Genomic DNA, 224,481 nt, shown 5'->3' on the forward strand with positions numbered 1-224,481 from the left:
GATTGGAGGAGGGGTGGGAGCAGTCCTCTCACCGCTGGGTTTTGTGATCCAAATGTAGCGTGGTGTCTAATGCAGGGGAAGGTGGCCATCTGTTCTACCAGGAGCTCCACGCTACACAGACACTGCTGTTTTCTCCCACAGCCTCCATCCCATCCCCACCATCCGCCTTCCTCAGTGTGTTTGCTGAAGGCAGTCTTTTGGCCAACTCTCACGTCACCTGCTGCTCCATCATTCTCCAGAGCAGAAAGATTGTCTGATAACTACTGCCTTTGGGGCTGTGTACAGACATTATGGTGCCTGCCTGTTCTAGGTTGTGTATAAATATTAACAGCCTATGAAGGTCTCATATCCTACAGACTGGCAGCCCACCCACTCACTGTAGGCGCAATGTTCACTGTCCACTAATCAGTCACTGAGGCCAGGTTATATTTTAAACAATGCATTCATTGGATTTTGAAAGGACATTCAATGTACATCCCTAAAGTAGCTGAGGGTCTGTAATCAACCTGCTGGTGGAACATTATCCAGGCTAGGTAAGATCAGCAGATCTCCTTCCTGGAGGAACAGTAGGGAGCCAGCTGAGCATTGACAACAATCCAATGCTTTGTAGTTACCAGCACTTGTAAATTTATTTGGAACGTAGAACAATGCAGCGCAGGAATAGGCCCTTGGCTCATCGTGTCTGTGCCGAACACCAATGCCAAGATAAACTAATCTCATCTATCTGCATGTGATCCATATCCCTCCATTCCCTGCAACACCACTCCTGGAAGCACGTTCCAGCACTTATCACTCACCGTGTAACAAAACCTGCACCACACATTTCCTTTAAGCTTTCCCTCTCTGACCTTAAAGCCATACCCTCTAGCCTTCGATATTCCACCCTGGAAAAAAGGTTCTGACCGTCTACCCTATTTATGCCTCTCGAAATCTAATATACTTCTATCAGGTCATCCCTCAGCTGGTGACACACCAGAGAAGACTATCTAAGTTTGCCTAACCTCTCTTGATAATGCACTCTATTCCAGGCAGCATACCTCATTCCAGGCAGGTAAACTTCTGCACCCTCTTCACAGCAGCCACATCCTTCATGTAATGGGGCAACAACAATACACAATTGTACACTGGAGACCAAATGCGGCCAAGCCCAAGTTTTATAAAGCTGCAACATGACTTCCTGACTCTTATATTCAATGCCCCAACCTTGATGAAGGCAAGCATGCCATAGGGCTTTTTTTCACCAGTCAGTCTATTTATGTTGCCACTTTCAGCGAGCTATGGACTTGGATCCAAGATACCTCTGCACATCATTGCCATTAAACTGTATACTTTCTCCTTCGATTCAATCTCCCAAAGTACATTATCTGACATTTGCTCAGATTACACTCAATCTATCATTTCTCCTGTAATTGATATACCGTTGACAGCCTTCCTCACTGTTTGCAATACCACCAACTTTGGTAGAAACAAAGACCTGCAGATGCTGGTTAATACACAAAATGACACAAAGTGCTGGAGTAACTCAGCAGGTTATGCAGAATCTCTGGAGAGCGTGGACAAGTAAAGTTTCGGCTCATGATGAGCCTATCAGTTTCATCGTGTTCATTAACCTCCACCTGCTCGTCTTTCCTTTGAAGCGTACTAATCATCATCAACTTGCCTGGCAGTCCATTTGCTGACGTGCTGTTCTGATTCCAATCCCCCTGCCCAACTGTTAAATGGAAAGCCATCAGATGAACAACCAGAAATTAAGACCATGAATTTGGGAAAGGTTAATTTCAAAATGATACGGTAACATCAGACCTGACAAATCTAATGACATTTTTGAAGAGTCAGCTGTGTAGATGTACATAGTGGAGCTGATGTAGTCAACAAGATCCTGCCTGAGAAATTGATCCAAAAGAGCCCACAGGATCCATGTAATTTGCTAAACTGGATTTGAAATGTATTTGGTAATAGGAAGGTGAAGGGGATGGTTGAAAGTTAGTTTTTTTAACAGGAAGCTTGTGTCAGAGATGGATGTGGAGACCCTAACTGTTTGTTATATGCAGAACTGGATGTAAACATCGCGGGTAGGATTAGTATGTTCTTGAAAATTGACAATGTTCTTGATAGTGAGAAGGGTAGGCTACAATGCGAAATTGATCAACTGGAAGATAGGTAGCGTGTAGGAAAGTGGAATTTTATCCTGCTAATTGTGAGGTGATAAATCTTAGGGAGACTGTTTTGGTTGGGATAAACTTTGAATGGTGGGAGCCTAGAAACGGGCAGAGCTTAGTGTATATGCTCAATGATGGCCAAGGATCTCAGCTGTCAGCAGCACCTATAGATACGGTGACTGAGAAGAATATTTAACCATTAGTCAGGACCTCAAAAATGAAAGCAAAGAGGATATGGCACAAATATATAACGCTTTTGTTAGGCTACCACTGGTGTAGTGCATATGGTTCAGATCACCACAGATAGGAAGAATATGATTTCACTGGACAGAGTGCAAAGGAGAATCTCAGGGATCATGGCCAAAATGGAGCATTTTAACCCATGAGGAGTGGGTTTCTTTCCCTTGGAGCGGGGGGGGGGGGGGGGGGAGGGGCATGAACGAGGTATACAGGTATGAGAGGCAGAAATAGGGTAGAGTGTGAGAAAGTTTTGTTCCTTAGTGATACCTAAAATGAGAGGACCTGGATGTAAAGTAAAGGACAGGAGATTTGAAGAAGAAATTTTACACCTAGAGTGGTTGGTTGGGATCTGGATCAGACTGACTGAGGGAGTGATGGAGGCGAGTACTCTCACAACATTTAAGGAATGCACAAGCACTGGAATCACCAAGAAGTTGTTGGACTGAACAGCCAGCTTCTGTGATGGAAGTTTGTGGTAATTGTATACTGTATTTTGGGTACTATTCATGGCACCCAAAACAAACTTCACCAAAGGGTCAGGTGTCACAGAGAGTCAAGGCCTTGACCCAACTTTTAACTCTTATGGATCCAAACCTAAAAGCAAAATGAATGCAGGAGTTCAAATGCAGTCCTTGGTAAATCATTAAGTTTAGTTGAGTACAAAATCTGCAGACTGTATGGCAATCATTGACTTTAATCCTTCCTTAACCCACTCTCTCTCTCTGTCAAAAACTTTAATCACCAGCAAGCTTTAGCACCCGAGTACCTGTGTGCTGGTGTATTATGTGTCTGTCTGTCTATCTGTTGGCCTGACTGTTTGTTTCTCGGTGCTCCTCTGTGCATCTACTTCCAAATCTTTGCAAGCCGACACAGTGGTATGAATATTGATTTCTCTAATTTCAAGTAACCCCGGAAGACCCTCTCTCTCTATCCCTCCCCATCCAAGTCGCACCAGCTTCTCGTTTTCTCCCAACAGACTGCTAACAATGGTCTGTTTCCTTTATCATCGTTACTTTTTTGCATATCTTTCAATCATTGTTCTTTATCTCTCTACATCATCGTCTATATCTCTGATTTCCCTTTTCCCTAACCAGTCTGAAGAAGAATCTCGACCCGAAACATTACCCATTCCTTCTCTCCAGAGATGCTGCCTGTCCTGATGAGTTACTCCAGCTTTTTGTGTCTCTACTCTTTAACTGTGATGAGGCTTTCTGCCTCTCCCACCCAATTCAGGCAGGGAGTACAGGAGCCCCACCATCTAGGCGAAAATAAGTTTTTCTCTCTCTTTCTCTCTCTCTCTCTTCTAATTTTTCAACCAATTACTTTAAATCTTTAAAAATAGGCCCTTCGTAATTGAAATACCCAGACTTACATGAACACACATTATTTTATTCACTTTAGTTTGTTCTCCTGCAGCCTCCTCTACTTCAATGAAAATAAGCCCGAATTAACCAATCTTGCCTCGCAGCTACAATTTTCCACCCCCGGCAACATTCTCAAATGCATTACTTTGCAAATCTCTGGAGTAAATGCCATGTACTTCCTTTCAACACATCCGATTAGGCAATCTGTATCTTCTGATTTCTAAAGCTTTCCACCTGTCAACCTCTCAGTCAATTTGTGTATCATCTGCAAACCTCTTTATCAAGTTCCATACATTTAAATGCGCATTATTAGTCGATATTACCAAAAGCAATGGTCTGAATGGTGTCTCTGGAACCCCTGTGGAAACTATTTCCAGTCATGACAACACCCATTGGCATAACCTCTTGTTCCTTCACTGAGCTAATTTGCCACTCTCCCTTGGTCCCATGGGTTTGTTTTTAATCAGTCTCTCAGGTGGGAGTTATCAAAAGCCTTGATAAAATCTAAGTACTACATCAAACATATTGCCTCTCACAGTAATAATGTTCATCGCCAAAGTTAAATTAACTGTCCTATAATTGCTCCGTTTATCCCTACCTCCCTCTTTGGATAATGGTACAACGTTAGCAGTCCTCTACTTCCTTGGCTCCTGTATTCAAGAGAGAGTTAGATATAGCTCTTGGTGCTAATGGAATCTAGGGATATGGGGAGAAAGCAGGAACGGGGTTCTGATTCTGGATGATCAGCCATATTCATATTGAATGGCGATGCTGGCTCGAAGGGTCAAATGGCCTACTCCTGCACCTGTTTTCCATGTAGCCCAGGAGGATTAATGTTTTAGTTCAGCATAGCATGTTATATAAAGAGTGGTAATGCAAGGCCAGTTTTACAGATCCTAAACAAACAATAGAGCTTGTTTCTGACTGGAAGGGTGTGATTCATTGAGTATTTGGACAACTCGTTCTGGTGGGCATCCATCTCCTGACCTCCCACTGGGTTAAGATTTCACTTTGCTCCTGCAGAAACAAAATGGTTCACACCAATGTGAACGTAACCATTCTCACAGCGAAGAAGGGCAATTTGAAACCATGAGCTGCATCTGTAAAATGTTGGTCAGAGCTCTGTAATGACTTCCTTTGCTCCTTTCAACAGGCCCGGATACGTTGCATCTGGGCTGGGGGTTCGTTCCATTTTAGTGGCTAATTACCTCAATACTTCCTCCATTGCGCTCCTTATCCCACCCACTATTCCACATTCTTCCCTCTTAATGACAATAGAAACAGCACAGGAATAGGCCCTTCAGCCCACAATGTATGTGCTGACAGACACCATCCCACTCTGTGGCCAAGACAGCTGCAAAGTGTCCATAAAGAAACTTGCCCACATCCTTCACCTCCTTCAATCTCCGGTTCCTAACCAGGACCAAAGTTTTCTCATTTGCTCTCATAACCCCTCTTCTGAAAAATCCTTGCACTTTACTTGATATTACTTGCCAGTATATTACATCCCCTTTGCTTTAATAATCTCTCTTTCAATTCCACTCAGTTCACTTTCACACATAGACTCCCACCAAACAAGCGTCTCTGGCTGGGAGCTCTGACATTTGTATTGACCCTGAGCCACCACCCTGTTGTTATGAGGTGAGCTCCAGGTTAACACCGTGCTGTGAAAGAGAAGCGACTTGCACATCAGTTTCACTCAACCTCGGTTGCAGAGGTTCTGGGGAGAAGGCAGGAGAATGGGGTTAGGAGGAAGAGATATATCAGCCATGGTTGAATGGCGGAGTAGACTTGATGGGCCGAATGGCCTAATTCTGCTCCTATCACTCATGATCTTATGAACCTGATGTTATGTGTCCTTGGGCTCGAACTCCAATGACAATTGGTTTTTTTTTTAGCCTAACGTATATGACCTTCGCCGCCAATATGAACTGTGGCCAATGGCGCAGCAGGTCGAGCCGCACTTCGCTGTTCCAGTGACCCGGGTTCGATCCTCACCTCTGGGTTGAGTTTGAACCTTCTCCCGGTGACTGCATGGGCTTCCCCCGGGTGCTCCGTCCTTCCGGAAGCAGTTGATACACGTCTATTGATCCTGAAAAATCCTGCCCGTGACCATCCACCCGGACACGACGCCGCCTTGGCTGACTGTGTGTGTGTGGCGCCTTCATGTTTGTACGTTCTCCCCGTCACCTGCGTGGGTTCCCAAGTGTGCACGATGGTGTCAGTGTACGGGGGTCGTTGGGCTGCGTGGACTCGGTGGGCCGAAGGGCCTGTTTCCGCGTTATATCTCGAAAGTAAACTTCTGACTTGTCCCTTTAAATACCCGAGAGGAATGCAAAGGGGGGGGGGGGGGGACACTCCTTGGTCGGGACTGAGAGATGATGTCCAGCTCGTTGTCTCCCTCCTGACATTCGCTGGGCACCGACGTTGGCTCAGCTATCACTGAAAATAGAAAATGCAGAGGTTGGAAATCAAACTTGGAAGATGCTGGGAAGACTCAGCGGGACAGGTAGGTGCTGGGCGTGTGGAGTTTGCACCTCCTCCCTGTGCCGGCGTTGGTTTTCTCCGAGTGCTCATGTTTCCTCGCACATCCCAGAGGTTCGTGTATATATTTGCTGCTGTAAAACAATCCAGCTCTCAGATTCATGTCCAGGTTGCAGCGGCTGTAAAGGGCATCGTGACAAGAGGCGTCCTGTACACGCGGTTAACTCTGGTGCAAGAGGCGTCCTGTACACGCGGTTAACACTGGTGCGGTGCGGTGCAGGGCAAGTGTGCCGGAGATGGGACGAGAAGCGACCCCTCTCACCCTGAACATCCCCGGAGAGCAGCGTCACTCCTCCGCCCAGGACATATAAATGCGGCGATGCCAGCGGGGACGTGGACCAGTCGTTGACCCGCTGAGCGTCAACGTGGGAGATGAGGAACGAGCTGCTCGTGGCTTTTGGGATCTCGATAATCTGCGCGCAAACCCAGAGCTATGCCGATTTGGATTTCACCACAGGTGCTCAGCGCTGGTCTGAATCCACTCTGTTCTCAGTCTGGGAGTGTGGGCTTGACTGGACTGAGCGGGTGCCGGCCACTTTGAGCCGACTGGTCAGCGGGCAACACGGTGGCTCGGCGGTAGAGTCGCTGCCTTCCAGCGCCAGAGACCCGAGTTTGGTCCTGACTGCAGGTGCTGTCTGTACGGAGTTTGCACGTTCTCCCCGCGTGGGTTTTCTCCAGGTGCTCCGGTTTCCTCCCACACTCCAAACACCTACAGGTTTGAAGGTTAATTGCTTCGTTGAAACGTTGTAAATTGTCCCTGTGTGTAAGGAATGTGCAGATACAGGTTTAAACCCAAGATAGACACACAAAAACTGGAGTAACTCAGCGGGTCAGGCAGCATCTCTGGAGAAGAGGCATATGTGTCGTTTCGGGTCCCCTTTAAAATGTCCCTAGTGTGTGTAGGATAGTGTTGGAAAATAACTGCAGATGCTGGTACAAATCGAAGGCATCACAAAATGCTGGAGTAACTCAGCGGGTCAGGCAGCATCTAGGAGAGAGGGGGAATGGGTGACGTTTCGGGTCGAGACTCTTCTTCAGTTAGTGTGCGGGGAACGCTGTGTGCGGTACTGGTCGCAGTGGGCCGAAGGGCCTGTTTCCACGCTGTATCTCTAAACTAAACTAAAACAGCCCCAAGCTAGCGACCGGCTGCGGGTGGAGCGGGCGGGGTCGCCAACCGACCGATGCGTGCAAGCATCCCAGTGGAGGGTGTGTGCGGACAGGATCCGCGGCTTCCCGCTCACTCTCTCTCCACTGAACCGCACAGGGGATGGTCTCCTCGTCTATAGACACTGCAGGGCGGGGCGAGGCGACCAGCAACGCATCCGTGAAAAGCGGACAGAAATGGCTCCGGGAAAAGCAGGTCGCTGGAAACACTCAGCAGGTCGGGCAGCATCCGCACAGACAGAGAGAGAGAAGTAGACGGTGGTTACATTTGATTCTCTCTCCCCGGGTGCTGGCCGACCCGCTGGGTCCTCCCTGCGATATATCTTCGGTTCTAAAATGTCTGGGTGTTGTGGATGATCTGTAAAGGTGATGGGACGTGTGGCGCCAGACCGCACGGGATTTGTCATTGAGGGTGTGCAGCGTAGGTTCACTAGGTTAATTCCCGGAATGGCGGGACTGTCGTATGTTGAAAGGCTGGAGCAATTAGGCTTGTATACACTGGAATTTAGAAGGATGAGGGGGGATCTTATTGAAACATATAAGATAATTAGGGGATTGGACACATTAGAGGCAGGAAACATGTTCCCAATGTTGGGGGAGTCCAGAACAAGGGGCCACAGTCTAAGGATAAGGGGTAGGCCGTTTAGAACGGAGATGAGGAAGAACTTTTTCAGTCAGAGTGGTGAAGGTGTGGAATTCTCTGCCTCAGAAGGCAGTGGAGGCCAGTTCGTTGGATGCTTTCAAGAGAGAGCTGGATAGAGCTCTTAAGGATAGCGGAGTGAGGGGGTATGGGGAGAAGGCAGGAACGGGGTACTGATTGAGAGTGATCAGCCATGATCGCATTGAATGGTGGTGCTGGCTCGAAGGGCTGAATGGCCTACTCCTGCACCTATTGTTTATTGTCTATTGAGAGCTGAAACAAAAGCTCGCCGTGCGCCTTCCCCAATCCGGCTGCGAGCTTGGGTTAGAGAGACAACGCGGAAACAGGCCCTTCGGCCCACGAGTCCGTGCCGACCAGCGATCCCCGCACATCAACGATACGGTAGAACTTTATCCCAGGAGGGAAATTGATCTGCCAACAATCATAAAAACACAAAATACATGAAACGTGAAATTAAAGCGACGCGTGGAACGGATTAGGGGATGTGCAAAGACTGGGGAGTGAGGGGAGTCAGTCTCAGTCTCAGTCTACCCCATGACAGAAGGGGAGGGGAGTTGTACAGTTTGATAGCCACAGGGAACAAGGATCTCCTGTGGTGTTCCGTGGTGCATCTCGGTGGGACCAGTCTGTTGCTGAAGGTGCTCCACAGGTTGACCAATGTGTCATGGAGGGGGTGAGCTGTATTGTCCAGGATGCTCTGCAGTTTGAGGCGCATCCTCCCCTCCAAGACCACCTCACATACGCACTATCCTACACACACTAGGGACAATTTACATCCATGCCAAGCCACTTAGCCCACAAACCTGTGCGTCTTTGGAGTGTGGGAAAAATCTGGAGCTTCCCGGAGAAAACCCACGCGGTCACGGGGAGAACGGACAAAGTCCGTGGTGGGGAGGGAGCGGTTGCGTTGCCGGGCAGCTTGCCTCCACATCCACCTGAGCTCCGCTTGTCTCCCCGCACAGGCCTCAGGTATACCTGCAGTTGGAACCGCGGAGCCTGCCGTGAATCCACATGCAAGCACCACGAGTTCGCCTCGCCAGACTCCTGTCCCCGCGGCATCTTGTGCTGCAGGCGCCGGCAGTGGAGGAACACGCATCCCACCTAGCCTTGAACTAAACGTCGGCTGACCGACCGAGCGCCACCTGTCGCCACACCGGCAATAAAGCTAGTGCATTGAACGCCGCGCCGCCGTCCTCTCTTATTTCGCGTGCGGGATGTCTCGGGTTCTGAGGGGATGTCCACGCGGTGGGAAACATCTCACGTTGTGGGAAGGTGGGGGAGATCGAAGCGGGCCCCGGCCGATAGCCCCTCAAGCCTGTTCCAAAGTGTACCATCATACCTAGTCTTCATCTCCTCGTTCTCCGGTACTTTTTTCTATATTCCGTAATATCCAGAAATGTAACCGACAGCGTTCTGTGTGAACTCGACGACTGAGGCTCCACAGTCGGAGAATTACAGACGTTCACTGTTTACTGCAACAAAAAAAAACAGACACAAAATGCTGGAGGGACTCGGCTGGACAGGCAGCATCTCTGCAGAGAAGGAATGGGTGACGTTTCGGGTCGAGGCCCTTTTCAGACGCTGATTTACTCCAGCTTTTTGTGTCTATCTTCGGGGTAAAGCAGCATCTGCAGTTCCTTCCTACACATTGCGCCCTCTCCTTACTGCACATCCCACTGAGGTTCCCAGCCTGGGGAAACGCCCAGCCGCCCCACACCCAGCCTCCCCGCACCCAGCCTCCCCACACCCAGCCGCCCCACACCCAGCCGCCCCGCACCCAGCCGCCCCGCACCCAGCCGCCCCGCACCCAGCCGCCCCGCACCCAGCCTCCCCGCACCCAGCTTCCCCGCACCCAGCTTCCCCGCACCCAGCTTCCCCGCACCCAGCCGCCCCGCACCCAGCCGCCCCGCACCCAGCCGCCCCGCACCCAGCCGCCCCGCACCCAGCCGCCCCGCACCCAGCCGCCCCGCACCCAGCCGCCCCGCACCCAGCCTCCCCGCACCCATCCTCCCCGCACCCAGCCGCCCCGCACCCAGCCTCCCCGCACCCAGCCTCCCCGCACCCAGCCTCCCCGCACCCAGCCTCCCCGCACCCAGCCTCTCCACACCCAGCCTCTCCACACCCTCACAATGTCGCAAGAGTTTCGTTCGAATAAACTCTAGAAAACACAACCCCAGTCGCTCCACATTGCGTCAACCCACCATCCTTCTTATCAGACCCGGAGCCGACACACAGAGGAACCCTTTATCTTCACCTTGTTGTGGGTGGATTCTTATGGAGTTCAAACGACCAAAGATTGTACTTAAGTTCAAAGGAAAAGATCTCAGTCACCCCGAGGAACGAAGTGTGCAACAGCTTTCAGCTCCCTCGCCTTCCATTATAATATTGCACGGCAGACTCTGGACCACCAAACTGTGTCATCCAGATGGGGGTTACCGCAACGCTCCCTCAGCTCCCGTAGTAGTTCAACCAACCTCTGAGACCTTCATCTCCCCTTGAGAAGTAACGAATAAGCAATATTTGTAGTTGTTGAGCTTCATTCCAGGAAGTATCTGAACGAGCCTCACCGTGACCATTTTAAGACATGTTAGCCCTGCTGAGGCAGGCTGTACGGAATGTGTAGGAAGGAACTGCAGATGTTGGTTTAAACCGACGATCGACACAAAAGGCTGGAGTAACTCAGCGGGTCAGACAGCATCTATCTTGGGTTTGTCCCAGTGGCTCATTCTTCCTTGAGCCTGTGACAGGGGAACACAGCGAGCAGGGAGGGCTTCCAATTTTTCTCCCTTCCTCTTCATCTCTTTTTCCTTCCTCTCTTTCTCTTCTTCTCCTTTCTCTCCTGCTTCTTCTCTCACCTTCTCCTTCTCCTCTCCTTTTTCTCTCCCTTTTCTCTCCTTTTTTTCCTCCTCTCTCCTTTTTCTCCTCTTCTCTCTCCTTTTTCTCCTCTTCTCTCTCCCTTTTCTCCTCTCTTCTCTTCCTGGAATGCTGCATTTTATAAGGAATAGGCTGATGAGGTTCTGACTAATCGATGTAGGAAGGAACTGCAGATGCTGCTTTAAACCGACGATCGACACAAAAGACTGGAGTAACTCAGCGGGTCAGACAGCATCTATCTTGGGTTTGTCCCAGTGGCTCGGTCTTCCTTGAACATGTGACAGGATGTGGCTGTTACCAATGATGCTGAAGATTGGCCTCTCTGCAGGATCTGGAATATACTGAATTAACAACACAATTATCATAGTATTTTTGCAACAGCGGTGTCTACATTTTATGGTAAATCCTTTATGCAGTTGTTTATCTGAGGCAATACACTTCCTATTTTTAATTTACGCTATTTTAATATCCCATGGGGATATTAAGGTTGCAACATAATTGAGGTTGCAACATAAGCAGAGCCAGCAACATTATGGGGGACCCCTACCACCCCAGCAACGGACTATTCCAGCTGCTACGGTCAGGCAAACGCCTCCACTGTCACGCTGTGAAAACAGAGAGGATGAGACGGAGTTTCTTCCCACAGGCCATCAGGACTGTTAACTCTCATATCACCAGGGACTAATTTAATTTACTGTATTAATTTATTTTTTGTGTTAAATTTTTTTTTCTATTCTGTTTTGTAGTTTAGCACAATCCGCAGGCGTTGCCACTTTCATTTCACTGCACATCTTCTATATGTATGTGACAAATAAACTTGACTTGACTTGAGGTAGTGTCTTTAAATAAGATAACAGATTACGTCTGTCAGAGTGAGGCCCAGTGCAAATTGGAGGAACAGCACTTCATATTTCGCTTAGGCAGCTTACACCCCAGCGGCATGAATATTGACGTCTCTAACTTCAAGTAACCCTTGCTTTCCCTCTCTCTCCATCCCTCCCCTTCCTAGTTCTCTGACCACTGACTATCCCCCGATTAAATGTTCTCTCTGTATGCTTCATTGTCACTTTCTCCGAGCTAACAATCTATTCTACATTTTCATTGAACCGCATTTCCTTTGATGTCTTGTTTTCACACCTAACCCTTCTTTATCTCTTTGTCTCCCTGTCCCCTGACTCTCAGTCTGAAGAAGGGTCTCAACCCGAAACATCACCCATTCCTTCTATCCAGAGATGCTGCCTGTCCCGCTGAGTTACTCCAGCATTTTGTGACTATCTTTGGTGTAAACCAGCATCTGCAGTTCCTTCCTACACGAGCTGCTCCTTAACTTGGATGTTACAGTTCCCAGACTCCTGTACCTTCTTCCTAATGGCAGAAGGGACATGGGAGTACGGCCAGGGTGGTGTGGATGATGCTAGTTGGTTTTTGAGGCAGCGCCTCCCATAGATCCCTTCAATGATGGGGAAATGTGATGGGCCACTCTTTATAATCTCCTTCATTCCTATATATTCGAATTGGCGAACCAGACATCACGCAACCAGTCAATATGCTCTCTACTGTACAATGTGAACATTCAAGAGCATATTCATTGACAATCTTAGGAAATAGAGGCGTTAATGGGCTTTCTTTATGAGTGCATCAATGTGAGGGTTCCAGGACCGATCTTCAAAGATATGCATGCCCAGGAACGTAAAGTTGTCGGCTCTCTACACCACAAAGACAGTTTTTTTCCCAATAAAAATACATTCAAATGGTACCAATGATATAATAATAATTTGCTCTATATCTTATATAGACCCACAAGTAAAACATTAAATTCTCATTGGCCTGGCAAGAATAAACCAGACCTTCAAAATTCTGTTGCCCCACCAGCTTAGTGTTTCCGTAACCTATATTTATAGCACATGTCCAATGTGAATACATATACTTAGCATTGTTGTAATTATCCTAAACTGCTTCAGCAAAGGGCATTTTACTGGAAACAGCAAACATAAAACGAAGAGATACGAAGCTGTCAGTTATGTGAACATAACTTCGGTCCCTTCTCCACTCCATACCTGGGTCACAGTTCAGGTGGGTCTGCAACTCACTGCCCAGAAGAATGACAGAATCAGAAACTCTCACCACTTTTAACAGAACATGGATTTCTACTTGTTGATTTATCGCAAATTTGAAGTCCCAGATTTCTTGCTCCAATACTTTGCATTGTTTTCAGGATCGCACTGATTTGAAATGCTGTATTAATTCTAGCCTTTTTTACTGGGTTGCCCTGGTTACATGGGCTTGTGGGAGCTGCGTCTGGTAGCACTGTATTTAAGTTGAACTTGTTTCATTTATTATTAGTTTGAGGTATTTCACAAATCTGTATAAATTACAGTTGCTCTAAAATCGCTAATGGTTTAATGTGCTGTAATAATTTGACAGCTTTATTAACTCATTTCTTAACTCCATCGGGACAATCGTACCTCTTTGTTAATTAGTTGAATAGCCTCAAATTAAAAAAGACTATTACTTCCCAATGTTCACCAGTCCAGCCCTGAGTTATCACACTGGTGTTATCACAGCAGGGATGGGTATTCCCAAAACAAGGCAAGATTATTTGAAGGAATACCACAGTATTTTTGCTGCAGCAGTGTCTGTATTTTCTGGTGAACCTTTTATGCAGTTGTTAATCTGAGGCAATACACTTCCTATTTTTAATTTATACTCTTTTAAGATCTCCATGGGGACATTAAGGTTGCAACATAATTGAGGTTGTGTCTTTAAATAAGAAAACAAATTACATCAGCAATTCCTACAAAAACAGACGATTTTCAGTTCTGATCTTGACTTGTAAAGTTCCATGGACGGGGCAATTCTGCTCAAAGGAACCGGGTCATTGTCGGAAGAATATACTTTCTAATTTTCATTTCTTCATGCGATCAGAATTGCCCCGTCCATGGAACTTTACAAGTCAAGATCAGGACTGAAAATCGTCTGTTTTTGTAGAAATTGCTGATGTAATTTGTTTTCATATTTAAAGACACAACCTCAATTATGTTACAACCTTAATGTCCCCATGGAGATCTTAAAAGAGTATAAATTAAAAATAGGAAGTGTATTGCCTCAGAATAACAACTGCATAAAAGGTTCACCAGAAAATACAGTCACTGCTGCAGCAAAAATACCGTGGTAATCACTTTGTTAATTATTGCTCATGGTAAGTGATACTTGCTTTTTTAAATTGTTAAAATCTGTATAAAAATAATCTTTAGTTTTAGTCTTAGACAAATAATATTACTGATAAGGTTCTGGTGGTGACCAAGTGTATTTGATCCATAATTTAAAGATTCTTGCTCAGTTTCTTTGCTTGCAGTTAATTTGGTGGTGAGGTGTGATTTTGTCCTGGGTGGACTCTTCCCCATATCTCTTTTGTTATTGGTGACAGCAGTAGATTTATTTACCAGTGTCTCTGTGTTCATAACGTTATCTATGGGTCATTATTAGTTCCCCGGATCAGTGCTACAATCTGCCCCACAAGTTGCCGTCTCTATCAGTTTCTATCAACTTGCTACCAAAGGCTGAATACAAAGTGTTGCAGTAAGAAATCCGTGACTTTAGATTTGTGATGAATCAAATTGTGAAGCAGAAGGAGATCATTTGCCCCATAGCATACGTGCTGGTCAAAAACAAGCCGTGCAGTCTAATCCGTGTCAGATCCATGGGCCTGCAGATCATGGCTCTTCAAGTACACATCCATGTTCTGTTAAAATGTGCAGAGAGTTTTTTGTTCTTCCCTCCTTCTGAGCAGTGAGTTCAGAAGGATGGGAGAACCAAATCCATCACCATCACCCTTTAGGTAAACAAAAAATCTTCATCTTCCCTCTAATCCATCCTCCAATTACTGTAAATCTATGCCCCCTTCTTTGACCCCCCCCCATATCCCTTTGCAAAAGGGAATAGGCTCTCTTTATCTAGAGCCCTCATAATTTTATAAATCTCCTCTCAGCCTCTCCAATTCCATGCCTGTTCAAATTTCTTCATAACTACAATTTTGCATTCCTGGTAACATCTGTAAGTCTCTTCTGCACCTTCTCCACCTCTTTCACATTTTTTCTGTAATGTGCCAAAAAGAACTCAAATTTATTGCTCTTGAAAAGACCTTTACATTTGAAAATCCGGAGGGAAAAATAGCTTTGTTATCGAGAGTCTGAAACTCTCTGGCCCCAACCCCCTTTCTCCAGCAATCCCATTGACACAATTGTCCTTCTAATCCAGTTTCCTATAACACAAGGTTTCTAATCGCAACTATCACATTATAGCAGAACTTCCTGTAAGTGAGTTTGATTTCATGGCTGTTACAAAGTTGACAAGGGCTTGAGGTCAGGGCATTGAGAACAAGAGTTCGGAAGCCATGTTACAGCTGAATATTTCACTGTGAATATCACATTGGGTGCACTGTTTACAGTTCTGCTCGCCAAACTACTGGGAAGGTACCATAAAAGTGGAAAGGATGCACATAAGATCCACAAGGATGTTCCTGGAACTGGGCTTGAGTAATATGAGAGACCAGATAGGCTGAGATTATTTTCCCTGGAGCCTAGGCTGTTGGTAACAGCTTGGTCCAATTTGCTGATATTGGTTTGGCCACCTAAACCGCATCAGCCTACCCCCTACAAAACCTAGGATTCCAGGCAGAGGGAAGAAGAGGGGATGAAGAAGGGGAAGAAGAAGCAGGAGGAGAAGAAGAAGAGGAAGGAGAAGAAGAGAAAGTGGGGTGCCTCCCTGCTGTCTGTGTTCCCCTCTCGCAGGTTGCACGAACACTGAGCCACTTGAATAAACCAGATACCACCGGTGCCACCATGTGGTCACAAGTGACCTGCCTGAAAGAAGCCCTAGACAGCCAGAGCGTCTACTGAGGCTAAGACCTGGTGATGGGGCAAGCCTGAAATGCTAGTGTCTCTTTCTTTCCGCAGACAATGAGGGAATGTGCCCACACACAGAAGCAAAGACTGAGGCGCCCACATTATCTAGAGAAAGCCAGTGTCGCCTCTTCAAGCCCAAGGCTGAGCTGCCAGGATAAGCCTGAGACTGCCAGCGCCTCCTCTAGAGGGAAGGGTGAACTGCAGGGAGAAGCCTGAGATCACCACACATCCTCCTTCGAAGACCGGGACTGAGGTGCTGGGTCAAGCCCAAGATCAGAGCGCCCAGGCATTTTCTAAGTACTTTCGAGCAAGAGGGCAACCAGGGACGGAATAGTACCCAACAGGAACCAAAGGGATTAATGTTAACATTAAAAAGGATTGTTTTCAATGTCTCAGGTGGATGTGTCCCAGGGCTTGATGAGATAGTTCACATGCTGCTGTGGGGGGCAAGGGAGGAGGCAGATTTTTAAATATTTGCTGGCTGCTGGTAAGTTTGTAGATAGCATGAAAATTGGTGGATCAGTTGGTAAATCGGGCAGAGGTTCCAGGTGACTGAAAGAAAGCAAATGTGGTTCCTTTATTCAAGAAGGGCAGCAGGGATTAGCCAGATAATTACTGGCCAGTGAGTTGAACGTCAGTGGTAGGGAGGTTATTGGAAAAAGTTCCGAGAGACAGAAATTAATCTGCACTTGGAAAAATCGAGATTGGTCAGGGATAGTTTGTTTGTGGGAGATTATGTCTGACTATTTGAGTGAAATTTGTGCAGTAGTAACAAATATAGATGAGGGTGACAAATGGTTGAAAAGGGAATCAAGACAAGTTGACAAAATGTATTCAACTTTGGATTAGTAATAGACAAATGGTTCTTTTTTTCAGATTGGAAGCCTGTGACAGTGTTGTTCCATAGTGGTCCATAAGCTTAAACCCTTGCTGTTTCGTGATATGCATTAAAATTACTGGTTCTATTCATAGTGAGAATGCTACTGTGTTACAGAACAATATTGATCAGTTGGTAAATTAGGCAGTCCGATGGCAGATGGAATTTAACTTAATCCTGGTAATGAGAGGTGATGCACTTCGATAGGTTTAATAAGGGTAGGACATACCCAATGAATGATAGGGCCCAAGAGAGATTGAGGAACAGAGGGACCTCAGGATAAAATCCAAAGATCATTGTACGTGGCAGCACAGCTAGATAAGATGATGACAAAGGCATACAAGAAGCTTTCCTTCTTTGGCCAGGGAATTGAATGCAAGAACATTATTTTGGCCTAACCAATGGTACAAAAAGAGGAGTATGGCGTACAGTTCTGGTCACCCCTCCACAGGAAGGATGTGATCGCACTAGAGAGAGTGTAGAGGAAATTCACAGGATGTTGTCTGGAATGGCTGTTCCAGTTATAAGGTGGGACTGGATAGGCTGGATTTGTTTTCCATGGAGTGGAGGAGTTTGAGGGGGGATCTGATAGACATGGGCAATAATGAGGGGGCATAAATAGTGTAGATTTATAGTGAGAAACCTTTCCCCACACCAGAAATGTCTGAAATCAGAGGGTATAGATTGAATGTGAGTAGTAAGGTTGGAGGGGATCAGAGGGAGATTTCTTTTCGCCCAGAGTGTGGCTGCAATCTTGAACAGGCTGCTGGAGAAGGTGGTGGAGGCAGGGACTCTCACAACATATTAAAAGCATCTGGACAAACTCTTGAATCATCAAGACACAGAAGGCCAAGGAATAAATGTTGGTAAATGAGATTGGAGTAGATGGAAATGATGGTACGCATGGACATGACATGCTGATGGACCTGTTTCTCTGCAGTGTGACTCCACAGTTAGTCTGTGTTAAGTAGGAAGCAGCAATCATCGGTGGGAGATGTGTCAGAACCTCAAACTTAAGTGGTAATGTTGGGCCTGATACAAACAGAATATCTGGTAATTTGGGACCATGGTAATCAATAAACAATAGAATAAACCTTAACCTACATATAGACCAGCTACACCAAATTATGTGGCAACAGACCTGTTGAAGTTAAATTCATGGAGGCTTATCTTGATTAGTGAGGAACCAACAATTATTGTATTACACTGGATGTATTCAAGAGAGAGTTAGATATAGCTCTTAAGGCTAACGGAATCAAGGGATATGGGGAGAAAGCAGGAACAGGGTACTGATTCTGGATGATCAGCCATGATCATATTGAATGGCGGTGCTGCTCGAAGGGCTGAAAGGTCTACTGCACCTATTTTCTATGTTTCGGTTCTAGACCTTACTATTGTATAACGTATATTGAGTTAAATTGAAGATCTAGTAGTTATTTGGTCTTTGAATATAATTCGATATATTTTTGACGATATAAAAATAGAAAGTGATTTAGTTCGATGTGAAACCAGACTTAAATCGAACTAAAGCAAATTACAGAGGCATATGTAATCTACGGTAGATTAGGAAAATGCAATGAAAACTGGAAAGTTCATCCAACCTTGGTTATCAAGAGAAGTTAATCATAGCATTATACTAAAGGAAAAGGTTTATCAGGAAAAGTAAGTGGTATGGAAGTTATTGGAAAAATATCTGAGGCACAGGATTCATTTGCACTTGAATTGGAAAAAAATCAGAATATAATGAAAGCTGACTAAAACATTGAGAGGGAAAGAGAAAGCAGAATAAGAGAACAAGCTTGCAAGGAAGATGAACACTGGGCATTAAAACTTTTTTAGATATGCAAAAAGTTAAAGACAAACAAAAGTGAATGTGGTCTAAAGTAGGAGAAATTACACGGGGATTAAGAAAGCAGCAGAGAAATTAAACAAATAGAAGACACAGAAAATTACCTGAAAATAACAGAGGATGCCAGATCTAGCTTGAAAGAGCAGCCTAGAATTTGTAAAAAAAAAAGAACACTCACATGGGAGAAGTTTCTGGGACTGAGAAGCAGTAAATATCCAGGACATGATTACCGATATACTCGTGTCTTGGAGGAGATGGCTGGGTAGATTTATTTTAAACTTTAGAGATACAGCATGGAAACAGGTCCTTTGGCCCACCGTGTCTGCATCGACCAACAATCATCCCATACACTAGCACTATCCTACACATATCAGACAATTTACAATTTACAGAACCCAATTAACTTACAAACTTGTACGTCTTTGGAGTGTGGGAGGAAACCGGAACACTTGGAGAAAACCCATGAGGGAGAACGTACAAACTTCATACATATAGTACACGTAGTCAAGATCGAACACGGGTCTCTAGAGCTGTAAGGTAGCAACTCTACCTCTGCGCCACTGTGCCACCCTTCGTAGGAAGTGGATCCTACTCCAGAGTTTCTGAAATGGTTCTGGTAAAGGCGAAGGTAGTAAATGTAACTGCTGCATGTAAGAGCAGGGAGAAGGCAGGTGAATACAGACTAGTCAGCCGGACATAAGTCGTAGGAAGAATCTATTAGCAAGGCAAGGTAGTGAAGAATACTGTCCTAATGTGGGCAAATGGGATTAGTGTAGATTGGTGAAAAAGTCAGCCATCATTAATTACTTCCTTAGACTCATCGAGTTGTACAACACAGAAATGGGTGTGTTGAGCTGAAGGCCCCATTTCTTTCTTCTGTATAACTCAATAACTCTCCAGAAGTAGTTACAAGACACTTGTAAAGTAATAATAGTATTACGGCCAGCTTCTCGTCTATCACCCTAGCTCAAAGCTGCCGTTTTGACGTAGATTAGTTGCTACGATAGTTTCTGATGCAAGCAATAACAACAACAGAGATCTCCACGACGTTTAAATTAGTTAGTCGTTTTATTTGAAGTTGCAATATAACATATTGGCATATCTCTTACCATCGACTTGTTATTGATTAGCTTGGTAAAAATCTATTATCTATTGAAGCACCTCTTGGCTTGCAATAGATATTCGATTGACAGCAGCGGCAGGGCAGCCATTCCCATCGCTGCTGTCGTGGTCTTTTCTCAGTTCACCCTCTAGGGTAGTTTCATTTGTAACAAAGATTTCTGGATGGTCTTCTTCAGTTTCGCTAGTGATGGATTCATTCAGTTTCCCACCATCGACAAAAACTGTAGAGTTCTCAGTGGAACTAATTTTTTCATCAATTACCTTGGTTGAAACGTCTTCATGGTGTGTTGGGTTTTCTGGTGCAGGACCCCCTGACGTTTCCAGTTCTATAATTTCTTGATCCGAAGATTCACGATCTTCTGGTGCTGGTTCAGAGTTGGTCTCAGTCATCTATGTGTTCAGACAAGTATTTTCAGCACCAGATTCTCCAGCCAATGAATCAGCTTGGACTGCTTTGGAGGAGATGCAGGTTTCATCACCGGCCCCAATATGGTCACACGTCTGAGATGGGAGAACAGCATCACCCGCAATTGGCTTTTCCTTCTGTTCTGGTTTCTTTTCCTTGTCGTTTTGTTCAATATGTGGTATTTCAGGATGATCTTCTTGCACCTGTGATTCTACAGGTTCTGTAGTCGTTGCCAAACTGCTTTTGGCTGTTTGCGGCTTTTCTCTTGCCTTAACAAAGTTGGGCCTTTGACAGTTCCTCTTTTCAAATAAGAGTTCATCCCATCAGCTGCTGTCGAGCTGCATCTTGATTTCCTAGCATTAAGTGCAACGAGTCTTGTCTTGGCAGCTGCTATCACAGCATCTAGTTCCAATCGTTCCTTCCATCTTCTCAGCTGTTCCTTCTGGCTCTTCCTTTCGAGCTCCATTTCCAATTGTCTTCTCTTCCTGTCGAACTCCATTTCCAATTGTCTTCTCTTCTGTTCTTCTTCCTGTTCCTGTACCTCAATCTCATGCCTGTCTTCCATGATGGCAGCCTGTTCTGCGAGAACGGCCAGGTCTGCCTTAGTCTTCATACGAGCAGAGTGCGTCCAAGATGCACGAGATGAAGAACGAGATTTGAAGATCAATTTAGAGTTTGAGACATTTGAAGCACTGTGTACTCCATTCACAGTTCCACCAGATTCCATGTTTTCTTTCATCATTTCTGTTAACTTGGTAGCTTATTTATATTTGGTTCTCTTCATCTTTTCATATTTTTCAAGGGTTAAATTAAGACCTACGGTCGTAAGCTTGATTGCCCTTTTTTCCACTTTAGGCCTTGTTCCGATGTCGCCACCTTGTGACCGAACATCAGATTTAGTTACAGACATTCTGAGCTTCTTGAAGAATAACAGCTGATGCTTTATCTCTTTTGGAATTTCAAATAAGATTGGTAACCATGGACTCTCAAGGTCGTTGCTATGTGGCTCGCATTCCAGGCCTCCTGTACCAGTTACGAAAACAGGCATTCTTATAGCTTACTGCAATTAACAGGCTTTCTCATAAACCAATTTAACACAGACATCGATTTCTTCTCTGTTTCAAAGCTTCAGTCTCTATACAAGACCTAATTCCAATAACTCTAAGAGACAGACATAATGCTTCAGCACCCGAGAATAGCTTGTTCTATTCTGCGGCTGAAAGATTTTGGCAATAAATCCGGCTCAGTTAAACTCTCGCAGGCTTCGTCTCTTGCAAAGACAAACTTTGAATGAACTTTCCTGAAGAGTAAATTCCAATAAATCGTTCCAGCTTAGGTAGTTTTTTACGATATTATGGCCAGCTTCTCGTCTATTATCCAAGCTCCAAGCTGCCGTTTTGACGTAGATTAGTTGGAACGATAGTTTCTGACGCAAGTAATAACAACATAGATCTCCATGACGTTTAAATTAGTTAGTCATTTTATTTGAAGTTGCATTATAACATATTGGCATATCTCTTGTCATCGACTTGTTATTGATTAGCTTGGTAAATATCTATTATCCTACTGTAATCTAAGTAACTTATACAAACTGCCAGATCTTATCTCCAGCAGAGATTTCTTACTGAACTTCTTGTCAGTAGGCTCTTCAGCCGATTACATATCAGCTACTTACTTTGGCTGGACTTCTATCAGCCGCTTCTTGGCTTAAACTGCCGACAGAGCTTCGAAGCTGCACGCTCTCTGGCTCCACCCAGCCCACACGTAAGCAGAGCATTAACCTCTAAGTGTCCAAAAATACAGCAGGATACAAAGTAATATAATAATATGCTAAAATAACTAATAAATGCAAAATGGTACTACAAATAGACCTGGGCAGTGAACCAAATGGTGCTGTGTATTTAGACATAGACTGTTTGATCCTGTCCTCGGATATTGTCTGTGTGGAGTTTGCATGTTTTCCCTGTCACAGTGTGGGGTTATCCCGGGAGCTGCGGTTTACTCCCAAATGTCAAAGAGAGGCAAGTTTATAGACAATAAACAATAGACAATAGGTGCAGGAGGAGGCCATTCGGCCCTTTGAGCCAGCACCGCCATTCAATGTGATCATGCCTGATCATTCTCAATCAGTACCCCATTCCTGCCTTCTCCCCATACCCCCTGACTCCACTATCCTTAAGAGCTCTATCTAGCTCTCTCTTGAATGCATTCAGAGAATTGGCCTCCACTGCCTTCGGAGGCCGAGAATTCCACAGATTCACAACTCTCTGACTGAAAAAGTTTTTCCTCATCTCAGTTTTAAATGGCCTACCCCTTATTCTTAAACTGTGGCCCCTTGTTCTGGACTCCCCCAACATTGGGAACATGTTTCCTGCCTCTAACGTGTCCAACCCCTTAATAATCTTATACGTTTCGATAAGATCCTCTCTCATCCTTCTAAATTCCAGTGTATACAAGCCTAGTCGCTCCAGTCTTTCAACATATGACAGTCTCGCCATTCCAGGAATTAACCTAGTAAACCTACGCTGCACGCCCTCAATAGCAAGAATATCCTTCCTCAAATTTGGAGACCAAAACTGCACACAGTACTCCAGGTGCGGTCTCCAGGGGGAAAGTTTAAAGAATATTTATGAGGCAAGTTTTATGTCAGAAAGTGGTAGGTGCCTGGAATAGACAATAAGTGCAGGAGTAGACCATTCGGCCCTTCGAGCCAGCACCGCCATTCAATGCGATCATGGCTGACCATTCTCAATCAGTACCCCGTTCCTGCCTTCTCCCCATACCCCGACTCCGCTATCCTTAAGAGCTCTATCTAGCTCTCTCTTGAATGCATTCAGAGAATGTGCTGCCAAGTGAGGTGGTGGAAGCAGCAACAAGTCCAATGTTTACGAGACACTTTGAACAAGCAGGGAGGTGGGCATGTGGATCATATGCAGATGGATAGGATTAATTTGGCAACATAGTTGACACTGATAGAGTGGTATGTTCCTACGCCATAATTGGTCTCATTTTGCAAAGCTTAAAAAGCCTATTTTGAATGTGGCCAGAAAGATAAATCAGCTCATAAAGGAAAATGGAAAAGCGGAATTTGTGGCAAGCTGGAAAAATATGATTGATTGATACAACAAACCTGTCACAACTATTCCACTCAGTGTGGATATCTCCTCTTTAGAGGTCAAGCATCTGTCCTCCTAATTAAATTTTGCTGATTGTGTGCCTCGTTGTCACCTTCCTCTCAGCTAACAATGATCCATTCTACATTTTCCTTGATCTCCATCCCCTTTAATCTCTCATTTTCATACCCCACCCTTCTATATCTCGATGGCTTCCTCTCCCCTGACTCTCAGTCTGAACAAGGGTCTCGACCCAAAACATCACCCATTCCTTCTCTCCAGAGATGCTGCCTGCCCCGCTGAGTTACTCCAGCATTTTACATCTATCTTCGGTGTAAACCAGCATCTGCAGTTCGTTCCTACATACACAATCAAGAATCATTTTCACCCCCGCCATTCCCTCTTCTCCCCGCTCCCGTTGGGTAGTAGATACAAATGTTTGAAAGCACATACCACCAAAGTCAAGAACAGTTTCATATCAGACTTCTGAAAGGTCCTCCCATAAGCTAGGATGTAGCCCTGACATTCCTTCCCGCCTCATTGCTGACCTTGCACTTTTTTTTAGTTTGCATTTTGTATTGTAACTGTAATGCTGTAATACTGTATCACTGTGTTCTGCACTATGGTATTTTTCTCCTTGTATTTCTTGTTGTATTTATATATGGCTCGATTATACTTATGTACAGTATGATTTGACTGGATAGCATTCAAACAAACCTTTTCCCTGCACATGACAATAACAAACCCACACCAAAAATCTTTAAAGTGCTGCCTCTAATAGATTTTTCTGAAATTGCATCTCTTCATATGACCTGAACTACGTACAGTGGAATGATAACCTTCAAACGAATGTGGATAAAATATCAAAAGACCATCTCACACGTGACCATGACTTCTGTGAACAGATCATTAAAATGGCCACCACGGATGAAGAGCTTATAGAATGGGAGATGTGTATTGCTGAAATTGTCCACCATGGATCTCACTTACGTGTCAAATTAATTTTAATGTCTGAATCAAGATGTAATAATTTAGAAATATAATGTGTTTACCTGGGATTATGTTAATGACTTTAAACAAACACAAGCACAATAAAGTCGCAAACCTAAATATGTGTGTTGAGTGCTGGAGAGTGGAGGGTGGCAAATGTTGAACCTCTATTCAAGAAGGGCTGCAGGGAAAATGCTGGGAACTATAGGCTGGTGAGCTTAACATCTGCGTTGGAAAATTACTAGAGAGTATTCGGAGGGATAGGATATACATGAATTTAGATGGACAAGGGCTGATTAGGGATAGTCAGCATGGTTTTGTACGTGGGAGGACTTGTCTCATTAATCTGATCGTGTTCATTGAAGATGTGACCAAAAAGGTTGATGAGGGCAAAGCTGTAGATGTTGTAAATGTGGACTTCAGCAGAGCATTTGACAAGGTTCCGCATGGTCGGCTGCTCTGGAAGGATACATCGCATGGGATCCAAGGAGAGATGGCTGAATAGATAGAAAATTGGCTTCATGGAAAGAGGAAAAGGATGATGGTAGAAGGTTGCTTCTCAGACTGGAGGTCTGTGACTAGTGGTGTGCCTCATGGTTCGGTGCTGGACCCGTTACTGTTTGTCATCTATATCAATGATTTGCATGAGAACATACATGACAAGATTAGCAAGTTTGCAGATGATACAAAAGTGGGTGGTATTGCAGATAGTAAAGATGGTTGTAAAAAATTGCAGCAGGATCTAGAATGGTTGATACAATTTAATTCAGATAAATATGAGGTGTTGCATTTTGGGAAGTCTAACATGGGCTGGTCCAACACAGTGAATGGTGGGGCTCTGGGGAGTGTTGTAGAGCAGAGAGATCTAGGAGTGCAGGTGCATGGTTCTTTGAAGGTGTTGCAGGTAGATAGGGTGGTCATAAAGACTTTTGGCACATTGACCTTCATCGGTCAGAGTATTGAGTAGAGAAGTTGGGAGAACATGTTGCAGTTGTACAAGACGTTGGTGTGGCCGCATTTAGAGTATTGTGTTCACTTCTGGGCACCATGTTATAGGAAAGATGTTGTCAAGCTGGAAAGAATAGAGAGAACATTTATGAGGATGCTCCCAAGGCTAGAGGGTGTGAGCTGTAGGGCGAGGCTGAGCAGGCTATTCTTTGGAGCACAAAAGGATGAGGGGTGATCTTATAGAGGTGTAGAAATCATGATCGGAATAGGTTGGGTAGATGCACAAAGTCTCTTACCCAGAGTAGGTGAATTGACGACCAGAGGACGTAGGTTTAAGGTGAAGGGGAGAAGATTTCATAGGAATCTGAGGGCTAACTTTTTCACACAAAGAGTGGCGGGTGTATGGAACGAGCTGCCAAAGGAGGTAGTTGTGGCAGTCTATCCCAACATTTAAGAAACAGTTAGGCAGGTGCATGGATAGGACAGGTTTGGAGGGATATGGGTCTTGGGACTAGTGCAGCTGGGTCATATTGGCCGATGTGGGCAAGTTGGGCCGAAGGCCTGTTTCCACGCCATATGACTCTATGCTGTCTCAAGAGGAGGTCCTCAGATTTATCACTGCAGAAAAAGCTATGTTTAGAAATTCCTCATTCCAAACACTCACTCCATGCCTTATACTTTCAAAATAAAACAAGTGACCCCAGAAGGAGAACAAAAGAGAAAACACATATTGGTTCTACCAAAGCAAGTATTTTGGAGAAGGAAGCAAGTATCCTGAAATCACCTCTAAATTATGTTGATAATCTCTCAGTAGTGTCCATTGATAATAAAATGTCAAATAGGAACGCAGAGGTCCCAACGTGTTAAAGATTGAAGAAGGAGATAGTGAGAACCTAGCAAATTAGTTACAGACTCAAGTCATCTAGTTGAAAGATGGTCCAATATTTCAATTTTCATTTGATAAGATCGTAACATTTCCCAAAGCACATAGGGCTACACAATAAAATCACAAACGTGGAAAATGCTCAGCAGTCAGGCATCAACCGTGGGGAGAGAAACATTACTGATGTCTTCCTTGTACGTAAGTCCATGTGTGTGAGCGGTGGGATAGGGGTGGCTCTTGGGGGAGATAATGAAGGTAATGTCTGGGCTAGGGTGTAAACTCAACTTTCTGAGAAAGGCTAATGGTTGTTTTTTAAACATAGCTGATGTTACTGGAGGAGGTATAGGTAGAGGGAAATAAATAACGACAGAGGAGGGGGAAAGAGTGCAGGAAATGCGAGGCACAACACAGCAGTCAGAGAAACTCCTCAGTGAAAGAGAACATTTAAAAACGTTTGGAAGATCTCATCCTAACATTGAACAAATTTTATTTTAACACCATTTACTGTCTCCAAATGAAAGGGAACAGCCATGGATCCAAGCTCTGCTGTCTCTGTGTGATATGGAAACAGTCCTTATGTTAGTTTAACTGGGGACCCCTCCCTCAATGTTATTTTCTGTGACACTGATGACTGTTTTAGTGTTGCTTCCTTCTTCTGTACAGAACTCGAGTTTCATCAATACCATTGCCAATTCACACCCTGCCCTCGTTTCCATCTGGCCCTCTCCAACCAAACCCCATTATAAGCCCATTGACTTCCACAACAATCTCCACTATACCTCCCTCCTTGCTTCCAGTAATGATGCCCACTCCCTTCTTCTCTTTTCTCCATCTTTGTCACATCAGTGGGTTTCCTGGTGTCCTTCCTCCTGCACTCTGCCCTCATCCTCTCTCCTCCCAGCCAGAGCAAGAATAGGGTTTATCTTTTCATCATCTTACACCATGCCGCTGTCCACATTTTCATGCTCTGTAACATCTGGCGCCTTCAACAAGATACCACCAACAACTTTATTTCCCTTCCTTTCACAGTAATCTGAAGGGACCTTTCATTTGACAATTTACCCTTCCTTCTCCACCAACATCTACTCTCCTCCACAACTTGAGAGTTTCATCAACATTACTGCCAATCTACCTTCCATTTGGTCCCCTCCAACTCCACCCTTCCTCAGTTTTTCTATCTCCACCTCACGGAATAAGAAACATGTAACATGACCAACACCTTCCCATCCCACCACCTGAACACTTCTTGCAGATGAAGCAGCGATGTATCTGTACTTCTTCCAAGCTTGTGCACTGCATTCAATATGGTCTTCCCTACCCCGTGCCTCCTTCCTTCATGCCAGATTTCTTGGAGATTTTCGGAATGGAACCTGGATAAGCACTCTCTTCCCCTGGGAGAATTTCTGTCCCACATAAACAGTCTCTTCTTATGCAACCTGGGCTTTGTCGAGTCAAGCTTTAAGTAATGAATGAGTTGCTTTATTTATTTAAGATCATTGAACACATTAGCGACGCAGTGGTGCTGGTTTCGGACGGGCACAGTGACGGACGCACCACACATCTCTGTCCTCCATACAGCTGGCAAGCTCCTCTATTGTCTCTACACATGCGTCTTCCATCAACGTCTTCAGCATCGATGCTGAAGGAGTTGCTGGAGAGCCGATTCATGCTGGTCCTCGGTCACTGAAGCAAGGTGGATATCATTGATATACTGACTGATGGTGGATTGGACAGGGGGTTGATCTTGCAGGTGGGTTTGTGATGCCATATGGAAAACCGCTAGACTACTCTGGAATGCCTGCGGCAGTGGAGTCCAAGTGTTTTTGCTGCTGATTTACTTTTTTTCCCCAAAAATAAACTTTCTTCAGGACAAAAAATACACAAAACAAAAACTATGGAAAAACTCTTCAATGTTGTAAGCGTGAACGCATTCATTAGTGTCATACTCAGTAGTGTTCGCACCTATATTTCAGCAAAACACCCTTGACGCCCATGTGACCCTGGGGCGATATATCTTCCCTTGTTTAAGGGGGATTCCCATCGGACTGCCCTTTAATGTCCAGCACTGGTTATTAATGTTGGCCTTCATAACAAGAGGAGTTGAGTATAGGAGCAAAGAGGTCCTTCTACAGTTGTACCGGGCCCTGGTGAGACCGCACCTGGAGTACTGTGTGCAGTTTTGGTCTCAAAATTTGAGGAAGGATATTCTTGCTATGGAGGGCGTGCAGCGTAGGTTCACTAGGTTAATTCCCGGAATGGCGGGACTGTCGTATGTTGAAAGGCTGGAGCGATTGGGCTTGTATACACTGGAATTTAGAAGGATGAGGGGGGATCTTATTGAAACATATAAGATAATTAGGGGATTGGACACATTAGAGGCAGGAAACATGTTCCCAATGTTGGGGGAGTCCAGAACAAGGGGCCACAGTTTAAGAATAAGGGGTAGGCCATTTAGAACGGAGATGAGGAAGAACTTTTTCAGTCAGAGAGAGGCGAAGGTGTGGAATTCTCTGCCTCAGAAGGCAGTGGAGGCCAGTTCGTTGGATGCTTTCAAGAGAGAGCTGGATAGAGCTCTTAAGGATAGCGGAGTCAGGGGGTATGGGGAGAAGGCAGGAACGGGGTACTGATTGAGAGTTATCAGCCATGATCGCATTGAATGGCGGTGCTGGCTCGAAGGGCTGAATGGCCTACTCCTGCACCTATTGTCTATTGTCTATTGACTCTACACTGTGGTCCTCCCCCACAGAATCGTGGCGTTGGCTGCAATAAGTTTGCTGATTGACTGAAGGCGAACCATGGCTGAAGCTCGCGGGCTAACGGCACGAACGAAAATCCATTGGCTGTGAAAATCACTGAGAACTACCGATGTTCAGGCATAAGTACAGAATAAATTATGGTGGAATCCACAGTTAATGGAGCCTTCTGGTCAATACACTGATTTGCTTTCTGGTAGTCAGCCAATGGTCAATTTGCCCGGTGCCATTTGGTTTCCGAACTGCCCATTCTGGACCGACTGTTAGAGGAACCATGTATTTTAACAAGAACACGTCTTTCTTCCAACTGCTCTATCACAGGCAAGAGGCTTGTGATGGCCAAGGCACGAATGTATTCTGTATTGTGCACAAAGGAGGTCTTCCAGGAAACGTTGCTGGTTTCATTTGCAGTAGTCCTCGCTCATTTTTGTCATCAGGCCAAATGGGATGGTCTCGTAATTCCTCCTTCTTTAGCCTCTGGATAGACCAAATAGTTTGCCAGTTCTCAAAACACAGTGAGTAATTTAACTGTGACGGGGTCTATTCTGAGGAGGGTTTGTTGTGCAGGTCCCACTCAAAGTGGTGTTAACAATTCACGAGGGCCGAAGCACACAGATACAAGCTTAGTCGTCCTTATAACTAATCTATTACGTCAGCCTCACAAGAATGTAGACAGTCCTGATAATAGGGTAAAGCATTTCTATAGTTTAGAGGTAAACATGTTGGGGCGGCGCGGTGGCAGAGTTACTTCGCTACAGTGCCAAAGACCTGGGTTCGATCCTGACTCCAGGTACGTTCTCCCTGTGAGCGCATGGATTTCCCCCGGGTGCTCCGGTTTCCTCCCACACTCCAAAGGCATAGAGGTTTGTAAGTTAATTGACTTCGGTGAAAACTGTAAAATTGTCCCGAGTGTGTAGGATAGTGCAAGTATATTGGGATCGCTGGATGGCGCGGATTCGGTAAGCCGAAGGGCCTGTTTCCGTGCTGTATCTTTAAACTCTAAACTAAATTTGTCCCTGTATCCAGAAGCAGATCAACATCTTGGCTGCCCCACCCTCACGCTTACATACACCCCATCGCTCCGTTATTGTATGAGGGCTGGTAGAGGTGCAGCTGGGGAAAGTGAGGCGCATTTAGTTTTATATCACAGTGAACAGTTGCCATTGTTGTTCACCAGACAGCTGCTTAAATCATCCAAAAACTTGGGTTAATTTGGGAAGGTGGCCAATTTCTTGGTCCGAACACGTGTATCTCTCTGCCTCACTCTAAACTGCTTTGCCCAATGTCCTTCTTTTCCACAGTAATGACATTTAGCAGGTCTTCTATCACTGGCATCTGATAATCGCCCACCGCCTTCTTGGAACCCTTGCAATCTAACCCTCCAGAGCAGCCTATCATGTGGAACCTTGTATAATGCTTTGCTGACTTCCATGACTACATGGATTTTAGAAAGGCATCGGATACAGCAGATGTTTGGTGCAATGTTCTTTACACTGAGGGTGGTGAGTGCCTGGAATATGCTGCCGCGGTTGGTAGTTGAGGCAGATATGATGGTAGCCAGAGACCTTTTGGATATGTACTAGACCAAGTGGACCCGTTGAGCCCAAACCTCTCCTGCATTGGTGCAGCACCCTCTCCTCCCCCTCCCCCTTCCTCCCCCCTCCCCCTTCCTCCCCCCTCACTCCTCCCCCTCCTCCCTCCCCCTCCCCCATTCCATCCCCCTCATCCCCCCTTATGTGTTGATAAGGTTACACCTGGAGTAGTGTGTACAGTCTTGATCCCCTTGTTTAAGTAGAAACATAGAAAATAGGTGCAGGAGTAGGCCATTCGGCCCTTCGAGCCTGCACCGCCATTCAATATGATCATGGCTGATCATTCAGCTCAGTAGCCTGTACCTGCCTTCTCTCCATACCCCCTGATCCCTTTAGCAAAAAGGGCCACATTTAACTCCCTCTTAAATATAGCCAATGAACTGGCCTCAACTACCTTCTGTGGCAGAGAATTCCACAGACTCACCACTCTCTGTGTGAAGAAATGTTTTCTCATCTCGAGTAAGTAAGAATATACCAGAGTTGGAAGTAGTGAAAAAAATTAATCAAGCTAATTTTTAAAATCAGAAGATTGTCCTATCATGACCACCTAAATATATTTCACCTGTATTCCTGGGAACTGAAAAAAATGAGGTAGGTTCTTTTTGAAAGAGAGAAGATTCCGTGGGGGATTTCAAGGAACTCTGCACTTATAGCAACTTAGACTTGTAAATGGAGCCAAAACATGGTGATTCCTGTATACTGTCGCACTCTACTATTCCTATACATTTGTACTTAATCTAAGATTGTACAAATGCATAGTAATATTTTTACTAAACTGCATGCAAAAAAAAAGAATCTCACTGAAAATTGCTTGGTACATGCGACAATTCTTCACCAAGAAGGCAGCAACCTTTGGAATTCTCTGACTGGTTGAAGAAATTTGTAGAGGTTCAGTCACTGAGTAGAGATGGATGGAGTTTCTGATAATTTGGGGCATGAGAATGAGGCAGGGGACCGGCGCTGACGCTAAGATCAGCCATGATCTGTTGCATGGCGAGCAAGCGTGGGAGCTGAATGGAGCTCCCTCTTCTACCTCTCGGGCCCTGTAGTACCCACTCGGCATCGAGGGCATATATTTCTTTAAGATCGCACCATTACATTGTAAATTTAAAAATGAGGAATTTAATTAAAGTGCACCGACTTGTTGCTTCAATTTTTTTTTAATGTTACCTGTCTTTTTTTAAAAGAAGCAATTATGTTTTTAAACTCAATGGGCGGTTTAGAATAACCAGCATCACCGAAGTGTTGAGATGGAAAGATTGACCTGTTGATGACTGAAACACTAACCCAATGCTGAAAAATTGAGCCCACTTTAACCTTGGGACTAAATGTAATCTATCTCACTGGGGTTTTACTCAGATGTCGTAATCCCTTTGTTTGAAGTTAAAGAACAATACAAGAACAATTACAATTAAAGAACAAGGTTGTTGCAAGCACGTTGTCCCGGTGGAGAGCAAGCGGTATATAAATGGCAAGTTCAGGAAACATTTCACCACAGAGTTTCATTGACAGAATAAACGTGCATCACGAACAGGCACGTCATCTCGGACAGAAAATGCTTGAAATGTTCAATAGTATCAACGAACAATATCATTTAATTCTTGCGGTACTTGGTGTCCCCGGTAAGTGGCTATACCACTCAAGTTGAGTAAATCTGTGTTAGTTTATGAGGCTGACTCTGGTTTTCCCTGTGACTGGCAATATTATGTAAACCGGTGCACGGGGGACGGATATCATAATTGCAAGACATTGAATTGCCTCTGAAAGTTTCACAATTTAAATTACATTCGCATCTTGCAGACTCGCTGGATTAACATTCCTATTGAATAAGGCACAATATCATGAGCTGCTCAATTCGACTGGATGCAGGAAAGTTCATGAAAGAGCCACGGCAGCGTCACACTCGTGTACCGCTACGAAGGAGCTCCTGATGAATTGCAGTGCTGCTGTTTGCTACCAGGATGGACCGGATGAACCCGGTGTCTCGGAATTAATTGGTGTATCTATCACCAACTGTGGGTGTAATATTTCAGTTCCACTTGGAAATGATTTTAGAGCACGGGGCATGAACCTGCCCTCGTGTTCTGTGTTGGATTAGAAAGGAAGGCCCAAGGAACCTCAATTGTTGGAATCTTGAGCAAAACACAAAGTACTGGTGGAAGCTAGCGGGCCAGGCAGCAGATGGTGTTTCGGGTTGGGACCCTTCTTCAGGGATTTTCGAAAGGGATTGGATGTTTTTAATGAGGGTATAAAGTTAAATGACATGAAATTGTTTCGTTTCCCTATTGAAAGTCGCCGCTATGCTTTGGGATGAGGGTTAGGGCGAGGCATGGCAGATGCTGTTTAATGTGGATAAATGTGAGGTTATCCACTTTGGTGGTAAGAACAGGAAGGCAGATTATTATCTGAATGGTGTCAAGTTAGGAAATGGGGAAGTACAAAGAGATCTGGGTGTCCTTGTTCATCAGTCACTTAAAGTAAGCATGCAGGTACAGCAGGCAGCGAAGAAAGCTAATGGCATGTTGGCTTTTATGACAAGAGGAGTTGAGTATAGGAGCAAAGAGGTCCTTCTGCAGTTGTACTGGGCCCTAGTGAGACCGCACCTGGAGTACTGTGTGCAGTTTTGGTCTTCAAATTTAAGGAAGGACATTCTTGCTATTGAGGGAGTGCAGCGTAGGTTTACTAGGTTAATTCCTGGAATGGCGGGACTGTCATATGTTGAAAGACTGGAGCGACTAGGCTTGTATACACTGGAATGTAGGGGATCTTATTGAAACATGTAAGATTATTAAGGGATAGCGCTGTACTCTGTGCTCACTTACATCACTTACATCATTTCCTCCCTCAACAACTTACGAGCAATCGAGGGGTATTAAATGCCGGCTTTTGCTTCCTTCGTATAGGGCAGGATGAATATCGGACCGGATAGTCTAAATCTGAAATTAAATATATTTGGAGGAACCGGATTTTCTCCACGATTCGACGTCTCCACAATCGTAACCTACGCGGATCCTCGCTTTCAGACCAAAGTCCCTGTGAGGGCATGCACGTACAATTAAAGACAAACATATTGGGGTTTCAGAATAACGATCTACAGATATACGTTGCATTAATAACTTGTTTATGAAGTCATCGTTGTTCGGTATTTTGATCTAGATTTTTTTACCCCTGAAATACGGAGGGCAGAATTATGTGGAAACTCACGCGGTTTATAATGGAAACTCTAAATTACCAATAAAAATAGAAAGTGTTGGATAGAAAGCGTCTGCGGGAAAACGAACCAGTTGCCGTTTCAGGTCGACGGTCTGACCTGCCGCCAATTTCCATATTTCATTTCGGTTTACCCGCTCCTGCAGTATTTTGATTTCCATCCAAGTTATGTATGGGTTTTTTTTTAACCATCCTTTGACTTTGTGCATTTCATCTCTGCTGTCAGAGAGCGGATGATCAGTGCACTCGCTGGTGACGTTTACTGACCATGTTAATCTTTGTGATGAGTTAATTTGAAGCTCAAATAACTCGGATGGGGTTTCTCTCAGATTTTAGCGCATTTGCGTTATATGCAATAGGCATGTGGTTTATCGAAGGGCTCAGTCGATGGGGAGCGCGTGTGTGTGGTTGCGTGGAATAAAGAGTGAGTGACGAGAAGCGGGGGTAGGGGAGGAATGAAACATAGAAACATAGAAAATAGGTGCAGGAGTAAGTAGGCCATTCGGCCCTTCGAGCCTGCACCGCCATTCAATATCATATCATATCATATACATACAGCCGGAAACAGGCCTTTTCGGCCCTCCAAGTCCGTGCCGCCCAGTGATCCCCGCACATTAACACTATCCTACACCCACTAGAGACAATTTTTACATTTACCCAGCCAATTAACCTACATACCTGTACGTCTTTGGAATGTGGGAGGAAACCGAAGATCTCGGAGTAAACCCACGCAGGTCACGGGGAGAACGTACAAACTCCTTACAGTGCAGCACCCGTAGTCAGGATCGAACCCGAGTCTCCGGCGCTGCATTCGCTGTAAAGCAGCAACTCTACCGCTGCGCTACCGTGCCGCCAATATGATCATGGCTGATCATCCAGCTCAGTAGCCTGTACCTGCCTTCTCTCCATACCCCCTGATCCCTTTAGCAAAAAGGGCCACATCTAACTCCCTCTTAAATATAGTCAATGAACTGGCCTCAACTACCTTCTGTGGCAGAGAATTCCACAGACTCACCACTCTCTGTGTGAAGAAATGTTTTCTCATCTCGGTCCTAAAAGACTTCCCCCTTATCCTTAAGCTGTGACCCCTGGTTCTGGACTCCCCCAACATCGGGAACAATCTTCCCGCATCTAGCCTCTCCAACCCCTTAAGAATTTTATATGTTTCTATAAGATACCCCCTCAGTCTTCTAAATTCCAGCGAGTCCAAGCCCAGTCTATCCAGTCTATCCTCATATGAAAGTCCCCGCAATCCCAGGGATCAATCTGGTGAACCTTCTCTGTACTCCCTCTAAGGCAAGAACGTCTTTCCTCAATACTCTCCCTATATTCACGTTGTCCACACTTTTGCAAGAGCTTCAAGTAATTGCCAAAGATTCTCCGAAACGTTGCCTTGTCTTCGGGAAGACGTGCTGCCTACAATGTTGGAGGCTTTCGTGATTTGTTTGTTCTATGCGTTGGAAGCAAGATTGTAGTATTTTGCAGAGCGCCAGCGTTCCAGCTCCTCGGTCTGTTTTACCCTCTGGTGGAGACACGGGAGGACACGCTCTTCTGCTGTTCATTTTCCGACATTAATTGTATGGATACTTACAATTCCCCAGATGTATTTTACTCATTTAAAATACTTGTATTCCGTGGTTCCAATTAGTAGATAAATTAATACGTCTTATTTTTCACCATAAACGTCAGGAATGCATTGCTGAATTTATCCATTGCTTTGCATGTCCTCTAGATACTTCAAGTGTTACCTTACCAATTTTTTTACATTTGGATTTCTGCATCAACTATCTCCCAATCGAAGATAGGCAGAAAAAGATGCGGGTCAGATAGCATCTCTGGATAAAAGGAAGATGCGACTTTTCGGGTCGATGCCCGTCAGACTCATCTCAACAGTGCAGATTTGAATTTATTTGAATGTATTCGGTCAGGATTTGCCATTTATATTTCTCCCCTGTACAGATCGTTCTTCTACCTGCAAGCTCCCACTCGCTGTACATGCGATCGATAACGAGCCCATTGGGTCGTTGTAGAACAACGCCAGTTAACCCATTCCCCCACTCCTCACGAGAACCCGGAATATATTTTCCTCAATTGCCGATGCAACATCCTTTTGAAATGTTCGATCTTATTATCCGCGTCCATCGCCCTTTCAAGTCATTATCACTGGCATGGCGAGCTACTCCTTGAACCCGAGTCCTTGTATCATCAGCTAATGGGATCAACCTTTGTCTCTCTGCCTTGTCAAAACCTATAATGACCCTTAAATGATCTGGTTCGTCCCTCGCAAAGCTGATGTGAATTCCAGGAAGAACAGCGTCAGTTTCACCAATCTAACCTTGTAGTAAAATCCCTCATCCCTGGAACTATTCTGACAAATTCCCTCAGCACCCTCTGAAGACCCTTCACACCCTTCCTGAACTTTTAAAATCCTCGGCATACTTTTTTTTGCAGTTTTGTACCCGGTCTTTGCAGTTGTGAAGCATAATGTGTTTGGGCTGCTTGTATTTTCCTACATTCTCTCCAGTGTCTTGAAATGTTATTGGTTTCCCTTAACCCACTGTGGTTTGCGGTCCCACCCCTGTGTCAATCCTATTTTCCAGTCAAGTTGCCATATCCACGGGTTTTCCTACAGAGGCAAAGTCAAAGTTCCATTTGCCTACAACTTCCACTTTACGAATCCCACATTCAATGCCACTGTCCCAGTCCCATCAAGCTAAGAATTCCTCCAAACTCAGGCTCCTCTCCCCTTAAACCATGCTCTTCGCTGCTCACTCTTCCTCGCATTTCCGATGCCATCAAGATGATGCCCCGAGCTCCTGACACTCTTCCGCAGAAAGCCAAGCGATGCACTTTGGCAAATACCATAAGCGTGCCTTCCACGTAAACGACCATTTTTCATACCTGCCATACTTTATTTGCTGGTGAGAGTAAGGCGCAAATTATTTACCCGCAAGTCTTGATTTTGGCCTAATTTACTTGGATTATACATTCAATTGTCATACTGTTTTTATTTTCACTCCAACCCCCCCCCCCCCCCCCCCATCTCCTCATCCTCCTCCTCAAATATAAACCAAGGCTAGTCTGTTCTGCAGTTAAACAGCTTTGTTAAAAAGACGAATAGTTGCTCCGACCCCCGCCCCTCCGGCTCCCATTCGTTCATTTGCACATTTACCCCAAACGGCGTGGGTTGGGTGCGATTTGAGTTATGTTCATAGTGACGGCGATTTCGGTTCAACCATTTCCCCTACAACACGACCTGCGCCACGGGCAACGTTTAATATAAGTAATTGCCGGTCTCTTTTCCAATCTCTCCTTTATTCCAGTTAATTTAGCGGCGATTGTGATCCTTTACCGGGGCAAGTGCGGCCTCTCCACCTGCACCACTCGCTACCTGGTGGCCATGGCGGCGGCGGACCTCCTGCTCGTTATCAGCGAGGTCTTACTGAGACAGATCAGTTATCACTACTTCCCCGAGAGTTTCCTGCACATTACCCCCGTGTGTAGAATCGTCTTTGTCCTGGTCCGCACGTCCACGGACTATTCTGTTTGGTTTACTGTGATGTTTACCTTTGACCGATTTGTCGCCATTTGTTTGCAGAACCTGAGGACAAAGTATTGCACCGAGCAAACTGCAGCCGTGGTTCTGGCCACAACCGGCATTCTGTTTGGTTTAAAAAACATCCCCCACTATTTTACTATTGAACCGTGGGAGATTATTAACAACGTGCCGTGGGACTGTCATACAAAGGCGAACATTTTTTATGAGCCCGGGTGGGTGGGGTATGACTGGCTTGATTCAGCTTTAACACCTTTGATCCCTTTCGCTTTAATTCTGTTGCTCAACGTTCTGACAATCAGATACATTTTAGTGGCGAGTCGGATCCGTAAGGCACTGAGGGGCGCCAACAGCGGCGATAACTCCAGTGACCCGGAGATGGAAAGCAGGAGGAAGTCGGTGATCCTACTCTTTGGCCTGTCCGCCAACTTCATCTTGCTGTGGACCGTGGCTCTTGCGCACTTCCTGTACTATACCATCGCAGGAAAGATTCCCACCCAATATACTGATTCTGAACACAGCTTCCACCAGGTCGGATTCATGCTGATAAATTTGAGTTGCTGTACAAATACCTTCATTTATGGGGTGACACAGTCGAAGTTCAGGGAGCAGCTCTTCTACGTGGCCAGATTTCCGGTGCTGCCAATTATTCTGTTAATTCGGAATTGTCGCAAGTGAGCAGACCGTCTCAATTCCACCAGGCTTCGAAGTGGCTGTTCGGCCTGGTCATCGCACGAAGTGTTCACGTGAATAAGTGTCACTGAAAGCGGTGCCCAAATAAACAGGCCGTTTCTGCAGATTAAACAGACGCTGGAGATGGACGTCCACGATAGAAGAGTGTGCCATATAACTCATACTGGCCGTACCTAATAAAACTCTCCAAGTGGTACAATAGACAATAGGTGCAGGAGTAGGTCATTCGGCCCTTCGAGCCAGCACCACCATTCAATGTGATCATGGCTGATCATTCTCAATCAGTACACCGTTCCTGCCTTCTCCCCATATCCCCTGACTCCGCTATCCTTAAGAGCTCTATCTAGCTCTCTCTTGAATGCATTCAGAGAATTGGCCTCCACTGCCTTCTGCGGCAGTGAATTCCACAGATTTACAACTCTCTGACTGAAAAAGTTTTTTCTCATCTCTTAGAGTTTGTTCAACTAGCACTTTCAATTTCTCTGATTAAACGTCTTAATCCAAATCCATTAACCTTCAACTAAATCAGCATCTTAACCCAATGTAATATTCCAACTCAACCTCTATGTAAAAACAAGGAACCGCAGATGCCGGTTTAGGGTTTCCTTTACTCTCTCTACACCAACGAATGCACCTCCAGACTCCTCTGTCAAGCTTCTCAAGTTTGCGGATGACACAACCCTGATTGGACTGGTCCAGGATGGGGAGGAATCTGCCTATAGACAGGAAGTGACACAGCTGGCGTCCTGGTGCCATCGCAACAACCTGGAGCTCAATGCTCTTAAGACAGTGGAACTGATTACAGACTTTAGGAGAGCTCCCCCTCCCCTCCCCCTACTCACCATCAACAACACCACAGTCACATCTGTGGAGTCATTTAAGTTCCTTGGAGCCATCATCTCCAAGGACCTTAAATGGGGAGCCACCATCGACTCCATAGTCAAAAAGGTCCAACAGAGGATGTACTTCCTGCAGCAGCTGGGGAAACACAATCTGCCACAGGCAATGATAGTCCAATTCTATACTGCCATTGTAGAGTCCGTCCTCACCTTCTCCATCATGGTCTGGTTTGGTTCAGCCACCAAGCATGACATCCGGAGTCTGCAACGAATCGTTCGGTCAGCTGAGAAGGTTGTTCGTTGCAACCTTCTCCCCATTGACGAACTGTACACTGCAAGGGCCAGGAAGCGAGCGGGTAAGATCATCTCGGACCCTTCTCCCCTGGCCATAAACTCTTTAAAGCAGTTCCCTCTGGAAGGTGACTCCGGACTGTTAAAGCAGCCACAGCCAGACATAAAAACAGCTTTTTTTCCGCGAGTAGTAGCTCTACTCAATAACCAAAAGTCTGTAGTCCCTTTTTGCTCTGGTTTATTTCACTCACATATTTAAACCGTAATGTTGTATTCTTAATGTTTTAATGTTTTATGCTATATTCTTAATTGTTTATTGTATGTTCGTATTGTTACTTGCAAGCTGAGCACCAAGGCACATTTCTTGTATGTATACATACTTGGCCAATAAACTGATTCATAAACTTATTCATTCATTCATTCATTCATTCATTCATTCATTCATTATTAGAGAGATTGTAAAGGCTGAGTTTATTCTCAGTGGAATGCAGAAGATTAAGAGTTGACTTCATAGAACGTTATAAAATGAGAAGGAATAGGGTATAAAGCCAGAATCATGTTCTTAGGGCAGTTGTTTAGAATAAAAGGGCGAGGCAGGGGTAGAAATGAAAAGATATCTGTGGGGCAAATTGATCAGGAAGAGTGGTATGGTCATATGTATCAAGTTGTAGCGGCTACTGCAATCATGTTTTAAAAGGCATTTGGACAGGTACTTGGATTGGAAAGGAGTAGAGACATAGGGACCTAATGCAGCCAAATAGGATCAGCGTGGATAGGGATCCTGGTGTAGGTGGACTGAAGGGCCCTTTTCTATACTATACAGTATAGTAAGACCTGAGTAAACTCCTGGACAAGTTTCGATCGCCTAGCTTGGGGTCGGAGAAGAATTTCCCGGATTTTTTCCCCAAATTGGCCTGGGTTTATATCCGGTTTTTCGCCTCTCCCAGGAGATCACACGATTCTTTTGGGTGGGAAGAAGGGCGATAGTGGGAAGGGGGTTAGGGTAGGATCAGCCATGATCATATTGAATGGCGGAGCGGGCTCGAGGGGCCGGTTGGCCTACTCCTGCTCCTATTTTCATGTGTTCTTATGTTCTGTGAAATACAACTCTATGACGAGAGTCAATTCCATTTGCAATTCTTCAATGCATGAAGCAGCCCATACCAGCATACAGTAAGACTGAGACAACTTTCCGACATGGATTAATGAATGGCAAGTAATATTCACTCTTCAGAAGTGCCAGCTGATGATCTTAGAGCTACAGCTTCAGGAAAAGGCAAGCCCTTCAGCACATCATGTCCATGCTGGCCACCAAATACCTATTTATTCTGATTCCATTTTCCATTGTCGGTTTGACTTGTCAAATCACTGCAGATTAAAATCACCTATGATAATTACAGTTTCCTTCTTCCATGATTTTGAATATTTTCCCATTTATATTTAGTCCACAAAGGAGCAACCAGCCGGAACATTCCAAAGAATTGCACAAACATGGTTCCCCAAAGGGAAGTCACCAATTGGAACACTCCCAAAGGAACACTACAACACGTGGCCGCAAACACCATTGCCCAAAGATTTCCCAAAATCAGACTCCCAAAATGGAGTTCTAACATGGTATTCTCAAAGAATTCCACAAACAGGTTTCCCTGAAAATGAACACCCAACCAGAAATGTCAAAATAATATTCCAGAGAACACCTGTAACAGAATGTCAAAAGTATTTCCCAAATTGGAGCACAAAATCAGGAATATTGAAACATTACTCTTAAGAAATAGACAAGCTTTTAAACAGGAGACATGCTCTCTAACATGCTCCTAAAGACATGCTCTCAAACAGGAAACAATATTTCCCCCAAAATCTACAATTCCACACAAACAGGAGCATCAAAGTATATTCACAAAGAACTCCATAAACTGTACTTCCCAAAGTGAAATGCACAACAGTATTCAGAAAAAATCCCACATATGAGAGTGCTAGAATGCATAAACCCAAAAAAGGAACACTCAAACAGTTATTTCCAAAACACGATTCCTGAAAGTGGAGGGGGTAATTGGTGAACAATATCAATCTTCCCTGCACCCTTTCCACCTTAACAATATAGGTGAGCCCAAACGGATTCAAAGAACAGGACTACCAAAGGGAGAGCCCAAACAGGAGCACCAAGAAACATGCCAATCAAACGTTCAAATAAATGATTACTCAAAAATGGATGACCCCAAACAGAAGCATTAAAAACAAATTTCCCATGTAGCAGCACAAAAAAAACCCCAATGATAAAGAGCAGTACTGAAATAGGATTCCACAGACAGCATTACAGAATTATCAGGATGGCAAAGTAAGGGAACTTTGGATAACCAAAGAGGCTATAAATTTGGTCAAAAAGAAAATAGAGAAAGATGAAATCAAATAGGCCCCTTAAGGAATATGAAGTGAGCAGGAATCTTGGAAAGCATTAAAGTGGAGAAACCCCTGGGCACGACGGGATCTATCCAGGATTTTCGAGAGAGGCAAGAGAAGGATTGCAGGGGCCTTGACAAAGATTTCTGTATCTTCTCTAGCCACATGCAAGATCCTGGAGGACTGGAGTAGCCAATGTTATTCCTTTGTTTAAGAAGGGAATTAGAGATAATCCAGGGAATTATAGGTCTGAGGCTCACGTCAGTGGTAGGGAAGCTATTGGAGATGATTCTTTGGGATTGGATTTCCTCGCATAGATCACAGAAGAATACGCACAGGAACATGCGTATGTTTGTGCCAAACATAATGCCGTTAAATTCAATTGGAATCATCCTACACGATAATCATCAATACTGGGATGCCTCACAAGGATGCATTTTCAGTTCCCTACTACTTATACACTCATGACTGTGCAGCTAAATACCAATCCAACTCAATTTACAAGTTCGCAGAAGACACCACCTTAGTGGGATAGATATCAAATAATGACAAGATGGAGTACAGAAAAGAGATTGAGAACCTCAAAACCTGGTGCCAATACAACAACCTCTCCCTCAATGTCAGCAAGACAAAAAATATTACTATTGGCCATGAAACGAAGCAGTAAAATTACATGTACACATTGATGGCACTGAAAATTGGAGATGTTGGAAACTTCAAGTTCTTAGGAATAAATATCACCATCAATTTGTCCTGGACCAGCTCTTGTCAAAGCTATGGACAAGAAACCACATCAACACCTCTATTTCTTTAGTAGGATGTTCGGCATTCCCCGACAACCCTTATCAACAAGGCGGCAGAAGTGCAGCTGTAGAGTTGCTGCCTTACAGCGCCAGAGACCCAGGTTTGATCTTGACCACGGGTGCTATCTGCATGGAGTTTGTACATTCTCCCTGTGACTGTGCGAGTTTTCTCCAGATGCTCCGGTTTCCGCCCAAACTCCAATGATGTACAAGTATGTAGCTTAATTTGCTTTATAAAATTGTAAATTGTCCCTATTGTGTAGGATATGACTGATGTACGGGGTGACATGGACTTGGTGGGCCGAAGGGCCTGTCTTTTCTTTATAGATTGTAATCATGTATAGTAATTTATTTGACTGGATAGCACACAACAAAAGCTTTTCACTGTACCTTGGTACATGTTGACAATAATAAACTAAACTAATCTCATCTGCTTGTATATGATCCATATTCCTCTATTCCCCACACTTCCATGTGCCTCTTAAATGCCACTAACATATCTGTCTCCACAACCAACCCTAGGATTACATTCCAGGCCCCCCACTACACTCTTTATAAAAAACCTGCCCCATACATCTCCATTCAACTTTACCCCTCTTACCTTATAACTATGCCCTCTAGTGTTGGAAATTTCCACCCATGGAAAAAAGGTTCTGATTGTCGATCCCATCTATACCTCTCATAATTTTATATTATTCTATGAAGTTTCCCTCAACCTCCGACTTTCTAGAGAAAAGTCTATGTAACCTCTCCCTGTAGCTGAAACCCTCCAATCCAGGCAGCACCGTCCGCATCTGCTCCAAAGCCTCTACATATTTCCTATAACAGGGGGACCATAACTGCACGCAATACTCCAAATACAGCCGACCAAGTCCTATAGAGCTGCATCATGACTTCCTGACTTTATATTCAATGCCCCAAGCAATGAAGGTAAGCATACCATACATCTTCTTTACCCTATCTACATGCTGCCACTTTCAGTGAGCTATGAACGTGGACTCCAAGATCCCTCTGCTAATCAGCACTGCCAAGGGTTTTGATATTAACTGTATACATTACCCTTACATTCAACCCCCCAAAGTGCAGCACCTCACACCTGCTTGGGTTAAACTCCATCTGCCATTTCTCCGCTCATTTCTGCAGCTGATATGATGCAGCTGACTAACAACCTTTGTCACTGTCCGCAACTCCTAAACAGCAGAGATCCCAGTAGAGCTTCTTGAGGAACTCCACTGGACACAGACCTCCAGCCAGGATGTCTACTTTCTACCACAACCCTCTGTTTTCTACCAATAAGCCAATTCTGAATACAAAATATACATCATACTCTGGTCAAGTAGTTCTCAGCACCGTGGCAAATTAAGATTAGATTCTCTCCACAGCAGCAAACGTAAAGCTCTAGATAGAACTATCCAATTACTGGATCATTGATGCAGAGGAGAATCACCAGAATGTTGTCTGGGATGGAGTGTTGCAGTTCAAGAAACTTGAAAGAGGTGTTCAAAATTATGAGGGACATAGATGTAGAAAGTAAAAATATTGCCCCCATAGCAAAGATATCTAAAACAAGAGGGCAGATTTAAGGTAATGGGTAGAATTTTTAGAGAGGATCTGAGGAAGAATTGTTTTCACCTAGGCAATGACTGGAATTTAGAACACAATTTGGCGGAGTGTTTTGGTTTCAGTTCAGTTTATTGTCCTGTGTACCGAGGTACAGTGAAAAGCTTTTGTTGCTTGCAAACCAGTCAGCAGAATAAAATATGATTACAATCAAGCCATTTACTGTGTATGGATACATGATAAGGGAATAGCTTTTAGTGCAAGGTAAAGTCAGCAAAGTCCGATCAAAGATAGTCCAACGGTCACCAATGAGGTAGATAGTAGTTCAGCGCTGCTCTCTGGTTATGGTAGGATGATGGGTGGGTGTTGTGAAGAAATCTCATAAAATTTAAGATTTAGACAAGCAGTTGAAACGTCATGGCATGGAAGAGTATGGAGTAAGTGCTGTGGTAAATGGGAATAGTAGAGATGAGATTATTATGGTGAATTGAATGGCCTTGCTGTACATCTCATTGACTAGAGTCATACAGCATGGAAACAGGCTCTTTGGCACAACATGCCCACGCCGATCAACATGTCCCATCTACACTGCTCCCACCTGTTTGTGTTTGGCCCATGTCCCTCTAAACCCATCCTATCCATGTACCTGTCTAAATGTTTCTTAAAAGTTGCGATAGTACCCGAGAACTAGATCACATACTAGATCGACTCTGCTAGTTAATGTTAATGATTTTGTTTTAAATTTGTAACCCCTAAGGACTTGGAGAACTCTCTCTGACCTTATATCACCTTGTGATCGTCCAACCACTTTAATGTTCATCTGGGAAGGCCGATGGGGATTCGTCTTCAGTTCTCCTCTCGGTAAGAAAGTGGGACATTTTCTCAGCACGGCACATAGTCATACAGTGTGGAAACAGGCCCTTTAGCCCAACTTGCCTACACCAACCAACACGTCCAATCTGCACTAATTCCACTTGCCTATGTTTGGACCATGTCCCTCTAAACCTGTCCTATCCATGTACCTATCTAAATGTTTCTTAAAAGTTGCAACTCTCTGCCTAAACTACCTCCTCTGGCAGCTCTTTCCATACAGCTACCACCCTTTGTGTGAAAAAAAATTACCCCTCAGATTCCTATAAAATCTCTTCCCCTCCCCCTCACTCAACTTAGACCTCTGTCCTCTGATTCTCGATTCCCTACTCTGTGTGTGTACACGATCTATTTCTCTCATGATTTTATACACCTATGTAAGATCATCTCTCATCCTGCACATAATTGAAAGTCTAGGTTTTTGCCACTTATTTCTTTGCATTCCAAAAGCAGGCCCTTAAATCTACCCGACGGCTGTTGCCGTAAGCTCTCTCCCCACTGCCAGCACCCACGGGCCCTGCGGTCGTCATCAAAGATAAAAGATAACAGAGCAGAGCAAGATAGACCACTCGACCCTAAAAACCGTAGTGTGTCATGGCGCCATTTTAGTAGGCAAAAACTTGCAGAAACATTTAAAAAGAAAAATAACAAAATTCTGTGAAATGATAGATGAGATATATTCTGCGTTTTTATGGTGTCATCACACATACTGTTCCCCCAAAACACTGATTACACTGCGAGAGGCATAGCGAATGGCGCGTTTTGCTTACTAAAATGGCGGACGTCCTGCTCCTTTGCGTACTACACTTCAGTACAGGCGATTTCGACGGCGTGGTCCATCCTGCTCCTCTAGTATCTCTGGTCGTCATGGCGACGCCACGCCAGCACCCGTGGCTCTCTGGGAAGGTTTTTGGAGCGGAAACTGATTGGTTGACGTCCTGTGGCGCTGCGTAATGGCGGCTTCCAGAGTGTCGGTCATGTCGGCGCGGCTGCGGGTCGCCTCGCTCAGGTAGGGAGCGCCGTGAGATGGGTTCATGCTGGGCTGAGGTAACTTAAGCCTCGCCCTAATCACGCAATGCTCGGTCAAGGGCCGTTGTCAGGCCACATTAAATAGAGAGCAAAGCCAAAGGTGGGCGATGGTCTCTTGGTCAAATTGATGAGTCTATTGCTGGGTTGATGTTACTGCCATTGGTAGAAATATTCAACCAAACGAGTGGCTAAGTTGTCAGTTGTGATATTTGTGACTTGACATTCGTAAATGGCAGATAGGCACAAAAAGCTGGAGTAAGGAATGGGTGACGTTTCGGGTCGAGAGACTTCAGACTGATTAAGGATATAGCGATATAGACGGTGATGTGGAGAGATATATAGAACAATAAATGAAAGATACGAAAAATATAACGATGATAAAGGAAACAGACCATTGTACGTTGTTTGTAGAGTGAAAATGAGAAGCTAGTGTGACTTGGGTGGGGGAGGGATAGAGAGGGAATGCCGGGGCTACCTGAAGTGAGAGAAATCAATAGTCACACCACTGGGCTGTAAGTTGCCCAAGCGAAATATGAGATGCTGTTCCTCCAATTTGCGTTTAGCCTCACTCTGTCAATGGAGGGGATCGAGGACAGAAAGGTCTGTGTAGGAATGGGAAGGAGAATTAAATGTAAATTAAATGGCAGGTCAATCTTCCCGAGTATTGGGAGATCAGCCTACTTTTAATTATCAGAACAGTCGTTTCCTTTCCCCCAGTTTCCCCCACAGAAACGCCATTTTTCTTTACTTCAGAACGTCTCAAAAGCCTTTACAGTCATGGAGTTCAGATGCCAAAGTGAGGTATAAAATGAAGCGGGCGATTTTAGGACAACAATGTCTCACAAACAACACTGAGTCGTGGAATGCTGCTAATGCAATTTTAGGGACGCAGAGATTTCAGCGACGTGAGGCGAGCTGCGCTTTAAATACGATACAATAATCGTAAGGTAGAAGCTTCCAGAAAGCGTCTCTGGAGTGACTGGATGCCTATTTTGTAGCAGAGGGAGGATGCACGACACTTGTTTTTATTGAATTAAGTAGGTAAAGTAACTTCCCTATTTCCTATTCTTTGATACCTTTGAGTACTTTTTGATACGGGACGTTAGGTGTATTTTTTTCTGGAGCGTAGATTCTTGTGCCTTTCAAGTAACATGTTGTAGGCTGAGACATGGGATCATGGATTTCAAGGGAAATATGCCAGAATAAAGAAACTTGGGTTGCTGGATATCCATCAACTAACCTGTCTGAAGAATTGAGAGGCAGTAGATAAACATTTATGCTGCAGATGGTGTTGGCTATAATAAAATAAACCAGAACAAATAAAAAATAACGTTGTTGACATTAGGGCAGATTATTATACAAAATCTGAAAATTTGAAAATGAAACCCTGGCAAATACACTAGCATTAGTTCAAGCACATTGCAACCTGCATAAAATAGTAAAACTGTCAGTTCCATGCTCACAATTAAGAAAAATGAATAATTTAATACTTTTAGCCAAGAGTTTTAGCGATTATACAACTTTGCAGGACTATCTTGATGGAGATAGAATTCTTTGTGGAATGAGGGAGTTCAGCCAGAAGGAATGGTTATAAATTGCAAAAGAATTAACTCTGGGGAAAAATGCAGACAGACCTGCACGTCTGCAGAGCTGTCCAGAGCCAGGCGAGGAATAATAATAATAATAATACATTTTATTTATATAGCGCTTTTCATATACTCAAAGACGCTTTACAGAGATTTTGAGAACATAGGGAAATTAATAAATAGATAAATAAGTAAATAAATAAATGAACAGAGAAAGGAGACAGTAGGTGAGGTGACCTTCAGTGGTTGAAGGCAGTACTGAACAGGTGAGACTTCAGCGATGTTTTGAATGTGGTGAGTGTGGGGGAGTCTCTAACGGTTTGGGGTAGTGAGTTCCATAGGGTGGGAGCAGCGATGGAGAAAGCCCTGTCCCCCCAGGATCTGAGTTTAGTCCGGATGTGGGGGGATAGGAGATTGGCAGCGGCAGAGCGGAGGGTGCAGGTGGGAGTGTGCCTGTGGAGGAGGTCGGTCAGGTAGGATGGGGCCAGGTTATGGAGGGCTTTGTAGGTTATGAGGAGGATTTTGTACTGGATTCTCTGGGGGATGGGGAGCCAGTGGAGTTTATAAAGGACGGGGGAATGTTTAAAGGACGGGGGAATGTTATAAAGGAATGTTTGATGGTCAACAAATGTGTGTGATGAAACATGAGACAAAAGGTGGAACAGAAAAGAACACCTAAGAGTTGCTTAGATTTTGCAAATATTGTAGACAACAACAATGAATAATTTAAACAGTATTTAATATGGAATGGAAAAGCATTTTTATGAACAGTGCACAATGAAGAGGATGTCAAGTTGGTAGCAAGTTAATGGGATGAACTGGGATTTGGAGTATTAGTTGACTACAATTAACATCAGATGCCAGGCAATGTCATCCTGGTACACCTGCTTGACATCTGTGCCAAGATATGAGGACACGGCACGGTAGCGCAGCGGTAGAGTTGCTGCTTTACAGCGAATGCAGCGCCGGAGACTCAGGTTCGATCCTGACTACGGGTGCTGCACTGTAAGGAGTTTGTACGTTCTCCCCGTGACCTGCGTGGGTTTTCTCCGAGATCTTCGGTTTCCTCCCACACTCCAAAGACGTACAGGTATGTAGGTTAATTGGCTGGGTAAATGTAAAAAATGTAAAAATTGTCCCTAGTGGGTGTAGGATAGTGTTAATGTACGGGGATCGCTGGGCGGCACGGACTTGGTGGGCCGAAAAGGCCTGTTTCCGGCTGTATATATATGATATGATATGATATATGACACAGCCAACCAGTGACATTTCAGTTTAACTAAGCAACGTGTTCCTGAAATAAGCCATAGTTTCCTGAAGTGATGCAGTTGAATCTAGTGAGTCATGTGCTATTGATGTGCAACAACATTGAGTCAGCTGGGAGCTGTTGTTTGAAGGTGGTAAACCCTAAGGATTAAGGTAAAAACAAGGCGAAGTTTAATGTAGACAGACAAATGTATTCTGAAGTGGTTTAGTCCTACAGCTACTACCGATAAAGATACAGCACATCAGGATCCTTGAAGTGACTGAAAAGACAGGTAGATTATTACAGCAGTAGTGTCTAAGACTTGGAGATGGTGAGGTGTGGATCCCTTTTAAGGATGGTAGCATATGACCAGCCACCCTATATATGTTGCAACCAAGGTTGGAGGGGGGCTTCCAGAGGAAGTCTCCAAAGAGCAGCAGAGAAATTATGTTTTTTCTCTGTTCTTTTGTGTAACCTGTGTTCTTTTGTGTTATCCTGCAGCATCATAGAGAGTGATATTGATACTCCTGAGGTCAGTCTCTGGTCTGAGACCGTGCAGATCCTCGGGCTCTACTGACAAGCAGCTACAGTCAAGCTGAAGATTTTAGAGAGTTGCAGGTGGTGGGGAGGAAGCCCCCATCTATGTACTGACTTTGTGGCCTAAATAAAACAAATAAGTAAATAATAAATGTGAACCATGTCAAACTGCTGTTAATTAAAAATATAAAACGCACTTTGCTGGAGTAACTCAGTGGGTCAGGCAGCATGGAGGACATGGATAGGTGACATTTTAGGTCGGTCCCTTCATTAGTGAAATAAAGCAAAATCGACCTTTAAATGGAAGTTGGCAATCCCATTTTAATAAATAGTGCAGTTGGAGGGGCCAGTTATGGCTGATGAAAACTGAGGTGCCAGATACAAAGTAGATAGCCTTTTGGTGCAGTATATTGGGTTTAGATCTGGGAGCAGAAAAAGAAGTCAAATGCATGAACACCTAACCTCCAGCATGTTCCCATACATTGCAGTGTGGAGGTCTGGAATGTGCTGCAGTGTGGATCACGGCTAACTAGGAGTTCTCTAGAGAATAGCTGATGAGTCAACTGTTTGTTCCTGCCCAGTGTTTAGGTTGATTCACTCATTAGTTGGGAGATACTATTGGTTACCAGCCATTTGAGAGGATATTCATGGGTCTTGCTTCACCAATTTATTCCAAAAATTGTAGCTCCTTCAGTATGCTTAAATAATTTCATGTACTTCAGACGCAAACAGGGGTATTACTAACTGAGGCTGAGCAAACCAAAGTACATTTAATCCATTGTACTTGCTTCAAAGGTGGTTGATGCTCATGGTTAAGTTGGGGTGATCTTGGCTTTACAGCTAGTTGATTGCACCCTTAGGCTTATCCTGCCTGAGGAAGCCAAGAGGAAAGGATGCTCGAATGTGGCTAACGCTTCCTTGAGTTTAGAAAGCTTATCTAATCGAGGAATTTAAAATTATAAAAGTATTAAATAGTTTTACTGCAAACATTCAATTTCCCCTGCAGGCATTTCAGAAGAAACCAGAGCCAGCTTATTTAACAATTAAATACAGAAGCATTAATTCGCTTGCAAGTTTAGTAGATATCTGAAAATCTGTTAGTAGATGGATCATTTGATGGAAAATTATACATGGGCTCAATTCGTTATAACGCGATTTTGAACAGAAACCAAAGGATTGCTTAAGTTACTTTGGAATTTGACAAGGAAAAATAAAAAGCTGCCTTGGAATTAAACAATTGTACAGACCGTTATTTTGAAAAGCTTCTCGGGGTGGGGGAAATAACTTTGTTATTGCGACCCTGAAACACTCTCCCATTGACATAAATGTCTTTATAATGTGATTTTGTATAACACAATGTTTCTAATGCAGAACTATAGCAGAACTACCTGTTTCTATAGCAGAACTACCCATAGTTTGAATTTAGTGTTTTTAATGTGAGTATACTAAACATTGCTGTTGGAAAATAATGTTTGTGTACTACATCTCACTCCATCTCCATCACACCCCAGCCATGAAGTGCACTTCAATACTTCTTGTGTTAATGTATTTATTCCATATCGCAAAGGACATTTTATAACACATACACTATAAAGTACCAGGAGAAAGAGTTGTTGCTTGGTAGACTTCAATATATCTGGATTTCGAAAAAGTCTGAAGGTGAAAACAGGTTCATTTTTCAGCAAAAAATTCATTGGACACCAAGTAAGGATATTCAGCATTTAGTTTTAATTATGATATCAATGTAAGGATCAACTGTAGGCTTTAATCTGCATCCTAAAATGCAGGAAATCAGAACAGCTAGAAGTGTCCTGGTGGCTTTAAACTTTCACTCAATCACAGCCCATTGGATTTGGTTTTTCCACTCCAGGAAGTAAAAATTAATTCACAGGTTAGCATGATATCCTTAGACATGCCTTAGGTCAGATAATCAATTTGAAATCTTAATGTTCAGCACTCCACTTGTTATTGTAACGTTCTTCCTCCCAGGCTGGAGGGGCATCACTAGCAATTTGTGCAGCTGGTCTAAAGTGAATGTTAAAACAAGTTTTTTTTGCAAGTTTGATTTCAGTAAAATACTCTTTGTGGTGCCCATTGGCTAGGGACATTTCATGAAATGTCATTGTCTAATTCAAGTCACCCATGACCTTGAGCAGTCCCAGAGGCAGCTTTGCAAATACTGAATTCCATCAGGGAAACATTTCATATGGGTGATATGGTCTCATTGCAGCAGGTTTTTCTTTTTGGCTCCAAATGTGGTACCTGACGAACAAGGAATCATAACAAAACAGAAAAGTAAAGTTTTGCCTTAAGAATAAGGGCTACATTTTTTTCATTCATGCTAGAGCAGATGCTGGACCTATCATTTAAGCTTCCAACTTGGTTGATTGCTCTGTCTATTTTGTACAAAGTAGTGGGTTTTGCTACATTTTAACAGTGATCTCCCTTTCTCCCTCCTTCCTAATTTAAGGCCAAGATGGTCTGCGCTTCATTCCTCGCCCACTCCATGCTGTTTAAGTGTCCCCATTCGAAGATTTTCAAACTGTAAGTATGCAATTGTCTCGGGTATTTTTTAAGGTGTTTTTTTTTTCAGTGAAGGCCTTAAAAAGGTGGTTTGTGAGTGATTTTTAAGGGATTTGCAGTTATGGTTATTGAGAGGCAATTACTCAAAAACATGGGTCATGGGATTTTGAAATCAATCAAAACAGCCAATTTCCCACCACAAAATTCCCATAAAATCAATTTTAAGCAAATGAACAGATAATCCATCCCTTAATATTTTCTGACGGTGGATGGGAGGGATGTGTTGCTCCAGGCACAGGAAAGCACATTACCTTGTGAAATAATAACTGGATCTTATGTGCTCAAATGAGAAATTGTAGGAGACTTGATTTAAAGTTGTTTCCTTTTTCTACGCAGCACACTCTCTTTACCCTCCATCAATCTGTTATGTGCTTAAGTTGCGACAGTGCATATAGCATCTGCAACATTCTCATTGAAAGCTGAAGGTGCTTTCGCTGATCTTTGGTAGATGCAATCTTTAATTCAAAGTTGCTCTGCTACAGGGTGTAATGTGCTCAACCCCCATCAATGTTTTCAATATCAAGGACATATTTTGTGCTGTTGGGGAAGGTTCAGAGGAATTGCTAAAGAACTAGTGATTGACATGCATGCAGTTACCTGGACAGGTTGAGATCCTGCTGGAGAGATTTGAGGAGCAGAGAACCCATTTTCTCGTTTCATAGAAAATAGGTGCAGGAGGAGGCCATTCGGCACTTCGAGCCAGCACCGTCAATTCATTGTGATCATGGCTGATCATCCACAATCAGTAACCTGTGCCCAACTTCTCGCCATATCCCTTGATTCCACTAGCCCCCAGAGCTCTATCTAGTTCAAATATCTAGTTTTGCGTTCAAATCTCAAGATTAAGAGCCTCTGACCATATCCACTGTCTGAAGATCGGCAACAATGGTATACTAAATTATAACCATTCAGAATTAGTGCTGCTAGCAGGTTGGGCAGTCTGATATCTCTGTAGCAAGGAGCACCTACCAATATTTATTTTCTAAGAAGAAAAAGGGGCATTTGCTTTTCCAATGTAATAATGCCAAATACATTGGGGTTACTTATTAACTCGTGTCGTGACAAGCTTGAGAACAGTGAGCTGTCCTACAAATAATTGTTTCCCATCATCGGGGTTTAAAGAATCCAGGAGATGACAAAGATGGATGTAACTACAAAGTTTTATTGACAGAATTTTGAAAGCTATTATAAACTTGGCAACTATCATCAGCAATCAAAGTTATAAAAATCAAGATCTAGCTGATCCAGCAAAGTAAACAGTTGTCTATCATTTAAATGAACTAAAAGGAAAACACTGGAAGCATTCAGCAGATTAGTCTGAAGAAGGGTCTCGACCCGAAACGTCACCCATTCCTTCTCTCCCGAGATGCTGCCTGACCTGCTGAGTTACTCCAGCATTTTGTGAATAAATACCTTCGATTTGTACCAGCATCTGCAGTTATTTTCTTATAGTACCTTAACTTGTGTGAGAGAATTTAATTTGTGAGGTTTTTTTTGTTGCTTAAGACTTCAGTATATGCAGTATCTTGCAAGTTCTTTTGTTTTGAAACCTCTGGTGAGTTATTCCTTGATCAGAAGTACTGAAATTATGGGATTAATTATCTGTCAAATTAAAAGTACAATGCAGGCATACAATTTATTTTTAAAACAAGGCAGTTCCTCTTGAGGGAGCTGTTTGTTGTCGTGCAATATTAGATGAAGCATGGGTTGCTTCATGTGCACCCTAGTGGTGATACTGCACCTTACCTGCGATAAGCTTCTCACTGAAGTGGAACTAGTCTTGGTGACAGATTGGAAACTGTTCAATTTATCTCGCCTCCATTTTAGGATCAAGATCACGCCACATTTCAAACATCAAGCTGCATTAAGCAGGCGAAGTTTGAGCATCTGCATATTTGCAGACCAATTCCAAGTTGCTGATTTGTTCACTGAAACATTTCATAGAATAGGCGTTGCATTTAACAACTATAAAATAGGTCATCAGCCACCCTGGCCCTGTTGCATCTGCCATCTGAAAATAAAGATCAATCCTGATACCCTGGAAAATGTAGACTGCTTACCATATCTTGGAAAGCACCTGTCGATGACAAAATTAATTACTTACCTCAGTGGAGCAGCATGGCTTTGGTCATCGAGGGAAACAAAACTGCTTGAATATCAACACCTCAAACTTAGTACAATGTTCATGATGTATTAGACAGCAGAATTGCTGTTCTCCTGTATGTTTTTGGGGGCATGTACTGGATGGGTACTTCCAATGCTAATTCAGCAAAATCCTCAAATCTATGAACGGGATTAATAAAGGAACTTCAGTATACTCTCCCTGCGCAGAGTCCTCAGCACTGAAGCTCTCATTACATTCAGTTGATACAGTTAGGATTATATTGTTTGCATGGTTGACACCAAACACCAGAAATGGACACTTTAGGAAAGGTTTGAGGGTGTTGACTTGAAAATGTGTAACACTGCCACTGACTGAGCCCTGAAAGTTCTTGGCCCATGAGCATTCAAAATGGAGAGCAAGCATCCAGACATTGAGATGCATCCAGATATGCATTCAATAGCACACAGACGCCCCATGTAAGTGCTGAAAGAGCCCCCTCTGCCCCACCTGTGGCAATATCTGCGAGTCCCAACCCTGGCCACAAAGATATAAAAGAATCAATCAGACTATTGGAAACATTCCACTGACCATTTTATTAGCAGAAGTGCAAACAACGTGTAGCATATAATCACCAGAGATTTCAAATAGCCGAAATAAACTAGTAAAATGAGTGAGGGAAGCGGAAAAAGAGGAATGGAGTTTTTGTCGGACTCCTTCCCTCTTGCAGTGCACAAGAAATTCAAGCAGAGTATCACTGCTGGATTTAGTAATAGAAGTAAACCTTTACCAAGAAATGAAGCAAGTACTGAACGTGTCTAGAAAAACATGATTGCAGATTAAAGTTTAAAATAATAATTGAGTGACTTATGAGAGATAACAAAGTGATGTATTGGTAAAATTGTGTCAGCATTGTAGCTGATTTGATCTGCTTGATCTTATGACATTCTCCATGTGACTAGCATAGTCATCTTATTAATTTGGCCCCTAGTTCCTCATTCCTACTTTCATTGGTGTTCAACGATTGAATCAAAGGTCTTTTCTGGAAGTAAGTACTTAACGCTGTGATGTCATCGTTAACAACAGTATCTATGCTCCTTCCTGAAGTATTTCTTATTGTTAAAAAACTATATATTTGTCAATGAGATTTGAAGAGCAAGAGCAAATTATGCTTTCCAGCTGAAATAAGTATGTGGTCATCTGTCTCTTCACCTGTGCTTTGCAATTCAATTTATTCTACCCAGACCCAATCCAAGTTGGGAAGGTCAAAATTATAATTATTTTGTTGATGTGTTTTGTGGGATAGAAGAATTGATGCAAGAGAGTAGCTGCTGCATGGCAGGTAGGTCATTGGTAATTGGGCAGTATTAATGTCATTTTTCAGCAGTGTCGTTTGTTTTAATACATTGGCACAAAAGCTTGTGCCATTGTGTATCGTGTAACATGTTACAGTAGATATGCCAGACAGATGAGCCACTTCCAATCATATACCTACATAGAATACTTCACAACAAGAGACAAGGCAAGATTCCAGACACATAGATTGTCCTAGACAAACCTCCCCAGCAAAGATCAGGTGGGCAGGACATGTCAGAGGAATGTTGGATGACAGAATATCAAAACAACTACTCTCTGAAATATGAACTGAGGACAGAAAATTAGATTGAAAGATCCTCTTACAACATTCCTGAAGAGTTTAAACATTGAAACATACCACTGAAAATAACCAACATTGCATGGTCCTGTTTGATGTGCATGCATAAAAAGTGGTGTTTGTTCATCTGAAGCTAAAATTAAAAATGATAGAGTAAAGAGTTGAATCAAGAACTATTGATGTGACAGAATCCTTACATTTCTGTGGAAAGAACTTTTGAGATCAGTCCGATCAGTCATCTCTGTACATATCGCAACAATTTATACCAGACGTCACGACAACAAGTGGTGGACAAAAATAACGTTCTTTGTATTAGTGATAAAATTGGCTGTAGATAGATTAGTCTACCCAACATCTTGCTTATTTTTGTTTTTGATCTAAACAGATCACCGGATTTTGCAGACAATCTCTTTTGGAACCAGGACTCGTATCCGTCCTTTGCACCTGTTAGTAGCCACGGGCAGTGGCTGTGTGGGATACTGGCAGTACGACAAATACAGGCAACAGGAACTCGAACGTCTTGGGATAGATGGGGTGAGGCAACAGAGCATAGCTGCTGCGTGGCAGGTAGGTCTTAAGTAACTGAGCATCAATGCTATTATGTTTTCATCAGCAGTGTCATTTGTTTTAAAACATTGGTAGAAAGTCCCGTGCCTTTCAGTAATCAGATTCAAATCATGAGGGTACCATGCCATTCTTTCTCACGCTGCTGTGGCAATTCTGGTGTCATCCTGTTGTGAAACTGCTTGCCCGATGCACTACATAGCTGTTCTTCTCTAATAACATTTCTTGGAACTTTCTCATAACAATTCTTTAGCTTTCAATTTGTTAATGCTGCCCAAGAAGATTGGATGAAGTGGGAAGAATGTATTTATTTTCAAATGTAATTTGACCGCTTTCCTCTATGTTATCAGTTTAGAAAATGGACTGAAGTAAAACCATAAAAAAGGGCAGGTTGTATTTGCAGATATTAAAAGCATGCTGAGTTTGTGCAGAGCCAGTGATTGTGATTCGTGTGGCAGAGACTGATATAGAAAAGAAACTGAGCTGGTAAAAAATTACCAGTATCCCTATATTTAAAAAAAACAAAACAAGAATGTGTGTAGAGCTGGGGTCTGGTAAAAGTAGATTGAAGTAGAGTTATGGTAGTAAATGTGCGGTCAAATTCATAGAGCCAGAGTTGTACAGCACAGAAACAGGCCCTTTGGTCCAACTCATTCATGCTGCCAAATGTCTATCTGAGCTAGTCCAATTTGCCTGTGTTTGGGCAAATATACCTGCCCTTTTACACTTTTAAAACAAAATCCATATACCCGTCCAAATGTCTTTTATACATTGTAATTGTACCCGCCTTGACAGCTTCCAATGGCAGCTCATTCCATATTCACCGTCTGTGAAAATGTTACCCCTCTGGTCCCTTTTCAAACTTTCCCATCTCCTTAAATCTATGCCCTCAGTTTTAGAATTTCCTGCCAAGGGAAAAAGACTGTAACCAACCACCTTGCCGCTGCACCTCTTGATTTTGTACAGCTCCACAAGATCACCCCTCAACCTCCGATGCTCCAGGCTATCCAGCCCCTTATGACTCAAGTCCTCTCGTCTCAGTAACATCGTTGACATCCTCCTTATAGCTGGTGAACTAGACCTGCACACTAACTTCCAGGAATGCATAGATGCAATATGATGTCCTGACTCCTACATTTATTGCCCTGATGGATGAAGGCAAGCGTACCAAACGATTTCTTCACCACCCTGTCTAACTGTATTGTCACTTTCAAGGAATAAGGTATCTGCACTGCTAGGTTTCTGTTCTTCAATGCTCTTCAGGGCCCTGCCATTTGTTGCCCAAGTCCTGTCCTGGTTTAAGTTACCAAAATGCAACACTTCACTCTTGTCCAAAATAAACTCCATTTGTGATTCCTTGGCCCACTTCCCCAGTTCAACTAGATCCTAACTGTTCAATTAAATTGTCTTTTTTTATATAATAACAGATTATTTTTGTATTAACTAAATCCTTACAGGAATTATTTATTACATTAAGACAGCAAAGTTAGAGATGCTGACAAACAAAAATTAAACTGAGACTAAAACTGAGGATGATATAATAAATATTTTGTTTCATTCACTAAAGACCTTGGATCTGTGAGTTAGGAAAAGGGAGGAATGGTTGCTTTCGAAGAATTAAAACATTGGAAGGATAGGTTTCAATGGGAGTGTGATGTTATAAAGGAATAGGTTTATGAATCTGTGGGTATTCAATTTCAGGGAAACTTGTGCTTTAGCAAAAGAGTGAAGACATTGGAGGGCAAACAAACATATTGGTGCAGTACTGGATTCTGGTAGTGAGGTGTAGATTTCTTATCTTTGATATGCGTTTGAATGCTGTTCAGACAATTATAGAAATCAAAGCCTGAAGGTTCTGGTTTTCAGAGTGTTGATAAAGACCCATCTGGCCTTTTGAAGGAAACAATCCCTGTTAATCCCATGTGCCTGCTTTTGTCCACAATCTGCAAACTTCTCATCTTGTCCTACACCCTTTCTAAATACGACATGGTTACAGCATATTTGCTTACAGCGTGTTACAGGTACTGTGAACTCCGAGGGAGAATAATTTGCTCATCTCTCACCTCGAGCATCACCAATAGTTTTTACTCTATCACCTCTCATGATTAAAATTCCCACTTTTCCCACAGGTGCAGTTATTTTTTGTCCATCTGCCATTACTTTTCGTTGGTACTAATAAGCCAATGTAAATCATAATTGAGTGGGGTTTAAATCATTACTGATTAATCAATTGTGACTAAGATCTAAATTTATCTAAGATCTGTAGTTAATTAACCAGCCAGTGCAACCTTTGTGATCATAGTCAAAAGCATTTCTGACTTACAGGAACGGTTACTGATGGTTCTCAGAATCCTTGTGTGACCAGAGGAGTATCTATATTTAACAAGACAAGCTTGCTTGCTTGAGGAAGGTGATGGGGGGATTTCTGTGGTTCAGATTTTCTGTGGTCCAGCACCAGTCAGATTGCAAAGGTGCCATTTCAACATTTAGTAAGATATACTAGACCAAGTGGACCCGTTGGGCCCAAACCTCTCCTGCATTGGTGCAGCACCCTCTCCTCCCTCTTCCTCTCCTCCCCCTTCCTCTCCTTCCCCTTCCTCTCCTTCCCCTTCCTCTCCTTCCCCTTCCTCTCCTCCCCTTCCTCTCCTCCCCTTCCTCTCCTCCCCTTCCTCTCCTCCCCTTCCTCTCCTCCCCCTTCCTCTCCTCCCCCTTCCTCTCCTCCCCCTTCCTCTCCTCCCCCTTCCTCTCCTCCCCCTTCCTCTCCTCCCCCTTCCTCTCCTCCCCTTCCTCTCCTCCCCCTTCCTCTCCTCCCCCTTCCTCTCCTCCCCCTTCCTCTCCTCCCCCTTCCTCTCCTCCCCCTTCCTCTCCTCCCCCTTCCTCTCCTCCCCCTTCCTCTCCTCCCCCTTCCTCTCCTCCCCCTTCCTCTCCTCCCCCTTCCTCTCCTCCCCCTTCCTCTCCTCCCCCTTCCTCTCCTCCCCCTTCCTCTCCTCCCCCTTCCTCTCCTCCCCCTTCCTCTCCTCCCCCTTCCTCTCCTCCCCCTTCCTCTCCTCCCCCTTCCTCTCCTCCCCCTTCCTCTCCTCCCCTTCCTCTCCTCCCCTTCCTCTCCTCCCCCTTCCTCTCCTCCCCCTTCCTCTCCCCCCCCTTCCTCTCCCCCCCCTTCCTCTCCTCCCCTTCCTCTCCTCCCCTTCCTCTCCTCCCCTTCCTCTCCTCCCCTTCCTCTCCTCCCCCTTCCTCTCCTCCCCCTTCCTCTCCTCCCCCTTCCTCTCCTCCCCCTTCCTCTCCTCCCCCTTCCTCTCCTCCCCCTTCCTCTCCTCCCCCTTCCTCTCCTCCCCTTCCTCTCCTCCCCCTTCCTCTCCTCCCCCTTCCTCTCCTCCCCCTTCCTCTCCTCCCCCTTCCTCTCCTCCCCCTTCCTCTCCTCCCCCTTCCTCTCCTCCCCCTTCCTCTCCTCCCCCTTCCTCTCCTCCCCCTTCCTCTCCTCCCCTTCCTCTCCTCCCCCTTCCTCTCCTCCCCCTTCCTCTCCTCCCCTTCCTCTCCTCCCCCTTCCTCTCCTCCCCTTCCTCTCCTCCCCCTTCCTCTCCTCCCCCTTCCTCTCCTCCCCCTTCCTCTCCTCCCCCACCTTCCTCTCCTCCCCCTCCTCCCCCTTCCTTCCCCGCTCTCCCTCCATCCTCCCTTCCCCCACCCCTCCTTCCTCCCTCCCTAGGAGACAGATTTAATCTTTAAAATGTGAATAACGTTAAAAATATAACCGATTTCAATGAAACTTCAAAGGGACGATGGTGAGTAAGGTGGGCCTAAAATTGTCACGCTATCGTGCACCATTTTGGCTGTAGTTCAGGAACAAACAAACAAACAAACAAAAGTTTTAGTATATAGATTAAGCTTGTTCAAAGGTCTTTTATTGTCACTTGTACCAATTAAAGTACAGTGATATGCGAATTACCATACAGCCATACCAAAAAAAGGAACAAGACACACAACTGCATAAAAGTTAACATAAACACCCACCACAGTGGATTCCCCACATTCCTCATTGTGATGGAAGGCAATAAAGTTTAAATCTTCTTCCCTCATTCTTCTCCTGCAGTCGGGGCAGTCGAACCATCCGTCAGCGTGATCGAAGCTCCCGCCTCGGGGCGGTCGAAGCTCCCGCTTCGGGGCGGTCAAAGCTCCTGCAGCTTGGAATTCCCGAAATCTGTCTCTGACCAGAGACCGCGGGCTCCATGATGTTAAAGTCAGCAGGCTCCTGCGGTAGAGCTCAGAGGTCGATCCCTGGCAAAGGGATCGCGGGCTCCACGATGTTAACTTGCTCCGCACATCTCCTTTAAACTCTGCCCCTCTCACCTTAAAATCATGCCCTGTGGACTTTGGGATTCCCACCCTGAGAAAAAGGTTCTGACTGTCTACCCTATTCAAGCCTCTCATGATTTTATACACTTCTATCAGGTCTTCCCTCAGCCACCAATGTTCCAGAGGAAACAATCCAAGTTTGTTCAACCTCTCCTTGTAGCTAATACCTTCTAATGCAGGAAGCATTTGGTAAATCTCCTCTGCAACCCTTCCAAAGCCTCCACATCCTTCTGTAATGGGGTGACCAGAACTGCACACGATATTCCAAATGTGGTCTAGGCAAAGTTCTGTGAAGTTTCAACACGACTTCCTGACTCTTATACTCAATGGCCCCAACAAAGAAGGCAAGCATACCATATGCCTTCTTTCGCACTCTATATACATATTCTTGTACTTTCAGGGAGCTGTGGGCTTGGACCCCAAGATAATTTTGTACATCAGTGCTGTTAAAGGTCTTGCCATTACCCCTTGCATTCAACCTCCCAAAGTGCAACATCTCACACTTTCTCAGATGGAACTCCATCTGCCATTTCTTCGCCCATTTCTGTAGCTGATCTATGTCTCGCTCTATGCTTTGACAACCTTCCTGATTGTTGGCAAGGATTGGCTCCACCAATTTTAGTGTCATCTGCAAACTTATTAACCAACCCATCTAAATTTACACCAGGTATATATCACACAACGGAGAGCCCAACATAGATCCCTCTAGCCAGAATAACGCCCTTCCACCACAACCCTTTCTCTTCTATGAGTCAGCCACTTCTGAATCCAGATGATTGTCAGCAAGGATTCTGTGCATTTTAGTTTTTCATATCTGAGGGATTTATCAAATGCCTTGCTGAAACCCATGTAGACAACATCCACTGCGCTACCCTCACCGATCACCTTTGTCTCCTTCTTAAATTCAATCGAGTTTGTAAGATGTGACATGCCATGGATAAAGCCATGCTGATTGTCTCGAATTAGCCCATTCTCTTTGAAATAGGAGTAAATCCTTCTTAAACAAACTCCAGTCCTCCAGGACCTCACCTTGGCTAGAGAAGATACAAAGATCTTCATCAAGGCCCCCTGCAAATTCCTCTCTTCTGTCAATATCTTGCGATAAACCCCATCATGCCCTGGGGACTTATCCACCCTAACGTTCTCCAAGAGCCCCAACACCACCACCTTCATGATTCAAACTGCCATAGTATATTAGTATTCACCACACTAATCTCACTGTCCTCCATGTCCATCTCCTTGTCAAATACAGATTCAAAGTATTCATTTGGTAACTTACCTACATCCACTGACTCCAAGCAGTCAGTGGATGTAGGTAAGGTACCAAATGCTAACATACTATATATTAGTACTATATATTAATACACTAATATACTGTGGTAACTTTATCCTCCAGCGGTCCTACCTTCTTGGTTACCCTCTTGTCTTAATGTATGTATTAAAAACACAGGATTTTCTTTAATCCGATTTGCCAATGACGTTCCGTGGCCCCTTTTGGCCCTTCTATTTGCCCGCTTCTATCTTCTCTATAAGTTCTATCTTGGTTGCTTTATATTCCTCAAAGGCCTTGTCTGATTCCACCTTTCTAAACTTTGCATACGCTTCCTTTCTTCTTTTTTACCAAATTTACAACCTCTTTGATCATTCAAGGTTCTCTTAACTTCCCATCCTTATCCTTCCTCTTTGCTGCAACATGCTGGACCTGATGAAAGAATTGAGATAATATTCATTCTATCTGGGCTCAAATTCTGTTATTCCATATAGTTTGTATCCACATAAAAGCATCCTTGTTTTGCCGAACTTTAAGTCCTTTTGTCCCCATTTTGAATTGCTGTCAGTCAACACTTCCATTTTAACTTCACTGTAGTTTTCTTATTTTGGATTCCCTGGATGTGGGTGAAAATAGTCAGACTATATTGCTATATTGCTTAGGGTAGATAATGCTGGGTCCATTACATTAATTGTGGCTGTCCGTGATGGCATTAGACAAAGAATCCCGGCATACCAATTCATTAATAAAGAAAGGATGCTAATTTATATCCAGATTGGATGGTGATTTGGAGATAGAAACATAGAAACATAGAAAATAGGTGCAGGAGTAGGCCATTCGGCCCTTCGAGCCAGCACCGCCATTCAATATGATCATGGCTGATCATCCAGCTCAGTAACCTGTACCTGCCTTCTCTCCATACCCCCTGATCCCTTTAGCAAAAAGGGCCACATCTAACTCCCTCTTAAATATAGCCAATGAACTGGCCTCAACTACCTTCTGTGGCAGAGAATTCCACAGACTCACCACTCTCTGTGTGAAGAAATGTTTTCTCATCTCGGTCCTAAAAGACTTCCCCCTTATCCTTAAGCTGTGACCCCTGGTTCTGGACTCCCCCAACATCGGGAACAATCTTCCCGCATCTAGCCTCTCCAACCCCTTAAGAATTTTATATGTTTCTACAAGATCCCCCCTCAGTCTTCTAAATTCCAGCGAGTACAAGCCTAGTCTATCCAGTCTTTCTTCATATGAAAGTCCCGCCATCCCAGAGATACTGCCTTGACAACCATTAGGGAAAGAGTAGCACTTCAACTCTATGGATATCTGTTCCATCTGTTTTACTGTGTTCTTGCACATGGAAAGCGGAATGCTTGTCTTGGTGTACAAGGATGTGTTAACGTCAGCGTATAAATATGTAACCCAAGTGATCCGCAGTCATATGGTGGATTCTGAGACTTTATGTGGTGTTTTTCTGTAGATTTAAGTTATCATAGCAAGCCACCAAATTGGATAATTCGGCTTGTTGCAGTGGAACTGGCTCCTCTGTACTGGTGACTTTTGGATTATATGAAAATGTAGCAGTATGACTATTATAAGAGTCTTTTGTTTTTGTAAGAAGAATAACTTTCTCGCAGCCCTCACTGTGCTTTGTAGAGCTAATATGTGATCCGATAGATGCAAAGTGCTGGAGTAACTCAGCGGGTCAGGTAGCATCTCTGCAGAAAAAGGATGGGTGGCGTTTCAGGTCGGAACCCTTCTTCAGACTGAAAGTCATGTTATCTTCTGTCTAATTATGGATTTGGGACCTTAGCTGGGATAGCTAGTGACTAAAAATAATCTCACCAGGTAAGCGATTTGTGTTTCATAATTGATGTTCAGCAGCAAAAATATTAATCAAATACTATACAGAACATTATTTGTATGGAAAAGATAGATTCAGTCCATAAAGTTAGATTATTGCTCTTCAGACTTCAAGTTGCCTTCTGTTTAAAAAGTACATTACAACATAGTGCCTCTGCAGTAGACTCTGGTCTACTTTCCTGTAAAACCTAAAATTGTATGGGCTGGTAGAGATTGTAAGCCTAGTCTTCAATGTTTTTTTTATAATTCCTGATGCTATAAGTTTAGAATGGTTCTACTGAACATATTCTCTGGATCCAATTGATTTGAAAATGAGTTACCTATTCCAATCCAGAGGGGTAATACATTTTGGATAGGACTTTTGTGGTAATTGGAAACTGTAATGAGGTGTATATATATATATATGTTCTAGAATCTTAAGCTAAAATAAGGACAATTGGCAGCTAAAGCACATTGTGGACGATGTGATTAGATGTTGTTTAAATCCGAGTCTCTATTAGGTCATTCATCACTTCAAGATTGGCAGAATGTCGGAAGTTGGAGAATTTGCTGCAGGCTACAATTAGATGTTTTCTGAGCAGCCATTTTAAGTTGTTTTTTGAATACATCTTTGTTTAAAGTTACTATCTTTTGGGCATATTAATAATCCTAACAAATTATTACGTGTGATTCAAGGAATAACAGGAACACTTTATAAACACACAAGTGCATATTCCTCTGAAGTTTAGGCCAGAGTAAATAGAATAAAAACGGTTGTTGACTTTATCTTGTATAAATATAACTGGATCATGCTATCAAAAGAGCATGTACTAAATGCAAGCCATTGGGCCCCTTGTGACGGCATAGGTTTTTGAAAGCTATCAATTAGCCACTGTGCCTCTGGGCCTGCATTTTTCCTTTATCACATCCTTTCCCTCTATGACAAATTGCCAGTTTTCCTTCTTTCCTTTTGCTATTGAAGATAACATTTGATAAATTCACTGGCTTTTGAAGCCCTCCAGGCATTGTGCACAAGTAACTGCCCTTGGTGTGTCAGCCACATGATCCATTCTCATTCCTTCTCTTCCACGCCTGCTCTTTGATTTACTTTTTAGTCTGTGCATCAGTAATGAAGTCCAGAAAAACAGGCTGATTTTAGTTTTGCTCTTTAACCAAGTTGTCAGTGAGTCTCATTGCTGTGCCTTTCAGGTTCATGATTGGGAGCTAATTCATCACATAATGAGCTTGCATCTTTACCTTTATTTGAGTAGTGTTGGAGCCAAGTGTCAACTAGACACTGCAAAAGGTTGTGTAAAGAGAAAACCCTCCATCACCTGCTGTCTCTCTTCAAGCTAATTTTGGATCAATTTTGCCAACTGTACCCCTCTATCTCCCACCTCCCTTTAAGCTCCCCCTTTTTCTATTCACCACTTTCCCTCTTAGCATCTTCCCCTTCCTTTCCTTCTCAATTCTCCCACTCTTTCCTTCCCCCAACCCACATCCTGACTCCCTCCACTCTCCAGCAACCAGTTTCTTGCTCTGTGTCGAGCTGCCCAGCAACTACTATCACGACCACTTCAGGGTCACACCCTAATTGTCACTCACCCTTCTGCAGTCTTAGCTCCCTTGCCACCCTTGGGCTGCAGCCTGCAACCTTGCCCAGAACCACTTTAAAAGCATCAGCTACTGTGCCGGTCGATGTTGGCAGGTTTCAGTCTCCCAGTTGTTGAGTAGGCGATGACTTTGCTTTTCAGGAGCAGGCACCTCTCACTTCACTGCCCACGTCATTATTCAATTGATACAGTGATGCTAACCTCTGTCTCCCAGCCACACGTTCTCATTAGCTCCTCTTAAATGAAGGGGTTGAATTAATGAGCAAAAGCAGGTTAATCAGATTACTGTGTGCGTCACTGTCCCGCATAAAGATAATGTACATTTAAGCCCTAATGGAACAATGCATGACGTACAGAGGTGCTTGAGGTGCATGCAGGGAACATAAAATCATCAGAAAATAGGAGTAGGTGTAGACTACTCTGCCCTGCCAATCAACATAATCATGACTTTTCTATCCCAGGCCTCACCTCATCTCCCTATCTTACTTCCACATAGCCCATTGTTTTCTCTTTACACAACGTCAATGATCTAGCCTTCACAACCCTCTGCAGTACAGAATTCACCACGACAAAGCCAGCTTTTGGCAGGTGCTATCCAATTCCATTTTGGTACTAATTTTTATATTAAAAAGTGCAAATGCTGGAGAACTTGCTGGAGTTACTCAGCAGCTACATTCCCATAAGGGGGGGGGGGGGAATAAAGGAATGACAAAGGGTAAAAAATGAAACAAAAAGCAGTCTCATGCCTGTCAGGTCCATAATTCAGGTGTAGACCAAGTTTAAATATAGGATGCTGAGAAGCTAAAAAGGAAAACGAGATAGGGAGACAATGTTATAAGAGGATGTCAGCTAATCTATTATAGTTCTCGGAATGGTCAGTCAAAAGAGGATGGTGGTGTCACTTTGGGATAAAGAAAGTGATTTCTACACAACTCACCTCACTCCTTCTCAAGGATAGTTTGCCAAGTTCACAGTATTGGTGCAAGTGATGTTAAAGTGGAGTGCAGACTGGTTATCACATAGAAGACAGTGTTGGAACAAAATGTTTGCATGCAGTGCAGGAAATAAATACAAAACAAATGTCATATTGGCATTTATTGCAAAGTAGTTGGGGTTTGGAAATTGAAAAAAAAAGGTTATATTTGAACACTGTTGGTGTGGCCTCATCCTGCAGTATCGTGTACAGTTTTGGTCCCCGTGCATAAGAAATAAACTTTGGAGGCAGCCCAGAAGGGGTGAGCTGGGATAATTCCTGGGATGATAGTTTATCCTATCATGAATGATTTTTAAAAAAAAGTTAGATCTGTACTCTTTGGAGTTTAGAAGATTCAGGGGTGGATCTTATGGGATCACATAAGATGCTAAGATGTTGAGATTTCTTTTTTTTTAATATCAAAAAATACTTTATTCAAGTAATAAATATTTACAAAACATCTTTTTTAACAAACCCATCCGACATTTCAGGAGGTTACACATTCGATACAGGCATTCACTTCCAAATTTACAGACATGTACACAGTATCCCTTATTTGGAGGGGCGTCTCCACCACACCCTGCCCCCCATGTCCAGCAGCGGAAGGACCCTAGACTGCGTTCCTCCCCCACAGGGCCTTGGCATTGGCTGCACCAAGCTTCAGTGCGTCCCTCAGCACGTTCCCCTGCAGTCTGCAGCGGGCCAGTCGGCAACATTCCCCGACGGACAGCTCGCTCCGCTGGGAGGTCAACAAGGATCGGGCAGACCAAAGGGTGTCTTTCACCGAGTTGATGAACTTCCAGCAGCACTCGATGTCAGTCTCTGAATGCATCCCTGGGAACAGTCTGTAGATCACAGAGTCCTCTGTGACGGAGCTGCTCGGAATAAATCGTGACAGGGACCCCTGCAAACCTCTCCAGACTCTCTTGCCAAATCCACACTCTGAAGAGGTGGGCAACCGTCTCCTCTCCATAGCAGCCATCCCGAGGGCAGCGTGCGCTGGTTGTGAGGTTCCGGCAGTGCAGGAAGGATCTGACTGGGAGGGCTCCCCTCACCGCCAGCCAAGCCAGGTCTTGGTGCTTGTTGGTGAGTTCTGGCGATGAGGCATTTTGCCAGACAAGCTGGGCAGTCTGCTCTGGGAACCACGCCACAGGATCCATGGAGTCATTCCCCTGCAGTGCCTGCAGGACGTTCCGTGCTGACCACTGCCCGATGGACTTGTGGTCAAAAGTGTTGGTCCGGAAGAACCTTTCCACGAGCGACAGATGGTGCGGCAATGTCCAGCTGACTGGCACATTGCGTGGCATCTGCGCCAGGCCCATCCTTCAACACCGGGGACAGGTAGAACCTCAGCAGGTAGTGGCACTTGGTGCCCACGTGCCTTGGCTCTACGCTACGCCTGATGCAGCCACACACGAAGGTGGCCATCAGGATGAGGGCGACGTTGGGAGTGCTTTTACCCCCGTTGTCTGCCGACTTGTGCATTGTGGCTTGTCGCACCCGGTCCTTCGTCGACCCTCAGATGAAGCAGAAGACGGCCCGGGTGATCCCCTTGGCGTAGGAGGGAGGGACGGGCCACACTTGCGCCAAGTACAGTAGCTCCGAGAGCACCTCACACCTGATGACTAAGATGTTGAGATGTTTTCACTAGAGTTCAAACCAGGAGACCATTTTACAAGATATGGATAAAATCATTTGAAGCTGAGGGACATGGGAATCCCTTTTTACAGAGGGCGATGAATCTCTGGAATTCTCTAAGCATAGAGGGCTGTAGCGGTTATGTTGCACGAGGTTATTTGAAGAGGATTGTGATGGTCTTAATAGACTCCCCCAGGGAATTTAAGCCAGGAAGTGGCTAGAAGCAGCCCAAGATTTGTTTTGAATGGTGGAGCGGGTTGGGGGGGAGGGAGGTGACCTCTTCCTGTTGCCTAGGTTCTTGTGACTGGCAATAAATTCTGGCTTTATCTGCAGTGACCACATGTCCGAGATGAATGTGAGGATTTGCTTTGTGTAAAGGGTGTTTGCATTTCTCAAGTGGATGGCAGCATAATGGGTCTCCATTGAAAAATGCAGTGCAGGGGGAAGCAATGATCTGTGAATTAGCTCTCCAATTAAATTTTAATACGAATCTAAAATAAGAAAAACAGAAGTTGGAAATCTGAAATAAAAGCAAAACGTGGACGTACTGAGGAGGCGAGGCAGTAGCTGTATTGAGAGAATAAAAATGTTTTAATTCCACTTCGATACAATTGAAAAGATCGTTTTATTTGTTAATGGCTATAGATGCAATTAATGGGCGCTGGGATCGGTGTTGGATTGATCTTTCGTGCTGAATTAACATTTTCCAACAGCTCTGTAGGCACTCAATAGTTCTCAGTGCGCCGGCTTGGCATGGTGGGTGCAAGGTGGGGGAAAGCGAAACAGACTGATTCTTTGTGCACGAAGAATGTACGGCTGGTGAACACAGCCGGTGGAAGCAAAACCGCACGAATCGTGACTCCAGAACGGTTATTTAAAAAAAACAAAATGGATACATCGGGCACTTTCCCCCTCGGTTTTATTTTACAATCTATAACGACAGCGTGGACTGGACGGCATGGCTGTGGTGGGCGTGGACACTTTAAGAGTTCCCCCCAGCTGAGGGATGCCGGCATTCTGGATAGGGCAAGATAGGTCCATTGTATCAAAAACGAGGGGTTTCTGACGGAAAAAAAGAGGGTTGGCGGCATCAAGTCGCGCAAGGTACTGTTTTTTTTAACGTGATCTGCTTTATTGGCGTTTCCTGGACAAAGCCGAGATAGTGTAGATGAGGAGAGGGTAGTGTCTGCTGGAGAGGAGGAGCAGGAAGAGCCTTCGGACTCCAAGCAAGGAGTCTCCCTCTGGTGTCAGCGCTGCACTCGGCTTCCCGGACGCTGCGGAATGAGGTGAGAGGCGAACAGCCATCTCTTCGGAACATAAAGCCGCGGGTGTGATTACTGTGGGTTTATGAAGTTCGTTGTGTCTGAATAAGGGGATTTGGGAAGAAAAGAGTCGGTTACATTGGCGTAAACAAAAGGGCGAGCGCTTTCCCGCACCCCTTGAAATATTTTTGTTTCACGTGGATTAGAATCTTTTTGTAAAATCAAGATTAAACAGCATGATTTAAGTAGATTTTAATGCTGAATGATATTTGAAAAAAAAAAGATTTTAAATGTTGGCAGATAAGGCAGTGGATCAGTCCACAGTGAACAAAGGGATTTTTTTAATGATTCATAGTTGAGACCAGGGAGCGATGATAAATCAGAATACCGGTTTATTTGGTGGCCTCTTACACACTTCATTGAAATCGTATCATGGTTTTCCAAATAAAGCGTGAATGGATTATGAGTGGTGAAAAAGCAAAGGTTTCTGGACCTGCATTGCCGTGTCCCTTTGTGCAGTAATGTCCCCTCCCCAAAACGCGCTTTATAATGGGGTAGTTTGGGTTTCATCTTTCCAGAATGCCAACTCGGGTGGGTGGGTGGGGGGGGGGAGGGGGGTACTTGTTAGGTATCTGACGGGATGGGGCAGTGGGTAGGTTGTGAGATGGTTTAGCCGTTTAAAAGGGGCTTCCGTGCAGCCTTGAAATATGTAGCCTTGAAATGCACTGCACTCCCAACTGCTGCTTCTCCATTTTGATCAAGGGCCAGGGATTCCCAGGAATACACCTTGTTCAGCATATTTTGAGAACATCTGGTAATTTCTTGCCATGGCAGAACTTGGATTGAGTGTCTATTTTACATGTTGAATGTGAACATCGTGGCCTGCTGGTGCGTGGAGCCGACTGAATGCGTTTTGGGCTTAAATGTTAAAGATGTTGGACTGTGCTGTGAAGAACAGCGATGTTGGCTTGCTTATTTTGCAAATGGATTTGAAGCATTTGCAGAGATGGCGTGGGTGGTATGCACGGAAAGTGATAATGAATTTTATCATGGACATGTGCCTTTTTGAGGTGGATCCAGAGATATGGGGAATGGTCCTAATTTTTCAGGTTCCCACCATGAACCCTCTACCCCCCTCACCCCGTCTCCTTTCATCCATATCCCTCCCCGTGGTTTCACATTTCATTCCTTTTCCTTCCTAATCTGGCATCCTTTCGTCTCCATTCCGCCACTAGCCTTTGTTATCATCACCCATCTCCACCTATCGCCTCTCCTCATCTGTATCCACCCATTACTTGTCAGTTTTTGCCCCACTCCTACCTCTCCACCAATTTTCTCTCTACTCCATCACCCTGAACAAGGGACCTGGTCCACAATGTCGATTGTCTATTTTCCGCCACAGATGTTGCTTGACCTACTGAATTCCTCCAGCACTTTTTTTTGGTGCTCATGAGCCCTTATGACACCCTTAGGATTTTGATGTGGTACAGTGGGGGGTAGGCTAGTGGATGATCTTGGTTTGTGTAGGTTGCATCCAAGGCGATGAGTGAACCAAAGAGTTATTGAGGGAGTGGTCTCCACAGAACGCAAAAATGGGTGGGGATGGGATGATGTGACTGCTAGTGGGGTCACGTTGAAGGTGGCGGAAATGTCGTGAATGATGTGTTGGGTTTGCTAGAGTTTGGCTCTTTGGTGAACCAGCTGGTCAGGATCGCAACCAGCATGTTGCAAATGCAATGTGGAGACAAAAGTCTGTGGGCAGCCATATTTGTGAAAGATACTTCATGGCCCCATTCAGTTGTAGCCAAAGGCTTGTGTGTGTTTGATAAAGGCTGTGACAGTTGTTGATGCAGCTCTCTGTGTTTCTAGTGGAGTGTGAGGTGTAGGGACCTTGGGATGGGCAGAATATGGTGCAAGGAACAGCACTTCAATCACCAGGTGGAGGCAGATGGGGAGAAGCCTGCCAATGACTTTCCCGGTGGCAAACTACAAGAGCACCCTTTGTAGTTACCTCATTAGTTTTGTTTCCTTTCTTGCTCTGAGGTTCCCAATATCTGGGCAATGGGGATGAGGATCTGTATTTGAGAAAATTTGTAACGGGTTTCCCACAAAGTTTCAAACTTCTACAGGAATATTGTCCTGTCCTGTGGCCTGTTTTTTTTTTTAGTTGAAGGATGGTCTTTTCAAATTCTCAGGCAGGTATGGTAGTGTGGCTGGGCCTGGATAGCTGGTTGTGTGATGAAATCTAAGGTGCTTGAATCAAGTATAGGATGGTTGTGTGGATAATGTTTTCCCCTGGATAGAATGTCTGGATTCACAATCTCAATTGGGGATCACCATATAGGACTGAGGAGAATGTCATGCAGTGCATAGTGAATCTTTGGATGTCTCCATCCATGCAAACAGTGGAGGCTCATTGCTGAGTATATTTAAGAACTTCATCTTCAAATGCTCTTTTCTTCAAGCATCCAAAGACTGGTGGCACAGTATAGGTACAAGCAAATTTTGTTAGTGACATTTGCCTTGCTTGAGAGGTGATTCCTGAGATATAGGGCATGGTCCATGTTTTTCTCCTTGTGAATTTGTATTCTTAGATGGCTGCGTGATATGGTTGCAGATCTTTGTTTTGCAAGCATTGACTGTAAGATCCATCCTACTTTATGCTTCAGTGGATAAGTCGCAAATGTTTTAGAGCATGTCTCTGAATGCACGCAAAAGCAATTGTGGTCAATGTCCTTGTAGCTTGATGATTGGAGTTGGGGTGGCCATGGATCTGAAGGTCATGTTTCCCATTAGTCCTGTAGATTTACTTTCATTGCAGCACTATATCCTTCTGAAGAAAGAGGTAGATGATGGCAAAACCTTGAATACACTCAGCAGCCTGAGTACAGAATTCAAATCATTCATGGCCCTCTGGGTGAAAAAACCTCCAACTCTCAGTCCTGAATGGTTGATCCCTTGCTTTGAGTGTGTGATCACAGGTTCTAGGCATGCTTGCCCAAGAGACATCACCCCTCACTACCCTGCTAACCACCTACAAACGTCGTTTATTTTCAATAAGAGCATCTCTCATTCTTTTAAACCTAGTCGATACATTTTTGGCTATTAATGACTTTTGTGCAAGAAAGTGGTGCTGGGGTAAAAGATCGACAATTATCGTATTGAATGGCAGTAGAGTCACACGTCCCCAAATAGCTGACTCCTTCTATTCTTCATGTACTTAACTTTGTAATTGCCATTCAAAACATTTCTGTAGTTTTTTGCATTTATTTGCTTTGCAAACAATGCAAAAACTACAGGAATGTTTCTTGCTGTTATTTCAAGGACGGCTGTTACTGCCAGTGGGGAGAAGAGGTCATCACAATGTGTGCTTTGTGTTCTCTTTTTCTGTTGTATGGTTTTTTTTTCAAATGTGGCCTTTCTTGCTGAATCACTGAAATAAGTGAACTGTTTGGTTTGCAGTCAGTTTTGTTGAGATGTGACCAGAATGATAAACTTATGGGTTTGTGATCCTAATTAATTGAGTCCCTCCAATTCTGTCTTCAGTTTGCTTCATTCCTTCATTGGTGTCATTATCACGGCTGTTTAAACCCTAAAGGCTCTGCAACTCCTTCCTTAAACCTCTCCGCTTCATCTGTCGAATTTAAGATCATCTTTAACTTGGAGGATTATAACCCTGAAGGAGATTTGAGCGATATAAGGTGGGACTGTTAAGAAATCAATGAAATGTCACAAGCAGTTCATCCCATTAAATCCCAATGTTTTTATTTCACACACAGTTTACCTTTGGAGGAACAGAATCTTTTGATTGTATTTCTGAATGTGTCCATGATTCAAGGAAGCTTTGCATGAAAACATATCCACCATTGAGGAATGAGAAAGCTTTAATAATCCCATTAGATATTACAGTTGACCCTTTAGTCTGAAGAAGGGTCTCGACCCGAAACGTCACCCATTCCTTCTCTCCAGAGATGCTGCCTGATCCGCTGAGTTACTCCAGCATTTTTTGTCTACCTTAGAGTTTACCTGTTGTCAGTATAGGTAAATTTGATGACACCAGTGAATTAGAAAAAAGCCAGAATTCTTTTAATTCATACAATAGAGGAAGTAGGAGTAGAATGGTTGTTCTTGACCCTCTGTACTACATAATAAAATCATGGTTGATCCAATCCTGTCCTCTGACACCATCCCACTATCTGTCCTTAACTCTGGACTTCCTTGTGGTTTAAATATCTGTCAGTTTCCATCTTGAATATCACTGTTGTGTAGAGAATTCCAGAGATAAGTGATCCTCTGAGAGAAAAGAAAATGCTGCTCACCACTGTCTGAGATGATGACCCTCTGAAACTATCCTTTCTAGTTCTAGATTGTAGTCCTAGATTCCCTCTCTGAGGTGATGTCAGTATCCATTTTGTCATTCTCTATAATAATTTTGTATGCTTCAATAGGATCATTTTCTGTTCTTCTATACAATGAGCATAGGCCCAACCTGGTCACTTTCTCTTCATACATCAATTCCTTCAGCTCAGTGAATCTTCTCCACATTGCCTTTAATACAAGCATGTATTTTCTTAAACATCTAGAACAAAACTGTATGCAGTATTCTAGGTGCAGTCTCACCACCCCTGTACAGTGACATCAAAACCTCCCTACTGTTAACTCTACACCCTTTCCAATGAAGGTGAATGTTTTATTGGCCTTTCTAATTGCTTGCTATTCCTAAAGTAAAATAGATTAGTCACAAAATATGCCGTTTATATTAAAACAAAATGTCCATTGATCCTTTTTATCCATTGTTCACCAGCTCATCCAGTCTTTGTCACAACTGAAATGCTCTAAGCCAGACAAATATCCTGGTGAATCTCCTCTGCGCCCTCAATTTCGGGACATAAGCATGTAATCTAGGCAGTACAATACTGAACCAGGTCTGCATCTCCCTCGCTCCATATGCCTGTCATCTTTTACCCCTCTTCGGTTCAACGTTTACCTTTTGCTTCCATGTCACCATTTCCCCCTCCTTTTTATATTGTCCATCTCTCCATTTCCCCCTCCTTTTTATATTGTCCATCTCTCCTCTCCACCATGTCCTGACAGTGATTCAGGGTTTTCACCCTGAACGTTGACCATTCCTTTCCATCCACAGATGCTGAGTTCCTCCAGTAGATTGTTTGCTGCACCTTTGCTTGTCAACTTTTGGACAAAAAGGTTAAAACGGCTGTTGTAAAAGAAACCTGATGTGATGTAAGAGAGTTGTCCTTGTTTTCGTGGCCATTATTTATTTATTCTCAAGCCAAACTAATTAAAATATTTCGTCATTATATTACTCTATGTGGGTTCTTACTACTTGCAAATTGGTTCTCATCTTTCATGCGGTCAGTCGAAAGAAGGGTCTTGACCTGAAACATCTCCTATCCATGTTTTCCAGGGAAGTTGCCTGACCTGATGAGTTAAACCAGCACTTTGTGTCCTTTCATGTACTGTTGCTGCATTGATTATACCTTAGAAGTTTTTAATTGACTGTAAAGTGCTTTAGGATATTCTGTACATACAGGATGCTAAAGAATTGAAAGTGAAATATGTTTAGCACACAGTTATTGTTGTAAAAACTCACTTTCCTGCAGAATGATACAGTGGAATCAGTGGTTGGGATGGTCCTAAAGCATCCACATTGAAAGCAATGATTGCGGTCTTAATGTTGGTTAGTACTGGGAAACATAGAAACATAGAAAAATAGGTGCAGGAGTAGGCCATTCGGCCCTTTGAGCCAGCACCACCATTCAATATGATCATGGCTGATTATCTAAAATCAGTACCCCGTTCCTGCTATTTCCCGTATTCCTTGATTCCTTTAGCCCCAAGAGCTAAATCTAACTCTCTCTTGAGAACATCCAGTGAATTGGCCACCACTACCTTCTGTGGCAGAGAATTCCACAGATTCACAACTCTCTGGGTGAAGAAGTTTTTCCTCATCTCAGTCCTAAATGGCCTACTCCTTATTCTTAAGCTGACTGGAAAATCTTTCTGGAAGCAGAGCTCTTATTTTTACTGTCAATTGAAGCTGTCTTTTGTTTATTTTAGGTAATTAAGTTAGGAATACAATACAATACAATACAATATATCTTTATTGTCATTGTACCCAGGGGTACAACGAGATTGGGAATGCGCCTCCCATACGATGCAATAATTTAGGTAATTTAGACAGCAGCAACCCAACGAAACGAACAGTTGTAACAGTTTGGGACAGGGTAAAGTGCAAGTTGATCTATGCGTTGTGGCCATCCGGCTCAGCAGGACCGGTTCATAGCAGCTATGGCCCTGGGGATGAAGCTGTTCCTGAGTCTGGAGGTGCGGGCATAGAAGGCCTTGTATCGTCTGCCCGATGGAAGGAGTTCGAACAGACTGTTGCAGGGGTGTGAAGAGTCTTTGTGGATGCTGGTGGCTTTTCTGAGGCATCGTGTGTTGTAGATGCCCTCCAAGTCTGGTAGCTGTGTTCCGATGGCCCTCTGAGCTCTATGGACTACCCGCTGTAGAGCTTTCCTTTCTGCCTCCGTGCAGCTGAGGTACCACACAGGGATTCCATGCGTTAGGATGCTCTCTATGGTGCAGCGGTAGAAGGTCGTCAGCAGCTGTTGGGGTAGACCAGACTTTTTCAGTGTTCTTAAGTAGAACAGTCTTTGTTGTGCCTTCTTGACCAGCGCAGCAGTGTTATTGGACCATGTTAGGTCCTCCGAAATGTGAGTGCCCAGAAACTTGAAGCTGGACACTCTCTCCACACTGACCCCGTTGATAGAGATCGGGGCATATTCCCCGTTATGTGACCTACGGAAGTTGATGATCAGCTCCTTGGTCTTGGTGGTATTTAGGGACAGGTTGTTATCCGAGCACCAGTCCGCCAGGTTCTGCACCTCCGCTCTATAGTTTGTTTCATCCCCGTTGGTGATCAGCCCGATCACCGTTGTGTCATCTGCAAACTTGACAATGGTGTTGGTGTCGAATGCAGGAACACAGTCGTGTGTGAAGAGGGAGTAGAGCATGGGGCTCAGAACACAGCCCTGTGGTGTGCCGGTACTCAGGGTGATAGTGGAGGACAGGTGCGGGCCCATTCTCACTGCCTGCGGTCGTTCCAGCAGGAAGTCCAGGATCCAGTCACATACTGTTTATTTCAGTTTTTCTTGGCTAGTTCAGTTCACCACCATGGGAACCGTCAGTTGAGACCCACCTATAATAATGCTTCTATGAATTCTCACTAAGGTATTGTCCAGGAATGAGTTCAGTTGTTCAAGGATAGAATATTCATGGGTGCTTGACAATTTCTGGAACTGCAAAACCTGGAAGGTCTTCGCATGGTTGGGTTAAGGATATCTGTCGCAGAAAACTCTGTTGAAGATTGCTGGATTTCTATGTGTACAAATTATCTTGGGTGATCAGATTAGAAATGGCTGTGGGAGGTGGGAACCTCTAACCATAAGGCTTGTGCCTGTCCTGGGGAAAGAGTGATTTGTTTAATTTGTATTTATTTGCTGTAAATAGGACTTGGGTCTTCAATTTTGCAAATCAAGTAACTAATATGATATGAAGCTAACACTATAGCATGAGTGAGATAGTTTAGAACAGGGTAATATGTTCAAAGAAAGTCCTGTTTGTTGAACAAGTAGAGAAAGTAAAGCAGGTTGTTTATGGCCAAATTAAAATATTTGAGATATTTGTGATTTAGTTTTGAAATGTATCTGGCATTATGCACATGGGATTGAGGAAGACTTGCTCATTCTGATTTTGTAATTTCTGGGCATTTAAAAAAAAAAACAACCCATAAACTTTAGCACAGAAGGGACGGCTGGCACCTGATGGAGAAGGTGAGTGGGAAGTTTGAGGTAGTTTGCTCCTTCCATGGTTTTAGCTCGACTTCTGTGTGCTCCTGATACATATAACATATAACATATAACAACTACAGCATGGAAACAGGCCTGTCCGGCCCTACCAGTCCACGCCGACCATTCTCCCTGACCTAGTCTCATCTACCTGCACTCAGACCATAACCCTCTAATCCCCTCTTATCCATATACCTATCCAATTTACTCTTAAATAATAAAATCGAGCCAGCCTCCACCACTTCCACCGGAAGCCCATTCCATACTGCCACAACCCTCTGAGTAAAGAAGTTCCCCCTCATGTTACCCCTAAACCTTTGTCCCTCAATTCTGAAGCTATGTCCCCTTGTTGGAATCTTCCCCACTCTCAAAGGGAAAAGCCTACCCACGTCAACTCTGTCCGACCCTCTCAAAATTTTAAAAACCTCTATCAAGTCCCCCCTCAACCTTCTACGCTCCAAAGAATAAAGACCCAACCTGTTCAACCTCTCTCTGTAGCCTAAGTGCTGAAACCCAGGCAACATTCTAGTAAATCTCCTCTGTACCCTCTCCATTTTGTCGACATCCTTCCTATAATTTGGCGACCAGAACTGCACACCATACTCCAGATTCGGCCTCACCAATGCCCTGTACAATTTCAACATTACATCCCAACTTCTATACTCGATGCTCTGATTTATAAAGGCAAGCATACCAAACGCCTTCTTCACCACCCTATCCACATGAGATTCCACCTTTAGGGAACAATGCACAGTTATTCCCAGATCCCTCTGTTCCACTGCATTCCTCAATTCCCTACCATTTACCCTGTACGTCCTATTTTGATTTGTCCTACCAAAATGCAGCACCTCACACTTATCAGCATTAAACTCCATCTGCCATCTTTCAGCCCACCCTTCCAAAAGGCCCAAGTCTCTCTGTAGACTTTGAAAATCTACCTCACTATCAACTACTCCACCTATCTTAGTATCATCTGCATATTTACTAATCCAATTTGCCACACCATCATCCAGATCATTAATGTAAATGACAAACAACAGTGGACCCAACACAGATCCTTGGGGCACTCCACTAGACACTGGCCTCCAACCTGACATACAATTGTCAACCGTTACCCTCTGGTATCTCCCATTCAGCCATTGTTGAATCCATCTTGCAACCTCACTATTAATACCCAAAGATTTAACCTTCTTAATCAACCTTCCATGTGGAACCTTGTCAAATGCCTTACTGAAGTCCATATAGACAACATCCACAGCCTTGCCCTTATCAATTTCCCTGGTAACCTCTTCAAAAAATTCAAGAAGATTAGTCAAACATGACCTTCCAGGCACAAATCCATGTTGACTGTTTCTAATCAGGCCTTGATTATCCAGATAATTATATATATTGTCCCTAAGTATCTTTTCCATTAATTTTCCCACCACAGACGTCAAACTAATAGGTCTATAATTGCTAGGTTTACTTTTAGAACCTTTTTTAAACAAAGGCACAACATGCGCAATGCGCCAATCTTCCGGCACCATCCCTGTTTCTAATGACGTTTGAAATATTTCCGTCATAGCCCCTGCTATTTCTGCACTAACTTCCCTCAATGTCCTAGGGAATATCCTATCAGGACCTGGAGACTTATCCACTTTTATATTCTTCAATAGTTTTGAGGTTCTCAGTTCCATCCAAACTCTTGCTCCTTCACTTTGACTGGTTATGGGCTAGGGATTCTCAGGAGTCGATGGAGATGTTGCCTTCTGTTCAAGGAGGCTTTGAGAATATCCTTGATTTAATTTTCTCTAATCTCTTCCCAAGACAGAATAGAGAGTCTAGGACCTCAATGATGGGGCTGTTGATCGGGGAAAGAATGTTGCTGTTGGTTCAACAATTTTGCCTGAATTTACATAGAAATGTAGAAAATAGATGGAGGAGGAGGCCATTCGGCCCTTCGAGCCAACACCGCCATTCATTGTGATTATGGATGATCATCCACAATCAGAAACCTGTGCCCAACTTCTCCCCATATCCCTTGATTCCACTAGCCCCCAGAGCTCTATCTAACTCTCTCTTAAATTCATCCAGTGATTTGGCCTCCAATTTGGAGGATTAGTGGTAACAGTGCTGCTGGCACCTTTCCAATACCTTCAGGAGAGTCTCCCTGTGACCACATGGGTTGCCTCTGGGTGCTCGGTTTCTTCCCACACTCCTAAGACGTGCAGATTTATAGGTTAATTGGCTTCTGTAAATTGTCCTAAGTGTGTAGGATAGAAATAGTGTACACCCGTACACTGATTGCAAGACAGCGTGGACTCGGTGGGCTGAGGGCCTGTTTCTACGCTGTATCTATAAACGAAACTAAACTGAACTAAAAAAAGGAGGAGGGGTCGGTGTCGCTTCCAACCTTGGATCGCTGCCTTCGGAGTTGTTGACATACTCCATCTTGGAAGCGACAGCAGGTGAGAGGGGAGGGAGCCTCATGATGACCGAGGGGGCACACTGAAACACTAAGTGCTGGAGTAACTCAGCCGACTGAATCAATCCAGTTAACAGGCCTGGTTAACTAAATCACTTAAAACCATATATGATTGCTTTCTATAAAACTTTGAAATCTGAAAATAACTCACTGAATGATGCGTGTGAGATGCAGGGATTTCTAAATAAACAATGACTTCCATTAAGAGTGGCCTTAATGTTTCAAACGTCCTAAGTTGACTCATGGATACACCAACAAACAAAAACTGACAACTCCAAATTGCAGGATGAAGTTAGATCGGAGACGGTGAGACTGATCAAAAAGATAATTTGAGGAGCACAGATATCCAAAGATTGTAGGTTTGGAGGTGATTATACAAGTAGATCTTAAGGGGCCTCTCCATGTAGGGATTTGATAATGAGGAATTTAAAAAAATCAAGTCATTGTATAACCAGGAGCCGATGTAGGTCAGCAAGCACTGGCATAATTCCAATGAAACCTTTGGAAAATTTGCAATGATTTGTCATAATGGAAATTGGGATTCCATTTCTTTGGTTTCTACCGTGCTCCAAGGCATTTTGTTATAGGGTGAATCCTGGACAGCACAATAGACCTGTGGATGAGGATATGGCAATTTTCATTTTAATAACCCTTTTCCTTTGGGATTTGATGTCTCCAGATTAACGTTCGGAAGGATTAATCACTACTGTGCTTGTGTTTGATCATCCAACACCAGGACAATAAAATAGATCATGGTTTTACAAAGTATGCTTCAATTAGGAGTAAGTTCTACATAATGTCATTCTACCATTAGACTGTACTTCCCCTAAAATTACTTATCTAAATCAGTTTGTAATATAATGGCAATGTTACATTTATCTTTGTTCCCATTCAGGAGAGAATAAATTGAAAGAAAGAATCGAGAGATTCCGGTTTAAAACCCCGGAAACAAGGGTTTACTGTAATACAAAACACAACGACAATGCACTTAAGAGAAAGATTTTCTGATTGCAGGGTACATTTACTTTGACGTTTTGGCTGGAGTCTACTAATATACTTTTCAATGGTGTTGCTGCTGAAACCAGGAACTTGAAGGATTCAGGTTCTTTAAATAATTAGCTACTTGTGTTAATTTGGATCTTTTGGCACTTTGTTTAGAGTACAAAAAAACTCATTTAGTTCTGGTAACCCTCTGTAACGTGCCTTGAAATAGTGAAGACCTAAATCATGCCAATACTCTGTCAGAATATGCTGGGATTTGGAAAGTCCTGCATGTTAAATTTGGAAAGGCTGAGATCAGATTAATTTATTGCCATATATGCACGGGTGCAATGAAATTCCTTCTTCACATGAAGCATAGAGAATAATCTGTTTTCATAAATTATAAATACAGTAAACTCTTATAATGGACCCTGGGGGGGGGGGGGGGGGAATTGTGTCCGTTACTGCCGATTGGCCATTATAACCGAGTAACGTATTATCGTTGTATGTAGTTGAAACAAAGAACTGCAGATGATGGTTAATATACAATAGGACACAAAGTACTGGAGTAACTTAGCGGGTCAGGCAGCATTGTTGGAGAACATAGATAGGTGATGTTGGGACTCTTCTTCAGACTGATTCAGCCTGCTGAGTTACTCCAGCTCTTTGTGATGTTTCACCTTAAAGATAGGCACCAATGCCGCTGGTCAGCACGAGCGAGCACTTCAACCACTGCACGGTCCGATGACATGGCTTTTGTTGTGACTCACATTGTAGCCTCTGGGGATAGCGCTTTCTTCAGGCCACTGCCAATGACGAGGCGTGCTCTGTCTCCTCTCACCTGCTGCCACTTCCAAGGTAGAGTATGTCTGTGAAGGAAGCAGCGCGGCGATGGAGGGGGGTAGTTGTCAGGGACATGGGATAAATTGGAGGCAGCAGTAGGCGAGTGGACAAAGCGATGCCTACAGGAAGAAGCAGCAGCGGGTAAGGGGGGAGGAAGCCCCACAATGTCCCCTGGAGCTACAATGTGAGCCGCAACAACAACACAACCGCATCAACCGGACTGTGCAGTGGGTGAAAGAAATGCTCGCTGGTGCACCTTGCCAATCAGTGGTGGCGTCGGAAACTGGGGCTCTAAGTGGCTGGGTAGGCGGGGCGAGCCGAGCCGTCCACTATATCTGATATCTGTTATAAAGGGGTCCGTTAAAACAAGGGTTTACTGTAATACAAAACACAATGACAAGTGCAAAACAGCAGAATGGTGCAAGAATACATGACCTCTGGGAAGGAGGTGCGATAGAGGGGAATGGTTCGAGGGTGTCCATTTCTCCTCATAGGTGCTGCGTGACCTGAATTTCTCCAGCAGTTTGTTTTTCACAGCATTTACTGACCAGTGCACTGGTTTCATCTGCATTTCCCTACTTGCCGTGGCCATTGCTTCTAAAACTTTATGATTTGTCACATTGCTTGTTTTGCTATAGCGTAAAGGAAAGAGTCTTCCTGCAAGAACCAACTCTTTGACTTCGACTTCAGTGGAAATTTTTGACTGTGGTTCCACTGATTTAAAACTTTTCACCAAAGTAAAATGAAACTCACTCAGAATGTACAGGTCCCCTTCACAATTGTATTTATACAACATTCCTGAAGTGCTAATATGTCAGTTTGGACACAAAATCGTAAAGAGATTTTACGATAGATGGCCAAATGTTCAGCCAAGAGACAATGGTTTTAAAGATCTTCTAAAAGAAGGGAGAGCATGGACTGTCAGATTCAGGAACAGCTGCTTCCCTGCTGTTATTAGACTATTGAATGGTCCTCCTGGAAGCTGGTGTGTAGTCCCGGTCTTCTAACCTTCCTCATTGCAGACCTTGCAGTTTTGTTTATATCTGCAGTTTCTATGTCACTATAATGCTGAACAACGCTATAATGCTGGACAATGTTTTCTGCACTCTGTTGTAATTCTCTTTGCACTACCTGTCATACTTGTGTATGGCTCGATTGTACTCGTGTATAATATGACTTGACTGAATATCTGCAAACAAAGCCTTTCACCGCATCATTATATCAAACAAAGCCTTTCACATGTCATATATACTGTATATGTGGCACCAATAAACCAATACAATATCAATACCAAAGAGCTGAGTACTGAAGAAGTTAAATGCTCAGCCATTAATGGTGAAATTGTTAAAATCACAACACTTGTATATCTTGTCCCTTGCACTAATTTTGAATTGTTGCCATCATCGTGGATATCAGTGCTGCAGACAGTCTGCACGCAGTAAGGTTCCCCAAAAGGCATGAAGGTAAATGAGAAGACATCTGATCTTGTTTGAGGAGAAACGCAAGAGGAGGTCTCTGCTTTTCTGCAAACAATATGTATTCAACTGTGTGGCTAAGTGCCACCTTGGCTCAATGTATAATCCCAGGCAATATCTCAGTAGTCCATCAATGTCTCTTCATGGCACACTATTGGAATGTTTGCTGAAGCAGCTTGAAACTGCAATTTTGTGTTGGCCCAGTGTGCTAATAATGAACCTCATGCTCATCACCATATCCAAAGCTCTCCCTGCCAGTCATCCTTATTTAGTGTTTACTTATCAATGCTGCATTTGTATTGAGGCCAATCTAAATTCTCCCACAACAAACTTCACATATATAGCGTATTTGTAATCTCATCACGTAGTAAATCTCCATTAACTTGGACACAAAAGCAGCCTTATTCTATTCTGCCCATCCAACTCTTCCCTTTTGAGTGTGACATAGTACTTTGCTCATTTTGAAGCATGGCAATAGGAGAGGGCCATGATACCTGTTTATTTTGTGACTGATCTTTATTTTGACTCAATTTATCCACCTTTATTCCATAATCATAAATTTCCTTGTTCAACAAATTTGTAGGTCTCAGTCTTGCAATTTTCATTTAAGTATCTCCCACTGGGTTGTTAAGAGATTTTCACCCATAATGATCAAAGTGCTTTCTGATGCCAACCCGACCCCTTCCACGTGATCCACGGCAAATAAATGAAAAGTAAAAATAAAATTCTAGAAATGCACTGCGGGTCAGGCAACAGGTCAGGCAGGTCTCTAACCAAGTTGTTAGAGTACTGACAAAATGCCCATGTATATCCTCATAAGCACAATGCAGACAAACACAATACTCACGTTAAAAAGGCTTGCAGCCCAGTGGTATGAACATCGACTTCTCCAACTTTAGATAGTTCCTCTGTCCCTCTCTTCCCCTCCCCCTTCCCAGATCTCCCTCTATCTTCCTGTCTCCCCTATATCCTTCCTTTGTCCCGCCCCCCTGACATCAGTCTGAAGAAGGGTCTCGACCCGAAACGTCACCCATTCCTTCTCTCCTGAGATGCTGCCTGACCTGCTGAGTTACTCCAGCATTTTGTGAATAAATACCTTTGATTTGTACCAGCATCTGCAGTTATTTTCTTAAAAAGGAGGTAATTAATGTCTTGGTGGCGATGAAGATGGATAAAGCCGCAGGGTCTGTTCTGATGTATTTCAGGCTGCATTGGGAGGCAAGGGAGGAGACTCCTGAGGCCCTGACATAGATGTTTGAATGTTTACTGGCCACAGGTGAGATAACAGATGCATGGAAGATGTTGAATGTGGTATCTTTATTCAAGAAAGGCAGCAGAGGTAAGATGGCTAGTTAGATGCTAGTGAGTCCAATGTCAGTGGTAAGCAAATTATCGGAGAGAAAGTCCTGAGGGACATGATTAATCTACACTTGGAATGGCAGTGATTGGTCAGGGATAGTCAGCACAATTGGTGGGAGATATCATCTGACTAATTTATTTAGATTTTTTTGAAGAGGTAACTAAATACACTATCCAGGACAAAGCATCCTGTTGATTAATACCTCATCCATCACTGCAAACTTTCATTCTCTCTGCCACGGGCGGCACAGGTGGCGCAGCAGTAGAGTTGCTGCCTTACAGTGCCAGAGACCCGAGTTCACTCCTGACTGCGGGTACTTCTTTATGGAGTTTGTACGTTCTCCCTGCGATCCCTTGGGTTTTCTGTAGATTGCTCCTACATTCCAAAAACATGCAGGTTTGTAGGTTAATTGGCTTGGTATAAATTTAAATTGACCCTCATGTGTTGGCTAGTATTAAAGTGCGGGGATTGCTGGTCGGTGAGGACTTGGTGGGCCGAAGGGCCTGTTTCCATGCTGTATCTCTAAACTAAATTAAGCTAAACTTTCACGAGCATTTCCTAGTGTAGATGCACCACAGTTACTTGCTTTGGCTAGTCCAATCAATCTGAATCAGTCTGAAGAAGGGTCTCGACCCGAAATGTCACCCATTACTTCTCTCCAGAGATGCTGCCTGACCTGCTGAGTTACTCCAGCATTTTTTGTCTACCTTGGCTATTCCATAGTAACTTTGAATATCTACCATCAGGAAGGTTACAGGCGGTAGGTGCAATAGGAATATCACCATCACCTTCTGGTTCCAAACCGAGCTACACACCATCCTGGGTTAGAAATATATCACTGTTTCTTCGCCATCACTTCTGGACCGTTCTATAAAGGAGGCGCAGTGGTAGAGTTGCTGCCTTACAGCACGAGAGACCCAGGTCGATCCTGACTACAGGTGCCGTCTATGGAGTTTGTATGTTCTCCCTGTGATTGCATGGGTTTTCTCCGGCTGCTTCGGTTTCCTCCCACATTCCAAAGACGCACAGTTTTGTAGGTTAATTGGCTTCGGTAAGGATTGTAAATTGTCCTTAGTGTGTAGGATAGTGCTAGTGAACAGGGATCGCTGGTCGGCGCGGACTCATTTGGACCGAAGGGCCTGTTTCTGCACTGTATCTCAAAAACCATAAGAGTACACTGGAGTATTCAACCCATTTGTAATAGTTCAAGGAGGCAGCTGATTATCCATTATCCATAGGCAATAAATGCTCTCCTTACTAATGATGCCCAGATGCCAAAAAAAGAATAAATAATTATTTTAAATTCCTATATCCTGAGTACAAGACAGTAGAAACTGGCTATTGCAGTGCAGGATTGCAAACTAATTTGTGAACTACTGCCCAGCACTTTCCAACAAGACCACATGAAAGGAGTTTTAGTTTAAACATTTGTATGTGGAAAGTTCTCCATTATTTTCCCCTCCCTTTTATTGATGCCTGAAGTGCTGACCTTACTCGTATTACTTTTGTGTGCTGCTATCTTTCATATAAGAGATTAAATAAAAGAGAATCATGAATATTAAATTTCAGGAGCATTTGGCTGAGCTGGGTTGTGATCTTCCTTTATCCCCACATAAATGCATGAAAAGCACGGCTGAATTTCCTCCAAATAACCCAAATGAAATGAAAAAAGGTACAATCTTATTGCCAAAGATAGACACAAAAAGCTGGATAGGCAGCATCTCTGGTGAGAAGGAATGGATGACGTTTCGGGTCGAGACCCTTCTTCAGACTGGTTAGGGATAAGGGAGACGAGATCCCGAAATGTCACACATTCCTTCTCTCCAGAGATGCTGCCTGTCCTGCTGATTTACTCCAGCTTTTTGTGTCTGTCTTTGGTTTAAACCAGCATCTGCAGTTCCTTCTTACACAATCTTATTGCCATCTTGGTTAGAGACGACAGAAATTTGGAGAGGAAACTCAAAGCCTGGAAACCAGAACGGTTTCAATCCAGAACAAAATAAAATTTTGATTAACATTCTCAGAAGGCATGAAGTAGTAAGCCTTATATTTGTTCAGATAAAATGTTCGGGGAACCGTATGAAAATTTATTCCAAATGTGTCAAGTCAGAAACTGAAATAATTTCAAAAATGCATGCACGGCAACTTTTAGCAGAAAATTGGGAGGACAGATTGTTCCATGTCCTTCGCATGGTAGGGGAAAAAATTCAAGCCTTGTAACTTGCACTAGCGATCATATCTGCTCATCACGTACCTGGGTACTTATGTCAGGTCTCCCCTCAACCTCAGGCATTCCAGAAAATGCAATTGAAGTTGTCCAACCTCTCTTTATGGGTAATATCCTCAAATCCGGGAAACATTCTGGTAAACCTCATCTGCACCATCTCCAAAGCCTCGACATACTTCGTGTAATTGGACGATCAAACACAATATCCCAAATGTGACCTAACCAAAGTTTTACAAAGCTGCAACATGACTTCCTAATTCTCATGCTCAGTGCCCCGAAGGCCTTGCATACTAAATGCCTTTTTTACCACACTAGTAAGGCCTCTGACTAGTCAGAGTAGGAATAGGAGGATATTTCATATGAATACGTGGCTTGAAAAATGGTGCAAGGGGGAGGGATTCAAATTTTTAGGACATTGGAACCAGTTCTGGGAGAGGTGGGATCAGTACAAACAGGACGGTCTGCACCTGAGCTGGAATGGAACCAATGTCCTAGGGGGAGTGTTTGCTAGTGCTGTCGGGGAGGATTTAAACTAATGTGGCAGGGGGGTGGGAGCTGGAGCAGAGGGACAGAGGGGTGTAAAATGAGGGTAGAAGCAACAGGTAGCAAGGTGAAAAGTAAAAGTGGCAGGCAGACAAATCCAGGGCAAAAATCAAAAAGGGCCACTTTTCAACATAATCGTACAAGGGGTAAGAGAGTTGTAAAAACAAGCTTGAAGGCTTTGTGTCTCAATGCAAGGAGTATACGTAATAAGGTGGATGAATTAAATGTGGAGATAGTTATTAATGATTATGATATAGTTGGGATTACGGAGACATGGCTCCAGGGTGACCAAGGCTGGGAGCTCAACATCCAGGGATATTCTATATTCAGGCGGGATAGACAGAAAGGAAAAGGAGGTGGGGTAGCGTTACTGGTTAGAGAGGAGATTAAAGCAGTGGAAAGGAAGGACATTAGCTTGGAGGAAGTGGAATCGATATGGGTAGAGCTACGAAACACTAAGGGGCAGAAAACGCTAGTGGGAGTTGTGTACAGGCCACCTAACAGCAGTAGGGAGGTTGGGGATGGCATCAAGCAGGAAATTAGAAATGCATGCACTAAAGGCGCAGCAGTTATAATGGGTGACTTCAATCTACATATAGATTGGGTGAACCAAACTGGCAGGGGTGCTGAGGAAGAGGATTTCTTGGAATGTTTGAGAGATGGTTTTCTAAACCAACATGTCGAGGAACCAACGAGAGAACAGGCCATTCTAGACTGGGTATTGAGTAATGAGGAAGGGTTAGTTAGCAGTCTTGTTGTGCGAGGCCCCTTGGGCAAGAGTGATCATAATATGGTAGAGTTCTTCATTAGGATGGAGAGTGACAAAGTCGATACAGAAACAAGTGTTCTGAACTTAAAGAAAGGTAACTTTGAGGGTATGAGGCGTGAATTGTCCAAGATAGACTGGCGATTGATGCTGAAAGGGTTGACGGTGGACATGCAATGGAAGGCATTTAAAGGTCGCATGGATGAACTACAACAAGTGTTCATCCCAGTTTGGCAAAAGAACAAACCAGGAAAGGTAGTGCATCGTTGGCTAACAAGGGAAATCAAGGATAGTATTAAAACAAAAGATGAAGCATACAGATTAGCCAGAAAAAGTAGCATACCAGAGGACTGGGAGAAATTCAGAGTCCAGCAGAGGAGGACAAAGGGCTTAATTAGGAAAGGGAAACTAGATTATGAGGGAAAACTGGCAAGGAACATAAAAACAGACTGCAAAAGCTTTTATAGATATGTCAAGAGAAAAAGATTAGTTAAGGCAAATGTAGGTCCCTTGCAGTCGGAAACAGGTGAATTGATCATGGGGAACAAGGAGATGGCAGACCAATTGAACAAATACTTTGGTTCTGTCTTCACTAAGGAAGACATAAACCGTCTGCCGGAAATAGCGGGGGACCGGGGGTCTAAAGAGATGGAGGAACTGAGGGAAATCCAGGTTAGTCGGGAAGTGGTGTTAGGTAAATTAAATGGATTAAAGGCAGATAAATCCCCAGGGCCAGATAGGCTGAATCCCAGAGTGCTTAAGGAAGTAGCCTCAGAAATAGTGGATGCATTAGTGATAATGTTTAAAACTCTTTAGATTCTGGAGTAGTTCCTGAGGACTGGAGGGTAGCTAATGTAATCCCACTTTTTAAAAAGGGAGGGAGAGAGAAAACGGGGAATTATAGACCAGTTAGCCTAACATCGGTAGTGGGGAAAATGCTAGAGTCAGTTATTAAAGATGTGATAGCATTACATTTGGAAAGTGGTGAAATCATCGGACAAAGTCAGCATGGATTTACCAAAGGCAAATCATGTCTGACGAATCTTATAGAATTTTTCGAGGATGTAACTAGTAGAGTGGATAAGGGAGAACCAGTCGATGTGTTATATCTGGACTTTCAGAAGGCCTTCGACAAGGTCCCACATAGGAGATTGGTGTACAAACTTAAAGCACACGGTATTGAGGGTTCAGTGTTGAGGTGGATAGAAAATTGGTTGGCGGACAGGAAGCAAAGGGTAGGAATAAACGGGTCCTTTTCGGAATGGCAGGCAGTGATTAGTGGGGTACCGCAAGGCTCAGTGCTGGGACCCCAGTTATTTACAGTGTATATTAATGATTTGGACGAGGGAATTGAATGCAACATCTCTAAGTTTGCGGATGACACGAAGCTGGGTGGCAGTGTTAGCTGCGAGGAGGATGCTAGGAGGCTGCAGAGTGACTTGGATAGATTAGGCGAGTGGGCAAATGCATGGCAGATGCAATATAATGTGGATAAATGTGAGGTTATCCACTTTGGCGGCAAGAACAGGAAAGCAGAGTATTACCTGAATGGTGACCGATTGGGAGAAGGGGAGATGCAACGTGACCTGGGTGTCATGGTGCACCAGTCATTGAAAGCAAGCATGCAGGTGCAGCAGGCAGTGAAGAAAGCGAATGGTATGTTGGCATTCATAGCAAGAGGATTTGAGTTTAGGAGCAGGGAGGTTTTGCTGCAGTTGTACAGGGCCTTGGTGAGACCGCACCTGGAGTATTGTGTGCAGTTTTGGTCTCCTAACCTGAGGAAAGACGTTCTTGCCTTAGAGGGAGTACAGAGAAGGTTCACCAGATTGATCCCTGGGATGGCGGGACTTGCATATGAGGAAAGACTAGATAGACTGGGCTTGTACTCGCTGGAATTTAGAAGACTGAGGGGGGATCTTATAGAAACGTATAAAATTCTTAAGGGGTTGGAGAGGTTAGATGCGGGAAGATTGTTCCCGATGTTGGGGGAGTCCAGAACTAGGGGTCACAGCTTAAGGATAAGGAGGAAGTCTTTTAGGACCGAGATGAGAAAACATTTCTTCACACAGAGAGTGGTGAGTCTGTGGAATTCTCTGCCACAGAAGGTAGTTGAGGCCAGTTCATTGGCTATATTTAAGAGGGAGTTAGATGTGGCCCTTTTTGCTAGAGGGATAAGGGGGTATGGAGAGAAGGCAGGTACAGGCTACTGAGCTGAATGATCAGCCATGATCATATTGAATGGCGGTGCAGGCTCGAAGGGCCGAATGGCCTACTCCTGCACCTATTTTCTATGTTTCTATGACAAGGTCTCGCATGGTGGACTAATCTGGAAGGTTTGATCGCATGGAATCCCAGCAGAGCTAGCCAATTGGAATCAAAATTGCCTTGGAGGAAAAAGTCAAAAGTCTGTTGTGGAGATTTGTTTTTCTTTAGACTTTAGAGATATAGCGTGGAAACAGGCCCTTACACTAGCGATCCCCATACACTAGCACAATCCTACACTCTAGGGGCAATTTACAATTTTAACAAAGCCAATTAGCCTACAACTCTTTGATGAAGGGTCTCGACCCGAAAACATTACCCATTCCTTCTCTCCAGAGATGTTGCCTGTCCCGCTGAGTGTCTCCAGCATCTTGTGTCTACCTTTGATTTAAATTAGCATCTGCAGTTCTTTCCTACGCAGCCTACAATTCAGTACGTCTTTGCAGTGTGGAGGGAAACCGAAGCACCTAGATAAATCCCATGCAGTCACAGGGAGAATGTACAAACTCCATACAAACAGCACGTGTAGTCAAAATCGAACCCAAGTCTTGGGTGCTCGAAGGCAGCAACACTCCTGCTGCGCCACCGCGCCGCATGGCCTCTAATTTGAAGTACAAGCATTCCCCCCCTGCCCACAATTAAGGATGCTGGATTACAGAAGTTCACCCTTGCAGTATTTGTGCAAAAGTTTGAGATATGGAATACAATTTGTTCACTCTGAATCTGTGGGGGGAAGAAACGTAAAGAAATCAACACACATTATTTTTCTCAATGCTCAGATGACATGGCTTGTGTTATGAAAAATTGCAATATGGACTGTTTTGTACCTCCCTGCTCCTATCCCCTTGCTATGAATGCCAACATTGTTTCTGAATTAACTATGTCACTCTCCATCCTAATGAAGAACTCAACCATATTATGGTCACTCTTGCCCAAGAGGCCACGCACATCAAGACTGCTAACTAACCCTTCCTCATTACTCAATACCCAGTCTAGAATAGCCTGCTCTCTCGTTTGTCATATAAGCTCGACTTCCTCATCAGCCGATCTCAACCCGTACATAGTGGCAAGAACACTTCCTCCTCGATTACCATCAGCACGGGCAACTCAAGGCTGCGTGCACTGTCACTGCTCTACTCTGTACACATGACTGTGTAACCATCACAGCTCCAACATCATCTTTAAATTCCTGACAATACCACCATTGTTGGACGAATAATGGGTGAAGAGTCAGAGTATATGAGGGAGACTGATGATTATGATTCAATGGTGCCAGAACAACAATCTTGCTCTGAAGATGGACAGAAAATATTGGGTCTATCTTTGGTATAAACCAGCATCTGCAGTTCATTTTTAATACATTTAATCTTGCTCTTAATGTTGGCAAGACCAAGGAGCTGATTGTTGACTTCAGGAAGGGAAAGCCTGAACCTGTCTTCATCAGTGGAATGATGCTGGAGAAATTCAACAGCCTCAAGTTCCTGCTCATCTCTGAAGATCTGTCCTAAGCCCAGCACATTGACGCAATCACAAACAAAACCCAGCAAAACCCCAACCTCCTCGGAGGTTTGAGGAGATTCAGCATATGGCTGAATATTGAATTCTACAGGAATACAATGAGAACATGCTGACTGGTCACATCATGGCCTGGTTTGGTGAACTTCCAGGAACAAAGGAGACTGGAGAAAGTTGGCTGATCGATTGTTGAATGGATCTACAAGAACCGCTGCCTCATAAAGATAGTTAATATCATCAAATACCCACCTCACCCTGGCCACGCTCTCATCTCGCTGCTACCCTGAGGAATATGGTACAGCAGAATGAGAACTGTGACCTCCAGGAACAGCTTCTTCCCATCAAACATCAGACTATTGGCCCACACTATACACCCCTAACCACGGCCCTACCTCAGCAACGACCTACTATGAACTTTCTGTAGGTTGCACTGCATACTTTGGCTTGCATTATTGTGGACCGGTTACCTACTATAACTGATAATTAGTGACTTTTGTATATTTATTAGTTGTGTTGTTGCGGTGATGTGCCTGTAAAAGCAAGTAAGAATTTTATTGTTCCATTTCCGGTGCATGTGACAATTTTCTACTCCCTTGATCTTAATGCAAGTCTCTCTGTTTCCCCATATCATGTAAAATTTCTAGTAGTGACAAGAATCCTCTAAATGTTTGTGTCATTCTTGACAGTGTGGACGGTTCCAATAAAGGAAATAGATGTCTAAGTTTGAATGATTTGACTTTTGCTACACTATAACCACAAGCACACACACATTTAAATAATGTTGCCACTTCCTGGAACTGGCTAATTGCAGTATTTGTCTGCTTTTAACCCATTATCTTCTAAAATTTGAAACAAAATAATACTACAGTATCTAAAGAGTCCAAATGGGATTTCCCAAATGTGAATACAGTTTGGAAATGTAGTGTTATGTGGACTGGTCCTGAAATCCTGTAATGAATATCCATCCTTCCCAGTAAAGTTGTAACTGAACATGCACAAATTCAAGTACAATCCTCCTGATGCTAACTTAATTTGAAGGAAAATTCAGCAAGTGTTTGGTGTACTTTGACTAAGTTGAAAAGTCCTGCTCTTACATTTTGAAAGCTTTTCTTTTCTGAGACATTAATTGTCAGTGAGCAGAATGAAGATACAGGCCCAAGACTGTATATCATGTCGGGATCAAATTTCCTTTCTCCAGAAGTTATACCAAGATAGGAAACAAATTCCAGTTGGCAGTAAACTGCAGATTAATTGGCTGAAATTGGTGATTAGCCAATAAAGATTTAAGGACAATTCAGGAAAATTTTGTAATGTTAAAAACAGCAAGTACAAATTAAATACTCCTCATGTAAATACTCTTGTATTTAAATAGACAAGTGTTAGCAAGTGGGTGGAGAATGTGTTGTAGCTGTGGCCTATTAGAAAAAAACAGGCAGACAACCGAATTAGTTTAACCTCTTTATTCTACTCACCCAGGTGGGAGAGAGTCTAGAAACCGAAGCGTTTAGAAATGCTTAGGAAGCCAGTGTAGTCTCTCTCCCCGAATGCTAACAATTACACATATTTATACCCGAAATACATGTGCCAGTACATTTCCTTTTGCTACCTTATATGGCAAGTAGTTGTTCTTAACACTTCAAAGGATGGCTAACCATCAAAGCCTTAAAGCCAGTTGCCCATATCAAAGGATGCCCTTAGCCATAAACCACGCTTCCATGCTGACAACATGATGTCCTGGCAACATAATCGAGCTGGAGCTTTTACACCTTTTTTACACCCCTGCAATAAAACCCACATGGCTACGCTGAATTTGAGCCCTTACAAATGAGGATTGCAAGTACATAGTGGGGTGGGGGTTGGTTGTGGTGTCAGTGAAGGGTATACTACACAGTTTCTAAACAAAGCTAGGAAGCCATCTTGTTGGGTTGTGAATTGATAAACATGCAGAATAGATTAGCAGAAGATAATATATTTGGTGGGACTCATGAGACTGCCTTGGGGAAATGTGACTGAATAGAGCAGTATAAAGAAATACCGCCTACATATCTAGCAAACTTGACAAGAAATAAAAATGCAATGATAAATATATGGTAGCTTGGTTCAATTAAACAAAGTACAGGGAAGCCTCCTGGTCCCCGCTAAAGGAAACAAGAGACTGGATCAAGTGTAAAAATATTAACTGAACTGAGAGTTTAGATCCAAGAGGAAAAGTTGAGCAGATGGACACATAATATATTTTTTGATTTAAAAAAAAGGAAATTATGCAGTAAACTTGTATAAGATTTAAAAGAGCGTGGAAAGAGTTTCCTCTATTAGTATAACCTGAGGCCAGAAGATCACATTTAGAACATGGAAACGGAACAGCAAGAGAACATGTCCTTGGCCCACTACATCTGCGCTGATCATGATGCCACTTTAAAATAAACCTCATCTGCCTGCACATGGTCGGTACTCTATTACCTGCCTCTTCATATGTTTAAATACCTCTTAAATGCTGCTCTTATATCTGCTTCTGCTTCCCTTGGTAGTGCATTTCAGGCACCTTTCATTCTCTGTTTTAAACAAAACTTGCCTTAAATACCCGTGAAAAATTCCCCCTCTCACTTTAATATGTGAAATAATTAATAAATCCAAAGGGGAATTCATGAGAAACTTTAATTGGTGATAAAGAACATTCGATTCACAGCTTTGGGAGTGATTGACAAATAACTGATAAAGGTGTGAAGAAGTCTCGACCCGAAACGTCACCCATTCCTTCTCTACAGAGATGCTGCCTGTCCCGCTGGGTTACTCCAGCATTTTGTGTCTACCTTCCATTTAAACCAGCAATTGCAGTTCTTTCCTAAACAAACAGATAAAGCTCGATCAATATGAGGGCGAAAGGAAGTTCAAGTCGAATTTATTGGTTTATGCACAAGGAGTTTGAGTGGTAAAGTAGGTATATTCTTGCCTTCATTGGTCCGAGCACTGAATATAAATTCAGAAAGTCATGATGCAGCTTCATAGGACTTTGGTTAGGCCGTATTCGGAATATTGCATATAATTCTGTTTGCCCTATTACAGGTGGGTTGTGGAGACTTTGAAAAGGGTGCAGAGGAGGTTTGCCATAATTGTGCCTGCATTTCATGGATATTAGCTACAGAGAGAGGTTGGACAGACTTGGATTGTTTTCTTTGGAACACTGGAGGTTGAGGGGAGATCTAATAGAAGTGTATAAAATTATGAGGCGCAGGTGGGGTAGACAGTCAGATCCTTCTTCCCAAGATGGAAATATCAAATACCAGAGGCCATAAGCTTTAAGGTGAGAGGGGCAATGATTAAAGCAAGATGTTTAGGGCATGTTTTTTACACAGAGGGTGGTATGTCCCAGGAACACACTACCGGGGGTGCTGGTGGAGGCTGATACGATAGTGGCATTAAGTGACTTTTGGATAGGTGCATAGATATGCATAGAATGAAGGCATATTGATTATGTGCATGCAGGCAAGAGTTGGTCTTGGCATCATGCTTGGCACAGACATTGTGGGCTGAAGGGCCTGTTCCTTTGCTGTACAGTTCTATATTCTAAGTACAGTGAAGTTCAGGTACAATGAAAATCTGAATTGCAGCAGCATCACACGTACAGAGACAACACACAGAACAAATCCTATAAGACAATGAAAAGGAAAAACCAAAACATCAGACAGTGGCCTTTAGGTGGTAGTGCCTGGACATTTTGTGACTGGATTGCCAATCCAAAACACCACAGATCTATCAGATTAAGAATTTTCTTGTTCATCCAGCTCTTCCGAGGGAAGGCACGGAATCTTTTAGTAGATAAACACTTGTCCATGCATTTTCTTAGTGAATTTGGTGGCGACTGTGGCATATTTATTCAGGTCCACTGATAAATCCTTGAATGTGGCCCAGTCCAATGATTCAAAGTAGTCCTGTAACCCTCCTCTGCTTCCCCTGAATAGCTGGCTGTAGACATAAGAAGGAGCGCGGCCAGATGGTCAAATTTTCCGAAGTGCGGGTGAGAGATGGAGCAGTAGGCATTCCTGATGGTGGTATAGCAGAGGTCAAGTGTGTTGGGCCCTTTCATGGTGATGTGTTGATGATGGTTAGGCAGATACTTCAAGATATCTGGTTGAAGTCCCCTGCGATGATGAGGAATGCATTCTGGTATGCTGTTTCGTGTTTGTGTGATCGTGGTGCTCAACTCAAATGCTCGCTTGACTTCTGCTATCAGACTACTATCAGAATGACGACAGAGAACTGTCTCAATTGGTTATGTAGGTGAGGAATAAGGTTATGCTGCTCATTTGGAGTTTGAACACCAGCGCGTATGCGTTGAACCAATTGGGCTGTTTTCTTGCCGTAAGTGGGGTACCTCCAACCAGCAAAGTGCTCCCTCCATTTTGAGATGAAGTCTATAATTTGTGCATTTGGAGAGGAAAAAGTGCACAACTTTATATACTTCAGTTCTTAAGTGCAGTCTCAATAATCTGGCCTGACGAGTGGTGGGAGGCTGATTGAGTGAGAAAGGAAAATGAAGAAGGAGAGTGAAGGAGGAGTAAGCCAAGAGGATGAGAGGGAGAGGAAATTGAAGAATAAACTCAGATGTAGGAAGATCAAAGGAGGGATGGGATCAGGGTAGGGTGTTAGCTACCAAGTTCTGAGAAAGGTGTCATGATCCTATGCCTGTGTTGTGTTGATATGTTTGTCTGTGTGCTAACTTTGCATGGCAGAGTCTGGTCTCCAACATGTCAGACCTCTTTTGCCTCAAGACCAGGACTGTGCTCTGTCTAAACTGTGTGAGAGTTGATGTGCAATAACCATCCAACATTGAAATAATTCACGTAGAGGCATCTCAAGTCCTCTGCACTGAAATGGAAACGGGTCATCCATTATCATTTTAAGGGCTGCATGTTTCCTATTTTATAGTGTGTTTAATAGGCAGAGTAGTCGAGTATGCAGAGGTGAACTAAAGTTTTCATCCTTTGTCATTAGGTGAAACGACCATCTTATACCACCAAAGTTAAGAATCAAATTCCTTGCAGAAAACATGCCCTCTAAGTATACAGTAACAGAAATAAAGTTTGATTAAATATACTTCATGCAAATAAGTTTTGGCTTGATTACAGGGCACAGATAAAGACAGTCAGAAAACACAACCTCTGAATCAATGCGTCAGCCACTTGCAGTCTGGAACACAAGGTCTAAAGTACTGTTTAGTCTGGACTGTGATTTGAAGTGTATGGTATGTGCATTGTCAAACACAAATGAGTACCTTTATGTTGTTCGGAATCCACTGAACATTTTTTTCCTACACTTCCTGAACATTTCTGGAAGTCATATTTTGCTAGTTATAAAGGGGAGTGAATTGCCTAGTGCACACTAACCACATCATGGAGCTAAGTCTTATATTTGATTATGGAGTATAACTAGGGCTCTGTAATGAGTGCTGAATTACTCTCTATTTAACCTTACACATGATACTCCTAAGGAGAAATCATTGTTACTAAAAAAAATATTGATTAAAAATGTATAAATTTGTTGTGCTGTGTAAGAGGTGAACTGCAGATGGTGGTTTAATCCGAAGATAGACAACAAAAAGCTGGAGTAACTCAGCGGGACAGGCAGCATCTCTGGACAGAAGGAAAGGGTGACATTTTGGGTCGAGACCCTTCTTCAACATGTACACTATGAGCTATTTAACAATGCATTCAAAATTTATTCTTTGCATCCTTTGGTTAGTTACTCATGAGATTAGGAATGGGACAAATATTTTATCTTTCATAGAGAAGGAAATATCTGTCATGGTTTTTGTGTAGAAATGTATGTTACAGTTCATTCATGTTATAATGGAGTCAAAAGGTCACAAGCTCAAAACTTAACTTTACTTAGAATCCTTCATAACCTAGTCTGATATTTCAGCACACAATTACAATGCTGTTGCGCAGTCTTTTAGATGTAAGTTGAAATGAAACCCTCTGAAGACTCCATCTAAGATTCAAAGAGCGGGGCAGTTCTCCTTGTTCTGATTAATATTTATCCTCTGCCAACATTGAAACATATGTGTAGGAAAATAACTGCAGATGCTGGTACAAATCGAAGGTATCACAAAATGCTGGAGTAACTCAGCAGGTCAAGCAGCATCTTGGAGAGAAGGAATGGGTGACGTTTCGGGTCGAGACCCTTCTTCAGAGTGATGTGGTCCCAACATCAGTCTGAAGAAGGGTCTCGACCCAAAACGTCACCCATTCCTTCTCTCCAAGATGCTGCCTGACCTGCTGAGTTACTCCAGCATTTTGTGATACCTCACTGAAACAAATTGCCTATTACTGTACAACCTTGCACCTTCTTTGCTGAGTGCCCCCACTTCAAAAGTTTATAAAAAATACTTTTTATACCTGTATCAAATAGTTCAAAGCAGTTTCAAGTCATTGATGTAAAGGTGTAAACAAGTGTTATTAATAAATAATGAATTTGAATGCCATGTTGTTGCGAAGGTTTCTCTAACTTGTATAATATTTTTTTATCATTGGCCTGCTACTGTTGTTAAATTATTGGTCTTGACATCAGTTGAGAGATTGTCACATGGCTATTTGACCATAGCAAAATAATCTGCTGGCCTTCCCTGTCCGGGATTTCCCGCACAGAATGAGCACGGTTCCAGGGACACAATTTAACGACAGTTGGTGACTCAAAAGGAGAGGAAGAAAATGATAGAATGAGCCCAACTAGGGGAAACCTTTCATAACAGTAAATGCACTGAGTGGTGTAATATCAAAACACAAAACAAGAAGGTTCAAGCCTGGTGTGTGTGAAATCACTCACTTAATTCTTACCATGGCTGGATGTTCCTGAGCCATGCGAGAAGCTGTGTTGCGTCTTTTGATCAGACAAGGCCATCTCTGCTGATGAGTGGGATTGACAATGAAATCGCAGCTCTGGTGCATCTCTTGATGGCTGCCCGATACTTTGACTACCATTGCTTGCCGCCCATGTTGATGGGTGCCACTCATGCCAAAAGGTGCCCCTTGCTGTGTTGATAGCCACTGTTCGTGCCACTTGTGCCAGCACCCACTCCTCATTTTTATATGTTGGCTGTGCATAATTAACTGTCCAAAGATACTTTACCAAACAAAATGTAATGTTGCAGCTTGTTAAATCCGTCAACCAAGAGCATGGATCAATAGTATCTTAAAATAGAAAAGACAAATAGAGGGACTGAGGATGTTGGGAGGAAATTCCAGAGCTTCAAGTCTTAGTGGTCATTGGTGGAGTATTTAAAATCATGAATGCTCACGGCCTCATTTAGAGGATTAGATGTCTTGAGGTTGTTCGGCTGAGAAGAACTAGGAAGGTGTCCATAGAAGGATTTGACAGTGGAGATGATGATTCTAAAATCAATGTGGCTTGACCATGAGAAGCGAGCACAGGTGTAATGGTTGCATATGCATTGTTTGGATGTTGCATAAACTTAAATTCATTAGAGATATTTGCATGTGGCAATGTATGGAATTAGTTTTATCCAATCTAATTGGAATAGTTATCCAGAAATAGCATCATCATGCATGAGATATTAAGATATTAAGCAGTAAGTGCTAAGGTAGTTGTACTGAAGAGGTGCTCTTAGTGTGTGGTTTGACACCTCTCTGAGTCAAAAGTGACATCAAAGTTGCAAATATCATGTTTAGTCTCATACAGTTGCCAGTGAAATCGATGCCTTGTGAACAAATTTTGTAACAGAGCCCAGAGAAAATCCCCTTTTTGGGTTCATTTTAACGTCTCAATTTGTATTTTGAATGAGTCCCTGACTGACAGGATGTAGAAGATCGGTGACAACCTTTTAACTGGCCAAAGTGGACATAGTTGGGTAGTTCCCCAGCCAATCATGCCAAGTGCTGCAAATGCAGTAATTAATTTTCTGCAAAAAGAAATCTATCCTTTACGTCCTCCATTTTCTTTCTGGAGAAATTACTGCTTTTAGTCGAGAAAGTTGTGATTGTTCAGTCTGCTCTTCAAAAATAATTTATTGGGTAATTTAAACTTACTTTACTGTATGCCTTGCTGTGGCTCCTACGTTTCACCTATTGACATGGCATTGGTGTTGAAAAAAGAATAGTGATGTTCTCTATGTTATCCTTTTTCATCAACATTTCTAAAACAGATAATTGGTTCATTGTCTCAGTGCAACTTGTGAGATTTTGCTGCATGCAAAGTAACATCTTGAGGCATCTTGGTCTTCAAGGACCAGTTGGGCTGAAGGGCTTGTTTGTGTGTTGTAATACAATGACTTTTTCTTATATTACTTTGATGATATTGTATTTTAAAATGTTATACTATTTTTAAATGTTGTTCTTCGGAAAATCAAATAAAATTTCTATGGAAAATTACGAAGATTTTTGAAATAAAAACAAAAAATGCTGTATTTACTCAGCAGGTCAGGCCCCATCTGAGGGTTGGTACTGTTAAACTCTGGAATGAATTTACAGTATCTCATTGATTTTTATGGGGTTTATGATGTTTTGGAAAAAAGTGAAGATGTTGTATAAATGCGTCATTCATTTCCCTAATACGGAGCATTCTGCTATAATGTGATCGCTCAGTCCTGAAAAACCTTATGTTATATAGCAAATTGTGTTTTAAGAGCAATTGCATCAATGGGGAAAAGAGTTGGAGAGGCTAGAAAGTTTCAGACAAAGTTATTTTTCATGCAGGATTTTCAAAAACAAAGGTCTTTTTATTAGCTGTAAGTTTATTTTTGTTTTACTGCAAGTTAAAAACAAAGCCTGTATGCTACATTGTTTAATAAGTTATCATTGCACAAGAGTCAATAGAAGTGATTGCTTGTCAATAGCAGTGAAACTGATGGACTGTGTGCTTAAGAGACAATGGTATTTGATCGCTGCAGCAAACAACCTTTTTTCCCCAGGACTCTTTTTTGAAGGATAACTTTTTTTCTGCTTATCTATTTCCCAAATATTTTAAATGGTTTTCTGGTTCCCAACCAGAATTGTGTTATAACCAATTCAGCTCACACAATACAAGTAGTATTCCTTAATTTATCAATAGCGAGGAAACTAATACTGAATAAAGTGTCTATACATTCAATAGTGTCATACTCAGCATTGTTCACACCTACCATTACACAAAACACCCGTGCCACTCATGTGGCCCCCTTAAAGTGTTTGAGGAGTGCCCCCACTGGACTGTTCACAATGTCCAGCAATGGAGGGACCCGAGACTGTGGTCCTCTCCCACAGAGCATTGATGATGGCTGCACCAAGCTTCAGTGGATCCCTCATCACATACTCCTGCAGTCTGGAATGGGTCAGTTTACAGCATTCCCCGACAGATATCTCGCTATGCTGGATGACAAAGGAGTACTACATCCTTTGGTGGCTCAGCACTTCAACTCCCCCTCTCACTCCCAGTCTGACCATTCTGTCATGGGCCTCCTCCAATGTCATAGTGAGGCCCACTGCAAATTGGAGGAACAGCCTCTCATATTTCGCTTGGGCAGTTTACACCCCAGCAGTATGAACATTGATTTCTCTAACTTTAGATAGTTCCTCTGTCTCTCTCTTTCCCATCCCCTTCCCAGTTCTCCCACTGCCTTGATGTCTCCAACTACATCCTATCTTTGTCCCGCCCCCTCCCCTGACATCAGTCTGAAGAAGGGTCTCGACCCGAAACGTTACCCATTCCTTCTCTCCTGAGATGCTGCTTGACCCACTGAGTTACTCCAGCATTTTGTAATGCTAGTTCCACTGTTTGCATCCATATATCCATTGGTCATCACCTCTTCCACAGCTAACAATGGACCATGGTGGTCTCCTCCTTTCCTTGGTCATCGATCCCGGCTCTGATTTGCTCTGAACCTTTTCATACCTCAAGTAGCCCGAAGGGTTTTTTCCTGAAAAGGATCTATTCTTTTTCTCCAGAGATGCTGAAGGACTCTAGACTGTTGTCCTCCCCAAGGGATTCACATCTAACCCTGCAGCCTGTCCTTGACCTGTGCCTCTTCTTTCCTCACCAGACCTTCAATATCTCTTTTCAGCCAGGGTTCGCTAATTCTGCCAGCTTTGCCCTTCACTCTAACAGGAATTAGCCTTGAACTCTCCCTATCTGTCTCCTGTGTAAAAGCCTTCACTTTGCTCGCAGTTCCTTTGCCTGCTATCATTAGCCTGCCACTGCTGCTGCTGCTGCTGCTGCTGCCAGGCGGTGGGTGAGAGGGGAGGAAGGGTTCGGGCGGTGCTTCCGGAGGAGAGGAGAGGAGAGCGGGGCGGGGCGGGGCGCCGGGAGCCGGGCTGTTGTCGCCGGTCATGTGCCAGTCGAGCCCGCTGCTGCAGGGGCGGCCGGCGGCGCAGAAGGGAGGGAAATGGTGAGATGTCGCCGCAAACCTTTACCGAATACCGCTGCCTGTTACAACCTGCACCGGGTGGACACTCGCGTCCGGAGGGCCCGCTCCACCGATGCAAGGCCGGCAGAGCAGCAGCAGGCCGGCGGCTCGCTGGCGTCTAACGGGGCCGCCGCTAGCAGGCAGGCTCGCTTCAGGTACTCCTCGTCTGTCTGCCTGCCGTCCGCTGATCGCGCCCGGCCCAGCCCGGCCCGGCCCGAGAGGGACAGTGATCGTCTCCATCAGCCGGGGGTGATGGGAGAAGGGGGGAGGAGGGGGGCGGCAGAGGCCGAGAGCGGATTATCCGAGGAGAAGGGGCGGGGAGAGTTTAAGGAAACACCGCGGGCTGCCCGGCGTCCGTGGGGGTCAACTGGGCCGGGCCTGAGGAGGGAGGAGAGGTCAGCCGTGGGGTGGGGGGGGGGGGGAGGGGGGGGTTGGACAATAGACAATAGGTGCAGGAGGAGGCCATTCGGCCCTTCGAGCCAGCACCGCCATTCAATGTGATCATGGCTGATCATTCTCAATCAGTACCCCGTTCCTGCCTTCTCCCCATACCCCCTGACTCCGCTATCCTTAAGAGCTCTATCCAGCTCTCTCTTGAATGCATTCAGAGAATTGACCTCCACTGCCCTCTGAGGCAGAGAATTCTACAGATTTACAACTCTGACTGAAAAAGTATTTCCTCATCTCCGTTCTAAATGGCCTACCCCTTATTCTTAAACTGTGGCCCCTGGTTCTGGACTCCCCCAACATTGGGAACATGTTTCCTGCCTCTAACGTGTCCCAACCCCTTAATAATCTGAAGAAGGGTCTCGACCCGAAACGTCACCCATTCCTTCTCTCCCGAGATGCTGCCTGACCTGCTGAGTTACTCCAGCATTTTGTGAATAAATCCCTTAATAATCTTATACGTTTCGATAAGATCCCCTCTCACCCGTCTAAATTCCAGTGTATACAAGCCTAGTCGCTCCAGTCTTTCAACATATGACAGTCTCGCCAGATTCAGTCCCATCGTAGTAGTCTAGTGACACCTGGGCAAGAGACAGGGAAGTGGAGGCTGTCGTATGGGTTATCTGGGCAGGAGAGGTGAGCACTCCAGCATCAGCTGAAGTTATTTAGGGAACGGGGTGTGTCTCAGCAGGAGTTATGAAGGGCAGGTTCCTCTTGGGGGGAGATGAGAAGAGGTGGGAAGGAAGAGACTGGCATTGGCAGGAGGCACCTGAGAGCACATTAACAGTAGCTTAAGCTGCTGGGACAAGAGAAGATGCTGGAGGGGTTGGTTACACGTGACCCAGTTGATGGGTTTGAAGGGTGTGGTTGGAGAACTGAGTGGAGATTCCTGGAAAGGCATTCTGTTTATCTGTGGTGTGGAATGGGGCAAAGTGGGAAGGCAAGATGGCAGCTTTTAATCAATGGGGGAAGGGAGATCCATATTCGGGTATCTCAAAAGAGCGAGGATGGGAATGGAGGAGGAGGGGGTTGTCATTTGATTGCTGAGGGCAAAGTGCTCTTAGGTTGTCTGGGGGTTGGAGAAGGAGGGGTTAAGGGAGGAAAGGGGAGGGTCTATCAGATATCGCAGGGATGATGGTGCCGGCAGGAGAGCTGTGATTCATTATTTGTAAAGCTGTGAGTTGGGTACTGAGGAGATGCAGGAGCGGGTGATTGGTGTTTTTATGCGGTGATGCTACTTGCTTATGATTGGCCGGGTACTCTCTGCAGTGGAGAGAGGAGGGAGGGAGATGGCTCATGTTTGGGGAAGCGCGGCTAAATCAGAGTGCACAGCAAATGCGCAGTGTGCCAGCCAGGCACAGAGATGGTGCGTTTCTGGTGAGTGATGTTGGCTTTCCTCTCAGTAGGTGTCACAAAGATGGCAGCAGTAATGCAGATGAAGGAAGTTTTATTTTTCTCTGCTCTTTTAAAAAATAATTTAAAGCAATGTTACTGTTTGTACTAATCAAAAACAGGGGAGGAGTAAATACACCCCATCTGTCATGGAAATGTACAGGATGTCGCAAAGAAGAATGCAGAACTAAATGGGAGAATTAAAGAGCCTCATCATTGTGTGGGCTAAACAGGGAGATCGTACATTTCACACTCGCGATTCTGGCATGAATGCATGAATATTTTGTTTTGAAGAATAATCTTGGTCCCTCCCATTAAGATGCTGTACCCTCCCTGACAAGAAAATTCTCTAAGATGGAGAGTGGGCACGGCTTTGCCACTGCCTGTTGGTCTGTCCTGCAGGTTGTTAGATATTTAAAATGTTCAGTCATCAGATCCGGCATGTTACCCCAAGTGGGGTTCCTTCATAAAAATTGACCCCTCAATCAAACTGCATTGCTCCAAGTTTATTTCCCTAGCCACTTGATAATTTAACCCTTTGAGCACAAGACAGGGCATCTCAAACAAAATGCATTTATCAGACGATGCAGCTTTTGACTTGGGTGTCCTGAGTTATATGGGATATGGGGAGAAGGCAGGAACGGGGTACTGATTGTGAATGATCAGTCATGATCACATTGAATGGCGGTGCTGGCTCGAAGGGCCGAATGGCCTACTCCTGCACCTATTGTCTATTGAGTTGTACAACACCTAATTTCCTTCCAATCCTCAAGATATTTGATTGAGAGTTGCGTGATATCAGTGCTATGAGTATACAATATGACGTGTTTGATACAAAATTATTTGTAATTATTGACCTGTTGTGCACTGGGAAAGCCATTCTTGTCTGCAGTTGTGCTGGACACCAAATTAACACGAAGAACACGGGATTTTTAAAATAAACTGTTGAATCAAAACTGAGGCAAATTTAACTAAATTGAATTGACTAAAATCTTGGCTATTTCATTCCCCCTCTTGCTGCATGCCTTGCTCATTTACTCCTGCCCCCCCCCCCTGTGAAAGTTCACACGTAAAGTTTGTTCATGCATTTCATATCGTCTAGCCCACTGAATTGTATTACATTTAATCAAATTAAATTTGATTATCTGTCAAGATATCCTTCCCCCTCCTCTAGCAATGAGCATCTTCCAGCTTCGCTTGGGTGGTTCTGTTATCATACGGTCAAAATCCGTTTAGTCCAGCCTAATGTTTCCTTTTCTGGGCTTGTGGAGAAGCCTCTCTGCTTGTCCAATGTTTCTCACCATTACCGCTGGTGTCACACCATCCAATATTTACGAACTGCATGCCTTAAATTGACTTAATTATTAAAGTTCCTGGATATTGCAAATGGGACTGCTGTTACCAAGTGATGTGTGTTGCATTGTTTTTCCCCACTGTATCCACTGTTTGCTTTCGTACAGCAGGCACTCATGGTTTTTAGCCTTTGCTTCAGACATGAGAACATAAGAAGTCACAAAGTGCTGGAGTAACTCATCGGGTCAGGCAGCATCTCTGGAGAACATGGATAGATGACATTTTGGGTCTGAAAGAAGGATCCCGACCCAAAACCTAAGAACTAGGAGCAGCAGTCAGCCACATGGGGCAGATGTTTGGGTCTATTCTGATATTCAATGAGATCATGGCTGATGTGATTTGGCCTCTGCTCTCCTTCCAGGCCTGATCCTATAAGCCTTTATTTTCCCACCAGTGCAAAAAAAATCTTTCATCCCTCTACTTAATGACTTGGGGATAGAGAAGCCTAAAGACCTAACCCTCTGAGGGAAGATGTCTCTCCTCGTCTCCTTTTCTTTATTCTACGACTATGGCCCTTTAATTCTAGACCTATTGCACGAGGAATATGTGCCCCTAGCAACAATTCAATGAAGCCCTCTTACAATCATGTGCTGCCGTGTGTTCTCCTTTCTCCAGTACCAGCACGCAAGCTGCTCGTCATGCACTGACATGCTGGCAGAGATAAGGTCATCCCATTACTTCTCCTGGTAAAAATGTACCTTTAACAATAGCAGAGATCAGTTCCATAATGGGCAGCAATTGGGATGGTACTGTCATAGTTGTTCCTATTCCAATCACCAATGTGCTTCACTGCCAGTCTGCCTGCTAGGTGCTGATTTGTTCCACCTTGTATTAAGGATTAACCAACCGCTTCTAATTTATCTACGGGCACAGTGTGTTAGTCATTGTAGCCTGAAGGAATCTTACTTGAATTAACACATTCATTGTCGTCATTGACTACACTAAAGTCTCTGTTTATACAATGAGCACATACCACAGCACTCACGAGCTTTGCTTTGGATCCAAAATGGCCTGGGGTAAAACTCCATTCCCCTTTATAATTGGTCATGCCTTTCTAGGCAAATGGGGGAAGTGTGTTAGGGATCCCAGTCCCAAATGTGTCCCAGTAACGTTTGCTAGAATTTGTAATCATGTGGATGTCATCAAAGGTGACTTGAGCCAGGTAGCCAAAATGGCTTGCCAAATCTCACTTTCAAGGTTCATGTGAAATTAGGTGCTACTGAAATCTATAGGACAGCATGGTCATTACCTTCAGTAGAGGAGAAACCGTTTTGACACCAGTGTTGGTTCTATTAATTTATTCTGTTAATGCCGTTAATTCTGTGGGTCTGGCATCCATTCAACATTTTCTCTCCACCCCTTGGACAGCCTCGTTCACTGGCAACTCTTCACATCCCTCGATAAGCCATTCTCTCACGAGATGTTTTGAATCAGTCCAAACTGTTGCCAGCAATGTTAGATAAATTTAAAAAACAAATTGGGTGAAGATAGTGCATGACACGCAAAACCAGAAATAAAACAATAACAGTTAGAAAGATGCATCAATCTGAGCAGAATTTCAGGCAAGTGAAAGGTTTAACCTTTCAGATCAAAGACTCTGGGAAGAAATGAATAAACCTTAACTCTAACGTAGTGATAGGGGGGAAGAGTTAGAGCAAAGGAACGACTGTGACTGACGTACTTAATTATAAAATGGTGTACTACTGAGACTGCTTTACAATGCAAAATGCTTTGGCAACTGTGTAGCACTGCTCCTCTCTGGCTTTTTTCCTGAGTCACTTTAAAAATGTTTTGGTCTATTTGGACGTTAACTTTTAAAAGTTATTGCTAAGTATTTTGCTGCGCTGACCAGTGTTTTTGGCACTGCCACATTCTAATTACCTATTTAAAAAATGTAATTACATTCTTTCAACTCTTCCCTTCATTTTTTTGCAATCGTGAATTTAAGTCCACTTGCAACTGACTTGTTAAAAAGAGGAAAATTTGTGCACTTTAAAATGAACTCTTAACATTCATTGTTCAGAGGCAAAGACTCAATTTTTCTGGTGAATTTGTCTGAGAAACCCTGAACGTTGGTCAGCCTTTGACATTGCTGAGTATAGTTGGGCACAGTCTAATTCTTGCCGTGCTAATGTCGATGGAGGATTTGCTTCAGACCACATGCTGACCTAAATGCGGAAATGCCACTTTGCTGTGTCATTTATAGGGCTGCCTGTTATTTAACAGAGAAAATAGCTCCAAATTTTGAATAACTAAACTTAGCTGCAAATTCTGAATAACCCAACTTAGCTCCCACAAAATTGGTTCAAATAGATCTAATTTGGGATTTATTTTTATGGATGTCTGTTTGATTTGTGCTTCTGCTCAATTACCTGATGAAGCGTTCAGCCAGAAAGATACGTATTTTAGTTTAATTGTCCAGCTGTGCTGTCTTTAGGAGAATAGAGGCAATATTGTGGAATGGAATCTGCATACAATCTCTGGAATCTCATTCTGGAATTTATATTGTATTGTTGAGTAAATCTTTTTGAGAACATGATTCACAAAGTTGGCAAGAAGCATTGTGAGCAAAGTCAAACATGCTTAGAGTGGAACTAGTTTTGCAAACATCCTTTTTTGTTCCAGAGTTTCGAAGAATTAGATGAGATCTCAAAAATGATTGTTAAAAAAATTAAAAGGACTACAGTTTAAATGCAGGGAGGAGAGTTTCCCTAACAGTGCCAGCAACACTGGTTCCCCTAACCAGAGGGCACAGTTTCAGAACGAGGGATGTGAAGAGTTGCCAGTGTCCGAGGCTGTCCAAGGGGTGAGAGAAAATGTTGAACAAAACAGTTTATTGGAGCAACTCAGCAGTTTGGAGGGAAATGGAAAGTCGGTATTTCTGTTGGAGACCCCTCGTCTGCAATGAGAGTGTGGAAGGGGTGGGGGATAGCCAATATAAAGAGATGAGGGGGCTGTGGTAAAGGCTGGTAAGTGAGAAGAGTTTGATTGAAGATGGGGTCAGGTGGGAAAGCAAAAGGTGGATATAGTAGCAGAGGCTGGGAGATGTTAAATGTAGGCAACAAAAAGCTGCAGATGATGGAATAGGACAAGGAAAGGTGAAGCTTGGAATCAAATAAAGGAGATAGGCTGAGCAGATGGGACCAACAGGGGAAGGGGACACAATAGAAGGAAGGTCTTGTTGATGGACAAATGTATATGGGGGGGGGGGGGGAAGAAACTGTGATCGGGAAGTGAGGATTGAAAAGTAGGATGTGCATGAGATGTGCAAGGAGAGAAAAAGAGGCGGGGGCGGGGTGGGGGTTGCGGGTTAGGTGAAACTAAAGAATTAATTGTTCATGGCGTTGGCTCGTAGATGTGGAGAAATATCTTTACTTGTGGTAATTGTGCTAATTTTGTGAAAACTAAGCCAGGTTGCTCAAAATTGGGAACACACTCCTCTGATTAAAAGAAACCTGGTTGTAAATGTGAACCTCGAAGATCGATAGATGGGTTTGTAGGGGCATCACAGTAAGCAATATTAAACTTTACTGATTTGCAGATCAGTAGGGAGGTGCAGTTGTCACCCTCCTTCATTGCTTCATCAACTGAAGTTCCCCGAATTACATATGGAAATTTTTTCTTTAATAAGATAAAGTATAGTTGGGTTAAGAAGTGACGAGAAACTTCAAAAAAAATTGTATTTGTATCATCACTAAAGCAATCAAGTATGAACCTAGCTGTGTAGCAGTGTGGTTTGTGTGTGAGGCAATGTTAGGCTATAATTTGTGTTTGGGATCTCCCCATGCCTGATCAGCTGTGTATGTATGATTCCACAGGTTGCATTTCCCCCAGCTGGCTTTGCGGCGCAGGTTAGGCCAGCTGAGCTGTATGTCCAAGCCCGCACTCAAGCTCCGTACCTGGCCTCTGTCTTTTCTCTATTTCTTCCTGCCATTTAGTGTCCTTAAGCCTCTTGCAAAGGTAGGATGGCGGCCAACAAGCAGGGTAAGTGTGCGTTATTTCTAGGTTTGTGACGGGATGGGGAGTGGGGTTGATGAAAGGGTAAATCCGGCATCCATAGGTTGCTTGGTGATTAAATTAATGTATACTTCTGCTGTATATTGATGTGCTGTGATACTTGCCATCTTTTTCTGTGCCTAGTGGTGGCATGTAGGTAGCAACATGTTAAGATTTGTTTTGATAAAGTGAGCAACTGTCTGTATTTCTAGTCTGTTTTTCTATTGTGCATTTATTCAACTCATTTGGGTCCGAGTACTGGGCAACATAGGTTGATGCCTCTGTTCTGGCTGGGTTTCAGGCTGTAGAAATGCAGTCATTAAAATCTACATCTGTGTTGACCATTTCATACACAGTTTTGTTTAATTTTTATCTGATTACCCAACTGAGAAGCGTTGGTAAATTTTACCCATTGAAGGTGGGTCATTATTATAATTGAGATTGAAAATCAGCAAACTGCAGATGCTGGAAATCTGAAATAAAAACAAAAAATGCTGGAAATATTCTTAAGTCGGGCAGCATCTGCGGACAGAAAATGGAGTTGGTGTTTCCCATGTTTGATGAAAGTCCCTTCATCGAAATCCTAACTATTTCTCTTACCGTGGGTACTGCCTGACCCGCTGAGCATTTTCAGAGCAGATAACCAAGATGGATAGGAAAGGTTTGAAGGGATATGGGCCCCGGCATAGGAAGTGGGACTAGATTGGTAAGGCAACCTGGCTGGTATGGATCATGGTATGAATGTTGTGCATCTCTATGACTTAGTTAGCCTGCTATGTTGAAAGGAGCTGACATCAAATTGTAGCTGTGGAATTGTGTTAGTAAGAAATTCATACATAGTAGCATTGGAACCTTTGTTGATATTCAGCAGGTGGGACAGTGGGAAGCCAACTCTGTGGCTATTCAGCATTTTCATTGTTCACTTTGACTTTATGCAGGTCTATAGAGTTGAGTACACACAATAATGGCCCAAATAACAACACTGAAATCATTTGTCAGTGCAGTGGGTGGCTGCAAATTACGATCAGACCATCTTCTCTTTCCATAAAAATGCAAAGTACGGCCCAGAGTGTTGCAATGTGCAGGCATTACGATGCCAGCATTAAAACATTCTTGGCTCAGCTCCACCCTCAAGCACTTACTGCTGTCAGCACTAACAACATAAGCTTGACTAAAATTTTAAAACAGGTCACTACACTGGCCTCCATCCAGTTCTGTTGTTGCGGTTTTGCGTTTGATGCAAAATATGACCCATGGTGTTTTCCTCTTCTGGAACATCTAAATTCATATGTGGATCGTTGCAGTTGACATTGGAAGAGTGATCATCCAATTTATATGTGGTCTTTATGTTCATTTGATGAGAATTTGTGGTCTGTAACTGATTGGTTCATGTACCATGTCCTGGATATCATTGTTAGTTTAGGGATCTGGGAATGAAACTTTGATGAACTCTCAACCTCAGAACCTATTGCATTGACTAAGCTCTGGTCATTCTTGCCAATATATCTTCTGGCTCGCTGCTGTGTTCCATTGATTCGAGTCTAAGCACTGAATTGTCCTGAGGTCTTTTCCAAACCTAACGCCTCTAGCAAGCTTTTTGTAATTAAGAGTCTAAGAACTCTGTTGTAAGATATTTTTTGAGAGGGATTAACAGCACTGTTTATTGATGATATAAAAAGAAGCTTCATTCCTCTATCATTAAAGAAAACCACTCAAATCCAATTCTGATGAATAGAGAGAGGGTAACATTGTACAAAATGTGACTTGCAGAATGAGAAATGAAAGCAGGGTTGAGAGACCGGCTTCAGAAGGTAGATTGACGGGTCTTGGACCAGAGGTAAACCACAGGCCCCAGTCTGGAAATTCCCAATTTAGGAACCTGGATAAGAATATGAATCTTCTGCATCCCAATATTGGACATTCTTCTCAATCCTTGAATGCTTTCTTGATTCGATGCTGTTGTTCCCAGAACTCCGTGCCTGAATCCCTCTAATCGGGTTGAATGCTGGACAAATTGCTGTCCTCCATTTTTGAGGAAGTGGTGGATAGAACACTTAGAAAATCCTAAAAAGATTAAGCAGAATCCAAGTGGTTTATGAAAGGACAATCATGTTTGAAAAATGTACTAGATTTTTGATGATGTAACTAGCAGTGTGGGCAACGAGGAACCAGTGTGCAATTTATTTGGATTTTTAAAGTAAAGCCTTACACCCTGACCCTAGCCTCGGAATCTGGCACCTGTTGTGGTTTGTCCGAGGCATCAAAATATTATCTCTCGGGTCACAGGATGAGCAGGCTGCAAGAACACTCTCATCCTAACAACAGCAGGACCCAACATATGAGTGCTCGAGATAAGTCTGAAGAATTTGTCGATCCAGAAGTAGGTATTCTAGGCATCCTCCTGAGAATCGTATCATCGCAGAACCCAGTCCTCGGCCGATTCTATTCACCACGTGACGCCAAGAAACAATGGAAAGCAATGGACGTGCAAAGACTACAGTGATCTGGTTGTGTTACCTGTGCTCTTGAATTGGCCCATTCTCAATCATCAGCCAAGTGATGTCATCATCATCAACGAATGCATCATCAACAGTTCACCAAGTTACACTTAGTTAATAATAATAATAATAGCCTGCTCATTGATAACCCAGTTTGAGATTTGGACCAGTTGTCTCCAAAGCTCATGACATGGACTAAAGAGCTGAATTAAGAAGTGAGGCGAGAGTGTCTGCCCTTGAATCAAGGTGTCATTTGGCTTAAAGTGGCATCTGAGACCCCTGGAAAACTGAAGTAACTGGGTAAACACTCCAGTGGATGGAGTCATACCATGTCAACAGTCAGTCTCCCAGCCTCCGGGCATCAGTGCAGGAGCCCATTGAGGGATTATTCCTAGGCCGAACCATCTTCAACTGTTTCAACGACTTTCCTTCCACTTTGTCAGAAGAGATGTTGGCTAAAGATTAAGGTGGTCATTTCCATTCACAACTCATCAAATAAAGCAAGACTTAAATCGATATGGGCATTGGCTTGGAAATGGCAGTAACATGTGCCAGTCAATGACTACCTTTGGCAAGAGAGTAACAACATATCCAATGTTTTGTGGTATTATTGTCGCCAAATTCCCTCTGCCCTAATTAACTGGACCAGTACCTTTCCAAGCAGGTGAGAATCTGGGTGTGCTGCAGCAAATAATTTGTCTCTTGACATCCTAAAGCCTTCCATCGTCTACAAGCACCACTAAGAGCAGTGCGGTGGAATAGTCTTCACATGTCTGAATGAGTGGAGTTCCAACAATACCGAGGAAGCTCTGCACCATCTGGCACAAAACAGACCGTCATTGAAACCCCATTTATCACCCTAAATGTTCCTTCCTTTCATCACCAAGGCACAGTCCCTACAGTGTGTACCATATACAAAGTGCACTGAAGTTACTTGCCCAGGCTACTCTGACAGCACCTGTGCTGGGCACCAGAGCACCATTCTAAAATCAGCAAGAGGGATAAACATCAGATGTATGAGCTCACACACCACCATCTGCAGGTTCCCTCCAAGTCACGCACTGTCCTGCCCTGGAAATCTATCGCCGGTCCTTCATTGCTAAATCCATGAACCCCGTGGCCAGCAGCAATGTGGGAGTACCTTCACCAGGGGTAACTGTGGATAAAGAGTGGTGTTGGAGTACTTGGTGTGTTGCATGCAGTTCTGATTGTCACACTATAGGAAGGTTGTGGTTGCACTGGAGAGAGTGCAGAGGGGATTCATGGGATATTGCCTGGACTGGAGGACTTTAGACATGGGAGAAATTGGGTAGGCTGAGCTTCTTTTCCCTCATGAAGGAGATGTGGAGAGGGGAGTCAAGGCATATCAAATTATAAGAAATGTAAATAGCGAAGATGGTTGGAATGTTTTTCTCATTGTGGTGTCAAACGCAAGAGGGTGTGGGTCTACAGTGGGCGGTAGGAGTTTTAAAGGAGATTTGACAAGATATTTTTTGCACAGTGTTTGATATCTGGAATTTGCTGAGGTCGTGAAGTCGGATACAATTACTACTTTTCAGACACCGACAGGCATTTAAATAGACATGGCATAAATGATACGGGATTAGTTTAGATGGGCAAAAAAGTCAGCATGGACGTGTTGTGTTGAAGTGCCTGTTACTATGCTGTACATCCCTATAACTAATATGTCTCGCCACTGGCTTCTCGAGAGCATAAATGTTGCAGATCCTGAAAAAGATTCAGGCTGGTTGTGGTCAGGCTGGATTTAGATTAGGTTTTAAATTTTACACCTGAGCAAATCTCTACTTCAGAAATCTGCAAGGATGGAGATCTGGCTTGCTGACAGAAAGTCAATAGGGAAAATCTCTGAGGAAGGACCACAGGTTAGGGCCTGGCCATTGCACATAAATTATTTAATAATTTGTATTAAAACACCATGAACTATTTATGATGTGATGTATTAATGTTAAATAATGGAATAACGTTACTTGTTGTGAAAATGTAATGTTCTGTACTAATATATTTTAGAGTTTTCTTATGAATAAAATATATTTTCACAATTTTAAAATGGGTAATTTTAGGCTGGTGAACTGTAATGAGTGGGATGCCGCAGAAATTGCCATTTACAATCTAAATTAAAGTTGTAGACAAAGGCACTGGGTGATGATGGTGTTCAACTAGGTGGAAAAGTGAGGAGAATGCAGAGTGAGTAAAGGGCTATAAATGGATTACATAGAGAACGTGCAGAAATACAGTCATCTACTAGAAACATAGAAATTCGATGCAGGAGTAGGCCATTTGGCCCTTTGAACCATTCAATATGATCATGGCTGATCATCCAAAATCTGTACCCCGTCCCTGCTTTTGCCCCATATCCCTCGATTCCGTTAGCCCCAAGTACTATATCTAACTCTCTCTTCAAAACATCCAGTGAATTGGCCTCCACTGGCTTCCGTGGCACAGAATTCCACAGATTCACAACTCTGGCTGAAAAGGTTTTTCCTCATCTCAGTCCTAAATGGCCTGGGAGAAATAAAAAAGCAGATTTAAATGCAGCGAGACTAATGCTGGTGTCACCTTGTTACCTTAGAACCAAGATCAAATTGGAGGTACAGCATATGAATTGAAAGGCAAATTGAATGATTGGATAATTAAGAGTTAGATTTAGCTCTTAGGTCTGAAGGAATTAAGGGATATGGGGAAAAAGCAAGAACGGGTTACTGATTTTAGATGATGAGCCATGATCATGTTGAATGGCAGTGCTGGCTTGAAGGGCTGAATGGCCTCTTCCTGCACCTATTTTTCTGCGTTTCTATGTCGGCCCTCTGACCTGAAAGTTCCTCAAGATCTGCCTATAGTCTCCTGCTTCTTGTGTACATGCAGATAATTACCAGGTGAACCTTGATAACATCAATCTCACTGTCACTAATCTTTCCTAGCCTCCCCCCACCTCCCGAGACTGAATGAATGTGGTAGCAGCATTGGGTTCTCCCTCACTATTACTGCTTTGTTTCCCCTTTGTCTTATCACCTCCCTCCACGTTTATTAGCTCCTCAGAAATTTCATTCGTGCTTTGCTTACATCCAAGATTTCTATGACTGTCCTAGATAGCATGCTTCCTCTGAGCACATCTGCAGCCAGTCTTCCAGCTTGGACCGGCATTGTCCGATCACCCTAGGCTCCCTGGCTAATATTGGCTCCTCCCATTCAAATTTCGAGATTTATAATCATGTTTTCAAATTCTTCTGTGGCTTCCCCACTTCCAATCTGCAGCCTCCCTCGGCCCTACAACCTCCAGAACCCATCTTCCTTTCCAACACCGGCATCTTGTGTATGGCTTAATTTATTTGCTTCACCATTCTGGTGTCTGGCTCCCACGCTCTATAAGTCTCCCTTTAAACTGGTCTGTCTTTGAGGTACTCCTTGAAACCCATCCAATTCACTGTGCCTTTGTCTAATATCTTATGAGATTAATGAATCTTCTTTAATTACATTTTTGTACGGCAATTTGGGACAGTTTATATTTTAAAAGGAACTTTACAAATTAGAGATGTAAATTAATATGCCGTGATTGATGAAAGTTTAAATAAAACAAAATTGTTAAGTATTCAGCAGGTCAAGCAGCATCCGTGGAGACCAAATATTTAACTCTTGCAGATATCTCTCTCTATCCCCCCTCTTGCCACCCTCGTTTATCTGCACTGTCTCTGCTCACACCACTGCCTCTTCCCCCCCACCCCCCTGCCATAATTAAGCAAAAGGAAAGTTCTGGAACTGCACAGGAGGTCACCTTTTGATGCTGGAACAGAGAAGATAATTCTCCAGCTGTGTACACCCATTATCCTCGTACTTGCAGTGTTCTTCAGATGGAACATTAACTCCACAGATGCTGAATGTCCCCTGTATGTTTCATGTTTTGGATTCACAATGACTGATGTTTGTACACCAAACAGATGCTAACTGAGGCTGCCCTCTGCCAAAGGTGAAGCAAGCAGATAGGGGGGCAGTGCAACTCCTGGCAGCCCCTGTCCCAACCCAGCAAATATACACAGTTCCTTGTAGTTGCCATTAGTATGTCAGTATTATTTCCTGTTATTTTTTTGCACCCATTTGAGATTCACAGTCCCCTCAAGTCAGTTCAGATAAATTGTGTAAAAGCGAGGAATCGCCCTCGGTGCTGCCCACCTCATCCAGCTCCCTGGGAGCACATGACGAAAATGATTTGGTGTGAACTATCAGGGGCAGCCTCTTAACATTTCCGCAGGGGTGGTGCTCAGAGTTCACACATGATAGGAACAGAATTATTCCATTTGGCCCATCAAGTCTATCTGCCATTCAATCATGGCTGATCTATCTTTCCCACTCAACCCCATTCTCCTACCTTCTCCCCGACACCCTTAACTGTCTTCCTTAAATTGTATAAATTAATTTTCAAATGCAAAATACCACAACTTCAGGTAATAACCTTCACGCATTGTTTCAATGCTTGCAAGTACTTCCAAATAGGGAAGATACGATGTACACATTTGGATTTGAAATGTTTCCTCTGATAGCTCGTGAATCAGTCTCGTATGTAAACCCATTCTCCTGAATGTATGTTTTTAAATTTGCTGTCCTCTACAACATTTGGCATCCATAAGAGTAGGTGCTGTTTCTCCATGTATGGTGGTGCTGCCTGAGACCTCAGCCATTGCTCTCTCTCCCTCAGCCAGAGCATCAGTCCCGCTGGTGTCAGCACTTTAATGATACTCGTCTGAATCTTGCAGGTTGGTTTGTATAAAACGATTCCCACCCGGCTGCTGTCTCGGGCGTGGGGCCGGCTCAACCAGGTGGAGTTACCCACCTGGATGCGAAAGCCAGTCTATAATTTGTACATATGGACGTTTGGGGTCAATATGAAGGAAGCTGCAGTAGAAGATTTGCAGCACTACCGAAACCTCAGCGAATTCTTCCGCAGAAAGCTAAAGCCACAGGCACGTCCTGTTTGCGACTCTCACTGTGTGGTAAGTTGCATTCAATCCTTCCAGGTATAACAGTGAAATCCTGAAGAAAGTACCAAAACAAAATCCAAGGCCCCCCCCTCTCACATTCGGATTCTCCTTCAGATTTATTTCCTTCCAGTGCTTGAATTTTCATTGGGTTATAATTCTCCCTGTCCATTGTGATGACTGCTTGGCTGCAGGAACTCCTTAATTGAATTTTAGGTATATTCTGAGACTGGCATGCGAGAGGAGCTAGTTTCTGGTCTAAAGTGGAGATGGGGGGGAGAAATCGGAGAGGTTCCTGTTCCCACTCGTTGAGTGGTGACTTGCCACGGATACATAGCTTCCCACCACAACCCCTCCGCTGCCCATGCTCATGGCTGTTGCAGGGAGGGAAGTTGGACTGTCCGTGGGCAGAAGAATTACAGCTCAGTGTATCCAAACTGCACCAAATCTTGCACTTGGTGTGACAGACTTCCTGATGATATCTGACATCAGTGGAAAGACCTCGGGCTTGGTGAAATTCTGGTTTTATTCTGCCATTTAGGGAGCACAGTGTAAGAGTTAATTAATCCCCTTGCAACAGGAGTAAATCACCTCAATGTGTCAGCAATGCATTTGTAACAAACATCAGAATATGTTTTATCACATCAATTTGTTAATTTCTGTTCAAGCTGGTTCACTGATTAGGGAGAGGTGAGGATAAAGGTCTTTTTGTTTTTTTTGAATATCATTTATATAGCTTCAGTCACCTCAGGCTATCCAGAAACACTTAATGGCCAATGAAGAATTTGGGACAATGTAGTCACTATTGTAAGGAAACATAGTAAAATATAAAATGCACATAATGAAGCATTAAAGACTAAGAATAAAGAACCCCTTTTTTCAGCAAAGAGGAAAGCATGTGAATTAATTGGACAACCCCTACAGCACCGAACTATTATCTCTTTAATGTTCAGTGGGATAATTGGGTGCTGTGGTATTAGCATGTGGGCGCATTAGATACAGCCCAGGATATCCTCCATATCCAGCCTTTGTCCTAAATTTCAGCACTTGCTTATGTTTTGTCCCGTGCGATGGAAGGGAAATTTAACATTAGTTTTGTCGTGGAGAAGTTTCTTGATTATTTTAACTCAACGACGATCAGGTTGTGTGCTGTTGGTCACTGTTCTCATTGCCGTTTCCTAGATCAGTCCTTCTGATGGAAAAATCCTGCACTTTGGGAGGGTGAAGAACTGTGAGGTGGAGCAAGTGAAAGGTGTGACTTACTCGTTGGAGACTTTCCTAGGCCCTCAGACCTGGTCAGAGAACGTGGAGATTAGCAACAGTAAGTTAATTTCTCAATACTGGGTTGCACATCTTCTTGGATATTTCCGAATTTTGAATTATCTCACGAAGCTCTCATTTAGCTTCTCACTTGGTCCAGAAATATATCCTTGAAATCCATTGTGTAGTGTAATATTGGGCAATGTTTCATTGGGCAGCTGAATATGGAAGGCAGATGAGGAGGCATTTTTATAGGGCTTTCATAATAGATGTTTCCGAGTGTGTTGTACTGTAATGCAAAATGGAACTAATGATGGATTGGCGTAAACAATAATTGATTGTCAGTGTTACATCAGTGCGCTGAAAAGCTGGTATCCATACTGCGTCTTTCTACAATTCTCTGCATTGGGACAAATGTTATTCTCCACCAGTGACAGCACACAGAGTGAGGGATGTGTGGCAAAAATTGGGAATGCTTTTCAAAGTCAGAGTTGTAAAATGTAATGTCATTTTGTTTAGAGGTGTTTTCACAGGCCGGTTTCTGCAAGGTTTGTATTTTAATGACGGGGGGGGAAATTGCATGCTTGTTTTGACAATGGCAGTGCGATTGGGAGAGGTTGACAATTGAGTGTGTCTACCCACAGAAACACCAGCTTTAATAGAAAGTGTCTCTTTCCAAGCTCTGTGGTTCCAAGGCTCCTTCAGCTAAACTTAGAAACAGAAGGCAAACCTGCAAAGGATATTTCAGAGAATAACAAATATTTCATTCAAAGTAATAATTTTTGACAGATGGCTAAAAGCTTTACCGCTGAATGGTACAGTTGAAAATGATAGTGTGCACCAGAGGCAATAGTTTGGAAAGGAGGGGTGTGTAATGCTTTGTGAGATTGAACAGATAAGGTAATGAGGCCATGGTTGGTTTGAGGAAAAGGGGTTCAATTGCATAGATTTTAGACACTGGTTTCATAATACCAAGAGGATCTGAAAATGCCAAGAGGTGTCTTGCAGCTCATGAGGCTATCAAAGACCATGGCTTTGATCTTGCCAAAAGAGTTGGTGGAATTTTGAAATCCACGACTTAATGGTGTAAAAATGATTGAGAATGCCAGAGATGTAAAATTCTCATATCTATGTATGGAGTTGAGCCATGTCAGTGGTTCAGTGTGTCTGAGAGACTGCATGAGGATGATCAAAAGAGGAAGAATCTAGTGCGCAACCTTTGGGGTGCCGAGTCCTTCTAACCACCTTGTTGAATTTAGGATTGTGTTCCCTAAGAATATAGATTGCAAGTGAAATGCAGTCAGCTCACTTCCAACCTATCATCAAAAGCATCCTCAAGGCGGACAGAACTTCACTGCACAGTTGCTAGGTTTATCGGCTGTTGCTGTTCTTGTTGGGCTACACCGGTTTAGTATAAAGTACAAAACAACAGTGATTTGTAGAATGTGTAAGAAGGAACTGCAGATGCTGGTTTAAATCGAAGATAAACACAAAAAGCTGGTGTAATTCAGCGAGACAGGCAGCATCTCTGGAGAGAAGGAATGGGTGACGTTTCTTCACCCATTCCTTCTCTTCAGAGATGCTGCCTGTCCCGTGGGTTACTCCAGCTTTTTGTGTCTATCTTCGGTGATTTGTAGAATCCTATTTTTATCTACTGTTTGCTGCATAATTTGTTGTAATCCAACAGATAACACAGAGACGTTCCAGGAGCACCTGGTTACAAAGGAAGGCAATGATCTCTATCACTGTGTCATTTACTTGGCTCCCGGAGATTATCACTGTTTCCATTCACCTACTGATTGGCGAGTCTCACACAGGCGGCATTTTCCAGGTAAGAATGTTATTGTTCGCTTGGGTTTTACTCTGGAATTGGATTGATATTGTTAAAAGTGACCAAGAAATGGCTACATGACCTTTATCAGATTTGTCCATTAACAACAGTTAGTTGACTATTAACTGCCGAAAATCAAGCCAATTCTTTGTATCATGCTGTTAATGAAAATTAGTAAGAATAAAAAAATGTCAAACCAACAAGTATCAAATTCAGACATGAAAAACTAATTGTAAGGCAGAAAAAAAGTGCCTTTGGGCAGTATCTGTAGAGGGGGAAACAGTTCACAGCCTGACCTGCAAAATACGCCAAGCCATTCAACCTTGCAAGATCCTCTGTGAACATAAGGACACTGGTGTTTAAATAGGGAGAGGTTCCACAGCTAGTATAAGAAAATAACGGCAGATGCTGGTACAAATCGATTTATTCACAATATGCTGGAGTAACTCAGCAGGTCAGGCAGCATCTCGGGAGAGAAGGAATGGGTGACGTTTCGGGTCGAGACCCTTCTGAAGACATGAAAAACGAATTGAAGAAGGGTCTCGACCCGAAACGTCACCCATTCCTTCTCTCCCGAGATGCTGCCTGACCTGCTGAGTTACTCCAGCATTTTGTGAATAAATCGAGAGGTTCCACAGCTGTTCAGCAAACTGGAGTTAACATTTTAGGTTGATGATAAATGGCTGTCAACCTTAAATGTCCATTTTTCTTTCACCATAGCTGCTGCATGGAATGTTGAGAATTTCCAGTGCTTTCTGGTGGCGTTTGTTACGATTTCCGGCATCCACTGCATTTTCCCCTTTCAGTCAGGAAAGTCAGAGGCTGTCAATGATGTGGTAGCTTAGTAGTTGAGTCACTGGACAAGCATCCAATGGGACAAGTGAGTGAATTTGAATCCACCAACAGCAGATGAAAAACTTAAATTCAATTAAATATGAAATGAAAAGTAAGTACAAGTAATAGTGACCTTGGATTGTGTTGAAACCTCCATCCAGTTAATTTCCTTTGGAACTGAAGTATACCCTTGTGACTCATTGTGACTTACAGGTGCTCCTCAGCTTCCGATGGGGTTCCGTTCCGAGAAACCCATTGGAAACCAAAAGTATTGTAAGTGGAAATGCATTGTAATACACGCGATCACGTGGCCGGAAGCGAGCGGCGGCTCACTACGGGTCGCTGCCGTTTGCACCATCACAAAGTCGAACTATCGCAAGTCGAAACATCGTAAGCCGGGGAACACCTGTATTTTTGACCCACATTAATGTGGTTGATCCTAAGCTGCTCCCTGAAGGCCACAGAAAGCATATCAGTTCATCAATGGGTGGGTAAATAATGGTCACACCAGCACTTCTCACGTTCCAGTTGCATCGCATATTAACAAAAATAAGCATATTCAGCACCATGGTTTCTTTCTGGAGGGATAGAAATGGGAAGCCATTGTGAACCTGTATTGAATCTTGATTATGTGTGCAGTCTGGTCAATGTATAATGGAAAGAGTATGGAGGCATTGGCGAATGCAGGGAAGATTCACCGGATGGTACATAAATGAGGGTACACATCAATAAACGACCTGACTTGGTTACTCTGCATGAGGAGAAGTTAGAGGGGTAACATAATAGAGGTCTTTAGATGTTTTCAGTTATGGAGAAGAGGTGAAGAAAGACCATAGGTATATGACACCAAATGTCCAACAAGGAACTGAAAGGGAACCTCATGTACGAGGGAGATGAGAATGTGTAACTGCCACAGAGTGGTTGGAGACAATATTATGTGTATTTAGGGGAAGGCAGGGCAAGCAGATGAGGGAGAAGGGAATGGAGAGATTGATGGAGTAGAGTTAGGGGAAGGTCCTGAGACCCAAGGTCTGGCATCATTAGCCCTTGGACCCGGCGTTCAGTGCCTTTCCAGTCACGGGCAGTTCCACTCTGAGGGAAGCAATGGCTGGACTGGGCCATGCAGCTATCCTGTGGAAAGTAGCATATCTCTGAAACTTTCCCAGCAGCTAGCTCTCATGTTGTGGGTTGTGGATACTCTCTACTCTTCGCCCAGCTCAATGCTTTGTTGTCAGGTAACATGCAGTGACAGCTAATGGATATAGATGAGCTCTCTGATCTAACATGCGAGCTTCCACGATACAGCCTAGAACCTGCGTGTGCTAGCTTAGTCTGGAAGGGAATGAACGAGATGGGCCTTTAATATTATTGCCATCTCCTTGATGGTCAAAAGAGTTGCATAGACAGAATTGCTTTCTCTGAAGATTGACAGCAGGGTGGGTCTGTAGGTTAATCTCTAAATGAGATTTACGAAGCTGTTGGTAATCAGCTCTGAGCTCACGGGGTCCTATATTTAAATTTCAAACAATAAAAGATGGAAGAGACTATCTTGAATAAAAATAACTTGGATTTTCAACATTATTCTTGTTCAAAAATCAAAAACTCAGACAAAAATGCACAAAGGTTTCCTGCTTGACAATAGTAGGGTCCATTAATGTGGTGCGAGTGAAGAAGTGGATTACACTCCTTGGAGCATAGTGGATTAAAATGAGCTTTAAAGAAGATCTAAATGACACGGGATTTTGATAAGAGAAAAACCTCTTTCCACCAACAGAGAAGACGGTTTTGAGATAATTAGAGACAGGATCAGTAAGAGGAGGGAATTAGATTTTTTTAAACACTGAGCAACGATCTGTAATTCCCTGCCAGAAAGTTGAAAAAAGATTCAATAAAAAACTTTAAAGGAAATTGACCAATTTTTAAAAAAATGCTACAGGGAAAGAACAAGGGTGTGATATTAATTGATATCTATTTTAGGATACGGTCAAGATAGAGCAAATGGCCTCCTTCGGTTTAAAAATTCTGTAATTACAAAAGATAACAGCGTCGGGCCATTTTCATTTCTATCCCAGCTGGAATCAGGAAGGATTACATGCAGTTAGACAAGTGTATTGAATCATTGTGTATGGTTGACATTGGCACGTTGCCTAGCTAACTGGTTGTGTATTTGCAGCTGTGGTTATAAAACCAGATTGCATATTTGAATGGATTGTTCTTGTCTTCCTTCAGGCTCCCTTATGTCGGTTAATCCAGGAGTAGCTCGTTGGATTAAGGAGCTTTTCTGCCACAACGAGCGGGTTGTCCTGGCTGGAGATTGGACTCATGGCTTCTTTTCGCTCACTGCCGTTGGTGCCACAAATGTTGGATCCATTCGCATTTACTTTGACAATGTGAGTAGGGTGGATCCCTTTGGGAAAGAAACTTCATGTTTTTTTATTTTGGTTTGTGGTTTCTTGCTTGCTGCTCAGCATTTAGGATGAATGCCAATCAAAGAAAGCTGCAGATGCTGAAAGTCGAAATAAAATCAGAACATATTGGAAACATTGGTCAGGATCTGTGGAGACGAAAGGAGTTAACATTTCAGGTCATCTATAATGTAAGAACATTTTAGCAATGGGGGTATAGCACGATACTGGTAGAAGGTAGAGAAGGGTAGAATGTACATTTATGCCCTTGATCCAGGGTTATCAGTGAATTAGCAACCAATGGATTGGAAATTCATCTCTCTAAAATTAGTGGATGGTTTAGTTGTCAGACAGCCTAGTTGTTGAAATTAAAGCACGTATTTCAGATCCTGTGAAGAGGGCCCAGAGGTTCTCACTCTTGCTGTGTCCTCTTACATGTCCACGGTAGCGCAGCGGTAGAGTTGCTGCTTTACAGCGAATGCAGCGCCGGAGACTCAGGTTCGATCCTGACTACGGGTGCTGCACTGTAAGGAGTTTGTACGTTCTCCCCGTGACCTGCGTGGGTTTTCTCCGAGATCTTCGGTTTCCTCCCACACTCCAAAGACGTACAGGTATGTAGGTTAATTGGCTGGGTAAATGTAAAAAATTGTCCTTAGTGGGTGTAGGATAGTGTTAATGTACGGGGATCGCTGGGCGGCACGGACTTGGTGGGCCGAAAAGGCCTGTTTCCGGCTGTATGTGTATGGTATGAATGGACATTTTGAACAAAAATGAAATAGAAATGCCTCAATCACTGTATATCCACAAATAAGTGCAATCTTCACAATTGATGCGATAAAGAAACTTGCAGCGTTTCATCAAATTCTTATGGGAAGTGGGATGGGAAAAGTACTTGCAGGTATCTGTGGGCACCAGTGATCTTATAGCAGATGCTGGTTTGAACCTTGAAATGGGCAAAGCTTGATGAAGGGTATTACAAGATTTAACATATTTTCTGCACCTAAGGGGCCAAGGCTCAGGACAATTTGGCACAGGCTAAAATTCCCCCTTTCATCCAGAAAACCACTGGCACGAAGGCTGGGACATCTACCCTGTGGACCTGCGCGAGGTTAGACCTGGCACTAGGATAGTGGTTCCACCAAAAGCAATGGGAAGAAACAGACTGTTGACAGCATTGCAAAACACTGCAGATATTGGAAATACTGAGGAGGTCCGGCAGCACCAGTGGAAAGAGAAACAGACTATGGTTCTGGTTGGCAACCATTCATCAGATCTGCAAGTCACTGACTCATCAGTGCAGTGTTACCTTTAGTTTTGGTGCAGCAGCTGTGATATGTGTAAATGACTCAGTAAGCCAGTAATATCTGTGTGGATAAGGGTCAAGTACCTCTGGGACATAGATTACAGGAAAATCCTTGGCTCCTCTGAGCACATACTTGTTCTCATTTCTGGGCTCCTTTCTGCTGTTCATAATCTTTCATGTATTTAGACAGATTCCCTTTCCCTTGAGGCATATTAGGCTGTGGTCCTATTTCAATTCCCTATTCAGTAACTTTGACCCACTGTTAAAATAAGCAACTCACTTTCCTTTATTAATTTTCGCATTTAATTTCTTGTTGCCATTAAGCGTATTGTGGGACAGGCATCATATTTTTATTGTTCAATTGGAAGTGGAAGCTGAACAGCTACAGTACACAATTGCTCCTCAATGGCAGCTTCGTGCTTAGTTGATGAATACCAATGTTAAGCCAACAATACTGTCAAATTGTTGAAGCCATTGTCCATCAAGACTTTGGTTGACTATGGAATGGGACGGTAGTGCAGGAACACAGCTTTTTATTGTATTATTTTGTTCTGCACAGGATCTGCACACCAACAGCCCTCGCTACATGAAGGGCTCCTACAATGACTTCAGTTTTATCACAAACAACAACAAGGGAGGGGTTACGATGCGGAAAGGAGAGCACCTAGGCGAGTTCAACTTGGGCTCCACCATCGTTCTCATCTTCGAGGCACCAAAAGACTTCACCTTTAACCTTAAACCTGGACAGAAGATCAGGTTTGGAGAGGCGCTCGGGTCCATCTAGTAGAATCACTGTCAAAACATCTCAAATTGGAATGGAGTAACGAGGAGGAAGTTCAGACTAGGAAATATGAGAAATTGCCATACCGAAATATGGTTTAAGTTCTGGCTGCTCCTCCTCTCCTCATTACTGCAGAAGCATCTCCCACCGCCTCCATCTCAGGGGCAGCTGGACCATGACTGGCGCAACAGTTTCCTTTGAAACATGTACTGACCCTACCCAGTAACTCCTTTAAATAGGAAGCTGATGGGAGGATAGGGTTTGGAGCATATGCAGTGCCATACTTTCCGTGCAAAGAAGAAACCTGGCAGGTCACCAGGATTAAAAGAACTTTGAGAGATGAACTGAGTTTTTAGGGCCCAAGTCAAAATGGGCTTAGCAAGGGGATCCCATAGAACATTGCAGGACTTGGTGATGCAAGAATGTTTGCTGAATAGCTCCATGCAGGTGAACAAGTGGGTCATTCTAACTTAGTTCATGCAGTATTTTTATATCCTTAAGAAAAAAAAATCTCATCCAACTACATTTCAGAGAAAATAAAATAACGACTGTACCAAAACCTAGTGCTGCTGAACTCCTTTTGTTTTCTAACGCTGAGGGCAGAAATGCTTAAACTCGAGTGCTGTCATGTCGTGTTTATCGAGACATCAGTTTTGCGGGTGGGCGATGAACAAATGGGGGTCGGGTGAAAAAAGCAAAATCAGGTGCAAGGTGTGAAACAAGTCACTGATTAGGATTTAATATCTAAATAATGAAGATGAATTTATATTTTTATAAATTCATAATTTGGTTTCAGCCGTGTTTAAGCTGCTGCATTGGTGATCCAACGTCTATGCTGCATCTCAGTCTGAGCCAAGGGGAATGACCAGAGTGACTGACCTTGTTTTGTAGACCTCGATGACAGCATGTAAGAAATAGTGTAACACTGAAGACAATAGAACAGGCATTGTTGGGTCCCTGCAATTAAAATATCCAAGAGAAATTATTTCCTGCTCTCTCGTTTACTTTAAATGCATATCATGTAATTAAACGAGGTTTCAAAACATGGGGGCAAACCACAGGTCGTTGAATTTTCCCGGAGTATCAGCATGCTTTTATATCAAACCACCACCGAAGAGGTTATGGGCAAACCCTTGGTTAACAGTGTTGCTAAATTCTGCTAGTACTGGTGAAGTCTGCATGTTCTGAAAATCATTATTTCAGTTATTGGCTTCAGCACTAAAACAATGGCCATGAATACTATTTTGAAACTAGAAACACTTCCCTTAGATTCTCTTCCACAGATTGGTGGCGAACATCTTACCTGCAGCATTAGAAGGAACAGGAGATTTAAGACAATTGTCGGTTAACTGTATTTTTTTTGTGATGTTTTTATAGTTCAGGAGTGTCTGATTCAAACCTGCTGCCATTAACGGCAGGATTGTTTTCATGTGGAATGATGAACAGTGACCAAGGAATAAAATGAATTAGTATTTCACAAGATTTATTTATTTATTTGAGAATTGCTTAAAATGTTCCTTATTGCTTTGGTATGAAATCTTGGGTGCATGATTGATTTTGTGCGTGCGTCATTGTCCGTCATTTGAGATTGCTGGTGAAAGTTTGGAAATTTCAACGTTCTGCCACATGTTCCTTTGGGCAATTTCTCCATTTGCACCATTGTGGCTTGAGAATTAATCTTGGTTCATGCAACTGCTTCACCACAGGAACCCTTTAGTGAAAGCAAGCAAGAGGGGGGTTGGAAACAAAGGTGGTATATGCTTTATATTAAAAGTGTTTTATAAATTATAGGAATCAATTTGAGAATTTGGTTAAGTATTATCACTGAAATGTTGCGTTGGGCCACCGCAAAAGATGTAGTTGTCACAGCTCTGTATTTTAGTCCACAGTTAGACATTTACATGTGCTTTATATTTTTACATGTTATTTTGACATAAACTACAGGCTTTGAAAAAAAAACTACAACTCCTGTACTCTCGTTCCTTAGATGTCTCATGACCTCACATACTTCAGATGATATATGCAAATCTGTTCATTGCACAATGAAGACTCCTGAAACATTTCACATAATTTGCTGATTCCACAATTGCATCCCAAAAAACAGGCCCTCAGGTGGGAGGAATTCAAGATGCAAGCAAGCTGCTTGTGATTGAAAAAACAAGTTTCCTTATACACCATAATAAAGATTGCAATTTGCTATAGTGATAGATACCATCACACAGTCAGGATCTCCCGAATCTCCTGCACTCTGGCAACCTGATGCTGTATATGGGGTGTGTCTCTCTTCAGCTTCATCGAAAGCATTTTGATGTCTGATTCCAGCTTGAAGTGAACATAAGAATAAAGTCAAAGCCTCTCACCACATCAAGAATCACAGTTAAGCCTGCATACTGATTACATATTCAGTATTTGAATAGTGTTGGAATAAACACTGCATAAATGCAAAGATTTGGTGCTGAGTGTAATTTAAGTGAATTTTGTAAAGTTGGGTCATTATATCAGTGCTGCTTTTCCTGGCAATATCAAATAGCAGGAAACCAATAACCACAGCCAAGGTTGGTTCATGCAGAAGGACATGCATGAGAAATTCTGATTACTTAGCAATCTAGTTGCCTACAGGGGCATCAGTAAAGGATGCATGTGTGGGGGAAAGAGGGATCCATTTCCAATACCATGCACGTGCCAACGGTCAAATTACCATGTGCATATTTTTTCAATATTAAACATGCTGAATATAAATTCTAATTAAAAACAGTACCAAAAGGCTTTCTCACTGGGAACCCATCAGATTTAACGTGCTCTGCTACACAATGTAATGACACAACCCTCATAGTAACATGACTGCTGAAGTAAGCTTGCAGTGTTTGGAGCAGTCCATTACAGAAGACACGGTGACCTCCGGTTCCCCATTTAAGGATATATATCCTTCCACAGAGGAAGTAGATTATGCAATCTGTACATCCCATGTACAAGGGTCTGGGACCACATCTGAAGATCTGGGTCATCTTATGTAAAAGTGGGATTTGCGTGCATTTGAGGCAGTTCAGGGAAAGTCCACAAGCTTTGTGGAAAAGCAAAAATAAAACTGCAGGTGATATAAACGTTTAGTTGCTGCATTCCATTTTTCTATTCTGATTGATCTCCCTCTATTTACATCTCCACACAGATTAGCTGTCCCTAACAAGTCTTCACCACCCTCTCTAAGCCAGCAACACCACCACTTAAATGTCATTCAAACCCTCTGTTCTTTCCACCCTCCTGAAATGATTATCTTTGCTGTTCCTTCACCATTGCTGTGTCAAACTCCAACACTGTGGGTATACTCCACAGCTCCAGTACGGCAGCAGCTTGCCACCACCTTCACAAGGGCAACTAGGAATGGGCAATTGAACAATGTCTTGGCTGGCTAAGCCAACATCCCTTGACTATTTAAAAAAAAAATACCCATCATGTCTACTCCCTCGTTATAACTGCAGCCTATGTTCCAGCAGTGAAATTTTGTAGCGGTAGTCGCACAGGACGGAAACAGGCCCTTCGGCACAACTCGGTCATGCTGACCAAGATGCCCCATTTTAACAAATCCGATTTTCGATATCCGATCACCGGAAAGAGACGGAAAAGAAAAACAGTGGTAGGAAATAACAGCAATGGCATAATTTTGTGGTTTGAGGCCAAATAAGGGAAGATGTGAGAAGTATGATCATTTCACCACCCAGCCCTACCCATTGCCTCCCTCAAATCTGCTTCCTCCTTACATACAGGAAGTATTACATTGTGTGATCAAAATTTTTAAGCCGTGTGAATAGTTCCTGAAATCATCTGTAAGACACGTTTGACCTTTCCAGCACTGATTTTCCCTCTCTGAGATTCTACTGAGTCAGTAATTAAGCCTGCTGAATAGCTTTACAATTGCGTGGTATCCTTTTGTGTCCCTGCTGTTTTGGAATAAAATCTGCTTGGCAGAGAACTGGCCAAGTCTGCTGCTGGCAATGAAGAGGATGAGGGTTTTGCACTTTGTTCATTTTTTGCCTGACTGCCTGATTCAACACAGCTGCAGGGAATGGCACGTTTATAATCCATCCCCACAGTCCCTCAATGTCCGATAAGCAGAGTTTATCTGCTGCAATGGTCTAGAACCAGAGAGTGGACCATAAATCACAGTGCAGCATTCCTGCTATTGTCTAGCTCCATCCCCACTGTCAGCACTTAACAGACAGAGATCATAATGAATCCCATCAATTGACAATAGATTAAAACCTGAATAAACCATTGCAAGGCATAAACAATCGCAATCAGATGCTCCAGTAAAACAAAAACCGGTAAGTCTCCACAGAATATACATAACACACACCAGGAACAAAGATGTATAGAAATAGAGTAATTTGTTCCCTTATTATAAGCCCTTCCTCTTTCCCACACTGAGTCACATCCCCGTGGCCACTGGTTGCTGACTTTACCCCAACAACAGCTGGATTATGCTGCTGGGATGTGTTGACTAGTTCTCTCCTCAAGCACATCCTTATCGGAGGAACAAGAGATTGCAGATGCTGGAATCTGGAACAAAAAAGAAGCAGCTGCTGGAGGAGCTCAGTGGAGCAGGCAGCATTTGTGCGGGGAAATGGACTGTCAACATTTCTGGATGAGACCTTTCATCTGGACTGAAAGATTAGAAAGAAAATAGCCAGTATAAAGAGTTGGGGGCAACGGTTGTCAAGTGATAGATTGGAACAAGTGTGGTGGAGTTCATTGGCAGATAAGTCAGGTGGGGGAGAGGCGGGTGGAGATAGCAACAGACGGAGATGATAAATGGAGAATAAAAGTCTGCAAATTCTAGAATCTGATGGGAAAGGAAAGTGAATGGAATCAAATACGGGTGGCTTGTGGCAGATGGGAACAGCAGAGGGAGGGGATCCTGTGGGAGGTGTGTGCGCGATGGGTAGGTGGGGTTATTGTAGGAAGTAGTGGGCGTGTGATAGGACCAGGCTCGATGAGGTGAGAAGGGGACAAAAAGGGTATGGGTCCCCTGAGAATTCAATGTTGATGCAATGCCTGACAGGACAGTGTGGGAATGGAGAGGGGAATTAAAATGCAGACAACCGGCAGATACAGAACACGGGCACTTTGGTAAATCCGTCTCACCAATGTAGAGCGGGCCACATTGAAATCACCAAATGCAACCGATGTTTAGGTTGCGGGAAGGAAGTATAGGGACAGCCGTTCACACCGTCTACGTTCACAGAGGGAAGCGCTTGGGGAAGGGGAGGGATGAGCGAACCAGGGAGTCACAGACCGGGTAGTCACTGCGGAAAGCAGGAAGGGAAGATGTGAATGGTGGGATCACGTTGTGGCCGGCAGAATTGTTGACGAATTATGTGCTGGATGCAGAAGCTGGTGGGCTGACAGGTAAGGACTAAGGAAACTCTGCTCCTTTGGGGAAGTGGGTGCAGGACATAAAGGACAGTTGAGGCGATGGTTAACCACTGGGTGTGGAGCAGCGTTTCCTGAAATAACAAGACATTTCAGATATCCTGGAGTGAAAAGCCTTATCTTGAGAACTGACATGGCAAAAGAGAAAGCACGAGAAAGGTCTGGCATCCTCACAGATGTGGTCTATGTAGCTGTGGGAGATAATTGGTTTGTGCTAGATCCTCATTCCAGATATCAACTTACCAGAAAGATTGTGATGGGACAAGGTTGCAAGAAGTCTTCCCAGTTTCTGCATCCTCTCACACATGACCACAACTAGCTGATCATTGGGACCATATCAACCCATTTCTCGTGTTACATTTTTTTCAATATTAGTCCAATTTTTGCTCTCAAGTGACTAAATCTGAACTGGGAACCAGATATTAATGTAGAGACTAGTTCTCTTCCTTCAACAGCTGTCTGCCTCTTACCGAAGGGAATTAAAGATGGAAAGATGTACCTCAAATGACTAAGTAATATCTGTAAAACTTTAAATGTTTTAATCCCAGTCTGTTCAATGTATGTGAATAGAAATGCTATTGGGCATGCGGTGATTTACCTGCTTTAGTTCCTGCCTCATCTGTGGCGATTCTCCATCTGCTGTTGAATTTACCTGAAGCCAATTCTGTAGCACAGAAGCCTGTTTCTGCCAGATCCTACAAAGAAACACAATGGAATGTTTATTTCCATATTTCCTTTTGATAAAGGAGGCCATTCAGTTCCAGCTCACAATCCTGTTACCCCACTAATTTTCCTTGCCCTAATGGGGTAATATTCTTACCCCATTCCCATCAATTTTATTAACTTACTACACGCCACAGCATTCAAACGTCCAAAGATTGTCCCTGGTGCGCAGGATAGAACTAGTGTACGGGTGATCATTGGTCAGCGCGGACTTGGTGGGTCGAAGGGCCTGTTTCCACACCATATCTCTAAACTAAATGTTTAGACTCCAAAGACGTACAGGTATGTAGGTTAATTGGCTGGGCAAATGTAAAAAATTGTCCCTAGTGGGTGTAGGATAGTGTTAATGTGCGGGGATCGCTGGACGTCGCGGACCCGGTGGGCCGAAGGGCCTGTTTCTGCGCTGTATCTCTAAATCTAAATCTAAATCCAAATATATAGTGGCCAATTAACTTATCAACCAGCACTTCTTTGGCATATGGGAGGACATCACGCGGTCACAAAGAGATCATCAAACTCCAAGCAGACAACCGTGATCAGAAATAAACCATGAGATGAGGCAGCATCTCCACTGAGCTGCTAGGCATTGTTCTCAATAATTTCATTTCAGACAGCATTGTTAAATTCAGATGAATGTTTTATCCAGACTGCCAAACCATGGGATGTCTAGAAGGATATGCATTAAATGCGTTAATAGGAGTTGAAGCAGTCCACCTTGTAACAAGCGATTTTGATCTAATCTATAACAGATCTCAAAAGCAAGAAGTCGCTTCTGCAATGGAGTCCTCAGATACCAGCCAACATAAAACACCAGATTATCTGCCTGTACCAGAAAGTATATTTACAGAGCTGTTCACCTTAGAGATTTATTTCACCTGTGTATTGTGAGGTCAAACAATCTATTTTGAGCATGACTGGGGCCAGGTAACCCTTTATATACCCCAAAAATAAAAGTATTCAAGTCAAAGTTACCTTCAAAAGTGTGCTGATTTTCTACAAATCTTAACAACGAGGAACCTGTCCCTGTTTACTCGAGATATTTAATTATTGTTGACTTTTTATTGGAATCAACCAACCTATTCCCTTCAAAAGTGGGAACCTGGAAAGGATGGATGTGTCCAGAGAAAATGGTTAGAAAATCCTGAAATATATTCTTACAGCAGTCAGATGTTGAGAACGGAACCTCAATAAGTGGAAACATGACCAGAAGTGTCAGAAATGGATGAATGAGGCAATTCAGGCAAGTTAAAACAAGAACATGACTGAACAATGCTAAAATTATACTGGGAAGATCATAGGGATTCAATAAACCAGCTAAAAGCATATCACAACTGCAAAAGTAGCAGTAGAGATAGGGACAAGAAGATGCTGAGAACAATATTAAACATTTTTCTAAAACTAATAATTCCTGGCTTTGGAAGGAGAGTAATAGAAACTTACGAGATCGATACCCGGATAAAGGTCATCAGTCATTGGAAAAACACTGCAAAATGTTCTCCATGGAGCAAAGGCATACATTAATAATGAGGCAAATTGGAGGAGACTGGACGGAATGGGATTACTGGGGGGAGTACGTGTGGGACAGCTAGTCATTTTGTTTTTAACCAGAGAGTTATGATAATCTGAAGTGCGCAGATTGAGACTTAATGATGATTTTGTAAATGAGTTTAGACATAACATTAAAAAAGGAAAAACTTGCAGGGACTCAAAAGGAAGATTAAAGAGTAAGAGTACTTCCTGGCCATACAGGTCTGACTGCATGTGACTTTGGAACGGGAAACAGAATTAAGACGAAATAATCTTTGTCAAAACAGTGTTAATGCGAAAAATAAGTTACCTGTGAAAGGGCGAGGCTGGCATTGCTGTGGGGATCAGTAGAGGTTGATAGGTTAATGGCAGCAATTAGAGCCATTTTTTCCCACAGGCCATCAGGACTGTTAACTCTCATCACCAGGGACTAATTTAATTTACTGTGTTAATTTATTTTTTGTGTTAAATGTTTTAATTCTATTCTGTTTTGTAGTTTTAGCACAATCCGCAGGCGTTGCCACTTTCATTTCACTGCACATCTTGTAAATGTATGTGACAAATAAACTTGACTTGACTTGACTTGACATTTATTATGGGGAACAAAGAAATGGCAGACGAGTTAAACCGTTACTTTGGATCTGTCTTCACTGAGGAAGATACACACAATCTCCCAAATGTTCTAGGGGCCGGAGAACCTAGGGTGATGGAGGAACTGAAGGAAATCCACATTAGGCAGGAAATGGTTTTGGGTAGACTGATGGGACTGAAGGCTGATAAATCCCCAGGGCCTGATGGTCTGCATCCCAGAGTACTTAAGGAGGTGGCTCTAGAAATAGTGGAAGCATTGGAGATCATTTTTCAATGTTCTATAGATTCAGGATCAGTTCCTGTGGATTGGAGGATAGCAAATGTTATCCCACTTTTTAAGAAAGGAGGGAGAGAGAAAACAGGTCATTATAGACCAGTTAGTCTGACATCAGTGGTGGGGAAGATGCTGGAGTCAATTATAAAAGACAAAATTGCTGAGCATTTGGATAGCAGTAACGGGATCATTCCGAGTCAGCATGGATTTACGAAGGGGAAATCATGCTTGACAAATCTACTGGAATTTTTTGAGGATGTAACTAGGAAAATTGACAAGGGAGAGTCAGTGGATGTGGTGTACCTCGACTTTCAGAAAGCCTTCGACAAGGTCCCACATAGGAGATTAGTGGGCAAAATTAGGGCACATGGTATTGGGGGTAGGGTACTGACATGGATAGAAAATTGGTTGACAGACAGAAAGCAAAGAGTGGGGATAAATGGGTCCCTTTCGGAATGGCAGGCAGTGACCAGTGGGGTACCGCAAGGTTCGGTGCTGGGACCCCAGCTATTTACGATATACATTAATGACTTAGACGAAGGGATTAAAAGTACCATTAGCAAATTTGCAGATGATACTAAGTTGGGGGGTAGTGTGAATTGTGAGGAAGATGCAATAAGGCTGCAGGGTGACTTGGACAGGTTGTGTGAGTGGGCGGATACATGGCAGATGCAGTTTAATGTAGATAAGTGTGAGGTTATTCACTTTGGAAGTAAGAATAGAAAGGCAGATTATTATCTGAATGGTGTCAAGTTAGGAGGAGGGGGAGTTCAACGAGATCTGGGTGTCCTAGTGCATCAGTCAATGAAAGGAAGTATGCAGGTACAGCAGGCAGTGAAGAAAGCCAATGGAATGTTGGCCTTCGTAACAAGAGGAGTTGAGTATAGGAGCAAAGAGGTCCTTCTACAGTTGTACCGGGCCCTGGTGAGACCGCACCTGGAGTACTGTGTGCAGTTTTGGTCTCCAAATTTGAGGAAGGATATTCTTGCTATGGAGGGCGTGCAGCGTAGGTTCACTAGGTTAATTCCCGGAATGGCGGGACTGTCGTATGTTGAAAGGCTGGAGCGATTGGGCTTGTATACACTGGAATTTAGAAGGATGAGGGGGGATCTTATTGAAACATATAAGATAATTAGGGGATTGGACACATTAGAGGCAGATAACATGTTCCCAATGTTGGGGGAGTCCAGAACAAGGGGCCACAGTTTAAGAATAAGGGGTAGGCCATTTAGAACGGAGATGAGGAAGAACTTTTTCAGTCAGAGGGTGGTGAAGGTGTGGAATTCTCTGCCTCAGAAGGCAGTGGAGGCCAGTTCGTTGGATGCTTTCAAGAGAGAGCTGGATAGAGCTCTTAAGGATAGCGGAGTGAGGGGGTATGGGGAGAAGGCAGGAACGGGGTACTGATTGAGAGTGATCAGCCATGATCGCATTGAATGGCGGTGCTGGCTCGAAGGGCTGAATGGCCTACTCCTGCACCTATTGTCTATTGTCTATTGACTTGACTTGATAATACAAAGGAGTGTAAAATGTTCAGGCTGAGCTGTTGGACACACCCAACAGTCAGACAGTACTAATGGAAAAAAGACAACTAATATCACGGATGGATGACCTTCAATAGAAATGGCCAGTTCTAACACTGTTCTAAACACAGGAAACCAGTTGGCAAAGCTGCAGACTTCGTCATTGAGTCTAGATGACTGCAACCTGGTCAGATGGAAGATGGGGTGCTGTTCCTCGATCTTGAATTTGGCTTTGCTATAAAGTGCAGGTGGCCAAAGGAAGCATGTGGGAGTGGTCACAGCAGACTGAGCACGGGGTTCTCTGGAAATCTTCATTTGGTTGCTCCAATGCTCAGGAGATCACATTGCAAACTCCATATACAGTACACTAGATTAGAAGGGTAAGTAAATCACTGCTTCACCCTGGAAGAACTGCCTGGTTCGCAAGATGGGAAGGAAAGATGTGAAAGGGTAAATGTTGCGGTTGCAAGGGAAATTGTCATGAAAAATGGAAGGATAGGTTGGAATAGACCTGCAGACCATCAAGCAGTCATTTTGAAATGCTGAAAAGGAGGAGGAAAGACACCAGAAACTGTTGATACTGGGATCTTGAGCAAAGATTAAATCGCTGGAGGAACTCAGCAGGTGGAGGGAATGGACCGATGACGTTTCAAGTCAGGACCCTTCAGACCATTTGGACTAGGCAGGGAAAGCTTGAAGAGAGGTGGGGGTGGCGCAAAGCATGGTAAGTGATAGGTGGATAAAGGTGAGGGGAATGGGTGATTGGCAGATGAGTGGAGGAGGGGGAGGTATTACTTCAAAGTGGAGAATTCAATGTTCACACCACTGGGATGTAAGCTACCCAAGCAACAGACAAGATTGGAAGAGGTGCACATGAGTCTCTGTCTCACTGGAAGGAAGTAGGAGAAGAGGTGTAGGGACAGGCATTACATCTCCAAGTGGTTCTATTGCATTTTATGCTCCCAATGTGGTTTACTTCACATTGGCAAAATCATGGGTAGTCAAGACGACTATTTTGCCAAACACAAGCTCTTTCTGCCAAGCCCTGCTAGAGCTTCTACTTGCAACCATCCTATTTCCATAAAAACCTTTCTGTCCTTGGCCTCCTCGATTTACCAGAGTAAGGCCAAATGCAAACTAGAACAGCACCTCATATTCTCTTGGGGAGCTTACAACCCAACGGTATGAACATTAAATTCTCCATTTTCAAGTAATCACCGGCACATATACCCCCCCACACACTTTACCCTACAACGCATCTTTTGCTCCCTTTTCCCCTCCTTCGTACACTCATGTTCCATACCAGAGTCCCATAGTTCTCTTTTATTGCCTCCCTTTCTCCCCCGCCTGTTGCCTTCAACCCTTTTCACTCCTCTCATTGTCTGTTACTTTTGACTTATTTTCATCCCTAGTCTTTGCCACTTACAATCAGCCTCTGTCCCTTCAACTGTATCCACCTATTACTTCCCAGGCTTGTCCCACCCCACTTTTCTTTTCCAGCTTTCTGCCCCCACTTCAACCAGTCTGAGAAAGGGTCCTAAGCTGAAGAAGTAATCCATCCATCCCCTCCATAGATGCTGCCTGATCTGCTGACTACTTTCAACACTTTTTTTGCTGAAGGGAATCGGGAATATGTGTCTGGTCATATTATTTAAGCTGGCAGAAATATGGCAAAATATGTTCTGATGAATGCAGAAGCAGGTGGGGTGGAAGATGGAGATAAGGGAAACACTATCTTTGTCCAAGGGGGGAGGGGACGAAAGCACAGGTGAACAAATAGACGAGACACAGTTGAGGGCTCTATCAACTACTACAGATGAAGCCACAGTTGAGGAAGATAGAAGACATCTCAGAGACTCCTGCATGAAAGTCTCATCATCAGAGCGAATACAACAGAAATGAAGGAACTGGGAGATTTTCCTCAGGACTGGTTCTCAGTAGGTGGAGTGCTGGAAATTCATATGTTATAGGTTAGAGCAAGTGAGAGAAGTGGAAATATCAAGGTGTTCGATGTCACATCAGCAGTTAGCAATGAATAGACCCAGAGATGTTAGAGCCAGACCTGGTGGGTCTGGAGTTCTGGAAATGCAAGAGTCGACAGTCTGAAGTGAAGACTGGCTGCAGAGGCAGAGGAAGGGAGTTTGGTGCCATGTTGAGGCGTAACTTCATCGTAGGGGCAAAGCTGAGGCCTCGGATTAATGAGGAGAAAATTTAAAGGAATGGTGACAACTCAGCAGTGTATGGACCTGAAGGGAGAGATGGGGGTCAGAGGAAAGTGGAAAAGGTGAAAGGTCTGGACGGATAACAGAGTTCAAAAATTGTTGTGAGCATAATGGCTTTGATAAGTGATTTGATGTTAAAGAGCATGCATGTTCCAACACCTGGCATCAAGGTTGGATCTGAGGATACCAAGAGATCATATGATAACTGCTGAATAGTTTAAACCTGTAAATTTGGTTGTGCCTGAGTAGTGAAAGGTGCAATTTCAGTTGAAATCTACATGAATGGGGTGGAGCTCAGGAAAGTAATGTGGCTGTGGAAATGCATTTTGGAAGAACACCTTGTTGAAAACAAGAGGGGAAGCACATACCACTGAGGATGAACAAGGTAAAATGGACAGACAGATGGAAACATCCCTGAAGAGCAGAGGGGAGCTTTTTGGCATTCCTGGGAGTGAAGTAGTGAATTCAACATTAATTAAAATCCTGGAAAAAAACCCTGCAATAGCAAGAAATCTGAATCAAAACAGAAATGCTGGAAACAGTCAGCAGGTCAAGCAGCATCTTTAGTAACAGAATCAGAGTTAATGTTGAAGATCCTTTGTCAGAGCTGGGTCCGAAAAACAAATTAGTTTTACACTGAAGTCAAGTCAAGTTGACTTTATTGTTAAATACACTAGTGCTGTGAAGTACAGGTACAATGAAAAGCTTGCTCACAGCAGCATCACAGGTACATAGACTCAGACAACACACAGAACATAACATACAAAAATTATACAGGAAAGTGATGACATAAGAGGTTGCAAGACATGACATTAGTAAAAACATAATTAGAATCTGCAGAGAAAATGGAGGAAGATGATGGAACAAAAGGAATATCTGTGATAGGGCAAGGCTAGAGGTGCTTGACTTACAGAGCTGATCCAGACTGTTATCGGATGTGGTAGAGGGCAGGGGAATAAGGCTTGAAGGAGCAGAGACAGGGATTGGGAGAGAGGATGAGTGTGTCGGATTTGGGAAAAAAGAGAGTAGGGAGTTGAGAGAAGGGGTGCGCACGGCAGAGGGAAAGGAAGCAGGAGACAGAGTGGGGGGTAGCAGGAAGGCAGAGGGAAGGGGAGGAGGAAGGGGCAAAGGGAAGGCGAGCAGGAGACAGAGCGAAGGGGAGTATGTGGAGCGAGTGGGGGGGGGGGGTGGCAGAGGAAAGGATAACAGGGGCAGAATCTGGATGCAGGCAGATCAACATACTGAAGGGATGTCAGCGGTGTCCTTGATCATTTTCTTCTGAATCAATAATTCCTTTGAGGACATTCTTTGGCTGGGTAGAGTATCTTCTCTAGGGCAGAGATGAATTTGAAGGGGGGGGGGGGGGGGGGTAGAGGGCTGGCTTCATTGCACGCCTGATCGCACTAATGTTGGGAGAATTTGACCAAGGTTGTCAGCATTTTGCCCACTTGGTTTTGCAGCTGCAGGTATTAGTAAGAGCTAAATGCAGAGTGCCTCCCTGACAACCTACCTGAGCTGCTGCTTGCTGTCATGGAAGCTCTGCAGCTGCTGACGTATTCCTTGCAGTTCAGCCTCCAGCTGACGTTGCTGATTACATTCAGCAGAGTCCGCATCTGAATTATGGGAATGGAAAAGAAAGGATTAATCAGAGGCAGCCCTTAAACCATCTCAAAAGAATTCTGACCTTCACATTAAGCTGCAGGGCACAACAAAATTCTGACACACATCAGTCTGCATGCTGTGCAATGAGAGCAATTTGATGTACATAATAAATTAAAGATTAGCTTGGCTGGCTTGATGTAACTCCATATTTACACCGTTTATAGAAACATGCTCATGATGTTGCAGACAGATAGATCTATGTGCAGGGTGTTGTGGAAACTGTAAAGCTAAACAGTCCTGGGATTTTATTTGATGGGGAAAGGGAACAGTGTGCATCATAACCTGTCTGCAGATTCTGCCAAGTTCTAGAACAGTGAGGGATATAATCTGCTCCTGTTTCCTTATTGTATTTTCAGTTACGAATGGCTTTTTTAACTCCCTGTCAGTCCGGACCGGCAGTGAGACTGGACCAGAAAATCTACTGTGGAATGGGAGTCGACGTACATATGAAGGCCGAGCTACAGTTAAAGAAGTCTTCTAGGTTTCCTTTCAACAGACAATAACCAGCTCCCTGTCCATGACAAATTTGCCCTTAGGTGTCATGGCCTTAGAAGACTCTAAATAATCCTCACATTATCTGCAAGTGGTTTCACCTTCTGTACTCTCCAACCACCATGTTTTTTATGTGTTCAAAGAAATTGAAGATGCCGGTTTACACCAAAGATGGACACAAAGTGCTGGAGTAATTCAGCGGGTCGGGCAACATCTGTGGAGAAACAGGATGAGTGACATTTTGGGCCGGGACCCTTCTTCAGACTAAGATTAGAGGGGAGGGATTGTAGGTAAGAAAAGTCACAGGTTTTCCATACAAACACAGCTTTCAAACATTCCATGGACATGATTCCCAATGCTCTTGCCCCACCCTGAGGCAATGTGGATCTTCCAGTGCTATTGAGATTGCAGTTCGGGAGAGAAGCCAAGGCTATCTTTACCAATGCTAATTATGGTGGAGTTCAGGAGTATAGGTATGTAGGTCATTTTGATTGGGATCATCAACTGTCTGATCAAGAACTACTTCCTCTGCAGGATCTTTGAGATTTTCCAATTGGATTTTCTTGCCATAAGCGAACATTCAGAGACCAAGCTCCAAGTCCACATCAACTCAAGTGGATCGGACCTGCACTTAACATTTTCAAAATAAAGGTAATTAACCAGTCCACTCCCAAACATGCAACACCATTCTCTGACAGCAAAGGCTGATGTCCATGATGAAATTGCATTCAGTGGGCTCAGCCTTTGGGGAAGAGAGCATCTCAAACCCAGTACAAAGGTTATGGTTTACCAGGTAACAACATTACCTGTGCCCTTGCATCTTTCCTACAGGAGGCACCTCAAAACACTGGAGAGGGACCCTTCCAGTGGAATTGGTGATAAGCAAACTAACATCAACATTGTTTGCTAGAGTCACATCCCCATCATCAAGCCACTGATTACACTTGGCTCTGTTGAGCAGACCACATCACTTGCATGATTAGCATCACTCCCAAAACTGACTCCCTATTCTGAGCTGTTACGGCAGGGGATTGTCAGTGATTTGTCAATCATTGTCAAAGATTCAAGGATATACTTAAAACATCCTTGAAAAGGTGCAACATGCCCAATGGTTCGTTCGAAAACATGGTCCACGATCACTGTAACTAGAAAAGGTTGATTTGGATCGGCTGTTATTCATTTACCTTTCTCCTGGAAAGTTGGACTAAGGAATTCTGTTCTGTCCCTTAAATGATCTGGAGAGAGCAGCTGTCGAGTTGTGTGTTTGGTCAAAACTCGCTTGTCCTTTCGAACTTGGTGAGCACCAAACCCGTTGTTCCTGTATTCATCCTCATTTGTCTAAAATCAAAATGGGTATCGACAGTTAAATCCATTTCTTTTCTGTCTCCTGTAATGGTGGCTGGTAAATTAGAGGTCCAGTTTGACAGGTTCATACATACACTTTTACATACCAGTCAGTAACTTTTAATTGGCTTTTGTTCTAAGATGTTATGGTAATGTAATAAATTTACTAGCAAATTCAGGAAATTTAAAAGGTGTGAAAAATGGGGCTTTGGCAAGTTTCAAGGGAGTGTGGGAACAGAGAGTGTTAAAGAGAGCGCAGGAACCGCAGCTCCTGAATGTTAAAGGGCGCGAGAGAGCCAGTGCACTGGTATGTGAAAGGGAGTGTGTGATTCAGGGTCCCTGCGTGTTCAAGGGAGCGTGGGAACCAGGGTGAGGAATGTTTAAAGGAGTGAGGGAACCAAGGCCCTAGTTTTTTTAAAGGGAATGTAGGATCCAGGGCCAGTTTACTGAACGGAGCATGCGAACCAAGGCCATGGTGTGTTAAAGGGAGTGTGGGAGCCAGGACCCGGTGTACTGAAGGAAGCTTGGGGACCACGCCTATAGTGTGTTGAAGGGAGTGTTGGAAACAGGGCCTGGTGTACTGTAGGAAGTGTGGGAACCAGGGCCGCAGTGTGTTGAAGGGAGCATGGGATCCAGGGCCACAGGTTAAAATGTAACGTGGGATTCAGGGGACCAGTGTGTTAAAGGGAGAGTGGGATCAAGAGCCCTGTGTGTTAAGGGAGCGTGGAATCAGGGGTCAGTATGTTCAAGGGAGTGTGGGAACCACAATTCCTATATGTTAAAGGGAGCATGGAATCACAGGGCCGGTGTATTAATGGAAACTTGGGAACTGTGATCCCAGTGTGTTGAAGTGAATGTGTGTTAAAGGGAGTGCAGGAGTGAGCTTATAGTGAGGCAAATGCCAAACCATCAGAATTTCTTAACAACTGGATAGCAGATTAATAAAATTTTATAGTATTGAGAATTGATAACAATTTGCTTTGAGTCACAGATATAATGCAATGTGCAAGAGAGAAGGAAGCATATGTTAATAAGCTCAAACGTTGCTGCACATGCAGTTTACTAACAAAATAAATACTATCACATTGTTTATACTGACGCACTGATATCAGATATCATGTTTCCCATAGATTTTCTCCCATCCCATCTTAAAGCAATGTTCTTATCCTACGGAAGGGTAACTCTGTGTGTTCCATTAGCCAGGAGATTTTAACTAATCAAACTTCCAGTAAGCCAGCCATTAAATCATCACCTCCCAGCCCTTTCAGCCTTAATATTTTCAGGTGGAGAGTGGAATGGGAAGAAAGCCTGTGCAAATCAGTACGCTCCATCAAAGACTTTGTTAGGGCAAGTGACAAGTTTGAGAGTGACTCACAAACTTGGAGCAGATGGCCCAAACCTCCTTGCTCTGGCTGGCTCAGCAGCTCACTGTAAATGGAAAGACTTCACATTTCCAAATCATTATTGGCATCTTAAGCTCCGCCCAAACCTTAAAATATGCTAAACCTCCCATATATCTATGTTTTGAATTAGTTTTTGTCACTAAGTACTTATGCATTACCAAGACCCAAGGACACTGCAATCAAGTTCTAGAGTAGTGATGGAGGCACAGATTTCTGGGTTACCTTGCTATTTACAAGCATGAATGATGGAGACTAAAAGGGCATTTCAATAATTGAGCCTTATGGTGAAGAGGGTGTGTTTGAGTATTCAAGCAATGTACAGTGAGATTCTGAAGGTAAAGTTCATACAGTGATGAGGCTAAAAGCTCATCTTTTCGTACTTAAGGTTATGACCAAACTTCCAGTAAGGCAAATAGAATCAACATCTGAGGTAAAAATATTATGTTGGGTGTGTGATAAGTTGCCTTCAGTCCTGTTGCTACTTAACGGAAGGAGATTTTAACTGATCTACCTTTCAACATTGGGTGGCAACACAGGTGTAGAATCAAGCAGAGTTTAGACAGATTGAGCTGAATACAAGGAAGCTAATTTCATGCATGGTACCACCTCTCGAATATACAAGTTATTGGATTTAACACATTTACTACACCCTGTTGCAGAACTATTTTTCAAAATATGGGAGACTTTTTTACATTCCTTATATGATACGATATAAATTCATATAAAAGACAAGTTCTTCAACCAATAGGCAAAGACAATAGCTTTTCCAATGACATAACAGCTTTTGACTGCAGTAGTTATCAAACAATTTTTGAGCCATTATAATCTGTGAAGAGCGTAGCAGAGGATATGCAGGCATTTGGAATGGAAACCAAGCAAAGACAACCTGGTGTTAGGCAGTATGCAAGGATAAGAATCAACATCCTCAGATCAAGCGAAATTAGCAGAAGAGCGCAGCAGAATAATAGCGGCTTACATTCCCCTTTTCTTTCCCCAGTGACAAGAATGCTGAAGGGGGTAGAAGCACATCCTTTGGCACTGGCTGCTCCTGCAGAATGTTCATGGTGGGCCATGAAGGAACAAAATGGGTTAAGGGTAAGGTCATCTGTGACTGCACAGTCTGTAAAGTTGCTGCTTGTGGTTGCCAGGAAACATGGTCAACAGTATCCTTCACAGAATGGTTCCTTTGGCTCGTGTGAGTCCTTACTTCATGAACTTTGGATTGTCTTGGAGTCTCCACTTTGTCTTCTGACAGAGAGGTTGGAGTTGACAATGAAGAGCCCAGAATCAAAGCCTTGCCACTGCAATCAAGATGAAGATAAATCAGAAGCAGAAAAAAAAACTGCAGATGCTGAAAATTATTAAATAAAAATAGAAAACTGCAGAAACAGTCAGCAGAACTGGAAGTACCAGTGGAGAGTAAACCAAAACCAAAAAGTTGTTCTGTGAAAACTGGAATGTTATACAATTCTTCTCAATTCTTAGCAGCATTGCCTGAATTTGTATTTTATAAACCTTAACCAAATCAACATGAGTCCAGATTTGTTGGACCCTAGCCCACCAACAGCCCACCCCTGCTGGAGCCCTAACCTACAACTGGTCCATACCTGCTGGATCCCGACCCCTATCAGGTCTGTCTTGATGAAAGAACCTTTTCTCGTTTTTTTCTCTCTCCGTGTGCTTACTAATTTCAGCAGGGTGTCTGTCTTTTCTCTCCTCTAATGAAATTTGAAATTTATTTAGCAAATATTTTTGTGTAGGAAGAAACTGCAGACCACGTTTTAACCCAGAGTCGATCGTCTGCTTTGATCTGTGTTTTCACACCTTCCCCCTCCATATCTCAAGACTCACTCTCCCCTGACTCTCAGTCTGCAGGAGGGGCTCAACCCAAAAGGTCACCTGCTCTCCAGAGATGCTGCATGTTACTCCAAGTTACTCTAGCATTTTGTGTCTAGCAAATATATATTTTTTCCTTTTTAACTCTCAGATTTCATGCATAATGCCTCACATGCTGCTCTCTCCAGAGGTTGCTGTTTTTATTATTTGACAAGGTGAACTGTTTGTATTCTTTATATTGCTCCCTCAGTTTTGTTTAATTTAGTTTACTAATGTCACGTGTACCCGGTACAGTGAAAAGCTTTTTGATGTCTGCAATCAGTGAAAAGACCATATGCGATTACAATCAAGCCTTTTTAAGGCACTGTCCCACTTAGGCAATCTTTTAGGCGACAGCCGGCGACTGTCAAAATTGTAGCAGATCGCCAAACTTTTCTTTTACCCGACGACAATGACCACGACAATGCCGAGTCAGGTTGAGATTACAACATCTTCGGAAACATCGCGAAATTCCCACGCTGTCAATGCTTCTCTGGCGTCCTAATTTTTGCTGAAATCACTGACAAGTCAGTAAGTATTTGAGAGTTTTGAACTATAACATCTTGTATGGGTTACTTAAAAACCAAGCATCACTGTTACAAGGCATAAACTGGATTTACTTCCAGTTTACTAATAGCTGTATTAAAATTTTTTTTTTTAAAGTGGCTAAGTGGATTTTTGTGAAAAGTGTGTGAAAATGTACGGGAGATGTCTAGTTTCTGGGTTGCATATCTGGGTTGGGAGCCCACTTTAAAATGTAATGGCTGATGGCCATAAACATCACAAAATTCCCAAGCTTACCTGACCGTCAAACTGTCACCTCCAATCTACCTGTCAAATGTCCTGACGGTAAATAAATTGGTTAAACACAAGCATTTTATGGTATTTTGAAATGACTTTACTTATTTTAATATTATGTGCTTCTAAATGTATCTAAGAGAACCTAGCAAACCTGGGGACAGCAGGCAACAGCGCCCGAAATAAGCAGCGATACTTGGCGACAAGCCAGCTGTCGCCGAGAAATTACACTCCGGATGATTTCTCAGCAACGCGCTGAGATCCACTACGATTCTTGGAAGACTCCTCACGATCATGCCCGCGACACCCGGCGAACTGTCGGCGACAGCCCAGTCGCTGGCATCGCCTTAAAATCGCCTAAAGTGGGACAGTCCCTTTAATGTTTTGCGGTTACTTTCTTATTAGATTTGTGTTCTACTTCCCCTTTCCTTATCAATTTTTTTAGTCATGCTATGCTAAATTCTAAAATTTTCTCAATCCACAAGCTTCTTGAAACAGATTAAGCTTTTTCCTTTGATCTAATACCATCTTTATCTTGTGAGCCACAGCTGCAGCATTTTTCCTGGTTTTTTTTGCCATGAAAGGATTTGTATTTATTGTAAACTATACATTAATTCTTTAAATGTTAGTCATTCCTTACTTATTAACACAATTTTTCATGCAGTTGTCCATAAAACATTGTAGTTTTTATGTTAACCCTAGTTTCAGATCAAACCAAATGATTTTCAATCTTTATAGAAAATTCTGTCCATTGCCTCAACAAAGACAGTGGTGATTACTACTAATGGTATAATGGACAGATACTTCTGCCGCAGGTATGTTGGTAAGAATAAGATCAAGCTAGTTGGTAAGAATATCAAGCAAGTTTATCCCTTCTGTTGATGTGTTAAGTATTTGTCACAAATCCCGTCTGGTAGCTATGTCCTTCATGACTCAACAAAAGCAATGGTGCTACCAAAGAAATTTGCTGATGAACATTAAAGACTCCATCATTCTGTGCACTTGCTACTTTCAGTGTTTCTCTGAACTGTTGTTCGATGTGATTCATTAGTTGAGGGGGGGCAAAAGTTGACAATCAGACGTTTCCTTGCCCCTGATGCCATGAAACTTTAAGAAGTCTGCAGTCAATGTTAAGGCCTCTCAGGATGATCCCTATCTACCAAGACAGCACCACCTCTGTGCGTGGATGCTGGTTGGACAGGACATATCCATGGATTGTGATGATGGACACAAAATGCGTGTTTCAAAATAATTCTACCAATTTTTGGTACTTTTGATGACGGTATTGCTTGACTAATCTGTAGGACAATCCTCACTGTTTTGATCTCAATCTCCATATGTTCCATGACTGGGCTGGGAGTTACTTTGCTATGTCCAAATTCAGTTGGCCCATCTGTTTTTTTAAACGATTATAATTGTGGGTTTGATACTATTGATTGATTTGTTAAGCCAGTTTTGGGAGTTAGATTTTGGCCAGGGCAAAAAAAGATGGCAGACTGGCCCCATTGCAGAATATTAATGTCAAATGTTTTTTGTGGTCTTTATTAAATTCCAAATTATTAATTACAGGTCTCCCCAAGGTTTCCGTCTTTGTGAACCGTTGCTCGTTTGTATGTAAGGATTGTATATAAGTCAGGCATTTGTAAGCTGGGAAGGATCTATATAGTTAAATTCCACAGTAGCAGTTGAGGGATTTAAACTCTCATCTCTGCGTTTTTAGGTTCAGATAAATCAAACATTTCTCCATGCTCAAAAAAGTGAAGGAGGAAGACAGAAGCAGCACAACTGTATCCTTTGCAAGAACTGGCTATGCATTGAGTCACCTCCAGGTCAAGCATCAAACATGTATCTACTTTACAAAGAAACAGATTTTTTTTTTTAATACATGCCAAACAACATGATGTAGTTTCCATCGAACAGTGTACAGCTTACATGCAAAGTATAAACAGAAGAAAATATCAGTGCTACTCCCAGGAAAGGTACTTTCTGGTGCAATTATCCCGAGTTGTGATTCCCTGTTATATGATCTCAGCCAAGTCACGTTTCAACAAAGACAAGCAGCCATAAATTAGGGAGAAGAAAGAGAAAAAAAAACTCGGCCACATCCTCATTTGTAAACGTAAAATAGTGGTTCCAGCAAGAAAGTGGATGCTGTGCAGGTTTGTGCTCAGACTCAGCTATGATATTCTGCATGGTCAGATAACGCAGGCCTGCCCAAGATGCTAGTGGCCAGTAACCAGTGAGTATGGACTGTCCCTCTGGACAGAGGTGTGAGGTGTGCGGGGTGGGGGGGAGGGTTGCTAATGTTGTCCAATTATTTAAGAAGGGCAGTACGGACAAGCCAGGGAATTACAGGCAGGTGAGCCTGACATTGGAGCAGATTCTTCGGAACAGGATCTACCAGCATTTGGAAAGGCACGGACTGATTAGGGACAGTCTTTGTATGTGGGAAATCTTGTCTCACAAATCTCATAGAATTTTTTGAAGAGGACACCAAGAGACGATGAAAGCAGAGCAGTGGCGTTATCTACATGGACTTCAACAAAGCCTTTGACAAGATTCCACATGGTAGGCTAGACTAGAAGGTTAGATCGTATGGAATCCAAGGTGAGCTAGCCACTTAGATTCAAAATTGGTTTGGAGGAAGAAGTCAAAGTGTGGTTATGAAAGATTGTTTTTCTGATTTACGACCCATGGCGAGCTGCAGGTTCTGGGTGCCCTGCTATTTGTTATATACATTAATTATTCGGATAATTAACTGTAGTTGACAGTGTAAGTAAATTTGCAGATGACAACAAAATTTGTGGTATCGTAAACAGTGAGGAAGGATATCTAGGTTTACAACATGATCTAGATCAGCTGGGAATGGTAAATGGAATTTAACTCTGACAAGTATGAGGTGTTGCATTTTGGAATGTCAACCAGGGCAGAACTTCTACAGTAAGTGGTGGAGTTCTGGAGAGTATTGCAGAACAAAGAGATCTGGGAGTACACGTGAATACAAAGTGAAAAAAGAGCATGGGCTTAAAAGTAGATGGGATGATTAAATTTGCCGATGACACCTAAATTAACAAATGAGGTTAAGAGTGAGGAATTCCGTGCATTCAGTGCTCCCAATGTGGCCTCCTTTACATCAGTAATACCAAGTGTACACTCTGTGACCATTTCACTGAGGACTTGCACTTTGTCTGCCAAGGCCTGCTGGATCTCAGGTCGCTAACCATTTTAATTCCCTTTCTCATTGCGACCTTTCTGCTCTTGGCCTCCTCCATTGCCAGAGTGAGGTCACACATAAACAGGAGGAACGACATCTCATATTCTGCTTGGGTAGCTCACAACCCAAGTATAAACATTGAATTCTCCAATTTTAAGTAATACCCCTCTCTCTTTCTGTGCCCCCTCCCAACCCAGTGCACACCCATTTCTCCCACAATCCACGATGTTCCTTTCCCCTCCTGTGTACACTCATCTCCCATCCCTGTCCCTCACTTCTCTTTATCTCTGCTCTTTCCTCTCCATCTGTCCCTTTCCAGGTACCCCTCCGTTACCCAACACCATTTTGTCTCCTTTTCATCTCTTACCTTTGTCACTTACTCCACCCATCTGCCAATCAAACACCCTCTTGTATCCCCCATCACATGCCAGGTTTTGTCCTGCCCCAACTACCTTTTCCAGCTGTCTCTCCCCTACTATAATCAGTCTGAAGAAGGGGCTCAACCTGAACCATCATCTGTCCATTCCCTGCTGCCTGACCTGCTGAGCTCCTCCAACTATGTTTTGACAGTGAGGAAGATGAGTCTAGACTGCGGAGAAATATTAGTGAAGGAGGCTACTATGGTGTTGAATAGAATTCATTTGAGAGAAACATGTGAGGTAATATATATTTGGAGAGTGAAGAAGACAAGAGAATATGTAATAAATTAAAGGATACAAGGAAGCAGAATATTAAAATGCATGTCCATTGACCGAGGAGCGAACCAGTCTCCACAAGACCTCATCCCTTCAAAATGTTGAAAAGGTGAGGGGAAGATCTATTTATTGTTATCATCTTGCTGGAGATGCCACTACTAGCAGAGGTTGATCCATTGAACAAAGTAGACGATATGGTGAAGGACGAGGACAAAGGAAGTAAGAGGACAGGACTGCAGGAAATGATAGTGTGAGGGGAAGTCCTGCTAGAATCGCATAGAACACTAGTTAAGCTATAGACAAAGTGCTGTGTAAAGTACTAGTCATTGTACAGAAGGATGGTTGTAACACCATGAGAGGGGTGGAGAAGAGATTGCCAGGACTAGTGAATTTAAAGTTATCAGAGACTGAGTACGCTCAGGTTGTTTTATTTGCAAAGGACACAGAGAGAAAATGTAATTATGATAAAATTGAGAGGCCACGACAATGTAACTGGCTTTCCCTCAGAGAGAACGATAATTAGAAAACAGATTTACATTAATTAATTGAAGAATCAGAGCGGAGGTGAGGGAAAAACAATTTCAAAGAATGGTAGATTTCAATGCTCATCTTGGCAGATGGCATCTTTCTCGACATAAATGAGTTGAGCCACACAGCTTGTTTCCATGCCGTATGACTCTATTGAACTATGCTGTTTGCTGCAAATTTCATTTTCAGTGGTGCTGATGCTGAAATCGGAGGGGGAAATGGGACGGGTAAGGGGAAATTTGCGAGTGAATGAGAAAAGAGAAAGGGGAGAGGAAAGAAGGGAGAACAGGATAGACAAGAAATGCTATACAGAAGTTAAATGGTACACCACCTAATATCATGAAATGTTCATTTCCAGGATCCATTTGGGGATGGATCACATTTTAGAATTTTGTCAGTGTCCTGTGTTGGCAAGAGTTACTTAATAATGAGAAAGAAAATACAAGGTAAGGTAGCTTTGGAAATCAGGATAAAAGCCTGGTTATCTGGCTTTTGAGAGTCTGAAGCTCTCTTGCCACTAGCCCCTTTTTGGCCATTGACAAATGTTTTTATAATGCGATTTTCTACAGCACGTTTTTTTTCTTTTCGGAAAGCAATTATTGCAATATAGCAGAACTGTCTGCACTGCTTAGACAACAGGAGTGTCAAGATCCAGTGGCAGTAATAATCATATTTGCAAATAAATATGCAAAGTATATGGGTCAAATCTGAAATAAAATGGGCACAACAGAATAAGAGAGAGGGAGTACAACAGAGTTTGGCTTGATTGTGTTTATGTATAGTATTATCTGATTTGATTGGATAGTATGTGAAACAAAGCTTTTCACTGAACACGTGACAATAATAAACCTAAATGAACGCGATTACTAAAACATCAGCAAAAATGGGACGAAAGGTAAGGGTCAGAATAAGGATATAAAAGGGAATAAGAATATCGAGGGAGAACAAAATGGAATGATTGAAAATGAGAAATACACTGTTGGATCATGGAATTTTTTACTGAGTGCAGCCTAGAAAGAAAGTCACTGCTCCTGTTTAGTTCTTGAATTAGTGAGGACCTCTCATCATGGAACAATTAACAATACTGGGCAGTATTTAACAATAGATAGACATACCCGTTGTTTCCACTGTCCAGTAACTCTTTCTTTTCAGATGGTTTAAGCAGGAACTTTGGTTTTCGTGGTTGTAATCTCGCCTGACGTGCAAGGTGTCTATTGATACATTGAAGGAGTGAATTAATCTTCAAAAAAGATGGATGCCAAAGTCTTTTCCAAAAATCATTTGCAATTAACTTCCCTCGGACTTTATTCAGATAATTCTGCTGTAGAGTTTCAGTTGGTGCTCACAGCCTATTCCAATCATTCATTACCATTGAAGAACTTGTAATAATACATTTCATTCTGGAATTATGTGCCAACAGTTCTCCCACATTGTACACTCCCCCATGTGCTGCGATCAGCCCTTATCTTTAATCTCTCAACCTTGGCAGAGCAATGGGTACAATGAAACAAAGTTGTGTTTCTTTTTTCATTGAATTCGAAAGAGACAACTTTCTCTTACATGTCCCTAAAATCAATTTAAACATGCATCAAATAAACGTGCAGTATGTCCAATATGACCTGTATTATGTGCCGACAGAAACATTTTAATGAATTTATATTTGCAAAATTACATTGTTGCCCTGGAAGCATATCTATTTAACATTAAACTTTCATTAAAGTCTTGATAATTTTGCTCTTCATAATAAACTCTGTTCATAATCCAAGCATTTTAAGAAAAGTAATTAAGCCCATCCAAAACAATCTCTCTCAACAGGCCCCTAAATTCATTTATTCTCCAAAGGCATGTCTAATCATAATTTGAATCCATTCCGCAGCATACAAGGTCCCGTGCATCTCATCCTCAACATGAGAATAATCGATTTTGGGCCAATTGTCTGAAATGTTTAAGTTGCTCCAGACGGGTCCTCACACAGAAAAGTATTAATATCAAAAAATGGGGTCTGTTTGTGGTCCTTTCCTGTGCTTCTCATATAGTTGAGAACAGACAAGCTTCTCAAAGAATCTAAAGCAATAGTCCTGCTGGAACATTATGGCTTAATAATGATTAGTATCAAAAAGCTCTGGGTATACTTAAGGGCATAAATAAGTCACAATCATATTATCATAAGCTGATGGAAGTTCAATTGTTATTTCAGCTCTTTTTAATATTTGTACTCTACCCTACTAAACTCAGAGCTTTGCAGACACAAACAATTTTGCTCTTGTCCAAGGGTCTGATTTTCCCCTAATTGGATTGTTCCTGATATGTCATCTTAAAGTCAGTGATGTTAGCTTTCTAAAATAGCAACCTTAACTGGACCATATACAACCCCACACTGGTAACCCTATCATGAACGATCAATTTGCTAACTATTTCTAAGGAAGAGTCTCTGGGACATACAGTGGCACCAATATAAATTAAGCATCACGCTACATCACTTACTAACATTTCACTGCACTAACATATCACCTTCACCTCCAGATTATTAGAACAAAGATCCAATCCAGGAAGAACATGAAATGGCACTGGGTGAGCCAGCATAACATGCACTCTTTGCACCATTAAATTTTCAGTAGTCAATTCAGCAGTAGATTACTGCAGCGTTAAACTAGGCAGACTACAGAAACATGGATTTTGTTGATTGGTTATGTAAGAAAAGATCAGGACTGAACTGCTGACGAAGACTGAACAGCTCCTTTTATTCATGCACCCATGGAATTAGCTCATCCCGAGCAGGGTTTTATTAAAGAGTACTTCCTGAATTTTAGGAATTCGCCTTCATGGGTATTTTCTGCATCACTTCTAGGTGTGAGTGAGCATGCATCAAAGTGGATTTGTACATGTATACAGACTTCAAATTTAGTTTATGTAAACAGGCGGTTGGTCAGCATCCAATGGATGTCTCACAGATTAGTTAGGGTTGCTTTTACTTATTATTTTTACAGAAAGGATTGGCACTGAAGTTTTGCAGACATTGTGAAATTAACACTGGGGCAAATGAGGTAATCGTGCAGCTCTTCATATATTATGCACATATTGTTTTAGTTCACTACTTTGTTACTAAGGTGAAAGGGTAAGAAGTTCACTTACAAATTGGCGAAGTCCATATCACCACCAGGCAGCACTGTTGGAAAGCTTAGACATTGGACTGGTTTTGGTGCGGGTTTTGCAATCATTTTCTGAGATGCACTATTCAAGATCCCAGTCTTTGTACTGGCATCTTTCTCTTTGCAAACATCAGTCACTGGAATCTTGAAAGCCACATTTTTTTTTCGTGTCACGGCAGCAGACCTCTGTTTCAGCCTCTCACCTTTGCAGAGCACTCTTTGCTTCCAAATCATTGCGCAGCGATAGACAACCTGATGAAGGCTATAAGCAGTCTGAGGAGATAGGTTTGGAGTTCAAAGAATGCTAAATTAAATACCAAATATCAAGACTAATAAAATGCTCAATATGCAGAGTTTTTTCAATCAATTTTATAAGTTGCGGGCATCATCAATGGCCGGCACCTCTTGCCATGCCGAACCTCCTTGAAGTGGTTGTCAGCCACTTTCTTGAACTAATGTACTCCTCTCGAGAAAGTACTCTAACATTGTTTTGTGACAGTGTCAGAACATCGACCCATCAACAACCAAAGAAACAGTTATATATTTGAAAATCTCCAGATTGATTGTGGTCAATTTAAGCAGCCTTTAAGCTGCTTCTCTTTTCTTTGCTGCACTGGAGTGTCAGTCCAAATGTTGATGGTCCACAGTACTTGCTGTACGTTGCATCAATGCATGTAAAAAAGTCCCATGTCATGTCCATTGCTCTACTTAACGTTTGTCATTCAACTAACATTGTTTCTTTCTTCACCATGGCTTCCCTTCTACTTATTTGACAGTCCTCAATTGTATCTGAGCCATTTGCTGCACCTTCTCTCTCCTCCCAGAGAGAGCAAGGATGTTCTCCTGATCCTCTCTCTCTACACCTCATCAAGTTCAAGTTTATTGCCACATGCACGAGTACGGTGAAGCACGGGTATAATGATATTATCCTTTGCAATTTCTTTCTCCTTCAATGAAATTCCATTACGAGATTCGTCTTTCCCTCCCTCTCCGTTCAGCATTCTAAGGAGCCATTTTCTCTACAACTTCCTGGTTTGTTCTTCTATCTCCACCAGCCTATTCCCCTTCTCTCGGCACTGTCCCATATAATCAGAGGAGATGCAACACCTGGTCTTTTACCTCCTCCCTTCCCACTGTGGATCTAAACAGTCCTTTCAGGTGAATCAGTGATTCACTTGCGTTTCTTATAATCCAGCATACTACATTTGGTCCTAGATAGAGGATAGATAGAGCTAGATAGAGCTCTTAAGGATAGCGGAGTCAGGGGGTATGGGGAGAAGGCAGGAACGGGGTACTGATTGAGAATGATCAGCCATGATCACATTGAATGGCGGTGCTGGCTCGAAGGGCCGAATGGCATCCTCCTGCACCTATTGTCTATTGTCCTCATGGTATGGTCTCTGCAATGGAGAAGCTAAAAGCAGATTGGCTGACCACTTTGCAGACCGTCTATGTTCTGTCCATGAGGGTGATCCTGAACATCCAGGTGCCTGACACTTTCAATTTGCATCTCACTCTGATGTTCTGCATGTGCCTTTTTGCAATTTCCATCATGGCCCTACATAACGTTGAGGATTAGCATCCCATTTTTTGTCTGAACATCACACAACGTTTAAGACTCTGTATGAAATTCAACAATTTCAGATAACCTATTTTTTTGTCTGTACTAGAACTGGCTGCTTCTGCTTTAAGGTTATCCATGTGCAAGGTTAACTCAGTTGCTTTCTCTCCACAGACACTGGGTATTTCTAACAATTCTTTTTGATTTACACTCTGCAACAATTGCTTTTCATAGTTTTACAAGTCACTGTGTTTGTTTTATTCCCTAACGATCTTTGGACAGTTCCATAAACAATGCTCACCACATTAGATACTTCCTTCGACCTGTCCATTCCACCCCTATGCTCTCAGTAACTTAAAACTAGCTTGATTTTCACTTCCCAGTTCCAATAAAGGGATTTGACCTGAAACATTTGCTCTTTTGCTTTACACAGATGCTGCCTGACTTGCTGAGGATTTCCAAAAATTCCTGTTTTTATCACCACAAATAGATTTTCTGCTCCTTAGAGCACTGTTGCTTGTGAGTGCAAAGGTTCAGTGAGATGCAATGATGACAACTTCAAATCTGCCTATGTCAATCTCTTACCTTCACTTGATGCTCAGCAGCAATTTGGTTGCGCAACTGCATCATGTCAGAGGAATACTGAAGAACTGCAGCAACTCCCATTCGTAAAAGATGACTCCGATAGTTTTCCGCTGCTTTGGCAATGCGTAACTTTTTTCTCTGCTGTTCCTGCGCGTACATTAGCCAAGCATCAAATACCTGAAATAGAAATGAGCTTGAGATGCTAAAGACTTAACTACAGGAAGCGTACAACTTCAGTTTCCTCATTCCAAAGAGGAAACAAACTCTGTAAAATACAAGACTTGATGCAGAGATAAAACCACTGCCATCCGTATATTTGATAATTAGTAATAAGATTGTCACAAGAAAAGAAACATAGCAGTACACATAACTGCAACCCTAACAGTCTGAAATGTTCATTTCATCCATCACCAGACCACTGGATTTGCAGAGTGTGCCATTTCCAAAATCCACAGCAGTTACTCTCCTTGGTTATTCCAACAGCAACCCCCACCCCCCCCAAACCCCTATCACCCAAGAAAAACAAATATGGGGAACACCATCCATTGCAGGTTCCTATCAAGTCCAAATTTGTCCAACTTGGAAATATTTCACCATTCTTTCAACATCCATAGTGGGGCAAGTCCTGTAATTCCTTACCCACTACCCTTATAAAATAAGAATTGTAGAATTTAGAAAGAGCCTTGCACCAGAATGACTGCATATTTGCATATATATATATTGACATAGCATATACATCTTAAATATATATTTTATATTTTATACATCCTAGACAAGGTACATTCACTAAACTTCATTTGATAGTGATTAACAGTTTTATGTTTAATTAATGTTTATTTTCAATTGCATTTATTCAATTATTTTATATATATTTTACATATATTTAGATTTTGGACTTTAGACATGAGATACAGCGCAGAAACAGGCCCTTCGGCCCAGCCAGTGCGCACCGACCATTGATCACCCCCATACACTAGCATTATCCTGCACACTAGGGACAATTGACATTTTTTACCAAAGCCAATTAACCTATAAAACTATACTTTTTTTGGAGTGTGGGAGGAAACTGGAGCACTCGGTGAAAACCCACACGGTCACAGAGAGAACGTACAAACTCCATGCAGACAGCACCCATTTTCTGGATCGAACCCGGGTCTCTGGCGCTGTAAGGCAGCAGATCTGCAGCTATGCTACTCATAATATCATATATATACTTTATATGATATATATTTATAATAATATCTTTATATATTAGGCACCCATCTGTGCCAAAAGGTATCTTCACCAAAGTTTCTTAGGTAGCAGTTGACAGTCTTGGGTTTAATTAATGTCAGGGACAACCCAAAATACCAACTATGTCAAGCATATCTCAGCCTTATTCTGTTTGGTCAAAGCAAATATCATTTCCCAAACAATCTGGCAGGACGGGTGGGGAATAAACGAACAAATGGCTCGTCCTTTCAAAGTCAGATTTAAGGCTAGTTGTAATGAATGTTTACGTTGGATTGGGAAATACATGGCTCAGGCTGATTTCCCTTATCCCATTCTTCTTAGTATCCAATTATTTACCTTATATTCACATAATTTTTATTCCCAAATAAATCAATTCAAAGGAACAGGATTTATAGGCACTTGGAATGGCAGGGATTAATCAAACCATGTGAAGTATAACCAATTTGATTGAATTTTTTGAAGAAGTAACAAAATGGATTGATGAAAGCAGGGGCAGATTTATTTTCCTGGAAACAGAGGAGACCGAGGGGGACGTGATAGAAGTAGACAAAATTATGGACTTGGATAAAATCTTTCCCCACAGCAGATGTTTCTAAAACTGGATAGCATAGGTTTTGGGTTATGGGTAAGTGGTATAGAACAGATCTGAGGAAGAACTTTTTTACCCACAGAATAGTTGGAATCATAATTCACGGTCAGAGTGGGTTATGGATGCAGATACTCTCACAACATTTAATAAGTATCAAGATGGGAATATAAATCTCCAAGGCACAGAAGGCTATGGACCAAATGTTGGTAAACGGAATGAGTTCAAATAGGCACCTGATGGTCAGCATGCATGTGGTGGGCTGAAGGGCCTGTTTCTGTGCTCTATGTCTTTATGATTCTATCTCACCTGATCAAGATGGTAGTTCAACTTTCTCAGATGCAATAAATGCTGCCCTGCCAATAATGCCCACATCTCAAAAAAACAAATAGGTTCGCCGTAAATAGGTTGAATGTCATTACTGTGAAGTAACATAGCATTGTGCAAGAACACATGAAAATAAGAGCAGGAGTAAACCACCAGGCCCATTAAGCCAATTCCATCATTCAATATATTCATCTTAAATGTCCTCAACTCCTCTTCTGTGCCAGTTCCTCCATAACCTTCAATTCAAATAATTTATCCATCGCTACCTTAAATATAAATGTAAGATCTGGGTGGCAGAGAATTCCAGAGATTCACCACCTTCTGAGAGAAGGAAACTCAACACACCACAGTTCTAAATGATTGGCGGCTTATTTGGCAGATAGGTCTTCTTAGTTGTGACTACAATATTCCAATCTTTTATTTAAGAGCCTAAACGAGTAGATCATTCAGATTTTGTTTTAAAATCAATTCTTGTATGGAATGGGTCACACAAAACATTGAAAACAGCACTCTTCCCTCTACAAAAGCAAAAAACATCTGATCTAACACAAGACTAATGATGTAAACATCTCCCTTTGGCGTGAATAAAGGTTTCTTTATTCTAGGCTTAAGCTCAGGGGTGACCGCGCTTTTGCGGTTGCAGCTCCTAGACTGTGGAACAGCATCCCTCTCCCCATCAGAACTGCCCCCTCCATCGACTCCTTTAAGTCCAGGCTCAAAACCTATTTCTACTCCCTAACGTTTGAGGCTCATTGAGGAGGCGCTGTGAACTGTTTGCGTGCTACTGTACGTTTCATTTTTTTCCTTAGTACCTAATCAGATGTACAGCACTTTGGTCAACGTGGGTTGTTTTTAAATGTGCTATACAAATAAAATTGACTTGACTTGACTTGACTTGACTTTAAGTACAGCGAACAGGCTTTCATCATGCCCATTAATTTTATGCACTCTTCCACCACACTGTATCATGATCAAATTCCATAACTCTGAATGGATTCAAATCCACTTTAGATCCAGATTGGCTCCTGAATCAACACCTGAGCCAGGGATATTTGCAAGCGACTCTCTTTACTGATGTACTGGCTTCACACAACAATTTTATATTTTTGTTTATCCATGCAGTGCCTGAATTAACCTAAAATTTCCATTTCTAAAACAAAAACACAAACAAAATGCATGCAGGTATCTTCTCCAAGATGTATTTTTAATTCCTGATGATACAACAGTGACCACAAATTCTACACTGTGAGAAACTTTTACAACATCAGGCTGCAAATGCAAAAATTTACAAGAACAATCATCCTCTTTCTTAACCAAGATTCATTCAAGGATACAATTTACATTCTGTATTCTCCAGTGACCTTGGTCTGACTGTATGTAAGGTTTCTGTAGTTTTTTTAACCTGTCCAGGTGCTGATAAGCTTTCCTGTCCGAACAACCACTGAATTATAAAGGAATAAAGTAGACATCGAAGGGACAATCATAAAGATTGTCCATATCATTCAATTGTTAAAGGTGGGTGGAACCTAGAAGAAGCAATCATAAAGTAAGGGTCTGTGTTAACCAATTGAAAAATGGGAGAGGAGAGGGAGCTCTTGGGCAAACACTGGCAACTTGCCAAGGCAACTGTGAATAAGTCTGATTAATGGAAACATCTTAAATGGGGTAGGTTGCATCTAAAAATCAGTTGACTGATTATATGGGAATTGAGGTTAAAAGATGTGCAAAATTGTTGGAAGAACAACTGTTGGACTGCATGGTAACTTGTTACAATTTGTAACAGTTCCAATCACAGGATCATATAGAATATCATTCTGTTAAAGTTTCCTGTAATATTACTAATAATAGCACGAGTATAATTTACATTTATTAGTTTTAATAAACTTTTAAGGGGAATTTTGGAGTGAGTAGTTTAATTTTTTACCCACCCAAGTGTGTTTGATCCAAACACAGTAAACACATGTCAAGGAGAACTATCAGAAACTTGAAGTTTTTTTCTTTCTCAAAGAAAGGCACAAGATATTTAATCTTTAATGCTGTGATGTTGGGGATGACGCTGGGTCTACAGCCGCAGTAGGGTGAACCTACGTGACATGGTTTATTTATAGTGAAGGACAATATTGACAAGAAGGTTCGGAGCCGCGTGGGGGTGCAATCCTTCATCATCGGTGTGCATGTGAGGAAACGCTGGCGATCTCGGGCTTGTCTCAGCAGAGGGGTCTTGAATTCGAAGGAGGAATGCTGTGTTGGGATAGTCGAGGTGGCTAAGCGCGGGCCTCGAAGGAGGTGGGTCAGCGATCTCAGTCTTGACTGAAGGAGCCGCTGATTGTCTTGAAGGCTCACTTTTCACCTCGAAGAGGTCATTGGACTGATGAGGAAGGGTCTCGACCAGAAACATCACACATTCCTTCTCTCCAGAGATGCTGCCTGACCTGCTGAGTTACTCCAGCATTTTGTGATACCTTCGATTTGTACTAGCATCTGCAGTTATTTTCAACACATTGTTATTATCGATATCCTTCAGTTCTGCCTTACAACCATTTTTCCATGCAATTACTTTAACTGTAAATATACATGCACTTGTATGCTCTGGCTCTTCCTGATGATTGGTTGCCATTACCCGTACTGCCAGCCTGCACAAAGTGCATTGCGTTTTCTCTAACTTTCTAAATTTCCATTCACTTCAACCCAGTCCCCAGTACTGTTTCAGCTGTATCTGCAACTGTAGTTATTCAGTTTAGAGATAAAGCGTGGAAACAGGCCCTTTAGCCCACAGAGACCACGCCAACCGTGATCACCTGCGCACTAGTTCTATCCTACACATTAGGGACAATTTACAGAAGCCAATTAACCTACAAAAAATGCATGTCTTTAGAATGTGGGAAGAAACCGGAACACCCGGAGGAAACCCACGCCGTCACAGGGAGAATGTACAAACTCTGTATAGACAGCACCCGTAGTCTGGCGCTGCAAGCAGCAACTCTACGGTTGCGCCACTGTGCTTTAGCTCACTAGTTCTAGATCAATACAAGTGACGTCCATCGCACAAGAACATTTTCCTTTTTGTATGGTACTGGTGTCAGTGCTCCATAAAGTGTCATCCATTTCTCCCACCCAATCTTTCAGCCACACATTCAACTCAGGTCCAGTGACCTTTCCTGTCTTCTGCACTCTCAGAATGTTCTTGATATCACGTGGAATGACATAAATTGGTGAAGACAGTTTTCTGTGATGGGGTTCATGGGAAGATGAGAAGGATCATCCACTTTGCACCTGACTGATTGCGGGTGTAAATGCTTCAGGCGTGACTTTAGCACTTACAAACTGGATCTTGCCATCATTAAGGATGGCAATATTCTTGAAGCTTCCTGCTCCGGGTGGTTTAATTATCTACCACTGCTCTTAATTAAACGTGTTGGGAAGTAGAGTTTTGACGCGATCCGGCAGTTTGCTTTATTTTGTTTATCCTATACAGTTTATTTGAATACTGAAGCAACAGTAACAAGATAGATGAATTGATGGCACTAATAGAGGTAAACTGGTCTGATCCAGTAGCCATTGGAGAGACAGGGTGACTCAGGCTGGCATACGAAAGGTTATGGAGAATGGGAAAGAAACTGGAGTAGCTCTGCCAATAAGAACAATATTAGAACTTTTGGGAAAAATTGTCTTCAAACAACAACTACATTGACATGCTCGCTGTAGGGTGAACTCAGGTGATAAGGTTTGTTTATAGTGAATGACGTTAGGAGGAGCTGGCAACCTCAGTCTTGCCCCTGCAGTACACTCTTGCCTTGAGAAAAGGTGACGGCAGTTTCACGCTTGTCCCGGTGGCAAACTTGGCCTTGAAGAGAAGACGCTGGTGATCTTGGGTTTGCCCCAGCGGCTCAGTCTTGGCCTTGAAGGGGAAGTGCTGGAGGTCTCAGGCTTGTCCTTGAAGCTCAGCCTTGGCCTCAAAGCAGCTGCTTGCGGTCTTGGGCTTACCCCGGCACCTCAGTCTTGGTTGTCTAAGGCTCGTCCCTGCCTTCCTCCAAGCCCGTTAAAGGGAAACACAGCTAATAGGGAGGCACCACACACTCATTCTTCCTTTGTCTCCAGCTTCCTCTTTCTTGCTTGTTTCCTCACTCTCTCCTGCTTCCTCTCTCCCTCCTGCTGTCTGTAACTGTTTTGGTTTTTAAGGAGGGGAGTGAAGGAGAGCAGATGAGCCAATCCAATAACAACTAATTGGACACAGCTGAGCTCCTTTGGCTGTGGCCGCAACTCAGTGCGGACCGCTATCCAGGGTGCCCGGTGTTTTCCAGCAGTCATGCGCTGTCTGATGTGCTGGTCTGCCGCTCCTCCTATCTGCCATTTACGGGGATTAGAGCAGCACACAATGGATGAGGCGCCATCACACGTGATTGAGTAAATATTCAGAACCTGGAGAAATCAAACTGGCAAAGATGCACTGGAGGACAAGTTCAGGGGATGTATTTGAGTCCAATTCCAAGAAAAATACTATTTTCCAGCTCATCATGTGGGATTAATTACTGATCTCATAATGGAACATCGTTCACATAAAATGAAAGAATCTCACACCAACTTGGTGTGACAAGCAAGATTCCAAAACTAAGTCTTTAATTTAAATAAAGGCAATTACATGGATATACATGAATTGGGAAACTGAATTCAAAGATTCAAAAGTATTTTATTGTCGCGTATACCAATTAAAAACTATGACATCGCTGCTGGACAATGACTCCCATCCCATGCAGGACACTGTCACTGCACTGAGAAGCTCCTTCAGTGACAGACTCCTTCACCCCAAGTGCGTGAAGGAGAGATATAGGAGGTCCTTCCTTCCCGCTGCTGTGAGACTGCACAACCAGCACTGCTCCCAGCAGATGAGTCAACAGTAACAGCTAAGAACACACAGAAAACTGATGACAATTTATCCTTGTCTTTACTTTTATTTATAATTAATAATCTCTTGCTATCCACTTTGCTGCTGTCACACTGTAAATTTCCCCGGTGTGGGACGAATAAAGGAATATATTATTATTATTATGACAGTAGATAAACTATGGCAGACATTTAAAGAAATATTTCATAACTCTCAGAGGAGTAAAGACCAAAAAAATCACAACTTTGCATACAATGTTAAGTATGAGAACTGGATGAATGTTAGCAGGGAGAAAAGAGTGTTTGAAAATAAATAATAATAATAATAATAATAATACATTTTATTTATATAGCGCTTTTCATATACTCAAAGACGCTTTACAGAGATTTTGAGAACATAGGGAAATTAATAAATAGATAAATAAGTAAATAAATAAATGAACAGAGAAAGGAGACAGTAGGTGAGGTGACCTTCAGTGGTTGAAGGCAGTACTGAACAGGTGAGACTTCAGCGATGTTTTGAATGTGGTGAGTGTGGGGGAGTCTCTAACGGTTTGGGGTAATGAGTTCCATAGGGTGGGAGCAGCGATGGAGAAAGCCCTGTCCCCCCAGGATCTGAGTTTAGTCCGGATGTGGGGGGATAGGAGATTGGCAGCGGCAGAGCGGAGGGTGCAGGTGGGAGTGTGCCTGTGGAGGAGGTCGGTCAGGTAGGATGGGGCCAGGTTATGGAGGGCTTTGTAGGTTATGAGGAGGATTTTGTACTGGATTCTCTGGGGGATGGGGAGCCAGTGGAGTTTATAAAGGACGGGGGTGATATGGTCACGGATCGAGGTGTGTGTGAGTAGACGGGCAGCGGAGTTTTGAATGTATTGAAGTTTATTGATGATTTTTGAGGGTGCGCCATAGAGGAGGCTGTTGCAGTAGTCCAGACGGGAGGTGATGAAGGCGTGGATGAGGGTTTCTGCAGCTGTGGAGGAGAGGGATGGACGGAGACGGGCAATGTTTTTGAGGTGGAAGAAGGCTGTCTTTGTGATGTGTTTGATGTGTTTGTCGAAGGAGAGGGTTTGATCAAGGATGATTCCAAGATTCCGGATGTGAGGTGAGGTGGATACTGGGAGACCATCAATGTTGAGGATGAAGTTTTGGGTGGATTTGGTGAGCATTTTTGGACCAATGATGATGATTTCAGATTTGTTGCAATTGAGTTTGAGGAAGTTTGATTGAAGCCAAGATTTTATTTCAGTAATGCAGTTTGTCAGTGTAGAGTGTGTGGTGGAGGAGATTGACTTGGTGGAGATGAGGAGCTGGATATCATCGGCGAAGCAGTGGAAGTTGAGACCATGACGGCGGATTAATTGACCAAGGGGGAACAGGTAGAGGATGAAGAGGAGGGGGCCAAGGACTGAGCCTTGGGGGACACCTTGGGGGAGGGGAGCGGTGGGGGATTTACAGTTGTTAATGGAGATGAACTGGTGTCTGTCAGAGAGGTAAGATTTAAACCAGGATAGGGCTGTGCCGGTGATGTTAAGGGAGGTTTCAAGTCGGGTGAGGAGAATGGAGTGATTTATGGTGTCAAAGGTGGCGCTGAGGTCAAGTAGGATGAGGATGTTGAGGTTGCCAGCGTCGGAGGAGAGGAGAATGTCGTTTGTGATTTTGAGGAGCGCAGTTTCAGTACAGTGGTTTGAGCGGAATCCAGATTGGAAAGTTTCATACAGGTTATTGGTAGAGAGGTGGTATTTTAGTTGGGAAGCTACAGCACGTTCCAAAACTTTGGACAGAAAGGGTAGGTTGGAGATTGGTCTGAAGTTGTTTGGGGTGTCAGGGTTTAGACCAGGTTTTTTCAGAATGGGGGTGACAGCAGCGATTTTGAGGGATGGCGGGACGATGCCAATGGACAGGGAGGAGTTTATTGTTGCAGTGATAAGTGGAGAGAGAGCAGGAAGGCAGGCCTTGACAAAGCTGGAGGGGATGGGGTCCAGAGAGCAGGTGGCAGTTTTTATTCCCGTGAGAATAAAGTACGTGAGCGCCCTAATAAAGGCATAAACAGACCAAGCCTTTACAAAAGTTATAAAAAATAAATAATGTTTTTTTGGAAGCTGAAATGTAAGGATTAATGGGAAATATATATCTTATATTTGTGGCAGTGAACAAATAGTTTACAGTTATCTTTACAGCAGGATGTGAAGAAAATACCAAAACATGTATGAAATTAAAGTGCAAAAGGGAGGGAGGAATTTAAGCACATCCCAGATTTAGCATCAGAGAATATCATGGATAACCATAGGATATACATGGCAGGGTACAATTGGGTTCTGTTTATAACAAAAGTATTGAGCAACTGTTTTAAAGTGGTCTTCATTCGAGGCTGATGGACTGTAGAAATAATGAATGAGAGGGGGTTATTTTTAGGTTAGTTAGCTAAATTTGGAGAATTCAATGTTCATACTGTTGCGTTGTAAGGGAAATATGAGGTGCTGTTCTTCCAGTTTGCGTGTGGCCTCACTCTGGCAATTGAGGTGGCCCAGCACAGAAAGGTCAATAGGAGAATGGGAAGGGGAGCTAAAATGTTTAGCAACCAGAAAATCCAGCAGGTCTTGGTGGACCAAATGCAAGTGTTTGGAGAGACGGTCGCCAAGTTTACTCTTGGTCTCATACGAATATGACTTTGTAAAAAAGGTCACATGGGGAGCACAAAATGCAGTAGATGAGGTTAGATAAATTTGAATCTATGTGGAGACCAGTCATTGTGTACACGTATTTGGACCATTGGCCTTTTTTATTTTTATTAACGACTTAAGAGATTGCAATATGAGAGCCAGCTGATGATTGGAACGGCATGACAAATTTTAATGTATTGATAAAGTTCATCTGTTTCAGGAGATATGTTGGGTAATTGACTCAGCACTAGTAAATGATCTCTAACTCTGATAGGCTGAACAGTTGTGTGTGAGGGCAGTGTAAATGCACAAAATCGTTACCCCACCATTCACCAAAGCATTGAAGGATAAACAAAAATATATACACAAGCATTTGGTGCACAAATCTCTTGATAGAAAAACAGTGCAGCAAACCAGTAATATACCTAGCTTAAACAACAGTAGCTAGTTTAGGCCGTCATCTCACTCACTGAATGCCAACTAGCTGAATCGCTTTAACAAGAGAGACTTGCATCAGTTTCTGATTTGGGCAGACATCACCTCATTGACAAAAGGTGCATGCTTCACAAATCCAGGACTACATTGATCTCCACACTTAGTTATGATTTTTTACACTAGTTTAATTCACCCACATCAAATCCATCTGCCTAACAGGCCACTGCCCAGATTCTTCACTCACTACACAGTACATTTGCAGATCATGAAGCATTGTTGAAAGCCTGATACAAGCTTGCGTCATTTCCCATTAACATTCTGATCGTAACTAATATTTCAAGTGTCGTAGATAAGAATGACCTTCAGAAAGTCTAATTAAGATTTAGCTGGGAACTAAAAATGTGATTCATGTGGTCTTTTACCTTTCCCTGAAGTAAGAGAGACCAGTGCCATAAAGCTGTTGCTGTCTGTTTGTCCTCTTGGCGTTTTCCCAACAGCTGCATAAGTCACAAAATAAAGCAGGTTACATTCTGAATTAAATCGAAAGGCACTTTGAGAAATAACTACAAACAACAAATGTTGATCAAATGCATTCCCTACTTTACTATTTTATAACACAATTATGTTCTGGGATTCAAGAGGAAGAAAGACAAAATGCTTATCCAATAAAAATATTTCTGCTCCTTGTACAAAGGCAGTTAATGCCCTTGTACTGAAACTGAATGGTCATCCATGCTTTGACAATCTATTCAGCCAAGGGGATAAAAAAAAACATTGTAGCCATATCCATTTTTAATTTTTAATTTTCTGATATTCCTACATGGCAGAACTAACCTAAGATTTGAAAATTAGAAACAGGAATGGTGGTGGGGTAACTTATATGTCAGCCTAATTAATTCTTCAAGTTCAGTTTAAGCAGAATCACTAGGGTATGTTTTCTTTTAAAAAAGCAACCAATCCTCCAAATAGTTAACATGTATCGGAATCAACCATACCCATGGAGGATCTGTGGTAAGGTAGCCTTACTGATAGTAATTAAATGTACAGAACAGGGAAAGAGAAGGACCAAGAAACAAAACATCAACTCACTGGAACATATGGAGAAATGTGCTCAGGGAGCACGCTGCTCAAATTAAACTCTGAACAAGCAAGAGGGATGAATGAAATTCTACCATAATTGCTACTTACTTTTACTTTCCAGTCTGTGAAGTGGAGTCGACAAAGTCGATACGATTGAAACCACTGTTCCTGTCGGTGTAACAACTGGAACACAATCAAATGCAAAAGTTCTCACTTTATTTTTTAAAAATGAGTGCAGTCATGCACAATGAACTTTGTTCATCTGAGAAAGTAAATGAAAAATATTTCCTTCCTTTCTTTTTTCCTAATTGAAGTATAATTCCACGGATGGCACACGGAGGTAGTTCATACACTTTGCGCATCTGGTCCTTCATTGTTAAACTCACAAAGTGTCAGCAAGCTGACTATGGCGAGTCTCCAAGACATTACCACACCCATTTACACGGGAATCCATACAAAGGCAGTTCCAAACAAGTCCACAACATATCACCATGCACAAAGAGTGTTTCCAACTATCTCAGAAACATTTATCCCTCATCCATTGGCAGCTTTAATAGATTAAATTGTTATCACGTTGCTCTTTAGAAATGTCTTGGCATAAAACCTGGCTGCTACATTAACATGTGCATTTCAAGCTTCATTAATTATCAAGGAAATAGTGTACGGTATGGCATGAAAAATGCTTTCTTCTTTCTACAGTGCGACTGGATGATGATCAAAGTAAGCAATTATAAAACACTGAAAAGGTCAGGGCTGATTTAAAATATTGCAAATGCAGGGTGTATGTTCTGTTGAGACAATCTGAACAAAATTCACAGACTTTAGGAGCTCCAAAGTTGGCACTCGAAGCTTCTACACACGTACCAGTTCAGAGAACATGAAATAGCATAGTCCTTACAGAGGCAACAGCTTTAAATGCATAGTTCCTTTACATACCATCTAATAAATACCATATTCTCAAAAAAATATATATTTTAAATTATTCATCACAATTATAGATTTACCAGGGGACTGCTTCAGGCCTCTCTATCATTGCTCATGTATCCTAAATTATACACCTTTCACTTGCAAAATCTAGTCCAGCTCTTTCAAGTTTTAGCAGAATTTCTGAGGCTCTGTTGTCAGATTCCCTGTAATGTTATCATGTTTGTGAGACAATATTCAGGTGCACGGCCAGAACCATGATTCATCTATCTTCTCCTTTGGTACCAATTGCCTTTGTCTGTGCTTTGGCTGAAGTTCATGTCAAATGGTCCATAGCATTCAACATCTCCATCATCGAGGAGATGAAAGTTCAGTCGACAATTGAAAAATAAATGCAGAAATTAATCCATTAAATAACCCCAACGGTAACTAAACTAACTACCCCTGATGCTGAATTTTTAAAAGCCAAAATTCTGACTTTATGTAATATAGTTTCAAGGTGCTTTTTATAATGTAATTTATCTATAATCAGAAGCGAATCTGTTGCACAAATTAGAATTTTGTTTGTACTTACCATCACTCTTAAACAATGGTCACGATATTGTTTCCATGACAGCAGGCATTTATTTGCGATTTGTCGTGTATAGTGTTGAGAAGCAGCCTCCAATTTGCCTCGCTGAGTCATTGCTCCTTGACTGAGCCGTTTCCAGTGAGAAAACACATGCTGTAAATGAACTGGGAGAGACAAAAATAAAACTGTCATCTCAGCTCGATTGGATAAACCTATAGATTGTCTGTGAAGGTGTTGAGGGTTGGGGGAAATTGTGGAGATGAAGTGGTAAAAATCTCAACATTCTGCTCAAGTTCCATTCAACAGGTTGTCAAAACCTTTACCCATCTCTCCAAAGTGCTGCAGGAAATAACCTACGTGAAGATTATAACTTGCCATTCCAAAATTGGAAAATAATCTATTGGTACTGCTTTATATTTCCAATTGTTTCTCAAATGTTTAGGATGCTGTCACGGTGTACTGCATTAAGAAGCAATTGAGGAATCTCTATCCGGGATCCTTTATTGGCTTTGACTCACTGCTCATATTTGGAGACATAGGGTTGAGGATGGAATCAGATAAATTCACATGTTCAGAACCTTCTTAATCACCCGATGAAATTAAAGAACACAGTGAATCTAACACTTCATACAATAACCAAATCAGCACACAAAAAACTGATGATTTAAACTCTGTCCAGAAATTTAAAAACAAAAATCAGGATTAATCTTGATTCATCTGATTAATTCTTAATCAGGATTAAGAATGAATATTGAGTTAGGTGCAGCTTTAATTGCAGTGTTAAACAACAAAAGATTAAACCAATCTAAATTGTTTTAATTTTATCTCTGTAGAAAATACTTGGATAAAATAACCTCTGGCACAACATAAAAATCTCATCATCTTCCAACTCCTTTACCGGTCCTTGTCTTTGTAACCTCCATCATCATTTTAACCCCACGATGTTTATTCTTTCAATTTCCACTTCTTGATTAGGATCGCCAATTTTCTTTGGCCATCAACTAGCTTATTATCAAAATGATTGGCAGCACTCACCTGAGAGAAAAAATAGTTTTCTTTTGGATAAGATGCTGCAAGAAGAACGAACTGATAATTTATGTAACCACAGATGGGCTTGAAATAATCCCTGCTTCCCATTACATTTGGGTACAAATCATGGGATAGGGAGAATGGTGAGAGCTGCATGGCAGGGAGGGGACAAAGAGGAAACATAAAGCGAGAAGGAAGAATAGAGAGGTGAACAGCAAGTATGGCAGGAGGAAAGGAACAGGTGAGGAGGAGAAGGTTGTAGTTAATAAAAAGGCCAAATATTTCTCATCTCTAAGTGCCCCAAGAATTTGAAGATGAGTCACCTACTTGAACCACTGCAGGCTCTCGGATAATGGAATTGTCGCAGAAGACGTTATTGCATTGAGACAAAGCAAAATGTGTGTCTGTCAATCAAATCACTGTCAAATATCACTAATTAAAAAGACCAGTGGTCACTACATGCACAAATCTTGTAAGTGAGCAGCATAAGTTAAGAAGACTTGCTCAAAAAGGCAGTTGGAATGCTGCCGATTTTTAAATACATCATAATTTCCTTATCCCATCCTATTTATCTAGCACCTGCCTATTTGTTAACTGTAACACTGACAGCATCTCCTTCTTTATGATAGTATTCATTTAGGATCATTACCAAGCCTTCCACATAATGATTTTCTTTTGGTCCCAATTATCCTCACCCTTATTTTGAGTACTTTTAAAAACTATTAATGTGGTTTAGAAGGGATTTTATGTTAGAGTGTTTGATAGTTACTTTGCACATCTTATTCCCTTTCCCATTCTTCTTTATATTTTTTTTAACATTCGGCTTGGTATCATCACAAGTCAAAACATAGCATTATTAACTTTCGTCAGCAAACAACAAAGTGCTGGAGGAACTCATCACCGCATCTGTGGAGAGAATGGACAGACAAAATTTTGGGTCCTGATCCAAAAATTAATCGGTCCATTCCCTGCACAGATGCTGACTTCTTCCATATAACCTTCCCATTCTCCCGCCCCCACCTCTCCTCTGTAGGGAAGGGATTGAAAGGGAATAAAAGGAATAAATCTTTCAAACACAGAATATGTGGAGCTGGAATTCACTACCTGAGTAGGTGGTGAAGGTAACGACACTCACAACGTTTAAGAATCTGGACAAGCACTTGAATTAGAAGTCAACAAAGTGCTGATAACTGGGTTAAGTATGGATGGGGTAGTTGATGGTCAGCATGGACAAAGGTGGGCCAAAGGGCCTATTTCTGCATTGTATGACTGTATGTCCATGTGATTATTAGTCTTCTGCATGTTCAAACAAGCAATGATAAAGTAGATATCAGCTAATATTGAACAAAAATGCTCTGATGGGTCCCTTTTCCAAGTCTCAATGGAGACAAATGAAACGGGTGTAAAATTGAGTAGTTACACTGCCATGCCGATATTGGTAGAAACAAAAGTTACACTGAACATTTTCTGGTACATTTTATACACACATGAATTGTACTTTTGTCACTTACCAAGACTAATATGTTGTTTGGCTTCCAGCACAACTTTGTCCTTCTGTTGTCGGTGATACACTTGAATCGAGATCCTGGCTCTCCAGCACCCAAGGGCCTTCATAAAGGTAAAGCCACATAACCATCACCATGTACCCTTCCCACAACTGCTTAGAAGACAACTAATCAGAAAACTTACAAAACATCACTGCACACTTGTACACACTCGAAAGTTAAAACCTAGCTTTAATCTGTTATTTACAAGACGGAATGAAAATCTGTGACCAAAGTCATTGCGTACAGATAAAAAGTTGAAGGCTTCTGAACATCAGATTGTAGCTAGGTTTTAACTTTTCGGTGTTTGCAAGTGTACGGCGCCCACCACAGCGAGAAAGGATCATCTATTCTATTCATGTCCATGCACTCTCCTTTTCTAAAGATACTAACATTTGTTAAGTTTCCATGAGTGCTGACAACTTTCCTCCAATTCATATTTATGTCCAGGCAGTAAGTGGCTGCAGATGAGTCGGTCTCTGCTGAATCTGGTCAATGGGTTGGCAGTAGGACAGGTGGCCATTTTTTGCCCTTTCTGAACCATTATCAAAGTCTACATAAATGCCTCTGTGAGAGGTGCCAAGGCCATTTTAAACATCAACATTTCCATCTGAATAAAATGACAGCACAGATGGAATAATCAAGATGGAATAATCAACCATGGGATTTTTCTAGTGTCACCCAGTCCCACACTCTGCATTACAGATCACCCACTTGCTAAGAAAAAGCTATTTGCTAATAACAATGAGGCCATGGAAGGAAGCAGGAATTAAGTTGATGTTGTTCTCCTCCTACCAATCTAACAATAGAGTAGCACAAACAGAAGGAAGTTAGTAGAATTCATGTTGTGTGTTGTTTTCATGCAGAGGAGAAAACAGATTACCACAAATAATTACAATGAAACAAAAAAATTACTGAAACAAATACAAGTTAAAATCTGATGCAATCAATACTATAAAGAAAATGCAGATCTCTATCCTGTTATTCAACTCAAATTTCTTGAAGCCTTTTTTTGTAATGAAACGGAGCCATACCTTAGTTAAAAGTACATGGTGATAATGATGATCTGCTCCAACTGCTTTCCTGGCTTCATCAGTCAGTACATGTGTATTTTGTAACCAAGTGGAAAAATAAATTCTAGGTAAGAAAGACCAAGTCAATGAAAGAGCAAAGTTACATTCTACCACATGTAAATAATAAAATGGGAACAGGGGTACATCACTCTCTCACAAGCCAGTCCCACCATTCTATATAATCATGCTTGGTCTTCATAGAAACATAGAAAATAGGTGCAGGAGGAAGCCATTTGGCCCATCGAGCCAGCACCACCTTTCATTGTGATCATGGCTGATCATCCATAATCAGTAACCCGTGCCTGCCTTCTCCCCATATCCCTTGATTCCGCTAGCCCCTAGAGCTCTATTTAACTCTCTTTTAAATTCATCAAGTGAATTGGCCTCCACAAATTCAAACTCTCTGAGTGAAAAAGTTTTTTCTCACCTCAGTTTTAAATGGCCTCCCATTTATTCTTAGATGGTGGCCCCTGGTTTTGGACTCCCCCAACATTGGGAACATTTTTCCTGGTTGCTTCACCCTCTCCGATCAGCACCTCCCCTCAAGAATGGGATTAGCATTGTGTCATTCACAACGTGTTGAGGACCATATTTGCTGAGCTTGACTCATCCTCGGGGCCTGAGCTACAGGGAGAGGTTGAACAGGCCGGACTCTATTCTCTGGAGTGCAGGAGCCTGAGGGATGATCAGAAAGAGGTGTACAAAATCGAGAGAGGAATAGATTGGCTCGACACTTGTCCAGAGGAGGGGAAAATCGAGAAGCAGAGGACACAGGTTTCAGGTGAAGGGGGAAAGATTTGATAGGAATCTGAGGGGTAACCTAGAAACATAGAAAATAGGTGCAGAAGTAGGCCATTCTTCGTGCCAGCACCCCCATTCAATATGATCATGGCTGATCATCTAAAATCAGTGCCCCGTTCCGGCTGATTCCCTTTTAGGGCTAAAGGGTAGTCGAGGCAGGGACTATCACAAAGTTTTAGAAGCAATTAGACAGGAACATGGATAGGACAGGGTTAGAGGGATACGGGCCAAACGCAGGCAGGTGGGACCAGCGCAGATGGGGCACGCTGGTCGGTGTGGGCAAGTTGGGCTGAAGGGCCTGTTTCCACGCTGTATCACTCTAAGAGACAGGTCACCTTGTAGGTCTTGAGTCACGTAGACCAGGCTGAAGAAGGAGAACACATTTCCGCTCCTGAAGAGCACCAGTGAATCAGAAGAATTTAGTTCAGGAAGGAACTGTAGATGCTGGTTAAAACTCTCTATAGACACATTAGATTCCCCAGGCCTCTTATAACTCTTGTTTCCTGTAGTCCAGCTCCCTATTTCTCAACAATTCAAAAATTAACTTCTACTTCTTTAATATACTCCTAATAATCTTGGAGAGAATTCCAGAAATTTACCACCCCCTCTATAAGTAGCAGGAAAAATGAAGATTAAACATCAAGTGATGGTCAGGTCAACAGTACGAGGGACTGGTATGGATGTTAAACTACACCAAAGTTCAGAAATTACAGATCATTATCAAAATATCAAAACGGATAAAACAAAAATGCCCGATGAAATTTAAAATAGACCAAATGTAAAGTACACCACATCAGAAAGGACAATGGGAAGCAAATTGAGTGCATGTATGGTTCTTTAATAATTAACAATGAGGTTAAAATAACCATGGTTTAAATATTCAATGAACTGGAACATGGCAACATTTTAGAGGTCAATGTTTAGAAATAATATATATTTTAACAATTCAATCATTAAAACAGAACTCCTGAAATGATTTAGTTCTGCCATGTGAAATTTAATCCATGCAAGGTGCCCAGATTGTAATTTATAAAATAAATCTTCCAAATACAGAAACAAAGCATTGCAAAATTTTATTACCTCAAGAGATTGAATCTCCATTTATTTTCCTTCTCAACCACCTTATACAATATCTGCCGTGTGATTTGATGGTAAACCTAAATGAGAGAAACAGTCACAATAGAGGAAATGTGTAGGAAGGAACTGCAGATGCTGGTTTAAATCGAAGATAGACACAAAATGCTGGAGGGACAGGTAGCATCTCTGGAGAGAAGGAATGGGTGACTTTTCAGCCCGAATCGTCACCCATTCCTTCTCTCCAGAGATGCTGCCTGTCCAGCTGAGTTACTCCAGCATTTAGTGGCTATCTTCACAATAGAATAAATTCCTGGCTCACATCATGCCTCAAATATTTGATATTTAAATAAATATTGATTTAAACAAAGATTTGCAACAAGATAGAGCAGTCAATAGCATAGATAATAATATAAGAGGATGATAAGCCTGGACTTCATCCTCCAGCACCGAGACCGCAAGGGGACCTATGCAAGGATTTTGTTTGTGGACTTTAGCTCTGCATTTAACATCATTGTGCCAGAGCTACTACACTCCAAACTCTCCCAGCTGACTGTGCCTGAACCCCTCTGTCAGTGGATCATCAACTTCCTGACAGACGGGAAGCAGCACGTGAAGCTGGGAAAGCACATCTCGGACCCGCAAACCCTCAGCATAGGAGCACTGCAAGATTGCGTGCTCTCCCCTCTTCTTTACTCTCTCTACACCAACGAATGCACCTCCAGACTCCTCTGTCAAGCTTCTCAAGTTTGCGGATGACACAACCCTGATTGGACTGATCCAGGATGGGGAGGAATCTGCCTCGACAGGAAGTGACACAGCTGTCGTCCTGGTGCCATCGCAACAGCCTGGAGCTCAATGCTCTTAAGACAGTGGAACTGATTATAGACTTTAGGAGAGCTCCCCCTCCCCTCTCCCCACTCACCATCATCAACACCACAGTCACATCTGTGGAGTCATTTAAGTTCCTTGGAACCATTATCACCAAGGACCTTAAATGGGGAGCCACCATTGACTCCACAGTCAAAAAGGCCCAACAGAGGATTACAGAGGATGTACTAAGCTGCCGCAAGCTGAGGAAACACAATCTGCCACAGGCAATGATGGTCCAATTCTATACTGCCATCGTTGAGTCCATCCTCACCTTCTCCATCATGGTCTGGTTTGGCTCAGCCACCAAGCACAACATCCGGAGGCTGCAACAATTCGTTCGATCAGCTGAGAAGGTTGTTGGATGCAACCTTCCCCCAATTGACGAACTGTACACTGCAAGGGCCAGGAAGCGAGCGGATCAGATCATCTCTGACCCCTCTCACCCGGGCCACAAACTCTTTGAAGCACTTCCCTCTGGCGACTCCGGACTGTCAAAGCAGCCACAGCCAGACATAAAAATAGCTTTTTTTCCGCGAGAAGTAGCTCAACTCAATAACCAAAAGTCTGTAGTCTCTTTTTGCCCTGGTTTATTTCACTCACATGTTTAAACCATAATGTGTATTCTTAATGTTTTAATGTTTTATGCTTTATTCTTAAATGTTTACCGTATGTTCGTGTGGTTACTTGCGAGCGTAGCATCACGGCACATTCCTTGTATGTGTACATACCAAGCCAATAAACTTATTCATCATTCATTCATTCATTCTGCTTTAACCTCACTCAACACGTCAATTTTCCCACCCATAACCGTGGGCACATTCTGGACCTTGTCTGCTCCACTGGACTAAATCTACATCACTTCTCTGGCTCCGACCCCACCCTCTCTGATCACTTAGCCATCACCATGTCTGTCAACATTCCCACCCCAGCTCCAAAGCAAAAACGCAAAATCAACTTCCGTAAGCTGAACTCTGTTTCACCTACCTCGCTCTCATCCTCCCTCTCTGAAATAATGTCCACCTCTCCCTTCGTTGAACTCCACAGCCCCTCTGACCTCACTGACTACTACAACCGCACTCTCTCCTCCTGCCTCGACCAGCTTGCACCTATAAAAACCAAAACAGTTTCCTTCACCCACTCTGCTCCCTGGTTTACCCCTGAACTCCGCGTGATGAAAACTCATGCCCGCCAACTTGAAAGACTCCGCAACAAAACAGGTCTCACAATTCACTCCCAAGCCTACAAAGACCACATGCAGCACTACAAAGATGCCCTCTCCCGCGCCCACTCCACCTACTACTCTCAAATAATTCACTCTGGCTCCGGAAACCCAAAAACACTCTTCTCTACAATAAACAAACTCCTCAGCCCCCTGGACACCATCTCCCAATCATTCACAGTTGACAAATGCACCACTTTCCTTTCATTCTTCCAAAGCAAAATAGACAACATCTACAGCACCTTAACCACCAACGCACCTGCTCCCCCTCAAACCACCTGCCCCCCCTTATCCTGTCAGCCCCTGCCTCAATTCTCCCCAATCTCCACCACCGATCTCTCTGACCTCTTCACAGGAATAAAAACTGCCACCTGCTCTCTGGACCCCATCCCCTCCAGCTTTGTCAAGACCTGCCTTCCTGCTCTCTCTCCACTTATCACTGCAACAATAAACTCCTCCCTGTCCACTGGCATCGTCCCGCCATCCCTCAAAATCGCTGCTGTCACCCCCATTCTGAAAAAACCTGGTCTAAACCCTGACACCCCAAACAACTTCAGACCAATCTCCAACCTACCCTTTCTGTCCAAAGTTTTGGAACGTGCTGTAGCTTCCCAACTCAAATACCACCTCTCTACCAATAACCTGTATGAAACTTTCCAATCCGGATTCCGCTCAAACCACTGTACTGAAACTGCGCTCCTCAAAATCACAAACGACATTCTCCTCTCCTCCGACGCTGGCAACCTCAACATCCTCATCCTACTTGACCTCAGCGCCGCCTTTGACACCATAAATCACTCCATTCTCCTCACCCGACTTGAAACCTCCCTTAACATCACCGGCACAGCCCTATCCTGGTTCAAATCTTACCTCTCTGACAGACACCAGTTCATCTCCATTAACAACTGTAAATCCCCCACCGCTCCCCTCCCCCAAGGTGTCCCCCAAGGCTCAGTCCTTGGCCCCCTCCTCTTCATCCTCTACCTGTTCCCCCTTGGTCAATTAATCCGCCGTCATGGTCTCAACTTCCACTGCTTCGCCGATGATATCCAGCTAGTCATCTCCACCAAGTCAATCTCCCCCACCACACACTCTACACTGACAAACTGCATCACTGAAATAAAATCTTGGCTTCAATCAAATTTCCTCAAACTCAATTGCAACAAATCTGAAATCATCATCATTGGTCCAAAAACACTCACCAAATCCACCCAAAACTTCATCCTCAACATTGAGGGTCTCCCAGTATCCACCTCACCTCACATCCGGAATCTTGGAATCATCTTTGATCAAGCCCTCTCCTTCGACAAACACATCAAACACATCACAAAGACAGCCTTCTTCCACCTCAAAAACATTGCCCGTCTCCGTCCATCCCTCTCCTCCACAGCTGCAGAAACCCTCATCCACGCCTTCATCACCTCCCGTCTGGACTACTGCAACAGCCTCCTCTATGGCGCACCCTCAAAAATCATCAGTAAACTTCAATACATTCAAAACTCCGCTGCCCGTCTACTCACCCACACCCCGATCTGTGACCATATCACCCCCGTCCTTTATAAACTCCACTGGCTCCCCATCCCCCAGAGAATCCAGTACAAAATCCTCCTCATAACCTACAAAGCCCTCCATAACCTGGCCCCATCCTACCTGACCGACCTCCTCCACAGGCACACTCCCACCTGCACCCTCCGCTCTGCTGCTGCCAATCTCCTATCCCCCCACATCCGGACCAAACTCAGATCCTGGGGGGACAGGGCTTTCTCCATCGCTGCTCCCACCCTATGGAACTCACTACCCCAAAACGTTAGAGACTCCTCCACACTCACCACATTCAAAACATCGCTGAAGTCTCACCTGTTCAGTACTGCCTTCAACCACTGAAGGTCACCTCACCTTCTGTTTCCTTTCTCTGTTCGTTTATTTATTTACTTATTTATCTATTTATTAATTTCCCTATGTTCTCTAAATCTCTGTAAAGCGTCTTTGAGTATATGAAATGCGCTATATAAATAAAAATACATTATTATCATTCATAATAACATCTATTACAAGAACATGGCTTGCAAGGTGACCAGGACTGGGTGCTCAATATTCCAGGTTATACACTGTTCTAAGAGAACAGGCCAAAGGGGAAAAGAGGTGAGGTAGTGTTGTTCAACAAGCAAGGTATTAGAGCAGTACTGAATTGTGAATCAAAGGCAGTGGATAGTCATGTGGAATTGGTTTGAGATGAAATGAATAGCAGTGGAAGGAACTGGACGGCACAGTGACGCAGCGATAGAGTTGCTGCCTCACAGCACCAGGGACCCAGGTTTGTTCCTGACCACGGGTGCTGTCTGCACAGAGTTTGCACGTTCCCCCTGTGAACATGATAGCTTTCTACAGGTGCACCGGTTTTCTCCCACACTCTAAAGACATACAGGTTTGTAGGTTAATTGGCTTCTGTAAATTGTCCTTAGTGTGTAGGATAGAGTTAGTGTATGGGATGATCGCTGGTCGGTATGGACTCAGTGGGTTGAAGGGCCTGTTTCCATGTTATATCTCTCTAAAGTAAAAGTAAAGAAGACAAAGGTGGGAGTGGTCTATCAACCCCCAAAATGTGACATCTTAGTAGGTCAGAGCATTCATGGGAAAATATCAAGGGTATGTTTCAAGGTAACATTTAATCTAGATATTGATTGGATGAATCAAACTGGCAAGGACATTCGTGAAGAATTTGTGGAATGCGCCAGGGGTTGCTGTTTAGCGTAGTACATTGCAGAGCCTACTAGGAAACAGGCTTTTTAAAATTTGGTCATGCATTGAGGGATTAATGAGGGATCTTGTGGCTAAAGATCCCCTGGAGGGTAATGACCACAATATGACAAAATTATAATGCTATGAAGGAGAAATTGTCCAAGGTAGGCTGGGTAAATAGCTAAGAGGCAAGTTAGTAGATGAACTTTCTTCTCATCACCTCAATTAGGCAGTAAGCAAACTTAGTTTTACTCATCATTTGAAGTGTTTTGGGGTATATGCATGTTCCCAGCAGAACAATTTATTAGTCCCATTTTCCCTCTTTTTATTACTCCATTTTATTACTCTGTAGCCCTGCAACTTGTTAGTACCACAATGGGAGAATATTTTGGAATACTAGATACAGCTGATCCCCTCTTGTGAGGCAACAGCTCCACCACCTGTGTCACTGTGCCACTGTTCAGAACACTACTTTCAAAATATTGCACCACGAAAACTCAAAAAGGAGCCCGTATATTATTCCTAAAAAAAAGAATCAAAGAGGAGCAAATAAAAAGTATTCCCAAATTTGATCCAAACTCTGCCACACTCCAAAGAGTCAATGAAAAGTCACCTCCTCAATATAGACATCAAATGCATGTCATCCCCAGGTTACAACATAGTTCCGTTCCTGAAAATTGTTTACAACCAGAATAGTCTGCAAGTCGGTATGTGGCTGCCAATCAATACGTTCAAATAAAAACATGGGCCAACCAAAGGCAACATGTAGATAAACCAGGGCATTGAACTCAAACATTCAGATTTCTTTACAAGATGCAAACACATTGCTGTAAACCAAGTTTCCTCACAGAATATGATATCTGCAGCAACTGACAAATCTATACGCTTCTTCAGACTGAAGAAGGGTCTCGACCCGAAACGTCACCCATTCCTTCTCTCCCGAGATGCTGCCTGACCTGCTGAGTTACTCCAGCATTTTGTGAATAAATCGATTTGTACCAGCATCTGCAGTTATTTTCTTATACTGACAAATCTATACATCTGGTCTCATATCATATCATATATATACAGCCGGAAACAGGCCTTTTCGGCCCTCCAAGTCCGTGCCGCCCAGTGATCCCCGCACATTAACACTATCCTACACCCACTAGGGACAATTTTTTTTAAACATTTTACCCAGCCAATTAACCTACATACCTGTACGTCTTTGGAGTGTGGGAGGAAACCGAAGATCTCGGAGAAAACCCACGCAGGTCACGGGGAGAACGTACAAACTCCTTACAGTGCAGCATCCGTAGTCAGGATCGAACCTGAGTCTCCGGTGCTGCATTCGCTGTAAAGCAGCAACTCTACCGCTGCGCTACCGTGCCGCAAATGCTTGCTTGTATTAACGAGCTGTCCAAACGTTGGGTATTCGTAACCGGGGAGGCCCTGTACCAATGTGTGGTATTCGAAATCCCGAACTGTTTTCTTGACATTATATGGAGTTCAAATCTAGATTAAACTACCAACTGTGTTTTTATACAACTCAACAGTAAAACTTGCCCTCATTTGGCATCCATTATTGAAATTCTGCAGTGAGATTGCAGTACCTGTCACTCACCTTCCATCCATTTAAAGTTTTGCACAGCAATACCCGATGAAAATGGACATCAGCACACAGCTGCTTCTTCCACTTCTCCTGCTTTCTCTGCACATACTGAAAAAATGGAAATTGCAGAAATATATGATACACGAATGTTGAATTCATCAACTTAATTTCTGACATTTTTTGATGGACAATAACAGAGTCTTGGCTTCCCTACCTCATTTTCCAAATACTTTACATCGTTCAATAATAACAGAAAGTGCTGGACTTACTCACCATAGCAAGCAGCTTTTGGGAAATGATATACAATTAACATTTCAAACTGATAACGTTCAATTAAAACTAAAAAGATGTTTTATCTTTAACTCTAGCAAGAAACATTGAACAGGGCAAATGGAAAGAACAAAAGGGAATGTCAGCAATGTCAGCAGAGACTGGTTATGAAACTCAATAAATCCAGTCTCCCAAGCAACCTTGACCTACTGCAGTTCGCCTACCGCCAACACAGCTGATGCCATCTCCCTGGCCTAACACTCATCCCTGGATAAGAGACACACCTACATCAGACTTCTATTCATAGTCTGCTTTTAATACCATTATCCCATCCAAACTCATCACCAAACTTGTGGAACATGGAGTCAGCACTCATCTCTGTAACTAGATCCTCCTTCTCTCCAGAGATGCTGTTTGTCCCACTGAGTTACTCCAGCATTTTGTGTTTATTCACAAAATGCTGGAGTAACTCAGCAGGTCAGGCAGCATCTCAGGAGAGAAGGAATGGGTGACGTTTCAGTTCAAGACCCTTCTTCAGACTGATGTCAGGGGGGCAGGACAAAGGAAGGATATAGGTGGAGACAGGAAGTTAGAGGGAGAACTGGGAAGGGGGAGGGGAAGAGAGGGACAGAGGAACTATCTAAAGTTGGAGAAGTCAATGTTCATACCGCTGGGCTGCAAGCTGCCCAAGCGAAATATGAGGTGCTGTTCCTCCAATTTCCGGTGGGCCTCACTATGGCACTGCAGCTTGCAGCCCAGCGGTATGAACATTGACTTCTCCAACTTTAGATAGTTCCTCTGTCCCTCTCTTCCCCTCCCCCTTCCCAGTTCTCCCTCTAAACTTCCTGTCTCCACCTATATCCTTCCTTTGTCCCGCCCCCCTGACATCAGTCTGAAGAAGGGTCTCGACCTGAAACGTCACCCATTCCTTCTCTCCTGAGATGCTGCCTGACCTGCTGAGTTACTCCAGCATTTTGTGAATAAATACCTTCGATTTGTACCAGCATCTGCAGTTATTTTCTTACACCAGCGTTTTGTGTCTATCTTTCTCTATAAACTAGCATCTGCAGTTCCTTCCTATACTGTTGCATATTTGTCATTCAAAACTTGTTTTATGGAATTAGTTCTGGGTTTTTTTTACAAATAATTTATTTTCAATTTAAAGTTGGAGACAAATTGGTAGATTCTGGCTGTGTGTATGTAACTAGACTTTGGTTAAAAATAAAAAGTAAATTTATCAGAAGAAACCAACAAACAAAAATAAATGGGCTCTCATTGTCTTTCTATAATCAAATGATGTTTAGCATACCAAATTAAACAGAAAATAGGTGCAGGAGGAGGCCATTTGGCCCTTTGAGCCAGCACCGCCATTCATTATGATCATGGTTGATCATCCACAATCAGTAACCTGTGCCTGCCTTCTCCCCATATCCCCTGTTTCCACTATCTAACTAAGTACAGCTCATTGAGACTCAGATCCATTTGGTTTTATTTAATTCAAGTTGAATTGCTACTTCATGACATAGAACCACTTGAGTAAGTCTAATTTCTTACCTGCTGCCAAGCACTCCAGGTCCTAAGCAAACAAAACTTGTACCGATGCCTTATGGCTTGTATTTCTTTGTCTCGTCTGAAGCAAAAAATTTAAAAAAACAAGAATAATTAAAATTATACCAATCTCTGGTCTCCAGCAAATTATATTTATATATGAATTCATTCAAAATTGCATGTAAGGCATCACCAATGTATGCTTGCCATCATAGCTTAGGCATAGAATATAAGAGTCTCAACCCGAAATGTCACCCATTCCTTCTCTCCAGAGATGCTGCCTGACCTGCTGAGTTACTCCAGCATTTTGTGTCTCCATTATTTACCATATTGGTACCAACACAGCATCCTGTTATAATTTAAAATTGTGAAAGTACTTCAAATAATTTTGATCAATACTAGGTCTGGTGATAAACTAGTAGACTTGAACTCTTAAGCATGTCAATCTAGTTCTGAAGATGATTAATGAGGTGAAAGAGTGAAGTTCCATAGTTAACGATCAAAGCAAACAGCGCAACATTGTTTATAAATATGTTGACAGGTAAAGATAAAGGAAATGAGCAACACTGGGATAATGAAACAAGCAGGCACATGGCGTGTTTTTGTGAAAGATAAATTTTAACACTGATCACTCAGGATCAACAACCTGTTTCTTGTACGTTTGTCTTCACTATACAAACCAAATTTCAAGGGATTTAGTTTGCAATTATTCTGCTGAGTGTGCAGTCCAGAGGGCTTTCCGATTCTGTTACTCACTTATGCTTGGTTTTAATTTTTGTTTATTAATGTTCCTGTGTAGGTTAATTCGCTTCTCCAAAATTGCTGCTGGTGTGTAGGACATGGAACTAATGTATAGGTGATCTGTGATCGGCGCGGACTCGATGGGCTGTTTCCACGCTGGATCTCTAAACTATACTAAATATCAATCCGACCATCAGCTCAGATAATTCCACATTGGATAATAACCTCCAAGTTATTTTGCACGTCCATATTGTACCACAATATTAATTTACACACAGTCATTAAGGCCCAAATATTTACTTGGTTCAACTATGGAAACATTAAATAAAGTCCAGTGATTTCATACCCTGCTTTTTGGTCTGCTGCAGACTTTCTCCAAAATAGAATAAATTTAAGCAGCAATTGACGCCTAAAAAAATCTTCAGCAGTAGCCTCTTTCTCTCTCTCCTCCAGGCAGTCAGTGGTCCGGATATGCCAGCAACACCAGTAATGAAGTAACATGCGTTGATCAGAATGAATCACTGCCTGTGGTAATGGAAATGTGTCCATTAATTATTTTAATAAAACCCAATGAAGTAACCCAGTGCAGGAGCAGCAATTATATTGTCATCAGAATAAAACTCCAGTCTTTTAACAAATTTAATTTCACAGCAAAATGAAACTATTTCTGAACTGATCATTGTGGCAATGCAGGGAAACATAGCAACTACTGGCAGACAGCAAGAACCTAAAAATATCTATTCAATCAGTTACTCTGTTTTACTGTTATTACGGGAATAAATATTAGTTAAGACACAATTTCTTAAATACCATGCAAGACCTTTAAAGTCACTTCAAGAGGTCCCATTTTAATACTTCATTGAAAAGGCAGTATCTCACAATCTCTTGAAACTTCATTCACATGTCAATATAACCCATGTGTCTGCGGCTATAACCTCCGACAACCTTTTAGCAGTCAGTTACATATATGCAATCTATGTTTAATTACGGCCAACAGATTAGCTATTTGCTCCGGTGGAACTAAGACATTTTGAGAAAACAGGATTGTTCAAATTTATTTTATTATCATTAATTATGATCAACTCATCCAAGAATCTGTTATATTCACCAGTCTCTCTGCTAGTCGATTCTCACGATGATGATCCATCATTCTCCACCAAAAATAAAAAGACAATCTCTGCAATTTCTCCCTGCAAAGCAATATTATTAATTGATAAAGAATATGTTAACAGATAGTCTCACAGATTTTATTTGTAAGTTATTCATTTTTCAGGATCTGCATATCATTCGGCAAGACCAGCATTTATTGCCCATTCCTTACTGCTCGTAGAGGTGATGGGAGTTTCTGAAAAAACGCAGTCTTCCTGGTGAAATTTCAGGCACAGCGGTGTTGCTGGGATTTGGACCCAGCGACAATGAATGGCCGTGACATTCTCCAAATCAGGAAGCTGTGCAATTTAAAGGAAACTTGCTGGTGGTGTGGTGTTGCTTGGTATTGCTGCTTTTGTCCTTATTGGTGATGGAGGTTGCAGCTTTGAACATGCTATCAAGGAGCCCAGGCAAGTAACTGCACATGGCACATTATGCACACCAGTTGTGCAGGAAATAAATGTTGAGAATGGTGGATGGGTGTCAGTAAAGCTGATGCTTTGCCCTGGATTGTATTAAGTTCCAGCTCCTGTAGGAGCTGTCTCACTCAGGCAAATGCAATGTCTTCCATTATACTCCTGACATACCTTATAGATAGTAAAAAGGTTTGAATGTATCAGGAGGCGAATTACTCACTGCTTCTCACCTGCTTTTGTGATACATGGCTGGTCAAGTTATTGGTGCCCCAAGGATATTGGTGGTGGGTGACTCAGTAACACCAGTGATTGTCAAGGATAAGTCATTTGATCTCTCTCTTGCATCCCTTGCATCAGTGAGCAGATTATTGTCAGAACCACATGACGGTATGATCAATGACACCTTCATCATTTTGCAGATATCCAAGTAATTTGATTGGATGGTAATTAGTGAGATTGGATTTTTTGAAGAGGATACATCTGGACTACTATTTTTACAGGATAGATGCCAATGTGTTAACTGTATTCAACTTGGCTAACGGTGCAGCTCATTCCAGCTTGGCCAAAGGCATAGCTCATTCTGGAATGCAAGTCTTTTGTGTCACAGCTAAAATGTTGTCTGGTCCCATTGCCTTTGTATATCAAGTGGTCTCAATTTTCAAATGAAGTGAATGGAACTGGCCGATAACCAGTTCTATGATGGTGGTGACCCCAGGAGGAAGCCAAGATGAATTATTTGCTTTCCACATCTGGCTGAAAATGGCTGAGAATGTTTCATCCTTGCCTTTATGACAGTCACATGCTGGGCCCCACATCATTGAGAATGAGAATGTTTAGACCTCACCCCTCTTTAGCTGTTCAATCACAATTATTTGTAGAGCTTTGATCAGATACACTGGCTATGATAATGCTAACCACCACCCAGAACATTCAATAGTGGAAAGGGTAAACATGAAAAACAAAGCCATTCTTCGCACCCAGTGTTTGGACGGTACCTGTGAAATAGCCATGCAGTCTCCTTCATTTGATTCAGCTGTTTCTTCTCACTCACATACAACTTCCACCTTTCCAGATAAAAAGGCAACAGCATCCTACTGTAGTGAGCTATAGCCTTTTTATCTTGAATCTACAACAATAAAGTAACTGCATTAAACATAGAGGTCACAAACAATCAGTAACATTATCTACTCAGCCCCTCGATCTCCAATTGGGCATCAGTGGCTTCAAAACAAGTAACAACAGTAAACGACAGAACATAAATGAAATTTCACAAGGACAATATTCTATCCGTATTTGAATGAAGCACATGTGAAGGGAATCTCAATTCTCCCATCATTAAAATAGCATTTGGAAAGTTTTGCAGTACATGTTCAGTTTCTGATGAACATGTATGTACAGCACAACCAAGCCCACAACCCAACTCTCTCTGGAAGCTTAACTCGGAGGATAGTAATGTATGCATATCAATAGAGACAATACTGAAGGAGTTGATAGTAACAGAGCAGCAGATGTCTAGTAATAGCAAGCTCCCAAACAATCTATAAAACGGCCCATACTGGCGTCAAGGGAAAACATGAGCGATCAAAAATGTTGTATTTCAAAAGAAAAAATGAAAAGCAGTCACATTAAAACATAGAAACAAGGAACTGCAGATGCTGATTTACAAAAATAGATAAAGTGCTGGAGTAAATCAGCAGGTCAGGCAGCATCTCTGGAGGCAGAGGTCTCCAGAGATGCTGTCTGACCCACTAAGTTACACCAGTCACATTAAAGCATAATTATTAGAACGAGTAGGCAACCCAACCCTTTAGGTCTGTTCCACCATTCATCAAAATCATAGCTTATCTTCAATGTCAGCTCCACTTTCCCGCGTTATCCTCACATCCCTTAACTCTCTCAAAATCGTGAAATCTGTTGATCTCAATGACTCGGCCTCCACAGGCTTCCAGGATTGAAACCAAAAATGTCACCACCCTTTAAATGAAAAAAAATCTTAATCTCATTCCAAAATGGTGTACCCCTTGAGATCGTGTATCCTTAACCACGGAAACCCCTTTTCTGCATTTATCCTGTTGTGCCCTGTTGGAATATTTTAAATTTCACAAAGATCACTTCTCATCCTTCTAAATTCAAGACAATATGGGCCTAGTCTACTTTGTCTCACTTCATGTAACAAACATGTCTTCCCAGTGTGCACAAAACATATAAAAAGTGGGTACAAAGCATAAAAACACATGGATGTTTTCTAGTCCCTTGCTTTTCATCATATATATAAATGACTTGGACAGATGTGGGCCATAGTTAAGATGATCACCAATGATGTCAAAATTGGCCATGTGACTGACAGTGAATAACAAGGTGGGGATAAGAGTGCCAAATGAAATTCAGTCGGAACAAATATTTGGAGAGGAAAAACAGGATTAGAGAATTGGAGGTGATAGAAATGTTGGAGGATGATGTGTTGGATGCAGAGGCTGGTGGGGCGAAAAGTGAGGACCAAGAGAACTCTTGTCCTTGTTGCATCCTGGGGAGAGGGAGCAAGAACAGAACTACGGGACACACATGACACGCAGGCGAGGGATCCACCTATGACAGCTGGGGGGAAACCACATTCACTAAAGAGGGAGGACATCTGGACAAGGGTTTCTTGCCATTATTTGCATGATATAAAAGGCAAGAGTAAAGTGATCACGCTAGAAGTATGTAAAACTAAAGTGAAGGTACTGTGCACAGATCTGGTCAGCACACTTCATAGAGGATGATAAGGACATCATCAGGACTGCATAATTAGCCTTGGAAGAAAATTCTCTCAGGAGACTGAGGGAGGTTTAATTGAGGTATGTAAATTCTCTGTAATATCTGAGGTTGAGGGGAGACCTGATAGAAGCAGAACTTTAAGTTGAGAAGGGCAAAGTTTAAAGGAGATGTGCAAGGCAAATTATTTTTTTACATAGAGAATGCAGGGTACATGGAATATGCTGCTAGGGGTGGTTTCGGTGGCAGATAAGATAAGGGCATTTAAAAGCCGTTTATATAGGCATATATATGCAGGGAATGGAGCCATATGGATTTTGTGCAGGCAGAGTTTAGCTTTGCATCATGTTCGGCACAGATATCATGGGCCGAAGAGTCTATTCCTGTGCTGTACTATTATACGTTTTTTACATAGGCCCAAAACAATGTGAAGCAAGCTGATTGTAATCCATCTCTGCTTCTACCATTCTGCTGATAAAGCAGGTACGTTGCAAAGCATGTACAAACTAGTCTCCTAAGACCTCTTTTTCTGTACTATTATTAAACAAAAATGAAACAATGTTGAACCATTCATGTCATGAGATCAGCAATTTAATCAGGCAATTAGAAACCACAGGAGTAATTTTAAATATCAGCGTGCAACTATGAATAAAGAAACACTTTAGCAGCATAATTCAGTTGAGACACTTTCACAAGCTGAAAATTAATTACTTTTCACAACAGTTCCTTGTTACTTCCAAAGTTGTCAAATTGCAGTCAAGAAGAGTAACAAAGAATGAAATGGTCTCTTTCAAACACTTGCTACCTCTAGATCTGGTTAATCCAATGCATTTCCTAGCTGGCCTCCTTCATCCTGTTCTCCATAAACTCAAGGTCATCGTCAATTTGTTATTCTTGAACAAACTTGCACTAAGTACTATGCATACCTCACACCATGCGTCTTCTAACTCTTGGTTAAGCAAAATTTCAATTTGAAAAATCTTATTCCTCATGGTCTTGACCCTCCTAAACTCAGTAATCTCCACAAGCCCTGAAGACTGCAGAATAAACTATATTCCTCCAATTCCAGTCTCCTGCTCAACTCTGAAGTTAACTGCAGCATGACTGATTATGCCTTCAGCTGCGAAGACCCGAAGCACTAGAATTCCTTCCAAATCCTCAGTTTCTAATTGAAAAGCAAAACCTATTGACCCTGAAAATCTGAAAGATCAACAGAAAATACTGTAAATACTCAACAGGTCAGACAGTAACTGTTGAGAATAATTAGAGATAACCTGTCAGGTGAATGATCTTTCATCACGGATGGGGATCTAACATTTTCGGCTTTTACCAAAATCTCTCCTCCTCTAAGATACGCCTTAAAACCTACTTTTGATTATGTCTTTAGCCACACCCTTTTGTAGCTCTTCATCAATTTTTTGTTTGATTATCTTGGAACATACACATTTAATTCACTATATGCTTGAACCACTATAAAAGTGCTATATAATACAGAGGTAGCACAATGGCAGAGCTAAATGAGCTCCTGCCTCACAGCTCCAGCAATCACTGCCTGCATGGTTGACATAGTCTCTCTAAGACTGCTTGGGTTTCGTCAATGCACTCTGGTTTTCTTGCACATCGTAAAGGCTTACAGGTTGGTGGGTGAATTGGCCACTGTAAATTGCTCCTGGCACATGAGTCAGTGGTAGAATATGAGTGAGTTGATGAGATAGTGAGAAAATTAAAATTGGATTGAAGGGCGACACAGTAGCGCAGCAGTAGAGTTGCTGCCTTACAACCCCAGACACCCGAGTTTGATACTGACTACCGGTGCTGTCTGTACGGTATTCGTACGTTCTCCCTGTGACCGCGTGGGTTTTCTCCAGGTGCACCAGTTTCCTCCCGCACTTCAAAGACGTGCATGTTTGTAGGTTAAATGGCCTCTGTAAACTGTCACCAGTGTGTGTGTATAGGGTAGTGTTTGTGTACGGGATGATCGATGCGGACTGGGTGGGCCAAAGGGCCTATTTCTGCCCTGTATCTCTAAAGTCTAAAGATTAGTGCGGGATTGATTTAAAATAGGTGTGATCATGGAGGGCTGAGGTGTATGATGCTATCACACTAAATAGAAATTCATTAAAGTTCAGGATAAATTTGGCTTGTCACTTGTTTTTTTAATTTTAAGAAAATACCAACTGTCCTGTAGAGAACTAGGAATTGGCCGGAGGTAGGAATTGGCCCAGATAGCATGGAGGAAATAGGTTAAAGGAATGGGACAGAAGTAAAGATAAAGGAAAATACATCTCCAGGGACCACATGTGACCATGGCAAGCCCAGGGATTGATGCAATGAAGGGCTTGGACCCCAAGGACTTCAATCAAAACTGGCCTACATAGTAGCCTAGAATGTGGCTAGGATAGAGAAAGGGGTGTGGGAGGTGAGGAGGATGGTACGAGGGTCAGAAAGTGAGAGAGACGTCTAATAAATTTATATCAGACAGCAAGGAATATGAAAGATAAAGAGCACAATCTAGTGTAGGGCAAAAGCAGATCCATGCTCACAAAAATAGTTCTCTTTTGAATTATATTAAATGGTTTAAATCTTCATGTTAAAAAAAGTTTAAATATCACAAATCTGGGTTTTGTCTGAAAAGAATGTTCAAGTGGTAGGGCTTAAATGTCCTATTATATTTTATAGCTTAAAATTAACTGAAAGCTGGATATTCAATCCAACATCTTTACAATATAATTGCCTCAAAACCAGACAGGGTAGTGCTTCAATGTGCTGGACCACTGGAAATACTGTGCAGACTTGCTCTCAACATTCCTGTTCACAATGACATCCTTAATTCCTCACCTCATAGTATTTCCTCTCTTGAATGTGTTTTATCCAGTAGTGTAGAGATTTCTTCAACAATACTTTCCTAGCACAAACAGATGTAATTGTTTCAGTAAAATTAGTTTTATGAAGCAGGTTTGAAGACACAAGTCATATCAACATTTATGAAGAACTTAAAACACATGAAAAGCTAATTCTGATCTCCCAATCTACCTCATTGCAGCCCTTGCACATTTTTTATCTGCACTTTCTCTGTCGCTGCAACACTAAATTCTGCACTCAGTTTCCTTTCCCTTTTTACCACAACCTGTTGTCCTCATGTATACTTTGGCCCCATAGCAGAAGCATACACGTCACGGGGCTGGAAACTGGAAGTGTCCCGAGCTAATTCTGCTACCACGATCATCTACTATACAAGTGATGGCTCCTACTCATTGTCGCCGGAAGCTTGCGCCCTTTTCAGGATGGACGATGACAGTCATGTAACATTTGAAACATGGATGATGGACACGAGAGAAGATGTATACTTTGAATGTACTTATATATTGCATGATTGGCCTAGGTAGCACGCAAAACAACGTTTTTCACTGTATCTTCATATACAGTACATGACAATAATAAACCAGAAATCAGAAAATTAAGGTATCATAATTGGTAATCTGTTACAAAGATGACCCTTGCCTTACCATCAGAGCCTCCATGTATTTATCTGGCATGAAATTACACTATTCATAATAATAATAATATTCATTTATTGTCATTGCAACGAGTACAACGAAATTAAAAAATAGCCAATCCAGACGGTGCGTACAAACATATATGCAATAAATGCAAAAACAAATAAATACATAAATACAATTATATTAAGTACAAGATTTTTTAACGGTGTTGCCTAGTGCAAAGGTAGTGTTCAGTTCTCGTATGGCCCTGGGGTAAAAACTGTTCTTAAGTCTGTTTGTTCGGGATTTGATCGACCTGAAACGTCGACCAGAGGGCAGATGAACAAACAGACGGTGGCCGGGGTGGGATGGATCTTTTATTATTTTGCCTGCTCTACTGAGGCAGCGTAGGCTGAACAGGTGCTCCAGGGAGGGCAGTGAGCAGCCGATGATCTTCTGGGCCGTCGTGATGACCCTCTGAAGGGCCTTCCTGTCCTTTTCTGAGCAGCTGGCATACCATGTGGTTATACAGTATGCCAGCACACTCTCGATGGAGCAGCGATAGAAGGACAACATGAGCTTCTCCTGCAGGTTGGTTTTCCTGAGGATCCTCAGGAAGTGGAGTCTCTGCTGTGCCTTCTTTACTGTGGTGATGGTGTTGGTAGACCAGGTAAGATCCTCTGCGATGTGCGTACCCAGGAACCTGAAAGCGGGTACCCTTTCCACACAGACCCCATTGATGTAGAGTGGGTCGTATTCTACACTGTTTTTTCTAAAGTCAATTATAAGTTCCTTTGTTTTGGAGGAGTTCAGGACCAGATTGTTCACTGAACACCATGCTGCCAGCCTTTGGATTTCATCCCTATAGGCTGTCTCATCTCCTCCTGAGATGAGTCCAACCACAGTCGTGTCATCCGCGAACTTGATGATGGTGTTGGTGGGATGGGTGGGGGCGCAGTCGTGAGTGTAGAGGGAGTAAAGGATGGGGCTCAACACACAGCCCTGTGGTGAGCCGGTGCTCAGTGTAATGGTGGAGGAGAGGTGAGGGCCTATTTTGACGGTCTGGGGGCGGTTGGTCAGGAAGTCCTTGATCCATTGGCAGATGGTTTGGGAAAATCCAAGGTCGGAAAGTTTGGTGACCAGTCTGCTCGGGATGACCGTGTTAAAGGCAGAGCTGAAGTTGAGGAAGAGCATCCTCACATATCTCCCCTGGTGTTCAAGGTGGGTCAGTGCAGTGTGAAGAGCAGTGTCGATGGCATCCCCTGTAGACCTATTTGCTCTGTAGGCAAACTGGTGTGGGTCGAAGGTGGGTGGGAGGCTGGCTTTGATGTGCTGCAGGACCAGTCTCTCGAAGCACTTTGTGATGACCGGTGTGAGTGCTACCGGACGGTAGTCGTTAAGACCGCTGATGACAGACTTTTTCGGCAGTGGGATGATTGTGGCGGACTTCAGGCAGGGAGGGATGGTGGATTTTAAAAGGGACAGGTTGAAGATTTTTGTGAAGACCTCAGATAATTGGTCTGCACATTCCCTCAGCACTCAGCACACCATCGGGGCCTGCAGCTTTCCTGGGATTCACTGCTCTGAGCACGCGCTTAACATCATACTCCTGCACAGTGAAGGTGTTGCTGTCAGGTGCTGGAGAGGGTGTTATGTCTGCCACTGTAGCTTTCACCTCGAAACGAGCAAAGAAACAGTTAAGTTCCTCTGCCAGCGAGGCGTCGCCATCGGCAGTCGTGCGGTTGCTGGTCTTGTAGTTGGTGATGTGCTGGATGCCTTGCCATACCCGCCGTGGGTCATTGTTGGTAAAGTGGTCCTCAATCTTCCTCTTGTAGGACGCTTTGGCATCCTTGATGCCTCTCTTCAGAACAGACTGCATTCTGAGCTTGAGCGCAACCTTGTTTACATTGACTAAACCGGCAATGTGCAATCATAAACAGAAGTCAATGAAGATCGGATGGAGTAGTCACAAAGATTAATCAGCTGCAAAAGTGACATCATTTCACATGGTTTGAATGTGATGAACAGTGCTCCTAGGTATGAAGTTTAGGTCTCGGTGTACATCTGAGAATCAAGATTTCATAAAATATTCATTGTACCTTTATAAGGATGACAAAGTGGGTGTGCTCAAGAGAAGTACACAGCTTTCGGAATACAAATAACATTTTCACTTTCTCCCAACATCTGAAGATACTTCTGGCATGGAAAGTGAAGCATTTAAAATTCAATGGACATTAGAATACCTGAAGTGATTTTGGGCTTCTCTAGATAGTGACTGAAGCTCAAACTCCTCTTGCTTCTCCAAGCGTAGCTTCCACTGATTCCAGCACCTTTGCAGCATCTGTTCAAACAAGGCAAAATATGAGAACAGAAACGCAAACGCAGCTCCCAGTACAGATGTATTTATAGAACTAGTCTATTGAATGGGTCCAGGTACCACAGAGCAATCTAGTCACAAACATATTTATTAACTTGTTTAATCACAGGTGGACGCAAATACAATTCCCAATTGCTGCTCATTGGCATTAAATAACTCACTTAATTTAGGAGTTGGAGAATAAGACTGGTAGCAGATTTTTGATGGGCATAACATTGCTTCTCTTTCCCAAGGCCATGGGTTGAATAGTTGTGTTCCTGCCCCTGCTTTGCTTTATGAAGTAACGGGACAAACAAAGTTTTAAATTACACTCAAAATATATTCCAGAATTTGGTTGCAGTATATAATTCAGCTGCCTAAGCCGAGAGGATGTATCAAATTTAAAGTTTGTTTGATGGTTTTGCCTGTTTTACATCCAATTTGTAGAATGGGCAGATTTAGCAGGATGTGTATTACAACTGTAGTATATGGGACTGCTGGAAACAATTAGGATCCAAGAGAATATCTGCAGCTCAGGGAACTTCATCTTAAAGTTGATGAACTGGTTGGTAATTTGAATGCTGCAGGCAAAGGTTACCTGGATACTTTGTTCCAGGAGACAGACACTCTCCTTAAATTAAGTGTTATGGATCAGTCAGGGACAGACAAATGGGATGAGTGAAGCAAGTAGGGGATCCAAAAGCTAGCTTTAGAGGAGCCTCAGTTCAAAGATTTATTCCACATTGAGGGTCAAGAAGCAAAGATTGAGCAAAGGTTGTAGACCAAATGAACCATCTGACACCATGGTAGAAGCATCATTCAAGTTGAAAAATAACTGATATGGTAAAGGGGACAGAAGGTAGTAGCAGATAATTATGCTCTAAAGTTATAAGTGAAAATCCTGAATATTCTATCTGCCCAGTGGAGAGCAATGTAGTGTTTGGCAGGTTAACCTTCGTCTGTCAGTGCAGTGAGTATTGGAGTTGGAATGTTGTGTTGCAGTCTTAGTAACCTTGCTACAAGAAAGATATCATTAACCTGGAAAGAGAGGAATAGATCGGGTAGATACACAGTGTCTCTTGCCCAGAGTATGTGAATCGTGGACCAGAGGACATACGTTTAAGGTGAAGGGGAAAAGATTTAATAGAAATCCGAGGTGTAACTTTTTCACACAAAGAGTAGTGGGTGTATGGAACAAGGTGCCAGAGGGGGTAGTTGAAGCTGGGACTATCCCAACGTTTAAGAAATAGTTAGACAGGTACATGGATAGGACAGGTTTGGAGGTATATAGACCAAACACAGGCAGGTGAGACTAGTGTAGCTGGGACATGTTGGCCAGTGTGGGCAAGTTGGGCCGAAGGGCCTGTTTCCACACTATAACTCAATGAGTGCAAAGAGGATTCACAAGAATGTCGCCAGGACGAGGGTACGCAGTTCCCTGAAAGTAGACAGAGTGGTGAAGATAATGTCTGGCACACTTGGCTTCATCAGTAAGGATGTTGAGTATAAGAGTTCAGGCGTCATGCTACAACTGTACAATTTGTTGGTGTGACTACACTTGGACTGTTGTCTGCAGTACTGGTTGCCCAAATACAGGAAGGATGTCAACAAACTTCGAAGAATGCGAAAAAGATTCAGGAGGATGTTACAGCAGCTGGGAGTTTTAGTTATTAGGAGAGATTGAATAGGCTGGGATTTTTTCCCTTGAGCATTCGAGGCTGAGAAGGGACCTTACAGAGGTATAGAAAATCATGAGAGCCATAGGTGAATGGTCACAGACTTTTTCCCCAGAATTGTGTAATCCAAAACCAGAGAGTGAAAGTGGAAAGATTGAAAATGAATCTGTGGGGCAACCTTTTCCACACTGGGATGGCGAGGGGGGGGGGGGGGGGGGGGGGGGGGGGAAGAAATATACGGAATGAGCTGCCAGAGAAAACTGATGAAGGGACTCAACCCAAAACGTCACCTATTCCTTCTCACCAGAGATGATGCCTGTCCCGCTGAGTTACTCTAGCATTTTGTGTCTTTCTTTGGTGGAAACTGTCGAACAGGTACATAAATACATTTTTTTAAACTTAAGCAGGTACATGGACTGAAAAATACATTAAACAGACTTTTGGACAGACTGAAAAGATTTAGAGGGTTATAAGCCAAATACAGGCAAATGGGATAGGTCCATATAGACAACATGGGCAAGTTGGGCCGCAGGACATGTTGGTGTGATGTCTAACTCTATGAATCTATATGACTCACCAGCACTTTTCCTTTCCTTCTCTAATTTGCACCTCTCAAAGATAATATTTCTTCGCAGTCAATGCTCAAATAGTTTCCTCACTACGGGTACTACCTTATTCTTATACCTAATGCCTGCTCAGGCCATCCAATTAGAATAAACTTCACGCACTTCCAATCCCTTTACAATAAGTGCTGCCATCTGAATTTGTTCCATTTTCTACTATAGTTCCATCACCACAGCATAAGTCTGTCAAGCTAACTCAAATACTTGAGAAATTAGGGCAGTGGAGCATTGCACAGAGCCATCGGGCAAATTAAGTTAGGTTTTAAAATAACTTTCATACAATGTGACCACAGTCCTCAAAGGAGAGCAACTCCGAAAGATAAGTCACCCATGCACGTCTCAGTGTCGAACATTCATGGGTACGTTTTTGCTTCAGTCATTGAATTGCTGGCAAAATACAACCAATTCAACTGCAGGGTTTTCATCCTGCTGTAGCTGGGATCGGTTGAATTAATAAATTCCTAGGACCAAATCAGAATCCTTACATACATATATGGGACCACATCAAAAGAGACTACAACATATTTCTATATAACACAAATACAAAAGAGGAATTGCCACGCAGATCAAGATCAGAGCCGCAGACTGCTGGAACAGCAGCAGCATCAATTCAATGATTTATTCATTTTCTGTGCATATTTGAATCCATGAATAAAGTCTGCAATAATTCATCTTCAGAAGAAATAGCTCCATCAAAATATTGCCCACTTCAACAAGAAATAAGGAAAGTAGGCTCTACTCAATCAAATGGTTCAAATGTTGTTGCCAATTCAAGTAAATGGTAGAAATAAAGAAACAGCTTAGTGTCATGAATTACATTGTTTTCGTTTTTCTCCATCATGATACATGCAATGAAATAAGAACAATGCAATAAAAGTCACATTTTTCTTCAATCACAGTAACTTTAGCACAAGATGGCTGCAGACCTTCCATAATTTGGATTAGTGACGTTATAACAAATTAATAATAAAGATAAAGCAACATAATCATACAGGAACTGAAAACACAACCTATACCTTCAGATCTTTATTAAAGGTACTGAAATGTCAAGTATTAGTGTTAGTCCACAAATGCATCGCATCAATCATTTTACTGTCATTGGCATATTCAAAACCCCAAGTTTATTAACACATGTTGGAATCACATCTTTTGTATAGGTTATTGGTGTGCCATTCATATTAAAATTATTACTCTCCTCCAAATATTGGACTGTATGATCCATGCAAGTTAAGCAATACAACCTCGCAACCAACACTGCTATTCCTCAAACACGACCAGATAAAATGCATAACTGGTCATTCACTGATGAATTAGGTTCTGTTGTAGCTTCTGACAATATTTCACTCGACTACCACTATTAACATGGATAAAGTACAGCTACTTAGACAAATCAACCTTGGAATTATTTTTCAAAATGAACATAATAAATGATGGAAATATCTTTTTTTCAGAAATATTTTGATTTTTTAAAAACAGGGCTCAAGGTCTCACACTCTCCTTGATTATTACAGACTCTGCACCCCAACAGAAAGCTGGTATTTTGACTCCGAATTAGTCCAGAATTTCTTAAATTTTTATTATACTCAATCATTTCGGATTTAAAAACTTCAAGCCGTTTGGTTGCTTGCTACAAGTTTCTAACTGTCAGATTTATACGGCCACAAGAAGCCTGCAGAGAAACTTGAGAATTATCTCAATAACCACTCTAAGGCTTTGATCACATTATAAGGGAGACATTCCCTGATAAAATAATATGCTACAACATCTGTGGAATGAGGGAGTTAATCATCCAATAACCTTTCACTAGCTTTCTTACATTCTTCATGGTCCAGAATATGAAGCAAATAAAAACAAAACTCTTACCCATATGACTGATTGCTGGTGTGCTAAGTTGTTCTGCATTTGTTTCAGGCGAACATTTCCCACATTACTTTTCAGCGCAACAATGCTTGATTGCTTGTAAATGAGAACAAAATGGTTTTAATCAAAGTATGTTCTAACATTGGCTCAACTCCAATCAGGGCCGTCTGAGCCTGAAAAGATTAGAAGACAAAAACAATCACATTGGAAAAGTACTTGGATTAATAGTTGAAGTATTGAAGCCTACAAGCTGAGAGCTAGAATTAGTCTGAGTATTTGGCTGGTATGGACCAATAAGCCACCGGATTCATACCATATTATAAATGTGCACGATTCTTCTTTGATTCTATGTTCTGTAACTACTCACTATCCGAAATAGTTTACCTCGAATGACACCATCAAACCATTTAAATTACATTAACTAACTCGCTTCTACACTATTAAGTAGAGAGTGCATACAAACTATATTTCCCAGCAGCCATAATATGATTTGACTTTATGTCTGTGGATCAGTGGTCCTAGTCTAATCTTAATATAACTGAGCTTCCATGAAAAAACTCAGACAGTGAATACAAAAACAGTATCTCTAATCAGTGCCTACATATTTCAGCAGTAGCTAAACTCAGCAGCAATGCAATACACAATTTTCTGTAGGAGCCACATCAAAGCTATGGTCAAGAAAGCACACCAACACCTCTAGAAGGCTTATGAAGTTCTGCATATCCCCAACAACCCTTACCAAATTCTACAGATGTGCCATAGAAAGCATTTTGAAGGGATATATTAATCCCTATTTGGGAACAGTTCCATCCAAGATCTCAAGAAATTACAGAGAGTTGTGGACGTAGCCCAGACACAAACCAACCTTTCTTTATGTTCACAAGTTATAGTAGTAGAATTAGGCCATTCGGCCCATCGAGTCTACTCCGCCATTTAATCAAGGCTGATCTCTGCTTCCTAGTCCCATTTTTCTGCCTTCTCCCCATAACCCTTGACACCATTCTAATCAAGAATTTGTCTATCTCTGCCTTTAAAATATCCACTGACTTGGCCTCCACAGCCCTCTGTGGTAATGCGTTCCACAGATTAACTACCCTCTGACTAAACAAGTTCCTGCTCACCTCCTTTCTAAAAGAGTACCCTTTAATTCTGAGGCTGTGGCCTCTGGTCCGAGACTCTCCCACCAGTGGAAACATCCTTTCCACATCCACTCTATCTATGTCTTTCAATATTCTGTAAATTTCAATTAGGTCTCAACCTTCTAAACTCCAGTGAGTTGAGGCCCAGTGCTGTCTGGATAGCATGCAAACAAAAGCTTTTCACTGTACAATAATAAAATAAAATAAATTAATTCTTACCAGCAGATAGCAGCGGTAATGACCATCTGCTAATTTGCTGAGTCCAGTCTTTTCAGCCCTCAGAACAATGTCTGCATTGAGGTTAATGAAATTATCAGCTGATACACAATTTAACAAATAGATTAAATAATATGGGATGAAGGGACAGATGTTACACAGAAGGGACAGATGTTATACCTTTGATCGTAAGGGGAATGACCAGGGAGAGGTAGGGGTGGGTGGTGAAGGATGCACAGACCAGGAGACCTAGAAACCAGTCCCTGTGAAACCTGAATAGGCTTGATTGTACCAGCATCTGCAGTTATTTTCTTATAGGCTTGGAACAATGACTTGTTTCACATACCCCCTAGCTCTTTCTCTGCTACATCCACAACTGCATCCAAAATGACTTCTGCACTCATCACTTCACCATCAACTTCCACCCAGTCTCAAATTCACCTGAACGACTTTTGACACTTCTATTCCATTTCTGCATCTTTTTGTCTCCATCTCAGGAGATAGACTTGACACTGTCATATTCTATATACCGACCAACTCCCAGAGCTTCAACTATATTTCCTCCAACCTCCATTATTTCCTCCCATTCTGAAAGGATTCCATCATTTTTTCTCAATTTCTCACATTGTGGCCTCTTCTACATTGGTGACAGCAAGCGGAAGCATACAACACAGAACACTAAAAGGCAGGAACAGTCTCCACTGCCCACGATGTCTGTGCCAACCATGATGCCAATTGAAACTAATCCTATCTGCCTGCATAGTCCATAGCCCTCTTTTCCCTACCTGCTCATGTGTCCATTTAAACATCTCTTAAATATTACTATTGAATCTGCTTCCATAACCTTGTCCCTGGCAGCGCATTCCAGGCATGAACCACCCCTGTTTAAAAATCTTGCCTCACAAATTTTTCTCCTCTATTATTTGAAATTTCTACCCTCCATATCTCATTGCCATCTGGTTCCAAAGATCACCTACCAGCCTCTATCGCACCCCGTATGCACTTCTATATATTGGTAATCATTCCTGTTCCCACCTTAGTTCTATAAGAAGATAACTGCAGATGCTGGTACAAATCGAAGGTATTTATTCACAAAATGCTGGAGTAACTCAGCAGGTCAGGCAGCATCTCGGGAGAGAAGGAATGGGTGACGTTTCGGGTTGAGACCCTTCTTCAGACCCACCTTAGTTCTGATGCATGGGGTTCACCCAAAGCATTAACTTATACCTATTGCCTCCAAAGATGCTGCTTGACCCGCTGAATTCTTCAACGTTGTCTGTTCTAAATTCAAGCATCTGCATTCTTTTTTCTGACCCGTGATTGCTCAAAACAGAGGAGAATTTTTCCCCCCACAATATTGTTTTATTCCATCACTTTGTCACAGAGTTTATGTATATTTTGAACATCCTTTAGTAACACTAAATTATTCAACTGACCTGATGTAGTCAGGAATGGTCATTGTGGTTTACCTTCCCCCCTGTAATGCTGCAACCACAACAGTTTTAAATCAGGAAATCAAGATGAAAGGATACAGTGACTCCAGTGTTGAAAACCCCTCCGCAGTTTGCACCTCCGGCTCAGTTCGCTGATGCGAGACTCAAGGATATGGATGCTCTTTTGAAGATGCCAGGCCAAGAACCATGAAGCAAAGTATCGTGAGAAAACATTGTTTGTGTACATTTGATCAGCTACACCTGTAGAAAGATATTGGAAGGACAGCAATAATAAACAGAGGGAAGTTAGGCTTATCATTACATCATATTGCTTCATTTATGCATCATATGGCAAGGAAAAAGGCCCTCTGGCCCAACGCCCATGCTGACCAAGATGCCCCATCGACACCAGTCCCACCCACCGCATTTAGTACCCACCTCAACTACCTCCTCTGGCAACTCGTTCCATATACCCATCACCCACAATGTGAAAAAGTTGCCGGTTAGGTTCTTATTAAATCTTTCCCTTCTCACCTTAAATCTGTGTCATCTGGTCCTTGATTCCCCTACTCTGGGTAAAAAACTATGTGTATTTACCTTAAAAAATCCCCTGTATCACAAAATGTTGGAGTAACTCAGTAGTTCAGGCAGCATCTCAGGAGAGAAGAAATGGGTGACGATTTCGGGTCGAGACCCTTCTTCAGACTGATGAACTAAAAAATCCCCTCATGATTTTATACACCTCTATGAAATCACCCCGCAGCCTCCTGCGCACTAAAAAATAAAGTGCTAGCCAGGCCAACCTCTGCCTGTAACACAGCCCCTCGAGTCCTGCCAACAGCCTCGTATATCTATTCTGAACTCTTTCCAGATTAATGGCATCATTCCTCTAACATGGTAACCAAAACAGAATAAAATAAGCCAAACGCGATCTCACCAACGTCTTGTACAACTGTAACATGTAACATCCCTACCCTGACTGATAAAGGCCAAAGTACCAAAAGCCTCCTTGACCACCCTATCTAACTGTGACGCCACTTTCAAGGAAATATGTACCTGTAGTCCTACATCCATCTGATCTATAACACTCCCCAGGGCCCGACCATTCACTGTGAAGATCCTGCCCAGGTTTGACTTCCCAAAATGCAACACCTCCTTTATGCAATCCTCAGCCCACTTACCCAGCTGATCAAGATCCTACTGTAATTTTTGATAACCATCTTCACCATTTACGATACCACCCACTTTGGTGTGGTCTACAAATTTAGATTGCAGCATTTGTAATGGCCCACACACTTTTAAGATGGAAGGAAAAAGTCAATTTCTTAAGATGAAAGAATTACACTTTTTTTTAAAGAAAGCAAGCCAGGGAGGATATAAAGAAGTCATAGGATGCAGTATGTTTTGCTATCCTGAAGGCTTTCAATGAGGTGCCATATAAAACATTCTGCACTTTAAAAAAAAGAATTTGGGACCTACTTCAACTGAATCTAGTGTTTCATCCATCTTCAATTATGTTAAAATCTGTAAAACGTCCCTTTATGTTTATCCTATTCTCTATTTCACATTCCATTGACCAAATTAATACCTACATCACCCTCCTTTCCTGTGAAGACTGATATAAAAGGTCAGTAAAAAAACAAACCCCTATTATCTGCTACCATGCATGTTTATTACCTTTTTGTTCTCTAACTAGTCCCAATTTTGCATAAGTCATTCTGAGGCTCCATTTGCACTGAAAACACTTTTCAGTTTTCCACTATTTTATTTACCAGTGTTCTTCCTTGGCCTCTTTTGGGTCATCTAATTTCATTTTCACCCTGCATTATCAATATTTTTCTTAGCTTACTGCAAAGTTGATGCCCCAGCATCTGACACAAGCTTCTCTTTTTCACCTGGCCTATTCTTTTGGTGTCTTGACATCAATGCAACTCCTTTGGTAATCCTCTTTCCTTGTGAAATTATATCAATCTTAGAACTGTTGCAGCTGAGGAAGTTGCCATTTGGGCAATCAAGCTGATGCTGACCCTTACACCGGAACAATGCAGTTCCCTTTGAAAATGACAATTGGATTTGTATCCACCATCTTTTCTGGCAATGAATTCCATTCCATAATTAATCACCGTTTAAAAAAAGATTACCCTCATGTCAACAATTAAGAAAGCAACTTGAATCAATGTTTCCAATGGAAACAGCTTCTCCTTTCAATGTTCTGTTAAAACGCCATCCACCCAAAATAGAGACAGTTTTTCTCTCTCTATAAATGCTACCTACCTGAACTACTGATTTGTCTACACACTTCATGATCATGTTAATCAAATCAACTCTCAACCTTCTTTGCTCCAAGATTCCAGATTTCAGTATAAATAAAATCCCCCAACTTTACACTCTTTCTAAGGCTTTTCCATCCTTTCAATAGAACAGTACCCAAACTTGAGGAAACGGCTTCAGATGAACCTCTGTTGTACTTCAGGTTAACATATGGCTCTAATCATGAAACCCATGATACTGTATAGTTTCTCAATCAGCAAGTGTTAGCTTTGAGCCCTAACTGGTGCCTCTCCAAATAACCCTCTTCACTGCTTGGATAATCAGCTGGCATCTGACAGCTGCATCCACTTCACTTCCACTGCATTACTCCACATGAGAATTCGTCAAAGCAGTTCTCAACTTCAGAACTGAGTACGTAGGCATTTTTCATTGGTTCCCCCATTACTGTACAATGCCAACATTGCTGGATCAAACCATTCTTGTTCAACACCCACCTCTGTTCCAGATCCAAACAATTTAAAATTATTACCTTCAAATCACTTGTATCATGCTCCAGACCACTTTCTCGATGTCCAGCAGCTTTTGTCTCCTTACTTCCTCCACAATTGTCCATTCTCCAATCCCAGCCTTCCATTCATTCTACAACTGTTCTCACCACAAAAGGTATTCATGCCTTCAGCCTTCTTGATATTCTCTCCATTAAAAAAACTACTGCAATTGGTATTATAAAGATCCCTTCAAAATAATCTGTGCAGTCAAACACACATCCACAGGAAGGACTTCAATGTTCCTTATGCATGTCATGAATGGGTATTTAAATTTCAGACTCTAAAAAACAGTACTTATTTGTTCATCCACTGTGTTGTTAATATTGATCTGCATAGATCCAAGGCCAGAATTACCACTAATGGTGAGGAACCATAGTAGTTGTGGTCTTCAGAGATCAGAAGTGAGGAAAATAACAAAACGGCATTCATATTTAAAACCAACCAATTCAATCTAATTGTAACACAATGAGCCCAACCTGCCTAACCTCTAGTCAGTACACTAGAATTGAAGAATCCAATTAAGAACATGATTGACACCATTGAGCCTATGGTCAAAAGCTCAAATTATACATCAGTACCTCTGGCGGCAGCATTTATATAATAACAAAAAAATTTAAATCTTCACTCCAGAAACTTACTGTGCTGAGATTTCTTCTCCCTTCGAACCTGGACGTAAACCAGCCAGGCCAGGAATGAATGGCGCAGACACCGGCGTTGATATGTTTGCTGAGCTTGGGCAGCCCGTTCCTGCACTTTTATCGACTGATGTAACATTGCTTTCCACTGAAGCCAAGCCTGCGCTCAAAGCAGAGATGCTACTGGTTAGCTAACAGTGCCCACACCCTAAAACAATAAATTCTTCCTGCTTTTATCACAATATTCAGCACTATTGAAATACATTAAACTGCGCTGCTATTGAAAAATATTGTAAAATACATAGAACTAAAAACTGTAAATCTGCAATAGAAAATGCTGAAAACACAAAATTTAGTCAGTACTTTAAAACTAAAACCTGTTTTATTTATGAATCTTACTTAGAACTCCCCTGATGATATTTTCAAGATACAGGTCCACCACTGATTTTCTGGCATCCTTGGTTCCAGTGCCTTTCTGGATTATCCATTTTTCCAGACCAACTCACAGCCTCTGAGAGGAGTCCATCAGTACCGGAACGGTCCACCTAGGCAGCCGAGATATCGGCCCGCAAAGTTTGCCTCGGAAGTCGGCTATGGGAATGGATCTGCAGCTCCGGCCCAGCCAGAGTTTCAGAGCCCCCGCTGCAGGGGGGAATTTGACTCGCGGATCGGTCGCGGAAGTCCCTATGAGGTCACGATTGGTCGCCTCACCCAGTCTAGGTGCCATATTCTCGGGGAGACATCCGAGGAAGATTTCAAGTGCACTCTCGTAATTGTGTCCAGATGATAGGAGGGACCACCAGACCATCAGTTGCCCGAAAAACAGTGGTGGACCTGTATAAACTAATCTCAGGCAGAACCTACTGAACTGGAAGCAGGAATAGGATGATCATCCACTCCGTACTTGTTCCATCATTCAATGAGAGTATGCATGCCTTTTTATTCAGTACATTTTTGCATAATCTATACCCTTTAATATCCACAAATCTAATAAATATACTCAGTAACTGAACTTCAAACATTTCTCGGTACAGAATTACAAAAACTCACTACTAAGAAATCTCTTATCTTCATTACGATGAGACTTAGCAAATGTTGCTCAACAAATGGCTTCAGTAAATCTGGTTTATAAAGGGGAAAACAAAGAGGCATCTCAATGTCTGGTGATGTCTACTGGCAAGCATCAATAAGAATATCAGATAGGAATAAAATTGCACTCAAAGTCTATATTCACACCAAACAGTTTTTTGAGATTCACAATCAAACCGACTCAGGAAATATGGACTCATGCAAGGAATGGAAAATACAGGAATCTCTGAATCTAGAAACCAGTATGATGCACAACAGACAACATTAAGCAGGGATATGGGGGGAGAAAGAAATGTAAATAAAACAAACCAGTTAATACAAAGAAAAGCACCCCTGTCTCACTTAAAGCTTCCAGAATGTTCCATATATCTGATAACACATTATTTGGCCAGTATCATCAAGCTGTTCTGTGGACTGCAAATAAAAGCTCATGTCACAAACAAGGCTGCCATCTGCTGGCTAAAAACATTAATACAGAGTGTGTGAAGCAATACAACTCCGTCACTCATAGCCCTGTGGAGAACAACCATCAAAATGGCTGAGGGAGAGGAACTAAATATTGGTCTCAAATCTACAAAGTTTATATAATCAAAAAAATGTGCAACTTCTAGACAAAGCCACAAAGTTTTTATTCCATTTGATTGATTCCATTTTGATTTCATCTTTTCATCAATGCTCCTCCCTTTGTCTTGCTGGGCATAGTTATGGAGGGTCAAGTTGCCTTGTCACCTCGCTCTAGGCTGGACATGCAAAATCAACAAGATTCCAAACCAGGATTCATGCTACAGATGATACAATTGAAAATTAAATATGTTGCTGAAATGGTTAAACAAAAAATCTAGAGCTGTAAAATGCAGGTTACAATTCAGACAGCACCAGTCAGACCATGAGATTTAGTTTCAAGATGGAAGGAACACCTCGTTTTATTTTCACATGTCTAGCATCACGTCTGATGACAGTATCATGGAATATGGGTTGGACGACTTTTCAGGAAGGTAAAGTAGTACGTGGTCATGTAGAAATAAGAAACTGCAGCTGCTGGTTTACAAAAAAAGACACAAAGTGCTGTAGTAACTCGGGAGGTCAGGCAGCATCTCAGAGAACATGGATAGGTGATGTTTCGGGTCGGGACCCTTCTGGCAGACTTGTATTACCTTGCCTGTGCATATTCAAGAGTAGAGAAAAAGTAAAATTCATGTTGAACTTTTAACTGGAGTCAACATGACAAAAGAAGCTTGGAAACTCAAATTCAAATATGCTCCCCAATACTCATACTTGAAAATGTACTTCAACCATTTTCTGCGTTGAAACACTGTATTTCAATAATATCAGACAGGTAAAGAAAAGAAATGAATAGATAGCAGTCATCAATCTTTCTTATTAAAATGCTTTGCTTTGTAAACCAAGTAATGTATTGGTATGACACCAACAAAGCTTTTAGTTTATAACTTTTTTTAAAAAGTTGTTAGTCCATAACTTTATTTAATGACACAAAATGAGAGATATATACAACATAAATTGCAGTAGGTGTGCTTTCACTGACCTTCAGGCAATTAACATTCCTGATTATTAATCAATGTCTTCAGGATTAATCAATGTCCTGGAAAGTGAGCAACAGCCAAAATAGGATTCTGTTACTCTCTGCTTACACATACTGTCAAATTATAAAAGGACTGGACAAGCTAGATGCAGGAAAAATGTTCCCAATGTTGGGAGAGTCCAGAACCAGGGGCCACAGTCTGAGAATAAAGGGGAGGCCATTTAAAACTGAGATGAGAAAAAAAAAATTCACCCAGAGAGTTGTGAATTTGTGGAATTCTCTGCCACAGAAGGCAGTAGAGGCCAATTCACTGGATGAATTTAAAGGAGAGTTAGGTAGAGCTGCTAGGGACTAGCAGAATCAAAGGAAATGGGGAGAAGGCAGGCACGGGTTACTGATTGTGGATGATCAGCCATGATCACAATGAATAGCGGTGCTGGCTCGAAGGGCAAAATGCCCTCCTCCTGCACCTATTTTCTATGTCTATGTTTTTAAGGCTCGTTTTATGAATACTGAATAAGATCTCAAGGCACCTTTGGAACTATCTAAAGAGTTGGGAATAATATGGAAATAACATATATTGTACAAATGCCACACAACTGAGAAATTTTGAACCTTCAACATTGTATGTATGAGAGAAAAGTCAATAGATATACATTGTGCACACATTCAAACAAAGAGGTCACATATATAAAGATCATAAACTTCAAAGTTACACGATGCAAATCACCAAAAGGTGAAATATTTGTGCTTATATCTACCTTGTGCTGCAAGGATTCTGCCCAATACTGCATTGCTAAGCCGTCCATTGCACGATTTCTTTCCTTCCTCACCAACTGTTTGGTCCAAATAGACCACACATTCCTAGCAAGAAACAGTACTTATTAACATGAGCTAATTCATTAATACCTGATTATTGATGGTTCATCATATATTGACAAAAATATATCAAATAGGATCTACTGAAAAAGCAGAGATCTGCGGAATAAAAGGGGTAAAGAACTCTAATTATCCAGAAGTAGCCTGGGGTAATGTTAATTCTGACAAATACTAAAAAATCCTCATCCAGCCTCTGTACTTACAGACTACACTGTACTAAAGCCCTTCTGGCAAAACTCTCCTTCCACTTTCCATGGACTTCAAATCACACCCATTATCTGGAGTCAAGTTTTCAAATGCTTTTTAGAAGAATATTCCCACCATTCTAACTCCCCACTGTTTCCACATATCACAACCACATTTTCTCCAATTATTTATTCAAACTACTTTTGAAGAATGCTACTGAATCTCAATAGACAATATATTCCAAATACAAATCACTTATGACATTAACAATTTCCACAGCTATTTCCATTTGCTCCTATCCCAGTCTAGATTCACAATCCTCGAAAAACATTGCATTTCTCCAACTCTGATCATATATATTTGCAACTTCAATTTACAACTGGCGACTATGACTTCATTTGGCTCAACCACAAAATTGTGAAATTCCCTCTCTGAACTTCTCTGCCTCTTTTCTGTTAATAAGTCCACTTAAAAATGCAATTTGGCTATGCGTCGGCTACCTGCACCACATCTCTTCTAAGACACAAAATGCTGGAGTAACGCAGCATCTCTGGAGAGTAGGAGTGGGTCGGGTCGTAGGCGTTTAGGCGAGAGTAGGCGTTTCGGGTCGAGACCCTTCTTCAGACTCCTCTTCTTTGTCTTTGTCACTTTTTGTCTGATATAGCTTCTGCAAATATCTTGCAATATTTTACTATACTAAAGGCAAATGCTGTTGAAAACAATAAATTATCAAGAAAAAAAATCTATATTAAAAAGAAAATCGATTGGACTGAAATGTAAGCAGTGTGAGCAATATTGAAATCACAATATTGTTTTACTGAAAAAGTACAGACCAAGAATCTCCTGAACAGTGCAATAATACGGCCAGATTTAGACACAAGAAACTGCAGATGCTGGTTTATTTTTTTTAAAGGACACAAAGTGCTGCAGTAACTCAGTGGGTCAAGCAGCATCTCTCGAGGACATGGATAGGCTACGTTTAAGAAGGATCCCAACATGAGACATCACCCATTCATGTTCTCCAAAGATGCTGCCTCATCCACTGAGTGGTTGGAGGCAACACTGTGTCTTTTTTACTCCAAAGATTGCTACTTTTCAGTACGAACTATTAAAAATAACCAATGTGATTTGGTTCCAGCAACAGATGCTGATGGTGACACAGGAGATTGCAGATGCTGGAATAAGTAAAATACAAAGTACTGGAGCAACTCAGCAAGCCAGGCAGCATAAGTGGAGGAAAATGGGCAGACATTTTGGATAAAGGACATTTCAGACTAATGGAATAGAGGGGGAAAAGCAGATAAAGAGTGATGAGGAGAGGGGATGGAGCAAGAAATGGCAGGTGATGGTTGGATCGATTCAGGTGTGACGGGTAATTGGCAGATGGGGAGAAATAGTTACAAAGGCTGACGATGAAATTGAGAGAAAAGTGTGAAGACATGGAATCTGATAAGGAAGATTCCAGAAAGTGAAAAATGGGCAGTGAAAAAATGGGGAGTGACAGATGCTGATATTTGACCTGGTCTCGAGTATCTGAAGATTTTGACACAAGGTGGCCAAACAGTTCTGTTTTTCTTTGTAATAACCAGAATAAAAGTAATTAAAAAACAGTTTACACTCACCGAGTTATAGTTTTTATATGAAAGACTTTTGCCTCAATCTGCATCAAATGTTTGGTATTGCGAATTTTTATGTACAAGGACCAGTGAGTCCAGATCTTATGCAACGTCTGTAAATGAGCTGAAGAAAATAGAAAAGAAGGTGATCAAATTTAACCAGAATAAATACAGCTAACATGACATGAGTTAAGTTTCATGTAAGTGACACATCATTTAGGTACAGCCAGTAGTGTTAGGTAGCAACAATATTACCGCAACAACCTCAATTTGGATCAAGTTGCCCCTTATCCAAAGAACACAACTTACTTCAAACTCAATAGACAATAGGCAATAGGTGCAGGAGGAGGCCATTCGGCCCTTCGAGCCAGCACCGCCATTCAATGTGATCATGGCTGATCATTCTCAATCAGTACCCCGTTCCTGCCTTCTCCCCATACCCCCTGACTCCGCTATCCTTAAGAGCTCTATCTAGCTCTCTCTTGAATGCATTCAGAGAATTGGCCTCCACTGCCTTCCGAGGCAGAGAATTCCACAGATTCACAACTCTCTGACTGAAAACGTTTTTCCTCATCTCAGTTCTAAATAGTCTACCCCTTATTCTTAAACTGTGGTCCCTTGTTTTGGACTCCCCCACTCACTGGTAGAACTCAAAAAATGACCACTGTGGAAATGGAACTATGAAGGAGTTCATCAATTGATTAATTTTATGACGGTGGACACAAAATGCTGGAGTAACTCAGTGGGACAGGCAGCATCTCTGGAGAGAAGCAATGGGTGACGTTTCGGGTCGACACCCTTCTTCAGACTGATCTATTAATTCTATGAACACAGGCATTAAAAATAAAGTGACTTTGCAACTTTTTGTCGCAATAGTCTTTTGTCAATTTCCTTACATTTCAGTTAGTACCTACTGAGTGGTCTTGGTTGAGTAAAGAGAAACTGACAGGAGAGTTGGTACCCTGGAGGGAAATGAGAATTTATTTCTAATCTACTGTTTTAAAGAATGGCAGAGTCTATTTGTTCTAATCTACCGTCTTAAAGAATGGCAGAAGCATATTCTACGGAAAATGAATATAAGAAAGCCCATGGGAAAAGAGCAGGAGCATGAGCACAAGGACATGTGTAGATTGATAGGAAAAGAGTACACGGCCAAATTAGACAGCACTTTCAAGGAGCCAACACAAGCATAATGGTTCAAACATATGATATTATATGTTTAGTATGATCCACAAAATAAGAAAGAAATAAAAACAGAAATGCTGGAAATAGTCAGCAGATTAGGCTGTATCTGTGATGAGAGAAATGTTTCAACTTAATGACCTTCATTGGTATCAGGAAATGCTACACAACAGGTGTTTTATGATGTGCAGGGGAGGGGGCAAAGGAGAACAGGGGCAATGCGTGTTAAAGAACAGCAACCAAAAGAAAATAAATGACACAAATTGGTATCAACTGAATGAGGCTGTGCAAGATTGTTAATGACAGCTAATCTTTCGGCAGTTGTAAATAGAAAAGATAGGCACTGTCAAAAAACACTTGTTAAAAATAAAAAACCTCCCAGTAATAATTTATTTTAACCTAATTTTTATTTAAATTAAAATATTTAATTTACTGCTATTCTTGTTTTGCCTTTGGTTAGCTTTTGTAAGATCTTAGCATTGTTTTTTTTTGCGTACTGCTACTTTTCCCTGCAGACCTCAATCAGTATGGATTGGCAAGAACACATTTTCATCACTGACCATCAGCACAGGGGTACCTCCTATGAGGTCAGTCTACTGCTTTACTCTCTCTCTCTCTAATAACAACTGAGTAGGCAGACACAGCTCCAACACCATCTTTAAATTTGGCCTCGATACCATCGTTGTTGGACGAATAACATGTAAAAACAAAACAGATTACAGGAGGGAAATCAATAAACAGCTTCAAGTTCCTGGATATACACATCACTCATGATCTGTCCTCGGCCAGCACCTCGATGCAATCAGCTCATCAATGCCTCTAATTCTGCAGAAGTTTAAGGAGATTCAGCAAGTCGCCAAATACTATATTGATCTTCTGCAACAATACAGTGGAGAGCATATTGAATGGTTTCATCACAGCTTGATTCAGAAATTCAAACACTCAAAAACGAAGGAGGCTGCGGAATGTGGTGGACATTGCTCAGGTTCTGACCACAGGTTCTGACCTTCCCACATTCGAAGGGATCTACAGGATGCGCTGCCTCAAGAAGGCAGCTAATATATTGTACTTATACCACCCTGGGTACAATCTCATCTTGCTGCCACCATCAAGAAGGTACAGGAGCCCAAGAATCGTTACCTACGGGTTCAGGATTAGCTTCCTCCCATCAACCACCAGGCTCTCGAAACCCTCTGCACAATCCTAACCACAGCCCTACTTCAACACCAAATTACTACAGACCTTGCACTGTTATGATTGCTCCATATTCTTTGGTCTATGCACCATTCACTTCAAATAACTGATAATTTTTATATATTTATTATTGTTGTTGCTGCATCACATGTGCTTGTAACAGGTAAGAATTTCATTGTTCAGGTTCATATCTGGTGCATATGTCTAATAAATAGTCTTTTTTTGGATCAATAATCTAGATTTTATCCAATATTGAAAGTGGTTAACTGGTCGAAATTAACACATTTATATCTGTGAAAGAACTGTGAAGCATATTTAGAATTAAATAAACAACTTTAACTTTCTATAATAAGATGAGTTGTTATTTCCTATACATCTCTTTACAAGCCATTCAATACATTTCAAAGAAGAAGGTGACAGCTAAATCCTCTTTTTAGTAAGTTAATTGCAGAGCAGGGCAACTTGGAAACCATCTTCTAGTTTGCTATTGAGATACGCTTATTGCAGAAATAACAGTATGACATGAGCTTCACCATTATTTTAACAGAAAACTACAGCATATTATTCCTTTAAAGCATGCTTTTAACGGGCATACCTTGTCGTGTATACCAATCACTGCAAGTAAACATAACTCAAGATAACGATGGGCTAGCTACCTGACAAGAGATTGCAGATTGGAATAAAAACTGCTGTAAATACTGTTTCTGTCTCAAGCTCCCTTTTGACTTGCTATTTCCCAAATGCTCCACTTTTATTTCAGAATACCAGAAATTCAGAGTGAAATACAGCCTAAATTCCCTTCACATTATTTTGCCTCTGAAAAGGGTTAACTCATCCACTGTCAGCAACTCAACCTCATACCATGTGAAGCTGCAATCCTGTACTTTGATTTCCTCTTCTGTTGTTGAAGAATGTACATCTGCCACGCTCTCCATGTCTGATTGTACATGTGATACCTATCGTGGATACAAATTAGGTAAATTTAAGTAGGAGATTGTCATTCAAAAGCTTTCTACATTAGATCACAAAGGGCAGGAATAAATGTGTCGTTTTCAAACTGCCATGTTGTAACCTTAGGGACTAAGGGGCCTTGGTCCTGAAGGCAGTCAAAACTATAGTGGTTTACCCTCAGCCCTTTTGCTTCCATTGTTAAATTCTTTGGACATAGGTAGGGAACGCATCTTATTCAATCCTGTTTCTTAAGTTAACCATGAGAGATTTGCTGCTGGTGACGTCAATAATTCTAGGCCAGCAGCATGAGATAGGACATCTGAAATACTTTCATTTTTGATCAACAGCTAGGAAATGCTGCTGGAAAGTGCTGGCATGAGACAAGAAGATCAAGTATGGCTGTGATAATTCCATAGTCCAAGCAATTTGTTAAATTTCAAATTGGGCTTGCAAATGCGATTGCAACATCTGGAAGAATTAGCCGAACACCCTACGCATTATGTGGAACTGCACCTTTGGACCTCTACAAAAGAGATGAGAGAAAACAAAAAGAAATCAACAAAATGAAGAGCTTCTTAGGTAAAGCAATCATTTTCAATTATTGTTCATTTTGCACAAACTGATTAAACTCACATATCAAGAGAACTGGTACTCCAGCGCTTTTCATAATGGTAATAAATACATCTTTTAATTATATCCTTCTGCACAAAACACAATCTTTTAAGTAGTTTTATACATACGTCTATAGTTAGACATTCTCGGAGGACAGCAATTAAAGTTTGTAATCAGCTGCAGTTCCTATTCTCTTTCTAGCTAAAGAGTGATGCACCCATGTGAAGTTAGGATTAGCAATATTGCAGACACCTTTCTGGAAGAAATATAGCAACATAGAAGAATGCACCCTAACCTGTGACACAAGTACAGCAAAGAAAAGTAAAAGAACTCATGCCTGCAATGACAATCTGCTCGAACCATCAGTTTCCATTCTATTCGTGCACACCACCACTGATCCTTCCATTCATCAAATACTTTCTTTAACAATGCACGACGATAATGGGATCTGACAAAAGGAAAAGGTGGCATCACTTAAATGCTCATTGAAATTTCATTCTGAAAATGTTCATTAAAATAACTAAATAACGATTTTACAGCACAGACACAATACAGACGTTCCCCGACATAGGTAAGCGTTATGTCCTGTGGACACAAAATGCTGGAGTACTCAGCGGGATAGGCAGCATCTCTGAAGAGAAGGAATGGGCGACGTTTCGTGTCGAGACACTTCTTCAGGTTGATGTCAGGGGAGTGGGAGGAACAAAGATAGAATGTAGTCGGAGACAGTAAGACTGGTGGGAGAACTGAGAAGGGGAGGGGATGGAGAGAGAGGGAAAGCAAGGGCTATTTGAAGTTAGAGAAGTCAATGTTCAAGCAAAATATGAGGTGCTGTTCCTCCAATTTGCGCTGAGCCTCACTCTGACAATGGAGGAGGCCCAGGACAGAAAGGTCAGGTTGGGAATGGGAGGGAGAGTTGAAGTGCTGAGCAACCGGGAGATCAAGTAGCTTAAGGCGGACTGAGCGGAGGTGTTCACTTTCACTTCCTCCAACCTCATCTATTGTATCCGCTGTTCCAGGTGTCAATTCTCTACATCGCCGAGACCAAACGCAGGCTTGGCGATCGTTTCGCTGAACACCTCCGCTCATGCTGCCTGTCCCGTTAAGTTACTCCAGCATTTTGTGTTTACCTTCGATTTAAATCAGCATCTGCAGTTCTTTCCTAAACATTATGTCATGTGGGTCTCAACCTGTGCCCTCGCGTTCTGGACTCTCCTGCCCAGGGACAAAGATTTTGACCATCCATCCTCATAATTTTATAAACCTCCGTGAGGTCAGCCTTCAGTCTTCTATGTTCCATTGAGAATAAACCTAGTCTATCCAATCCAAATATTTACACCACGGAAATTGAGGCTCTCAATCATCTCCACTTCTATACCATTGATGCAGACTGGAGCATGTACTCCACCCAGCTTCCTGAAGTCGATGACCAGCTGTTTGTTTTGATGACATTGAATCTTTTAATTAAACCATGACGAACTTTTGCATTCTCCTCTTTCTTGCCAGACCTCACTTGGAGTTAAAGAGTTATACAACCAAGAAACAAGGTCAATTTATTATCTTTCAATTAAGCAGTCAGAAGATAGCGTCTCAAAATTATGAAGTCTCTGCCTGTGCCCTGGAAATCTTTATACACTTTTCATCTGTCTAAACAAATGAAAGGAAAGCAAATAGAATCTTACCTGGCTTTGGATGGAAGGACTCTGCCAAATGCCTCCCACATCCATAAGTGCAGAAACTTCCTTGCAAGGTGCCTGGGAAGATAGGGCTGAATTGTTATTTGATATTGTTTCATTTTTAGTTCAAATACATTAAATCCTTAAATCATGAGGTTTCAGACAAAATATTGATGATTACCATCACTTAATAATAATAATAATAATAATAATATTCATTTATTGTCATTGCAACGAGTACAACGAAATTAAAAAACAGCCAATCCTGACGGTGCGTACAAACATATATGCAATAAATGCAAAAACAAATAAATACATAAATACAATTAAATTAAGTACAAGATTTTTTAACGGTGTTGCCTAGTGCACAGGTAGTGTTCAGTTCTCGTATGGCCCTGGGGTAAAAACTGTTCTTAAGTCTGTTTGTTCGGGATTTGATTGACCTGAAACGTCGACCAGAGGGCAGATGAACAAACAGACGGTGGCCGGGGTGGGATGGATCTTTTATTATTTTGCCTGCTCTACTGAGGCAGCGCAGGCTGAACAGGTGCTCCAGGGAGGGCAGTGAGCAGCCGATGATTTTCTGGGCCGTCGTGATGACCCTCTGAAGGGCCTTCCTGTCCTTTTCTGAGCAGCTGGCATACCATGTGGTTATACAGTATGCCAGCACACTCTCGATGGAGCAGCGATAGATGGACAACATGAGCTTCTCCTGCAGGTTGGTTTTCCTGAGGATCCTCAGGAAGTGGAGTCTCTGCTGTGCCTTCTTTACTGTGGTGATGGTGTTGGTAGACCAGGTGAGATCCTCTGCGATGTGCGTACCCAGGAACCTGAAAGCTGGTACCCTTTCCACGCAGACCCCATTGATGTAGAGTGGGTCGTAATCTCCACTGGTTTTTCTAAAGTCAATTATAAGTTCCTTTGTTTTGGAGGAGTTCAGGACCAGATTGTTCACTGAACACCATGCTGCCAGCCTTTGGATTTCATCCCTATAGGCTGTCTCATCTCCTTCTGAGATAAGTCCAACCACAGTCGTGTCATCCGCGAACTTGATGATGGTGTTGGTGGGATGGGTGGGGGCGCAGTCGTGAGTGTAGAGGGAGTAAAGGATGGGGCTCAACACACAGCCCTGTGGTGAGCCGGTGCTCAGTGTAATGGTGGAGGAGAGGTGAGGGCCTATTTTGACTGTCTGGGGGCGGTTGGTCAGGAAGTCCTTGATCCATTTGCAGATGGTTAGGGAAAATCCAAGGTCGGAAAGTTTGGTGACCAGTCTGCTCGGGATGACCGTGTTAAAGGCAGAGCTGAAGTCGAGAAAGAGCATCCTCACATAGCTCCCCTGGTGTTCAAGGTGGGTCAGTGCAGTGTGAAGAGCAGTGTCGATGGCATCCCCTGTAGACCTATTTGCTCTGTAGGCAAACTGGTATGGGTCGAAGGTGGGTGGGAGGCTGGCTTTGATGTGCTGCAGGACCAGTCTCTCGAAGCACTTTGTGATGACCGGTGTGAGTGCTACCGGACGGTAGTCGTTAAGACCGCTGATGACAGGGGTCTCATTACCTGTAGCACTGTCTGAAAACAAGTTTTACATTTTATCTCAAAAATTCAACCAATAGGTTTTACCCTCACTGAAAAGATTGCAATTTCTTCCAACTCTCCTTGGTAAAACTGTAGTTGTAAATGTAATTATTTGGTATATTTTATTGAGTCATTTTTAAAAGGTAACAATGCACACATTTGAAGCAAGCTTCATGTAACCTCCTGCATTCATCAGCTGTCTGTAGCCAGTGGAAGCAAATCATAAACTACACTTGTCTACAATTCATAGATGACATATAATGTATTTAGACTGAGAATGTAACCTAGGTTGAATCCTAAATGGACTTCATGAGTGAAATAGCAGCATTTTGGTGTACAATGCAGCAAATTTACCTGATACGAAGTTCCTTTAATCGCCCACCTCTGTTCCAATTATAATTCACTCTATACGGAATTAAGCCTCTTTTTACATGATGGACATTATATCCATCATGCTTTTTGGAATGTTCCTGGGAGGCACTTCTAGGAAGCTGGGTCTCCACCATTAGGCCCACTGTCACATTACTGGGAAAATAAAAAAACAGATGAAGGTCTACCCTTTCAGAAAAGATGTAACTTCACGCCTAATACCCGGTAGTATGATAATTAATAAGAAACCGAATGGTCTCCTTTTACTCATTTCTTCACAATAACTAATCATCACCCAGGTGTGTTTAATGCTAATACAATAATTTGCCGAATACCACTCGCAACGCTTACATGCGAAAATAGCCACACTTATGATTAGCAAATACAATGGACTCAATGAAATCCTGTGCCATAAATTTTCACAACTAACTTCCATTTTTTTTATCATGAATCATTTCATTTATGTTTTCAGATAGCCCAGCTGAGACTAGAAATTAATTATGCATGGAATCAAAGGCATTAGTTGTATTAAATCAAACAATGGCTTAGCGCACAGCACACCAATATCCCATGCCATTATTTTTCATTCTAAGTGCGGTCACCTTGTGGCAAAATTCTACTTAGCACCTTCAGCAATTTAGTCTAATCCTGATTAGAATGCTACCAACCTGTTGACTTGGTAATTGTTTATGGCAATAAATAAAGTTTTGAGGGAGACTGGTTATAATGGCTTTTTAGGTTAGAGATATGTGGTAGAAACAGGCCCTTTAGCCCACAGTCTCAGCAGTCAATGATCACCTACACACTAGTTCTGTCATAAATTGTATATAGAATTTATAGAAGCCAATTAACCTGCAAACCTTTGGAATGTGGGTGGAAACCAAAACATCTGGCGAAAACCCACGTGGTCACAAGGAGGACGTACAAAACTCCATGCAGATGGCACTCACGGTCAGGATTGAGCCCGGGTCTCTGGCGCTGTAAGGCAGCAAGTTCATCGCTGCGCCACTGTGCCGCATATTGGGTCATCCCAATATTTAATTAGAATGAACATAATGGAGAGCAGCAGGAGAAACGCATTGGAGAGAAATGAACAGTCAACATTTCAGGTTGAGACGCTTCATCAAGCCTGAAGGAGTAGAAGGGATGCAGCCAGTGGAGAGAGGTAGGAGGAGGGATGGGGCAAGATGTAACAAGCGATAGGTGGATGCAGGTGAGGAGGGAAAGATTAGCAGATAATGTGGTCGAAAAATGGAGCTTGAGTCAGATAGCAGTGAAAGTCGCACATGGGAAGCAATGAGAGAGAGTTTCACAGAACTCCTGGCAAAGAGAGAAGGAAAATTTCTTCATGGAGGGCATACCTTGAAGAGGCTTCCCAGTGGAGCAGTAAATTAAAGACACAAGAGATTGAAGATGCTGGAATCTGTAGCCATAAAACGAGAGAAGCTGGAGGAACACAATCATTTTTTCCGAAACTTAACTACTTGTTTCCAAACTTACCTTTGAGCTTTTTTTGAGAAATTAAATTTCCTCTGCTGTAGGTTCTTTTTAACTGGGGTCTTTGTAGGATTTAAAGCAGTTCTATTTGGTTTTGGATCCATTTGCAAATGCAAGTGAAATTAGCACTGAAATTAGCACCAACTGTTCTTGAATAAAAGTTGTGAATACGATTCTTTAAAATAACCAAAAAAATAGATTCACCAAACAAGTCCTCTCAATCAGATTCAACAATTCACATGATCGTACAAAAGTCATGTGATTGATCATTATAAATTCTTCAAAGAACCAGTATTAATGATGTCCCAGTTCGAGATAGCTGACAACGTTCAACAGAAGTGAATGCTCAAAGAGATTAAACAAATGTAAATATTCAGGGGAGTAATTCATCACTGTCATTCACATGTGCTTGTCCAGCAGGTCACTATGTTCTCAATGCTCACTGGGTATCTCTATAAAACAAAAACATGATAATGAGTCCTGCATGTCCAAAATAGTATTAAACATTAAGATAGATCTCAATGTCTCAATTGTTTCCTCAAGGAATAAATTTATGTAACAGAAACACTAATGTCATGCTGATATTCCCCCTGGTGGCGCTTCAATGGCAGCCTTGCCTACAGTCTGTCTGTCCTTTTCTCGTTATTTTTGGTGAGTTTTAAAAGTATGTGTTAATGTTCTCTGGTTTGCTTTATGTGGGGGGGTTGGTGGGGGGGTCGGGGGAAACTTTTTTTCAATCTCTTACCTTGCTGGAGATGCGATTGGTTTCCAGATCGTATCTCCGGTCGCTTTGCAGCCTAACATCATGGAGCTGGAGGCCTTGCCCGAGACTGACTTTGAGTTCCCGCAGGGCGCGGACTTACCATCTGAGCGTGCGATCCCTTGCCTGGATCGACGCTCCAACCGCGGCCTGCGGACTTTAACATCAAGGAGCTCGCAGTCTCGGGTTGAGACCGACGTCGGGAAGCTCCAAGTTGCATGAAGTTTGACAAGCCCCAACCAGGGGTAGGCGCGGGGGAGCTGTTATTTCCCCCCCCCCCGATGCAGGAGATTGATCGCCCCGATAAGGAAGGCCCGATTGACGGCTACGAGAGTAAGATCGTCCCGTCAACAGAAGGTTAGAGGCCCCTGTAATGGGTTAACATTCGGCATGTAGCCATGTGGGTTTTATTGCAGGGGTGTAAAAGCTCCAGCTCAGATTATTCCTGGGGCATCCTGTTGTCAGCATGGAAGCGTGGTTTATGGCTGATCGTATCCTCTGATATCAGCAACTGGCCTCAAAGCTTTGAAGTGTTAAGAAGAACATCTTGCCATATGGACTGCCCTTTGTTCCCAAGAAAGAAGAGGTCACGATGGACACGACGGACACGGAGGTCCCGAAAGACACATAAACATTTATAGGGCATTGTAAACTTGCCATATAAGGCAGTGATGGAAAAATATTGGCACATGTATTCAGGGTATAAAAGGTGTAAAATTTAAGCTTTCGGAGAGAGACTACACTGGCTTTCTAAGCGTTTCTAAACGCTTCGGTTTCTAGACTCTCTCCCACCTGACTAGTGGGTGACTAGAATAAAGAGGTTAAACGAATTTGGTTGTCTGCCTGTTTTTTCTAATAGGCCACAGACTACAACACCCCCAACCACTGGAGGACAAAGTGGGGAGCCATTGAAATTTTTTTCGCCTTCCATCACAGTGAGGAATGCGGAGGAGTCACTGTGGTGGATGTTCATGCTAAAATGTATTTTGTGTGTTCTGTTGCTTTTTATTGTTATGACTGTATGGCAAATGAAATTCCTCGTATGTTGCAAAACATACTTGGCTAATAAAGTATGATTATTATTATTATTATGTAATGTAAAAAATGCAAATAAAAAGAATGATGTCGCTTACGCTGAGAATGGTGAAACAATACTACTGTAAATATTATGAATAAAGTATTAGAGGGGAAAAGATTAGTCACACTTTTACTCAAGGACGAGACATTACCATGACAACAATAATCTTCAGGCTATTATCGCACCAACATTTAGGCAAAAAGGCAACATCCCATTTTGAAGTTGGCTCAAACGGTAAACGGCATTTTGTTTTCATAAATTCAGATTCTATTGTTGGTTTGATAAGCCAAAACTTAAACATGAAATTGTAACGAGAGCTAGGATCACCATAGCAGGTAATTAACGCTTCTATATTAAATGCACTCCGATTTGGCCCTCTAAACCCGACTGACATTACCTCTAAACTTCAACGTTTGGATCAAAGAAGGGTGGGCTTAGCCGTCACGCCTCCACATCTGATAGACCTGCCCATGCCGGTACCGGCTGATCAGGTCCGTGGCGTGGATAATCCAGGCCGTTCAGAAAGAAACAAACTGCACCTCTCACCTTAGTCCGCTGCACCCCGGCCGACGCAAACACAAAACCGTCAAGCAGCGTGAGCGATTGTGCATATCTCACTATGAACTGGTCGGTGCTCTCTCACTGTCGGCAGTAAACTTGTGTTTTCCAATGATCCGCGCCATTTCTCCCGCCCGAGGACTCAACTCCCAGCCTGCAACGCCCGCTTGCATCACCATGGCAACGACGGCAACCGGATGGCGAGAGTGGCCCAGGCCCAGCCCCAGCACAGGCCGAGCGGCCTTCCTTGCCGGGCTGGAACAGTCCGGGCTTTGGGTGTATTTTCTTTCAAGAGTAAAAATATCAAAGTAAATACGACATACAATGGAAGCCTTGAAATAAAACTATAACATGCTGGAAGCATTCAGGTCTGGGAGCATTTCTTTCGAGACCTCTTGCAAAAATCTTTTTTAAAAATTAACCTTTCAGATCTTTTAACTTTTATTAGATGGGGCAGGTTGTAGGCAAATGCAGAGTAGAGAGAGGCAAGAACGTTACAGAATGGAAGTGAAGCTCTGGGAGGAAGATATACCATCAGTTTCATTGATACAGTGAAGAGTCTGTAAGTTAAACTTACAGAGGAGTGAAAAAACTGGATTTGCTGGAAATCTCAAACAAAAACAGGAAATGCTGGAAAAGCTTCTTCATCTCTCGTTTCAGTTCTGAAGTAGGGTCTCCATCCAGAAAAGTTGATTGTTTCTCTTCTCTCAGATACGACCTGCTCTGCTATTTGCAGCATTTTCTGTTTCAGAGTTAAACTAAGTGTTTTCTCAAACACAATAATTTAGAGAAAGAGAAAGAGTGAGCAAAAAAAAGCCTTTTCTTGTAACAATATATTCACCAATAGGAATTCATCCCATGAACTCTTGGTCAAACTGGAAAAGTGATCCAACCGTTACTAGATCGGATTAGTTTATTTTGTTTATTGTCATGACGGCAGTATGTGCAATGTGCAATGAAATTCTTTGTTCACATGAAACTCACAGAGTGAACAATATACATACAGTAGTGATAAATACAACAATAAATCAATGACAAGTGTAAAACAGCAGAATGGAGCAAGATTGTAGAGCATCATTTCAGCACTGCAATGGAGTTAGGAGTAAGTGGCTGCACCTCTAGAAATAGAGTGTGAAAGAGGGATTGCTTCAGGCTTTAATAGCAATGAGGAAGAAGCTGTTCTTAAATCTGAACATTGAGCTTTGAAGTTCCTGTATCTTCTCCCAGAAGATAGAAAAGGGAACGGCCAGGATGGAAGGCATTCTTGACAATGCTTCCAGCCTTCCTGATGCAATGCACCGTGAAGATTGTCTGGATGGAAGGAAGTGATGGGCCTGTGATGGACTGTTCACCATTCTCTGCAGGTTCAAATGGTCAGGAGCAAAACTGTTGGTGTCAGGCTGAGATGCATCCTGTCAGAATACTCTCTATGGCACACCTATCGAAGTTCAAGAGAATTTTTGTGAACATGCCAAATTTTATCAGACACCTTAGAAAGAAAATATGCTGATGCACTTTCTTGAAATATTCAACCCCAAGAACAATACTGAGACCCAGTTACTGAGTGAGATGGTTGCACTTTGGGTCAAGATCCTGCATCAAGGCTGAAAGTAGAAAGAGATGACCAGTATATAAAAGGGGAGAAAGAGACTGTTGAAATCAATGCCAAATGAGGACAATTGCACAGGTACATGGATTGGAAGGGTGTTGAGTATATGGGACAGGGGTGAGCAAATTGGGCAAGCTTGGATGAGACATCTTGGTCGGCATGGAATAGTTGAGCCAGGGGCCTCTATGGTAGGTCTTATGTTGAGAGGGTGTAGGGAGGGAGTAAGGGAAGGAGGGAGGGGGGAAGGGGGAGAGAGAGAGGATGGAGGGGGGGGAGAGGGAGGGGAGGTGGGGGAGAGGGAGGGGAGGTGGGGGAGAGGGAGGGGAGGTGGGGGAGGGGAGGGTGCGGGGGAGGGAGGGGTAGAGGAGGGGAATGAGAGGAGGAGGGGAGGGGTAAAGAGGGAGGGGAGGATAGGGGTGGAGGGTGGGGGAGGAGAGCGAGTGGAGGGGAGAGTGGGGGAGGAGAGAGTGCTGCACCAATGCAGGTGAGGCAACCCTAGGGCGGAGGCAGGAGAGGGATAGTGGGGGGGGGGGTGGGGGGGGAGGGAGGGGGGAGGGAGGGGAGAGAGAGGGGGGAGGAGAGGGTGCTGCACCAATGCAGGAGTGGTTTGGGCTCAACGGGTCCACGGTCTAGATCACAATAAAAACAGAATATTGGTAATACTCAGCATTTCAAGCAGTTGTGGAAATGGAAACAGTTAACATTTTAGTTAATGCTCTTTCATCAGATGTTTTGGAATGGTTGATGAAAGGTCATTGATCTGACTGCCTGATGGTGACCATTTCCAGCATTTTCTATTTTTACTTCAGATTTTGGTGCATATTGCTATCATGTGCCCTGCACGTGTTATAAAGTCGTAGGGTCACACGGCATGGGAACGTTAGACCCTTTGCCCTATAGGTCAGGTTGGGAGAAGTGGTTAATAGACTTAAGAATAATCTGGCCTAAGTGGATGTCTTCCTCTATGTCATCGCCATTTTTCGAAACACATTCGATTTCTTACATACTGTTGATTGCCATGTGTATATTACCCTGCAAGTCCTGTTTATGTTGCTGTACAGTATTCACCTTTGGGGGGAATAGAAGGAACGTAAGACATGAAATTCAGTGCATCAGCCATAGCATTACTGTGACGTCACAATGGAGTCTATTAGTAATTCACATGTAAAACTAGTTCGCCTAAAAGGACAACAAAGAAATCCTGCTGGTGAGCTTCTCCTAGTCACTAAATGAAGTTATAAATATACTCAGAGATCTGAATATTTGCATATATTTACGAAAACAACGAAAAAATCATGAGGCCTACACTATCTGAACCAGGTAGGTACTATTTTTGACAGCCTTGTTTCCACTGGAGCACTTCATCCAAATCTAAAGCTTGCTGGTTCAAGTCCAACTCCAAACTTGAGTATTTCATTGATATACTGAAAGGGTGCAACACTATTGGAGGGGCTGTGTTTTCGATATGTTAGATTAAGGTCCTATTTATCCTCTCACAGTAAAATATTCTTGCCACAATTTCCAACAGGAGCAGGTAAATAAACATTTTAAGTCATCAACACCAGTATTTGGCACTCAGCAACAACCGCTACTAAAGCAGATTATCTTGTCCATTATTTTATAGATATTTTCATGAGTACAGTGTAGATCTTACCATTTCTATTTTCTTAAGTGAAACACACGACTGCACTTCAAAAAGTACATAATTTGCTGTCTCATGTTTTGGTTCATTCTGGGATGGTTAAAGCAAGAATTTTTATCATACAATATGAATTAAATCTTTAAATTCCACTTACTTTAATAGAAAGCATTACAACAGTTAACTGTTGTTTTCATACCAACAATATAGCAGACATTACAAGGCATTTCACATGAGGATTATTAAATCAAATTTGACAACAGTTACATACTTGTTGGTATGGCAAAGAACCAATAGGTTGCGTAATTGGCAGGTATCAGAAGCATCCCAAGAGGAAAGGAAAATAAAGAAGTTTTAGCTTAGAATTCCAGAGGCATCGGCTACTAAAAGGAAGGTTAAGAGGAATGATGAAATGAAAGTGGGAGCTCATGTCGGTAAATCTACAGAATGTATATGAGCCTGGAGCAATGAATGAAAAAGGCATGGAATAAGTTGGTATATGGGTGGGCAAGCTTTGGAAGACCTTAAAGTTATAGGGGAGTATGAGACCTTGGCCAAGACTGTATTGGAATTGTCAGATCTAAAAATAGTATACTGGGAGGAGATTTTCAGAAGCAGATGAACTGACACTGGGGCAGAGTTGGTTGGTGTAATGGACATAGAACTAAGTGATCTCAGTGAAGCCATGGATTGTGTTCTTGGTTCTTGGTCCTCCAAAATATTCCAAATGGAATTTAAACTGGAGGTGGCGTTGGAAGATTATTACACAGCCAGATGCAAAAACAAGGCTAACCCAGACTATTGACTGCCTTGGGCAATTATCAGACAGAAGGATGGTGTCGTTAGCTAAGAATTAGTCTGAAAACAATGACAGAGGCAATCCACTTTTATAAACATTTCAATGTATTCAATATTAGAGTCATACAGCGTGGAATAGGCCCTTTGGCCCAACTTGTCCATGCCGACCAAAAAGCGCAATCTAACCGAGTCCCATTTTCTTCGTTTGGTTCATATCACTCTATACAGTTCCTATCCAAGGGGCCTTTGAACACTGTTATATTACCTGCCTCAACTACCTCCTGTGGCTTCTCATTCCATTTACCCACCAGCCTCTGAGTGAAAAAGTTGCCCCTCAGGATCCTCTCTTGCCCCTCTCACATTATACCTATATCGTGCTTTTTGATTACCCTACACTGGGTAACAGACTGTGCATTCACTCTTTCTATTCCCCTTATGATTTTATACACCTCTATAAGATTACCCCTCAGCCCCCTGCACTCTTGGAAATAAAGTCTTAGGCTGACCAATCTCTCTCTCTAGCTTATCCCCTCTAATCCACGCAATATCCTCATGAATCTCCTCTGCACTCTAATGATATTCTTCCTACACCAGGGTGACCAAAACGGAATACACTTCTCAAATGTAGCCATACCAACATCTCTCGTACAATTGTAACATAATGTCTAAGTTTCTATACTCAAGACCCTGACTGATGATGGCCAATTCCTCAAAAACCTTCTTGACCACCCTATCTATATGTGACTGCCTATCTATATGTGATGTCATTTTCAAGGAACCATGCACCTGCACTCCAAGATTCCTTTGCTCTTCAACACTCCCTGGAGGATTTGTCATTCACTATGCACGTCCTTCCCTGGTTTGACTTCCCAAAATGCAACATCTCACACTTATCTGCATTAAACTCACTTAGCCAGTCTTCCGCCTGCTTGCCCAGCTGATCAAGAGTCTGCTGTAATTTTTGATAATCATCTTCGCCATGTACGTTGATGCCATAGTACAATGGATAAGTAATCTGACAATTTAGAGAAATGCAGCAGTTAAATGGGGATGAGGTTCAACTAACATAGATGTCACTAACTTACACGTGGAAAATAGTGTGTATTTAAATAACATTGTGGAGCAGTGGAAAATAGGAAACAGCGAAGATAGTAAAGAGGCAACAGAGACAACGGGAAAGAGAAATCTGACAATAGATTCTCTAGCTGCAACTAGAGATAAAAAAAATACTGGTGGCAAAATCTCATCCAGCTGGAATAAGGCAAACACTCTGTTTGACACAGATTTTCCGCTAATTCATAAATCTCCAGAGACTTTGTTGACTATGTCATGCAACCTCACATCTGCAGATCCACATCTGATTTCTGGCTTACACATATATAAACCATGCTACTCATGTCATGGGCAGCCTGCACAAATTGACACTTGACATGTGATGTAAGAGATACACATGCATTATTTGGTTCCTGTGGCCTTGTCTCAAAGTAAAAAAGATCGAAGTGTGGAAAAGGATTGCAAGAGGATGATGTAATCAATGACAGCGTGTGACTTTCCCAAAGGCCCTTCTCAATCACATTTATAAAATTAATCTATGTGTGCCAGCAACATGAAGAGATGCAAACCTGATTGGATATATTAAGATAATT

At 42.6% G+C, this 224,481-nt stretch overlaps 2 protein-coding genes across 12 annotated transcripts; one reads left to right on the forward strand and one right to left on the reverse strand.

Moving 5' to 3' along the window:
* The first annotated feature begins 45,603 nt into the window (after positions 1–45,603).
* On the forward strand, positions 45,604–126,163 carry pisd (phosphatidylserine decarboxylase). 8 transcript variants are annotated; one of them, XM_078421309.1, is made up of 8 exons: positions 45,604–45,671; positions 51,525–51,604; positions 55,784–55,965; positions 116,054–116,290; positions 117,458–117,596; positions 119,223–119,366; positions 122,430–122,590; positions 124,468–126,163. In XM_078421309.1, the coding sequence occupies exons 1-8, from the start codon at positions 45,616–45,618 to the stop codon at positions 124,690–124,692; spliced, it is 1,224 nt and encodes a 407-aa protein (XP_078277435.1). In that variant the 5' UTR covers positions 45,604–45,615; the 3' UTR covers positions 124,693–126,163. The 8 variants fall into 8 exon arrangements, with proteins under 8 accessions (XP_078277435.1, XP_078277436.1, XP_078277434.1 ...); XM_078421310.1 differs by having other exon boundaries at positions 45,631–45,671; positions 51,531–51,604; XM_078421308.1 differs by lacking the exon at positions 45,604–45,671 and adding an exon at positions 50,408–50,496 and having other exon boundaries at positions 51,531–51,604.
* On the reverse strand, positions 122,686–218,914 carry sfi1 (SFI1 centrin binding protein). Of its 4 annotated transcripts, XM_078421306.1 has the most exons (33): positions 218,778–218,914; positions 216,258–216,342; positions 214,882–215,052; positions 212,962–213,033; positions 211,617–211,727; positions 210,578–210,672; positions 207,347–207,464; positions 205,421–205,523; positions 202,034–202,190; positions 198,676–198,837; positions 197,147–197,217; positions 195,792–195,884; positions 191,517–191,614; positions 188,633–188,699; positions 184,036–184,166; positions 182,584–182,665; positions 181,822–182,000; positions 180,741–180,816; positions 178,929–179,024; positions 172,501–172,577; positions 170,581–170,683; positions 169,514–169,610; positions 166,977–167,137; positions 165,587–165,661; positions 164,821–164,895; positions 154,280–154,456; positions 152,117–152,406; positions 150,100–150,195; positions 142,851–143,175; positions 140,312–140,465; positions 138,484–138,586; positions 130,715–130,811; positions 126,193–127,011 (listed from the first exon to the last, which is right to left on the reverse strand). In XM_078421306.1, exons 3-33 carry the CDS (start codon positions 215,031–215,033, stop codon positions 126,904–126,906), a joined length of 3,801 nt encoding a protein of 1,266 aa, XP_078277432.1. In that variant the 5' UTR covers positions 215,034–215,052; positions 216,258–216,342; positions 218,778–218,914; the 3' UTR covers positions 126,193–126,903. The 4 variants fall into 4 exon arrangements, with proteins under 4 accessions (XP_078277429.1, XP_078277432.1, XP_078277428.1 ...); XM_078421303.1 differs by lacking the exons at positions 211,617–211,727; positions 212,962–213,033; positions 214,882–215,052; positions 216,258–216,342; positions 218,778–218,914 and adding an exon at positions 122,686–122,754 and having other exon boundaries at positions 126,902–127,011; positions 210,578–210,667; XM_078421302.1 differs by lacking the exons at positions 211,617–211,727; positions 212,962–213,033; positions 214,882–215,052; positions 216,258–216,342; positions 218,778–218,914 and having other exon boundaries at positions 126,193–126,400; positions 126,902–127,011; positions 210,578–210,667.
* Between the last annotated feature and the right edge of the window lie 5,567 nt (positions 218,915–224,481).

This window comes from Rhinoraja longicauda, chromosome 25, assembly GCF_053455715.1.
Source record: "Rhinoraja longicauda isolate Sanriku21f chromosome 25, sRhiLon1.1, whole genome shotgun sequence".
Lineage (NCBI taxonomy): Eukaryota > Metazoa > Chordata > Chondrichthyes > Rajiformes > Arhynchobatidae > Rhinoraja > Rhinoraja longicauda.

What these genes read in the sequence shown, in the direction of transcription:
- sfi1 (XM_078421306.1), bottom strand. Translation starts at nt 215,033, where the DNA reads ATGGTGGAGACCCAGCTTCCTAGAAGTGCCTCCCAGGAACATTCCAAA. An exon ending in ATTACCGCTGCTATCTGCTG is followed by an intron (nt 195,885 to 197,146) that starts GTAAGAATTAAT and finishes CTCATTTACAAG; the next exon opens with CAATCAAGCATTGTTGCGCT. An exon ending in GCAGCAGACCAAAAAGCAGG is followed by an intron (nt 180,817 to 181,821) that starts GTATGAAATCAC and finishes TTTTTGCTTCAG; the next exon opens with ACGAGACAAAGAAATACAAG.
- pisd (XM_078421307.1), top strand. Translation starts at nt 101,581, where the DNA reads ATGGTGAGATGTCGCCGCAAACCTTTACCGAATACCGCTGCCTGTTAC. An exon ending in GATGGCGGCCAACAAGCAGG is followed by an intron (nt 108,778 to 116,053) that starts GTAAGTGTGCGT and finishes TGAATCTTGCAG; the next exon opens with GTTGGTTTGTATAAAACGAT. An exon ending in TTTGCGACTCTCACTGTGTG is followed by an intron (nt 116,291 to 117,457) that starts GTAAGTTGCATT and finishes GCCGTTTCCTAG; the next exon opens with ATCAGTCCTTCTGATGGAAA.